The sequence below is a fragment of the Archocentrus centrarchus genome, chromosome 14, assembly GCF_007364275.1.
Source record: "Archocentrus centrarchus isolate MPI-CPG fArcCen1 chromosome 14, fArcCen1, whole genome shotgun sequence".
NCBI classification, from domain to species: Eukaryota; Metazoa; Chordata; class Actinopteri; order Cichliformes; family Cichlidae; genus Archocentrus; species Archocentrus centrarchus.
Genome location: NC_044359.1, coordinates 13,563,373 through 13,847,104, shown reverse-complemented (window position 1 = coordinate 13,847,104; position 283,732 = coordinate 13,563,373). Strand labels below are relative to the sequence as shown.

General features: G+C 41.1%; 17 protein-coding genes, 5 long non-coding RNA genes and 2 other non-coding genes across 42 annotated transcripts; 12 read left to right on the top strand and 12 right to left on the bottom strand.

Annotated features, from left to right (window-relative positions):
* Positions 1–202: 202 nt before the first annotated feature.
* On the bottom strand, positions 203–585 carry LOC115791571 (uncharacterized). Its single transcript, XR_004020961.1, has 3 exons — positions 476–585; positions 339–384; positions 203–267 (listed from the first exon to the last, which is right to left on the bottom strand). It is a non-coding gene; the product is annotated as an uncharacterized LOC115791571 (long non-coding RNA).
* A 795-nt stretch (positions 586–1,380) lies between these two features.
* LOC115791968 (adhesion G-protein coupled receptor G4-like) lies at positions 1,381–4,437 on the bottom strand. The gene is made up of 8 exons (XM_030746277.1): positions 4,349–4,437; positions 4,216–4,252; positions 3,422–3,435; positions 3,143–3,294; positions 2,925–3,054; positions 2,119–2,219; positions 1,667–1,871; positions 1,381–1,579 (listed from the first exon to the last, which is right to left on the bottom strand). The coding sequence occupies exons 1-8, from the start codon at positions 4,435–4,437 to the stop codon at positions 1,381–1,383; spliced, it is 927 nt and encodes a 308-aa protein (XP_030602137.1).
* An 11,905-nt stretch (positions 4,438–16,342) lies between these two features.
* Positions 16,343–31,878, bottom strand: fhl1b (four and a half LIM domains 1b). The gene is made up of 6 exons (XM_030746123.1): positions 31,738–31,878; positions 20,148–20,322; positions 19,841–20,015; positions 19,478–19,647; positions 18,519–18,705; positions 16,343–17,147 (listed from the first exon to the last, which is right to left on the bottom strand). Exons 2-6 carry the CDS (start codon positions 20,301–20,303, stop codon positions 16,996–16,998), a joined length of 840 nt encoding a protein of 279 aa, XP_030601983.1. The 5' UTR covers positions 20,304–20,322; positions 31,738–31,878; the 3' UTR covers positions 16,343–16,995.
* Positions 31,879–35,341: 3,463 nt separating this feature from the next.
* LOC115792149 (sodium/hydrogen exchanger 6-like) lies at positions 35,342–47,912 on the bottom strand. The gene is made up of 16 exons (XM_030746568.1): positions 47,510–47,912; positions 46,603–46,802; positions 46,203–46,280; positions 45,982–46,058; positions 45,367–45,479; positions 45,080–45,185; positions 43,616–43,757; positions 43,339–43,444; positions 42,062–42,150; positions 40,753–40,866; positions 40,346–40,457; positions 38,918–39,071; positions 38,805–38,835; positions 38,614–38,702; positions 38,126–38,231; positions 35,342–36,515 (listed from the first exon to the last, which is right to left on the bottom strand). The coding sequence occupies exons 1-16, from the start codon at positions 47,784–47,786 to the stop codon at positions 36,198–36,200; spliced, it is 2,112 nt and encodes a 703-aa protein (XP_030602428.1). The 5' UTR covers positions 47,787–47,912; the 3' UTR covers positions 35,342–36,197.
* Positions 47,913–49,177: 1,265 nt separating this feature from the next.
* LOC115792481 (cytokine receptor common subunit gamma-like) lies at positions 49,178–54,388 on the top strand. The gene is made up of 8 exons (XM_030747028.1): positions 49,178–49,281; positions 49,725–49,815; positions 50,140–50,303; positions 50,530–50,672; positions 50,793–50,958; positions 51,388–51,484; positions 53,219–53,279; positions 53,811–54,388. Exons 1-8 carry the CDS (start codon positions 49,218–49,220, stop codon positions 54,066–54,068), a joined length of 1,044 nt encoding a protein of 347 aa, XP_030602888.1. The 5' UTR covers positions 49,178–49,217; the 3' UTR covers positions 54,069–54,388.
* Positions 54,389–62,347: 7,959 nt separating this feature from the next.
* On the top strand, positions 62,348–66,236 carry LOC115792582 (uncharacterized). Of its 2 annotated transcripts, none has more exons than XR_004021048.1 (4): positions 62,348–62,475; positions 65,578–65,683; positions 65,787–65,914; positions 66,037–66,236. It is a non-coding gene; the product is annotated as an uncharacterized LOC115792582 (long non-coding RNA). The 2 variants fall into 2 exon arrangements; XR_004021049.1 differs by lacking the exon at positions 62,348–62,475 and adding an exon at positions 64,121–64,351.
* Positions 66,237–68,453: 2,217 nt separating this feature from the next.
* LOC115792646 (uncharacterized) lies at positions 68,454–70,522 on the top strand. Of its 2 annotated transcripts, XR_004021053.1 has the most exons (4): positions 68,454–68,530; positions 69,757–69,862; positions 69,966–70,093; positions 70,216–70,522. It is a non-coding gene; the product is annotated as an uncharacterized LOC115792646 (long non-coding RNA). The 2 variants fall into 2 exon arrangements; XR_004021052.1 differs by lacking the exon at positions 68,454–68,530 and having other exon boundaries at positions 69,643–69,862.
* A 3,638-nt stretch (positions 70,523–74,160) lies between these two features.
* On the top strand, positions 74,161–81,402 carry LOC115792360 (cytokine receptor common subunit gamma-like). Its single transcript, XM_030746858.1, has 8 exons — positions 74,161–74,300; positions 74,730–74,820; positions 76,383–76,543; positions 76,735–76,877; positions 76,999–77,164; positions 77,594–77,690; positions 79,423–79,483; positions 80,015–81,402. Exons 1-8 carry the CDS (start codon positions 74,234–74,236, stop codon positions 80,270–80,272), a joined length of 1,044 nt encoding a protein of 347 aa, XP_030602718.1. The 5' UTR covers positions 74,161–74,233; the 3' UTR covers positions 80,273–81,402.
* A 6,988-nt stretch (positions 81,403–88,390) lies between these two features.
* On the top strand, positions 88,391–92,553 carry LOC115792573 (uncharacterized). 2 transcript variants are annotated; one of them, XR_004021046.1, is made up of 4 exons: positions 88,391–88,684; positions 91,788–91,893; positions 91,997–92,124; positions 92,247–92,553. It is a non-coding gene; the product is annotated as an uncharacterized LOC115792573 (long non-coding RNA). The 2 variants fall into 2 exon arrangements; XR_004021047.1 differs by lacking the exon at positions 88,391–88,684 and adding an exon at positions 90,427–90,561.
* Positions 92,554–101,608: 9,055 nt separating this feature from the next.
* LOC115792034 (cytokine receptor common subunit gamma-like) lies at positions 101,609–107,923 on the top strand. The gene is made up of 8 exons (XM_030746388.1): positions 101,609–101,748; positions 102,178–102,268; positions 103,831–103,991; positions 104,183–104,325; positions 104,453–104,618; positions 104,821–104,917; positions 106,177–106,237; positions 106,515–107,923. The coding sequence occupies exons 1-8, from the start codon at positions 101,682–101,684 to the stop codon at positions 106,761–106,763; spliced, it is 1,035 nt and encodes a 344-aa protein (XP_030602248.1). The 5' UTR covers positions 101,609–101,681; the 3' UTR covers positions 106,764–107,923.
* Positions 107,924–111,048: 3,125 nt separating this feature from the next.
* Positions 111,049–117,604, top strand: snx12 (sorting nexin 12). Of its 6 annotated transcripts, none has more exons than XM_030745917.1 (7): positions 111,057–111,442; positions 113,084–113,179; positions 113,468–113,592; positions 114,540–114,630; positions 115,173–115,183; positions 116,866–116,868; positions 117,209–117,604. In XM_030745917.1, the coding sequence occupies exons 1-5, from the start codon at positions 111,278–111,280 to the stop codon at positions 115,176–115,178; spliced, it is 483 nt and encodes a 160-aa protein (XP_030601777.1). In that variant the 5' UTR covers positions 111,057–111,277; the 3' UTR covers positions 115,179–115,183; positions 116,866–116,868; positions 117,209–117,604. The 6 variants fall into 6 exon arrangements, 5 of the variants coding, with proteins under 5 accessions (XP_030601780.1, XP_030601777.1, XP_030601779.1 ...); XR_004020975.1 differs by having other exon boundaries at positions 111,058–111,442; positions 116,866–117,049; XM_030745920.1 differs by having other exon boundaries at positions 111,049–111,442; positions 113,111–113,179; positions 116,866–117,604.
* Positions 117,605–127,948: 10,344 nt separating this feature from the next.
* On the bottom strand, positions 127,949–135,376 carry LOC115791554 (uncharacterized). Its single transcript, XR_004020958.1, has 5 exons — positions 135,318–135,376; positions 129,068–129,172; positions 128,847–128,974; positions 128,331–128,413; positions 127,949–128,064 (listed from the first exon to the last, which is right to left on the bottom strand). It is a non-coding gene; the product is annotated as an uncharacterized LOC115791554 (long non-coding RNA).
* Positions 135,377–135,465: 89 nt separating this feature from the next.
* slc7a3a (solute carrier family 7 member 3a) lies at positions 135,466–149,545 on the top strand. 3 transcript variants are annotated; one of them, XM_030745927.1, is made up of 12 exons: positions 135,466–135,558; positions 142,599–143,226; positions 143,369–143,530; positions 144,138–144,321; positions 144,414–144,529; positions 144,853–145,075; positions 145,178–145,317; positions 145,599–145,701; positions 145,980–146,200; positions 146,313–146,479; positions 146,628–146,736; positions 146,839–149,545. In XM_030745927.1, the coding sequence occupies exons 2-12, from the start codon at positions 142,860–142,862 to the stop codon at positions 146,991–146,993; spliced, it is 1,947 nt and encodes a 648-aa protein (XP_030601787.1). In that variant the 5' UTR covers positions 135,466–135,558; positions 142,599–142,859; the 3' UTR covers positions 146,994–149,545. The 3 variants fall into 3 exon arrangements, with proteins under 3 accessions (XP_030601787.1, XP_030601788.1, XP_030601789.1); XM_030745928.1 differs by lacking the exon at positions 135,466–135,558 and adding an exon at positions 136,515–136,647; XM_030745929.1 differs by lacking the exon at positions 135,466–135,558 and having other exon boundaries at positions 142,860–143,226; positions 146,839–146,999; positions 147,098–149,545.
* Positions 149,546–155,547: 6,002 nt separating this feature from the next.
* On the bottom strand, positions 155,548–160,004 carry LOC115791649 (ras-related protein Rab-39B-like). Its single transcript, XM_030745809.1, has 4 exons — positions 159,713–160,004; positions 158,685–158,917; positions 157,161–157,431; positions 155,548–156,606 (listed from the first exon to the last, which is right to left on the bottom strand). The coding sequence occupies exons 2-4, from the start codon at positions 158,897–158,899 to the stop codon at positions 156,451–156,453; spliced, it is 642 nt and encodes a 213-aa protein (XP_030601669.1). The 5' UTR covers positions 158,900–158,917; positions 159,713–160,004; the 3' UTR covers positions 155,548–156,450.
* A 1,121-nt stretch (positions 160,005–161,125) lies between these two features.
* LOC115791650 (ras-related protein Rab-38-like) lies at positions 161,126–166,609 on the top strand. Its single transcript, XM_030745810.1, has 4 exons — positions 161,126–161,506; positions 162,138–162,268; positions 163,935–164,072; positions 165,899–166,609. The coding sequence occupies exons 1-4, from the start codon at positions 161,314–161,316 to the stop codon at positions 166,055–166,057; spliced, it is 621 nt and encodes a 206-aa protein (XP_030601670.1). The 5' UTR covers positions 161,126–161,313; the 3' UTR covers positions 166,058–166,609.
* Positions 166,610–172,121: 5,512 nt separating this feature from the next.
* LOC115791648 (phosphatidylinositol-binding clathrin assembly protein-like) lies at positions 172,122–199,728 on the top strand. 4 transcript variants are annotated; one of them, XM_030745805.1, is made up of 19 exons: positions 172,122–172,858; positions 178,910–179,052; positions 182,106–182,181; positions 182,562–182,664; positions 183,918–184,011; positions 184,109–184,220; positions 184,666–184,772; positions 186,204–186,245; positions 188,127–188,212; positions 189,846–189,948; positions 191,799–191,932; positions 192,175–192,272; positions 192,499–192,612; positions 192,739–192,769; positions 192,908–193,049; positions 194,030–194,053; positions 194,388–194,444; positions 194,608–194,727; positions 197,088–199,728. In XM_030745805.1, exons 1-19 carry the CDS (start codon positions 172,729–172,731, stop codon positions 197,100–197,102), a joined length of 1,731 nt encoding a protein of 576 aa, XP_030601665.1. In that variant the 5' UTR covers positions 172,122–172,728; the 3' UTR covers positions 197,103–199,728. The 4 variants fall into 4 exon arrangements, with proteins under 4 accessions (XP_030601665.1, XP_030601667.1, XP_030601668.1 ...); XM_030745807.1 differs by having other exon boundaries at positions 172,729–172,858; positions 189,885–189,948; XM_030745808.1 differs by lacking the exon at positions 186,204–186,245 and having other exon boundaries at positions 172,729–172,858.
* A 2,168-nt stretch (positions 199,729–201,896) lies between these two features.
* On the bottom strand, positions 201,897–213,005 carry rbm14a (RNA binding motif protein 14a). 2 transcript variants are annotated; one of them, XM_030745700.1, is made up of 9 exons: positions 212,819–213,005; positions 211,957–212,136; positions 208,609–208,793; positions 207,436–207,618; positions 207,244–207,353; positions 206,758–207,039; positions 206,441–206,664; positions 205,798–206,214; positions 201,904–202,753 (listed from the first exon to the last, which is right to left on the bottom strand). In XM_030745700.1, exons 2-9 carry the CDS (start codon positions 212,115–212,117, stop codon positions 202,750–202,752), a joined length of 1,566 nt encoding a protein of 521 aa, XP_030601560.1. In that variant the 5' UTR covers positions 212,118–212,136; positions 212,819–213,005; the 3' UTR covers positions 201,904–202,749. The 2 variants fall into 2 exon arrangements, with proteins under 2 accessions (XP_030601559.1, XP_030601560.1); XM_030745699.1 differs by having other exon boundaries at positions 201,897–206,214.
* LOC115791579 (ras and Rab interactor 3-like) lies at positions 212,131–218,820 on the top strand. 2 transcript variants are annotated; one of them, XM_030745697.1, is made up of 7 exons: positions 212,131–212,314; positions 213,180–213,404; positions 214,705–214,905; positions 215,007–215,121; positions 215,801–215,873; positions 215,972–216,063; positions 217,175–218,820. In XM_030745697.1, exons 3-7 carry the CDS (start codon positions 214,705–214,707, stop codon positions 218,497–218,499), a joined length of 1,806 nt encoding a protein of 601 aa, XP_030601557.1. In that variant the 5' UTR covers positions 212,131–212,314; positions 213,180–213,404; the 3' UTR covers positions 218,500–218,820. The 2 variants fall into 2 exon arrangements, with proteins under 2 accessions (XP_030601557.1, XP_030601558.1); XM_030745698.1 differs by lacking the exon at positions 212,131–212,314 and having other exon boundaries at positions 213,223–213,404; positions 214,694–214,905.
* dpp3 (dipeptidyl-peptidase 3) lies at positions 218,739–232,251 on the bottom strand. 3 transcript variants are annotated; one of them, XM_030745695.1, is made up of 20 exons: positions 231,802–231,845; positions 230,994–231,096; positions 230,074–230,232; positions 229,731–229,875; positions 229,525–229,614; positions 229,221–229,358; positions 228,824–228,898; positions 228,566–228,656; positions 228,350–228,480; positions 226,438–226,568; positions 225,937–225,995; positions 223,710–223,904; positions 223,512–223,624; positions 223,334–223,426; positions 223,102–223,164; positions 222,832–222,956; positions 222,264–222,384; positions 221,843–222,022; positions 221,012–221,174; positions 218,739–219,558 (listed from the first exon to the last, which is right to left on the bottom strand). In XM_030745695.1, the coding sequence occupies exons 3-20, from the start codon at positions 230,196–230,198 to the stop codon at positions 219,416–219,418; spliced, it is 2,181 nt and encodes a 726-aa protein (XP_030601555.1). In that variant the 5' UTR covers positions 230,199–230,232; positions 230,994–231,096; positions 231,802–231,845; the 3' UTR covers positions 218,739–219,415. The 3 variants fall into 3 exon arrangements, with proteins under 3 accessions (XP_030601555.1, XP_030601553.1, XP_030601554.1); XM_030745693.1 differs by lacking the exons at positions 230,994–231,096; positions 231,802–231,845 and adding an exon at positions 232,094–232,251; XM_030745694.1 differs by lacking the exon at positions 230,994–231,096 and having other exon boundaries at positions 231,802–231,953.
* trnas-gcu (transfer RNA serine (anticodon GCU)) lies at positions 232,121–232,202 on the top strand. Its single transcript has one exon. It is a non-coding gene; the product is annotated as a tRNA-Ser (tRNA).
* Positions 232,252–232,612: 361 nt separating the features above from the next.
* On the bottom strand, positions 232,613–236,813 carry LOC115792103 (endosialin-like). The gene is made up of 2 exons (XM_030746501.1): positions 235,757–236,813; positions 232,613–234,473 (listed from the first exon to the last, which is right to left on the bottom strand). Exons 1-2 carry the CDS (start codon positions 236,187–236,189, stop codon positions 232,735–232,737), a joined length of 2,172 nt encoding a protein of 723 aa, XP_030602361.1. The 5' UTR covers positions 236,190–236,813; the 3' UTR covers positions 232,613–232,734.
* Positions 236,814–244,539: 7,726 nt separating this feature from the next.
* On the bottom strand, positions 244,540–247,268 carry LOC115792040 (CAAX prenyl protease 2-like). The gene is made up of 8 exons (XM_030746395.1): positions 247,082–247,268; positions 246,907–247,009; positions 246,537–246,620; positions 245,892–245,970; positions 245,596–245,763; positions 245,127–245,198; positions 244,892–244,954; positions 244,540–244,785 (listed from the first exon to the last, which is right to left on the bottom strand). Exons 1-8 carry the CDS (start codon positions 247,189–247,191, stop codon positions 244,565–244,567), a joined length of 900 nt encoding a protein of 299 aa, XP_030602255.1. The 5' UTR covers positions 247,192–247,268; the 3' UTR covers positions 244,540–244,564.
* A 329-nt stretch (positions 247,269–247,597) lies between these two features.
* trnae-cuc (transfer RNA glutamic acid (anticodon CUC)) lies at positions 247,598–247,669 on the bottom strand. Its single transcript has one exon. It is a non-coding gene; the product is annotated as a tRNA-Glu (tRNA).
* Positions 247,670–249,600: 1,931 nt separating this feature from the next.
* On the bottom strand, positions 249,601–279,501 carry ehbp1l1b (EH domain binding protein 1-like 1b). 2 transcript variants are annotated; one of them, XM_030746393.1, is made up of 19 exons: positions 279,250–279,501; positions 275,246–275,303; positions 275,055–275,150; positions 273,348–273,401; positions 273,070–273,248; positions 272,740–272,858; positions 266,813–266,990; positions 262,133–262,642; positions 255,735–255,933; positions 255,485–255,633; positions 255,292–255,340; positions 253,219–253,543; positions 252,095–252,165; positions 251,798–251,899; positions 251,265–251,385; positions 250,544–250,652; positions 250,380–250,453; positions 249,990–250,104; positions 249,601–249,788 (listed from the first exon to the last, which is right to left on the bottom strand). In XM_030746393.1, the coding sequence occupies exons 1-19, from the start codon at positions 279,351–279,353 to the stop codon at positions 249,701–249,703; spliced, it is 2,700 nt and encodes an 899-aa protein (XP_030602253.1). In that variant the 5' UTR covers positions 279,354–279,501; the 3' UTR covers positions 249,601–249,700. The 2 variants fall into 2 exon arrangements, with proteins under 2 accessions (XP_030602253.1, XP_030602254.1); XM_030746394.1 differs by lacking the exon at positions 262,133–262,642.
* Between the last annotated feature and the right edge of the window lie 4,231 nt (positions 279,502–283,732).

Sequence of the window (283,732 nt, the reverse complement as noted above, 5' to 3'; positions counted from 1 at the left end):
CTGAACTGTATTTCATGTCTGCAACCTATTTGCATACAAGAAAAAAAAAACAATTAATAGTATGCATATTGTTGCTTCTACTAGTATCAGAAAGATTACCAAAAGTATTCTACAAAAGTGTGTTTTCCAGGAAACTGTAAATCAATATGAAAATAGTTCGTACCAGAAGAACTCCAAAGTGTGTGAGATGATCACACAAACAGGTTGTGTATTTTGAGTTGCTGTTGTTTTGTCGGCACCCGTAATCATCCCAGTCTCCTTGCCCATCTGCGTGAGGACAATAATGTTTAATATGACACAGAGTTTATCCAGAGAATGAGACTTAAATCAGGACTTACTGTTTTTACTGAAGTTCCAGTACACACACTCTACCTTCTTGTAAAGCTTAAGCAGAGACAAAAGAAACATAATGTATTCATTAATCAAAGACACATTCATCATATGCTCTGCATTTCTGAAGAACAGCCTCTCCTACTGTGTTTGGTATAAGGTGGTGGAGTGTGACTTTAATGTCTTCTGCTAGGTCTTTGATTGGACAACTGGCATTGGTCACACTGGCTGACACCACAAAGGTGTTGAGGGTCTGCCCCTTTTGGCTGCCCTGAAATTAATAACACAATACATGTGAATAATACATTTCACTAATCAGCATCTAAGAGCAATTTGTTTGCTTAAAAATCTTCACTAAAAAGTGTTTTGTTCTGTTTTTTCCTGCTGAACGGGGTTTTATATGAACAAGTACCTTAAAGAGCCATGGGATGGCATAGAACTGAAACTGGACTCGTGGTGGGGTCTGATTTAGTCCTTGTGGGGGGAAGCATTGCTGCAGGACAGATGGCAGGGAGACGAAAGCCAGTGTGCTGTTGAAGGGATACCTGTTGATAAAAATCTATAAAGACAAATTTTCTTAATTCTTCTTATAGCTCAGGCAACATGTTTCAGCATTGATTTCTGAGATGTACTGCAGACCATTTGAGCAGCATTAATCCAGTAATTACAGATTAATCTGCATGTTTGCCTAAATATCGCCAAGAGAGCTGATATTTAGTGCCAATTGCAAGTTAATACAAACATATTTCATATTTTATTTTAGATTCTAGTGAAAATCTAAAATATGACACATTCAATTTGATGTGCGAGCCTTTTGTATCTGTATTCTGTTTTATTTATATAGCACCAATTCACAACAACAGTTGCCTTAAGGTGCTTCATATTGCAGGATAAAGACCCTACAATATCCGTGATGCATTTGACTGCATTTTGTGTGACAGCATCATTTTGTCGTTTGGGTTTTGTTGTTGTTGTGTCTTGCTTTTCTCAACTGCCGTATCAGTCAGAAGTGCCAGTAATGTGTTTACTTGCTCTCTTGACTCCAAACTCTCACACAGTGAAGATATTTGTTACACGTTTGCAGACCTCGGGTTTTTTGCCAGTTCGATTAGACGCCACTCCAAACGTTAAACTGTTAAACTGTCCTGGAACATCCACCACTGCGATGGCGACGGCTGGAGCGACCAGGGTGGAGGAGCCCTCGTAGCCCACCATCCTGTCTCCCACTGCTTCTATAATATTTGAGATGCTGGAGAGAAGACAGAAGGGTTCAGTGTGCTGATGTCAGACTGATGGAGATTTTATTTGGATTTCTCATTCAGCTTTCATTCCTTACTCATTAGTAAAAGGCACCAGGTCGCTGTCAGATTTCAGTATGTCTGAAATAATGTTGAGAAGAGCTTGGCCCAGGTCTGGTGTGACCACACTGACGCTGATGATGCCCTCCAGCTTGTCGAGGACTGTCGCCAGGTCCTGATAACTGAGTGTGGAGTGGTTCTTTAGCAAAGCTTCAATCATCTCCACCACATCCAGAGTATTATCTGGAAATAAGTGGAACAACTCGTGAAGTAACGCAGGAACCACCCGGGAATCTTTGTCCCATCCTTGGACGTAACACGAGCACACGTCTAATTTGTAACGGTGCTTTATGTTGGAAAATACAAACATTTTGAGTATTTTAAATATGTCACAAGGAAGCAAAATATTCAAGTACTGATTTTATTTTAACATTTTACAGCTAAACCTCAAGGGGCAGACACATGAAGTGGAAAAACAAATGTAACAGACCAGCGGTGACTTCGACATATTGCAGGTCAGGGATGGTTTCCACCACTGGAGCGCAATCTTCCAGCTCTGGAGCCATCCAGTGGGTACTGAGGGACAGTTTACTGTCAAACGGAGGGTGGACAGAGGAAAAAGGCTTTCAAAAAATCTGCCTTGAGCAGAACTTTTTTTTTTTTCTCTTTTTCAGTTTTAATCATGTGGTTATACTAACACCTCAGCATGTTGCATATCAGCTTTTTGCTTGCCACACACTTATTGGAAAAACAAAAGGAAACCATGTTATTTAGATGGATTGGCGACATCATGCGAGACCTCACACAGCTGCGAGGCTGTTGATTCTGAGAATTACCTCTCATTTAACCACTCATTAGCGACACTGAGTCAACACACGGAGTTCCAAGAATAGCAATAAAGCCATATATATATATACCAACAGACGTGATTGATACCCAGATAGACTCATACTTATTCATGCGTTAAATTTATCAGCCAGCTAAATGCCTAAAACAACCACCAGACTAAACCTGTAAACATGAGCAGAGTACCAAACAGAGTATTTTGTGTGTACTTTAGCAGTGTAGCTGCGTGTACGCCAAAGTCAGTCTAATAAATCTTTACTGCTGGACTGATTTCCATGAATTTTGCTGCAGATACCAGTGGCATAAGTTTTCCTTTTCATCTGACACTGTGCCCTTACTTTTGTGGAAACCACAGGAACAGGGATTGGTTTTAATTCATCTCCACACACTGTAGTAGTTTATGTGAGTGTTCCCTTCATAAAATCAGTCTTCAAGAGTTTGAGTTCTCACCAGTGTCGAGTGGCGTGGTGGTCCGGGTTTTTTGGGCATGTGTGAACAGCAGTTTTTCCTCCTGAAACCTCAGTCCACTCAAACAGGCCTTTCAGGGTGTGGTGGGTTTCTGCACTGCACTTAATTAAAACTGCAGCAGTGAGACAATGAAAGAGAGCGATGTAAAAATGAAGAGATTTTCAGGTTTGTTTGGGGGTTTTTTTGTTTTTTAAACTCACGAATGCGGCTTATCTCTATGTCTTCTTCCTCTAGATGGATGGAGATGGAGCCGTTGTTATAAGGTCTCAGCAGTAGGTGTCGTATCTTCTCTTCCATATCCTGTACGTCTGACTGCATCCTGACGTGGACCTGGAAAACACAGCTCGCTGTCCTGGAAGGAGCAGAGTTAGATGTGGTCTGCGGGATGAAAATGGTCTTGCATCCATAGCAAATATTACATGGTGATATGTTTTGCTTTTTTTCAATATTAGTTTGGAGATGCATGGACCTTTCCTTACCTGTATGCAAATACCTGGGAAAGAGTGGAAAGGAGATAAATAAAGCTACTGGGGAGAAATGGCATTTTGGTTTAAGAAAGAACATATTGGGAGGCGTCTTTCTGAATACCATTTCAGGTAAAATCCCAACCCAGTCAATATTTCAAATCAGACTATGAATCAACTAAAATGAATCACATGATGTCACATTTAAGTCTTAAGATAATGCAGCATTCAAAAGCATTAACTTCAGTGATGTTAATCTGTCTCATCAGGAAGCATAAACCATTGTAAATTTCACCTGCTTGTGTCAACAGGTGTACCGGAGAGGCAACAATAAGATAACACCAGAACTGCAGGCCAGCCGCTGGCGCTCTGTTCTCTTCACAGTCAGTTCACACTGAGCACATGCGACAGAGTCTGGCTGCAACATCATCTGTGATGGAGGTGCTGGACTATGAGCACGGGTCCCACAGAAGGACATCGCCATCTCATGCCACTCTCACAGAGTCTATTTCTGACAGTTTGGTGAGAAATGTGCACATGAGCAGCTCGCTGGAGGTCAGTTTTTAGGTCTCTGGCAGTGCTTCTCCTGTTCGTCCTTACATAAAGGAACAGAACTTAAAAGCATTTCTGTATGGTGGCTTTCAGTGGTGAGATTTTCGCTCATGGAGCAAAATAGTGATAATACTATAGCAGGAAAATTGTATGATTGAGAGACATTAAATGGCAGCATTGGGTTGGTCAAATCTTCTCACAGAGACCAAATTCATTCAGCTTGTCAGTCATTTAGAGATCTTTTTACACTTACTTACGGAGGTAGGAGGATTGGACTGCAACTTAGGAAGATATCTGGAAGTAAGATCAGTAGCTGAATTAAGTTGTTCACATTGAAAAAACTTCACTTTTATCAGACTGTGTGATATTTCTGGAAATCATGTATTCTACCTTTGAGCTTTGGGCAGCAGCTGAAATTCAAGCACTGTCATCAAGTTGGCAGGTAGGCTGTAGTTGAGCTGTGAAGAGGATGTTAGCATGGGTTCTTCTGGCATGCATTACATTCATGTGTTTTTCATATCACTGCATGGCCATATTTAGGCCAGGTGAAGCTAAAATAGTTTCCTGTATCTAAAAATAAGAGCTTAGCTGTTCTGTGAAACGTACCCAGGTGCAAAGGATCTGTTCTGGGTCAGTGTCGCCTGTTATGGACACGTTCACCTTAACCTCAAAATACAGTTCTACAAAGGAGACAAATCAGAAAGTTTTTGTCAGGCCATTCATGATGATCAGGGAACTGTAATGTACACACAATTGTGAAACTGACCGGTGACATTTTCAGAGTGTGTGGTGGTGGTCATGGTCGTGGCTGTGGTTGCGGCCGTGGTCGTGGCTGTGGTTGCGGGCGTGGTCGTGGCTGTGGTTGCAGCCGTGGTCATGGTTGCGGCTGTGGTCGTGGCTGTGGTCGCAGCCGTGGTCGTGGCTGTGGTTGCGGCCGTGGTCGTGGTTGCAGCCATGGTCGTGGCTGTGGTCGCGGCCGTGGTCATGGCTGTGGTTGTGGCCGTGGTCGTGGTTGCGGCTGTGGTTGCAGCCGTGGTCGTGGCTGTGGTCGCGGCCGTGGTCGTGGTCGTGGCTGTGGTCGTGGTCGTGGCTGTGGTTGCGGCCGTGGTTGCGGCCGTGGTCGTGGCTGTGGTCGCGGCCGTGGTCGTGGTTGCGGCCGTGGTCGTGGCTGTGGTCGCGGCCGTGGTTGCGGCCGTGGTCGTGGCTGTGGTCAAGGCCGTGGCCATGGTCACAGTGGTAGGAATACTTGTGTTGATGCTTGTGGTCGGGGGTCTAAATGTGGTAGTAGAAAATGATGTGGGGGGTGATGTTGTGGTTGTAAAGATAAGATCTGTCACGAGGGAAGGCTGTGTCACCATGTCAGGGCTGCTGGTATCAGCTGAGAAACTATCTGGAAGACAATTGTCAGAGACCCACAATGAATTTTCCTGCAAATGCTTCTCACAAGCGCATACACGTACAGTGCTTAACAAATTTATTAGACTACCATCCAATGTAAGATTTAGGCCACAGCTTGCCTAAATTAACAGCAGTGGTAATTACCAAAATAATTTTTATGTTTCTGTAATGGTTATGCACAAGCTCTTTAATCAAAATATTTTTAATGCTGTATATGGGTATAAAAACATGAATTCAGTTTGAAATTCCTTACACCTGTTCAAAGTGGTAAAAACACTGAAAACTCACTGAAAAGTAAAGAGTCCACACAAAGCACTTCATGATGCTGGATGGTCTTTGAGGAAAATAGTGCAAGGCATAAAGTGTTCTCACAGTGGGGTCAAGTGTGCTTTGGAGCCGATTGCAGAGACTGTTTCTTACAAAATGCGACAAGGAAGAGGTAGAAAACAAAAGCTGACTGAGGCAGATGACAGACACCTCAAGATTTTAGGTATGCAACATTGCTATATCCATAGGATTTAATATGTCGTCGGCCCAACCTTTGCAGCTATAATGGCTTCAACTTTTCTGGGAAGGCTTTCCACAAGGTTTAAGAGTGTGTTTATGGGAATTTTTAATCATTCTTCCAGAAGTGCATTTGTGAGGTCAGACACTGATGTTGGACGAGAAGGCCTGGCTCACAGTCTCCGCTCTAATTCATCCCAAAGGTGTTCAATCAGGTTGAGGTCAGGACTCTGTGCAGGCCAGTCAAGTTCTTCCACACCAATGTCACTCATCCATGTCTTTATGGACCTTGTTTTGTGCGCTGGTGTGCAGTCATGTTGGAACAGGAAGGGGCCATCCCCAAACTGAATAAAGTTGGAAACATAAAATTGTCCAAAATGTCTTGGTATGCTGAAGCATTAAGTGTTCCCGTCACTGAAACTAAGGGGCCGAGCCCAACTCCTGAAAAACAGCCACACACCATAATCCCCCCTCCAACAAACTTTACACTTGGCACAATGCAGTCAGACAAGTACCGTTCTCCTGGCAACCACCAAACCCAGACTCGTCCATTGGATTGCCAGACAGAGAAACGTGGTTCATCACTCCAGAGAGCACATCTCCACTGCTCTAGAGTCCAGTGCGCACTGTTCTGGAGCTAATCTGAAGGCCACATGAAGTTTGGAGGTCTGTAGTGATTGACTCTGCAGAACGTTGGTGACCTTTGTGCACTATGCACCTCATCATCCACTGACTCTGCCCTGTGATTTTATGTGGCCTAACCATTTGTGGGCTGAGTTCCTGTAACTCCTAGTTGCTTCCACTTTGTTATAATACCACTGACAGCTGACTGTAGAATATTTAATAGCCACTCACCACTCATTTTGTTGCACAGGTAGCATCCTGTCATGGTACCATGTTGGAATTGACTGAGCTCCTGAGAGCGACCCATTCTTTCACAAATGTTTGTAGAAGCGGTCTGCATGCCTAGATGCTTGATTTTATACACCTGTGGCCCTGGAAGTGACTGGAAGACCTGAATTCAATGATTTGGATGGATGAGTGAATGCTTTTGGCAATATAGTGTACTAGAGAGAGAAGGAAGACCACTACTCATCTTCAGGTAGAGATAAATGCCCCTCCGGGTGCCTGGGTGGCTTAGAGGCAAACACATACATATGCCCCGTTGTGGTGCGGGCGGCACAGGTTCGAGTCCCGGCCCATCGCCAATTTTCCCCGCGTATCTTCCCCTGTATCTTTCCCCATTTCCTGTCTCTCTCTGCTGCCCATAAAAAGCCACTGTGGCCAAAAATGCAAAAAAAAAAGAAAGAAAGAAAATAAATGCCTCTAGATCAGAGGCTGAGAAGGTCTCCAGAATGACCATAAGCAGATGACTGAATGAACAAGGCTTAAAGGAAAGAATAGCTGCTAAGTAGCCATTGCTGAGGCCTGCAAACATCTGGAAATGCCTCAGATTTGCCAAGGAGCACAAACATTGGAGAATTTTTTGATGCTCAATGCACTGCACCCACAGTGAAACACAGTGGTGAGTCTATTACTGTATGGGGTTCCATTACTGGAAACTGTGTTGGCAAATTAGTGAAAATCGATGGTATCACGAACAAGAAGGTCTACCACAACATCTTGGTGCATCGTCAAATCCTTTCTGGACTGAAACTGATTGGTTGTAGGTTCGTATACCTAGAAGATAATGACACCAAGCACATTTCACAGCTTTGCAGAGATTATTTGACCAAGCAAATAGAATCTGGAGTACTGGAAGTGATGAACTGGTCGAGTCAAAGTCCAGACATGAATCCTATTGAACTGATTTGGGATTTGGTGGATTTAAAGATAGATTACACAAAAAGGTCATCCAAAGCAAGTCTCTGGGACCAAAGAAAGTGCACAAAAGCAATGCCACCAAGAATTCAAGCTGTTTCAAGGCCAAAGGTGACCATACAAAATACTAAGTTTTTTTGGTTGTTGTGTGTGAATAAGGATTAATTTGCTTTTTCAGTTTGTCATTTCTCTAATAAATAACAATATAATTTTTAGTTTTAAACTTATAAATATATTTGTTTCTCTATTTTAATGACAGGTAGTCTAATAAATTTGTTAAGCACTGCATCTTATCGGTTGCTGTTGAGAGTGATTTCCTACCAACAGGTGTGGTGTGTATGCTGTTTGTGTCGCACAGCAGCTGTAGCAAACCACTGGGGTCATTGTAGGGGTTTTTAAGCTTCATGTCTATTAGATTCTGTACAGCTGCCACATCAATGGCAGGGATAACATTCACGTATACCAAGCAGTGAAACCTACAGAGGAGACAGAAAGTCATGGTTCAGATGCAGTGTTTTTACTTTTTTCCACAACAGTGGTTTTCAGATTTTAGGTTATTTGCGCTCTTTCATCAAAAGCTGTGGCATCAGTGTGGATGGGAGCGAAGGATTTTTTTTTCCCCCTTCTCCGTCTGTTTCATTTGACTGATTTTTAAAAAGAAAAGAAAAGTTTTACATTTAAAACTCATAAAAATACCACATTTAATATACTTAAACAGATGAGTGACAAATTAAAGAATTTTTCATTATTATTATGTGAGCTAGAAATCACATTTTTCTATATTCTGGAGACTGTAAACCTGTATCATATTACCTGTTGATATTGGAGGAAGTCCACTGAATCTGCAAGAATAAAAGAACATGTAAATTTGTACTAAATGTTGATTTTTATTCAGAGAGTCAGTATGTATAGTAAGAAACATCATTTTGATAAAGACACTGTTCAGGTCCTACACTCCTACATTGCTATTGGCCAACACAGAGACAGCTATATTTGCATTAAGATGATGTCAGCTCATATATATCAGCCTGGTTAATCCATCAGTCGCGCTCTGATGTTCTTACCAGCTGGTCCTCATATGATGCTTTTACGAGGCTTTCTGCACTGGATCTGTGTAAGCAGATCAAAGAAACTCAGTAACCTTATGGCTCATTTGTTCCCCCTCTCTGACAAATACCATAAAACAAAATTCAATTGGTGTGACACACACAATGCGATTCAAACAAATTTTATGACAAAATACACAAAGTAATGGCTGTGTTGTAAATGGGAATCGTTACCTACCTGGATACTTCAAACATGGACACTATGTGTAAATAGAAGTCTCTTGGCAGCTCCTTTCTGAGCTGCAGGAACAACAAAGAGCAGAGGGCTGTGTTACAGCTGCAGAGATTTACCGCTGCTGAATAAAGGTAAAATAAAGCCTGCACAGTGTAATGAAGAAATGAATGACAAGGGAAGTGTGAGAGTGCACGCCTCTGCTAAAGCTAAAAATTCCCTCTACACCATTTACAAAGTGAATTCAGAACAATATCTGGATTCAGTCTGTGAAATCTTCTCGAGGACATGAAAAAAAATGCTCCTATATCTTTATCTTTTTATTTATCTTATCTCAATTCTTTGTGTATTTATGGAGATGTAAATAGAAATGTCCAATTTTGCTCTATCTCAGAATGATAAAGAACCATTAAAAATTGGAAAATTGGATCAAAAGTGATCCTGGATCCAAATCTGGATATTTTTGAATAAATCTGTTAATGAAAACAGTCACATGATCTTCTTGGCAGAGGTAATAAAATAATTGTCTTATTATTTAAGCTTCAGTAGACTTATCAAATTGAATGAACATTATTAATATTATTATTATGGTCTCAGTTTGTGTTTGTGTTTTACCCAGTGATATGCGATGTCTCTGGCTGTGTAGTACTCTGTGTTGCTCCCATCCAGACGGACGATGGCTATCATCAGTTCCAATTTGTAAATGGACCAGTCTGCCAAAGAAAACGTAAAATTTTGTAAAAGACGATAACAGACAGAAACTAATAACGGTTGAGGTTACTTGTTTTTAATATATTATTTGTGCTGTTTTATGCTAGAAACCCTGGAACCATTTTGACCGGCTTTGTCTTTATCATATTGATACTGGAGCCAATATATGTGTGAAAGCATCAATACTTTTATTTTTCCTAAAAATTTTTTTTTTTTTTTATCATATTATGAACTTAGCTTAGCTCAGCTTAGTTTCACCTGCAGCCACCTGGTGTGACTTTGTGTTTCATAAGTGGAATCTGCACCATAATTTGAGAACCACGTTCATACCAAAAGTATCGTGGTATGGAGAAAAAGATCTAACTTTCTGCTATATTTTTTTTCTCTCTCCACCGACTCAAAACTAGAGCAGCACTTTTGAAATAGAGGGAAAAGAGTCATGTGGAACTAATACCGCATAATTCATATGGCTGAGCAGATGATGTGAAAGGAATTTCCTAATCTCAACTAAACTCTATCTTCCTATGGAAGAGGATTAGGGCCACTGAAAGAAAAAAATTGGGGGGGTCATACCTTTTCTTTTTTCTCAGAATTATGACTATTTCCATAGTTCTGAGAAAAAATATGATTTTTTTTTCCATGGCCCTAATCTTCTTCCTTAATATTCTACTATCTCAGATATGTTTGAAAGAAAAATCTGTATGACTTTCATATTTATTTATATTGGAGCATGCCATAGATATTAAAGTTACTGCACTGCAATAGTTTGAATCATATTTATCTAATAGACTCCAATTTGTTCATGTAAATGGTGAGTCTTCTTCACACACTAAGGTTAATTATAGAGTTCTACAGGGTTCTGTGCTAGGACCAATTTTATTTACACTATTCATGCTTCCCTTAGGCAGTATTATTAGAAAGCATTGCATACATTTTCATATTTATAAAGATGAGCTTAATCCATCCATAAAGCCAAATGACACTCATCCATTAGTTAAACTGCAGGAATGTCTTAAAGACATAAAGGCCTGGATGACCTCTAATTTCCTGATTCTAAATTCAGATTAAATTTTATTTTTGAAATAATTCATTATTATCAGGCTGTCCTAAAAGCTCCCTGAAAAGCCTTCAGCTGATCCAAAATGCTGCAGCTAGAGTACTGACAGGGACTAGAAAGAGAGAGCAGATTTCTCCCATATTGGCTTCTCTTCACTGGCTCTCTATTAAATCCAGATTTGAATTTAAAATTCTTATGCTCACATACTCTTGAATAATCAGGCCCCATCTTATCTTAAAAACCTTATAGTCCCATATCACCCCAACAGAGCACTTTGCTCTCAGACTGCTGGCTTACTTGTGGTTCATAGAGGCTAAAATGGGAGGCAGAGCCTTCAGCTTTCAGGCCCCTCTTCTGTGGAACTAGAATTGAGTTGAATGTTTTTTACTGCTGACCTTTACTTGAAACTTTTAGACATTATGTAAGATACTTTATTTACCCTGAAGGTTGGGAATTGTTTGACGCATTTACAAAATAAAAAATAATTCAGAGAGGCTATTTTTGCTTTAGTAGTCAAGAAATTATAATCTTTCATTTGTAAAAAGCAAATCTGCATTTAATTGATTCTAGAATTGTCTTTATATTTACATAACAGCCAGGTTAATATGATGGGACAAACCAAAGCCAGCTCAGCTGCTGGTGAGGCTGGAAAAAGCTGAAGGCTTAATGAATGTGACAGATCATTTACTGCAACAAATGAAATCAGGCAGTGATGGTAAAAGCTTGAAGTGAAAGTATTCAGGATTTATAAATTTTGATATAAAGCATGCTCACCACACGTAAGGCTGGGCTCTGGCTGTGGAGCACAGATCTGAGTGTCCCAGTTGTTTCTCTCCCACTTCACAACATCCCCCTCTGTACAGCTCAGTGATGTCACTTCGTGAGTGCTGCGTTCTCGCCCCCAAATCCGAAACAGAGTGAGTTTTCCTGACACGCAGCTAAATGGTTGAATGTCCCCGTTTACAAGGAAGTGCCCTGAACCCAGAGTGAGCGATCCATTGGGGGCCAGTTCAGTGCACCGGGGGGAGGTAAAAGTGCCTCCGCCATTAACTGTGAGAGAAGGAAGGGGTACAAAGGATGGTCAAAGAAACACTAAAACAATCACAGAAACAGCAAAAACATGTCCCAATGACCCCTCATTTCACATTTAGCAAGCTGATCAGCAGACCAAAATGTTTTTAGCTTGATTTCAATAATGACAGAATAAAATACAGTTTTGGAGAAGTATAAGATTAAACCAACCTGCCATGATGCTCAGCAGGATACCGTTAAGGTATAGGGTGGGTCTGCCTTTCATACGTGACCAGGTCACACATAGTGAGTACCACTTTGATGGAAGGAGGTTGATCTTCTGAGTCCTCCACTCCACGCCAAACAACCAGACCACTAAATGGCCCGCCTTCCTCCCCAACCCCAGCTCAGCATACTGTGCCATAGGATGTCGGTACATAAAGGCAGTCCATGGTGAGGAACCCATCACCTAGACATGGTTGTAGAAATAGAGCTGATTTAATGTCTAACTGTTCATTCCCTTTAAAAAGTTACAGCAATGTAACTGAAGGACATTTCTCATGAGTACCTTTAGATTCAGGTTGAAGCAGACTGTGAGCTCTTGCAGGGCAGGGATGGTGATCTGAGGCTTTAGACTCCAGTATTTGCACCCCAAGGTGAAATCAGCTGCCTCCCCCCACAGGCTGAACCAAGGCACTGAGAGAAGCAGACAATATATTTATAGTTTTATAATGACTTTTGTGTTGTGTGTGTGAAGTCTGGTTTTCAAGCGATGACACTTATTTCAGCTTCTGCATTGAGTTTGATCCTTTTTTCTTTTTCTTTTTTTAAAGTATTGACAGAATAAAACTGAGTGTTGTCAGTGTGTTAGGGAGCCTAATTTTTCTGTATTCATATTTAAATTTTTTTGTTTGTTTTTTTAAAGTTGAAATAATGTTGGAGCCCAGCAAGAGGCTGTCCAGGGTGTACCCTGCCTCTTGCGCTATGACAGCTGGGATAGGCTCCAGCCCCTCCGTGATCGGATGGATGGATGGATAATATTTGTAATTTTTCAGCCTCATTAACTAACTGTTTAGGAATTACAGCCATTTTTATACATAATGCTCCTTTTTGAGAGGCTCAAAATGAATTGGACATTTGACTGACGGGCAGTTTCACGGCCGAGTGAGGACTGTTGCCTTGTTATTAAGCAGAAAAAAAAGAGATCTGGAGTTGATTCTAAGCCCTGAATGTGTGTTTGCTAGCTTTTCACTGGAACTCTCAATATGAGATCCAAACTTGCAAATGTAGGAGACGATCAAAGACAACTAAAGTGCATGAATTATTTCCATGGCTAACATCTAACCAAGAACACTCAGTGAGGTGGTGGGCATATCAAAGTCTACAATCAGGAGACAATGTTCATGAATGGAAATATAGGGTTTACAACAAGGTACAAACCACTGATTAGACTGAAGAACATGAACACTGGTTTAGAATTTGACAGAAAACATCTAAAGGAGCCTGCAGAGGTCTGAGGGGGAAAAAGCAATCCTTATTTTTAAAATTATTTTGTCCAATTACTTTTGGGGTGGTGGGAATTTCTCACCATTTGAAGCAACACTTTTGTCAAACCTCTTGTTTAATTAGAAATGTGTGGTGGTGTACAGAAGGAGACTTATATTAAATATATAATTGTTCAAATACTTGTGGATTTAACTGTAAATCATCTTACAATAGAGCCCATTGCATCTCACAATTTTTTCACCGCTGAAATTTTTGATGGGTTACCTTTATAAATAATTACTCATTTGCTTTAGAAATTTCCATTGAGGAATGCAAAGAAAAAAAAATATGCTTGTTTTGTCTTTTCACACACGGCCATAAAATGAAACTGCCTAAGGGTCGTGGGAAGGGCGACGATTTATTTATTTTGAACTTTGTTAAGTCAGTCAATAGCAGCAGAATCTGGAGTTAAACTGTCTACATCAGGGATCCTCAAGTCCAGGCCTCGAGGGCCGGTGTCCTGTAGGTTTTAGATGTGTCTCTGCTTCAACACACCTGAGTCAAATATATACAGGGGTTGGACAACGAAACTGAAACACCTGGTTTTAGACCACAATAATTTATTAGCATGGTGTAGGGCCTCCTTTTGCGGCCAATACAGCATCAGTTCATCTTGGGAATGACATATACAAGTCCCGCACAGTGGTCAGAATTCTTCTTGCAGGATAGTGGCCAGGTCACAACGTGATGCTGGTGGAGGAAAACGTTTCCTGACTCGCTCCTCCAAAACACCCCAAAGTGGCTCAATAATATTTAGATCTGGTGACTGTGCAGGCCATGGGAGATGTTCAATTTCACTTTCATATCAAACCAATCTTTCACCAGTCTTGCTGTGTGTATTGGTGCATTGTCATCCTGATACACGGCACCGCCTTCAGGATACAATGTTTGAACCATTGGATGCACGTGGTCCTCCAGAATGGTTCGGTAGTCCTTGGCAGTGACGCGCCCATCTAGCACAAGTATTGGGCCAAGGGAATGCCATGATATGGCAGCCCAAACCATCACTGATCCACCCCCATGCTTCACTCTGGGCATGCAACAGTCTGGGTGGTACGCTTCTTTGGGGCTTCTCCACACCGTAACTCTCCCGGATGTGGGGAAAACAGTAAAGGTGGACTCATCAGAGAACAATACATGTTTCACATTGTCCACAGCCCAAGATTTGTGCTCCTTGCACCATTGAAACCGACGTCTGGCATTGGCACAAGTGACCAAAGGTTTGGCTATAGCAGCCCGGCCGTGTATATTGACCGTGTGGAGCTCCCAACGGACAGTTTTGGTGGAAACAGGAGAGTTTAGGTGCCCATTTAATTCTGCCGTGATTTGGGCAGCCGTGGTTTTATGTTTTTTGGATACAATACGGGTTAGCACCCGAACATCCCTTTCAGACAGCTTCCTCTTGCGTCCACAGTTAATCCTGTTGGATGTGATTCGTCCTTCTTGGTTGGATGCTGACATTACCCTGGATACCGTGGCTCTTGATACATCACAGAGACTTGCTGTCTTGGTCACAGATGCGCCAGCAAGACGTGCGCCAACAATTTGTCCTCTTTTGAACTCTGGTATGTCACCCATAATGTTGTGTGCATTGCAATATTTTGAGCAAAACTGTGCTCTTACCCTGCTAATTGAACCTTCACACTCTGCTCTTACTGGTGCAATGTGCAATTAATGGAGATTGGCCACCAGGCTGGTCCAATTTAGCCATGAAACCTCCAACACTAAAATGACAGGTGTTTCAGTTTCATTGTCCAACCCCTGTAAGTCATTAGCAGGACTCTGGAGAACTTGACTGCATACTGAGGAGGTAATTCAGCCATTTGAATCAGGTGTGTTGGATCAGGGACACATCTAAAACCTGCAGGACAGCAGACCTCGAGGCCTGGATTTGAGGATCTCTGTTCTACAGTATTGCAGCTTCTATTAATGTTTTCAGCCTTTTACGTTTCACTTATGTAATTGCATGTCCACGTGGTGTTTAATGGCTCTGTATATGTAAGGTTTATTTTAGATATTCTTTTTACAGTCAGCTGGCTTTCTCACAGAGCTTTGGGTTCAGCCACACAGGCTAAAATCTGAAACACAAAAATGAGAACTGGACTTCTGGTTTTGAAGGTTTTGCTGTCCTGTGTTTATGTAAACCATTAGTATGAATTATGATGAAATAAAGTGTGATCTCTTTAGGTTTGTTTTTTTTTTTAGTGGTTCCTACCTTGCCCTGTAGCAGACTCTGGACTGCTCAGCAGAGACAGAGTAGTAAAAACATTCAGGAAATTTTGAAGAGCAATCATGATAAAATCTGAAAAAATAATAATTTTAGTAAATTTTGTGCACTCACTGCATGAAACAAAAAGGAAAATAAGCACTGACCCAAATGCTGCCATTCCATTTTTTTCTAAATCAACTTTTAAAAAGCACCAAAGTTGATCATAAGAGAAAAACTTACCTTAAACGGAATCACCTGAAAAGCAGGCGATGACTGAAAGCAAATCCTGGTTGAGATTCTCAGCAGCAGTGACACTTACATTACCTCAAAGTCTCACCTCACTGGTTTCAAACAAGCTCTGGGATGGAGCATAACCCTTACGAACCTTTCTGACTGTGCAGCAGACAGCAGTGTTGTCTGGCTGGGAGTGGTCTGCTTGTGCTATTACGTGCATGCAGGTGGAACAGAAAGTCAATCAATAAAAGTAAAAAAAAAAAAAATCACTGCCACGCAAAGGCACACATGAATCAGTAATTAGCTCTGACAAACACACACTGCTTTCTGTAAACACTCCCTGTACATGAACTAATTACTCGTTAAAGGCCACTTCCAAGACCTTCAGTAGGTTGGTACCGATCCCTGTGTCTAACAAAATCAGCTGCATGAAATGTGAAACCAAAAAAAAAAAAAAATGTTGAATCATTTCATGGCAGCAGAGTCCAAAACAGCCACATGATCCCTTTACTATTCTGTACCAAGTCATGGGTCATAAAGGCGGATGTGGCTTTGTAAAAATGCCAACATGCATCATTTAAATCAACATTAAATAAATAAAAACAAACCTAACACCCAGTTTTATAGAAATTTATTTCAGCTTTGAAACTCACGGGAACATGCAAAATTTATTCCAATTTTATATTTATTTTCCTGTAAAAAATACAGTAAGCATATAATCACGTGGCAGTCGGCAAATAGAAAAACTTAAATACACACATGAAGATTTAAAGATAGCAATTCAAGCAACTTTACATATTTAATTTGATTATTTATATCGCTGAACTGCAACGTGACAAGCTTTAATTTCTCCGCTTACAAAAAAAAAAATTAACAATGAAATGAAAGTTAGCATTAATAGATGTTTGTAAAAATACTCTTCTCTTACATTGGGACAGAAAGAAACGCTTGATTCATCTCAGCTGACCGTGTTCACCTTCCATGAAAACTTGTTACTAGTGGCTCAAAACACATTTGAATACATATTTGAATATAATGAATCTCTCCTACAGGAAACTGCCAGACTCAATTTCTCATTTCAAACATATGCGTCACATCATGTATGTCGTGTTAGCATGCGGCATCAGAGCAAACAACTGATAAAAATGACATTTTGGTTTCAATGTTCCCATCACTTAATCTTCCAAGATTTCAGCTTGATAATAAACAAGATATTGAAACAAAACAAATTAAATAAAAAGGCTGCAACAAACACCGATTTGTTCGCCTCTACTTATTGCCGCAATCGCTGCAGAGGATGTCTTTTCCCTTGGCTACGAAACGCTTGTTGGACAGACTGAGGGAGCATTTCTTACAGTTGAAGCAGTATTCATGCCAGGAGCTGCCCTCATAGTTCACCACATTCACCCCCTTACCAAAACCTGAGAGGAGAGGAGAGGAGAGGAGAGGAGAGTTAGAAACTGTCTCTGTCATCAACCTTTGTGTGCCACCTGCTGGTGTCAGTCAGAAAAGAGCTCCACTCTATTTAAACTGAATGTTTGCCTTAAAGCATATCTGTATCCTTCAGATGTACCCTCCCTTTGTGGTCATGGTGTCACACTTGAAAAGTCACAAAATGCATTAAAATTATCTTCATGACATTTTAATCTTTGAGTCTTGTTTCAGGGGTTTTGTGGCCTTACGGGGCTTTTATGACCCCACGGTGTGAGGCCCCCACCTACATTATGACACTACTCCACCCCTCTCAGTTCCTTGTGATTCTGAGTACCTGTCTGAAAGCTAAGAGGGACTGTGCCTTCCAAACCATAGCTGCAAAACTATGGAACCACTCACCACTCTCTCTCTTTGCACCCTTGAGTCTGTGGCATCCTTTTAGAAGCACTCATCTGTTCAGACAGCCATATGGGTAGTGTTTTGTGTTGTTTTACTTGGCTCGCGTGTCTATTTTGCCTTTGGCATGTGCTGGTTCAGCATTCAGGTTTGGTATGTTCCTCCATTTGTTGCTTTGTAGCAACACAAGAAACACTATGTGTCTACATCCCTCTCAGTGCCCAGTTTGGTGCTGATTGGCTAATCATTAGCCGTCCTGTAGTTCACTGAGTCAGCTGTTTTTCATTCCACTCTTTCATGTTGCAACACCATAGACTGTATATAAAAAAAAGGGCATAGCCACTATGACGTCATACTAATTAGTGAAGCCTCTAGATGAGATTTTTCAGCTCTGCCTCTGACACAGAAGGATACTGCACACTAGGCTAGCAAACATGACAACTGAATGTTAAAGCACAACCTGCTTTAGTCTTGTGTTTGACTCAAATAGAGGCGTAATTTACAAAATAAACACGTTGTAACGAGTGAGCCCATAATCTCATTAGGAAAGTGTTGCAACCTGCTGGCCATTAGAAAGAATTCAGATTCAAGGCACTAAACACAGTGGCTTCAGTGGACTGGGAAGCTGTGTCTAACTTTTATATTTGTCCGGTTTTTGCACCACACAAATCACTCAAATCAGTTTGGTGAACTGAGTGGATTCACGGGTTTGGACACAAGAACTAGGCAGGTCATGTCTCAATTGTCTTAAATAGGGAGTCTTAGAGATACTGGTGAGTAATATCTACTACTAATTTTGTACAGGGCCAGAGCAAGTTCCTGCGGTGTCCATTCACTGTGCTTATGTAAGCAAACCTATCCCTGCTTGTGAAATGTGTTAATAAGCACATTTCACAAGATGTTCCTACACACTGACCATCTTCTTTAATGGCATTTGATTTTCAGTTTATATTTATGGTAACCTGTGATGGGGTTTTGGCATCCGCTGCACTTCTTGGCCACAGAGTTCTTGTAGCAATCGACACAGAAGACCTGGTCCTGGTGGTTGGTGAAACTTGTGCCTGCCAGAGGTTTTGCACAGGAGCTGCACACAAAACAGTGGCTGTGCCACGGCTGGTCCTGGTAGTTCACTCCTCCAGAGGTTATAGGCTGGAGACAGAAGTGAAGAGCTGTTTTACCATCAAAAAAAAAAAATTATTCTATATGAGTAGTTTTTTTTTTTCCTTAAACATCTTGTTACTACTGTTTATTTAGAACAAAAATACCCTATATATGTATTTGTGTGTGTATTTTTCCTTGTTTCTTCTTTGGGTTTTTAGTCTTTATTTAGGTCAGAGGAGAGAAGACAGGAACGCTAGGAGAAAGAGCGTGGAGCAGACATAAGTGGCAGATTCAAACCCAGGCCTCTGCAGTAGCCTTACAGCATATGGTTCACCTGCTCAACCCTGTGAGCTATACCGGCACCCACTTTTGTTACAATTTAAATAGTCTGCTATGAATCAAGATAGAATTAAAAGTATAAATACAGCAATAATTTATAAATAATTTGGCCAATCATTAGTCTTGAGAGGTAAACGTGGGCTCAAATGTAATTAGGCCGTGGGTTTCCCCGACAGAATAAAGTATTTTCTCTATTTTTTGTTGGAAGAATCATGAGATTTCAGAAACTGCTGCACTATTATAGCTTTTAAAAGTCTTAAAGGACAGAGCGTGTTTCTTACAGGAATTTTGACATGAGTGCCTTCAAGAGAACAAAACACCTAAAACAATGAGTACGACTGCACAAATTTAAATGGCAGCATGCCTAAAAGCGCTATAAAATGTGATTGCAGTATAAATCAAATAAATACAAAGTACACAAACTGTCTGAGAAAGTTATCATTACTCCTCTCAGGGTTGGTTCCTGATGGAAAGAAATTACCTTTTTGCAGCTGACACAATGTTTGGCAAATTTGTCGTCATAGCAGGGGCTGCAGTAAATGTCGTTTCCTTTGGAGACAAAATTCTTTGATCCTATTGGTCGTTTACAGTTGTAACAGGTGAAACATTCATCGTGCCACGAGTTCCCTTTGTACTCCACACTCTCTGTTCCTGCAGGGGAGAAGAGAAGCATTATTACTACTAATGCTTAATACATTTATTCCAGTTGTAAATAGAATCACAACTGACTTAAATGACTGCAGAAGTCTTTTAAAAAAAAAAAAATAGTTTGACACCATAATGGTCAGCACACTCTTACTGGCCTAAATCACATTTGTATTTAGACGCAGGCGATCAGTCGTACCAGCCAGTATGGGTTTATAGCAGCCGTGGCAGCGTGGAGCATCCTCTCTGGAGCAGCACTTTCCACACATGATGCGGTCATCCTTGGTGCTGAAGGGCTCCTTTGCCAGAGGCTTGTAACACTTTGCACAACGGAAACACTCTTCGTGCCAGTATCGGCCCTTGTGGCTGAGCTCCTGATGGAGGAAGACAGAAAAGTTTTTTTTAGGCACGTGGACAAATATTGGGACAACACTCTGACAGACAGACTTGCCAGGAAATACAAAAGTTCTTAATACAAACACATAAAATGCAGCCTGATAAGACACCTTTGTTTCCACAGAGATGGGCCGATGGCACTCGGCGCAGGAGTTGGCGCAGAACTTTGTGTGGCAACGAACGCACACCGGCCTGCCCTCGTTACGGACGAACCTCTTCCCCCCGAGGTCCTCGCGACAGTAGAAACACTGTGCGCTGTCTGCCATCGTCAGGATACACTCACGCCTGCAGCAGGAAGAGAACAGAGGGAGAATGTAAACTCACTGTGAAGCAGTGATCGTAAACACTGTGCTGATTTAATATTTTATGATTCATGGTCTTGGGGGGGGTTACTTTACTTTACATCATTAATTAACAGTACTAACACCACATTGTAAAATGATCTGTAAAAAAAAGTATTGCAAAGAAAATTTGACTCATTTACTGATTTAATTGATTCAAGTTCTGTCACAACTTTGCCAAAGTCTGTTCTGTAGAAAAATTTTGGTTCTTGTCAATTCTAATGTGCTGAATCCAAATATGGCAATTCAAATATGTGATTGGCTACCATTTCCAAGATTTCAACATTATTCACATGAGCTGTAATCATAAATTCTAAAGTTATGACTTCTTGATCAAGACGGAAAGGTGGAAAGGTGAAGGAAAGGAGCAAAGGTGAAATATTACCATATCATGATATGGTAATATTTCACCTTTCATCCTTACATCAGAAGAAGCCCCATATAAAGATGACTTAACATGAATCATTATATTAGAAACAGCAGCCTGCAGGCCGTTCATTTTTTAACAATGTCAGGCACCAATAGAGGGAACGCAAAGGTTATATATGAAAGAAAATGAAAAATATTACTTGGGTTATAAATTGAATATACTTTAAAAAAAAACATGTATCTTTACTTTGCAGCATTACAGATTTCCTGCTACTGGAAAGGTCAGAATGGTATGAGATCTGAAATTTGGCAAATGCATATCATGCTTGATAGAATTCCAACTCATATGAACCCAGTTTCATCAAAATTAGATGAGTAGTTTGGGAAGTGTGACACACTCACAAACACAAAATACCCTCCCATTTTGCCCCATGACAGCTGAGAGGCTCCAGCTCCACTTTGAGTTCAGAATCAGAATCAGAATCAGAATCAGAAGGTTTTTATTGCCATATGGGTGAACAGGTTCACAGCATTAGGAAATTGCTGCGGTACTTCGTGCTTACAGAAAAAAAACAAATAAGTATAAAAACTATAAGACAATATACAAGTATACAAATTGCAAATATACAGAGATATTAGAGCTATAACTATAGCACAATATTACAAAATTACAAAATATACAGTGCAGAGACTAATTAAAAGATAAAAGAATGTAGACTATATTCCACTAATATGTACATCAGTGCAATCAGACAGGTGCATAGACATAGGGTCATCAGCGTTTGTGGAGGGTGGTGGTAACAGTCTTAGGGTAATTGTTCATGAGTCCAACAGCAGAGGGGAAGAAACTGTTCTTATGGCGGGAGGTTCTGGTCCGTATGGACCGTAGCCTCCTGCCTGAGGGGAGAGGGTCAAAAAGTCTGTGCCCAGGGTGAGAGTGGTCGGCTGTGATCCGACCTGCACGCCCCAGTGTCCTGGAGGTGTACAGGTCCTGGAGAGATGGGAGGTTACAGCCAATCACCTTCTCAGCAGAGTGCACAACGCGCTGTAGTCTCTGTCTCTGTGAGCACTCTGTCACTACAGTGCTCACACACTGTAGTGTGTGAGCGTTATTCACACCGATTTCTTGGATTCAGATGTATCCTCTTTTCTCATAAGTCAAGCGTGTAAAACTCTATCAGCGTTTCTGTGTACATATATGGATACGTCAGAGTGGTTGTGCTGTACGCTCTCGTCCTCCTCATTCATATGGTCTGATATTGGGATGAATTTCCGCTCCTGAGAAGATGGTGGCTTTGGGTTAACACACACACACACACACACACACACACACACACACACCTGAATGTACCAGACCAGCAAACTGCCAAAACTTCTTTGTTTTTAAAGGGTGCTCACACTTACTTATGATCAGCCAATGAAGTGCATTTAATTAGCAGCACCTGGCAGCTACTATCCTATTTTCCTATGGAAACAGTACGGATGTACTTAGTGTTTCACAGGACTCTCTGCTGCAAGTAAAGCATATAAATACATTTTCTTCACCACTTTACAGTGCATTTTACTGTTATTATACAATGTTTTAAAACTTGTGCAGTTCCACTTTTCACAGAACACCATCTGTATAGGATACACATACATTTACTAATATATTTGACATCTTATTATACAGTAGATGAAGCCAGACAACAGTATACAAGTAATTAAATGCATTATTCATATATTTCTATTTATCTTATTTTTATTTGCAAAATTTTAGTAATATTAGTAAAATCTCAAAATTGTATCTTTCCTAAGAGCACTTTGGTCAACATTTGTTACTTTTAATGAACAGAAAACCAAGAAGGGCATTAGGAGAGCACATCCTCCATTAAAGCCACTGCCCTAATCTCCCAGTTCTAAGGAAAGTGATCATCATATCTTCACTAAGCTTTAAGCAGTTCTGCTTGCTAGAGTTCTTGTTTAATCATGCCAACAAACAGCACCGAAAGCACTGGCACACTTGATTTCTCACACTACAGAATCCAGTAGCCGCTCTCCCTAAAATACAACACACATAAACTTCCTAAACATAGAACCAAAATTACCACTTTGACCAGCATAAATCTGATCACAGAGCTGTGATTACAGGGCCAGAATCTCAGATGGTAAATAATGAACAACATGTTGGTAAAAATCAAGGCTACACAAAGGCACAAAAATATGGCAGAAAGATTACCACAGTCTGTTCACTCAGTTATTTCCCACATCAAGTTCATGCTGCCTGACCACAAGGAATTCTCACAAACTGCTGTGAGACAAGTGTGTGTGTGTGTGTGTGTGTGTGTGTGTGTGTGTGTGTGTGTGTGTGTGTGTGTGTGTGTGTGTGTGTGTGTGCGTCTACACAATGTGGTGAATGCATGAAGGAATGCCTGGTATGACGAATGTGGTGAGATTAGGAACGCTGACATCTTGACGACAGACTCGACACACACACTCTACTTCTTAAATGAACCACTCCCTTAGAAACCACAGACACAGTGTTCACCTCCTGGATGGAGCAGCATGTCAGCGCACATTCATAAGGAAGTTCTGGTTTTAGGAAACGCCTTCCATAAACTGTCAACCACCTATCTTTATTTATATTGTATCATGTGTAAAGTTGTAAAGGTCATTTAAATAAATTATTGAACTCCTTCTCAGTTGCCAACAATATACACTCACAGACCACTTTATTAGGTACATCTTGCTAGTACCAGGTTGGACCCACTTTTGCTCTCAGAACTGCCTTCAGTCTTCATGGCATAGATTCAACAAGGTGCTGGAAACATTCCTCAGAGATTTTGGTCCATACTGACGTGACTGCTGCAGATTTGTTGGCTGCACATCCGTGATGTGAATCTACTGGACTGGACTGAGATCTGGTGACTGTGGAGGCCATTTAAGTACAGTGAACTCATTGTCATGTTCAAGAAATCAGTTTGAGATGATTCGAGCTTTGTGGTGTTATCCTGCTCTGAGCAACCATCAGAAAATGGGTACACTGTGGTCATAAAGGGATGGATATGGTCAGGAACAATACTCAGGTAGGCTGTGGTGTTTAAACAATGCTTAGATGGTACTAAGGGGCCCAAAGTGTGCATTTTTGGCCACAGCAGCTTTCATTGAAAGTGGAAGGAGACAGGAAACGGGGGGAGAATACAGGGGAAGACATGCGGGCAAGCTTGTAACAGGCCGGGACTCGAACCATATGTATGTGGTCGCCTGCTCCACCACTGAGCTACCCGGGTGCCCCTTTGCTTTCGTGCTGTTTAAGCCAAATTCTGACGCTACCATCTGAATGTCGCAGCAGACTCACTAGACCAGGCAAAGATTTCCCAATCAAGGGTCAATGTATTGTGCATTCAGATGATCTTCCCCACTCTGATGCTCTGATGATGAACTTCAGCAGGTCATCTTGACCATCTGACTATCTGATTAGATATTTGTGTTAATGAGAAGTTGAACAAGTGTACCTAATGAAGTGGTTGTGACTGTATACTCACCATCATAACAAGAAAACCAGTTTGCAACTTGAACACTTGTGAAATTAGGACACAGTATAGTTCTTTAACGTTGTACTTAGCCATAACAGTGCTTTTAGCTAAACACTAATGTCAGCATGGTAACATGCTGATGTAACACTATCATGTTTTGCTAAATGTCAGCTAAATTAGTACTTACACTGGACACACTGACCTTTGGCCTGAAGAGGGTGCCAAAGGAAAGGTAGAGGAGGATCCAATATCAGATATTTCATGCAGAATTACAAAAAAGATCCTCTTTGAGTTCATCCTGGATATGACTGTTTGTGAGCCTCATTGCCTTTTTATTACTGATTTTAATTCTCATAAGTTTGTGCAATACAACAAAGCAATAACAAGAAAACTTATGTTCTTTCTGTACTTCACACATTACAGTAACCTCTGAATTCGGATGAATCTCGATGAGCTGCCACGTCTCTTTAAGAGACAATAATGCGCCAAACTGAGGCTGACACATAGAGTGGACATACATATACATTTTCCATTCAGCAACCTGCTAATTCATTACTCATTAATGGAGCAACCAGCAGCTGTCTGGTTTATTTGGTGACTGGGTGTGGTGAGGTTACTCATCCATCACTGGAAGACAGCCAGTCCTGCCAGATAAAGGCAAGGTTCAGGTTTTACATGTTGCCTTCTGTTTTCCCTCCACCCTTCTAATAAGGAAGAGAAGGGGTTCAGTTAGTGCTCTCTATCCTGCTCCTGTTCCTGTTTTTATTTTTTACCTTACATATACTTAAAGTACTGTGTCCAATACTGCAGAGAAGGCAATACTGATGCTTGGCTACGAGCACTGTGAGATTGTTATCTGATGGGAACTGAACAATGGCTGACAGGAAGCCAGTATCCACGCAGGTTGGAGGAAAATAAATGAGGTGTAACTGACGTCAGGCTGCCCCGAGGACATCGTTGCTGCACGTCTTTACTTTGTTTTTCAGCAATAAATATTGCTGTGTTGCGACATGGCAGCACATATACATCATTTTCTTCCAGCCAAAGTTGCCAATACAAAACCCCTTCAGACTGGCTCGGAAAAATTAGGCTGTGTCACGCAGGCAGAGCTAAAGGCAGAGTTGAGGGCAGCACTGCAGCCACAGAAAGCTCATTGTGGGAATGTGCAGCTCTCCATGGAGTGACATTAGTTTGTCCACACTGGGTAAATTTTATTTTTTTAAGACTTTTAGTTGGCACTAAGGCTCTAGTGGTAAAGGCTTCTGTGTTTCTTTATTTTTCTTATTGACAATAAATCAGATGAAACTGGAGTAAATTATGTGTTCTATTCAAATAGGTTTGCTTTTAGCAGTTCCTAAAAATAACTGTGTTCTGTGGTGCTGTAAAATAAAGTTTAACAGGCTTATGATAACCAGGAATGTTAGTAGGAATTGTTTATTGCTGGTTTTGATCTTTTTATGGTATTTGTTAGCAATAAGAAAAGTGTCATCCTTATCCTTTCTGGTTAAACTGAGTCTTTAGGGGATTGAAGATAAATGTGTGTATACTTTGGCTGCTTTAGTTTTAAATCCGTCTGAATCCCTTCATGTCAGTTCTCTACTTCTTTTCCCCTCTTTCTCTTAAGGTTTCAGCGACCTGAGTGTAACAGTTAAAACTTCCTGCAACCCGAGCCTACCGCACTGTGTAAGAACAGAGCACGGAGAGGTGACATCATGTCATGCGGCCGAGGAGAAAATCACCCACACACACACACATTTAAAACGTGTGGGGGATGTGAAAGAGACAGAGACCGCACAATAAAGAAGCAGAGACAGAGAGGAAATCTGCCAGGGCAAACATGACCAGACAAACTGCAATAGAGTGCATCGTTTAAGAGTGTACCAGCCATCTGTGAACGTCTCTGTGTGTGTTGGAATGAGCTTATCGCTGAAGAATGTGGTGGAAAACGGAGAAACAGGAAGTCTCCATCAGAATGGTGAAGCTGGCATAGCCCTGCTACACACACACACACGCACACATGTGATCTATTAATGTGCTGGCCCATACAGACTGTGTTAGATCCATATGTCATTAATGCAGATTCATGTTTCCATAAACCCTGGCTCAACTTACGTCACTCAGTGTGTGCTGCAGGTGTGACCTCAGGGCTGACTTTTCTTTGAAAACTCTCTTTAATCACTGACTGCGCACGGCAGCCAGTGAAAAACGTCTTCTAATGGGACGTCTTGCTGGTTTAAAAATTGAAAGAGTACTGGAACAGTGAGTTTTCAAAATATTACTCTTGTACTTCTCTGCACCCTGCAGATAGCTCTGTTAACCTTAACGTGTCTGCTTTTCCCATTTCCATCTATTGTTGCATTGGTTTGCAGATTTTAGTGATGGGATAGATAACAAATTATAATCATAAACTTGGATTTAAAAATTAGGCTTTCCCTGACTGCACTTCAGGAAAAAAAGTCAGGGTTGATAAGGGGTCACTCATTGTTTAAATGTCAGGCGAGGCATGAATGATGACTTAATGATGTTGCAACTGTTGAGAAAGTTGAGACCTTTAAAATGTGGAAGTCTAAAAGTTTTGTAAATTAATGATTGACAATATGATAAAAAGTTGGGTAGCTTTTTGCTTTGTAGTTAAATCTACGCAAAACAGGCTAGTAAACTGATGTACATCACATCGTTGTGGTGCTTTTTTAGTTCTCACAAAGAACTGCCTACAGGGGCGTCAAGTTTGAATTCATCATACAAATTTACTTAGAAAATAAATGTGTTAACCTGAGCATAACCAGGAAGTGAAACTGTTGAGATTACTAATGTATTTTGCAAGAATGTCGTAGGCTGACACAGGCAGAATTAACCTAGAAAGATGGCAGGAGAAACTGGAGCTGTAAAAATCAAGATTAGAGATATGTATAAGTCCATATTTTAACACTTAACTATCTTCACTTTCATATTTAACAGAAATATTAGAGCAGGTTAGCTTGTTATTATCTCGGTCACAAAGGCTAAGAGACTCGTCAGCAACCCCCTAACAACCACCGGAAAAATGTATATTTTCCAGCTGGTTGGCAGTTGGTTGGTGTAGGTTGCTGGCTGTCACTGGGTGAAATCAGTCTCAAAGAGAATTCTGCACCAAAAACCTCCTTGTCACAGCTTTGGTCACTAGCAGATTAACATGGTTGTTTGTTGAAAACGGAAACTAGAAATTGAGAAATTTTACCTTGAAAGTGAAAAGTTGTGCTGCAACCAACACATTTCAAATTGTGCAACATTTTTACTGTGAAGACGATCTGTCTCCATTCCTAGTTTCCATCATTCTTTTCACAGTTTCACTACTGTTCTGCAAGCAGTTGGCGAGTGTTTGCAGACAAGTTGGTGTCTACTGTGCAAACTACAGGCAACTGGGGCAGTCTTCTAGTGACCAGAGCAATCACAAAGGGGTTTTCAGTGCAGCGCTGTACACCTTTTGCAACCAATTCACCTGGAAACTGCCAGAAACAACTCACCAACCGGCTGGGAAATACACACTTTTTGCTAGCAACTGGTGGTTGCCAGGAAGTTGCCAACTGGTCTCGAGGTCTGTGTGAGTGCGGCCTGAAATGGTTAATTACTTAAAGTAAGTAAAGAGTGTTCACATTCTCACAAAGTAGCTGAGGCATTATTTATACTAATTAAAGTTTACAAGAACAAATTGTGTCCTTTTCCGGTGTGCTATTTTAACAAAAACAATAACGGCTAATGACAGCAAATGCTAACATACAAACACTAATGCTTGGAATCTGACCACTGCAGTCACTGGAAATATGAAAATTCAATAGTTCTTAGTCACGCATTACAAGTTTCTTCATTTTCATGGAGAGAGTTGAGGTTATCCACACTTAACACTGCTAAGTATGGACAACCACAGTCAGCAACCAAAACAAAACAGCAAAACAACAGTTACAAAATAATCTAAAGATGATAAAACTAATAAAAACCCTTACTGTGACAAAAAAAAAAAAAAAAAAATCAACTTAGAAGTTCCCTATATCTAATTGATTTGAAATATCTGAAGGACCTCGTGTTCCCTGGGCAGATTTAATGGGTGCAAAGTCTCTGGCTGACTAAACAAAATAAAGATAAATAGATATGATTGTTCTCCTTATCAGTTAGGTGATTGTTTAAAAAACTTCTTTGAGTGCGAGGAAACAGCTGGCTGTTCACAGGTAGAATTCTTTGGAAAGTCTGTAAGAAAAGAGGTTTGACCATGTCTAAACCAACAAAAGCATCAACAGACCAAAGGAATGCATTGCATCACCATGACCAGAAGCTGCCCTCATGAGGGTGTAATGTTCAAAAACTAGTTTGCTTTATAAACTACTAGTGTATGCAATGACCTTGGACTGACCATATTACCATAAACTGTTATCCAGGCAGTTTCTTTTGCAAAAGAAAATGCTTTCATCTACCTTTCAGAGCATTAATACATTTAAGAGATACCACATTGCATTCATTTGGAATTCATTTGGATTCATATGTATTCCCGCTGCTATGTTCACCAAGCAAAATATTTCTTAGAGTACCTTTAAGGATCACGGTAGAGCTTATCATGCCCCAACAACATCACAGTAGGAGTGTCCCCACCCCTGATTCCAATCATACTGTCTGCAAAATAAACACATTTGTATTTAAAACTGGGCAGTGAGTTCAGCTAAACATTTGTATTCTAGTGTGGGCCACAAGGAAAAAAATGGAATAACTGTTTTATCTGGCCCGGATGAGCTACATTCCAGACTGTGGGATAAAGCTAATACAACAGAGCTGAGTGAGTTTGAAGAAACAGCATGTCCTGCTACTACAAGACAGACGTGATGGCTTTACCAGAAGCTTCTGCTCAGCTCTGCTTAACCTACCACCTCGCTTTGTCTTGAGTTACACACTCCATTTTCTGCACTCATTTCTCCATTCAGTAACTGAGGTGACCTTTAAAGGAGAAGCTAACAAATGTTTGACCAGTTTCCATGAATGTCCATGACATTTTCCATGTGTGTGTGTGTGACAGTAAGTAACAGTAACCCTCTCCACTTTGGCACCAGAGCGATCCTGCTGGGAGGACTACTGGGAGGACTTCCAAGTTAATGGTAAAAAATTAAAATTATCTCATGATGTCTCAAGGGTTCTTCTGCCTCCAAACTGTTCCAGTCTCCCCTCATAAATCTCCAACCAACGAAATCCCTGCAAATCTCCGTTTCTAACCATTCTTCCAGATTTTTATTCCTGCAACTCCTCACATGACCATTTTGTTCTAAAAACTCCCTGAAAGGCCTTCAGCTGATCCATAATGCTGCAGCTAGAGTACTGACGAGAGAGAGAGAGACCATATTTCTCTCATGTTGGCTTCTCTTTATTGGCTCCCTGTTAGATCCAGAATTAAAATTAAAATCTTCTCATCATATACAAGGTCATGAATAATCAGGCCCCATCTTATCTCAAAGACCTCGTAGAGCACTTCGCTCTCAAACTGCTGGCTTACTTGTGGTTCCTAGGATACTTAAGAGTAGAATGGGAGGCAGAGCCTTCAGCTTTCAGGCCCCTCTTCTGTGGAACCAGCTCCCAGCTTGGATTCAGAAGACAGACACCCTCTCTATTTTTAAGATTAGGTTTAAAACTTTCCTTTTTGATAAAGCTTATTATTATTACTAATTTGGATCCCCTTAATTATTCATGGCATAGATTCAACAAGGTGCTGGAATCATTCTTCAGAGATTTTGGTCAGTAGCTGCAGGTTGGTTGGCTGCACATCCACGATATGAATCTCCAGTTTGACCACATTTCAAAAGTGAGCTAATGGATTGAGATCAGGTGATAGTTGAGGCCATTTGAGGACAACGAACTCATTGCCATGTTCAAGAAAGCAGTTTGAGATGGCTGTCCAATTTGGTGATCCAGTGCGACCTGTGCTGTCAGCTTCTGTTCTTTGCTGACAGGAGTGGCACCCAGTGTGGTCATCTGCTGCTGTAGCCCATCTGCTTCAAGGTTCAACGTGTTGTGCATTCAGAGATGCTCTTCTGCATAACTTGTTTGTAACAAGTGGTTATTTGAGCCACTGTCTTGACCATGTCTACATGCCTAAATGCAGTGAGTTGCTGCCATGTTATTGACTGATTAGATATTTGAAAAGTACCTAATAAAGCGGCCTTTTCCTTTTGCATGAAGTTTCTACATTCCCTGATGAATGTCAGCACACCCAAACAGAACACTGCAGGTTTTGCTGGCTGCGGGACTGGAAGGTTTCGGAGTCCTAAAGCTGCAGACGTCCATCAAAAATCTCTATTAAAAATTCTACCCAGGCATTCACTTCACTGTTGGGGGGATCAATAAAAAGAGAAAAATCACAACAGGCGAAACACAACAGGGAGTTGCTACGACGAGAAGGAGGATCAGCGGCATAAAGTTTTACGAGGCTGGGACGTCTTTAATGGGACTGAGCTCACTGTAATTTCTTTAACATGCTCAGACTCCAACTGAAAATCCCCTGCAGTCCTCTGGTGTGTGTGTGTGTGTGTGTGTGTGTGTGTGTGTGTGTGTGTGTGTGTGTGTGTGTGTGTGTGTGTGTGTGTGTGTGTCAGACAGTGAAAGGTCAGATTTGGTTTTACACACTGTGTGTTTGTGCACAAGAGAGTGATGCTGTACTCCATCATCTAGCAACAAAAGGCATTATTTCCCAATATCCAGCACAACACTGTGACATATTTGACTATTTATCAATAATCAGGTTTCTTTTTTATGACTGAAGGCTGCATAATGTATTTACATACATCTGTTAACACCCCAAGACCAGAAAGAAGTCTGGAGAGCCGGAATTCAGCTGGTATATTCATATGCATCAATTACATGGCTACGCATACACACACACAAACATTGGACAGTGAAAAATAGCAGTACAAGAATTTTAATTGACCTTTGAGAAGCATTTTTTGGCCTCAGTGGTTCCATCATTGGATTAAAAAAAAAAATCAGACTTCCTAACTGGAAACAGATTTCAGGAGCAGCCCAGGCTTTCAGCATGAAACTGTAGCTCACACGCGCACACACTAACACACACACACACACACACACACACACACACACATTACACAGACACATAGCCAACGCCCCGGACAACTTTAAGCACAGTTTCCTCTCCGGATATCAAAATGTTGCTTTGCAGATTAAGTGTGAATAAAATCATAGCAAGTGTAAGAGAGGAAGAGAGCTCCGGGATCCAAAACGTAACCTGCCTGAATTTGCTTTTTATTAAAAAAAAATTAAACATAAAAAATCTGAAATGGTTACATCTTTACAATGGACTTAAAAAAGATCCACTACTAAATATAGAGACCAATAACTTGAATACTCCAGTGCAAATTACAGAACAACCCTGCAGCAGCTGTTCGGTAAAATCAAGCTTTATGAGAAACAGAAGGTTAACAAACAGCGGTGCTCAGCAGTTGGCTTACCGGGATCAGAGTGAGGTCTGCAGCGGTGGATGAGCGGCTTTCTGGAAGCAACGCAACTCCGCTTCAGCGACAGCCTCACGTGTTATAAATACTGCAGTCTGTGGCTGCATCGACTCGACCCAGTCACCCAGCCTCAGACCCGGGCGCTGAGCGCCAGCCTTCAAAATAAGAGTCAACGTTCAAGAAGAATGCCTTTTCAAAATAAAAGTAAATATGTAGCCCATTTAGCAGTCTTTCATAAAGTGTGTAAATAGTGTAATGTTAAATAAAGAGACTAAGTTTAATATATATATATATATATATATATATATATATATATATATATTTTTTTTTTTTTTTAATTTATTAAAGGAAGAAGCCTATATTTTAACTTAAAAAAGGGAGCGAGAGATACAACATTAAAACACCCACTGGCTAATGAACTTATGCAACTTATATACAGAAAATTAAAACAAGGACAAATTTCACCATTTTCACTTTCCATATCACACCTGAAAATAATACATAAGTCATGAAGTCTCTCTGCTGTCTGAACATTAAATTTAAAAAGACAGTGACTGTAAATACATTCAAAAACTTGGTTTCAGATATGTAAAAACAATTTAAACCCACTGTAGAAATCAAAATGTTACAATGTCATAAATGATCCCATTTCAGCTTGCCCTTCAAGGACTAATTTTCTGGCTTATCTTGACAAAACCCGAGACATGGCAGCAGGATATAATTACACATTTTTTTCTCTCTTTTTTTTTTTTGGCATTTATGTTATTACAGAACATAGGGACATAGGGAAAAAATGGAAGGGAAAAAAAAAGATGCACTTTTGCAAAATCCTGCAAAACTTTTAAATTTAAGGACATGCGCTTCTGTATCAGTCTTGATGTGGTACCGTCAGTCAGGACGTTAAAGGATGGGCAAGAGATTGCCAGCAAAAGTCGTCTTTAATACATAACTCAGCACTTACTGGTTGCCGTAACCACACCAAAACTTCATGAAGGAATGAACCTGGCTTACTGTCTCACTCTCACACCCTCACTCCTTCACTCGATCGTCACACACATACAGACACACAGCGCTGTCCCGTCCCCCTTCTCCTCTCAGCCGCTCACCTCAACAACCACAGAGATGGTGGACACACGCCTGTGGGAGAGATTCACAGATTTTTATTTTGAGCTTGGTCTAAACTATAAACTCAAAATAAAAGCTCAAGTTGTGTGTGTGTGTGTGTGTGTGTGTGTGTGTGTGTGTGTGTGTGTGTGTGTGTGTGTGTGTGTGTGTGTGTGTGTGTGTGTGTGTGTTTGTGAGATTGTCTCACTTACCCTAACCCTCGCTAACCCTTAATTATGAGAAAAACCCTCACCATGAAGTAGTCTTCATCTGTGAGCACTCTATAGCCTTGAAAGATATACCAAAAAAAAAAAAAAAATCAGGTGTCTCTTCCTGATTTCTTTGATACCAAGTTTGTCCAGTTTGGACAATTAGGCTGAAATGACCACTAAAAATGACCACCAGGTGGCATCTAGAGACATTTCAATGGGTTTGGATGGAAATCTGGAATCTTCCAATTTCCCATCATTTGCATGGTGGGGCCCTTTAGTAGGGTCCCAGTGTGTTCAGCACCCCTCTAATAAGGGGGAGGAGCCATTAGTTTTCACCTCTCACCAATCCTTGGCACTTTTTCACTTAGTTCCAACTTTCCAAAAATACATACAAAAGTGTGACCCCTAATGTCAACGTAGGCATCTATCCAAAACACCAAAACCTTGCCCGATTTGGACCAAACTTCACAGGGAGTTTCCTCAGCACGCCAGAGGCCCAACCCTGCCATAAATCAAATTTCAATCTATGGTTGACCGTAGGTTGAAATTTGGAATTCCTCATTCTCACCTTCGGCCCATAGCAAAGACAGGAAATTAAAAGCAAAGAACCCACAACGCGTGCGCCACAGTCCAGTCACATAAAAAGCAGACACCTGCTTTATCCACTGGGCCACCCTGGCACCTTTTCACCTGCCTCCACCCTAGTATGATGATTCATTGCCTCTCATGTGCCTCTACCCCAGCTCCACGGGGCCAAGGAACCCATTTTACCCCAGTCCATAGGGGAAAACCACCCGGATGTGCTTGTACTTGGTTTATCAGACTGCAGAGTCATGTGAAAACTTTCTTTTTCACGTGTGTGTGTGTGTGTGTGTGCGCTCAGATGAAGCCTGCCAGGTATAAACTATGAGAAAAAACCCATTCCATTTCAAAAAGTATTTTTATTTACTTTCAGTAGACTCACAAGTTATCAGACTGAAGAAACACTGTTAACTCCAGGACTAAACAGGGGGAAATTAATTTCATCTGAAATTATGATCTCCAACATTTTAAAAACATTCACTTATCAACCTACTGCAGGTGAAACTTTCACATATAGTTTCTACAAACAGCAGAAACATCATGAAACACTTCAGATCTTTAGTTTTAAGTGTGGTTATTCTTACTACATTACATTTTTTTTTAATTATTCTAACATACCAACAAATAAAAGCAAATTTTTATGGTTCAAATATTCAAAGAGGTGCGTGTCCACGTTCCTGTGAGAATCTCAAACCTCAACACTGCTTGATGATCATAAGCAACACGTTTGCAGTTCGGCACAATTAAAATAAATTTTTTTTTTTTTTTTTTTTTATGTAATTTTCACCAACATTCTCTTCAGTCATAAAAATAGTTGTGGCTATGTGAGCCAGGCCTGGTAAGCAGAAAAATAAACAAGGGTGTCAGTTATCTGAGACATCAGAACACGTCTGATGAGCCCGATTTCCAATAAAGGCGGACAACAGCGTCCTCGAGTCCAAGTACCGTCCCCTCAACACTCAAACTCCGCTCGCCGTCATTTCATTTTTAAACGTCACATACATTTTTGATAAATTTCACATAGGTACTCTGCTCACACAATGATTACAACTGACAAAATGTGTGTTTCTTTCTATTATGTAACCACAACATTTTGATTTGCACTTTTTTGGGCTCTCCATGACCGAATGTACTGACAGTTACACCACAGGCAGTCAACGAATGGCCTAATCAATCAAAAAGTTTCATGTCATACAAAAGATCATCATACAGCACATTAGCAAATCAAAATATGTACAAATCTATATTAAGTAAATGAGTTTCTGAATAGGCACTTTAATTCATAACAGTTCAGCCAGCCATCGGTTATCTTTGATGAAACATCAGAAACACAAAGCAGTTAAAAAAAAAAAAAAAAAAAAAGATTCAACCAGATGGAGGCAGAAAATCCAGAAACAAAATATTATAAGCCCTAATAACCACCTCAGTAGACTTGGCCAGACTGCTACACGCACACACTCACGCACACACTTAAATGTAAAATACACACACACTGGGAAGCTCTAGTTTCCAAATAGAAGGTCAAAGTATCTGCTACAGTACAGAAAGGACTTTTTTTTTTTTTTAACATGCATACAGTCCAGGAATGAATAACCACCTCCATCTTAACATCCTTATTGTACAATGTACCCTGTGAGGAAAACTATAGTGCTTTTATCACCCCCCCCCCCCCCCCCCCCCCCCCCCCCAAAAAAAGAACCTTACACCAAGAAGCAGTCAGAAATGTCACACAAAAAAAATAAATAAATAATAAATAAACTAAATAAATCAGTATATAAATAAATCATTTAGTGTTAAATAAATCAAAGTTACATAAATAAATCAAACAGTAAATGGACTGATTAAGAGGCAGTGCTAAAATCAAAGACAGAGCAGACGTTCCTGGGCCCTGTTGTGGAAGCAGTTTGTTCTTTTTTTATCAGTACCTGCCTGCTGGCTCTGCTCAGGTCTTTGTGCTTCCTCCTTCAATAATCTCCCAATCACCTCCTTGTACCACCGATGAACATTTTGGAGGGACGCAGAGAAAAATGACTAGTGGAACCAGTCTGTGGATATGTTAGTGGGATTCGTTACCAAACTGTAGTGTGAATGGGCTTAATGTTATAAATGGTACCAGAGCATTGTTTCAGAGTGATTGTGATCTTCACACATAAAGGGACAAACGCAGAAGCTGCTGAACTGCATATACAGCCGGGTTTAGAGAGCACTGTTACATCACCGTTGTAGGACAAACACAAGAGGAAAGCCTCCTCAATCAGGGCAAAATGAGCACGTTGTAAGATTTTTTTGAAAAGCTCTTGATTTAAACTCCACTTGCATGTAATCACATTCAATGTCACAATAATCCCCTAAAATCGCAACTTAAATCAACCTGAAATGATTTTATGTTAGAGTGGCGGTCCAATCTACATGAGACTCGTATCATAAAAGCATTTGTGTTTTCTGAACATCCAAATGAATTAATATTTGTTGTGTTACTGTGTCATTATTTTGATCATTTGTGTGTTTTTTTTTTTCTTTAAGTTGAAAACAAACTGCATCCTCACAGTGCCAGCCTTCTTACAATCTGTGCCTGCGAGGTTCAGAGCGCGGTGGGGAGGGTGGCGGCGGCAGGGTGACAGTAGTCGGGGTTTCCGCGGGGTCATCCATGGGCAAGACCAGGCGCGTGCCCCGGATCGCCACTTCGTGCTCTGCCAGGGAGAGCTCGTGATCCAGACCTTCATCGAAAGAGCCTCCACCCCCGGCGCTGGAGCGCTTGGGGTTGATGGTGCGGGATCCGGAGGCGTCCGTGCTGACGGTGACATCAGCGTACATGGAGCTCACACTGGCATCATTCAGGATGAAGTCAGAGTCATCGTCATGGAGCTGACCTTCATTCTGGTGAGGGCGGAGAGATGAACATGAACAGGTAAAGGAGAAAAAAAAAAAACAAGAAACTGGTAGATAATTTAACCATGACTTAATAAAGAAACTTAAAAATATCAAAATCAAGAATTAGATTTTATCAGTATGAGTAAATATCCATGTACAGTACTGTGCAAAAGTTGAGTCTCACTTTATTTCTGTGGAACATAGGTGCAGCGATTTACTGGATTCATGTGCAAGCAAACATGGAAATACAGTGTATCAGGCAAAAACAGAGTTTGCAAAATTGTAAGAAGCTTAAAAGTCAATATTTGGTATGAGCACCTCTATTCTTCAGCACAGTCTGAACTCTCCTAGGTAAGCTATAGTCTTCAGGAAGAGCTCTCCGGGCTTCTTGAAGGACATTCAAAGCTCTTCTTTGGATGTTGGCTGCCTTTTGTTTTGTTCTCTGTTAAGGTCGTTAATGTTGAGGTCTGGGCTCTGGACAGTGTTCCCTTGTGTGTTTGTTCGATCCAGATATGCTTTTACTGCATCGCACTGTGTTTGGGATCATCAAAATGAAGCTGTTGTTAAACAGATGCTTTCCAGATGGTACTGCACGGTGGATCGAAATCTGATGGTTTCTGCATTCATAATTCCATCAATTTTTAACAAGATCTCCGACATCACTGGCTGAAATGCAGCCACCACAAACTCCACCACATTTTACAAATGGCTGTGGACACTCAGTGCTGTATCTCTCTTCTGACCTTCTCTGTACATACTGACGACAATCTGAACCCAAAATTTCAAATTTGGATTCATCACTCCATCAGACCTGATTTTGAGTCCAGTTCTTGTGTAATGTGGCACACCTCACCCTTTTCTTTCTGTTTCCCTTCCTCAAGAATGGCTTCTTGATAGCCGCCCTTCCACTGAGACCATTTCTGATGAGGCTTCAGTGAACAGTAAATGGTTCGACTGAAGGGTCAGGTTCATTTCTCAGGTCTTATGTCAGTTTTTTTTTCCTCCTATTTGCTACGGACATGACTTTTAGATAGTGTTCATCTCCTGATCCTCCTCTTTGGAGTTTCCTTAAATTTTTTAAGGACACGGTGCAGAAATATTATTTTATGCCTGTCAGACTGTTTAATCTTTGGCTTTTTCCATAGATTAAAGTAAATGGGAACAAATTATGTGTTCTGAGACGGGCTGCTAATAACAAAGTGCCTAAAGATACAACTCAAAGTTAGTTCTTTACTAAGTCATCAGTTATGTGTAAACACAACACTGGTTCATCCCTTGAGTTAGGTGTCTGTTTACGATTCAATAGTAATTCATAGGTCAGTGTTAAGTGGCCTAACAAATAAACAAACAAATATGATTCCTCTGAAAATGGTCAGGTACAAGGACTGTACTGAAAATGAGTGAAAAAGCAGCCATTGTCCAAAAAATAAAAACTTTGAATGGCCTTCAGAAAGCCTGGAGAACTACTGCTCAAGACCACTTTAAAAAAATTGCATCAAAGTCTGGCTCTTAGGAAGTAAAATGTAAATAAATGCAGGGTAGCTGAAGACTTTTACACAGCACTGCAAATCTGAAGAAGTCATATTTTTTTATTATTGTTAGTCTCATATCCAAACCTCATAGGCCTGTGGGCTGGTGAGGCATCGAGCCAGAGGTCCACAACAAGCAGGCAGAGTAGCAGTGAGAGGCGGACCGCTGTGGGTCAGGAGGGGTTTCAGGTAGCTGGTGAACAAGCTTATGTCAAGGACTACACAATTTAACAAACCTTTCAGCACTCTTGTCCAGTTGCAACAATTCTGACTCAGCCAGGCTTTCAGCCACAGCAATTAAAAGAATACTCTTATTTATGTTTCATAACCTTACGTTTCATGTTTTACTACAAGACGTTTTAAGCTGAAATGCAAAGTTAACCATTTTAAAACAACTATATGAAAAACTAAATATACAACGTGGTAAAATACAGTATATTTTGTCACTACCTGTAAACCTCCTGTCTTGTTGTATTGGTCTTGAAGTTTGTAAAAAGCACCCTCTGGTGTTCAGAGCTGAAATCAGCATCTAAAATTATGGTTCAAGATTTCAGACTCGGGGGCTCAAAGGATACTTGCGGTCAAAGTTATACCATATCCTAAAAGGCCAGGCGCTCTCATGTTTGGTGCTCCGCCGCTGTGACCCATCCAACGCACCTGAATTCTGTTAGCGGAAGGTTGTTAATGAGATACTGTCCATTTTTCTTTCTTCATAAGACTGGACTAATTAATACAGCACTCAAAAACTAAAGTTCTAATTACTCACAGTGTTTTCTTGATCCGAGTCCACACCCACCCTGAAAAAGACAAGTCGCATTTTGACAAAGTTCACCAGAGGCGATGCAGCACAAACAGTGAGATAAACGCATGCGGACTCACGGTATGCTCATGAAAGACAGCATGGGTGTGGTGCCACCACCACAGATCCAGACAGTGAAAAAAACAATTAAGAGGGTGGTTGAAAACATCATCTGGCGGGCGTAAGTCGCTGTGTCGCGGATGGACAGTGCAAAGGTCATGGCCCCACGCAGACCTGGAGGGGATGGAAGATCAAACATGAACTGGAGAAAAATGACCAAATACGAAAGCAGGTCCCCCTATTGCAAGTCAATAGGGGGTCATTCTGTGAAGACTGTTCAAGGTCAGGTTTTGGTTAAGCCTCCAGGAAATGAATACAGGTGCTCTGTAGCATGAAAAAGCTGGAAAAACAAAGCGCCTTATCCACATATAAAACAAAGTGTAGCTGCTAATAGGTTGAAAGTGGACATTTCAGGCTTCAGATATGTAGGTGCCCAAGGTTATTATAGTTAACTAAAAATAAACTAAAACCAAGTACAAAAAAAGGTTGCCTTTAGATTCAGTCAATTTTGTCAACACAACCAGTCTGAGACGGCTTTGGTGCATTTACTTACAGAGGCCGGGGACTCTGTGACTGTGTGTTAAATGTATTGCTCACTTTCTTACAGTCACCCATATTATGCTAAGAAAGTACTAAACTCACACTGAGACTAATGAAAATGAACCTTTGACTGAATTTGTTTTTAGACGATAAAAGCAAAGTTTGTGCACCCACTTTCAGCTGCTCCCTTTATTAGTCACCACAGCGGATCATCTGCCTCCATCTCACCCTATCCCCAGCATCATCCTGTGTCACATCAACCCTCTGCACAACCTCCTTCACTACATCTATCAATCTTCTCTGTGGTCTTCCTCTTTTCCTCCATATATACGATCCCTCCTCTGCACATGTCCAAACCATCTCAGCTTTGCCCCTCTGACTGAAACCAAACTGTATTAAAACCAAAACTAATGCATATTAACTATAAAAGCTCTACAAGTCACTGAATTTCACTGGCATTCCTCTCTGCTACTTTCTTCCTTTGTGCACTATAAAGTGAGGCAAAGTGTTTTTTATTTTCATTTATTATTAACTTAACAAAAGTTAATAAATGCCTCCAGTTCCTGGCTTAACTACTTCAGTTATCTGCTGGCAGGCATGAGCGCTGTGCGAAGGTGTGGGTGCTTATGCTCCTCTGACTGCTTGTATAGAAGTTTTCCGAGTGTACACGTGTGACAACAGTTCTCTATGGCAGTGAACTGTGGGTATAAACACAAAAACAATTCTGCTTAGAAACCTGCAGGGGAATTTTATTTTTAGCCTGTTTCAAAAGAAGCTGACATATGCGGTGTTTTTCAGAGTGTTATCATATCATCTTATGATTTATTTTTTTTTTAGTCGCAATTAAATGATAAGTAGTTTATTTAGTTTGGAGCCCAAGCCTGATAAACATTCCTTTACTAAAGTACCTGCAAACATCATAACGTGCTGAAAGTTGTATCCGATCTTGTTCTTGCGGCCCAGGTTGAGGAAGAAGGACAAAGGGTAGATGTTTGCAGCCCTGCCCAGAAACACTGCCACCTACACAGCACAGAAAGGTCAAGGACATAACACAGAAAATGTAACACACTGGAATGGAAAACAATCACGGGTAGATACAAACTCCAACGCAGCGCTGACTAAGCTTTGACGTGCGTGACTTGCGTGTGCTGTAATTTTTGAGCTTGTCAAAATATGAAATAAAAGCTCAATTGTAATGATATAAACATATACCAAAACCTAGTTATAGGATTTAAAGGCCACATGAAACAGAGGTCTTCATCACATGCGATAGAGAGGCCTTGACTCTTTTAACACCGAGTGGAGTAAAGGATACGAAGGCTCCAATAATGAAGAGAGGGTTGAAGACGTGCGACTGGAAGGAGAACAGCGTCAGACCCATGTAGGAGAAGATGAAGTTCTCTGCCAGGAAGTTCAGCAGTTCAAACAACTGAAGTGAGATAGACAAACAGATACAAGTTCATTTCTGCGCACGCCTACACTTCCTGCTATTTTACATCCATATTTTAAACGTTTAAAACTTCCAAAATATTCTTGCACACCGTAAAGTGAAGATGATAAGAGTGCGGAGGATCAGGAATTCAGATGAGATCATTTAGCAACAAAAAAGCTTGTGTCGTTTTCTCGTACACAACAAAAACAATAAAAGTGAAAATCAGGCATCTGTATTACCGAGTCCTGTCACTGCCCCTTCATATACATCCAATAGTTAAACCATTATATATTTTGAGTTCTTAAAAATAAAATATCAAACACTACACTGAAGCCTCAGCTTTTTTTATAGCTTTTACTGTGCATGAGATCATGGGTGTGCAGGCCTCAGTCACACTGGACTAGAGACTGGTTGGAAACCCCCTGGCAACCTCTGGTCACTAGGGAAATATGTATAAAATGTGCAGCACCGAGTCCCTCCTTGTTCCGGTCACTACCAGACTGCCGCGGTCCACCGCAGTTTGCATGGAAGACACCAGCTTTCTGCAAACACTTTCCAACTACCGGCCGAGCGACAGTGCAACCAGAAACTCAAAAGCACTCAAATGCCATTCCCCACAGTTTGCATCTTAGAGATACGACAGAAGTGTGTCTATCTTTGTTCCCAATCTCACTGCTGCTGTTGAGTCAGATAACCACAATTTAACTGATCAGAAACGCAGAACTGTGATAAACTTCCATCCACACCCATCCTGCTCTATCATGAAGTGATCCAGTATGTTTGCAGTCATTGGTTATTATCATTTAGTCGATATGTGTGTGCAGCTCTGTGTCTTCTGTGTTCGACAGAAGGCGCAGAGCTGGGAGTTTGCAGCCATCAGCTCCATCCACGCTCTGCTTCTGTGAATAGATGATGTCGGCTTGTGGATTTCTCAGAACTTTCTGCTACTTAACAAAAAATATAACCAACGCTTGCACTATTGCTGAAGAAGCACAAATGCTGTGCTTCCAAGTGTTTCATTTCAAGGTATTTCACTGATTTAACTCTTTGTAAATGAGATCTTTTAAATGCAGCAACACAGCAGTCAGACTACAAGTTGCATTATTTGTCTGGGGGAAAAAAGTGCTAGCTGTTAGCGAGAAAAGCTGCTCAAAAATAAATAAAAAGAAAAGATAAGCTGACTGCATTTCACCTGTTTGGTTCTGTCCTGAGACTCCCGTGAGAGGTTGTTGTAGGTGTAGTGAGCCTGCGTGATCCCGCAGAACAGCACAGCAACCACACCTGGAAAAACCAACACAGAGTCGTCTCACCTCAGCATCACTCAAAGCACAATAAGGTAGATTCTCTTGATATGAGGGAGTGGTGGTCCAAAATGTTCAAAAACCTGCACTAAAATGAAAATTTTGTGAGATAGCTGTGCGCTTCAGCTATTAGCAATAAATCCTAAAGATGACAATCCAGTGATTACTTAACAGAATACCAAGCACTGTTTGTTGACTTGTCGCTTCAACGTCATAAACACAGTAATTGTAGTTTAATCCCAGAAACCACACACGGTAACTTGGCAGCTTTAGAAAACTGGGAATTTATTTTCAGAACTATCCTGAGAGCTGAGCTGAGAGGCACAGTCAGGATAGAGGGGCAAGAAACTACAGAGAGACAAATTAAATAAACATTGTTGGGTTTTGTTTGTTTGTTGGACTAAAATGAATTCTTCAATGAGACACTGGATAACTGGCACCATGAGAAGGTAAACAAAGCCCACGTCCTTGGCTAAGCTTCCATTTAGGAGATAAGGTGTCAAACTTGTATAAACAGACCATATAAGCAGGCATTATCTGTGTCTTCTACAAGCGTTCAGGCGTGAAGTGTGCACTCTATGAGGTATACTACCTTCATGGGAATTACACAGTTTTCTTAGTATAACAACATCTGTGTCATCAATTTTAAGTGACGGCTGCAACATCAGCTACAAACGCTTAATGAACAGACACAGGTCATATTTACAAGGAGGGAAAAAAAAGAAAACAAATCAAATGCCAAAAATAAAAGAAATGTTTTATCAAAAAGCTCAAATTACACAAAATCCAAAGTAGAGGTCTTCTTGTGAAGCCTAATGAGTTCTCAGACCTCACTCATCTTTGCAAAATGTTACACGCTCATACATCAGACGGGGTTTTTTTCTGCACAGAGAAATTTTTAATGCCCCCAAAGCAGTTTTTACCCAGAGTCAATCAGGTTTTCTGAAATCAGTGTTTAAACTAGTTTTGTTGATTGCAGTTTTATTTCTTTGAGTCTAACAGATATTTGCTTATCAAATGGTCAGAAATAATGGAAAAATGCACCGATTTTTGTCAAATAAGATAACACAGACTCCTCCACAGAGGACTTAAACCCCTGCAGCTGCTAATCAATGGCTGAAATCAGTATTGTTAAAACTGCATGCAAGAGTCTTTGGTGCGGGCCTACCTGTGAACCCACAGGCCTCAGCCAAGAGAAAAGTGCTCCAGGACATCAGAAAAAAGAGAGCCGTCTCCAGCAAGGGGAAGTCCCTCAGCTTAGTGAATTTGGTGACGTGAGGAAAACTCAACGTTAAAGAACAAATCAACGAATCGAAGCAACTTTAATACACTGAAGCAGGGAAACTGTGTTGAATCCTATGTAGTTATTCATTTACCTTTTGCACACATCTATGAATATAAACATAGATTATGTAATGAATGGTAAGCAACAGGTTAAAGGATATGAGAGCGGTCACGACTCCCGTAACCACTCCAAGAGCAAAAGATCCGCTGAAGACGCCCAAAAAGACACCAAAAGACTTCAACATGGCCATGGCCTCAAAGCTGTGGCTGTTGTCGCCTGCAGGTTGATACGCCACAATGGAGCTGTGGGGAAGACAGAATGTACGCAAACAAAACACATTTAGATGAAAAAAGGAAATGACCTTACTAAGAAAAGGCCTTACTAAGAAAAGGCCTTACTAAGAAAGGGGAAACTGGCAATACACATGCTTACAAAACACGTCAGGCATCAAATGGCATTTGCAGCAACCCAAATCCAAAAATGGCTCCTATTACCAGTGTCATCTGATTTCATTTAAATGAATTTGTTTATGCTCTAGAAGCATCTACAAAGATTTAAAATATGTGGAGTTGGGTTTTACAGACATAAAAAAGGAAAAAGTCTTGCATGCTTAATTTTAACTAGATCTCTCTCTCACACCCCCCCCCCCCCCCCCCCCACCACCACACACACACACACACACACACACCTTTGATGAATTGAAACTTCCAAAACCTTCATAAAAAAATAAAAGGGTTTTCCCATGATTTGCATGGTTCATAAATTAGAAAGAAAACCAAAAATAACAGCAGGTATGGCTATGAAAGGGCTGCAGTGTCACAGAGGTGAAAGAGGGAAACGAATGAACGATGATCCTAATAGGTGGTGGTTCAAGGCTACCTACGGTAACAACAGCAAAACCACGCAGCCCCCATCCCCGCGACCAAACCACCCACCCACCGAGGAGTCAGTGTCTGATTTTCTCCCAGCCATCCCTCGGCCACCTCATGCCACACTGGGCCATCATCTCCTGTGGAGCGCACAGCTACAGCACTCTGCCTACCCTGCTTTTCCAAGCGGAGGAGAACACTACATACATACGTACAGGCGAGGCGATGAATGAAACAGATGGGCAGAGACAGGGAAGCAGTGAAATGACAGGGATTGATGTTAGTGTGATTAATGTCCAGTCACGTGCATGTACAATACAAAAAGGCTTTTTTTTTTGCCACAGTTAGTGCAGATCATAGAACTAGAAATTACAATTACAACTGCAACTGTTCTTCCTGTCTGTAATGGCCATAAAAAAAAAAAAAAAATTGCCCCTATTGTGAGTCCGACTGTAGGCATCAGGCACAAAATCAATAGTTCTTCTTCTGCATAAAAATTTATTTCAAACCTCAAATTAAACTTACAAGTTCCAAAAGTCTGAGCTGAATTTTTCACCAAAAATTTGTTACTGTATCCAAACTCCCAGCTGATTTATCTCACTTAGACTGCTCGGGCCTAAAACGCTACAGCTTGAGACAGAAACACTGCACTAATTACACAACCGATAACACTTATAAAGCACATGTTTGGTGATGCGCATGAAAAATTGTTCTTTAACGCCGAACTGCTGCTTTGGTGTATAAGCTATACTTACGAGGAGAGGACAATGGCCACAGCATCATTGAGGACACTCTCCCCAAACAGTAAAGCGTAGAGGTCCACGTCTACCTTTAGCTCATTGAAGATGGCAAGAACTGTCACTGAGACAGAAAATAAAGAATATAAGGAATCTGAATAATAACAGGAAGGCAATAGAAGCCTAAATCTGACAATGAAAATCATGTTTCCATCCATTTTAATACAGGCAGTCCAAAAAGGAATCAGATGCTTACCTTTACTGTTAATATTGGATATGGGTACGGCTAAAACGGCACTACATACCAGGGTCTGTTGCTGAAACGATGGCCCCAAAGAAGAGGCAGTCAGTGAAGTAAAAATCTCCACCAAGCTGCCCCACAATGTTCATGAAGGACACAAAGCCATACATGGTCAGCCTATGAGGAGAAAAAAAAAAACACTGGTACCACCTGCTGTTTAACAAACTGATCATATAAAGTGATGCAAAGTGTGGCGTGTACAGTGGCCCGTCTGAGCCTTATAGTAGACGGATCCTGAGCTCCACCCTCTCATTCTCATCACACCCAACTCTGCTCTTGCTCCCCAGTATTTATCTGACCTTCTCCTCCACTACATCCCATCCTGGATTCTGTGTTCCACAGATAAAGGCTTACTCTCCATCCCTCACACCATATTAAGGTCTTTTGGGAACAGAGCCTTCAGCGCTGCTGCCCCCACTCTCTGAAACAAACTCCCCACTAAGATCTGGAATGTCCCATCTCTGGACATTTCCAAAAAAAAATAAATAAATAGCCGAAATGCCACCTATTCACTGAGGCCTTACAACCTTGGGTTCCTTGAAAGTTATTATTATCATTATTACTGTTGCATAATTTAAGATTTTTTTTTGCACACTTCAGAGATGTTTACGTGACATACCCGATAACGAAGCAGGATATAACTGTTCCCATGAAAGCATAGGCCAGGATGGAACCGATGTTTCTGAAAAAATGTCTCTGAGAAAGACAAGGGGCATGAGTTTATTTTAAAACAGAGGCTATAGACAAATTAATAATCATTTTAAAAAACATAAAAAGTAATTAAACTTCTCATTGTGCTGCACAGCCATATTCTTTAGATAATAACTTTGACCCTCTTACCCTTTTTAGACTGTAACCCGCATGGAAAATAATTGGAGGCAGCAAAATGTTGAAAAACACCTCTGGGTCAAAGGTCACCTGAGGACAGCAGTAAGATATAGGTTAGCCATGCACTTACTTGGAAATTATGATTTCCTCGCTTGTTTCCAGTGCATGCAAACTGATAATCTCCAATCAGTGTTACACACAGAGGTGATGTTCATATATGTGACACAGTCTGCACCTAAGTTGTTTCTGTCGCTATACACAGAAAAAAAAATCCAGTTATATTGAAAAAATATAAAACATAATATAAAAAAAACGTCACTTTATGAGACATGTCTCACTTCACGAACAGTTTCAATGCTGAGTGAGACGTAAACAACAAACACTTGAGCCCTCCAACCATCTGTTCCCTTGCCTTTCTCAGCATCTCATCATCTTGCACTTGGTGATCTTTGCCCTGTGCGACTTCCCCCTTCAGAGTGTACTCGTAGAACCGCCCGCTGACGTTAACCAGGAGAGTGGCAGGACTGGCGTTCACGGCGCAGCCGAGGATCACATTGCTCATGCTTTGGGGCGCGTGGATGCCAAACCGTAGGATCACACCCACCAGCAGGCCTTTGGAGAGGAAGAAAAAGAGATGGAGTGAGGTCAGAACAGACAACCAAGGACCTGAAGTAATGATCACTTGAGGAGGAATTTAGGCTGAGATTGTATTTAAGAATACTGAATTCAATTTGATTGAATTTTACTTATACAGCGCCAAATCACAACAACCAGTTGCCCCAAGGCACTTTATATTTTAAGCAGAGGCCACCCAGGCCTTTATGCATTTTAACTAACTGGTGTATGTCATCAGGTTTCATGGATAGATAAAGCTGGGTACCATCTACATAACAATGAAAATGTATGCAATGCTTTCTGATAAACTGCCCAAAGGAAGCATTTACAGTACAGTGAAAACAGAATTGGTCCTAGCACAGAACTCTGTGGAACTAACCCTGTGAATCAACCAATAATAATAGAATGGTTCTTAATGGTTGTTAAAGGGGTCGCCTTTATTATTTTTATTTTATTCACTAAAAGGGATGATTTCTACTCATTTGCCATTGATTGTAGCAATCAAATCTTATATAATAACCACTGCAACCAATATTACTTTATTACTACCTAGTTACAGTTGTACAGGTGTCATTTATTAGGAAAATTTATTTATTATGAAATCCCTGAATAGATACGTGAGATTTACCTGTTAAATCATCCAGCTAGCATTAAAGCTAAGTTAGATTAAATGCCTGACACGACTGTCAGCTCAATGTCCTTACCATAGATCATAGCAAGTCCTGTTTCGTGCAGGAACCTGAATCGGCGGTGTTTGAAAAGCCATATCGTTAGTATGGTGAGCGTTAACAGCATTATGAATATCAGTAGATTGGCACTGTCCTGTCGGTGGCTTTCCTCAGCCATCCTCTCAGTTGCGACGTTGTCCATCGCATTGCCGTCGCCTTGGCTGCCGACGAGCAGGATTGTGAGCAGAAAAGGCAGCAGCGGCGTCGCTTTCGACGGTTTAACGCCAAGAAAGAGACTCGGTGTGAATCCCATTGTGGCCCTGTGTCCAAACAGTTACATTTGTCGGTAAATTAGTGTTGGTTTTTGCCGAGAAACAACTGATTAGATTAGAAATTAGCTGGACCGAGGTAGATCACAGCTTTTTCCAACGCCGTTATCAAAACACTGGGATTTCCGGGTCTTCAAAATAAAAGCTTCATCATGTTTATCAGCGCGAAGGGTGAAGTTTGAAATTTGTTATAAAAATGTTACTGAATTTACATTTACATTAATTTACAAAGATTAAAGTCAGATTAATTCATTCTCATTTGCAGTGGGAGGGATAAATATTAACACAGACACATACTGAAATTATGTATCATATATCTATAATCTTTAGGCCTAAATATTATATTGACTTAGTTTATTTTATGTTTAGGCATAACTACTCCATTACAACCTTAAAATAAGCACGACCTGTTCACACTTTAGCTTGCAAGGTGGATTTTCTAACTTATTTGCTAAAAAAAAAAAATTACTTTTCATTTTACTTTTTTTGCAAATCTATTTTTTCAAAAGGCTGAGCAAGTCAAATCTGCCCAGAAAAATGCTGAAATTATTTAAAGGAAGGAACTTACAGGTTTACTCATTCTCTCCCAGAGCATTTTTTCTCTCACACATGCAGAATCGCATTCACAGCAAAGCCTGACGTGTTGCAAAGCAGCTTAGCAGCGCTTAAATAGCCTGTAGGTCCAAGCTAGAGTTTTCAGCTTGATTCTCTTGTTATGAAATGTTGACACTCTCACTCTGAATGCAAGTGAAAATAGCCCTACTGTGTTAACATTATTTCATCAAGTCATCACACTGTTGGCCAGAAATGTATTTTCATGTGGTTTGACACACTTACCACACCTTTCTTTCACTTTGTTCAGCAACATTTTCTGTCTGAAACATTAGATGACTTTGCATTAACATTTATCAGATGATACATGTAAGATATTAGATACCCATAAAGTATTTTTTTTCTACTGGGTCTTTATTTTAGTAAAATGTTTAGATAGCTAACAGATGGTTACTGGGTGTAATAGCCAAAAATCTGATTCAGATGTCCTTGTGAATTATAACTTAATGGGGAAAAAACACACACACAAAAAAAAAAAAAAAATAGAAAATGTAGTGGGAATTTTCTGCCTGTACATTTTCTGTTTTTTTACTGAAGATTCCATAAATCGTAAATGATAAAGATCAATTTCTGGTTACAAAAACACTGAAAAAAAATCTGTAAAAAATGCATGTGGAACACCACTCAGATGTCAACTTTAAATATGGTACAAATTGGCTCAGGAAGCCATAACTGACCTAGCACCACTTCTGAGAGGAGGAACTAATGAAAAAACCTCAATAGTCAACTCAGTTACGTCAGAAAAGCAGAGAACAGAAGTAGACTCGATCAGTACTGAAAACATCCTGTTTTAGTGAGCCATAATGCCGGCGAGACTGCTTCTGTTTCTCTGTGTGATTGTTCCTGTGTTTGCCAAAGAAGCTCCTGGTAAGAGCATTTGAATATAATCTATTAAGTTGTTAAAAAATTATAGGAAAATGTTACATTGGTTTCAGTCTGTGTAGGCATGTCTGAATAGTTATTGATTTTTTTGACAGATTTAAATATATTTTGATCCCACACAGCTATCATTCACTATGTATTTAATCAGTTTCCTTAAAATGGCGATTAGAACAGGGAAACGGGTACAACAGTGTTGACTGGCTTTCCCTTGAGATTTAAATAATTACTGTCAAACTGAATTAAATTTGGTTTAAGGTAGAGTCTTCCTTTATTATGCTCATTTTGTGTGAATTCCCCTTTACATCATGATGATGCCACTTGTGTGTGAGTATGGGACTGTACTGTTATGTGTCCATTGCCCTTATCGTAGGTTTTATACATCTAAGCTTCACTATGCTTTTCATCTTTCTCAAATCTCTTTTTGTCAGATGTGGATTGCTTGGTGGTGAATCTGAAATATGTTTCCTGTACCTGGAACAAGAATGGGACTCCAGAGGTCAACTACACCTTCTACAGTAGGTCCGTAATTACTGATAATAGCAGCAACACATCTTGGTAACATCTTCTGAATTCCCCAGACAGAGAAGAATTAGGCTAAAGGTTGTACTTGAGTGAAAACTGTAATAAAATCCTTCTCTTTAAAAAAAAAAATTAACAATTAAGGATATTTTAACCTTTTTTTCAAACTAAAATGTTCTTGAATAGCACAGATCATAAATGACTGCACAAACAGATTAACCTGGAGAGCGGAAGGGCGATTGTATATATGTCATGATAGATACTAAAGTGGATATGACTGCAAACTTTCATTTGTGTCATGATTATTTTGGTGTTTCTCGGCAGGTTCAGCAATCAACAGCTAATCAGCTGCCCACACTACTTGTCAGAGAACAACATGAACATCGGATGTAACCAGCCTTGTGGGAGTGGAGATAGATTCTTAACATTTCACACTGAAGTACATGGCAATGGCATATTTATCGAAAATCATGATCTTAGACAGCAAGGTATACATATACCCTGGTATGGAACATAACTTTGGGTTTAAAATAATATATCACTAATAATCAAGGGGAAATGATTGCAGCAGGGACACTTACACTGTAACTTAAATCTAATATCTTCTCCAAGAAAGGAAAATCCCTGTTAGTATTCCAACATAAAGAGAGGCTTTAAAATATAAAGTACACTGGCATGTTTGCTCATGTTGTCTCGCGTCTGTATCGTCTCCAGTCAAGTTAAATCCACCGAACAACCTGACTGTCCTGAATGGATCGGATTCTAACCTGTGGTTTTACTGGAACCACACTTCTCCTGCTCCCTTACGCTGTGTCGAGAGTGAGGTCCGCTTCAGGACAAACAACAATAACTGGGAGGTCAGCAAGTTTACCAAACAAATGAAAACAAAAGTTTTAAAACATCCTTCTTTTTAATTCATTGCTTTTTGTCTCTCTTATTCTATTCTTATGTTTTCTCAACTCCATCTTCTTTTCCAGCATTCTAAAGTTAGCTCCAAGACACAGAACTACAGCATCAACTTGCCCTCAAACAGTTCCCGATATGAGCTGCAAGTGCGGAACAGAATAGGCTACGGCTGTGGAGCGTCTCGATTCTGGAGTGACTGGAGTGAGCCTGTGGTCTGGGGATCCCATGATACCACAGGTAAAACTGCACAAGCGTAAAAATTCAATATGTCATGAAGAAAAGATGTACTTAATCTGTACGTCCACCACAAAATGTGCCTACACACATCCAGTAACAGGTTGTTTTTTCCAAGACATCTTGGAATCATTGGGTAGGAAACTGGCATGGACACTTAAAGGATGTAAACTGGCTTTGCATCAGTAATAATCCCCTAGAATGTTTAAACATGGTAAGTATTTTGTTTGGATGCACAGTGTGACATATTTTCCATACAGGTTTCAAAAATATGCATTTTTGAACATAACTTTAGAATGATTTCACTCACTGATGAACCCAAACATACTTGGTTAAAATTCAAAAGCAGCTCTATGCTGTTACACTGTGCGTGCACTAAAATGTCGAGGTAAAAGATCATCCAGATAACATCTCTCTTTTTCTTTCTCGCAGGCTCCAGTGATACAATGACTGTGTGGACACCAGTGCTGTATGTGGTGGGTGCCATCACCCTTATCCTATTGATCATGATGTTACTGCACCATGAAAGGTGGGTTCTTCCATAAATCAGATGGATCTATGACCAGATCACAGGTCCAGCCTGTGTGAGATGTGATTTAGTGACAGCCATGGATCATAATTGCAATGTACTGCTGCACAAAAACCTATGAATGAATTCTTCACTTACTGTATCAGTACTTTACATGTTTGTTATATGGCCACCTTGAAAGACTAGCTTAAATTACTAATGACATCTTATTACGGGGGGGAAAGAAATGCATGATGTCTTGTATTTTCACCAAAAATAACTTTTAAATGAGATATATTCATGTAAAAAAACAAACAAATATGTTTTTATTCATACTATCACTGATTCAGTTTAGACATCAAACCACTGTCCATCATACATTATACCTTATATAGTGGGTAACCTGTGTTCATGACCTTGAAAAGTGTTTGCACAACTTTTTTAGAAATGCTGCCTAGTGGCACAACTTCAGGGCATGGAGTAATTACCAAAACTGCCACAAAATTAAATACCTTTTGCACTTAGGGGTGACCTTGTCAAAACCTTCTTTAGATATTATGGCTACAAAGCCACTCTGAGAATGGCTGAATTATTTTTTTACTAATTTGCATTTGGAGCAAGAGGCACATCAACAATGTGGCTTGAACTTACAGGGGAGAGACATTTGAATTAGAGATATGGACTGGGTCGGGCAGGGACGAAAAGGACTTTCTGTGAGGGGTGAGGCTGGATTGGTGTAATTGTATGGCTAACTGGTAAAATGGTCCTCTGTCAGGGTGATGGCTATCCCTGAGATCAGAGGAATGTGACACTGAACCCACTCCCAATATTTAGGATGGGAGTTCCTCCACAAACTGTTCCAGAAACACCAGTGGAGTCACCCTGTTATTGCCACTGGTACGCCTGTTCTTTCAGTTGGGACCCAAACTCGTGCCCTACAACCTCTGTTGGTGGTATTCTGGTGAATAGACCAGTGGACTGCCAGCACATATCTTACAGAGAAATGTGGCTTATCACCTAAAGACATACATGTGCCTTTCTGCCTGGGCATTAAGAACCCCAGATGATACTGGCTGGCCTCTGCTTGGTCCCAGTGCATCACTGCCACCATATCCGACCCAGACATCTTTGCTGAGGTCCTCATTCAAGTGCCAGTGAAGCAGCCAGTAACAACTCCCAGTAACTCTTTGTTATGCAGCTATGTCCTAACCAAGTCCTGCTAGCACAGTGAGGAATCTCATGTTTTTTTTATCACTATTCAACCAACAGTGTTCCTCTTCCGTCATTTTATCTTTTATTATATGTGTCTTGGTTGTTTTTACTTCCTGACATTTTCCATGTTTCACCTGAGCCAAGAGCCAGTCTGCTTTTTTAGTATACAGCCCTCACATTAATATTTCCTCGTTGTTACTATAACACCAGTAGTCAGAGTCTCCAGCTTATTTCCCTAATGTATTCTTTTCCCTGTTCTTGTGTTTTGTCCCAGCCTGCTCATTGGCCTTTTAAGCTGTTGTCGTCTGTTTTCTTTGCTCTTTGCCTGAGTTGTTTGTTCCACTTATTGTCAATCCATGTACAAAGTCTGAAGTATGACTGCAAACATGTAGGTCTTTGGCTTTTACCAGATGTCCTGCATCATTCATTTGGATCCTGACCCTGATATTCAGCCACACTCAACTATAGTACTGAAGAGTTACAGTGAACAAAGTGGATCACAGGTGTTCTTAAAGTGATTAAGTGTCCATACCTCCCATACAGGATCAGAATCATCCTCATCCCTGCTGTTCCCAAGCCATCCCTGTTCCTACAAGACATCGAGGTTAGTATCATCAAGAGGCCTGTCTTCTCCCTGAAATTCCTATTCACACAATAGTTTGGCAAGTAAAACCTAGAAAAACTACTTAAGATACTGAAAGAATTAAATGAGGAATAACACACATGTGTTAGTGCCCATGTAAGACAGTACTTGGGTATAATAATGCTTTGATGGGAATGATAATATCAGGATTCATGACAGTCCATTCAGTAGTTGTCTCATTGATTAGACTACAGTGGCACTAAAGAAATGAGCACCAAGCATTAGTTCACGTCTTCTGGGACTCTTGAATGTCTGTAGTTGTCCTAGCAATCACTTTAACACTTGTTTAGGTCTCCGGATCAAGATGTGGACCAATAGACTGACAACGGTGTCACTTAATGGAAAAAAATAAAAAATACTCAGGTGCTTAGATTATTTAAGGCGTACGGCTCTGGGGAAGCAATTACCCATTAAACAAATTCGACTCCAGAATCCAGTTTTGTGCATTTAGTTGTTGTCTGTGTAATCAATGCGACATTTTTCTTTTTTAAGGACTGGTTTCAGTTTCCCAAAGGCCTGAAAGAGAGTTTTAAAGCAAACTACAATGAGGACGCCTGTCCTGTGTCTGAGTACAACCACGTCTCCCAGGCAGACGGCGTGAAGTCTGACGGCTCTACCTCCTCTGTCACCACCGACCAAACCGACTGCTCTGTCTCCATCGATGTGAATGATCCAGAAGATCTGTCCATCCCCTTGTCCTCTTTCAGCTCCCCAGTTTCATCTGAGGAAGTGCAGAAGGTTTCTAATTAAGCAGCACCTGAACCAAGACTAGGTTTGTCTGAGCTAAACTATCAGGGCTTTGTTATACTGATACATCTGCTTGATGGCATTGATTAGATTATGGATAAATAAGTATGTGTAAATTAATAGTTTACAACACTGCCCATTGAAATAAACCCTACACTGTAAAAAAAAGTACGTAAAAATGACAGTGGAAAACTGTGAAATGGCAACAGTAATAGACCAGAAAATCAAAAACGGTGTATTTCTGTAGCAGAAACATGTGATTACCGTAAATCAAAAAACAATACCTAACTGTAATTTCCACTGCGATAATGTGTTGAAATGACAGTGAAAATCTTTTCCTGCACTGCAAAAAATGTTTATAAAAAATACAGTGGAAAACTGCCAAATGGCAACAGTAATAGACCGTGCAATTGAAAAGGGTGTATCTCTGTTGCAGAAACATGTGATTACCGTAAATCCAAAAACAATACATAACTGTAATTTTCACTTTGATAATATGTTGAAATCACACATTTTCACTGTGAAAATCTTTTTTCCTACATTGCAAAAAAGTCTGTAAAAAATACAGTGGAAAACAGCCAAATGGCAACAGTAATAGACCGTAAAATCGAAAAGGGTGTATCTCCGTCGCAGAAACATTTAATCACCATAAATCAAGAACCAAGATATAACTGTCAAAATATGCTGAAATCACACATTTTTACTGTGAAAATCTTTCTTTTCTGTAAAATTTCTATAAAAATGACACACTCATACCATAAAAATAATTTCTGTCTGAATTATACATATTGCTGAATTGTACATTTAAATGTATTTCCCAGGTTGACTGAAATTTAATCAGGAACTATTTGAAATAATAGTTTGTTTTTTCAGAAAAGGAAATGCAAAACATTGTATTGTTTTATTATTCTGTGTATCAACTGCGTCTGAACTGTAAACTGAATAACTGGATTTAGATTTCATCATACAAATTTTCTTTTCATGCACCTCGTGAGTGGTCCCAAAATATTCAGCTTATTGCAGAGCAGGGTTATAATAGTTTTGGATTTTACATTATTGTTTAGTTTCAGTTAGTTTTTACTTTTTTTTTCTCTAATTCAGTTAGTTTTAATTAGTTTTCAGAGCGGTTTTGCTCGTTTTTATTAGTTTTTATTTTAGGTTTAATGCTTAGTTTTAGTTTAGTTTTGTTAGTTTCAGTATTAGTTTTAGTATTTTCATACTTTGTCAGGTGCAAGATTCAATGCGCAAAAGTGACTATTGTGTAATAAAAACTCAAGATACCATAAAGAAATATATTCAACAACCAACTGTTCACAGACAGCAGCACTACATGCTAAATGTGTAATAATTAGGACACACATGAACATCAACAGGGAGAGACAAATAAAATATGAACTCCCAAACTCAATAAATTCTACAATAAACTCCCAATAAACTCCAGTGTCAGTGCAGTAGATTAACAACAGCTACATGTGGTGTTCGACAAAAACAAACTCTTTGAAGGAGTCAAAGGTCAAATCCAGCTGCATCCTGATGTTCTCACCACCCGAAGCTTCTTCTGTTTTGGAGCTAGCTTGGTTAGATGCTCGCTAATTAGCACTAGAACTACCAGACTCCTGCCAAATGGCAGTTATACCTTTAAAATCCCAAGGTGCTGCCAAATGGCAGCTGTGAATTGTGTCATGCAAATGAGGCCAGCACAACTAGACACTAGACGACCCCCTTTCATTTGTAAATGCAGCCATTACCTGCCAGATCTGGAGGTTCAAGCACAGACCTTAGGGGGAGGGGTATGCTTGAGCAGAGCCTAGAAGTCTGAAATGCCTGAGACATCTCTCCTGAGTAGGGACTAGAAGGGGCTTTCAAAATGCACTGTATTGTTTCACTCATCACATTTACTGTATCATATAAACTTTTGACCATTTCATACATTTTTACATGCCCTTTATTCAGCATCGGTCAACAAGACAAAGTAGGCTTCCTATTGCCATGTACTGTAAGGAAATTCTAACTGTAAATATCTGTAAAACTATTATAAATCATTTGTGTTCCGTAGCCCATACACAAATGCCCTTGTGTAAAGCTGCCATTAACTTTAGAGTGTAAGTTTTTATTTGATAGTGTTTTGGCTTATTTTCAAATAATATTAATTTATTTTTTTATTTTGAAGTGTTGAACTGCCATACTTAGAACTCCATATATGTATATATAAGTTCTATGTGATTGTTGTTATGTTATGTTTTTTAGGAATACTTTATCTCAGTATTGATGGACAGTTGTATACGACTATAAAAGGACTGAAGACGACCAAAATATTTATCCAGCACATTTTTATTGGTATATTTGTTACAGATTGTCTGAACACATCTGGCACTGCCACAACATCTCCTTTCTGCATTTTCCACATGTCAACTTGTTGCAATAAACACAACGCTTAGTGGCATGGTTATTCTTGCAGCAACACTTCACCTGGCACAATGCCCTTTTCCCTGTGTCAGGTGAGAGTGGTTGCTGCTGAAGGTTTTCCTTATGCACCTCCTTGGCTGCCATATGAGACTGTGCAAGCTCTCTTGCAAGCTTCACCAAGAAGTCCGTCCGTCTCTCTTTGACCCCAGTGCATGCTTGGTAAAGCACATGTGCATTCAGTGCTGCAATGTCAATAAAGTTGTAAAACACAGCGACTGGCCAACGCCGTGTTCCTGAACGCACAGTGTTCTTTCGCACCATCTGGTCCATGACATCCACACCACATTTCAGGCTGTTGTAGTCGGTGGCTGTGTTTGTTTTTTTTTCAGGGTATCCCCAGTCTCCACCACACTGTGCATGCTACTGAGGATGCAGACAGTCTTTCTCCGTTTGGGCGCGTAAATGGTCAGTGTGGCACCAGAGGTTGAAAACACCTGTGTGCTGAATTCCTCACGGGCCAAAGTCTTTTTGGCGGAGTCTGGAAGCTCACAGCGAACCTTGTTTACTGTGCCAAGGAGTGTGGTCTTCCGGCTGAGCAGTCGTTGTGCTAGTGACAATGATGTAAAAAAAATTGTCTGTGGTAACGGTTCTTCCTTTGTCCATAAATGGTTCCATAAGCTTCATCACCACATTTTCTGATAGTTTTTCCCCCGTGGGACGACTGGGGTCTTTGCCAAGATATGGGATGATGTTGCATACATACTTGGATTTCAGGTCACATGCCACCCAGAACTTTATGCCAAACTTGTCAGGTTTTGTAGCAATGTACTGCAGGAAACGGCAACGGGTCTTAGTTGGAAAAAGTTGCTCATCTATGGTGATGTGCCTTCCTGGGTTGTAAGAGGTAATGCAGTTGGTAACAAAAGACCCCCAAATGTCAGAGACTGCAGCAAACTGATCATTTGCAACTCGTTCATTGCGTGTGTCCTTGTCATCGAAGCGTAGGTGCCGCATGATGTCCTGGAAGCAGTTTCGGGCCATAATCTTGCTGATTGCGGGCACTCCCAGTGTTGCTGACCATACATCATGCACCGCTGGAAGGCGGACAATCCCTCGCAGGATGAGGATTGCAATGAACGCCTTTAGTTCAGGGAGGGCCATGAACCAGTTTCCCTGCTGTGTCTGGCGTGCATGCTGGACAGTCCACTCCTGAATGGTCCGAAGCATTTCCAGAGTGATGAAACAGAGGAAACTCTGTAAGCGACTCGACACCTTTCTTCTGGCCAAAGCAGTTGGCTCTCCATCTGTGGCATAACAATCAATTGGGCTGTGATGCAGAGGCCTTCCGATCTGTTCCTCACGCCACACTGTGCCGTCTTTTGCCGTCTCTGTCAGCCACTCATGTGTCTCCATGCGACCTCTCTTTTCTGGAGGTGGCGAAGTTTCCTCATCTACAGGGTGACCATGTTTGAGATTTGATTAGTGAAATGTTGAAATAATGTGCAATCGCAAAGATATTCGTCTCTTCCTAAAACGCAACAAACGGCAAACGAAAATAGGAAATTTAGGAAATCTTACCAGAAGAATTTTCAGAGTCGGAATTTAGCACAAGGGTTATTTCATCTCCATCGGAGTCACAGGGGTTGACATGGTTGAGGATCATGTCCAAAGCTTGCTGTGTGCCGTAAACCTTTGGCATCTTTGCTTCTCAGTCAACAGAGTAGGTGAAATATGTGTTGTGACCTGGCTTTTTATACACCTGGCGACCCTGAGTCATCATTGGTCATCATTGGTAACCCATCCCCACCCCCACACCCATCCCACACACATTCCAATCTACTGGCCCCGTGTACATAACAAAAGGTGGCCTAATGAGATGTAAAACTGCCATTTGGCAGTGCTTGGTAGAAAAAGGAGTAGAGGGAAAATGCTGGTAGTTCTAGTATTAGACTCACAGGGTCTTTGCAGCCTCTGTACATAACCTACAGAAGTGTCCGACCTCATGTCCGCATTTCTGCTTGTGTAGCTGTGTGTGTTGTGTGTGTTAATTACCTTGTGGTCGTGTGCTGCGGTGCCAGCTGGGACTTTTTTTGGTCCTCGCTCTTTGTGCTCAGTTTTTGGCTGCAAACATATTTGTCCCTGTTTTTTCACTTTCTTCATTTCCTCACGTCCATTCTGACAGCAGTCTCTCTCCAGGAATTTGCTGACATTTGTGAGTCCTTATGCTGATGCTTTGATTATTATTCCTGATTGTTATTCTCTCACTGATAAAGTAGACGGAAACGCACAAGAACTGAACAGGTTCATCACAGCCAGGGCTGGACTGGGACAAAAAATCGGCCCTGGCATTTTTGGCTTAGACTGGCCCGCAACTATGTCTTAGAAGCATTTGACGCTGTTTTATTCTTGTGTCTTATTCAGTGTATTCAGATTCAAACTACTGTGCAGCCTTTCAACACACCTTTAACCTAAATATCTAAAATGCTATGATGCAGCCTAAAATGGACACTTGCTGCTCAGCCAACACTTCTTGGCCTTGACCCTTTGCTATTTTATCAGATTAAGGTGCCATGGCTGCCAGATTTGGGGAAGTATGCAAATGTAAATATTGATATTAATCAATCGCCATTGCTCATCACACTGCTGCTGTCTTTGGGGCCCCCTTCATACCACTTCATTGTCCCCTGAACTTAATTGTTATTAATGCTGGAGGGTTAAAGTTGATTTAAAAAAAAATTTTTTTAGGAGATATTACAGTTTCAGCCTTTTCAATTCAATTACATTTTATTTATACAGTGCCAACTCACAACAAACAGACATCTCTAGGCACTTTATACTGTAAGGTAAAGACCCCACAATAATTACAGAGAAAACCCATCGTTCATCCTAATCTTAAAAATAGAGAGGGTGTCTGCCTCTTGAATCCAAGCTGGGAGCTGGTTCCACAGAAGAGGGGCCTGAAAGCTGAAGGCTCTGCCTCCCATTCTACTCTTAAGTATCCTAGGAACCACAAGAAAGCCAGCAGTCTGAGAGTGAAGTGCTCTGTTGGGGTGATACGGGACTATGAGCCAATGAAAAGAAGCCAGTATGGGAGAAATCTGCTCTCTCTTTCTAGTCCCTGTCAGTACTCTAGCTGCAGCATTTTGGATCAGCTGAAGGCTTTTCAGGGAGCTTTTAGGACAGCCTGATAATAATGAATTACAATAGTCCAGCCTAGAAGTAACAGATGCATGAATTAGCTTTTTAGCATCAGTCTGAGACAGAAATATTAGAGTGTAGCCTTCTCATTAAATTAGTGTTGTTACAAGTGTACAAATCTGGACAGTTAGAATAGTCTCTTCTTTCTTTTAGGAAATTGGCATTTGTAAAAAATTATAACAACCCAAAAAAGTTTCATGATAAATGTGGGCGAGCTTGGGGGGCCCTGGTGGTCAGGGGGCCCTATGCAGCCGCATATGTCGCTTATGCCTCTGGCCGGCTCTGCCTACAGCTGCTGTTGCTGCAGCATTACTGTTACAGAGGACGTGGAGGCTACAGCAGCAAACATGTCTGTGATCTTTACACATTTTGTAGCATCTACAGTGACGCTCTTCAGTTTCTTCGCACGTAACTTCTCCGCACCTCCTTTCTGCTGCTTCGGTTTCTCCATATTGCCTCTCCTTTAACACACGCGCTCAACACTGAAACTACTAGCGGGAGTAGTTTCAGTGTTCTGCACCACACAGAGAAAAGGTGGGGCCACTTTCATCCTATATCCTGATTGGTTCTGTCCACTGTCTATATTGAAGATGGGCCAATGGGCCGCCCCCTCTAAATTGTGGGCCGGTCTATTAGGAAAAACAAAAAGGGAAGAAAAAAAATCCAACGGCATCGGCCCCTGAGGACTGTCAGCCCACCGGGCAAATGCCCGGTACGCAGAGGTGGGAAGTACCGAAGTACAAATACTTCGTTACTGTACTTAAGTAGATTTTTCAGGTATCTGTACTTTACTTAAGTATCTGTTTTTCTGACTACTTTTTACTTTTACTCCCTACATTTTTACACAAGTATCTGTACTTTCTACTTCTTACATTTTCAAACAGACTCGTTACTTTTTAACACGTCAGAGAGAAGTTTGCATTTCCGGTCAGTGCGCCTTCAAACATAAAACGATCTGAGCCTAAATGGAGGAATAATAACACATAAGAGACAATCGTACTGGTGTATCCTCCATCATCGGGGCTGATCTCGTATAAAGGGATTAAATACGCAAACCCATATAATTAATGTATCATTTATAGCGCTATAATCGAGTCCGTAAGTTGCGCTGCGGCACATAAACAGCTTAGCTAGCGCTACTGAAGAGGAGCGAGCATGAAGGGAGTAATGTGTGGCAGGTAAATGCAACGTTTCTAAATGCTCAACAAATATCAGCAAACACACAAAGTGTGTGCAGTTTGTCACACAGTGTGTCTGCCAGCTAAAAGAAGAGCTGCTGTATTTCAGGGAGAGCAAAGAGAGAGAAGTTCACTCAGAGATGGAGAAAGAGGACAGGAGAGGAAGAAGAGAGGTTAGAGTTAAAGGTAAGGACTGGAAAATAAACTGAAGTATGCTGACTTTGTGTAATTCAAAGATTCTATGAAAATGCTGCAGTTTAGTGTGTAATAAATAGGTTAGTTTGTTGTACTGTATTTACAGTAAATCTCTGTGTTGGACTGGAGCACAGTGTTTGTGTTCATGGTCAGAGTTACAGGTTACATCAGTGCAGCAGAGATGAGTTTGAATCAAAGCTGCTGATGCTGAGATTCATTCACTGAATCCAACATTTCTACAGCCTGTATGCTGTCAGTGTAGGGGATGGAGATCAGCTCAGATAGCTGTGAAATACTGGGTTACATCTTTGTGAGTTCAGTTCATCCACACAGAGCAGTAAACCTCAGAGCAGCAGCAGCAGGTCAGCTGATCACAGCCTGCACACCAACATCATTTACTGCAGCTCACAATAGAAAGCTGTGATTCTTCTCCCCATGCAGAGCCACTACAGCTGATCTTAGGGTTCCTCCACCTTCTGAATCCCACTGTAACCCCTGAGTATCCTCATGTCTGTGTTTAGGTGGAGGCACAGTCCCTCTCTACTATGGAGGACACAGAGAATAGAGCTGTGTTTAAATTCCCTTTCACAGTTTGTGATTCAAGCTGAGTACATTCATTAGGATTAAAATTTAGATTGGAATAACATTTGTATTCTCATGTAATATTATTTTATGTTATTACAATAATATATAATGAGGTTCGGTTTGTTTTACACAAAAATAGCAGGTAGAAACATCCTCCAAAGAACTACTTTTACTTTCTTACTTTGAGTACATTTCAGAGCCTGTACTTTTTACTTTTACTTAAGTAGAGAAGTTGAACCAGTACTTCAACTTTTACTAAAGTATTTTTTAACATAAGTACTTGTACTTCTACTTAAGTACAGAATGTCAGTACTTTTGCCACCTCTGCCGGTACGCCCGATTGCCAGTCCAGCCCTGATCACAGCGTTGCAGCAGCGTGGACTCTCGTGCACACGCACGCTCCCAGCGTAAACTCGGAGAGCGGAAAAAATGATCAAAACACAATAATTTCAGTTAGTTTAGTTAGTTTTTAAACTCACAATACAGTTTTAGTTAGTTATCGTTTTTTCCTTTTAATTGTAGTTTTTATTTATTTCAGTTAACAACAATGTTTTTTAATTTCAGTTTTCGTTATTTCATTCGTTTTCGTTAACTGTAATAACCCTGTTGCAGAGTAACCTGCTAATATAAAATGAGACTGAGGGAGATACATGCATGTGTCACACACAGTATCCAATCAGCAGCTTCAGACTGCGCCATGACTGCGCAGTTACACTCAGAGGTTAGCACCTTTTCTGCCCTCTCTGTGGGATAAACGACATTACTACACGATGGTACATCATCCTGCCCCAGGGTTTACTCCAGTTTTGTGTCAACCTTGCAACAACTAGTTATGTCACCACAGTAAGGTAAGTTACCTTAACAGTACTGATACCATTAGCACAGTGGCGGATGCTGGTCTTTCAAGGAGGGAAGCTCAATTTCGGCCTACATCATAAAATGTGTCGGTTTATTTATTCTACCCTCCGTTCCTTTTCAAGAAAATGATCTGTGACCCTGTCTACCAACAAGGCCTCTTTTCCAGGGACTTGACTAGTGTCTTCTCAATGGCCAGCAGAGGTAGGCGGCTTAAACGGCCTTGGCCCATGGTGTTGTGGGTGTAAGACTTGAGGAGAAGCTCCTCTCTACACCTGCAGATGTAGCTCCAATCGTTGCCACTAATGACAATAGTTTGTACACCTGAGGCATTGCACTGTCCAACTCCGGTCCACAACATTCAAACTGTCTGCCATTATGTGCAGCTTGCTACCTAGCTATCTTGCTAGCTGGGACTGGCGCGAGGCTAGTGTGAAGTGTGTCCGCCTGTGAGTGCTTTGTGACGGTGGAGGGGCTCAGCAGCACCCGCTGGACAGAAACTGCGATAGAAGTAAGAAAGAGTGACAGAAGTCAGTCTCCAAACACAAGCAGCTACAAAAAAACCACCAGAAATAGAAGCTCGATTTGTCGCTAGTCGTTTTTAACAAAGAAAATGACGCTAAGAGGCTTAGGAAAGTCTCCGGTTCAACTCACAACAGAATGAAAATTTAAAAATGCTCCCACGGATGTTTACACCAAAAGATCGCTGATTCGCTCATTTCGCTGTCAATCAACAAGGGATTCAGCCTCAGACAGATCATCCAATCATCACGCAGAAGCTGAGCGTCCGGGCCAGCCGAGGCCAGCCCACTGCCCCATAGACCCCCAGAGACGCTGAGCGTCCGATGGGCGGGACAAAGCCCAGCATTTATCCAATGACTCGTCTCGTTTCGCTGCACTCTTTGCTTTGCTATTGAACTCTGCGGACGCTCAGCGTCCACACTGTTTAAGGTGCCGTTTACACGAGACCGTTTTCATTTTGAAACGGTGTCGTTTTGATGCGTTTCGGCCTTGCGTTTACACGACAACGGTGTCGTTTTGATGCGTTTCGCCCTTCTGTTTACACGACAACAGAGTGAAAACGATGTGTTGCAGAAACGGGGTCCAGAGTGGAGCGGTTCAGAAACGCACCGGCTTGCGTTTTCGTGTAAACACTTGAAAGCGGGGTGATTTGAAAACGCTCGACTCGCACATGCGTACTATGGTTGAGACGGCCAGTTTTTCGCGCACGCGCAGACTGATAAACAGTACTCGCGGATTCACGAGTGCTTCTTATGCTTTTCCTGTGTTTTTACCGTTTTGTAATTCAGCGTTGTGTGCAGCAGCGATCCAACCTCATCATCTGTCCACACAAAACCTCTCACATTGGCCGTTTTGTAAGTAATGAACAATTTGCCGCACTACCTACTGTGTCACTCCACGCATGCGCGTCTTGCGTAAACAAACTGCAAAGCGAAAACCAACGCCAACTTGTGGCCTGGCATGGGAACTACATCGTTTTCATCGTTTCACATGTCCTCGTGTAAACGCGGATCGTTTCTGAAACGCCATCGTGTAAACGAAAGGCTGAAACGCATCAAAACGACACCGTTTCCAGTGAAAACGGCTTCGTGTAAACGGCACCTAAAGCACTGTGAAGCTGCGGGAATGAGTGAGAGGAAAGCCGTGGCGTTACCAGTGATAAGAAGCTGATTCTGAACAAAAGTTGAGCGCGTTGTAGCGCATATTTAGTCAATGAGATGTACGCACAACAGTATATGTTTGATCACTTATTTTTTGACATTTTAGGGGAAGCTGAGCTTCCCTTGCAGTCTTAGAGCAATCGCCTCTGCATTAGCAGCAGTGAAGACCTGAGCCACCATTGTGGAGGTAAAGCCAGAGTTAACTTTAACCAGTATCAACTAAGGAAATGTTCAGCTGTAATTTTGGGGGAAGTTGTTTAAGACATTGAAATGTTGTGTTCCTCACTGCAAACTTAATCAAAATGAACTGTTTATTTAGGTGCATTTGCTGACATGTTGTAGATAAGGAGAAATTTAAGGCTAATTTTTACCGGAGTTATAATCAGGGTTAAAGTGGACCAGAGCATCTTCAGTTAGTGAGTAATCAATCTGAAAGGCAGTTTGATACTTAATACTGTACAGAGGTCAATTTTGTCTCTTTTGCTGACAGCATGGAGATATCAGCTCTGTAACTAGAGCTCTGCTAGCATTATAGAAGGTGAGCAGCATAAACAGAGTGTTTGTAATTGGCGGGTGATTTGAAATGTTTCAAACTGCTCAATAAACTGTGCAGTTTGGACCACAGTGTGTCTGTGAGCTAAAATGTAATAATTGTTATTCAAAGGTTGCATGGAAATACCACGCAGTTTAGTGCAGGCTAAATTAGTTAATTTGAAGTATTGTGGTGACATGTACGGTGATGCAGTGTGTTGGACTAGTGCAGAGCAGGCTGTGGTGTTAATGGCCAACGTTAGCAGGCATCAGTTTAAATTTAAGGACTGGACTGGTACTTAATGCCTGAGTGTTTGAGCTGATCTGTCTGCTTACACCTTGTTGAATTCAGTTATATCCAAAAAGAGCAATAAACCAAAGTGCAGCAGCAGATGTCAGCTGATCAGTGTGTAAAATTCTTCCCATGGTGCATCACTGCTACAACAGATATTAGGTTTACCCAATCTGCCAAACTCATGTTAACCCCAGGACATAGTGTAGGGGTGGCCAACTCCAGGCCTCGAGAGCCAGTGTCCTGCAGGTTTTAGATGTGTCCCTGATCCAACACACCTGAATCAAATGGCTGAATTACCTCCTCAGTATGCACTCAAGTTCTCCAGAGTCCTATTTGATTCAGGTGTGTTGGATCAGGGACACATCTAAAACCTGCAGGACACTGGCTCTCGAGGCCTGGAGTTGGCCACCCCTGACATAGTGTATCTGCTTTTGTTAATGTTTGTCTCTAAGACAGCTGTTAACACTTTTAAATGGTTATAGTTAGAGATTTTTAAATGATTTTGTTTATTTTTATCATTTCTTTATTTATGCTTTCTGTCTTTTATTTTATTTGTATTTTTGTGGCATGCCTACTTCATTGAGCAGTGTCAGTAGACGGGAAACACAGCAGAGAGAGGGGATGATCTGCAGCAAAAGGCCCAAACTGGAATCAAACCTTGGCCAGCGTGACATGTGGTGCATGTACTACCAGGTGAGGCCCAACTGTTTATGGATTTGAGTGTGAAATGTATTAGAATGTAATTTGCTACATGTGCAGTGAGCAGAGTGACAGTGTTGATACCTCTCTGACTTAGGAGGATGTTGGTCCTGTCAGTCCTATTTTCTGACCTGCCAGTGGTTCAGATGGACTTAATCAACTATTTTGCTGTCCTACCAGTCTACCTGTCTGATCAGAAACCAGTCTTGTCAAGGATAAATAGAGGTAAGTGGTTGGACAGTTCAGTGTGTGTTGACTGAAAATTTGTTTAATTCATTTGTGTAAGAACTATAATATTATCATTCTTATTATTACTGCTTTATTTTATTTTGTTATTCTGGCTGCAGAGAGGATCCTGCAATTCCACAGCAAACACCTGATGACTAACCGGGGTACTCAAGCGGAACTGGTGACACTACAATTACATACTTTTCCCAAAGAATGTCTAAATGCAAAACCTATTTATATTTCAACAATGTCTTTGTTTGTAATGGGCTTTATATGTTATTTTCTCTGTAATTAACCACGGGCAGTTGGTTGTAAAATCTTAGCCACTGGTGTTCTATTTTTTCTGGGTGAAGTTCTGGCAACAACAGCTGCCACTGTTTGAATGTAATGTTGATTTTTACAATTAAATACTGTTATGTATCACACAGTTGTATTCTGTTTTTCATCGACTGTAATTAGGTTTAAGGTATATCATTTGTATTTGGAATTATTTATCGTAAATGGTTTTAAATTGTCACCGTATTTTATACAGTAAAATATAGGCAACCATAGCGGCCAGTATTTTACCATGAACCCGGTTTACAGTATTTTGCCGTGGACCCGGTTTACGGTATTTTACTGTAAACCCGGTTTACGGTATTTTACCGTGGACCTGTTTACGGCATTGTACTGTGGACCTGTTTACAGTATTTTGCTCTGCTCCCTTTCACGGCTTTGTACCCTGGACCCGTTTAGGGTATTTTTCCTTGCACTTGTTTACAACAATGTACCCTGAACCTTTTTATGGTGTTTTACCGTGAACCCGTTTACGGTAAAATACTGGCAGCTGTGGTTGCCAGTACTTTTCCGTGAACCTGTTTACGGTAAAATACTGGCAGCTGTGGTTGCCAGTACTTTACCATGAATCTGTTTACAGTATTTACCGTAGAGCAGTTTACAGTTAAGTACTGGCAACCACAGCTGCCAGTATTTTACCGTAAATTCAACGGATTTTTTTTTACAGTGTAATATTTGCTTGAGGCACTTAAATCAGTTATATCTGAGCTGGGCCTTTGATGGAAAAAAAAAAGCTAAATAAACCACCAGATACATATTTTAGATAAACAAACTTCATGAAGACTTTAATATCTCTTTAAAACCCTTAACACAGATATCTAGTCCATCTTAATAAACCTCTTTTGGTTTTGGTCAAGACAGGTGATCTAAAGCTCTCACAGAGTTACTCTTGAAAACATGCTTAAGACAATATACATGTTTGGTTATTAATTAATGCACAGTCATCGGCTGCATCAGCTCTCTGTTTCCATGACCTAAGTTTGTAAATTTCTGCTTATCAAAAATATAACTGATGCTTGCACTATTGCCCAGGAAGAACAAATATTGTGAATCTTCCTTCCTTTTGGTGTATTTCAATTATTATTTTTTAAAGTTCTGTAACTTTGGCACTTTCGCTGATTCGCTCATTTCGCTGTCAATCAACAAGGGATTCAGCCTCAGACAGATCATCCAATCATCACGCAGAAGCTGAGCGTCCGGGCCAGCCGAGGCCAGCCCACTGCCCCATAGACCCCCAGAGACGCTGAGCGTCCGATGGGCGGGACAAAGCCCAGCATTTATCCAATGACTCGTCTCGTTTCGCTGCACTCTTTGCTTTGCTATTGAACTCTGCGGACGCTCAGCGTCCACACTGTTTAAGGTGCCGTTTACACGAGACCGTTTTCATTTTGAAACGGTGTCGTTTTGATGCGTTTCGGCCTTGCGTTTACACGACAACGGTGTCGTTTTGATGCGTTTCGCCCTTCTGTTTACACGACAACAGAGTGAAAACGATGTGTTTCAGAAACGGGGTCCAGAGTGGAGCGTTTCAGAAACGCACCGGCTTGCGTTTTCGTGTAAACACTTGAAAGCGGGGTGATTTGAAAACGCTCGACTCGCACATGCGTACTATGGTTGAGACGGCCAGTTTTTCGCGCACGCGCAGACTGATAAACAGTACTCGCGGATTCACGAGTGCTTCTTATGCTTTTCCTGTGTTTTTACCGTTTTGTAATTCAGCGTTGTGTGCAGCAGCGATCCAACCTCATCATCTGTCCACACAAAACCTCTCACATTGGCCGTTTTGTAAGTAATGAACAATTTGCCGCACTACCTACTGTGTCACTCCACGCATGCGCGTCTTGCGTAAACAAACTGCAAAGAGAAAACCAACGCCAACTTGTGGCCTGGCATGGGAACTACATCGTTTTCATCGTTTCACATGTCCTCGTGTAAACGCGGATCGTTTCTGAAACGCCATCGTGTAAACGAAAGGCTGAAACGCATCAAAACGACACCGTTTCCAGTGAAAACGGCTTCGTGTAAACGGCACCTAAAGCACTGTGAAGCTGCGGGAATGAGTGAGAGGAAAGCCGTGTCGTTACCAGTGATAAGAAGCTGATTCTGAACAAAAGTTGAGCGCGTTGTAGCGCATATTTAGTCAATGACATGTACGCACAACAGTATATGTTTGATCACTTATTTTTGACATTTTAGGGGAAGCTGAGCTTCCCTTGCAGTCTTAGAGCAATCGCCTCTGCATTAGCAGCAGTGAAGACCTGAGCCACCATTGTGGAGGTAAAGCCAGAGTTAACTTTAACCAGTATCAACTAAGGAAATGTTCAGCTGTAATTTTGGGGGAAGTTGTTTAAGACATTGAAATGTTGTGTTCCTCACTGCAAACTTAATCAAAATTAACTGTTTATTTAGGTGCATTTGCTGACATGTTGTAGATAAGGAGAAATTTAAGGCTAATTTTTACCGGAGTTATAATCAGGGTTAAAGTGGACCAGAGCATCTTCAGTTAGTGAGTAATCAATCTGAAAGGCAGTTTGATACTTAATACTGTACAGAGGTCAATTTTGTCTCTTTTGCTGACAGCATGGAGATATCAGCTCTGTAACTAGAGCTCTGCTAGCATTATAGAAGGTGAGCAGCATAAACAGAGTGTTTGTAATTGGCGGGTGATTTGAAATGTTTCAAACTGCTCAATAAACTGTGCAGTTTGGACCACAGTGTGTCTGTGAGCTAAAATGTAATAATTGTTATTCAAAGGTTGCATGGAAATACCACGCAGTTTAGTGCAGGCTAAATTAGTTAATTTGAAGTATTGTGGTGACATGTACGGTGATGCAGTGTGTTGGACTAGTGCAGAGCAGGCTGTGGTGTTAATGGCCAACGTTAGCAGGCATCAGTTTAAATTTAAGGACTGGACTGGTACTTAATGCCTGAGTGTTTGAGCTGATCTGTCTGCTTACACCTTGTTGAATTCAGTTATATCCAAAAAGAGCAATAAACCAAAGTGCAGCAGCAGATGTCAGCTGATCAGTGTGTAAAATTCTTCCCATGGTGCATCACTGCTACAACAGATATTAGGTTTACCCAATCTGCCAAACTCATGTTAACCCCAGGACATAGTGTAGGGGTGGCCAACTCCAGGCCTCGAGAGCCAGTGTCCTGCAGGTTTTAGATGTGTCCATGATCCAACACACCTGAATCAAATGGCTGAATTACCTCCTCAGTATGCACTCAAGTTCTCCAGAGTCCTATTTGATTCAGGTGTGTTGGATCAGGGACACATCTAAAACCTGCAGGACACTGGCTCTCGAGGCCTGGAGTTGGCCACCCCTGACATAGTGTATCTGCTTTTGTTAATGTTTGTCTCTAAGACAGCTGTTAACACTTTTAAATGGTTATAGTTAGAGATTTTTAAATGATTTTGTTTATTTTTATCATTTCTTTATTTATGCTTTCTGTCTTTTATTTTATTTGTATTTTTGTGGCATGCCTACTTCATTGAGCAGTGTCAGTAGACGGGAAACACAGCAGAGAGAGGGGATGATCTGCAGCAAAAGGCCCAAACTGGAATCAAACCTTGGCCAGCGTGACATGTGGTGCATGTACTACCAGGTGAGGCCCAACTGTTTATGGATTTGAGTGTGAAATGTATTAGAATGTAATTTGCTACATGTGCAGTGAGCAGAGTGACAGTGTTGATACCTCTCTGACTTAGGAGGATGTTGGTCCTGTCAGTCCTATTTTCTGACCTGCCAGTGGTTCAGATGGACTTAATCAACTATTTTGCTGTCCTACCAGTCTACCTGTCTGATCAGAAACCAGTCTTGTCAAGGATAAATAGAGGTAAGTGGTTGGACAGTTCAGTGTGTGTTGACTGAAAATTTGTTTAATTCATTTGTGTAAGAACTATAATATTATCATTCTTATTATTACTGCTTTATTTTATTTTGTTATTCTGGCTGCAGAGAGGATCCTGCAATTCCACAGCAAACACCTGATGACTAACCGGGGTACTCAAGCGGAACTGGTGACACTACAATTACATACTTTTCCCAAAGAATGTCTAAATGCAAAACCTATTTATATTTCAACAATGTCTTTGTTTGTAATGGGCTTTATATGTTATTTTCTCTGTAATTAACCACGGGCAGTTGGTTGTAAAATCTTAGCCACTGGTGTTCTATTTTTTTCTGGGTGAAGTTCTGGCAACAACAGCTGCCACTGTTTGAATGTAATGTTGATTTTTACAATTAAATACTGTTATGTATCACACAGTTGTATTCTGTTTTTCATCGACTGTAATTAGGTTTAAGGTATATCATTTGTATTTGGAATTATTTATCGTAAATGGTTTTAAATTGTCACCGTATTTTATACAGTAAAATATAGGCAACCATAGCGGCCAGTATTTTACCATGAACCCGGTTTACAGTATTTTGCCGTGGACCCGGTTTACGGTATTTTACTGTAAACCCGGTTTACGGTATTTTACCGTGGACCTGTTTACGGCATTGTACTGTGGACCTGTTTACAGTATTTTGCTCTGCTCCCTTTCACGGCTTTGTACCCTGGACCCGTTTAGGGTATTTTTCCTTGCACTTGTTTACAACAATGTACCCTGAACCTTTTTATGGTGTTTTACCGTGAACCCGTTTACGGTAAAATACTGGCAGCTGTGGTTGCCAGTACTTTTCCGTGAACCTGTTTACGGTAAAATACTGGCAGCTGTGGTTGCCAGTACTTTACCATGAATCTGTTTACAGTATTTACCGTAGAGCAGTTTACAGTTAAGTACTGGCAACCACAGCTGCCAGTATTTTACCGTAAATTCAACGGATTTTTTTTTACAGTGTAATATTTGCTTGAGGCACTTAAATCAGTTATATCTGAGCTGGGCCTTTGATGGAAAAAAAAAAGCTAAATAAACCACCAGATACATATTTTAGATAAACAAACTTCATGAAGACTTTAATATCTCTTTAAAACCCTTAACACAGATATCTAGTCCATCTTAATAAACCTCTTTTGGTTTTGGTCAAGACAGGTGATCTAAAGCTCTCACAGAGTTACTCTTGAAAACATGCTTAAGACAATATACATGTTTGGTTATTAATTAATGCACAGTCATCGGCTGCATCAGCTCTCTGTTTCCATGACCTAAGTTTGTAAATTTCTGCTTATCAAAAATATAACTGATGCTTGCACTATTGCCCAGGAAGAACAAATATTGTGAATCTTCCTTCCTTTTGGTGTATTTCAATTATTATTTTTTAAAGTTCTGTAACTTTGGCACTTTCCAAATTAGATCAAGGCTTTTAAAAGAAACAATGAGACCGAGTGCAAACGATACATTGACTGTATACATTGCATACATTGACATTTCCCCTGCTCAGTTCCGTCTTGAGATTCTGGTGAGAGATTGAAGGTGTAGTGAGCCTGAGTGATCCCACTCAACAGTACAGCAATAGGAGCTGGAACCACACGCCTCATCTCAGCTCAGCATCATCCACAGCTCAATAAGGCAGATTACGAAGGAGTGGTGGTTCCACAATATGTAAAAACTGATTTGACTGAAAAAGATTATGTGGTTTTCCTATTGTCTCTAAATCCCGCAAATCCAATAATTACTTGAATACAATACTACATATGCCTGTGTATCTTGTGTTCACTGACGTGTTCCTTCACGGTGATAAACACAATCATTGTAATTTATTCCTACAACCTCTAGACTGTCCTGATTAACACCCACTGCAGCACCTGAAACAATGTCCCCTGTGTAGAAGTGTCTGTAAACTCAATTGGTCTACTTTTGGTAGATTACATTACCTTATATCCAAAAAGACTCTCATTCACTATATACTCAAGAAGTTAGTTGTGATATGAATAAACGCTATCAAACTGAATTAATTCACTTTAAGGTAGAGCCCTCCATTATTAAGCACGTCCTGTGAGAATTTCCCCTTCATAGCAAGGAACTGTACTGCCACTGTGAGTGTACTGCTATCTGTCTATTGCCCTTTGTGTAGGTTTTATACATGCAATCTTGACTAATATGTAATAAATTACAGTAACTTGAAGTTTTAGGAAAACTGTTCAGCTCATTTATCAGCATTCATTGCAATGTATTCTATTTATGTGTGCATTATATTTATATATATATATATATATATATATATATATATATATATATATATATATATATATATATATATATAAATAAAAGCAAAGACTGGTGGCATTATTGTCTTGATAGACAGACATATGAAAATAGGCCAGATCACCTTTTTCGTAGTTTCCAGTTAAAGTAGGTGTAACCACAACCACACGGTGCCATTATGAATGACACACAGACCCACACAAACGCATGCACACATGCACACACATGCACACACAAAGTGAAATCAATACGTAACACTATATTGCAGCTGGTAATCAAATGTCAAAATTGATGGTAAAACTGCATGCGCGAGTCTTTGGTGCGGGTCTACCCTTGAACCCACAGGCCTCAGTGAAGTTAAAAGTGCTTTTTTTTTTTCTTCATATCTTCCAATTCAAAAAAAAAAAAACACCACCAGAATAGCATAACTGTGTTTTGAAACACCAGTTTATTAATGCTCATCTAATATTCACTTACACACATTCTATGTGTTGATTTAAAACTTGATTTCTTATTTGTAACATGAACTGCGGTGGTTTACATAATCCTGTTTAAAGTAAGCATTTTATATGAACATTTGTGTTTCATCACAACCGTTACACAGAGACGGGACAGTTCTTACACATACATTAAAAAAAAACATTGCATTTTCTCTTCAACAGCAGAAAGGTATGTAAAACCACAGCTGTTTCTATACATGCACGCACAAAAACCCCTGTCCAATTCGCTGGAAATGAGCTAAGATGAGCTGATTGTCAGCAAAGATTAAATTAAACATGCTGACTGCTTGATAAAATTAATATAACAAATGAACTCGTTTGGTAAAACAGGTGGTAGTTTGTGAAAAATTGTTTGTAGATTTGCTTATGCTGCATATGGACAAGGACACTAAATTTTGCACTGCAATTCTGATTTGTGCAACATTTTTATTTTTATCAGAAAGGATTACAGATAGTGCTCTGGGCTGTACAGAAGACTTCAGCTAAAGCAAGAAGCTCACTTTAGCAGCAAATATAGCAGAAGTGCAGCAGTAATGTAAGACCAGCTCCCTTAAAACAGAAATATCTTTAAATATTCAGTAAAGATTATGTAAACTTTTGTCTGTGTGTTGTAACATATTTATTTGACAGACCATTAAAGGTGCTGCATGTCAGCATACATTTTTTCAGTCTATATTTTTGAAAGCAGTTTCCTCTGACAGGAAACCACCAAAACTCTGAAAGCGATACCAGATATCACAACACCTCCTGTTATGGACACGTAATATTTCAGCTGCTCTTGTTAAAAGAGTATGGATTCTTTACTATAAACAACTGACAGACTTGTCCAAATGAGGAGAGTCAGAGAAAATTGATCATATCTGTGAGAGCTTGAAAACATGAGAATTTTCTTTGGTTTTCTTCAGTCACATTTTGGTTTACAACATCAACTGTCTTTGACTTGAAGCTATTACGTTTACAACACATCCATCAGATAATGCCTGTAACATATGGGACACCCATAGAAACCTAAAACATGTTAACACAGACTTGGACTCATCTTTACCTCGTCTTGTCTGAGGCAGCTAATAAAAAAGAAAAACATTTCAAACTGTGAATGCGTTATTATATCAGTCATGTTGTTATTGATATCAGTCATATAGTCATACTTGAGACAGTGACACATTGACAGGAAAGAACACCGCCCCCCCCCCCCCCCCCCCCCCCTCCCCCTTACATAAACACACACACACACACACACACACACACACACACACACACACACACACACCAAGAAGCACAGTATTTCCATGAAGAAGCAGGTTTAACATCCTGTTTCAGTGCGCCATGATGCTGAGAAGATCACTTGTACTTCTTTCTCTCATTGGACATGTTTTTGCCAAAAAACCTCCTGGTAAGAGCATTTAAAGATGATCTATTAAAAACGTTTTTAATTATTATTATTATAGGAAATTTACAGTATTGGTAGGAACAGTTTTTTTTACCTGTGTAGAAGTGTCTGAAAAGTCAGTTGGTCTACTTTTGGTAAATCATATTACTTTATATCCCAAAAGACTCTTATTCACTATATATTTAAGAAGATAGCTGTGCCTTGAGATATGAATAACTGCTATCAAATTGAATTAAATTCAGTTTAAGGCAGAGCCTTCGTTTATTAAGCATGTTCTGTGAGAATTCCCCTTCTTAGCATGTGACTGCACTGCCATTTCCTTATGTGAGTGTACTGCTGTCTGTCTTTTGCCCCTTGTGTAGGTTTTATATGTCAAACCACCATTTTGGGTTTTATTTTCTATTGATCTCAACTCTCCCGTGTTTTCGACAGATGTGGATTGCTTGGTGGTGAATCTGAATTATGTTTCCTGTACATGGAATAAGACCGGGACTCCGGAGGTCAACTACACCTTCTACAGCAAGTGCGTAGTTGTTAATAACAGCACTAACAAACCTTTGTAATGTGTTCTGAAATTAATCCGATTGGAAATAAATGTTGCACTCGAGTGAAGGATGTCATAAAAATCTTTCTATTTTACTCACATTCTTAATGATCCAGTAAATTTTCTGACTTTTTTGAACTAGAACCCCAGTTCCATTGCGAGGCTGTGTAATACGTAAATAAAAACAGAATGCAATGATTTGGAAATCCCATAAGTCCATATTTCATCCACAATATCAAATGTTTAAACTGACAAAATGTACCATTTTAAGAAAAATGTTAGCTAACTTTGAATTTGATGGCAGAAATCACAACTCAAAAATATTTGGAATAGGGGCAACAAAAAGCTGGAAAAGTAGGAACGAGGAGAAGCGGAAAACTGTTCCGTAGTCAGTGAAATCAAAATTTGAAATTATTTTTGACAAACATGGACCCGCATCCTCTGGACTAATGAGGCGAGGGACCATCCGGCTTGCTATCAGTGCTAAGTTTGAAAGCCTGCATCTCTGATGGTGTGGAGGTGCATTAGTGCCTACGGAATTGGCAGGTTACACATCTGTAAGGACACCATCAATGCTGAAAGGTACACACAGGTTTTAGAGCAACATATGCTCCCATCCAGATAATGTCGTTTTCAGGGAAGGCCTTGCATTTTAGCAAGACAATGTTAAACTTCATACTGCATCTATTACAACAGCTTCACAGTTGAGGAGTCCAGGTGTTTAACTCACCTCCCTACACTCCAGACCTTTCACCAGCTGAAAACATCTGGTGCATCTTGAAATGAAAAACATGATAAAGAATCAACTAGGATCAACTAGAATCCTATGGGACAACATTCCTCTTTTACTAGTCCAGCAACCATTGTTAAAAGAAGCAGGGATGATAAACAGTGATAAAATGGCCCTGTCCAAACTTTTTTGAGACACGTCACTGCCATCCAATTTCAAAATGAACTTTTTTTTTTCATGTTTTCTATGTTCTGTTGTGAATAAAATACAAGTTTATAAGAGCTGCAAACCATTGCATTCTGTATTTATTTACAGTTTACATTTTACACAGCATCCCAGCTTTTCTTGGAGCTGGGTTTGTAACATGCCCTCAATCTTCGGAATGTTACAAAAATGTATTTAAGTGTAGATGGTAGATGACCACAGAAACACAGGCAATCACAACCCAAATATATTTTTTCAGGATTTTGCATCATAAACATATTGATCATGATATGTTTATGATCAATGATATGTTTATGATGCAAACATATCATTGATCATGATAGCAATAAAGTCATTTTTGCATTTGCACCTGGACAAAAACTTTACTTTTTGTTCACTTACTGGACACACACACAACAAAGAAAATGCAAAGACTGGTATAGTTTCTTACTGCTTTCCATATAGCTGATTGTTGGTTCATTTTATGTTACCACCAAGTAAACAGCATTGAACTTGAGATTATCTTTTATTTCAGTGAATCGTGATCATATTGATAATACATATATGGCTGCTTTGTTTGAATGGATATTTTGTTATTTCTCGACAGCTTCACCAGTGAACAACAAAAAATCTGTAACGACTATTTGTTGAAGAACAATGTGAAGATTGGATGTAACCGACCGATTGGAGAAAGATTCAATAGATTTTTCACTCAACTGGTCCATGGCAAGGATGTATTTAATCACCAGCATTATCTTAAACAGCAAGGTAGGCATATACCCTGGCATGGAACATAATTGTGGGTTTAAAATAATAAATCAATTAATGAAGGTAAAATGATCACAACAGGGATATTTTTTTACACTTACACTGTAACTTAAGTCTAAAATCTTCTCCAAGAAAGGAAAATCCCTGTTAGTGTTCTGACACATGTTGTCTCACGTCTGTATCGTCTCCAGTCAAGTTAAATCCACCGAACAACCTGACTGTCCTGAATGGATCGGATTCTAACCTGTGGTTTTACTGGAACCACACTTCTCCTGCTCCCTTACGCTGTGTCGAGAGTGAGGTCCGCTTCAGGACAAACAACAATAACTGGGAGGTCAGCAAGTTTACCAAACAAAATGAAAACAAAAGTTTTAAAACATCCTTCTTTTTAATTCATTGCTTTTTGTCTCTCTTATTCTATTCTTATGTTTTCTCAACTCCATCTTCTTTTCCAGCATTCTAAAGTTAGCTTCAAGACACAGAACTACAGCATCAACTTGCCCTCAAACAGTTCCCGATATGAGCTGCAAGTGCGGAACAGAATAGGCTACGGCTGTGGAGCGTCTCGATTCTGGAGTGACTGGAGTGAGCCTGTGGTCTGGGGATCCCATGATACCACAGGTAAAACTGCACAAGCGTAAAAATTCAATATGTCATGAAGAAAAGATGTACTTAATCTGTACGTCCACCACAAAATGTGCCTACACACATCCAGTAACAGGTTGTTTTTTCCAAGACATCTTGGAATCATTGGGTAGGAAACTGGCATGGACACTTAAAGGATGTAAACTGGCTTTGCATCAGTAATAATCCCCTAGAATGTTTAAACATGGTAAGTATTTTGTTTGGATGCACAGTGTGACATATTTTCCATACAGGTTTCAAAAATATGCATTTTTGAACATAACTTTAGAATGATTTCACTCACTGATGAACCCAAACATACTTGGTTAAAATTCAAAAGCAGCTCTATGCTGTTACACTGTGCGTGCACTAAAATGTCGAGGTAAAAGATCATCCAGATAACATCTCTCTTTTTCTTTCTCGCAGGCTCCAGTGATACAATGACTGTGTGGACACCAGTGCTGTATGTGGTGGGTGCCATCACCCTTATCCTATTGATCATGATGTTACTGCACCATGAAAGGTGGGTTCTTCCATAAATCAGATGGATCTATGACCAGATCACAGGTCCAGCCTGTGTGAGATGTGATTTAGTGACAGCCATGGATCATAATTGCAATGTACTGCTGCACAAAAACCTATGAATGAATTCTTCACTTACTGTATCAGTACTTTACATGTTTGTTATATGGCCACCTTGAAAGACTAGCTTAAATTACTAATGACATCTTATTACGGGGGGGAAAGAAATGCATGATGTCTTGTATTTTCACCAAAAATAACTTTTAAATGAGATATATTCATGTAAAAAAACAAACAAATATGTTTTTATTCATACTATCACTGATTCAGTTTAGACATCAAACCACTGTCCATCATACATTATACCTTATATAGTGGTAACCTGTGTTCATGACCTTGAAAAGTGTTTGCACAACTTTTTTAGAAATGCTGCCTAGTGGCACAACTTCAGGGCATGGAGTAATTACCAAAACTGCCACAAAATTAAATACCTTTTGCACTTAGGGGTGACCTTGTCAAAACCTTCTTTAGATATTATGGCTACAAAGCCACTCTGAGAATGGCTGAATTATTTTTTTACTAATTTGCATTTGGAGCAAGAGGCACATCAACAATGTGGCTTGAACTTACAGGGGAGAGACATTTGAATTAGAGATATGGACTGGGTCGGGCAGGGACGAAAAGGACTTTCTGTGAGGGGTGAGGCTGGATTGGTGTAATTGTATGGCTAACTGGTAAAATGGTCCTCTGTCAGGGTGATGGCTATCCCTGAGATCAGAGGAATGTGACACTGAACCCACTCCCAATATTTAGGATGGGAGTTCCTCCACAAACTGTTCCAGAAACACCAGTGGAGTCACCCTGTTATTGCCACTGGTACGCCTGTTCTTTCAGTTGGGACCCAAACTCGTGCCCTACAACCTCTGTTGGTGGTATTCTGGTGAATAGACCAGTGGACTGCCAGCACATATCTTACAGAGAAATGTGGCTTATCACCTAAAGACATACATGTGCCTTTCTGCCTGGGCATTAAGAACCCCAGATGATACTGGCTGGCCTCTGCTTGGTCCCAGTGCATCACTGCCACCATATCCGACCCAGACATCTTTGCTGAGGTCCTCATTCAAGTGCCAGTGAAGCAGCCAGTAACAACTCCCAGTAACTCTTTGTTATGCAGCTATGTCCTAACCAAGTCCTGCTAGCACAGTGAGGAATCTCATGTTTTTTTATCACTATTCAACCAACAGTGTTCCTCTTCCGTCATTTTATCTTTTATTATATGTGTCTTGGTTGTTTTTACTTCCTGACATTTTCCATGTTTCACCTGAGCCAAGAGCCAGTCTGCTTTTTTAGTATACAGCCCTCACATTAATATTTCCTCGTTGTTACTATAACACCAGTAGTCAGAGTCTCCAGCTTATTTCCCTAATGTATTCTTTTCCCTGTTCTTGTGTTTTGTCCCAGCCTGCTCATTGGCCTTTTAAGCTGTTGTCGTCTGTTTTCTTTGCTCTTTGCCTGAGTTGTTTGTTCCACTTATTGTCAATCCATGTACAAAGTCTGAAGTATGACTGCAAACATGTAGGTCTTTGGCTTTTACCAGATGTCCTGCATCATTCATTTGGATCCTGACCCTGATATTCAGCCACACTCAACTATAGTACTGAAGAGTTACAGTGAACAAAGTGGATCACAGGTGTTCTTAAAGTGATTAAGTGTCCATACCTCCCATACAGGATCAGAATCATCCTCATCCCTGCTGTTCCCAAGCCATCCCTGTTCCTACAAGACATCGAGGTTAGTATCATCAAGAGGCCTGTCTTCTCCCTGAAATTCCTATTCACACAATAGTTTGGCAAGTAAAACCTAGAAAAACTACTTAAGATACTGAAAGAATTAAATGAGGAATAACACACATGTGTTAGTGCCCATGTAAGACAGTACTTGGGTATAATAATGCTTTGATGGGAATGATAATATCAGGATTCATGACAGTCCATTCAGTAGTTGTCTCATTGATTAGACTACAGTGGCACTAAAGAAATGAGCACCAAGCATTAGTTCACGTCTTCTGGGACTCTTGAATGTCTGTAGTTGTCCTAGCAATCACTTTAACACTTGTTTAGGTCTCCGGATCAAGATGTGGACCAATAGACTGACAACGGTGTCACTTAATGGAAAAAAATAAAAAATACTCAGGTGCTTAGATTATTTAAGGCGTACGGCTCTGGGGAAGCAATTACCCATTAAACAAATTCGACTCCAGAATCCAGTTTTGTGCATTTAGTTGTTGTCTGTGTAATCAATGCGACATTTTTCTTTTTTAAGGACTGGTTTCAGTTTCCCAAAGGCCTGAAAGAGAGTTTTAAAGCAAACTACAATGAGGACGCCTGTCCTGTGTCTGAGTACAACCACGTCTCCCAGGCAGACGGCGTGAAGTCTGACGGCTCTACCTCCTCTGTCACCACCGACCAAACCGACTGCTCTGTCTCCATCGATGTGAATGATCCAGAAGATCTGTCCATCCCCTTGTCCTCTTTCAGCTCCCCAGTTTCATCTGAGGAAGTGCAGAAGGTTTCTAATTAAGCAGCACCTGAACCAAGACTAGGTTTGTCTGAGCTAAACTATCAGGGCTTTGTTATACTGATACATCTGCTTGATGGCATTGATTAGATTATGGATAAATAAGTATGTGTAAATTAATAGTTTACAACACTGCCCATTGAAATAAACCCTACACTGTAAAAAAAAGTACGTAAAAATGACAGTGGAAAACTGTGAAATGGCAACAGTAATAGACCAGAAAATCAAAAACGGTGTATTTCTGTAGCAGAAACATGTGATTACCGTAAATCAAAAAACAATACCTAACTGTAATTTCCACTGCGATAATGTGTTGAAATGACAGTGAAAATCTTTTTCCTGCACTGCAAAAAATGTTTATAAAAAATACAGTGGAAAACTGCCAAATGGCAACAGTAATAGACCGTGCAATTGAAAAGGGTGTATCTCTGTGGCAGAAACATGTGATTACCGTAAATCCAAAAACAATACATAACTGTAATTTTCACTTTGATAATATGTTGAAATCACACATTTTCACTGTGAAAATCTTTTTTCCTACATTGCAAAAAAGTCTGTAAAAAATACAGTGGAAAACAGCCAAATGGCAACAGTAATAGACCGTAAAATCGAAAAGGGTGTATCTCCGTCGCAGAAACATTTAATCACCATAAATCAAGAACCAAGATATAACTGTCAAAATATGCTGAAATCACACATTTTTACTGTGAAAATCTTTCTTTTCTGTAAAATTTCTATAAAAATGACACACTCATACCATAAAAATAATTTCTGTCTGAATTATACATATTGCTGAATTGTACATTTAAATGTATTTCCCAGGTTGACTGAAATTTAATCAGGAACTATTTGAAATAATAGTTTGTTTTTTCAGAAAAGGAAATGCAAAACATTGTATTGTTTTATTATTCTGTGTATCAACTGCGTCTGAACTGTAAACTGAATAACTGGATTTAGATTTCATCATACAAATTTTCTTTTCATGCACCTCGTGAGTGGTCCCAAAATATTCAGCTTATTGCAGAGCAGGGTTATAATAGTTTTGGATTTTACATTATTGTTTAGTTTCAGTTAGTTTTTACTTTTTTTTTCTCTAATTCAGTTAGTTTTAATTAGTTTTCAGAGCGGTTTTGCTCGTTTTTATTAGTTTTTATTTTAGGTTTAATGCTTAGTTTTAGTTTAGTTTTGTTAGTTTCAGTATTAGTTTTAGTATTTTCATACTTTGTCAGGTGCAAGATTCAATGCGCAAAAGTGACTATTGTGTAATAAAAACTCAAGATACCATAAAGAAATATATTCAACAACCAACTGTTCACAGACAGCAGCACTACATGCTAAATGTGTAATAATTAGGACACACATGAACATCAACAGGGAGAGACAAATAAAATATGAACTCCCAAACTCAATAAATTCTACAATAAACTCCCAATAAACTCCAGTGTCAGTGCAGTAGATTAACAACAGCTACATGTGGTGTTCGACAAAAACAAACTCTTTGAAGGAGTCAAAGGTCAAATCCAGCTGCATCCTGATGTTCTCACCACCCGAAGCTTCTTCTGTTTTGGAGCTAGCTTGGTTAGATGCTCGCTAATTAGCACTAGAACTACCAGACTCCTGCCAAATGGCAGTTATACCTTTAAATCCCAAGGTGCTGCCAAATGGCAGCTGTGAATTGTGTCATGCAAATGAGGCCAGCACAACTAGACACTAGACGACCCCCTTTCATTTGTAAATGCAGCCATTACCTGCCAGATCTGGAGGTTCAAGCACAGACCTTAGGGGGAGGGGTATGCTTGAGCAGAGCCTAGAAGTCTGAAATGCCTGAGACATCTCTCCTGAGTAGGGACTAGAAGGGGCTTTCAAAATGCACTGTATTGTTTCACTCATCACATTTACTGTATCATATAAACTTTTGACCATTTCATACATTTTTACATGCCCTTTATTCAGCATCGGTCAACAAGACAAAGTAGGCTTCCTATTGCCATGTACTGTAAGGAAATTCTAACTGTAAATATCTGTAAAACTATTATAAATCATTTGTGTTCCGTAGCCCATACACAAATGCCCTTGTGTAAAGCTGCCATTAACTTTAGAGTGTAAGTTTTTATTTGATAGTGTTTTGGCTTATTTTCAAATAATATTAATTTATTTTTTTATTTTGAAGTGTTGAACTGCCATACTTAGAACTCCATATATGTATATATAAGTTCTATGTGATTGTTGTTATGTTATGTTTTTTAGGAATACTTTATCTCAGTATTGATGGACAGTTGTATACGACTATAAAAGGACTGAAGACGACCAAAATATTTATCCAGCACATTTTTATTGGTATATTTGTTACAGATTGTCTGAACACATCTGGCACTGCCACAACATCTCCTTTCTGCATTTTCCACATGTCAACTTGTTGCAATAAACACAACGCTTAGTGGCATGGTTATTCTTGCAGCAACACTTCACCTGGCACAATGCCCTTTTCCCTGTGTCAGGTGAGAGTGGTTGCTGCTGAAGGTTTTCCTTATGCACCTCCTTGGCTGCCATATGAGACTGTGCAAGCTCTCTTGCAAGCTTCACCAAGAAGTCCGTCCGTCTCTCTTTGACCCCAGTGCATGCTTGGTAAAGCACATGTGCATTCAGTGCTGCAATGTCAATAAAGTTGTAAAACACAGCGACTGGCCAACGCCGTGTTCCTGAACGCACAGTGTTCTTTCGCACCATCTGGTCCATGACATCCACACCACATTTCAGGCTGTTGTAGTCGGTGGCTGTGTTTGTTTTTTTTTCAGGGTATCCCCAGTCTCCACCACACTGTGCATGCTACTGAGGATGCAGACAGTCTTTCTCCGTTTGGGCGCGTAAATGGTCAGTGTGGCACCAGAGGTTGAAAACACCTGTGTGCTGAATTCCTCACGGGCCAAAGTCTTTTTGGCGGAGTCTGGAAGCTCACAGCGAACCTTGTTTACTGTGCCAAGGAGTGTGGTCTTCCGGCTGAGCAGTCGTTGTGCTAGTGACAATGATGTAAAAAAAATTGTCTGTGGTAACGGTTCTTCCTTTGTCCATAAATGGTTCCATAAGCTTCATCACCACATTTTCTGATAGTTTTTCCCCCGTGGGACGACTGGGGTCTTTGCCAAGATATGGGATGATGTTGCATACATACTTGGATTTCAGGTCACATGCCACCCAGAACTTTATGCCAAACTTGTCAGGTTTTGTAGCAATGTACTGCAGGAAACGGCAACGGGTCTTAGTTGGAAAAAGTTGCTCATCTATGGTGATGTGCCTTCCTGGGTTGTAAGAGGTAATGCAGTTGGTAACAAAAGACCCCCAAATGTCAGAGACTGCAGCAAACTGATCATTTGCAACTCGTTCATTGCGTGTGTCCTTGTCATCGAAGCGTAGGTGCCGCATGATGTCCTGGAAGCAGTTTCGGGCCATAATCTTGCTGATTGCGGGCACTCCCAGTGTTGCTGACCATACATCATGCACCGCTGGAAGGCGGACAATCCCTCGCAGGATGAGGATTGCAATGAACGCCTTTAGTTCAGGGAGGGCCATGAACCAGTTTCCCTGCTGTGTCTGGCGTGCATGCTGGACAGTCCACTCCTGAATGGTCCGAAGCATTTCCAGAGTGATGAAACAGAGGAAACTCTGTAAGCGACTCGACACCTTTCTTCTGGCCAAAGCAGTTGGCTCTCCATCTGTGGCATAACAATCAATTGGGCTGTGATGCAGAGGCCTTCCGATCTGTTCCTCACGCCACACTGTGCCGTCTTTTGCCGTCTCTGTCAGCCACTCATGTGTCTCCATGCGACCTCTCTTTTCTGGAGGTGGCGAAGTTTCCTCATCTACAGGGTGACCATGTTTGAGATTTGATTAGTGAAATGTTGAAATAATGTGCAATCGCAAAGATATTCGTCTCTTCCTAAAACGCAACAAACGGCAAACGAAAATAGGAAATTTAGGAAATCTTACCAGAAGAATTTTCAGAGTCGGAATTTAGCACAAGGGTTATTTCATCTCCATCGGAGTCACAGGGGTTGACATGGTTGAGGATCATGTCCAAAGCTTGCTGTGTGCCGTAAACCTTTGGCATCTTTGCTTCTCAGTCAACAGAGTAGGTGAAATATGTGTTGTGACCTGGCTTTTTATACACCTGGCGACCCTGAGTCATCATTGGTCATCATTGGTAACCCATCCCCACCCCCACACCCATCCCACACACATTCCAATCTACTGGCCCCGTGTACATAACAAAAGGTGGCCTAATGAGATGTAAAACTGCCATTTGGCAGTGCTTGGTAGAAAAAGGAGTAGAGGGAAAATGCTGGTAGTTCTAGTATTAGACTCACAGGGTCTTTGCAGCCTCTGTACATAACCTACAGAAGTGTCCGACCTCATGTCCGCATTTCTGCTTGTGTAGCTGTGTGTGTTGTGTGTGTTAATTACCTTGTGGTCGTGTGCTGCGGTGCCAGCTGGGACTTTTTTTGGTCCTCGCTCTTTGTGCTCAGTTTTTTGGCTGCAAACATATTTGTCCCTGTTTTTTCACTTTCTTCATTTCCTCACGTCCATTCTGACAGCAGTCTCTCTCCAGGAATTTGCTGACATTTGTGAGTCCTTATGCTGATGCTTTGATTATTATTCCTGATTGTTATTCTCTCACTGATAAAGTAGACGGAAACGCACAAGAACTGAACAGGTTCATCACAGCCAGGGCTGGACTGGGACAAAAAATCGGCCCTGGCATTTTTGGCTTAGACTGGCCCGCAACTATGTCTTAGAAGCATTTGACGCTGTTTTATTCTTGTGTCTTATTCAGTGTATTCAGATTCAAACTACTGTGCAGCCTTTCAACACACCTTTAACCTAAATATCTAAAATGCTATGATGCAGCCTAAAATGGACACTTGCTGCTCAGCCAACACTTCTTGGCCTTGACCCTTTGCTATTTTATCAGATTAAGGTGCCATGGCTGCCAGATTTGGGGAAGTATGCAAATGTAAATATTGATATTAATCAATCGCCATTGCTCATCACACTGCTGCTGTCTTTGGGGCCCCCTTCATACCACTTCATTGTCCCCTGAACTTAATTGTTATTAATGCTGGAGGGTTAAAGTTGATTTAAAAAAAAAATTTTTTAGGAGATATTACAGTTTCAGCCTTTTCAATTCAATTACATTTTATTTATACAGTGCCAACTCACAACAAACAGACATCTCTAGGCACTTTATACTGTAAGGTAAAGACCCCACAATAATTACAGAGAAAACCCATCGTTCATCCTAATCTTAAAAATAGAGAGGGTGTCTGCCTCTTGAATCCAAGCTGGGAGCTGGTTCCACAGAAGAGGGGCCTGAAAGCTGAAGGCTCTGCCTCCCATTCTACTCTTAAGTATCCTAGGAACCACAAGAAAGCCAGCAGTCTGAGAGTGAAGTGCTCTGTTGGGGTGATACGGGACTATGAGCCAATGAAAAGAAGCCAGTATGGGAGAAATCTGCTCTCTCTTTCTAGTCCCTGTCAGTACTCTAGCTGCAGCATTTTGGATCAGCTGAAGGCTTTTCAGGGAGCTTTTAGGACAGCCTGATAATAATGAATTACAATAGTCCAGCCTAGAAGTAACAGATGCATGAATTAGCTTTTTAGCATCAGTCTGAGACAGAAATATTAGAGTGTAGCCTTCTCATTAAATTAGTGTTGTTACAAGTGTACAAATCTGGACAGTTAGAATAGTCTCTTCTTTCTTTTAGGAAATTGGCATTTGTAAAAAATTATAACAACCCAAAAAAGTTTCATGATAAATGTGGGCGAGCTTGGGGGGCCCTGGTGGTCAGGGGGCCCTATGCAGCCGCATATGTCGCTTATGCCTCTGGCCGGCTCTGCCTACAGCTGCTGTTGCTGCAGCATTACTGTTACAGAGGACGTGGAGGCTACAGCAGCAAACATGTCTGTGATCTTTACACATTTTGTAGCATCTACAGTGACGCTCTTCAGTTTCTTCGCACGTAACTTCTCCGCACCTCCTTTCTGCTGCTTCGGTTTCTCCATATTGCCTCTCCTTTAACACACGCGCTCAACACTGAAACTACTAGCGGGAGTAGTTTCAGTGTTCTGCACCACACAGAGAAAAGGTGGGGCCACTTTCATCCTATATCCTGATTGGTTCTGTCCACTGTCTATATTGAAGATGGGCCAATGGGCCGCCCCCTCTAAATTGTGGGCCGGTCTATTAGGAAAAACAAAAAGGGAAGAAAAAAAATCCAACGGCATCGGCCCCTGAGGACTGTCAGCCCACCGGGCAAATGCCCGGTACGCAGAGGTGGGAAGTACCGAAGTACAAATACTTCGTTACTGTACTTAAGTAGATTTTTCAGGTATCTGTACTTTACTTAAGTATCTGTTTTTCTGACTACTTTTTACTTTTACTCCCTACATTTTTACACAAGTATCTGTACTTTCTACTTCTTACATTTTCAAACAGACTCGTTACTTTTTAACACGTCAGAGAGAAGTTTGCATTTCCGGTCAGTGCGCCTTCAAACATAAAACGATCTGAGCCTAAATGGAGGAATAATAACACATAAGAGACAATCGTACTGGTGTATCCTCCATCATCGGGGCTGATCTCGTATAAAGGGATTAAATACGCAAACCCATATAATTAATGTATCATTTATAGCGCTATAATCGAGTCCGTAAGTTGCGCTGCGGCACATAAACAGCTTAGCTAGCGCTACTGAAGAGGAGCGAGCATGAAGGGAGTAATGTGTGGCAGGTAAATGCAACGTTTCTAAATGCTCAACAAATATCAGCAAACACACAAAGTGTGTGCAGTTTGTCACACAGTGTGTCTGCCAGCTAAAAGAAGAGCTGCTGTATTTCAGGGAGAGCAAAGAGAGAGAAGTTCACTCAGAGATGGAGAAAGAGGACAGGAGAGGAAGAAGAGAGGTTAGAGTTAAAGGTAAGGACTGGAAAATAAACTGAAGTATGCTGACTTTGTGTAATTCAAAGATTCTATGAAAATGCTGCAGTTTAGTGTGTAATAAATAGGTTAGTTTGTTGTACTGTATTTACAGTAAATCTCTGTGTTGGACTGGAGCACAGTGTTTGTGTTCATGGTCAGAGTTACAGGTTACATCAGTGCAGCAGAGATGAGTTTGAATCAAAGCTGCTGATGCTGAGATTCATTCACTGAATCCAACATTTCTACAGCCTGTATGCTGTCAGTGTAGGGGATGGAGATCAGCTCAGATAGCTGTGAAATACTGGGTTACATCTTTGTGAGTTCAGTTCATCCACACAGAGCAGTAAACCTCAGAGCAGCAGCAGCAGGTCAGCTGATCACAGCCTGCACACCAACATCATTTACTGCAGCTCACAATAGAAAGCTGTGATTCTTCTCCCCATGCAGAGCCACTACAGCTGATCTTAGGGTTCCTCCACCTTCTGAATCCCACTGTAACCCCTGAGTATCCTCATGTCTGTGTTTAGGTGGAGGCACAGTCCCTCTCTACTATGGAGGACACAGAGAATAGAGCTGTGTTTAAATTCCCTTTCACAGTTTGTGATTCAAGCTGAGTACATTCATTAGGATTAAAATTTAGATTGGAATAACATTTGTATTCTCATGTAATATTATTTTATGTTATTACAATAATATATAATGAGGTTCGGTTTGTTTTACACAAAAATAGCAGGTAGAAACATCCTCCAAAGAACTACTTTTACTTTCTTACTTTGAGTACATTTCAGAGCCTGTACTTTTTTACTTTTACTTAAGTAGAGAAGTTGAACCAGTACTTCAACTTTTACTAAAGTATTTTTTAACATAAGTACTTGTACTTCTACTTAAGTACAGAATGTCAGTACTTTTGCCACCTCTGCCGGTACGCCCGATTGCCAGTCCAGCCCTGATCACAGCGTTGCAGCAGCGTGGACTCTCGTGCACACGCACGCTCCCAGCGTAAACTCGGAGAGCGGAAAAAATGATCAAAACACAATAATTTCAGTTAGTTTTAGTTAGTTTTTTAAACTCACAATACAGTTTTAGTTAGTTATCGTTTTTTCCTTTTAATTGTAGTTTTTATTTATTTCAGTTAACAACAATGTTTTTTTAATTTCAGTTTTCGTTATTTCATTCGTTTTCGTTAACTGTAATAACCCTGTTGCAGAGTAACCTGCTAATATAAAATGAGACTGAGGGAGATACATGCATGTGTCACACACAGTATCCAATCAGCAGCTTCAGACTGAGCCATGACTGAGCAGTTACACTCAGAGGTTAGCACCTTTTCTGCCCTCTCTGTGGGATAAACGACATTACTACACGATGGTACATCATCCTGCCCCAGGGTTTACTCCAGTTTTGTGTCAACCTTGCAACAACTAGTTATGTCACCACAGTAAGGTAAGTTACCTTAACAGTACTGATACCATTAGCACAGTGGCGGATGCTGGTCTTTCAAGGAGGGGAAGCTCAATTTCGGCCTACATCATAAAATGTGTCGGTTTATTTATTCTACCCTCCGTTCCTTTTCAAGAAAATGATCTGTGACCCTGTCTACCAACAAGGCCTCTTTTCCAGGGACTTGACTAGTGTCTTCTCAATGGCCAGCAGAGGTAGGCTGCTTAAACGGCCTTGGCCCATGGTGTTGTGGGTGTAAGACTTGAGGAGAAGCTCCTCTCTACACCTGCAGATGTAGCTCCAATCGTTGCCACTAATGACAATAGTTTGTACACCTGAGGCATTGCACTGTCCAACTCCGGTCCACAACATTCAAACTGTCTGCCATTATGTGCAGCTTGCTACCTAGCTATCTTGCTAGCTGGGACTGGCGCGAGGCTAGTGTGAAGTGTGTCCGCCTGTGAGTGCTTTGTGACGGTGGAGGGGCTCAGCAGCACCCGCTGGACAGAAACTGCGATAGAAGTAAGAAAGAGTGACAGAAGTCAGTCTCCAAACACAAGCAGCTACAAAAAAACCACCAGAAATAGAAGCTCGATTTGTCGCTAGTCGTTTTTAACAAAGAAAATGACGCTAAGAGGCTTAGGAAAGTCTCCGGTTCAACTCACAACAGAATGAAAATTTAAAAATGCTCCCACGGATGTTTACACCAAAAGATCGCTGATTCGCTCATTTCGCTGTCAATCAACAAGGGATTCAGCCTCAGACAGATCATCCAATCATCACGCAGAAGCTGAGCGTCCGGGCCAGCCGAGGCCAGCCCACTGCCCCATAGACCCCCAGAGACGCTGAGCGTCCGATGGGCGGGACAAAGCCCAGCATTTATCCAATGACTCGTCTCGTTTCGCTGCACTCTTTGCTTTGCTATTGAACTCTGCGGACGCTCAGCGTCCACACTGTTTAAGGTGCCGTTTACACGAGACCGTTTTCATTTTGAAACGGTGTCGTTTTGATGCGTTTCGGCCTTGCGTTTACACGACAACGGTGTCGTTTTGATGCGTTTCGCCCTTCTGTTTACACGACAACAGAGTGAAAACGATGTGTTTCAGAAACGGGGTCCAGAGTGGAGCGTTTCAGAAACGCACCGGCTTGCGTTTTCGTGTAAACACTTGAAAGCGGGGTGATTTGAAAACGCTCGACTCGCACATGCGTACTATGGTTGAGACGGCCAGTTTTTCGCGCACGCGCAGACTGATAAACAGTACTCGCGGATTCACGAGTGCTTCTTATGCTTTTCCTGTGTTTTTACCGTTTTGTAATTCAGCGTTGTGTGCAGCAGCGATCCAACCTCATCATCTGTCCACACAAAACCTCTCACATTGGCCGTTTTGTAAGTAATGAACAATTTGCCGCACTACCTACTGTGTCACTCCACGCATGCGCGTCTTGCGTAAACAAACTGCAAAGAGAAAACCAACGCCAACTTGTGGCCTGGCATGGGAACTACATCGTTTTCATCGTTTCACATGTCCTCGTGTAAACGCGGATCGTTTCTGAAACGCCATCGTGTAAACGAAAGGCTGAAACGCATCAAAACGACACCGTTTCCAGTGAAAACGGCTTCGTGTAAACGGCACCTAAAGCACTGTGAAGCTGCGGGAATGAGTGAGAGGAAAGCCGTGTCGTTACCAGTGATAAGAAGCTGATTCTGAACAAAAGTTGAGCGCGTTGTAGCGCATATTTAGTCAATGACATGTACGCACAACAGTATATGTTTGATCACTTATTTTTTGACATTTTAGGGGAAGCTGAGCTTCCCTTGCAGTCTTAGAGCAATCGCCTCTGCATTAGCAGCAGTGAAGACCTGAGCCACCATTGTGGAGGTAAAGCCAGAGTTAACTTTAACCAGTATCAACTAAGGAAATGTTCAGCTGTAATTTTGGGGGAAGTTGTTTAAGACATTGAAATGTTGTGTTCCTCACTGCAAACTTAATCAAAATGAACTGTTTATTTAGGTGCATTTGCTGACATGTTGTAGATAAGGAGAAATTTAAGGCTAATTTTTACCGGAGTTATAATCAGGGTTAAAGTGGACCAGAGCATCTTCAGTTAGTGAGTAATCAATCTGAAAGGCAGTTTGATACTTAATACTGTACAGAGGTCAATTTTGTCTCTTTTGCTGACAGCATGGAGATATCAGCTCTGTAACTAGAGCTCTGCTAGCATTATAGAAGGTGAGCAGCATAAACAGAGTGTTTGTAATTGGCGGGTGATTTGAAATGTTTCAAACTGCTCAATAAACTGTGCAGTTTGGACCACAGTGTGTCTGTGAGCTAAAATGTAATAATTGTTATTCAAAGGTTGCATGGAAATACCACGCAGTTTAGTGCAGGCTAAATTAGTTAATTTGAAGTATTGTGGTGACATGTACGGTGATGCAGTGTGTTGGACTAGTGCAGAGCAGGCTGTGGTGTTAATGGCCAACGTTAGCAGGCATCAGTTTAAATTTAAGGACTGGACTGGTACTTAATGCCTGAGTGTTTGAGCTGATCTGTCTGCTTACACCTTGTTGAATTCAGTTATATCCAAAAAGAGCAATAAACCAAAGTGCAGCAGCAGATGTCAGCTGATCAGTGTGTAAAATTCTTCCCATGCTGCATCACTGCTACAACAGATATTAGGTTTACCCAATCTGCCAAACTCATGTTAACCCCAGGACATAGTGTAGGGGTGGCCAACTCCAGGCCTCGAGAGCCAGTGTCCTGCAGGTTTTAGATGTGTCCATGATCCAACACACCTGAATCAAATGGCTGAATTACCTCCTCAGTATGCACTCAAGTTCTCCAGAGTCCTATTTGATTCAGGTGTGTTGGATCAGGGACACATCTAAAACCTGCAGGACACTGGCTCTCGAGGCCTGGAGTTGGCCACCCCTGACATAGTGTATCTGCTTTTGTTAATGTTTGTCTCTAAGACAGCTGTTAACACTTTTAAATGGTTATAGTTAGAGATTTTTAAATGATTTTGTTTATTTTTATCATTTCTTTATTTATGCTTTCTGTCTTTTATTTTATTTGTATTTTTGTGGCATGCCTACTTCATTGAGCAGTGTCAGTAGACGGGAAACACAGCAGAGAGAGGGGATGATCTGCAGCAAAAGGCCCAAACTGGAATCAAACCTTGGCCAGCGTGACATGTGGTGCATGTACTACCAGGTGAGGCCCAACTGTTTATGGATTTGAGTGTGAAATGTATTAGAATGTAATTTGCTACATGTGCAGTGAGCAGAGTGACAGTGTTGATACCTCTCTGACTTAGGAGGATGTTGGTCCTGTCAGTCCTATTTTCTGACCTGCCAGTGGTTCAGATGGACTTAATCAACTATTTTGCTGTCCTACCAGTCTACCTGTCTGATCAGAAACCAGTCTTGTCAAGGATAAATAGAGGTAAGTGGTTGGACAGTTCAGTGTGTGTTGACTGAAAATTTGTTTAATTCATTTGTGTAAGAACTATAATATTATCATTCTTATTATTACTGCTTTATTTTATTTTGTTATTCTGGCTGCAGAGAGGATCCTGCAATTCCACAGCAAACACCTGATGACTAACCGGGGTACTCAAGCGGAACTGGTGACACTACAATTACATACTTTTCCCAAAGAATGTCTAAATGCAAAACCTATTTATATTTCAACAATGTCTTTGTTTGTAATGGGCTTTATATGTTATTTTCTCTGTAATTAACCACGGGCAGTTGGTTGTAAAATCTTAGCCACTGGTGTTCTATTTTTTTCTGGGTGAAGTTCTGGCAACAACAGCTGCCACTGTTTGAATGTAATGTTGATTTTTACAATTAAATACTGTTATGTATCACACAGTTGTATTCTGTTTTTCATCGACTGTAATTAGGTTTAAGGTATATCATTTGTATTTGGAATTATTTATCGTAAATGGTTTTAAATTGTCACCGTATTTTATACAGTAAAATATAGGCAACCATAGCGGCCAGTATTTTACCATGAACCCGGTTTACAGTATTTTGCCGTGGACCCGGTTTACGGTATTTTACTGTAAACCCGGTTTACGGTATTTTACCGTGGACCTGTTTACGGCATTGTACTGTGGACCTGTTTACAGTATTTTGCTCTGCTCCCTTTCACGGCTTTGTACCCTGGACCCGTTTAGGGTATTTTTCCTTGCACTTGTTTACAACAATGTACCCTGAACCTTTTTATGGTGTTTTACCGTGAACCCGTTTACGGTAAAATACTGGCAGCTGTGGTTGCCAGTACTTTTCCGTGAACCTGTTTACGGTAAAATACTGGCAGCTGTGGTTGCCAGTACTTTACCATGAATCTGTTTACAGTATTTACCGTAGAGCAGTTTACAGTTAAGTACTGGCAACCACAGCTGCCAGTATTTTACCGTAAATTCAACGGATTTTTTTTTACAGTGTAATATTTGCTTGAGGCACTTAAATCAGTTATATCTGAGCTGGGCCTTTGATGGAAAAAAAAAAGCTAAATAAACCACCAGATACATATTTTAGATAAACAAACTTCATGAAGACTTTAATATCTCTTTAAAACCCTTAACACAGATATCTAGTCCATCTTAATAAACCTCTTTTGGTTTTGGTCAAGACAGGTGATCTAAAGCTCTCACAGAGTTACTCTTGAAAACATGCTTAAGACAATATACATGTTTGGTTATTAATTAATGCACAGTCATCGGCTGCATCAGCTCTCTGTTTCCATGACCTAAGTTTGTAAATTTCTGCTTATCAAAAATATAACTGATGCTTGCACTATTGCCCAGGAAGAACAAATATTGTGAATCTTCCTTCCTTTTGGTGTATTTCAATTATTATTTTTTAAAGTTCTGTAACTTTGGCACTTTCCAAATTAGATCAAGGCTTTTAAAAGAAACAATGAGACCGAGTGCAAACGATACATTGACTGTATACATTGCATACATTGACATTTCCCCTGCTCAGTTCCGTCTTGAGATTCTGGTGAGAGATTGAAGGTGTAGTGAGCCTGAGTGATCCCACTCAACAGTACAGCAATAGGAGCTGGAACCACACGCCTCATCTCAGCTCAGCATCATCCACAGCTCAATAAGGCAGATTACGAAGGAGTGGTGGTTCCACAATATGTAAAAACTGATTTGACTGAAAAAGATTATGTGGTTTTCCTATTGTCTCTAAATCCCGCAAATCCAATAATTACTTGAATACAATACTACATATGCCTGTGTATCTTGTGTTCACTGACGTGTTCCTTCACGGTGATAAACACAATCATTGTAATTTATTCCTACAACCTCTAGACTGTCCTGATTAACACCCACTGCAGCACCTGAAACAATGTCCCCTGTGTAGAAGTGTCTGTAAACTCAATTGGTCTACTTTTGGTAGATTACATTACCTTATATCCAAAAAGACTCTCATTCACTATATACTCAAGAAGTTAGTTGTGATATGAATAAACGCTATCAAACTGAATTAATTCACTTTAAGGTAGAGCCCTCCATTATTAAGCACGTCCTGTGAGAATTTCCCCTTCATAGCAAGGAACTGTACTGCCACTGTGAGTGTACTGCTATCTGTCTATTGCCCTTTGTGTAGGTTTTATACATGCAATCTTGACTAATATGTAATAAATTACAGTAACTTGAAGTTTTAGGAAAACTGTTCAGCTCATTTATCAGCATTCATTGCAATGTATTCTATTTATGTGTGCATTATATTTATATATATATATATATATATATATATATATATATATATATATATATATATATATATATATATAAAAGCAAAGACTGGTGGCATTATTGTCTTGATAGACAGACATATGAAAATAGGCCAGATCACCTTTTTCGTAGTTTCCAGTTAAAGTAGGTGTAACCACAACCACACGGTGCCATTATGAATGACACACAGACCCACACAAACGCATGCACACATGCACACACATGCACACACAAAGTGAAATCAATACGTAACACTATATTGCAGCTGGTAATCAAATGTCAAAATTGATGGTAAAACTGCATGCGCGAGTCTTTGGTGCGGGTCTACCCTTGAACCCACAGGCCTCAGTGAAGTGAAAAGTGCTTTTTTTTTTTCTTCATATCTGACAAATGAAAAAAAAAAAAAACACCACCAGAATAGCATAACTGTGTTTTGAAACACCAGTTTATTAATGCTCATCTAATATTCACTTACACACATTCTATGTGTTGATTTAAAACTTGATTTCTTATTTGTAACATGAACTGCGGTGGTTTACATAATCCTGTTTAAAGTAAGCATTTTATATGAACATTTGTGTTTCATCACAACCGTTACACAGAGACGGGACAGTTCTTACACATACATTAAAAAAAAACATTGCATTTTCTCTTCAACAGCAGAAAGGTATGTAAAACCACAGCTGTTTCTATACATGCACGCACAAAAACCCCTGTCCAATTCGCTGGAAATGAGCTAAGATGAGCTGATTGTCAGCAAAGATTAAATTAAACATGCTGACTGCTTGATAAAATTAATATAACAAATGAACTCGTTTGGTAAAACAGGTGGTAGTTTGTGAAAAATTGTTTGTAGATTTGCTTATGCTGCATATGGACAAGGACACTAAATTTTGCACTGCAATTCTGATTTGTGCAACATTTTTATTTTTATCAGAAAGGATTACAGATAGTGCTCTGGGCTGTACAGAAGACTTCAGCTAAAGCAAGAAGCTCACTTTAGCAGCAAATATAGCAGAAGTTGTCAGGACTCGAGGAGGAAGAGGACACACAAGCGGTGGCTGATGAAAGCAAGGTGCAAGTTTATTTACAGTGATTGATAGAGGTGCAAAGACAAGGGGGTCCAGGAAGGCGAGGGGGGAGGCGGCTGAAGCGGGTCGAGAGGCTGAAGGAATTCCCAGGTGGTGAGGGGCCAGCTGTGGTACGGCGTGGAGCGGCGGGTTGACGAAAAGCCGGGGTTTCCGAAAGGACGAGCAGGAACTGACACGGGGATCTGAAAAAGGAGCGAACACGAAGAGCAGGTAAGTAATATACATCCACGAAAGCGAGAGTCACACCAGAGAGCCGGTACTAACTGAGAAGTAGTCAATGATCCAGCGAAGAGTGATGGTCTGCTGGCAGCTTAAAAAGACCCTGCCTGATGGCTTGATCCGTAGCAGGTGTGGTGATCTCCGCCCTAGGGAGGCGGAGACACCGGAACCTCCGCTGTGGCCCGCAGGACAAACACACATGTATACAGACACACACACACGCAGACCCTCCCCCTAGGTTATGACAGTACCCCCTCCTCAACGGGAGCCTCCTGGCGACCGAAACTTCTCGGGATGGCGCCGCCGGAACTCCCGCACCATGGCCGCATCCAGAATGTTAGCTCGGGACACCCAGGATCGCTCTTCGGGACCGTAGCCCTCCCAGTCCACCAAGAACTGATAACCCCGCCCCCGACGGCGGGCGTCCATAATGCGACGGACGGTGTAGATCCGCTGGCCATCGAGAAAACGGGCAGGAGGAGGTGAGGCAGCTGGAGGGCACAAAGGACTGGTGGCAACAGGCTTAAGTTGGGAGACATGGAAGACGTTATGGATGCGCATGGTACGAGGGAGTTTGAGGCGGACAGACACAGGGTTAACGATGGAGTCGATCTCGAAGGGCCCCAGGAAGGTGGGGGCCAGTTTCCTAGACTCGGCACGGACTGGAACATTTTTCGTGGAGAGCCATACCTTTTGGCCTGGTTGGTAGTCCGGCGCAGGGGTCCGATGGCGATCAGCGACGCGTTTGTTTTGCTCCTTCGTCCGAAGCAGAGCTGCGCGGGTGGACCTCCATAGCCGGCGACAGCGGCGAAGGTGATGCTGGACGGAGGGAATGGTGAGATCCTCCTCGATGGCAGGGAGGAGTGGCGGTTGGAAACCCAAGGAGGCCTCGAAGGGGGACACCCCTGTGGCGGAGGAGGAGAGAGAGTTATGTGCATACTCAACCCACGCCAAGTGGGAACTCCAGGTGGCCTGATTGGTGGACGCCACGCATCGTAATGCTGCCTCCAACTCCTGGTTGGCCCGTTCCGTCTGCCCATTTGTCTGGGGATGATAACCAGAGGAGAGGCTCACCTTGGCTCCGAGAGATGTACAGAACTCCTTCCAGACCTGAGATGTGAACTGGGGCCCCCGATCCGACACGATGTCTTCAGGAATCCCATGGAGCCGAAAAACGTGGGTGGTGAGAAGCCGGGCCGTCTCCAAGGCGGAGGGGAGCTTGGGTAGCGCAACGAAGTGGGTGGCCTTGGAAAACCGGTCGATAATGGTCAGGACCACGGTGTTTCCGTCAGAGGGAGGAAGTCCTGTGACGAAGTCCAGAGCTATGTGAGACCATGGTCGCTTAGGGGTGGGTAAGGGCCGGAGGAGACCTGATGGAGGTGACAGAGAAGGTTTATTTTGTGCACAAATGCTGCATGCTGCCACGTACTCACGGGTATCCTTAATCAATGTAGGCCACCAGAAATAACGCTGGAGGAAGGCCACAGTGCGATTGGCCCCGGGATGGCACGTGAATTTGGCTGCGTGTCCCCATTGCAGTACGCGGCTTCGCACTCGAGAGGGAACATAAAGGCGGTTGGGGGGTCCCGTCCCAGGATCTGGTTCAGTCCGTAGAGCTGCCTGAATGGCGGATTCGATCTCCCAGGTGATGGCTCCAATGACGCAAGAGGGAGGCAAGACAAACTCTGGCTGCGAGGAGGAGTCCGTGGAGCTGAACTGTCGGGACAGAGCGTCGGGCTTGACATTCCGTGACCCAGGTCTATAAGAGATAGTAAAGTTAAATCGGGTAAAAAACAAGGCCCACCTGGCCTGCCGGGGTTTCAAACGTCTGGCGGTTCGCAGATAGGCCAGGTTCTTGTGATCAGTCCAGACCAAGAAGGGATGCGTCGCGCCCTCCAGCCAGTGCCGCCATTCCTCCAAGGCTAGTTTGATGGCCAGCAGCTCCCGGTCCCCTACGTCGTAATTCCGTTCTGCCGGGGAGAGGCGGCGAGAGAAGAAGGCGCAGGGTCGGAGGCTACCCATGGACTGTTGGGACAACACTGCCCCTACCCCCACGTCGGACGCGTCCACCTCCACGACGAATGAGTTGGATAGGTCAGGTTGGATGAGGATGGGTGCGGAGGCAAACCGACCCTTCAGGAGCGCGAAAGCCTCTGCAGCGGCGGGGGTCCATCTGAAAGGAATCTTGGGAGAGGTGAGAGAGGTCAGAGCATGGGTGATGGAGCTGTAATCTTTAATGAAGCGGCGGTAGAAATTGGCGAAGCCCAGAAAACGCTGCAGCTGTTTCCGATCCGCTGGCTCGGGCCAATCCAGGACCGCTTGTACCTTAACTGGGTCCGCCTTGATCTGCCCTTTACCAATAATGTATCCCAAGAACGCCGTGGACTCCACATGAAACTCGCACTTCTCCCCCTTCACGAACAGACGATTCTCCAGTAACCGCTGCAACACCTGCCGCACATGTCCCTGATGCTCCTGTAATGAGGATGAGAAGATCAAAATATCATCGAGATAGACAAACACAAAATGATTGATGAAGTCCCGGAGTATGTCGTTTACGAGGGCCTGGAACACAGCTGGCGCGTTGGTTAGGCCGAAGGGCATGACAAGATACTCGAAGTGGCCGAGGTGAGTGTTGAAGGCAGTCTTCCACTCGTCTCCCTGCCGGATCCGGACGAGATGGTAAGCGTTCCGGAGATCCAGTTTGGTGAAGATGGCTGCCCCCTGCAGGAGCTCAAAGGCAGAGGTGAGAAGTGGCAAAGGATATTTGTTGCGCACAGTGATTTCGTTCAGACCGCGGTAGTCAATACAGGGCCGGAGGGTCTTGTCCTTCTTGGCCACGAAGAAAAACCCCGCGCCCATGGGAGAGGTGGAGGGTCGAATCAGACCGGACGCCCGAGCTTCGGTGATATATTTTTCCATGGCATCCCGTTCCTGCGGAGAGATGCTGTAGAGGCGGCTGGAGGGGTAGGGCGCCCCCGGGATGAGGTCGATGGCGCAGTCGTAAGGCCGGTGGGGAGGCAGGGAAACAGCCCGGTCCTTATTGAATACTTCAGCGAGGTCGTGATAGATCGAGGGGACGCCGGACAGGTCAGGTGGGGTCCCCTCCCCCAAATCGGTGGACCGAGGGAGAGAGGGAGTTGCGGATCTGAGGCAGCGCTGGTGGCACCGCTCACTCCAACCCGAGATGCTGCGATTCGCCCAGTTAATCTGTGGATTGTGCAGTTGCAACCAGGGAAAGCCGAGGACGATGGGCGTCTGTGCAGAGTCAAACAGGTAAAAGGAGAGCCGTTCAGAGTGATTACCCGACAGAGTCACAGAAAGCGGTTGGGTCTTGTGAGTGATTTCAGAAAGCTTGGCGCCGTCCAGAGCGGAGACCAGGAGAGGCGTGGGTAGCGCTGTGGATGGAACACCCCACTGCTGGGCGAGGGCACGGTCCATGAGATTTTTCTCAGCTCCGGAATCGAGGAGTGCCAAGACTGTGTGACTGCCTGATGGAAGATTTATCCTTGTCTGAAGCGTGAATCTGGGCAGGGAGGAGCATGCGTTAGCTTGACCCGCCAGTATCCCCACCATTACTGACGGGCGCGGTCTTTTGGGCAAACAGGGCATGACGCGATGTAGTGGCCCTTTTTGCCACAGTAGATGCACTCCCCCGCCTCCCATCTCCGTCGTCGCTCAGAGAGAGACAGCCGTGCGCGGCCGAGTTGCATGGGTTGCTCCTCCGCGCCGCAAGGGGGCGCCGTAGCCGAGCTGTCGTCCGCTAGGAGGCTCCTCCGGTCCGCGGAAACCGCCCGGCGAGGGGCATGCTGGGAGTTGTAGTTCCTCGGAGTCCGTCGTGCTCTCAGGCGGTCATCTACATGGATACACAATGAAATCACGGCCTCCAAGGACTGAGGCAAATCCCTAGTGGCAAGTTCATACTTGAGATCATCATTAATATTGTTCAGGAATACTCCCCTGAGCGCCTTTTCCTCCCAGCCGGCCTCCTCCGCGAGGATCCGGAAATCCACGGAGAAATCCGCCATGCTCTGTTGTCCCTGCTGCAGGCTGAGCAACTTCTGGGATGCGGATTCAGGGCTGGTGCCTTTATCAAACACCTCCTTAAATCGAGACAAGAACGCAGGGAAAGACAGATCGGGGTTTCCCCGTAACACAGCGTGCCCCCACTCTAATGCTCTACCGCGGAACAGATTGACCATAAAACCAATCTTTGCACAATCAGAAGCGTAGGCATTTCTCTGTTGCCGGAAAACGAGGGAACATTGGGTGAGGAAACCTCCACATTTCCCTAACTCACCGCGGAACACCTCCGGGATGGGCAGGGCTTTCTCCAACGCCACGGCGGGCTCGGTCGCGGAAGCCAAACCAGCCGGCGGATCTGTCGGCGGAGGGGATAAATCCTGGTGACGGGGCGTAGCGGATGACATGGTGGATTCCAACATACCTCGGAGATCGGCGAGCTGTTGGGTGGCTGCGCCCAGCTGACTGGAAACCAGACGGAGCATATGGTCGTGACGCTGGAGGGTTTCCTCTTGAATAGCCAGGGCCCGATGAACCGGATCAGCGTCCGCGGTGTCCGGTTTTGGCTGGATCATTCTGTCAGGACTCGAGGAGGAAGAGGACACACAAGCGGTGGCTGATGAAAGCAAGGTGCAAGTTTATTTACAGTGATTGATAGAGGTGCAAAGACAAGGGGGTCCAGGAAGGCGAGGGGGGAGGCGGCTGAAGCGGGTCGAGAGGCTGAAGGAATTCCCAGGTGGTGAGGGGCCAGCTGTGGTACGGCGTGGAGCGGCGGGTTGACGAAAAGCCGGGGTTTCCGAAAGGACGAGCAGGAACTGACACGGGGATCTGAAAAAGGAGCGAACACGAAGAGCAGGTAAGTAATATACATCCACGAAAGCGAGAGTCACACCAGAGAGCCGGTACTAACTGAGAAGTAGTCAATGATCCAGCGAAGAGTGATGGTCTGCTGGCAGCTTAAAAAGACCCTGCCTGATGGCTTGATCCGTAGCAGGTGTGGTGATCTCCGCCCTAGGGAGGCGGAGACACCGGAACCTCCGCTGTGGCCCGCAGGACAAACACACATGTATACAGACACACACACACGCAGACCCTCCCCCTAGGTTATGACAGAAGTGCAGCAGTAATGTAAGACCAGCTCCCTTAAAACAGAAATATCTTTAAATATTCAGTAAAGATTATGTAAACTTTTGTCTGTGTGTTGTAACATATTTATTTGACAGACCATTAAAGGTGCTGCATGTCAGCATACATTTTTTCAGTCTATATTTTTGAAAGCAGTTTCCTCTGACAGGAAACCACCAAAACTCTGAAAGCGATACCAGATATCACAACACCTCCTGTTATGGACACGTAATATTTCAGCTGCTCTTGTTAAAAGAGTATGGATTCTTTACTATAAACAACTGACAGACTTGTCCAAATGAGGAGAGTCAGAGAAAATTGATCATATCTGTGAGAGCTTGAAAACATGAGAATTTTCTTTGGTTTTCTTCAGTCACATTTTGGTTTACAACATCAACTGTCTTTGACTTGAAGCTATTACGTTTACAACACATCCATCAGATAATGCCTGTAACATATGGGACACCCATAGAAACCTAAAACATGTTAACACAGACTTGGACTCATCTTTACCTCGTCTTGTCTGAGGCAGCTAATAAAAAAGAAAAACATTTCAAACTGTGAATGCGTTATTATATCAGTCATGTTGTTATTGATATCAGTCATATAGTCATACTTGAGACAGTGACACATTGACAGGAAAGAACACCGCCCCCCCCCCCTCCCCCTTACATAAACACACACACACACACACACACACACACACACACACACACACACACACACACACACCAAGAAGCACAGTATTTCCATGAAGAAGCAGGTTTAACATCCTGTTTCAGTGCGCCATGATGCTGAGAAGATCACTTGTACTTCTTTCTCTCATTGGACATGTTTTTGCCAAAAAACCTCCTGGTAAGAGCATTTAAAGATGATCTATTAAAAACGTTTTTAATTATTATTATTATAGGAAATTTACAGTATTGGTAGGAACAGTTTTTTTTACCTGTGTAGAAGTGTCTGAAAAGTCAGTTGGTCTACTTTTGGTAAATCATATTACTTTATATCCCAAAAGACTCTTATTCACTATATATTTAAGAAGATAGCTGTGCCTTGAGATATGAATAACTGCTATCAAATTGAATTAAATTCAGTTTAAGGCAGAGCCTTCGTTTATTAAGCATGTTCTGTGAGAATTCCCCTTCTTAGCATGTGACTGCACTGCCATTTCCTTATGTGAGTGTACTGCTGTCTGTCTTTTGCCCCTTGTGTAGGTTTTATATGTCAAACCACCATTTTGGGTTTTATTTTCTATTGATCTCAACTCTCCCGTGTTTTCGACAGATGTGGATTGCTTGGTGGTGAATCTGAATTATGTTTCCTGTACATGGAATAAGACCGGGACTCCGGAGGTCAACTACACCTTCTACAGCAAGTGCGTAGTTGTTAATAACAGCACTAACAAACCTTTGTAATGTGTTCTGAAATTAATCCGATTGGAAATAAATGTTGCACTCGAGTGAAGGATGTCATAAAAATCTTTCTATTTTACTCACATTCTTAATGATCCAGTAAATTTTCTGACTTTTTTGAACTAGAACCCCAGTTCCATTGCGAGGCTGTGTAATACGTAAATAAAAACAGAATGCAATGATTTGGAAATCCCATAAGTCCATATTTCATCCACAATATCAAATGTTTAAACTGACAAAATGTACCATTTTAAGAAAAATGTTAGCTAACTTTGAATTTGATGGCAGAAATCACAACTCAAAAATATTTGGAATAGGGGCAACAAAAAGCTGGAAAAGTAGGAACGAGGAGAAGCGGAAAACTGTTCCGTAGTCAGTGAAATCAAAATTTGAAATTATTTTTGACAAACATGGACCCGCATCCTCTGGACTAATGAGGCGAGGGACCATCCGGCTTGCTATCAGTGCTAAGTTTGAAAGCCTGCATCTCTGATGGTGTGGAGGTGCATTAGTGCCTACGGAATTGGCAGGTTACACATCTGTAAGGACACCATCAATGCTGAAAGGTACACACAGGTTTTAGAGCAACATATGCTCCCATCCAGATAATGTCGTTTTCAGGGAAGGCCTTGCATTTTAGCAAGACAATGTTAAACTTCATACTGCATCTATTACAACAGCTTCACAGTTGAGGAGTCCAGGTGTTTAACTCACCTGCCTACACTCCAGACCTTTCACCAGCTGAAAACATCTGGTGCATCTTGAAATGAAAAACATGATAAAGAATCAACTAGGATCAACTAGAATCCTATGGGACAACATTCCTCTTTTACTAGTCCAGCAACCATTGTTAAAAGAAGCAGGGATGATAAACAGTGATAAAATGGCCCTGTCCAAACTTTTTTGAGACACGTCACTGCCATCCAATTTCAAAATGAACTTTTTTTTTTCATGTTTTCTATGTTCTGTTGTGAATAAAATACAAGTTTATAAGAGCTGCAAACCATTGCATTCTGTATTTATTTACAGTTTACATTTTACACAGCATCCCAGCTTTTCTTGGAGCTGGGTTTGTAACATGCCCTCAATCTTCGGAATGTTACAAAAATGTATTTAAGTGTAGATGGTAGATGACCACAGAAACACAGGCAATCACAACCCAAATATATTTTTTCAGGATTTTGCATCATAAACATATTGATCATGATATGTTTATGATCAATGATATGTTTATGATGCAAACATATCATTGATCATGATAGCAATAAAGTCATTTTTGCATTTGCACCTGGACAAAAACTTTACTTTTTGTTCACTTACTGGACACACACACAACAAAGAAAATGCAAAGACTGGTATAGTTTCTTACTGCTTTCCATATAGCTGATTGTTGGTTCATTTTATGTTACCACCAAGTAAACAGCATTGAACTTGAGATTATCTTTTATTTCAGTGAATCGTGATCATATTGATAATACATATATGGCTGCTTTGTTTGAATGGATATTTTGTTATTTCTCGACAGCTTCGCCAGTGAACAACAAAAAATCTGTAACGACTATTTGTTGAAGAACAATGTGAAGATTGGATGTAACCGACCGATTGGAGACAGATTCAAGAGATTTTTCACTCAACTGGTCCATGGCAAGGATGTATTTAATCACCAGCATTATCTTAAACAGCAAGGTAGGCATATACCCTGGCATGGAACATAATTGTGGGTTTAAAATAATAAATCAATTAATGAAGGTAAAATGATCACAACAGGGATATTTTTTTACACTTACACTGTAACTTAAGTCTAAAATCTTCTCCAAGAAAGGAAAATCCCTGTTAGTGTTCTGACACATGTTGTCTCACGTCTGTATCGTCTCCAGTCAAGTTAAATCCACCGAACAACCTGACTGTCCTGAATGGATCGGATTCTAACCTGTGGTTTTACTGGAACCGCACTTCTCCTACTCCCTTACACTGTGTCGAGAGTGAGGTCCGCTTCAAGACAAACAACAATAACTGGGAGGTAGGCAATTTAAGCAACAACAACGATGACAACAAAGTTTCTTTCATTGTTTTTAGTTTATTGCCTTTTTTGTCTCTTCTTGTTCTTTTTCATTTCTATGTTTTCTCAATTCCATCTTCTTTTCCAGCATTCCAAAATTAGCCCCGGGACACGGAAATACTGCATCAACTTGCCCTCGAGCAGTTCCCGATATGAGCTGCAAGTGCGGAACAGGATAGACAACAGCTGTGGAGAGTCTCTATTCTGGAGTGACTGGAGTGAGCCTGTGGTCTGGGGATCCAACAACACCACATGTAAACCCACTTTGTATCATGAAGAAAAGATGTCTAATTAATCATTTAAAGTTTTGCACATAATTTGAAAATTATCACTGTTTAACTCAAACATACTTGATTCAAATTCAAAGGTGGCTCTAATCATGCTGCCACACTGCACAAAATATTCAAAGTGAACATTTATTCAAATAGCATCCCTCTTTTTTTTTCTTCCTCCCAGACTCGAATGATTCAATGTCTGTGTGGACACCAGTGCTGTATGTGGTCGGTGCCATCAGCCTCATCCTACTGGTCATGCTGTTACTGCACCATGAAAGGTGGGTTCTTCCGCTCTCTGATCAACTCATAAATCCAACAGGTGTGCCATGAGGCAAGTTCAGGCATGCCGTGTGATTTTTGTGTCAGCCACAGATAATAACTGCAATGTGCAACAGCACAACAGTCTCTCTATGTAGGAAACAAATGCAAAAAAAAAAAAAGTGTAAAAATGATCAGTCGACAGTATTAAAAGCCAGCTCCCCTCTGGAGAGGTTTGATGGCACCAGATTTGACACACAGCCGAGGAAACACACAGGCCTGTTGAAGGCAGAAGGCCACAGCACACAGGTTAAAAAAAAAAAAAAAAAAAGAGCCATGAAAATCAGCCCTAAAAACAATGACGAGCACTTGAAATTATTGCTGAAGGTCAGATGGTGACATTTAACAGTTTTTTTTAATCTGAGCAATGGTTGTTTCATTAGTGTTTCTGTTAACATTTCCAACAAATTTACAAACATGGCTCTTTTTTTAAATTATTGCTACTGTCAGGGATTTGGCATCGTTACACTTACATCTGCTCAGATTTGTGTTTTTTTTCAGTATAGACATCAAACTATCAAACATCATTCATCTTAAAGTTGTCCTGACAGAACCATATTTAGCCATCCATCCATCCTGAAACACATTTCATTTGTACTTAAAAGGTTGTGCGTGCACGTGTCACACCCAGGGTTACTGGGATCAGGTGTATGTTGTAACTCTGTGACTGCTTTTTTAATGAAACTGACAACAAACTATACCTAAAACAATAAATGCAACTGTCACTAACTTTCATAATATAGACACTGAGAAACAAGGTCTAGCTTTTAAAATATCATTATCTTCAAAACTAAACACCAGTCATTTGATCTATAAAAGGCTGAGAAAACGTAGTCTTCAAATAATTAGAAAAAGAAAAACTTTACCGCATGATCACCTTGAATTCTCTTTAATGATAGGTGGACAGCGTGACTGCATATATTACTGATCAAAAGGTATACAAAATGATTTTTATGTGTTATGTGTGTTGCAAACAGGATATCAGTATTTTAATTCTAAATATCACCATTATCGTCCATCTATGGGGTAACTGGACCTGGAACATACTGGTGCCTTTATATTTGAGTACTAAACTGTTCCACCATTAGCGTTGATGTCAAGAGTGATTGTTTCCATTCGCCAACCACACTCAATTATTGTACTGAAACAAACAAAGTCTAATGCAGTTGTGGCTGTTTTTATAATATGCAAGTTAAAGATGGCCTTACTTCCCATGCAGGATCAGAATCATCCTCGTCCCTGTGGTTCCCAAGCCATCTCCGGTCCTGCATGACATCGAGGTTAGTAGCATTCAGAGCTCTGTCTTCTCCCCGAAATTCCCAGGCTCACCAGAATTGTATGTAGAAATGAAAAGAAACTAGTTAAATTACTGATGTTACTGCAGACATTAAATGGCAAATGAGCATCAACAGTGCCACTTAATGGCTAAAAATAAAAATATGCTGGTGTTCAAATTATTTTAGGTGAAGCAATTACCAAATATGTTACAGCTTGGTGCATTTATCTCGGTAATCAATGTGGCAACAACACAAGAGTTTTTTTCTCCTCTTTTTTAAGGACTGGTTTCAGTTCTCCAAAAGCCTGAAGGAGAATTTTAAAGCCAACTACAATGAGCGTGCCTGCCCTGTGCGTGAGTACAACTACGTCTCCCAGTCTGATGTGATGAGCTCCGACGGCTCCACCTGCTCTGTCACCACGGACCAAACCGACTGCTCCGTCGAGCACGATCCAGAAGATCCGTGTGTCCCCTTTTCCTCTACCAACTGCCCAGTGTCATCTGAGGAGGTGCAGAAGGTTTCTGTTTAAGAGTCGAGATTGGGTGTCACAAAAATGAATCAATCAATTTACTGACACACCTCCGGCTCGACTGCAAGGATCAGAATACAGATAAATTAATATGAATAAATGATTGCTGTGACCAATTTACACCTGTTAAATTTAAACTAGGCCTGTTAAATAAGTAAAACCAAAAAATCAGATTAAGATTTTATAAGTAATTTATGACTTGTTTGAATATTTTTTTTTTAAAGCAGAAGTTATTCTTCAAGTTATTGAAGTGTTTATTAGGAGGGACACATTTCACACATCTGGCCTTCATCGCTGTCAGTTCTATAACAGCTTAAAGCTTTGATATAATATTGTGGCCAGTAAGATGAGCTGAAAGCATCTAAATTTTAATCTATTGTACATTAGGGTTTAAATCCCAACTTTACTCAGTTGAAAACAGGGGATTTAATGTAAGCAGAGCAGCTATGATCTTGAGGAAAGCCCTCATTAAAAATATGCAAAGGACTTTGTGCTTCAGGAAAGCTTATGGTAACTTTTTATTCTACTCTGAAAACTGAGCTTGGAAATATTATATTATTATTTTCAACGTTTTGAAAAAAGTGTAGAAACATATAAACTTCCCTAAATTGCAGATTGTTCAAATATACAAATTATGATATGACTGGTTAAACACAAACAAATGTCTGTGGTGGGCTGTGGTATACTCTCCCAGTATCACACCTTGTCTTTAGCTAACAATAAAACCATCATTTTGTTGATTTAAATATATTTTTCATTTTATCAACATTTGTAACTCTTGTGCTCTTTGTAAGCATTTTAATAATGCAGAAAACATTCCTGAAAACAATCATTTTGCAATAACAAAGCCAGGAGTGCAAAACTTTTTAGGTGCATGATGCACATATGATACTTTATGGCCACATATGATACTGTGTGTTTGACCACATTAGACCATATTGTGTACTTCACTATTGTGTAATTTCATTTCATTTCATTCCCCCTTATATTTGCCTTGGTATCTATTTTAAAATATTTTATTATTTTACTCTTTTCATTTCGCTGGATGTCTTAATAACTTACCTGTACTTTTAGTTTTGGTGTCACAAGTATTTGTCATTAAACGTCACATTATATTGTCTTTCCCCACTTCTGTTTTTGAAAAATAAATAAATGCTTTTTCACCAAAACTTAAGTCTCGAGACTTCTATTTAGCTGGTCTAAAACTAATTCTCCACAGGTCATCTGAAAATTAGCTTACAACCTGACAGAATGTCAAATTCAGGAGTGGCCAATATTTACCACTTGAATTCCCCAGGACCTGACTGATGCTTACAAGGTGTAAACCTACGTAATTACGGGTGGGCCAGTTAATCAAAATATCGGTAGTATCGATACCAGAATTGGTACTGATATCGGATTGATACTTGTGTGATAGCATTGATGGTTTCGATTCTTTCTCTCCTTCAAGTTCAGTACATTTCTCCAGCTTCATCAAAAAGTAGACGTGTCTGTGCAAATACCGCTCCTCTCATGCACACTTTGCTCATCTTCCTCCTTCCCTGCCCTGCTGGACTTTGTTGCAGTACATTCTGCAAGAAAGTACAGTGATACTTCATTGCAGGATGTTTAAATAGCAGTACTGTTTAAACGGGTAGTCTCGGTGAGATTGAGATATCTTTTGAAGAAAGACCTGTTCACAAAACAAACAAAACCACTTTTGAATGCTCCCTTATTCACAAGGAGTTGCAACAGTAGAAGTAAGCAGGCAATCTTTGCAGTAGAGCCTTGTAAAATAAGCATTATCCATATAAGATGCTGTGGTGAGTGAGAATATGATAAACATTATGATAAATCATAATGTACTGTCTGAAATACCCAGTAACACAAGTTTTGTTTAGAAAACAATCAAAACTGCTCCTAAGTTACTGAACGTATTAAAGGACAAATGAGCGTTTACAGGCATGTCAGTAGTTATGTAAGACTGTACTTGGACACAGCAGTTCTTTGATGTGAATGCTTAAGTCGTGACGTTCATTTCAATAATTGCTGATTTATCTCATTGATTGGACCATGGTGGAAATGAACAAAAGGAGCACCAAACATTAGTTTACGTCTTCTGGGAACCTTGAATGCCTGTAGATGTCCTGGCAATCAGTGTAACAGCTTTAAAGGTCTCTGGATCAAGAAGTGGACCAATAGACTGACAATAGTGCCACTTATTGGCTAAAAATATAAATACATTGGTATTCAAATTATTTAAGGTATAGGGCTTTGAGGAAGCAAATACCCAATAAAGTCCAGTTTAGAGCCTATCCCAGCTGCCAGGGTACACTGAGAGACAGACACAAGTGAGTATTTCCCCCTTTGTTAAGGGTTGTTTGAGTTCTCCAAATGCCTGAAAGAGAGTTCTAAAGCAAACTACAGTGAGTGCACCTGCCCTGTATATAAGTCCAACTATGTCTCCCAGTTTGATCTGGTGAGGGTTTGCAATCTAAAACTGAACTTCACTCACTTCAAAACAGTGAATTTAACTTAAGCAGCTATGAGCTTGACGAAAAGCATCATTAAAAATATGCAAAGGAGGACTTTGTGCTTTAGGACAGCCTACAGTAACTTTTTATTCTACTCTGAAAACTAGGCTTGAAAATTTTATATTTCATTGATAAATGAGTACATTTATAACTCTTTGCTAAATATGCAGAAACATATCTACGTGCATAAGCCACAAAACGATCATCCAATTTTTTTTAATAGTAGAACAGGACTATCAGTGTTTGAGATGTGGCACTGGAAATGTTTTTACACTCATGTCTATTTCACAAACCATTCAATACCTGACTAAACATTATTCTCAAGTGAATGATTCTGGAAAACATAGCTTGCTCAGGATTTTTCCTAATATGTAAACTGTTATGGTTAGTAACTTCTAGTAAAAACATGTCAAATGTTCTGTACCCTGGCCTCTCACACTGTGAACCTGTACTGATGTAATAGATGCAGTATGAAGTTTAACATTGTTAAACCTTTCCTCTCCTCATTAGCCCAGAGGACGTGGCTCCATGTTTGTCCAAAAGAACTTTTGACTTTTGAAAAGAAATTTTGATTTCACTGACCACAGAACACTTTTTCGCTTTGCCTCATTCCATTTTAAATTGTGTGACGGAGCTTTAACCGGCATTTGTGGACGGCACGGTGAACTGTGTTCACAGACACATTGTGATTTCTGGGAGTGTTCCTCAGCCCATGCAGTGATTTCCATGACAGAATCATGTCTGTTTTTAATGCAGAGCTGCCTGACGGCCCAAAGATCATAGGCACCCAGTACTGATTTTCAGCCTTTTTCTTTGCGCACAGATATTTCTTCAGAATCTTTTGGAGATATTATGTACAGTAGATAATAAGATATTCAAAGTCTTTGCAATTTTATGTTGAGGAACATTATTCTGAAATTGTTCCAAAATTTATATTGCAAACTGGTGAAACCCTGTCCATCTTCTAAGAAATTCTGCCCAAGATTCTTTTTATAGAGTATCTTTGGCAAAATGTTCCTCCAGTTGTTTCTATTTAGTATCATTTAGTTTTCAGTCTTTTGTTGCCCTCGTCCCATCTCTTCTGATTTGCATTATGATTTTATTTAAATTTTACACCCAATCCCAGCTTTTTTTGGGATGTAAATAGTAAACAGCAAACAGGCTCCAGAGGTGAGGTGATGAATTCAGAACATGATATCTCAGCCAAAGACCTTATTGGTAATGTCACAATATACAAATCTATACTAAGTTACTTTCTCAGTTAATAGTATTAATTGTAAAACTTTCTAGGAAGGCATCCTTAACTTTTTAGAAAGGGTTTTAATCTATACACTCTTAGTTTTATTAAAATAAATGATTGATTAAATGATTAAAATCTACTTTTCATTTTATCAACATCTGCAGCTGCAGTTATGCTCTTTGTGAGGGTTTAAATAATCCAGAATCCATTCTGGAAAAATAATTTTGTAATAATAAAGTTTCCACACTACATTACCACTGCACTGGTGTCTACTTTAAAACCTTTTATTATTTTGCTTAGACGTTTTTATAACCTGCTTGTACCTTTTTGTTTGCATCATGTATGTAAATTTGTCATTAATTTGAACATTATACTGTGTAGTCCTTGTATGTCTCCACTTTTGTCTTTGAAAACTAAATACTTGCTTTTTCATTAAAACTTCAGTCCTTTAAATTGTTCAACTGCAAAGACTGTTATAAAGGCAGCCCAGTCCGATCATATCTGTGTGTCCGTTAGAGGGAGCGCGGAGTGTCCCGCACAGTACGGAACTGAGTCAACGCGTTTTTCTGATTCAAGAAGGGTAGGGCGCAGGGCGGCTGGCCCCCGCAAAGAGAGCAACACAAGTCAGCTACTTCCCCAGCTGAAGCGGTTAGCTATCGAAATCAGTCGATGCCTTCAGATGAGATTTAAGACTTCACTGTGAATTTAGCTGGTTTGACGCTAATTCTACGTTGGCCGTCTGAAAATCACAACCGAACAAAATGTCAGATCCTGTGGTGGCCGACACTCGCCGGTTGAATTCCAAGCCCCAGGACCTGACTGATGCTTACGGCCCCCCCAGCAATTTTCTGGAGATAGACGTTTATGATCCACAAATCGTTGGAGTCGGACGGAGCCGTTACACAACTTACGAAGTTCGCATGAGGGTAGGTATCGAGGCGTAAACCCGAAACACCTTGCAGTATTAGCTTTTAGCGCCAAGCTAACTCTTAATTACAGTGCTGCCGCTGCTGCTACCCTGTTAGCGTACTTAGCCGCTCCGCCGGAGCAGCCACATTCACCGCGTCGTGACGTTGACGCTGGGCGTCGTAGATGTAGCTCGAGGTGGTGCGCGAGTAGAAATCAAGCAGCGGGGACTGTCAGCGGCCTACTTGGCATGCAGAAGTTTCTTGAATGTACGATAACGTGCAGTTATAGGAATGTGAGCCTTGTCACTGGTTCAGAGTTAATACTGCAGGTAACTTTCTTCTCAGGCAACAGCGGTGTTTGTGAGCTAGTCTGCGTTAAATCCGGGGAACTAAACAGAACGCTTGGAAAAATCAGGAATTTTCAGCAGACGCCGGGAAGCTAACCGCTAGCTATAGTGATATGAAAATTTGCTGTCATCAAAATAAAGATTGATTTAACGTTGTATTATTTGTCTATCGGAGTAAATACATTAGTGGATAACAGACCTGCACCAAAGATTACTAGCTCATATTCTTCGACAGCTGCAGTTTGACATTTAGGAAAAATCTAAATTAAAATGCTAACATTGTGGGTGGTTTTATAGAAACGGGAGAATAACACGCAGCAAAGTTTGTTGTGATTTATTAAACAAGAAGAGGTCAAGTTAAATGTTGGTTTTCTCTATATAGCATTGTAAAGTGTTTTGCGTTCCTGTGTAAAGTGCCTTTAAATGACTTGTGGCACTGTGTAAATAAAATTTACTGGTGGAATAGTTGAAGTAACAGCAGTTAAAAGCTTAACTTAATAGGCTAGTGGAAGACGGCTAAGCTCAAAAGAATGTGAGACAAAGAAAAGCACTTACACAGCTAATTTTAAAGACATTTCAGGAAGCTGATTCAGTTGCACAGTACAGACATACTGTAATTGCGTAAGTGACAGTTAACCAGGCCTGCCTTTCCTGCAAATCTTCATTTTGTGGTGCTGCTGTCTCCTGAAAGTTTGCCCACCACAATATGAACAAGTTACTGTTTTCACCACTTAAACTGTCATAGGCTTGTTGTATGGTTGTAGGTTGGGTTGGGACAGTGTCAGGGTGCAGTGATTAACTAATAACACCCAAAAAGCCATATTGGTCCAGTTAAAGGATTCCAAACTTCACTGGGATCAACAGTGGAGGTCATAAGAAAGCAGAGGGTCGCTTAATTCTGTAGTCACTCAGACCATAATCTGTGCTTTTACAAGTGGTACAAGTAGCTTTTCTATATGATAAACGATTGCAGCTGTAACAACAGAAATCTCCCTCTGGGATCAATAAAGTATTTATGATTTAATTGCATTTCAAATGAACACAGTACAGATTTAATTTTTTTTTTTCCTGCACAGAACACATTTTTACCAGTGATTACCAGTGCTGTGAAATCATTTTTTGTCCAGTTAATATAAGAGGCTAAGCTTATTTTCATAATGGGGGGGCATAATAGTTGAAGTTGTAGTGCAGGCTCTTTCCTCACATTCCAGTAGCCCATCCCGTGCAAATAATTTAATTTAAAATAAACCAAAATGTGTGGGTTTTTTTTGTTTGTTTGTTTGTTCCCCACCCCACCCCCTTTTCTTTGTAGACAAACCTTCCCATTTTCAAATTAAAGGATTCCTGTGTGAGAAGAAGATACAGTGACTTCGAGTGGTTAAAGAATGAGCTGGAAAGAGACAGTAAGGTGAGTGAAGAATAATAATAATTAACAGGCTGGCTGATGCAGGCATAACATGAGTGTTACATTACCATATATAATAAGGAATGTGGTTATGCCATTATATATATTTTATTTTGTGTTAATATAGCAGATGAAAACAAACATTTAAATGTTTACGTGCTCTCCACTGCCATACTATAAGCTTATTATGTGAGGTTAAATTTTGCTGGTGATAATGTCAAGTTTTAACTTTGTATTGCATTGAGTGTGGTTTCCCCCCCTGTTCTTTGTGTTGGTCCCTGCCTCCTTCAGATTGTAGTACCACCTCTGCCGGGCAAGGCCCTGAAGAGACAATTGCCATTCCGCAGTGATGAGGGCCTTTTTGATGAGTCGTTTATCGAGGAGCGGAGATCAGGCCTGGAGCAGTTTATCAACAGGTCAGTCGGTCACTCAATTACAGTATACAGTGTATCACAAAAGTGAGTACACCCCTCACATGTCTGCATATATTTAAGTATATCTTGCCATGGGACAACACTGACAAACTGACACTGTGACACAATGAAGAGTAGTCTGTGTGCAGCTTATATAACAGTCTTCATGTAGAACAACAACTCATCTTTTAAGATCCTCAGAGAGTTCTTTGCCTTGAGGTGCCATGTTGGAACTTTCAGTGACCAGTATGAGAGAGTGTGAGAGCTGTACTACAAAATTGAACACACCTGCTCCCTATGCACACCTGAGACCTAGTAACACTAACGAGTCACATGACATTTTGGAGGGGAAATGACAAGAAGGGCTCAATTTGGACATTTACGGGTGTAGTCTCTTAGGGGTGTACTCACTTTTGTTGCCGCTGGTTTAGACATTAATGGCTGTATATTGAGTTATTTTGAGGGAAGAATAAATTTACACTGTTATATAAGCTGCACACAGACTACTTTTCATTGTGTCAAAGTTTCATTTTGTCAGTGTTTTCCCATGAAAAGATATACTTAAATAACTGCAGAAATGTGAGGGGTGTACTCACTTTTGTGATACACTGTGTATACTGGAGTTTTTTGTGACATTAGTCCAAACGTGGGGGATTAAAAAAAAAGATGCAGCGAGATTTAATTGTGTTTTTCTATCGCTGAGTTCTTTGGTTAAATCTGGTACAGCATGTATCAAAGTTGTTGCTGTGGCTTCTGCAGATTTTTCTAGCCACTTTATGAATCTGTTTAGTGCCAAAACTGCGTAGCCCTACACAAGGCTTAATCTAATCTGTGTCTGGGAAAGGAACACCAAGCAACAAATCCACAACTGCTGATGTCACCAGCGTCCATGAAAAGCATTTAAAACGAGCAGCGAGCCAGTTTAAACATTTGTCTCTTTGTTTCTGTAGAATTGCAGGTCACCCCTTGGCCCAGAACGAGCGATGTCTTCACATGTTTCTGCAAGAGGAAACCATTGACCGTAACTACATTCCTGGAAAAGTACGACACTAGGGTTATTGAGGGACGTGGGCAGGTGGGGGTTAAACTGTGGGGCTGTAGAACGGACTGCCTCTTGCCTTTCTCTTCCCTCACTTCTCTTAATCTCTCTTTCTCCATCTCTCTCTCTCTTTCACTCTGTGTATATTATTACAAAGTCATATTCTCTTTAACTTGGGGTTAGAGTGTGATCTTCTGCGACACATAAGAACACGCTGATAATGTTTCAGACAGCTCAGTGACTCTTCTCTTTCATGTGCGTTTATTTTATAACTGTACAATAAGGAAAGCACCCGTCAGTAGCATTCATAATATTGTTAATATTTGGCGCAAAATCACAATTTGCAGGAATGGAAATGATGTACGATACATTCCAGCTTTTCCCAGATGAGTGTCATATATTCATGATTGTAATATAATGTGAATAAAGTAGAATAATGTCTATATGTGTGTGCTGACACTAATGTGTACCATAGGGATGCATGCATACTGTAAATGAGACTTCTGATCCTGTTTTGTTCTCTTTGTTTTGTTTTGTTTTTTAGGTATGAATGAAGTAAGTTTGCTTTATTTTATTCTGTCTCTAAGAGCTTTCTGGAATTAAAGGTGGTTGCATGGGCACTGTAAAGACCAAAGGCGATAGTTCACAAATACTTAAATAAAACAAAACTAGAACCCCATGGAAACAGATCTGACTGCAATCTGTCATTTTTACTTTGTGAATACAGCCACACATGGTCTCTGATTAAAACATTAAAAACATGTTCTTCCCCCCCACAAAAAATGATAGTGATCATGGTGTGTTGCAAAGGGAAGAACATTCTGCAAGCCAGTTTTCTAGTGCTTCTTTTCCACCATTTATCCACTAATGTAAATGGGTTTCATCAGTAATAACAGTGCTAAAGTTAATTAGCTGTTTCTTCTGAACTGGCTTACAGAAGTTTCTCATTCCACCAGCATCAAGCCAGTGGAAAGACAAACCCCCCCACTAGTGTTTTGAGTTATGTGAACTATTGTTTATTAGAGATTAAGTACTGTACATCACCCATAAACGGAGCTGCTTTTAAGGCATTTCTCTTCAAACTAATACTGATTGTAGTTATCAATCACACTAATCCCTGGCTGCATGGCACACTTGCACGCTTTCTTTGCAGTATATTTGTGTTGGCCTCGCTGATTAAATTCTCTACATGACTCTGATCACCATTATGTTGCTAAGCCCATTTTCCTTAAAGTGTTTTTTCTTTTTTCAGACTTGGATACTGTACACTGTACAGAAATATCTGCGTCTGAAAAACCAAGCAGCCAATTGTACCATCGTTTAAACCTTCACGCAGTATGCCCTGCATTTTCAGTGTAACAGTTCATTAGACAAAGTTTATGACTAATGAACTAAGTCAGTTGAACCTATTGTCCATACATACAGCAGCATATAAACCAAAAAAAAAAAAGTGCTGCTTTTCACCTGCTGCTCATTGGTCACACGAAAGTCTTAAAACAGCATCATGGCATATTTTGACAAAAAAAAAACCCCACACTGCACTGCATGATGCTTATTGGTGATGTCTGCTGCACAAATGCTCAGGAAACCAGTTGTTATGCCATGGAAACTGCATGAAATCCTCTGTAATGTACCATATTGAGCTTGTGTTAGATTTGCAATCACAACTTCCTTACCCACCTGCCTGATTGAATAAGGGTCACTTATCTTTCAGTCCAGAAAGGTTTTAAAGAAGTAGAACTAGGTCTCCTGACCTTCCAATGCAAGTAAAGAGTAGGAGTTAGCATGTCCAGGGTAATTCCTTATTATTGCCTTATATATGTGTGGTACTATTAAATGACAGAGACCCCAGTGTTGTGGTTCTGTTCAGTGTTCTTGACTGTACGTAGGCTGTAGAGCCCAAGCAACTGCCGTGTCTATAATCTGCATGGTACAGATTAAAATCGGGGTTCCTGGATGTATAGAAAATCAACAAATGTATAAAACATTTGAGTCATTTGTGAAATTTTCAGTTGACCTAAAATGGTGAAAAAGAGAGGGCGCTGTTGTATGGACCCAGCCTCATTTTGTTGTCATGTGATCCTTTCTGTGGGTAATCACATTAGTCAGTGTGCACCATTAGGCTCTATTTAAAAGGGTGTCATTCAAAAAACACTGACCGAATCCACGTTTGTATGTCATTTCTCATGTTTTTTTTTTCCCTCTCTCCCTCTCTCTCTCTCTCTCTTACTGCAAAGATGGTACAGTCTGCTGCACCTGCCCCATGTACATTTATTTCTACATCACGTCATTATAAAGCTGATGTCAGACCTCATAAGTGTCAACGATGTAGAGAAAACACAGCTTTTGCTCCTGGATGAAACTAAGAGATCCAATGTATAAATTTTGATGTTGTATCTTCATTAAGTCATTCCACTTACTGTATGTACACTATTTTTGATTCAATAATCAGTGATGACATGTTCCATATATCTTTTTAGCAATTTTCTGTTTACAATAATTATGTTTTCTGAATGTCTTCTTTTTGATCGGATTACTTTAAAAAGAAAGTAACTTCCTGCTTTTGTTTTCTTTTGCTAGCTGAGATGTGATTTTGATGATGACCTCCCAAAGTCGAGCAACATGTAGCATCATAAAAATGACAGCGACTCCAGTCACTCCAGTTGCTATATTTTCCCCTGAGTTTGATATTCTGGACATGTGCTTACACAGGATTGTTTCATGATTACTTGAGTTGGGCAAATAACCATATCTAAGCACTGTGATAAGAGGTTCATTCTAAGAACAAACATTTGTTGTTTAAAGGCAGTAACAGCATCTGGTTCATTGATCTATAAAATGAGGCTTGATTTGTGCTTCTTTTCAGCTGTATTCTTCTTTCTATCCATATTATTGTGAAGTGTATTAATACATACCATTATTGCAGGAATTTCCTTGTTAATTATGCCCACTAATTAAATTTCCTGCTGCCTGCTGTGTGCTGTCTCTTTTCACTTGTGGAGTGGAGAAATGGGAGCAAAGCTCAGAAAAAAGTCAGCACAGTGAGAAGGATCTCAGAGAGAGAGAGAGAGAGTAGGTCAGGGGAGCTTAAATGCAGACTGGCAGGTGACCTACAGTACTGTGCAAAGGTCTTGAGCTACCCTTTATTTCTGAGAGATGCATCTGGCCCTTCACTTGATCCATCTACTGTTCACTGAAGCTTCATCAGAAATGGTCTCAATGGAAGGGTGGCTGTTGAGCCATTCTAAAGGAAGAGAAACAGGGAGAAAAGGCTGAGGTATGTCAAATTATGCAAGAACCAGACTGAAAATCAGTGGCAACAGGTCTGATGGAGTGATGAATTCAAATGTGAAATTTCTTATTTTTAAAGGAGGTTATCTGTATGACCACCTCTGTACATATTGTCAGGGGAGAGGTAGAACAGTGGAACCTCTGTCATGGTTTGGAGCGGCATTTCAGCCCGTGGTGTTGGGAATCTCGTCAAAGATTTTGATCCACTGTGTTTACCATTTGTAAAGTGTCTGGGAATTAATTTTTTTCAGGACAATGATCCAACACACTGACAGTGCAGCAAAAGCATCCTTGGATAGAAAAACACATAATGGAACACCATCAGTCATGAATTGGCCTCCCTAGATCCTGGACCTCAGCGTTATTGAAGCAGTGTGGGATCATCTGGACAGAGAAAAGAACAAAATGCATCCAAAATCCAAAGAAGAGCTTTGAATGTCCTCCAAGAAGCCTGGAGGGCTATTCCTGAAGACTGCTTAAAGAAATTACAGAAAGCTGCCTCAGAGAGTTCAGGCTGTTTTGAAGAATAAAGGTGGTCACACCAAATACTGACTTTCAAGTTCGTTAGAATTGTACTAATTCTGTTTTTGCCTCATATATTGTATTTCCATTATGTTTGCATACATTTCAATAAATCACTGCACATATTTCCCATTTTCCAAATAAAAAGTGATGGGTGATTCAAGACTTTTGCACAGTACTGTAATTTACCAGTGAAACATAAAAACACTGAAAGGTTTTACAGCCTTTTAAACATCATTTATACCAGCCAAGGGCTTGTTTTTTTGGAATGTTACACATGTGGCATTAGAGGCTGAACATGACCTCATTTTGTTATTAAGAAAAGTCTTCCTGATAAACCTTGATATAGTGTTGTAATTCGCATATAGAAAAGTTGCGTCAACATTTCTCAACTACCATAATTCATTTGATACATGTATTTCCATTATATGAGAGCTTATTATTCCACTAAGCTATTGCAGATATGTTTTAGTCTGCCTTGTTAGTTTACAGATTAGGATTTTGGACCAGGAATCTATAGACATAAGGGTTGTCTGTACATAAAAAAATATGTTTCTCAGAAAAATACATAAAAAATAATTAAATTATTATTATTATATACTCACTGGTGATCAGAGGTGGTGAAAGTGCAGACATTCTTTACTGAAGTAGAAATACAAAAATACTCTGGTAAAAGTACTGATTCAACTTCTTTACTCAAGTAAAAGTGCAAAAGTACAGGCTCTGAAATGTACTTAAAGTAAGAAAGTTAAAAAGTAGCTCTTTGGAGGATATTTCTACCTGCTATTTTTGTGTAAAGCTAACTGAGCCTGCTATATTAATATAATATAAAATAATATTACAGGAGAATACAAACGTTATTCCAATCTAAATTTTAATCATTACAAACATACTCAGCTTGAATCTGTTATACAGGAAAGAAGCAGCAAAAGGTAATTTAAAAACAGCTGTTTTCTGTTGCCTACTTAGTAGAAGGTGACTGTGCCTCCGCACCTAAACACAAAAATGAGGATACCCAGGGGTTACAGTGGTATTCAAAATGTGGGGAACCCTAAGATCAGTTGTAGTGGCCCCATGTGGGGAAAGAAACACAACTTTCTATTGTGAGAGTCAGTAAATTTTCTTGGTGTGCAGCTGTGATCAGCTGACCTGCTGCTGCTGCTGCTCGGAGGTTTACTGCTCTGTGTAGATGAAATAACTTCTACACTTCATCTAACCTTTAACTCTGACCATGAACACAGCTGCTGTGCACCAGTCCAACGCATTTTTAGTAAAGCAAACTAACGTGTTTATCCTGCACTAAACTGCAGAGTATTTTCATACAATCTTTGAGTTACACAAAGTTAGTGTATCTCAGTTTGTTTTGCAATTCTTAACTTTAACCTCTCTTCTTCCTCTCGTGTCCTCTTCCTTAAATCTTTCTCCATCTCCGGTGATGCTGAAGTACCGCAACCACAACTTAGGACATCGTCAATCGGCCCACTTTAACCCCAGATTATAGCACTATGGATGATACATAAATTACATGGTTCTGCCTTTTTAATCTCCTTGTATGTGATAAACCCCGATGATGGAGGACCGGAAATAAAAACTTTCCTCAAATGTGTTAAACCTAAAGTAATGAGTCTGTTTTGAAAATGTAAGGAGTAAAAAGTACAGATATTTGAGTAACAATGTAGGGAGTAAAAGTAAAAAGTAGTCAGCAAAATAAATACTCAAGTAAAGCACAGAAGTAAAGTACTCTACTTAAGTAGAGTAACAAAGTATTTGTTATTCATTACTTCCCACCTCTGCTGGCCGCTTTGTCAGGCCTACCTGTTCAGCTTCTCATGAACACAAATATTTAATCAGCCAATCTCATGGTAGCTACTTAATGCATTTAGGCATGTAGACACAGTCAAACATGTCATAAATGTTGTTTTATGGGCTTTACAGTCTGAGAAAAACAAAATACTTTTGTTCCAACAATTAAGCTGAAATACATTAAGGGACCAATCACTTAAGAGTTTCTGTCTCACTGAAACCTGGAACATCCATGACGTAGCAGCTCATCGAGATCCATCAGAATTCAGAGGTTACTGTAATGTGTGAAGTACAGAAAGAACGTGATGTTTTCTTGTCGTTGCTTTGTTGTATTTGTTGTATGAGAATTAAAATCAGTCATAATAAGTCAAGGAGGCTCACACAAACAGTCATATCAAGACAAATTCATCTCGAACACCACTGCATGAAAGTGTTTTGAGTTCAGGAATGCTATGACTGCATGCTCAGTAGTAACCACAGCCACAAAACAGCATGAAAGAACAAGAACGCACCAGCATGTGGTTTCAGTTGAAGATAGTTCAATACTTCAGGAGCAACTGTAAGTAATTGTAAACATGAGGGTTATGCTGTGAAAGTAGAAAAGACGACGAAAGGGGAAATGACAAATGTGACGTTGTGCCTAATTTGGGTGAAGACCCATTAGGTGTTCACTGTGTGTAAGTTTGATTAAATACTGAACAGTAGGGGGAGTAGTGGTTCACGTCAGCTGTGGACGAACAGATGAGCAGATGGATGGAGGACCAGTGCCTTGCCATGGCATGAGCCCATGAGTCTTTCAGCCATATGAGCTAAAGAAGAGATGTTTAAATTAAGAATAGATGTTTAAAGTAAGAAGTCATTCTAAAGTGGTATTCTAGCCATGATGACAGTGTGACCTCTGGAAGTAAAATATGATGGTCTCTATACTGTTTAGAGTCTGGAAATACAGACTCTTGAGGTTCCTACAGGATGAACTCAAAGAGGATCTTTTTTGCAACATCTCAAATATGGGAACAGATGGGCTACAGCAGAAGAAAACCACTCCTGTCAGCTAAGAACAGGAAACTGAGGCTAGAAGTTTGGAAAAATCTTGCTTGAGTCTTGATTTCAGATGGTATGGTCAGAATTTGGTGTAAACAACATGAAGCATGGATCCATCCTGCCTTGTATCAACAGTTCAGGCTGCTGCTGTTGGTGTAATAGTGTGGGGGACATTTTCTTGATACACTTTGAGCTCCTTGTCTGAGTTTAAACCCCACAGTCTACCTATTGTTGCTGACCATGTCCATCATTTTATGAGCACAGTGTACCCAGCTTTTGATGGCTGCTTCCAGCAGAATAACACACTATGTCACAAAGCTCACATCATCTCAAACTGCTTTCCTGAACATGGCTAAGAGTTCACTGTTCACAGTCACCAGATCTCAGTCCAATAGAACACCTTTGGTATGTGGGTGAACAGGAGATTCACACTGCCGCTGTGCATAAACTGTGTTATGCTATCGTGTTAATATGGATCACAATCTCTGAGGAATGTTTCAGGCACCTTGATGAATCTGTGCCACAAAGAATTAAAGACATTCTGAAGGCAACAAGGTCCAACCTGGTGCTAGCAACTTGTACCTAATGAAGTGGCTGGGGAGTGTATAACTTTATTTGCAGCCTGTTTATATTGCAAAGCAGATGTAGAGTAAAATATAAATTCAGGTTGAGGGGAAACTGGAGGTCAACCTGTCCTACCTTCAGCAAAAACAAACTGACATTTCTTTTCCCCTGAGTGTGTGTGTGCATGCATGCACAGTAATGATTCATTATAAACAACAGTGTCCTAAAAACCTGCTGTTATCTGTGTCAAACATAACCACATAAACTAGGCCACAATGTTGATACAGAGATTCAACCTGAGCACAGTCCTGTTGCAGCAAATGGGTCCTTATTAATTTATGCTTTGTTATTGGTATCACATAGAGTGGACACAACAGTTACTGTTTGATAAGATAAAGGTAAAAAAATACTGACTGTGCACATTGTCCGATATGAACAGAGCTTGTTATAAACTAACCAACTTAGTTCTAGTTTTGTTAGTTTGGTTGGTTTAGACTATAAAAGTTGAATGTACTTGGTTATGAAAATATGAAGTGAGCTTTGTAATGGCCAGAGAGCTTCAGGTCTTTAGTAGAGTATGACTCTCATGTAGTAAATTATGGATATGCGTACAGCAATATAGAGTTAAGTAATGTTATGCTTTTAGAGCTCTACCATTTGATAAGAATACGAATACCTTTATTACTCCCACAATGAGGAAATTACAGTTAACAGAACACCCATCCAAGAAATACAAACACAGAGACAAACACAAACAGGGCAGACAGGTGTCTGAGGTCATGCAGCCCTTTAACAGGTGTTGTGCGAAATTCTGTTCCCCCATGAAAATCTGTTCCCCCTGTTTCGGGAGAGTGAACTGCAGCCAGAGAGGCGGATCCAACAGTCTTCACGGCGCTTCTGATCAATTTCTCAGTAAAAGTCTTTTACAGTGTTTATTCCTCTCATCAAGAACAACAACTCTTGTGAATATGAAAACATTTGCTCTTTATTTGCCAAAGTTACACGGGGGGAACCAAATATTTCAGCCATCCAAAATATTGTGTTCCCCCTCCACGGAATGGGAACAAATTAATTAACGAGCAAGTCTTTTACAGTGTCTTTTTACCGAGAAATCGATCAGAAGCGCCGTGAAGACAGTCGGATCCGCCTCTCTGGCTGCATTTCGCGTTCCCGAAACAGGGGGAACAGATTTTCACGGGGGAACGGAATTTCACACAACATCGCCTCTCTGGCTGCAGTTCACTCTCCTGAAACAGGGGGAACAGATTTTCACGGGGGGAACAGAATTTCGCACAACACGCTTTATAAATAAAACTGAATTGAACTGAAGTTGTTTGAGGCTTCGCCTAAGATCATTTTCAAGTCCTCTAGTCGTTTTCTTGCTGACATTGGTCCTGAGGAAATGCTGGGATTAAACAGTGTAGGGCAATTCTCTCCACAGGTGGATTAACTTTCTCTCAGAATCTTGTGATAAAGACCTTGAGCTGCAGGTGATCCAAAGTAGGCATGACTGTAATTAGACACAACTGTTTCCACATGAATAAAAATCAGTACAGTAGAAAGCACAGCCTGTGTTGCTCAAGGCTACACAAGGCTGTTAAAAGTATCCTGCTAGCGCTGGACTAACAGTGCCAAATTATGCATTCTTAAATCACGGGATTTTAGAGGGTTTGCTTTTTGTAAAGTACACAAAATCCCTCTTCCTGTTCTATGCATATAACATTAATTTGTGCCATTACAGCACTCACTTACCATTCACAAAGAATGATAAAATAGTACATTATTAGTAAAATATTTTAGTAAACTACAGTACATATGGTATTTTTTACTATCATAAAATGAAAGAATGTGCCTTAACATTGGCATACATACAATGGCCATGACCTTCCTCATCTGTGAGGACTGTGACCTATAGAAGATGTGGGCTTTGAAGTGTTGGCCTTGTCCTGAGTAATGAACGTGTGCAGACAGGATGGGCGCACAGGGCCAGGGCAGAGATTAGGTGTTGTTTGGTTAGTCGCTTTGACTCTGGAGCCCAGTTTGCAGCCATGACGCTTGTTGTGTTTGCTGAGCCACCCAGCTGAGTTAGCTTGATAAAGTGGAAGTAAATTGAAAGAGCAACCCAAAGCAGCATGACTGGGCAAGGACAAAAGGTGAGACGAGTGGCTACTATAGTACCATCAGACAGAGAGAGATGGGTACACAGGAAGAAAATGCAATATCCATTTACTTAAAGTTAGCTCTGTATATTCACTCTTTCCTGGGGACCAATAAAACAAAACACCCATGTAATAAACCTCTATAATAACAATTAAACACTAAAAAAAAAAAGACAGTATTGTTTATGACTTAAAAATTTACTCATCTTTTTCACAAAACTCTGTTAGATAAGATAATTACATAAAAATAGTCAGCAAGGTGAGCATACCATAAGGAAATACTTTCTGTGCAATAATATTGATTGAGCAAATCAGGCAAGCCCAAGAGAGGGCCCCAAAGAGACCTTTAAAGTTCATTGGATTTGTGGGAGTTGTATTATAAATAACAGAAAAACACAATCTAACCAAAAAGTTAAAACCTTGGGGGTGGGGGGGTATTACTAGTCCTTTATATCTAAGTTGTAGAGAAGCCATGCCAAATTGGCGCATATTCCTTAAAGCACTGACTACATTCCTGAATAATATTTAATAATATTTAATGTTAACATTTTATATCCAAGCCAGAGATGAAGAACTGTCTATCCTATTATATACAGTTGTGGTCAGAGGTTTACATGGACTCATCATCATCTGCATGAATGTCATGGTAATTTTTGTCTTTTAATTTTTTTTAACAGCTTTGTTGCAACCACAGCTGCCAGTATTTTACCATAAACAGATTCACAGTAAAATACCGTAAACCCGGTTCTCTGGAGCTTGAAAAAGGCGACTGGACTTCTTTTTGTTTCTTGAAGACGTTTCACCTCTCATCCGAAAGGCTTCTTCAGTTCTCAACCAAATGGTGGAGAGACCCAGGTATTTAAACCCCTGTGGGCGTAGTCCCCTGGAGGTGGTTATGACCCTCTATTGATCATGTGCTTGAACACATGTGCCCAGGTGTGAAGGGGGCGTGGGTCATATTTAATCAGTGGTTTCAGTTGAAACCAACTTAGGACTCCGCTCCATTGTTTCCTGTGGCCTATTGAGGTCACTGGAACAAAGGTGTGAATGGGGGTTGAGACGTCTGGGAAGGGCGCTCAGGACAGCACTGTAAGCGGGGGAAAGTTGGTGACGTAATCCACCTCCTCTGTTCAATGATGGTTGTTCACAGTGGACATAGATGGCTTCTTTCACTCCTCTTTCAAACCATCTGTTTTCCCTGTCCAAAATGTGGACATTGGCATCCTCAAAAGAGTGCCCTTTTTCCTTCAGATGCAGATGTACTGCTGAATCTTGTCCTGTCGAAGTGGCTCTTCTATGTTGTGCCATTCGTTTGTGAAGAGGCTGTTTGGTTTCACCAATGTAGAGGTCCGAGCACTCTTCACTGCACTGAACAGCATACACTACATCGCTGATCTTGTGTTTGGCGGGTTTGTCCTTGGGATGAACCAGTTTTTGTCTTAGGGTGTGACTTGGTTTGAAGTATACTGAGATGTCATGCTTGGAGAAAATTCTTCTGAGTTTCTCTGACAAGCCTGACACATATGGGATGACAATGTTGTTCCTCTTGTCCTTCCCATTCTCTGTAGTTTGTGTTTGGCCTTCATTCCTGTGCATCTTAGCTGATTTGATGAAGGCCCAGTTGGGGTAACCGCATGTTTTGAGGGCTTTCTTAATGTGTGTGTGTTCCTTATGCTTCCCTTCTGCCTTAGAGGGAACACTTTCCGCACGGTGTTGTAGGGTCCTGATCACCCCAAGTTTGTGTTCCAGAGGGTGGTGGGAGTCAAAGAGGAGATACTGGTCTGTGTGTGTGGGCTTCCGGTAAACTTCAATGTTGAGGCTTCCATCTTCCTCGATAAGCACCGCACAGTCCAGGAATGGTAACTTGTTATCTCTGGTGTCCTCCCTGGTAAAACGTATGTATTTATCCACTGAGTTAATGTGACGAGTGAAGGCTTCTACTTCTTGGGTTTTGATTTTGACCCAGGTGTCATCTACATATCTGTACCAGTGGCTAGGTGCCATCCCTTTGAAAGAACCAAGAGCTTTACTTTCCACTTCCTCCATGTAAAGGTTGGCTACAATGGGAGACACTGGGGAGCCCATGGCACATCCATGCTTCTGTCTGTAGAATCCATCATTGTATTTAAAATATGTTGTGGTAAGGCAGAGATCTAAAAGTGCACAAATCTGATCTGGGGTGAAGCTGGTTCTGTTCAGTAAGGAATCGTCTTCCTGTAGTCGTCTTCTGACGGTCTCCACTGCCTCAGTTGTAGGTATGCAAGTGAAAAGTGAAACCACATCAAAGGACACCATGGTTTCATCTGGATCCAGTACAAGATTCTGGACCTTGTTAGTAAAATCTGTAGAGTTTTCAATGTGGTGGGGTGTGATGCCAACAAGCGGTGATAAGATGGTGGCGAGGTGTTTGGAAATGTTGTAGGTGACCGAGTTTATACTGCTGATAATGGGTCGAAGTGGGACTCCTTCTTTGTGGATCTTTGGGAGTCCATAAATGCATGGAGTGGCTTCTCCAGGGTACAGGCGGTAGTAAGTGGGGCGGTCAATGGCTTTTTCCTTTTCAAGTTGTTGCAGGCAGCAAACAACTTTTTTCTTGTAGTTGCTTGTGGGATCACGTCTCAAGACCTCATAAGTATTTTTGTCACTGAGGAGTGTAGTAATTTTGTTGTGGTAATCCGATGAATTCAGCACAACCGTGCACCTCCCCTTGTCGGCTGGCAGTATGGTGATGTTTTGATCCTTGCTTAGGGCTGTGATGGCCTTCTTCTCCTGAATGGTGAGGTTGGATGGAGGAAGTCTTGCACTGGAGAGAGTGGCTGAAACTTTCATCCTGATCTGTTCTGCTACAGGATGAGAAAGTTTGTTATTTCTTATAGCGGTTTCTGTTGCTGTGATGAGGTCTACAATAGGAAGCTGTTGTGGGGCTATGGCAAAGTTGAGTCCTTTGGCTAGCACATTTTCTTCTGGTTTGGTGAGGACCCTGTCTGATAGGTTCTTCACCCACTTTCCTTGGTTTCCATTGCTTATCGTGTCGTCCTGTTTGTTAACAGATGAATGGTATGCCTTGGTTTGCAGAGTTTGAAATTTACGTAGTTGTCTTTCCTTGCCTTTGATGTGTTGTGCGAGCTGGGCTTTGTCCACAAATGTAGAAACTTCTTCTGCGATGGTGTGAGGTAAGAGTGATGAGAGTTTCTGCTGAGTCTGGTGGATTTTGTTCTGGAGTGCATCTATGGTGAAATGGACCTGTCTTATCCTTTCACTTAAAAGGTGGTTCTGTGCTCTCCATAGAATTTGGTCAGCTCTATGTCCTTTTACTGTGGACCCAAGGTGCAAACTCTTGGGAACCAGTCTGGACTGTCTGCATCTCAAGTTGAAACGAAGGTGGTTCCTGTAGTCCGCTAGCTTTCTTGAGTCCCTTTCATACTCCCGCACCAATTGAAGGGTGTTCCTCCCAAAGTGCAAGGCAATATGTCTGTGTAGATTCTCAGTTATCCAGGTCATAGTAGTCTCTGGAGCTTGAAAAAGGCGACTGGACTTCTTTTTGTTTCTTGAAGACGTTTCACCTCTCATCCGAAAGGCTTCTTCAGTTCTCAACCAAATGGTGGAGAGACCCAGGTATTTAAACCCCTGTGGGCGTAGTCCCCTGGAGGTGGTTATGACCCTCTATTGATCATGTGCTTGAACACATGTGCCCAGGTGTGAAGGGGGCGTGGGTCATATTTAATCAGTGGTTTCAGTTGAAACCAACTTAGGACTCCGCTCCATTGTTTCCTGTGGCCTATTGAGGTCACTGGAACAGTATTTTACTGTGAACTGGGTTCATGGTAAAATACCATAAACTGGTAACATATAAAGCCCATTGCAAACAAAGACTAGACCAGAATAACAAAATAAAATAAAGCAGTAATAATAATAATAATGATAATATTATAGTTCATACACAAATTAATTAAACAAATTTTCAGTTAGATGACATACATACCCTGAATGTAAAATATACACCTTGTCTTTGTGTGCATATTAAGTGTCTTTAATGCAAAGGTCACGAAGGTCCTCCTAGAGATAGAATGTGGTAAATGTCTGCATTAATATTAATTTCCAAAGCCAACCTGCAACTGTTCAGTAAAACTGCAAAAAATACTGCAACTTCAGTAATGTGGACATGTGATGCTGATCAGAAAAAAAGAGTTATGAATTAGCAGTTAGCATAATTACAGTACTGAGGCGAACACTTGTCAGAAATGACAAAAGAATCCAAAAACAAACAAAAAGAAACACCATCGAAAAGAAAACAAAACAAAAAAACAAATTATGGACAGTACCTGATAACGCTGATGTCAAGTCAAACTGCTGCCGTCGCACATCACTGTGAAGCTGGCAGCACTGCATTCTCCACTGCACTGTGCTGAGGAGGATACATTATTTTGTTGTGTTTAAAAATTGTATGAATAGACAATAGAGAAATCACTGACATAAATGTTTATTAGAAATAAACAGTAAAAAGGACAGTACAGATGTGGTTCTTATAAACAGATGCAGTGCCCCCACCACAGCCTGTGGAACTGTAGCAGGCGGACAAACTGCACCAGTAGGCAGCAATCCATTGGTGCCAGCTAAGTCTCCATTAAGGAATAAAATATCAATATTTTGGTAGGTGATCGAAAATTTGTGAAATATTGAAAAGGTCCAGGACAACTGGACCCAAAGGGCTGCACTGCATCAAACATCAACAAATGCAGAAATTGAACATGAAATGGCTACACAGTGCTTACAAAAGCAGATTCATCTAAAGCATTCTGTTAATAAATCAACACACACTGAACTGTGCAACCACTTACCTCTATTTATCCTTGACAAGACTGGTTTCTGATCAGACAGGTAGACTGGTAGGACAGCAAAGTAGTTGATAAAGGCCATCTGAACCACTGGCAGGTCAGAAGAGAGCACTGACAGGACCAACATCCTCCTAAGTTAGAGAGGTATCAACACTTTCACTCTGTTCACTGCACATGTAGCAAAATACATTTCACACTCAAATCCATAAACAGTTGGGCCTCACCTGGTATTACATGCACCACATGTCATGCTGGCCAAGGTTCGATTCCAGTTTGGGCCTTTTGCTGCAGATCATCCCCCTCTCTCTGCTGTGTTTCCCATTTGTCTACTGCCACGGTTCAATAAAGTAGGCATGCCACAAAAATACAAATAAAAGACAGAAAGCATAAATAAAGAAATTATAAAAATAAAATAACAACAAACAAAATAATTTTAAAATCTTTAACTATCACCATTTAAAAGTGTTCACAGCTGTCTTAGACACAAACGTTAACAGGAGCAGATACACTATGTCCTGGGGTTAACATGAGATTTGGCAGATTGGGTAAACCTAATATCTGGTGTAGCAGTGATGCAGCATGGCAAGAATTTTACACACTGATCAGCTGACGTGCTGCTGCTGCACTTTGGTTTACTGCTCTTTGTGGATATAACTGAATTCAACAAGGTGTAAGCAGACAATGCCTGAGTGTTTCAGCTGATCTAAGTACCAGTCCAGCCCTTAAATTTAAACTGATGCCTGCAAACATTGGCCATTAACTCCACAGCCTGCTCTGCACCAGTCCAACACACTGCATCCCGTACATGTCACCACAATACTTCAAACTAACTACTTTAGCCTGCATTAAACTGCGTAGTATTTTCATGTAACCTTTGGACAATTGTAACATTTTACCTCACAGACACACTGTGGTCCAAACTGCAGTTTGTCGAGCTGTTTAAAACATTTTAAATCAGCTGCCAATTACACACACTCTGTTTATGCTGCTCACCTTCTATAATGCTAGCAGAGCTCTAGTTACAGAGACTGCTGCTTTTCCACTAGTACCTACTCAGCTCAGATTCAGCTTGGCTCAGTTTTTAGTGTATTCCATTAGGCACTAGTACCTTGTTCTTGTGGTTTTAATGGCGGTGGGCAAACCAGCTTATAGGTGCATTACTGCCACCCACTGGACTGGACTGTGGACCAGGAGGTGCTACCACATACTTTTTTATTACCTACTCAGCCGCGGTTCCAGGTGTGCCAAGTTGATTGAAAATGTAGAAAATGTGGCATCAACAGACTGCATGCCACTGATTGGCCAGGCAGTGATGTCACTAGATGAGTCATGCAAGAGACTCCTTCACAAGAATCAAACCTGCCGTTTTTGAAACCCACCAGCATGCTGATGTTTTTATGCTCAGTGCCTGACGACAGAATTCATGGAAAAGAGACAAAATTGACCTCTGAACAGTATTAAGTATCAAACTGCCTTTCAGATTGATTACTCACTAACGGAAGATGTTCTGGTCCACTTTAACCCTGATTATGCCTCCGGTAAAAATTAGCCTTAAATTTCTCCTTAATTACAACATGTCAGTGAATGCACCTAAATAAATAGTTCATTTCGATTAAGTTTTCCAGGAGGAACACAACATTTCAATGTCTTAAACAACTTCCCCCAAAATTACAGCTGAACATTTCCTTAGCTGATACTGGTTAAAGTTAACTCTGGCTTTACATCCACAATGCTGGCTCAGGTTTTCACTGCTGCTAATAGTATCAATACTGTTAAGGTAACTTACCCTACCATGGTGACATAACTAGTTGTTGCAAGGTTGACAAAACTGGAGTAAACCCAGGGGCAGGATGATATACCATCGTGTAGTAATGTCATTTATCCCACAGAGAGGGCAGAAAAGGCGCTAACCTCCAAGTGAAACTGCTCAGTCATGGTTGATACACAGTTGATACACACAGAATTAAAAAATAAAACAATATAATGTTTTGCATTTCCTTTTCTGAAAAAACAAACAAAAAACTGAAACTATTATTTGAAATAGTTCCTGATTAAATTTCAGTCAACCTGGGAAATACATTTAAATGTACAATTCAGCAATATGTATGATTCAGACAGAAATTATTTTTATGGTATGACTGTGACATTTTTACAGAAAAGAAAGATTTTCATAGTGAAAATGTGTGATTTCAACATATTATGAAAGTAAAAATTACAGTTGTGTATTGTTTTTTGATTTACAGTAATCACGTTTCTGCCACAGAGATACACCATTTTCGATTTCACATTCTCTTACTGTTGCCATTAGGCAGTTTTTCACTGTTATTTTTACTTTTTTTGCAGTTCAGGTAAAAGATTTTCAGTTTTTTGATTTCCGGTAATCACATATTTCTGCTACGGAGATACACCCCTTTCAATTTTACGGTCTATTACTGTTGCCATTTTACAGTTTTCCATTGTCATTTTTACAGACTTTTTTTGCAGTGCAGGAAAAAGATTTTCACAGTGAAAATGTGTGATTTTAACATATTATCAAAGTGAAAATTACAGTTATGTGTTGCTTTTGGATTTATGGTAATCACATGTTTCTGCCACAGAGATACACCCTTTTCGATTTCATGGTCTATTACTGTTGCAATTTGGCAGTTTTCCACAGTATTTTTTACAAACTTTTTTTGCAGTGCAGGAAAAAGATTTTCACTGTCATTTCAACACATTATTGCGGTAAAAATTAGTTATATATTGTTTTTTGATTTATGGCAATCACACAGTTTTCCACTGTCATTTTTACATACTTTTTTTACAGTGTATGTTTGAAGGTCTCACCTTTACTACTCTAAACATACCTCGTCTTCTTTCTTCTTTGTCATTTTTCAGCTTCTCCCTTTAGGGGTTACCACAGCGAATCATCTGCCTCCATCTCACACTATCCCTAGCATCCTCCTCTGTCGCACAAACCATCGGCTTGGCCTCCTTCACTACATCTGTGAATCTTCTCTATGTTCTTCCCACTTTCCCTCCAGCCTGGCAGTTCCATATTCAACATCCTTTGTCCAATATATCTACTATCCCTCCTCTGCACATGTCCAAATCATCATCAGCTGCAGTAAATGATGTTGGTGTGCAGGCTGTGATCAGCTGACCTGCTGCTGCTGCTGCTCTGAGGTTTACTGCTCTGTGTGGATGAACTGAACTCACAAAGATGTAACCCAGTATTTCACAGCTATCTGAGCTGATCTCCATCCCCTACACTGACAGCATACAGGCTGTAGAAATGTTGGATTCAGTGACTGAATTTCAGCATCAGCAGCTTTGATTCAAACTCATCTCTGCTGCACTGATGTAACCTGTAACTCTGACCATGAACACAAAGTGCACCAACACAGAGCTTTACTGTAAATACAGTACAACAAGATAACCTGTTTATTACGTACTAAACTGCAGTATTTTCATCCAATCTTTGAATTACACAAAGTCAGCATACTTCAGTTTATTTTCCAGTCCTTACCTTTAATTCTAGCCTCTCTTCTTCCTCTCCTGTCCTCTTTCGCCATCTCTGAGTGAACTTCTCTCTCTTTGCTCTCCCTGAAATGCAGCAGCTCTTCTTTTAGCTAGCAGAGACACTGTGTGACAAACTGCACACACTTTGTGTGTTTGCTGATATTTGTTGAGCATTTAAAAACGTTGCATTTACTCCCTTCATGCTCGCTCCTCTTCAGTACCGCTAGCTAAGCTGTTTATGTCCTGCGAGCATAACTCTGACCCCTGATTATAGCGCTATAAATGAGACATTAATTACATGGGTTTGTGTATTTAATCCCTTTGTACCCGATAAGCCCCGGTGATGGAGGATACACCAGTACGATTGTCTCTTATATGTTAATATTCCTCCGTTTAGGCTCAGATCGCTTGATGACTGACGGCGCACTGACCGGAAACGCAAACTTCTCCCTGACGTGTTAAAAAAGTAACGAGTCTGTTTTGAAAATGTAAGAAGTAGAAAGTACAGATACTTGTGTAAAAATGTAGGGAGTAAAAGTAAAAAGTACTCAGAAAAATAAATACTCAAGTAAAGTACAGATACCTAAAAAATCTACTTAAGTACAGTAACGAAGTATTTGTACTTCGTTACTTCCTACCTCTGTGTTTGGGAAAATGAAATACTGACTACCAGAAAATCAAATAATATTAATGCACCAGGAGTGTCAGAGGCTAGTTAGAAACATCTGGGAACAATTACCAAAGATCATAAAGGTAAAAGAAAGAAAGAAATCTTGACACTGTGGTCAAAATATTCTACTTTTGTACCCGGGTCCTATTAGTAGGCTCAACATTATACTGATGCCACATGGGGTCCACGTTGCATCAGACGGCACAGATGATCCCACAAAAGACGAGAACACTGCTCAACCAAGCAACTTCAAACTGAAAGCTGCAGTACACACACACACCAGAGGTGGCAAAAGTACTGACATTCTGTACTTAAGTAGAAGTACAAGTACTTATGTTAAAAAATACTTTAGTAAAAGTTGAAGTACTGGTTCAACTTCTCTACTTAAGTAAAAGTAAAAAAGTACAGGCTCTGAAATGTACTCAAAGTAAGAAAGTAAAAGTAGTTCTTTGGAGGATGTTTCTACCTGCTATTTTTGTGTAAAACAAACCGAACCTCATTATATATTATTGTAATAACATAAAATAATATTACATGAGAATACAAATGTTATTCCAATCTAAATTTTAATCCTAATGAATGCACTCAGCTTGAATCACAAACTGTGAAAGGGAATTTAAACACAGCTCTATTCTCTGTGTCCTCCATAGTAGAGAGGGACTGTGCCTCCACCTAAACACCAACATGAGGATACTCAGGGGTTACAGTGGGATTCAGAAGGTGGAGGAACCCTAAGATCAGCTGTAGTGGCTCTGCATGGGGAGAAGAATCACAGCTTTCTATTGTGAGCTGCAGTAAATGATGTTGGTGTGCAGGCTGTGATCAGCTGCCCTGCTGCTGCTCTGAGGTTTACTGCTCTGTGTGGATGAACTGAAGTCACAAAGATGTAACCCAGTATTTCACAGCTATCTGAGCTGATCTCCATCCCCTACACTGACAGCATACAGGCTGTAGAAATGTTGGACTCAGTGATCTCAGCATCAGCAGCTTTGATTCAAACTCATCTCTGCTGCACTGATGTAACCTGTAACTCTGACCATGAACACAAACACTGTGCTCCAGTCCAACACAGAGCTTTACTGTAAATACAGTACAACAAGCTAACCTATTTATTACACACTAAACTGCAGCATTTTCATAGAATCTTTGAATTACACAAAGTCAGCATACTTCAGTTTATTTTCCAGTCCTTACCTTTAACTCTAACCTCTCTTCTTCCTCTCCTGTCCTCTTTCTCCATCTCTGAGTGAACTTCTCTCTCTTTGCTCTCCCTGAAATACAGCAGCTCTTCTTTTAGCTAGCAGACACACTGTGTGACAAACTGCACACACTTTGTGTGTTTGCTGATATTTGTTGAGCATTTAGAAACGTTGCATTTACCTGCCACACGTTACTCCCTTCATGCTCGCTCCTCTTCAGTAGCGCTAGCTAAGCTGTTTATGTGCCGCAGCGCAACTTACGGACTCGATTATAGCGCTATAAATGATACATTAATTATATGGGTTTGCGTATTTAATCCCTTTATACGAGATCAGCCCCGATGATGGAGGATACACCAGTACGATTGTCTCTTATGTGTTATTATTCCTCCATTTAGGCTCAGATCGTTTGATGTTTGACGGCGCACTGACCGGAAATGCAAACTTCTCTCTGACGTGTTAAAAAGTAACGAGTCTGTTTGAAAATGTAAGAAGTAGAAAGTACCGATACTTGTGTAAAAATGTAGGGAGTAAAAGTAAAAAGTAGTCAGAAAAACAGATACTTAAGTAAAGTACAGATACCTGAAAAATCTACTTAAGTACAGTAACGAAGTATTTGTACTTCGTTACTTCCCACCTCTGACACACACACACACACACACACACACACACGCTGCAAAGAGGCAACGAACAGAGAAATATTGTCTGATTATCTGAATTTCATAGGGCCAGATTTCTGATTTTTTTTTTTTTTCTCATAATGGCATCTAAATCAATGGGTGTCACAAAAGCAGCTCTAACTAAAATTACTTTATTTGACACCAATGACCTTCATGAATGCGCAGGTCACTGAGTGCACATACACATGAAAGAAAATGTTTATATTTATCCCCCCTTTTCTTTTAATCTGTGAAACAAAGCAGCGGCGGATATAGTGCACGGTCCGGAGCGATGGCCTATACATAGCTTTCACCGGGGTGGAGGATGCCATTTCCATATATGGGCATCGCTACTACAGGACGCCACATGCACTCGTATACGTTCGTCTCTAAAAAACACTTATAGACTACATAAAGTACAACAAATTATAAAATGCATATTAACCTGTAGAGATCACTTCGCTGCTGCCTTAGCAGAAATTACAGACCTCAAACTTTCATTCATGACTGGAAAGCTCCACCTCTAATTGCGTCAGTTTGTTTATGTTACAGCCCGCCCCTCGCGACGGGTAAAAACCGGATGACTGAGAGCGGGTGTTTCATCAGCTACTTCGACCATCGCTGTTATCGCTCTGCCTGTCTCCACTTTAAGAAACCAAAAAAAAAAAACACAGAAGACACTCAAGGTAACATTCTTTGTTTCTTATTAATACAATAGAAATGTCTTGTTGTTTTTAAAAAAATCTAAGATGTGCCTTAATTCATTTTTTCCTCTAAATGGAGCGTTTACTTACAAAAAAGTAAACTGATGCAATCTTCCTCGTGTGCGATCGAGATGTACTAGCGCACTGTTCAGAAAGAACAGGACGTCCGTGACCTTAAGCTGCTCTATTATGTTTAAAAATTAAAGTTTTTTTTTTTTTTTTTTTTTTTTTTTTTTTTTTTCCTGGCCAAGCGTGACAGAGATGTCCCGTTTATTCACTGTAATTGCCGCTTTAATTTGTCATTTGAGCGGGGAATCAGCTGATGTAGATAGTCTACAGCGTAACGTTACCCGGAAAACGGAGTAGAAACAAGAAACTTAATGAAAGGCGACCATTGTGGAAAAAGTGTTTAGTTGGTTTCCATTTTTTTTTCAGCACGCTGTCGGACACTTATCCGTGTTGTTAGTCGTGGTTTTCATTCATTGTTTTGGTTGTAGTTCGCTAGCCAGCAGTGCTACTAGTGTGCTACATAGGCGTGGGATGACCGTAAATGTTACTTTAAAGACCCCCGATAACGTGGAATTTCTAACAATCCGATACATTGTTCTCGAAGAGCACAAATCGTTTTGCCAAATAAATTAATTTGGCGGTTTCATGTGTTAATTTAAACTGAGCGCAACCAACAAGAGCCACAACAGGAACTACATTTTAAATTATTTTTGTGTGTGTGTGTGTGTGTGTGTGTGTGTGTGTAACGCTATAGCACTGAATACCAATACAACATTTCCTTTTATGTCTAAATGTTATCCTGCAGATTTTAAAATCCGAGCGAGAGTGCAAACGCCGCACTTCCGACAACCAACGTTAAAAACAGAGCCATTTCCCGCTTTCTCACTTCAGATATGTTGTTTAAAGGGATAATTACTACACTTCCTATATTTATGAAAGCAACACCAACACCACGCGAGACCCGACCGGAGCCACGTAGGTTGGTGCTGTTTCGGTGGCTTGACTGATGGGCGTTTTTCCATATGGACAGCTGAGCATCTCCCGGTATAGTCGGCACTGCTCGTATGTAAGAATATTGTAAACTCTTGATTTTAATTTATGTTTTTCTGCAGCCTCGAACGCGAGTGCCAACAAGAGTCGTTGTCCTTCCGGAAGCGTCACCTCAAGAAGGTGTTGCCTTCCTCGTGTTGCATCAGCCGTTTGAAAGCCACGCCGCGATTATAAACGTAAATCGTAGGGAACGTGTGTGTCGGGAGTGTTCAACCCTTCCTGATAGTGTTAATGTAGTTTTATTGGGTGTAGCGCTGAGGTTATATAACCTTGTACCTGAATGCCACGTTACTTGGTGTGTGTCGGGGGGGGGGTCTGTTGCGTGTGTGTGTGTGTGTGTGTGTGCGCGGTTTTTTTTTTGTTTTGTTTTTTTCCTTCTTTCCTAAACAGCAAAATGCGTCATTTTCTAAAGAATTTACTGAGTTTAATTTGGTGTACGTACAGATGAAAACTTTACAAAAAAAAATGTAATCCAACACAAAATCTTGCATGTGAAGGTGGTTGTTTGTTTTTGTTTGTTTTAGAGGTGTTTGTGTAATGTTGCATTTTGTTGCTTTGTTCAATCGATTTAGATCAGACTAAATATTAGTAATATCTGAGTCAACAAAACCCCGGGAGAGGAACCATTTGCAGCAGTGTAAAGGTGTAATAGTCAGTGTGTTGTCCGCTTTGGATCCCTGAGTGGGGTTTTTGTCTCATAATTTGAATGAAATGCTCATAAAGGGAAATGAAGCAGAAACATTTTGTCATTGCAGGAAGGGTGTGTGCGAGTCTACATCAAAGGGTCTTCTTGCAACATGTTCTGAGAACTTTTTTTTTTTTTTTTTTTTTTTTTTGACTATAGTCAAATCAGAGAGTGCAATAACAGGAGGAAGAAGAATGCACACTGAGGCAAATACTATCAAACACTAGAAATCCTGCATCGCAGGTTAGTGGGCACATTTCGGCATGTGTATTGGCAGTTTTGTTCTGCCCTTGTCATATCTGGTGATGTTAATGGTGTTGGCAGTGGTCATGGGAAAGCGAGCAGGCTGTCAGTTTGTCACATTCCATTTCACAGCGAGACCAGTTTTTGGCAGGAGAGGCGGTGTCCCACCAGGTGATCTATGGGGTCACTCAGTTCAGCCTTCGTGGTCTGGTTTTCTTCATGCAGCCTTCTGGATAACCTGCCGTGTATTTCACACCATACGTATTGTTTCTGGGTCTCAATGTACTGATCGCAGGCTCAAACAATAGAAAAACCGGCGTGTCTGAAAGGATGTAGAGCGGGCTCTGAGATGATGTACACTCCCAAAGCCAAAAAATGACCCGTCCCTGCCCTCCAGAGTGCTGAACTTGTTCCATTTGTTCAGTTGCTGCACCCCACAGATTACATACAGTTAACTGAATAATACTAACTAGGATACAGGATTTTTTTTTTATTTTTTAGAGAGTAAAAATTAATATGAATATATTGGGTGCTATTTCTTATATATAAATGAGATCGCTGTTTAACTTTGCAGCTGTTTATTTCAAAAACTAGTGAGCAGCATCGAGTGCAGACACAGCTTGACTCTGCACCACTGTACACTCTGCTAAATGTGCTTCACACAGCCCTAGCATTGAAAACGATGGAGTCTTAAATAAGATGTGTTCTAGCATAATTTATAAAGCACCCGAAAAATCTAACACATGTGCTTTGTCAGCTCTGGCTTTTCAAATAGGATGTGGCAGAAAAAAATGTTGCCAAGACTCTGAGGTCCATAATTTAAGGAATAAACATTCAGCTGCTTCTTCTCAGCTTGAATGTTTAGAGATCTTCGGGATCGGAAGTACGTTTCCATTCCAATGTTTGTAAATCAGGATGTTCGATAAAGTTAACACCATTCAGAAAAAGTAATGTCGGTCTCTGATTCTGTAAGCAGCAATGGTTTTTGTCAACAGTGGCAGTCAAAACAAAGCCATGCGTTGCTCATGTGGATAGAATAAGGAGCAGCTACAGGCTATAATGAGGTTAGCAGGTTTGTTACTACTTCAGATAATCCTCTTACTCCTTGGCAGTACTGGTGGCAATGCTAAGCCAAGTAACAGGACCATTATCCCTGAAACCTGCTGTAACCGGACCACTGTGGGCTGAAGGTTTTGGTCATAGTCCGTCAGCATAAAGAGCCTTTTAGTTTAGCCCTTAAAAAAAATAAATAAATAAAAATCATACATTATCTTTGATTTCCAGTGAAAGTCTTGTGTATTTATTTTAATAACAAGAGCATGGAGGGAAAAATAAAAGTTGCTAATTATCTCACAAGTCTTTTCGAAGAGGCGTGTGTGGGCTAGTGAAGTGTGCAGACTGTGCCTTTGTGAGCCACACCTCTGCGCAACCTGGTATAAACCTGCCCCACTTACACAAATGGGCACCCTCGTGAAAACCACAAGAAAAAGATTAGCAAACCGCTGACGTGACAGACGGCAAGGTGGCTCGCTTTAATGAGCCCACCCTTAATTCTGCTCAAAATGGCAAGAGCTTCCGTATTTTTGTAACTTTCAAGTAGGAATTGTGTGGGAAGTAAGGAATTCCCTCCCAAAAAAAAAAAAAAGATTCAATTTTCCACGGTTGCCATTGTCCCTGTTGAAGGGTCCATGTGGCGTTGGGTGAACCCCCGAGGAGATCTAAGGCCGGCTGGGCACAGCAGTTTGGTAATAACTGTTTATTGACAGAACACCGACAACCTCAGATCTCAGTTCCTGGTGTGCGAGTGGGAAGTTTTGCTGGAATGTCACACCAAGTGGGGAGTGGGGAGTATTTCCACCGTGTACCAGTTTCCCATCAGTCTTCAGAGGGCTAAGTGTTTATTATGGCAGTGGTCAGGTGCTCCGTGCTGTTTTTATTTCATTGTTTGACAGTGTTTGAGTTTCTTCTCCCAACACTGAACTGTACTAGACAGGATATTCTCTTTTGAAATAGTAAGCCTAGAAATGCTTTGATAGAGTGACTCTGTTGTTTTTGTGATTATTAATAGAATATTGTCATTGTACTGAAACATTGTGAGAGCTAGGGAAAAGGAAAAAGACTAAAAGTAGATCATAATGTAGCCACAGCTGAATCTACAGCTTTCATTTTAATGAAATTATACATTATTTTTTTAAACCAGAAATCTAAAGAAGCACAAGCCTAATAAAGATCCACGTGTTATGGTTCATGATTCTCCTTTTTGCATTTATTATTTTTGAGTGTATGCAGTTTTCAAAAGTTTCCCATTAATGTCTAGGTTGTTTAAAAAAAAAAAAAAGATTTATTTATTTTGTTAGTTTCTGGCTGTCACGTTTTCAGGGTGAAGTTCACAGCATGGATGAAATTTCACTCTAAGGTGTGGAGAGCAATGGAAATTTTCAGGTGTTCTTTTTCTGCTGCTCCTCCTGGTTTGAAATGGGATTTTTCTTTTTTTTTGGCCTGAAGCTCTCATTGGTTTCTCACTGGACACAAGGTGTGTGTGTGTGTGTGTGTGTTGGGGGGGGGCTTGACAGCACAGCAGAAACCAGCACTGTGTGGCCACGTATCTTCAGTCTGCACACATTTAATAAGCCTTAAAGGGCATTTTCGACGTGGGCGTCCTCACTGTGCCACTTACTTGGGCCGATCTTTGCCGCTGGGCTAGGATTTCACTTCTCCTCCTCCTTGCAGACTGATCTCTGACGTGACCGATAGGCCTGACAGGAATCGGGTGTCGCTGCATTAATAGCCTCGGACATGGTAACTTTTGACAGCTCTCCACCCTCGAATTCTTGACTTCAGTCATTCTTTTTGGTGAAACTGCAAATCAATTGCATTCCAATAAAGCACAAGAATCAAGATGTTTTATTGATTGTCTATTATTTATTTCTAATCCATTCTTTCTTACTGTTCCTCAAGTCCCGTGGTTCTAAAAATGCGTTCAATGGTCCCAGCGGTGCAGCTAAACTGGCACTCATTTGTCAGACCCCTGCTGTAATGAGAAGTGTGAGCTTAAATTATAATTTCATGCATTTAATTACCAAAAAGCTTAATGTTATGTCTTCTGATCCAAAAGAACAAAAAAGACATGCAGTATCATTGACTTTGGTCCAGTCTGTTACTGAGTAGTTAATGGTTAACCGTAGGAGTGTAGTATTTGCTGATAAAATGAAACTTTACAGCATTCTTATTGCTCCAAACAGGTTTTTTTTTTTTTTTTTTTTTTTTTTGCCTTGTGACCCTGCACGCCACTCATCTCACTCCAAGTGTAAAATTTCATATTTCTCCTGGAATCTCAGTGACGCTGCAGAAACCAGGAAGACGAAAAAGAAACGTGTAGGAACAGCACAACGACATGATACACTGAGCCATTTTAGACGAGACAAATGTGGGATTGTTACTTCTGTCATTCACACTCACTCATTCTGTCCCACACCCGTCTCCGTGCTGGTCTTGGTGGACATCTGACAGCTTTAACCCCACAAAGTGACACCTTCCTTTAGAAGAGCTCATTGCACGATTAGCAGCAGGACAGTGAGTCCTGGCTGTTGGTGATCTGTTTTAATTTCAGCGAGAGCTGCAACACTGACGTTTGAAATTTTGTCTAGGTGGTGTAAACCTAAAACCTATCTTGTTTTACTATAATCCTATTAATACTACACATGAAGACTTATGTCTTAAACTGCATTTTTTTCCATACCATTTAGCCTACTAACTCTGTGGCATTTTACATTATTCAAGCTGGTTGAGCAACATGTTTCTGTGGGGTGTGTAGTATGCTTAACAGTGCGTCAGTGCGTTACCTTGAAGCACATACTTGTGTAAGTAACCTCAGATTTGTTTTTTGTTTTTTTTTCTTTTTTTTGGTAACATTTACTCAGTTATTGACGTCACTCCTGCCTCTGTCGGTACGGTCTCTGTGCACCCCAGGAGACAAACAGAAAATTACTGTCTGTTTTCGGTCACGTGCACAAAGGCCAAACTCTTGTGTTTTTGCTTTTGTTTTAAGAAACTGGTGTAATCATTATCATTTACCATCTGTGATATTGGCAAGCCAACCCACAGCAGACTTAAAATGTCTTGCTGCTGTCCTTGAGGGTGGTTCAGTGTGTTACACTCTCAATCAGATCATTGATAATGCCTGTGAAAACTATGTATTACATTCTGATTAGTGAAACAGTACTGTCACAAGGTTGTGTAGTAACTCGTTTAGTAGTGTGTGTGTGTGTGTTTTTTAATAGCAGAGTTTGTTTAAATTTTACATGTATCTAATTTGCACCCGTTCAGCTGGCTCACTTTATCGAGCTGCTGTCCTCGTTTCAGCCGTCACTCGCTTCGCGTCTGGCTTTCCCAGGCGTCTCCCTATCTGCCTCTAACTGCTTTAAAAAAACACAATACCAGGAGTAAAGTGCTCGTTTTCACAGTAAGGGAGTGGTGAGGAATAAGGTTAGGTGTTCTCTTGTGTTTTTTATTTTTTAGGTTGTGTACTATGGCAGGTTTATTTGTCAAGGTGAGCCTGAGGTTTGATTAAAGCCTAACAGGATAACAGCTTTCTTTTGTCTTAAGGTTCCTCTGGGCCCCACTGTGTCACGTGAGATGTAACTAAGCTGTAAAAATGGGAGAAAGTGGGAAAAATATTCCAGTGTAATTTTCAACATCTCTGGGGCTACCTCAGTTCACTTAAAATGCACCTAAAACCTGTTGCGACATGGTATATGATACAGTTTATTTGTATAGCCCAGCTGGGAGTGATTGTGTTCCAAGAGTTGATATATTCTGTAAGCATTTCAGTGTTTTTGTTTTTTAAACCCTGCCATGGTTTCCCTTCAGTCTGAACACCTTCTTGGAAAAAAAAAACTTCACTGCTGGGAAAAGAGAGGTTTTCATAATCCCTCTGCACCATGCCAAGCACAAAAGCTGTAAGAAGTGTAAGCTTTGGCTGTTACTGAATAGCGCCCTGTTTTTGAGCTCTTGTTTTCTTGTTGTTTCTTCACAGGTTGTAATCTGCTTCTGCAAAATTCTGTGACCGCAGTCCTGCTACTTCCTGTTCTGTGTGCTGAAGTGACTGCTGCCTGACTGATCAGCGCAAAGGGACTAATACTTAACGAGTAACTTACCTACCCCATCTGTCCAAACCTCTCCTGTACGGTCCAGTCACACGTGTTCTGTTTAAGCTGTGTCAATCACACACCCGCCCACATTAGAAGGATTTAAAACACACAGCCTGCTTCTGCGCCCACACACAGTCACAGCAAACATGGCCAACAAGCTGTCCAGGTTTGGCAAAAGCCTGCTGCGCCGCAGGGCATTAGACTGTTCAGGTGAAGACACCCAGTTTGCCCGCTGCTTATCCACTCTGGACCTCATTGCCTTGGGAGTGGGCTCCACGCTGGGCGCCGGTGTCTACGTCCTCGCTGGTGAGGTTGCCCGAGAAAAGGCGGGACCCGCTATTGTCCTCTGCTTCCTCATCGCCGCTCTATCCTCCATGTTGGCCGGCCTGTGCTACGCCGAATTTGGCGCCCGCGTCCCCAAGACGGGCTCCGCGTACCTGTACAGCTACGTGACGGTCGGAGAAATCTGGGCCTTCATCACAGGATGGAATCTCATCCTCTCCTATGTCATAGGTAACCCTCAGTTTCAATAGACTGGATGCTGACATGTGCTATAGAAATACACACACACACACACACACACACACACATACAGGGAGTCATTTCCTGTTACCATATTCTTAAATTATCTGTTTTAATTCATTTTTTTCTATAGGCACGGCCAGTGTAGCCAGGGCTTGGAGTTCAACCTTTGACAACTTGGTTGAACAAAAGATCTCTGGCTTCTTTAAAGCCTCCATGGCAATGAAGGTGCCAGGCGGGGTGCTGGCAGAGTACCCGGATCTGTTCGCCCTCATCCTGGTGCTGCTGCTCACTGGTGAGTCTGCTGTAGTCAATCTGTCATTATTCTCAGTGGTTTCAAACATGAGGCTGTCTTCTTTTATGGAGGTTTACAGGCTTAATAATAAAGGTTATTCATCTCTTTTTCTGTACCTTTTTTTTTCAGGGGGGGGTACAAATTAAAGCTTGAACAGTCTGATAAAGTACCATCCTCCTGCATTTGAATGCTTTAAACTAATGAAGCTGGTTGAGGATCAGACCCTGCTTCACTTTGATGGGAACCACTACTGTTAGCAACATTTTAATGTGTATAAGCCTGTTTATGCTGCTAAAGATGACCCACTGAAACCTCCAATATTTAACACTTACTTATTTAAAATTAGACCATCAGTTTGGGCATTGTACACGCTGCTAAAGTAGCCATTTGTGAGCATTGCATCCAAATCGTTGCACAACAGCCAGAACAGTTTTCACACTAACATTTGCAGCTAGTGTTGCCTGGCAGTATTAGTGTTAGAATGAATTAGTGTCGCTGACTGATGGTTTGTTGGAAGTGAAGTATGAAACTGTCCACCCACATAGCAGGATGTGTTCTTGAATCCTTTCTCTTCTCTCTCCCCTCTTCGTCTGCTTCCTGCCCTCAGGACTTCTGGCCTTTGGCGTTAGCGAGTCGGCTCTCGTGAATAAGATCTTCACTGGCATCAATCTGGTGGTTTTGGGGTTCGTTATAATCTCTGGTTTCGTTAAGGGGGACACAGCCAACTGGAACCTCACAGAGCAGGACTACATCAGATTCATAAACGAAACCAACAGCACCAGGGAGCTGAAGTAAGTATTTGATAGCTCTTTCTGTCGGCAAATTTAACCGATTAACTTCTCTTGGATTGTTAAACTACACGTTTCTTTCATCTTCCACTCAGGATGAAGAACGAATTTGGCACGGGTGGATTTGCCCCATTTGGACTTGCTGGAGTTTTGTCCGGCGCAGCCACTTGCTTCTATGCCTTTGTGGGCTTTGATTGCATTGCCACAACAAGTGAGTAGTTATATTGTTATATAGTTATATGATATTACAACAATAGTTAATGGACATGGAGAGTTATGTTACCTCACACTTTCTCTGGGTTGGGTAATTGCCCCTCACATACAATCCTTATCTTGTGTGTGTCTTGGAGATTTATAATCCAATATTTCTGTGTTTTTGGTCTTCCAAGGTTGCCTTTTTATATTTTAATTCTACAACTTTGAGTGAAATGTGAGAGGTGCCACCCACTGTGTCAAGACTTTCAAGGGTTATTCAAGTGCAGCAATGGGATCCCACTCATCTTCCTCTTGTTTTGTGTTCCCTGCTGTCCTCAGGCGAAGAGGCAAAGAACCCCATGCGGTCCATACCTATTGGCATCGTGGCCTCACTGCTCATCTGCTTTTTCGCTTACTTTGGTGTGTCCGCGGCTCTCACAATGATGATGCCGTACTACCAGCTGAACACACAGAGTCCTTTGCCGGAGGCCTTCAGCTACGTCGGCTGGGCTCCTGCTAGATACATCGTGGCTGTGGGTTCTCTCTGTGCTCTGTCTACCAGGTGAGGAAGGGGCCCCAAAAATGTCTACCACCTCATTTACATGTACATAACTTTAAAGGTTTAAATGTTTAAGTATAATGCAAACTTCATATCCTCTCCCAGCCTCTTGGGGTCTATGTTCCCTATGCCCCGTGTTATTTACGCCATGGCAGAGGATGGGCTGCTGTTCCGAATTCTGTCCAGGATGAATCCTCGCACAAAGACCCCTCTCCTGGCTACCATTGCTTCTGGTATTGTTGCAGGTAAGATAACTGTCTCTGAAAGCTGTGAGTTTATCAGGGCACCTTCCTCTTTATGTTTTGGGCCAACAGATTTTTTGTTTGTTTTTGTTTTGTTTTGTTTGGTTTACTGTGCCAATTTCCTCATGTCAAGTCTGACAAAATCTGGTGCTGGTTTTCCAGCCTCAGCCCTGGGTTAGCAGCTTATCTCACAGGCTGACATGTCAAGATCATTGACAGTTGTGCAAAAACAGATGTTTTGGTCCTTGCAGTTGTCTAAGATCTGCTTTTACTTCTCCTTCCAGCTCTGATGGCCTTTCTATTTGACTTGGGAGCTCTGGTGGATCTCATGTCCATTGGAACCCTTTTGGCGTACTCTTTAGTGGCCATCTGTGTCCTCATTCTCAGGTAAGCACCTTTATTCTCTACCATCAAATTCCTGTGAAGTGGTACTCGTGTTAAATACTCTCTAGCAGCTGATGCACTAATGCCACTGGCACGCACCCATAAGTTCAAAAATACAGTTATATCATAATCTATGTTGAGCCAAAGAACAGGGGTCAAGGCAAGGAAGCTTTACACACCGGCTCTCACTTGGTTTCATTCTCATAGTAGCAATAAATGTGTTTTCAAAGTCTCTGTTTCCTGTGACATCAGTCTTAACAGCCTCTCTTTCATGCTTCTAGGTATCAGCCAGGCACCCTGAATTCACCCAGCCAGATGGAGAAGCTGGTGGAAGGGGAGAAGGTGCCTGTGAGTGGAGGCGACAGCGGCGACGAGTACAGCGCAGAGATGGACGAGAGGCCGCTACAAGAGACCTTTACCTTCAAGCTGCTCTTCTGCCCGAGCGGAAAGCTCCCAACACCCATGTCTGGGGGCATTGTTTACGCTACCACTGCTGCCATTTGTAAGTGTGAGACAGAAGGTCGAAGTCTTCAAGTGAAATGCATGCATTCCTTCATATGTTAGTATTGTGCTGACACCGGTGTAAGCAGCTTTCTCCTCTGCTCTCTCTGCAGCGATTCTCATCACTATACTGTGCGTCATCCTGGCCAACTCCCTGAAGGAGCTGCTCTCTGGATCATCAGCTGTGTTGGTGCCGTGCATCATTTTGACTGTGCTCTGTGGCGTCTGTGTGATCATCATCTGGAGGCAGCCAGAGAGCAAAGAGACTCTCACCTTCAAGGTAGTTGTCAAATCTTGGGTTGAGCACAGATTTCTGTTAGCATTACTACACTGACTGGGTGCCTGCTCCTTATTTAAAATGCTACTTGGGCACATGTTACAATGCTGTCTAAGACACAGTTTTAAAGTTTTGCCTCTGTTCTCTCAAGGTTCCTCTTCTTCCCTGGTTGCCCCTGTTCAGTGTTTTCGTCAACATCTACCTCATGATGCAGCTGGACTTGGGTACATGGTTACGCTTCACCGTGTGGATGGTTATCGGTGCGTTTCGCTATTACTCGTTCTGTTTTCCTTTCTGTTGCTCCACATGACTGTACCTGTTTCATAACTTCCTTCTGCCTCTTGTTCTTCTTCCCCCTTTAGGTTTTGCCATTTACTTCTTGTATGGCATTAAAAACAGCAGCGAGGCCACCAACCAATCATCAAAATGCAAATATGAGCTCGCCATGCAGAGCAAGAGCCCGATTTACAAGGGCGCCCCTGATGACAGTGACGTTGAAGCAGGCAGCAGCCCTTGACGCATACTGGCATAGACCTGGGGAGCGTTGCAGAGCTTCTGCACTCATGTTTGGCCATCTGGTTATAGCCAAATGTTGCAGTGTGGGCGACTTGGAACACTGCCCTGGGTTTAAAGGGAGGAGAGGCAAGAAAATGCGACACACATCTTGCCTCTGATTTGGAGGCTGATTTCAACTTGATGGTTAGACACTGACAGAGGCCCTTTTTTTTTTTTTTTTTTGGCCCGTGTGTCTGTTCTAACCTATTTCTCCTTAGCCTTAGACCTGTGGAGACATTTCCCTTCCTATGACATATGCTTTGTATAGACCTAACTAACACTCGTGATCAGAAGCTGTAAATTGGAAGAATGTTACACTTGTCATGTTTGCTTCCTTTCCGTTACTAGTCCTCTGGCTATGTAGGGAGGCATCCTGCCACATAAGAACCACAGTCTAGATCACTATGAATTAAGCCAGTGAGTTTACAATTGTCACTGGATCATTGAGCTACGCTTCAAGATTTTCTAAGAGTTTTTCTAAGCAGAGGGCACAGATGCTTTGTCCGTTACAGCATCTTTAAAGTTCATTTCTGTGCTGCACTGCCTCAGGCTGTTGGCGTGCGTGGCCCTGAGGCTGTGGTCTGCAGTGTGAGTCAGAGCCTTGGTGCATGTAGGTCAGAAGCACACGGCAGATGCCATTTACACACTGTGCAGTTCAGTGTTGGAGCTGAAGTACATCGTACAGATTGAAGGAGTTTGTAAACACACTACCGCCCTGGTCAACCCCACCCCAACTCCCAGAGACCCCCACCGTACATTATGTGTACATAAAATTATTGTGGAATTAGTTGAAATGACCCCCTTTTTGTGTGTGTGTGTGTGTGTGTGTGTGTGTGTGTGTGTGTGTGTGTGTGTGTGTGTGTGTTCTTTTGCATGCAGACTATATTTGTTGTTTGTAGGCACTTTGTGGCATTTGATTTTAACCTAAATCTGGTAAAAATGCAGGTTGAAAGCAGGTGTTATGAGTTTTTTTTTTGTTTGTTTGTTTTTTCTCCATTGGTTTCTGGTATTTATTTTAGAGTACTCATCTGTTTTAAAAACATGTATTTTCCCACGGAAAGATGAAAAGAGCTTTATGAATTTTAACCATGTTGACTTCATCACAGAGCTGCACCTGTGTGCCTCTTTACATGACTGATGAGTCCTCCTGTAATAAGATCACTCGGTCCTGTGATGGGTTAAGGAAGTGTTGGGAGTATTTAAAAGTTCAACTAATGCACAATGAGCTGTGTCTGGGAGCTGGGGTCGGTTTGTGCTAAACGGCCCGATCGATCACTACTAAAACATTTTTTTTAATCTTATCTTTTGCTTTCTAATTCCTTGTGAGGAAAAAAAATTTTTTTCTTTTCACAAAGGTTCTTGTTTAGTTTCAATTGAAACTTGTTCTTGGCAGCTTCGTCTGTTGAGCACCCATCATGTTTTTTATTTTTACTACTTTTTTCTGGTTAGAATTGTTAATATTTAAATGTTTCACATTGTTTGCTTTCTTTCTTTCTTTTTCTCTATTTGCCTTTTCATTTAAACTTTAATCAGTCATGATGCTTTTTAGATGTTAATGTATTTTTAATTGTTACATGTACAGTTTGTAGCGTGCCGATCCTTGTGGTCTGTTTTTTGTCTTTGTTGCAAACGTCACGATTTTTAACTTGTCCTTCCCGACCAAATGAACCAGGTTTTTTTTTTTTGTTTTGTTTTTTTTTTTATATATATATAAATCATTTTCCAGAAACAAAGAACGACCGCATGAAGTTGGTCTCTAAAATTATTTTCAAACTTATTTTTGCCCTTTTCAGTGTAACTTATTGTCAATATTTGCAATAATCTTTTTGTTCTAGTAAAGTGCTTTACTGTAGAGTGTACAGTATTTGTTTAAAACTGTATCTTTATTTGTATAATGCTGTAAATTATACAAATTCTTTTAAAATATGACCAATTATAATTTGATAAGAGGTGGGGTTTTTTTTGTGAAGGACACTTTCATGAACACTTGATGCTGCTGGAAGCCACATTAAAAGAAAACCCCTGTTTTCTTCAGATTAAGTACCAGTGGAAGCAAAAAAAAGACACGACAGAACTTGAAAGTTTGCGGAGAGGGGAGTTAACAGTAGATTTGGATTCAGACGGTATTTCTAGATATTACGGAGTATTAACTAGTGCCTGGGGAAAAACCATCCATCTGCCTGAGAAAGGCACTGCAGCTGCTATGAGTCAGTACTTTCAGTGTAAACCCTGCTCTACATTTTAATGCTGCTTGCTGGTAATTCATCATCAAAAAGTTTTGTGACGTGGCTGTGCCTCGTGTCACGCTGAGCTCTTCATATCCGGCTCCTGTGCCTTTCCGAAAAAAATTAATAATCCATCATCTCCCCTCTCAGCGCTGTCTCGTTAACAGCAGCAAACTATTTGTGTTTTATATCCTGTACATATTGCTGCCATGTATAAAATGAGCTGTATTTTCAGGTTTGTGGTCTTTTTTGTTTTTTTTTTAATAAACAGTGATTCATGGTTAACAGATTCAAAGTCTGTGTCTTGTGTGCCTTTTGAGTACAATGACATCCTTTTACATGTTCAAGAAACCAGCTTGATCATCTGAGCTTTGGGATGTGGCACGTTGTTGCCTTCTGATGGCTGCCTTCAGCAGGATAATACATATTTAAGTAGTACCTTTCAACAGTTAAAGTGCTTCACAAGGCAAGATGGGAAAACAAAGATCACATAAAACACTTCAGAGATAGAAGTGAAATATTTAGGTATGGGAATACTGAGCGCACAGCACAAGATTAAAAGTGAGGAATAAAGAAAATTAGAAATGGAAAACAGGTAAAAGCATATATAAAATAATTAAAATAAAGTGAGCACTAAGAAAAGACGATTATAAAGGGCAACACACAAACAACTCATAGTGGAGGTACAGAAAAGGCCTGCCAATAAAAACGTCTTTGAGAGGAATTTGAAAAATGCTACTGAGCTCAAATTGCCAGCAGGTTAACTACTAACAGAGGTGGCAAAAGTACTGACATTCTGTACTTAAGTAGAAGTACAAGTACTTATGTTAAAAAATACTTTAGTAAAAGTTGAAGTACTGGTTCAACTTCTCTACTTAAGTAAAAGTAAAAAAGTACAGGCTCTGAAATGTACTCAAAGTAAGAAAGTAAAAGTAGTTCTTTGGAGGATGTTTCTACCTGCTATTTTTGTGTAAAACAAACCGAACCTCATTATATATTATTGTAATAACATAAAATAATATTACATGAGAATACAAATGTTATTCCAATCTAAATTTTAATCCTAATGAATGTACTCAGCTTGAATCACAAACTGTGAAAGGGAATTTAAACACAGCTCTATTCTCTGTGTCCTCCATAGTAGAGAGGGACTGTGCCTCCACCTAAACACAGACATGAGGATACTCAGGGGTTACAGTGGGATTCAGAAGGTGGAGGAACCCTAAGATCAGCTGTAGTGGCTCTGCATGGGGAGAAGAATCACAGCTTTCTATTGTGAGCTGCAGTAAATGATGTTGGTGTGCAGGCTGTGATCAGCTGACCTGCTGCTGCTGCTCTGAGGTTTACTGCTCTGTGTGGATGAACTGAACTCACAAAGATGTAACCCAGTATTTCACAGCTCTCTGAGCTGATCTCCATCCCCTACACTGACAGCATACAGGCTGTAGAAATGTTGGATTCAGTGAATGAATCTCAGCATCAGCAGCTTTGATTCAAACTCATCTCTGCTGCACTGATGTAACCTGTAACTCTGACCATGAACACAAACACTGTGCTCCAGTCCAACACAGAGCTTTACTGTAAATACAGTACAACAAGCTAACCTATTTATTACACACTAAACTGCAGCATTTTCATAGAATCTTTGAATTACACAAAGTCAGCATACTTCAGTTTATTTTCCAGTCCTTACCTTTAACTCTAACCTCTCTTCTTCCTCTCCTGTCCTCTTTCTCCATCTCTGAGTGAACTTCTCTCTCTTTGCTCTCCCTGAAATACAGCAGCTCTTCTTTTAGCTAGCAGACACACTGTGTGATAAACTGCACACACTTTGTGTGTTTGCTGATATTTGTTGAGCATTTAGAAACGTTGCATTTACCTGACACACGTTACTCCCTTCATGCTCGCTCCTCTTCAGTAGCGCTAGCTAAGCTGTTTATGTGCCGCAGCGCAACTTACGGACTCGATTATAGCGCTATAAATGATACATTAATTATATGGGTTTGCGTATTTAATCCCTTTATACGAGATCAGCCCCGATGATGGAGGATACACCAGTACGATTGTCTCTTATGTGTTATTATTCCTCCGTTTAGGCTCAGATCGTTTTATGTTTGACGGCGCACTGACCGGAAATGCAAACTTCTCTCTGACGTGTTAAAAAGTAACGAGTCTGTTTGAAAATGTAAGAAGTAGAAAGTACCGATACTTGTGTAAAAATGTAGGGAGTAAAAGTAAAAAGTAGTCAGAAAAACAGATACTTAAGTAAAGTACAGATACCTGAAAAATCTACTTAAGTACAGTAACGAAGTATTTGTACTTCGTTACTTCCCACCTCTGACTACTAATTAGGTCTGCATGTCAAAGTATGAACCCCAATACATCCGTGTGAGCAGGTGTGCAAATGTAGGACGAGGCACTTGTGTGTATTGCTTTGAGTGCTCAGAGTAGAAAAGCACTATTCAAGCCCCAGTCCATTTACCAAAGAATGGGTCCTCAGCCAAGATTGCAGGAGGCCAGCAGAGCTTTGGTTGAGGACTTCAGGTTATATACTTTGGTGCAAGCCCAGAGCAGGCCTTAAAAGTCCATTAAAATCAATTCTAAAATTAAAAGGTAGCCAGTGAAGAGCAGAGAAAATAGGAGTGTTGTGTTCTCTTATTTTGGGGGAGGGGTGACCAGCTGTAGTTTCTGTAAAATTGGTTGGTTCAAATGTGTATAATGAATTACAATAAAATAATCTGGAGGAAAACATATATGAAGCTGCATAAAACAAAGACTGGACGCCTGAGTTTAGATGCTCATTCGGGCTGAGATGATTGTCAAAAACGACACCAAGACTTTTACAATACGAGCTCAGCTTTGTAGACGAGGAGCTCAGGTCTGTTGCTGTGAATGGGTTAGATGCCATGATTCAATAAAGATACTGTGATCCACTGTGTCAAATGCAGTGCTCAAATCTAATAAAACTAAAATAGTGTGAGCAGCAACCAGCAGATCACTCATCACTTTAAGGAGAGCCGTCTCTGTCAAGGCAGGATGGATCCATGCTTTCATGTTGTTTACATCAAGTTCTGAAGTAAATGTTGAAGCAAAAATCGAGATTCAGACCAGGTAACTTTTTCCCAATCTTTTATTGTCCAATTTTGGTGAACCCGCATGAATTTTAACCTCAGTTTCTTGTTCTTAGCTGAAAGGAACCTGGTGTGGTCTCCCGCTGCTTTAGTCCATCTAATTTAAGGCTGGATGTGTCGCGCATCCACAGATGTTCTTCTGCATACCTCGATTGTAACAAGTGGTTATTTGAGTTATTGTTGCCTTCCTATCAGCTTAAAGCAGTCTGGCTATTTTCCTCTGACCTGACATCAACAAGACATTTTCTCCCAGAGACGGGCTACTCTTTTTTTTTTTTTTTTTTTTTGGACTACTCGCTATAAACCCCAGAGATGGCTATGTGGGGAAATCCCACTTTTTTTAACCTCTACACAATAAAATGTGTAACAGAGGTTTTCCCTTCTTATTGACACGTTAAGGCTGCCCTCTAGTGGTCACATGCAGCAACGTGCCAATCTGGCAACAGTGCAGCCACAAACCACTGTTGCTTAAAAGCCCGCGCAATACTCAATCTCCAATCTACGCACAAAAGCACAAAAACTTCCACTTCCAGGCATTTATTTCCGATGACACCTCGAGGGATAATGATGCCACAGCAACATCAAACAGTCAACTTTGTCAGGATTTGGTTTCAAATAAATTATTCACACATTGCATGTAATATGATAAATAAATGTGTTTCCTTACACTTACACTTTAGACGTCAGAGCCCACAAGATTAACACACAGCTGACTGCATGTGCTTAAGCTTCTTTCCTCTAAAAGGCACTCAGGAGAGACGCTTCCTCTGCAGTTAAAACAAGTCAAATCACCCGGCCAGAAGCTGTTCAGTGGTCAGTGCTTATTAATCACCAATAATATCTCACATGAAATGAAATTTGTGCAGCTGCTGTTGTGAGTTTCAAGCAATCTGTTTTGTATTGTTTTGTTGTTCATGATGTGTGTTGTCACAGGCCCGCACTTATTCTTACATCTTCATTCATTCTGCTCCTTCCACTGAAACGCCAAGTGGTGAGCTAACTCCATTATATGTGTATAAAAAAAAACTATTTTCTGTCTTTGGAAAATTTAAGTGAAACGGTTTGAGTGTATAAATTAATTTTAAACAGGCCTCAAATTCATCCATAACATCAGTTTCCAACAGTGTGAATCCCCAAAGTGGGCTGAATGAATTAAGAAGCAGATTATAAGCAGATGAATAAATTGTGTTAAACGCATATGTCAAACAATAATATGGGAGCAATCTGAAAATAAAGTGACCACAAAATGTCACTTTATCCATTTCAAATCTATGTTCATTATCTAATTACAGTTATCTCAGTTTTGTTTTACAATAATGGCCCTTTTAATAACTTATGGATTTAGACGCTGTAGAGTTGGTGAAACGGAAATGCCTCAAACATCTGTTTTTTTCCATCCAGATGGCTACTTTTTTTTTTTTTTTTTTTTTTTCCCCCACTGTATTCTAATACATGAGAGGCACAGAGCGAGGTGAGCCACACAGGTTGTCCGGTTGTGGGCTAATCTGCTTCCTGTGTTTATTCGCAGGTGTTCGTCTAGTTTGAGCTTGATGTTATGACAGCTGTCAGCTGGGGACCCAGCTGGTTAAATTTGATAAGAGACGCTGAAATAAAATCTGACATGAAATAAACTGAGATAAATGTGATTGTGACAAAAAAAAAAAAGAAAAAGAAAAAAAAATAGCTGGGTCTAAAACTCATCATTTTGAAATCATACAAGTATTTTACAGGGTTTTTTTCCACAATTTTTTTTCATATGTTTGGTTGTTTCATTTACAGCCGTGGCAAAAAGAAAGTGACCATCTTTCTATCAGGACACGGTGAAAAATCATCTTGTCCTCACCAAGTCTTAAAATGATTTCAATACAACCTGATTCGAACAACTCCGCATATTACATCATGTCGGTAATAATTTAACAAAGATTGAGAAGAAGCAGTGTGTGAAAAACGAAATATACCTCATTGAAGAAGCACCATTAGCAGCAATAATTTGAAGTAATAGATCCTGTATGACTCTATCAGCCTCACACATTGTTGAGGAAGAATTTTGACCCATCCTTCTTTCCAATGTTGTTTCAGTTCATTGAGGTTTGCAGGCATTCATTTATGCAGAGCTCTCTTAAGGTCCCACCACAGGAGGAGCTTGGTATCATTGTCCTATTGCATGACCCAGTTTCAGCCAAGCTTTAGCTGTCAGGCAGATGGCCTCACATTTGACTCTAGAATACTTTGATATACAGAGGAGTTCATGGTTGACTCAGAGACTGCAAGGTGCCCAGATCCTGTAGCTCCCCAAATCATCACCCCTGCACCACCTGCTTCACAGCAGCTGAGGTGTTTGTGCTTATATGCTGTTTGCTTTTCTCTGAATGTGGCACTGCATTATGGCTAAACATCTCCACTTTGTCCAAAGGACATTGTTCCAGAAGTCTTTGGTTGTGGTTTGTTCAGATGCAGCCTTGCAAACCTAAGCTGCGCTGCCATGTTCTCTTTAGAGAGCAGAGGCTTTCTCCTGGCAGCCCCTCCAAACAAGCCATACTTGTTCAGTCTTTTTCTAATTGTGCTGAACTTTAACATTTAACATGCTGAGGCAGCAGAGTGTGAGATGGAGCTCTTGGGTTTTTGCAGTTTTTTTTCTGAGCACTGCACGGTCTGAGCTTGCACTCCTGGGAAGATTGGCATCTGCCTTGGATGTTTTCCACTTGTATATAATCTTTCTCACTGGAGAATGATGGATTTCAAAGTGTTTGGAAATGACCTTATAACCCCTCCCAGATCGATGGGCACTAACGAGTGTTTTTCTAAGATTATTGCTGATGTCGTTCCTCCTTGGCATTGTGTTAACACACACCTGAATGCTCCAGACCAGCAAACTACCAAAACCTTTTATAGAGGTGCTCACACCTGCTGATGATCAATGAATCAAGTGCATTTGATTAGCAGCACCTGGCTGCTACTTTCCCTCTTCATTCCTGTGGAGGCAGTAAGCATATACTGCTTCTTGTTAAATGAATAACAGCGTAATGTAAACTGTTTTTACCTCATTTTAAGAGCTGCTGAGGACCAGATGATTTCTTTTTATCATGTCCTGATACATAAAATCTTAGAAATGAAAGAGGCTGTACTTTCCTTTTTTTTTTTTTTTTTTTTTTTTTTTTAACCATGACTGTATATTTATTTCAAATTGAACACTATGGGGATCTACACAAAAGGCCCTTGGACAGTGTCTCACCTGTTCTCACCAATAAACCAACGCAGAGCAGTAAACATGAACTGAGAACTTTCCATTTCGATCAAGTCATAAAGGCTAAAATAAGCAGCTACAGTAGCTTTTTCTTCCAGCAAAGAACAAATGTACCATTAATCATTTTCACAGTGCAAACTTGTTCCTCCGTCAGACAAACATCTCAAACTTTGGTTCACCTGGAGTTCATTGACCTCCACCTTCTTTATGCATTAAGCCAGTCAGATTTGTAGTGCAGACATCCAATCAGTCAGCGAGGCTGCTGCCCCTTTCTGCCTCCTCTCTCCCGCTGAATACAGTCCATACCGTGCGGTATATTCAGAGTCATTTCCACGAAAAGGAAGAGGCGTGGCTCAGCCGTGGCGTCATTGATTCATTAAATTAAAGTTACACAAGAGTATAAATACACTACACTGAGTCTTTTAGAGATGTGCGGCAAGAGAACAGAACTGGCCACTGGAGTATAACTGTACACGTCAGGAAAGGCCAAAGGTGAAGTAAAGCTTAAGTGTTGGTAGCAGCTGCAAAGACAGCAGGATTACTACAGTTACATGCATGCACACAGAAAGATGAAGGGCTAGGATGCTTCTTGTGCTTCTACTCCTGTCGGGAACATTAACAAAGTGTCCTAAGTTTGAACCTTAAACTGGCAATCAAATCTTAAAATAATGTCTATATGAATAAGCATGTAACTGAGCAGGGAAAACATTAAAGTCCCCAAAAGTGGCCTGAGAGCAGCCATGGCAAAAGAGATCTTGTACATATGGAATCCACTTAAGTAGTACCACCTCTCACCCTAACGTGCTGCAGCCAGCCGAATCAGCAGTAGCACTGCCGGCTGCTCTTGGTGACCTCCTCAGAGGAATGGACGGTGTTGGGAACAAATCCGCTCTTGACGCCCTCCCACCCGTCCTGGATCTTGATGTCCCCGCTCCGCACCAGCTCAAAGATGTCCCTCGTCAGATCCACAAATGCCTGGAGGAAGAATCACAAGCAGGCTCAGACTGGGAGATCAGAAAATGAGACTGGCTTACAACTGGAACAGCTATCCAATGGGAAACTAAATGAAATCTGATCATTAATGGTTAAAATAACAGCAAAAAAGCCAACATTTACACTTATGTGCTGCCTATAGAATATTAGTACTATATATCTTTTTATGAGGTTTTTCCATTAAATATTTCACATTTCTGTCACTTATTTCAGAATCTGCACCTGTCAGCTATTCAGAAGGTTTTATCTGTTTGCTTTTAAGAGAAGCACTTTCTTTTGTTTTACACACCCTGCATGCAGAAAGCAGAGAAAGACGGTCTTCGTAGTGGTGCTGTGGTTATTTATACAACTCATATTAATGTCACAAATTAAAAGAGTTGCACCTTTCCTTTTAGTTTTTTTTTTAAATAACAAATATTTAACTAAGAGGAACACAAAGCAGCAGCACAAGCCCAGCTCCATTAAATGCATCCACAATACTTCTCTAAATTATGTTGAAGTACACAGTGGTAGAAAAATCAACATAAGATCTCCACCTTCTCCACGTTGATGGCGTCCCGTGCAGATGTCTCTACGTAGCGCATCCCATAGGCCCCTGCCAGCTTCTCCGCTTCCTGCTGGGTCACCTGACGCTGGGCTTCCAGGTCACACTTGTGGCCGACCAGCAGGAAGATGATGCTGTGCGGCTGGACGTGGCTCTGGGCCTCCTCCAGCCAGTTGTAAACGTTTTGAAAGGAACGGCGGTTTGTGATGTCAAAGAGCAAGAGACCGCCCACTGAGTTACGGTAGTAGGCTCTGGTGATTGACCTGCACAGAAGGATGTATGTAAGAATGCTGATGTAAATGACAGGCGGGGGACCGCATCCATGGTGGAAAACAGTCCCCAACAAGTGCACTATTTAAAACCCACCATTACACAATTTGTAGTTGCAGTTTTTTACAGATTGGTGAAGCTCTGCCCATCTTTACTTCTGACAAACTCTGCCTCTCTAAGATGCTCTTTTTATACCCAATCATGTTACTGATCTGTTGCCAGTGAACCTAATTAGATGCAAAATGGTACCCCAGCTCTTTCTCTTCCCTGCACCTGACCCAACTTTTCTTGACATGTGTCATTGCCATAAAATTCGAAATGTGCTAATATTTTTCTTAGATAGGGAGATTTCCTCTGTTCTTAGTTCTGAGTACATTTATGAGATTTGCAAATGATTGCATTCTGTTTTTATTTACTTTTCCAGAATTCAGGTTCGTATTTAACTGAAAATAGTAAAAAACACCAAAAAACATATTAAATATGTAAAGTTTTACATGTTTTTTTTTTTTTTTTTTTTAAAAATACATATGTTTCAACATATTTCACTTTTTTTTTTTTTGGTTTGTTTTTTGCAATCTGTGGCTGGCATCAAGCTCAAAAATTAGAATTTCTAAGTTTCAATATTTAATTTGTCATCTCTGGGACTGTTCTTGTTTGGCTGTCATATTTACAATTGTATATGTTTTTATTTATATTATATAAAGCGCCCCCTTCTTTAAAAATTGGGTTACAGCCTTCTGGAATTATTAAAAACACAAAATCTTAATGTAGTAAAGATGTTCTGGAGATATTCCGTTTTCTTTTTTGATGCAGTTCTTAGTTTTATTTCAAAACATGCAGAGTTAGCCGCTGTGGTGACCCGCTGGGAAATAAGGAAGCAGCTGAAAGTAGCCCCCTCCATCCACTGTGAGCAAATCCCACTGAAAGAGCAACGTTTGTGGCTTCCCTACCCTCTCTCTGGCTCTTTTTAATATATTAAAATGATCACAGATACAAACAATTTAATTACCAAGCTTGTTCACATAGTTTTCAGGCTAACAAATCTTTAGGCTCTTAGTGAATATTAACAGTAGATGGACTGAGTACTCATGCATTAAGATTAATGAAAGAAAATGTCAAAACATGTCATCTTAATATGGTCTTAACTGAGCTTTAATGCCCATCTGAGGGTAGGGTGTATGCAAGTGGAGGATGAGCAGAGTCTTTTGTGGACGTATAAGAGACGGATCAGGAGTCCTGTCTTTACCTGAACCTCTCCTGTCCCGCTGTGTCCCAGATCTGAAGTTTGATCCTTTTCCCCGGCTCGATCTCCACCAGACGAGAGAAGAAGTCCACCCCGACGGTCGGGTCTGACACCTGTGCGAAGCGGCCCTCGGTGAACCTCCGGATCAAGCACGACTTCCCGACTGTGGAGTCTCCGATGACTATCAGACGAAACTGGTAAAGCCATATCGTCTCCATGTCTCATTAAAATCAGTTCTGTGTGAAACAAAAACCCACTCACTTAGTAACGGTCACCCACATTACTCCCAATACAGAGACTAAATTGAGAGTCTCAGGAAAAATACAATGAGCCAAATACCAAATATTTTGTTTAATGTAATGGGAAAATTTTGGTTTATATAAAATCTAAAACATTTCAAATCCTCCTGCTCATGTCTTCTGTCACACATTCAAATTTGGATCCTTTAAAAGGGACGGAAACAGCTGTAGATGAAACACCTCAGACTTTAAAGCTTCTACAAACCCCTCCTTTCTTTCTTTCTTTCTTTTTAGAAAAAAGGTCTGTTTAAATAGGTTCAAACAGATCAAACATTACATTTAATCCATAGATTGTGCTGAATAGAAGGATATTTCTTGGATTACGGCTTTCCTCTTGACATGTGAATAATAGGCTCATAGCATCTCAGCAGTGGCCATGTGATTTACAGATGGGTGATCTAATTTGAAGGAGGGAGGGGGAGGCCACTCCTCTCCAACTCAATAAACAGTGGCGTAGTAAGCCCCCATGTGGATAGCAGAGTGGTTGTTATACAGCAATAACACACAATGAGGCTTTGAATAAAGCCAGAATTCAGCTTAAAGATAGCTGCTTGAACATGACCACAGCCTCATGTCACACCTATAATGCAATAAACTATAAGCTTTTTATTTTATTTTTTATTTTTTTATCATGAGGCCCAACCCTCTTAGCTCAACGAGCATTCTCTACTTTCTTAATTATTATTCTGGACAACAATTCAGTTTAACAAATCTAATATGAATATGACCTACCTTAAGTTCAGAGCTCAGTACTTGAAAAAACAGACCCCATATCGATGACTATGCCGCCTTAAAAATGACTCCCAGTCTAGCAATGCTTCTGTTGTTGCTTACAGAAATCAGCAGCCAGTAACGTGCAGGGTATTAGCTGGGCCTCCTGTGCAGCATCACTCTTTGAGCCGGTTTAAAAGGTGAAAACGGGGCGTGCGGTGCGCAGCCCGACAGGTGATCCGATCTGCTGGCTCATTACAGCGGGGCTGTTGATATTTCCGTGATGATCCGCTGATGAAATGGCAGCGGAACACAACAGCAGCGGCGGCGGCAGCAGCAGCATCACACGCACGTCGCTTCCTCGCCCTCATCAGCATCATTACCGTAACGGCACGCACAGCGGCGCAGCAGCAAAACCCCCAGGGCGCCTCATTCAAGGGCTATAGGAACAAAAAGCAGAGAATGAGACATGAAAGTATTTAATTTCAATACTAGTTTCTTTAAAAAAAGAAAAAAAAATCAATATATACATATATGTATACACATAATCCCACCGCCATCTTGAACCTAACTGTAACTCGTACCTCACACCACACCACTGTCCTCATACGTGTCCTGCACCACCCTCACATACTGCTCTGCCACTCCTGGCTTCCTCATGCGGTACCACAGTTCCTTTCTTGGTACCCAATCATGTGCTTTCTCTAGATCCACAAAGACACAGTGCAGCTCCTTCTGAGTTTCTCTGTACTTCTTCATCAACTCGCTCAATGCAAACCTTCTCAGCATGAAGTCATACTGATCGTTTTTTAGTAAACGACTTAAAACGTTTGCATGTTTTATTTGATTTATTCAGCTTGCATATAATTTTATTTACTAACAATTCAGTTCCATTCAGTTAAAAAAAAAAAAAAATCTGCGTCTCAGCCTAAAAGCCAGTCTGGATGGTTTGATTTGCATTTGGTTTTCCAGTCCATTACAATTTTGCTGCTGACCGACTTTATCCACGATGGACACTGCTACATTTTTCAAAACATGTTTTTGTGCTATAACACTGCAGAGCTGCAGCAATTATTCTGTCATGACAAACTTCCTCTGATGCTGTTTTTTTTTAATTATCTTTAAGAAAAGAAATCTAATATTTGATTATTTTTATTATTAAAAGCTTACAGTTGGATGATGTCCGGGCATTTTTCACACTTTTCTGACATTTTAATTAATTAATTAATTTTGATGGTTCGACAGTAATGTATCACTTGCAGACGTGCTTTATTCAAATATTTCAAAGACACCAGATGGAAAAATTATACTTAATTGAAAATGAAACGGATGTTTACGAGGAGTGTCTGAACGCACCATAAGTTTTGCGCTGAAGTTTGGAGCGGAGAGTCGAGTCCGGAGGAAGCGCACTCACACTGTCCTCGCTGTATTAGACCGCTGGACCACCGCTGGACCACCGCATCTCGATGATAGAAGAACACGTGATAATACTTTGGTTTTCAACAGCACCAGAAGAACAGCAGCAGAAAATGCGTTTACTGTAGCTGCGGTGCGGTTTTACTGCGATACCCGTGTCTCAGCATCCTTGGTAAAGTTTTCATAATTGTGTTGAGGCCGCAGCCATGCAGCAGGAGCTTCTGTTTAAAGTCCTGGTCATCGGAGACTTAGGAGTTGGGAAAACGTCCATAATCAAGCGGTACGTGCATCAAATCTTCTCCCAGCACTACCGAGCCACCATCGGGGTGGACTTCGCCCTCAAGGTGCTGCAGTGGGACAATGACACTGTGATCCGGCTACAGCTGTGGGATATAGCAGGTCTGTCAAACTTTAACGACCCACGGGTTATAGGCTTATACATCAGGTGATACAACGGTGTGTGTGTGTGTGTGTGTGTGTGTGTGTGTGTGTGTGTGTGTGTGTGTGTTTTGGGGTCTTTGGGAACAAGAACCTTTTGTTTCACCACCAGCAGCTGTGAAAGCTGCTTCTGGAAGAAAATAAGCTTTGCCAATTATTTTGAGAGCATATTTAGAAAATATTGAAAACACAAATATCTTCATCTTAATCTAATTTGTGTCTTTTTCAGTGTTATAAATAAAAGGATAACACTTTTCTCCAGCTTTTTGAAGTCAGTGGCAGAGAAAACTGAAAAGCAGATTTTCTCCCAGTGAGTGTCTGTCTGTCCACTGGGTGACTGGGTCCCTCCCTGCCATTTGATGCCTGGTTGAGGAATGTAGATCCCATGCTCATAATATCACTCACATGATGGCAGCTACACACATACACACACACACACACACACACACACACACACACACACACACACACACACACACACACACACACACACACACACACACACACACACACACAGTCCTGTAACTGGTGCTAATTAGCCATGATGTGACTTTATATGTGCACGTGTCTGATTGATGCTGTTGCATCTCAGGACAGGAGCGGTATGGGAACATGACCCGTGTCTACTACCGGGAGGCGGTGGGAGCACTGGTGGTGTTTGACGTGACGAGGGCCTCGACGTTCGACGCCGTGCTGAAGTGGAAGGCTGACCTGGACTCCAAGGTCAGACAGCTGAACCTACAGCTGCATGAAGTCGGGCTTTTCTTTTTTCACTGTCATTCTCTCTTTGTTTAAAGGTGAAAAAATTCATAAAGTACCTTCATGTGACTGACAACAATCATATCCCCAGAACAAAGGGACAGAAAATGGTAAATGAGCCAATCATCCCTTTTTTTTTTAGCCCAAATCAGTTTTCTTAACTGTTTATGCAGTTCAGGGTCAGAGAGGGACTGAGCCTACCCCAGCTGTCACTGGGCGAATGGCACAGTGCACCCTTGTTGGCCGGTTTGCCAGTCTGTCACAGTGACCCTGATTTTCCTCCAGCATTTTGTGATAACATGCTACATTCATCTTGCCATCAATTTTGTTCCCTGTGCCTGTCCCTGTGCCTCCAAACATCAGCGATCCACCCCCGTGTGTCACAGTAGGGATGGTGTACCTTTCATCACAGGACTTGTTGAGACCTCTCTAAATGTACCGTTTATGATTGTGGCCAAAAGCTTCAATTTTGGTCTCTTCGCTCCAAATAACTTTGTTACACAGGTTTTGAGGCTTGTCTCTTTGTTGTTTGGCATATTGTAAGCAGGCTGCTTTGTGGCACTGGAGCAGTAGTGGCTTTCTTCTGGGAACTCAACCATTTTTCTTTAAGTGTCTCCTTGCGGTGCATCTTGAAACAGCCACACCATTTTTTTTCAGAGAGTCCTGAATGTCAGCTGAAGTTATTTGTTGTTTTTTCTCTGCATTCCAATTTTCCTGGCAGTTATGACTGAAACTTTTGTTGGGCTACCTGAACATGGCTTTGTTTCCACAGAATCCCTCATTCTCCACTTCTTAATTAGAGTTTGAAATCTTCTCCTGGAGATTCTTTAATAATTATTATTAATAATTATTTTCCCTATGGCTCAGAATCCAACATCAGTGCAACACTGAATGGAACATGCAGGAGTCTGCGGAGCAGGGGTGCATAAGTAGATGATCTTGAAGGGGATTGTGGCCAAATTTAAATCAGGTTTTTTTTATGGGCATAGCCATGCACGTTTATGATTCCCCCATTGTATATGTTAAAAATAGTTGCTGTTATGGAGTGGGAGAAGATGATGTGATCATTGTTCAAAAGTAAATTAATGCCACATGCTTTTAAAAGAGCTTGCCAGAAAGTCCTGGTGCTACACTTTCACATGGCAGAGACAGAGAATGAAGAAAAAGAACGTGAAAGGGAAATAAAGTCTCTGCTTATTTTCTGCAGGCTGTTGCGTGACAAGTGTGTAAAGGGGGGAGCAATTTTGGAAAGACACATCAGAAAGATATGAGGGGAAGGGATTTCAGATGGTGAGCAATCATCTCTGAAGGTTACTGACACTATGAAGCAGCCAAATCCACTGCACAACAAGAGAATTAACATGCTAATCCTTTTCTCTTCCGCGCAACACAACTTTGTTATTGGTTTGGCTCTGGATATGCATTACAAAATAATCTGCTATTACAGTTTTAACTTTCTGAAACTGACAATTACATTTTTGTGTGCGCACAACTGAGTGCGACACCATGAATCCCTTTAAAGAAAGACTGCAGAGCATGCTGGTACTTTTGTGTTTAAGTGCTTCACGATAGATAAAACATCTTCTTTAAAAAAAGAATGCCGTCTGACCCATCTTTCTTCTTTCCTAAGGTGACGCTGAACCATGGGAGGCCAGTTCCAGCAGTACTTTTGGCCAACAAGTCAGACCAGCTGGCTTCCCAGCCGCCCAAACTCGACTCCTTTTGCAGGGAGAACGGATTTGTTGGATGGTTTGAGACTTCTGCGAAGGTATGAGAAAAGAGATGCAGGACATGTGGCTTTTGATGCAGTGAGCTGAAGTTAGATTTAGGAGTTTTTACACAGATCATTGAACATACCAGTGATTTGCATGCAAATCATCAAAGGTTAGACGCCGTTTTTGATTATCCAAATGATAAAAAGGGAGGCAAAGAGTAATATTATATGCATATTTGGGGGGGAAACGGAAGCAGCATTATTACAACAGAAACCGCCTGTAAAAACAAACAGTTCTGAAAATGTTTGCAGGGCGTTTCACTAAAAGTTAGACAAATTTATTTGCTGCGCTCTCAAGAAGCAACCAAAGGAATTTTTGCACTCTAGTGGGAATTAGAGTGGGAATGTCTTCTCATTCAATGCCTTGCTAATGAGTTACACAGAGGAGTGTAAAGAGGTAATGGCTGTGTACATGAATGCTCATACAGGTCAGGACAGTTAGAGAGTGACTGCCATGTGTGCAGTGTCAGTTTGAAAAAAGAGGTGCAGCTCTGATGGCCCTGTTAAGTTGGGGGGGGGGGGGGGGGGGGGGGGGGCATTTTGCCGGTATAGTTTGGCACCACAGATCAATACAAGGTTGTCCTGAGTAGTCACCTTCATTCTACCATGAAACATGTTGCTTCTGAAGTAGCAAGCTTTTAACCTCACACTTAGAAAGTGAATAATATGACATCAGTTCACTGCCAACAAAGCAATCCAATTTACCTGGATGTCAATTAATTACAATGTTAATGCAGGAAAGAGCTAAGGAAGGATTATTCACCCCAATCTAATGAGGTGTTAAAACTAATACATTTTTTAAAGAGAAATAAGAGAAATAAGATTTCTCTTTAAAAAAAAAATATATATATATATATATATATATATATATATATATATATATATATATACTGACAACCCCCCACATGAGGCTCAGCTGTAAAGTTGGGTCACATTCTCACTGGAATTTGCATGTTTTCAGCTGGTGATGCAGAAGCTGTTTATGCTCGGTCTTAAAGTGCTGCTGAGTTTGGTTGACACTGCTGCAGTGGCAGCTGCTAGAACGCAGAATATCGATTAGTGACATTTGCAGGCTATTCATCCCCAAGAATACCTGTTCAACCAATACAGTTAATTTCACTTTGATCTGCCCACAAACTGAAGTGACTTCCTTAGAAAGAAAAAGCGACACAAGCAGTAAAAGTAATATAAAATTTGAGATAATATTTTACCTCTTTGTGCACTTGTGATGCTCATGAATTCACAAGATTAACAATTTTATACAGCGTTGTTAATCTTGCCTTATTTGCAGCAACAATGTTGCTTTTTACTGCTGTATTTCTATCATCTTTAGAGAGTTCTGTCAGCTGTTCCTCTGATAATGCCTCTGATTGAAGTAGGCAGCACCTCTGGAAGAAGACTCAGTCAGAAGAAGAGTCAAATGATGCATCAAACAGACTCTTTTACAGTATGTGAGTGTACGCAGAGGCTGAAGCAGCTGTTGATAACCTTTGTGATACCCGTTATCTCTGAATGCGGTTTTAGGCTTTGCCAATCCTGATAACGCGGAAAAAAAAAAAAAAAAAAAGCCTGGCCAGGTTGAACTCTGTTCTCAGTACCAAGAAAATCATTACAAATTATTGCTAAGAGAAGTAGTGATCCATTTGTCAGTAATCCAGGTCGACCTTGCGTTGGTGCTATATGCAAAGCAAGAGGCTGAGTTTAACATGAACGTGTGTCCATGGAAATTAGTTCAGTATCGCTTGAGACATTAAAGTCTGTGTGTCTCTGCACCTGCGCGGTGGCTGCAAAGCTGTGTTACTTCTTTTTCTCTCCCTCAGGAAAACACAAACATCGAGGAGGCAGCCCGCTGCTTGGTAGAGCACATCCTGAGAAACGAGGAGAGCCTAGTGACAGAGCGAGAGCCTGGCTCCCTCGTCCTGTCTGGATGCACTGCCACTACAAAGGAGCATCTCAGCTGCTCCTCATGTTCAAAATAGCAACTTCTCACAGCAACAGCTGACCAGGATGCGAAGGCTACGAGAGGCGTGTGGCTCAGGGACTGTTTGAAGAAAAAAAAAGAATCATTGCTTACAGCAATCAGAGAAGAAATATATAAAATATGTAGCAGTGTTCATGGGCCGTGTTCACCAGAAGCCAACACAGTCCCTACTGATCCTTACAGAGTCTAAACTTTATCTTGATTTTAAAAACTTTTTAAAGTGTTCAAATGTTACGAAGCTCCGTGGAGATCAAATGTGCTTCATATTATTTTACTTCTTAGTTGCAGTTTATGGTTTTTGTCCCTTTCCTCCCACACACATTTATGATTGAATCAATCTTTTAAATCATAACACTAAACGATGAAACATTTGCACCACAAAAGTCAGTACATGCAGTATTTATTACTTACACTTTCCTCATGCTTTTTTAGTTTGCTTTGAATTGACAGCGTGACACTGATATTTGAACTGACAGCCCTCAGTGGTATTTTTATTCTGACTCTTACATAACATGAAAAATTATTTGAAACTTTGATGTTTTTGCCTGCAGTGTGAACACAGACATGAAAACATGAATCTTCCTTGCATTATTTGCACTTCTCCTCAGCCAATGTTTCCATCTGTAATCAAACAGTCACTAAAAATGTCCATTTCATGGATACAGCTTTGTGGGCTTGACAAACACAAAAGCAGCTGCTCAGCTTTGAATATCATATAGACTGGTAACAGGGAAAACAGCCTGACCCAGGCAAGGGCAGCAGATTTATACCATGTTGTAGCGATACCAGATAACTTGCATTAGTTAAATTTAATTATATCAATATAAATGCACTCTAATTAATTTGAAGTTAAATGCACTTTATACCTCCTCCTTTGGCAAATGTATTATAAACAAACTCAGAAAATCCATTTTCATTTGAAGACGAATCGAGATCTTTATTTCAGATTTCCCTTAATTTTGTGCCCCATACGCCGAATTACCAGAACATTGGTTTTATTAACATTTGAACAACAACCCTAAACCTGCACGCTGACCAGGAGTCACTAATTGCAACAAAGGTCTGAGGCAAATGAGTAGATACTGTCTGCATGTACAGTGCACTTAGCTGCCACCGCTAGGAAATGAGCGAGTGAGCCCATAAAATCAGCAGGAAAGTGTCTACAGATGTCAAGACAGAAATCTGTTTTCCCATAAACTTATAGGAACTGTCACTTTGCAACAACAGCTATCGCCACCTGGTGGCCTACAGAGAGTATGCACATTGAAGGCACTTCTGCAATGGCTTAATTTTTCCAACCAGGAAACTATGCTACTTGAATGGGGATAGATTTTGGGGATTTTTTGCAACAAATTATTAAATAAAGTTCACCTGAAACAGTGTAATAGCGGTCACCTCACTGCCGAGCCAGCTGATGTGGTGCAACAGCAGTGCCTCAATGATAGGGCCCAGATGACTGACGAGACAAGCCCAGAGCAGGGGTGGGCAATTCATTTTCCCAAGGGGTTGCATGAGAAAGTGGAGCTGTTGTGGAGGAGCCGCACCAGTTTCTCATGTGGCCTCTTGGGAAAATTAATTGCCCATGCTTGGCCCAGAGGAATAATAATAATAGCTGACAATAACAAATATATTTTCTTTTACACTGCATCATGAACTAATGAAGTGTAAAATCTGTTCTGGCACAGCGCTGAGATAACAAATAAGAATCCTTTGCAGTCAAAAATAAACAGAAACGTTGTGGGGATGCTGGAGGGGAGGCAGCGTAGCAGATATGGCCATTAAAAAGACCATTCAATTAGTTGATAAGAACCTAAAGGCTGTTACTGAATTCATTAATTAGAACTAGAAGTAAGAGCAAAACAAGACATCTGTGGGTCTTCCAGTACTTCTCTGTCTCTTCATGATGCACTGATGGATATTCAGGTTTGTCATTTCTGGAGCAGATGTGAACATTCTCTAAAGGGGGATATTTCACTCTTACCTTCCACAGCGAGCCTGTCAAACTGTTGTTCAGATAGGACGTTTTCTTCAGCTCTAAAATCAATTTATTGCTAGTCAAAAAAGCAGACAAAAAAAAAAAAAACGTGGTGCGCTGCTCTTCTTCTGCATTGCTGCTTTTGTTGAGCCCGCTTTGTGTTTTATTTGAAGTTCTATGTTTTCAAATTAGGCCTCTGCTTGATATTTTTCTTCACTGCCTTTGATGTGTAATAGCTCGGCCTTGAGAAGGAAGGCATTTGTCTGCACTCTCTGTGGACCAGACTATATGTAATAAAAACATGCATTTGTGTGCTACTACATGTTTTAAGTGACGTTCATTCAGGATCTTTGCTCGAATTAGGTGACATGTCACTCAAATCAACACTATTCCCCTTCAAACGAACAACAGAGCTGAAATAACCAATCAGTTAATCTGTAGCTATTATTATGATTGACTAATAATTTCAGATTTGCTTCCGAGCAAAATTTCTCCCCCTACAGCTTCACACTTACGTGGATTTGCAACTTTTCTCTTTATGTCATTCTGAACTTCATATATTTGGGCTGTGGAGTGTCACAGAGTTCCGTGGTGAGGCAAATTTGTTACCTTGTGAAATGATTTAATGAAATGATGATGACATTTTTTAATACCAAAATAATTAATTGGGAAAAAAAACAGCAGATTAATTAACCCTAAAATTATTTATTTGTTCTACAGCTGTCAGAAGTTTACATACATCGTGAGCATAAATATCACAGTCATTTTGAGCTTTTAGTGTTTGTATTTTTTAACTGTTCTTTTGCCCAGGTGGAACGATCGTACAGCATCCATCATACACTCCCACTAATACTTAGTTAAATGTCCCTAAGCAAGTTGCACCTTGACTGGATGCTTTTGGTAGCCGTCAACAAGCTACTGGCATAATTCTGGCTGCATATTTGACTGCTCTTAATTGTTTTGGGGGATTTTTTTGGTTTACTGGCACAGACCAGTAAACCAAAAAAGTAAACCAGTTGTTTCAGCTGACCAGAGGGCATTTGGCTTGTCCATGAGGCAGCTGCAAATTTCAGTCGAGCTTCAAGGTGTTGAGTTTTGAGCTGTTCCTTAAAAGATTCAATAGAGTCTGCAGATCTCAGGTGAGATGGTAGTGCCTTCCAGAGTTTAGGAGCTGCAACCTCAAATGTACAGTCTCCTTCAGTTTTTAGTCTAGAGGGAGGAACCACCAACAGATTTTCATCAGAAGACCGCAGTGGTCTGTGCTCGCTAATGTACACAGGCATTTGACCATACAGAGCTCTGAAAGTGATCACCATGATCTTAAACTGGAATCTGAACTTCATGGGGAGCCAGTGCAGAGATGTCAAGACAGGTGTCACATGAGATCACTTAGGTGGTCCATTAAGTAGCCTTGCAGCTGCATTTTGGACCAACTGCAGGCAATTCAGAGATGATTTACTGAGACCGATGTAGAGAAAATTACAGTAGTACAATCGAGAGGAGACAAAATCATGAATAATAATTTGTAATTCAGATTTGGACACCGTTTGACTGAGGCGGGCAATATATCGTAAGTGAAAAAAAGCAGGTTCACACAAGGCTATTCATATGTTTTTTGAAGCTAAGAGCTTAGTCAAATGTAACACCTAAGTTTCGGACATTTGACTGAACCACTGATGATAAAAAAAACCAAGATTATTAATCACAGTGGGAACAAAGCTATCAAGGGCGCAAACAAGGACTTCAGTTTTGCCAGTGTTAAGTTAAAGGTAGTTAGCAGCCATCCAATTCTTTATAGCCTCAACACAGTTCTGAAGAATAGATAGGAGAAAAGGACATATACAGCTGAATATCATCAGCATAACAATGATAGGAGACCTCTTTAAACATGCTCAAAATGTCTCTGAGAGGTAATAAATACAGAGTAAACAAAATAGGTCCCAAGACAGAACCTTGGGGCACGCCACAGGACAAAGTGGCAGATGAGGATGCAAAACTATCAGCAGCAACTGAGAAACTTCTGTCTGAGAGATAAGAGCAAAACAATCTAAGGCTGACCCAGAGATGCCCACCGATGTCCTTAATCTGTCAGTTACAATGTTCGACTGTGTCAAACACTGCCGTTAAGTCCATGAGTATCAGAACAGAGTATTCATCTGCATCTCTTTTCATTAAAATATCGTTAGACCCTCTAAGAAGAGCAGGTGATGAAACCCAGACTGAAACTTACCGAGTATGTTATATTTAGCTAAAATAATATTTAGCTGTTTGGCCACAACTTTTTCTGAGATTTTTGACAAAAAAGGCAACTTTGAAATTGGGCTAAAATTCTGAGAGAGAGAAGGATCAGCATTAGACTTTTTTTTAATATGGGATGAATAACAGTTAACACACATGGCCCAATGGTGTAGAAAACCTTAAATACAACTGAGGGTAAAACATCAATTGAACAAGAGGAAGGTTGCATGACATCAACCACATTTAGGAGCTTTTTAATGATATTGGTGAAAAGTTCTCCAGGATTGAAGGCCGAGTGGAAAGTAAGGCAGAAGAAGATCCAGAGGGATTTATGTTAGCTCTGATATCTCCTTCTTACATCTTCACAGAGTTCCTTGGACTTTCCCATTGTTCTGAGAACTGGTCAATTCAATGAGTGCTGTCAAACAAATCCTTTTTATGCTGGCAGAGAGAAACTACCAGCTGTAGTCAGTCATGATCACTAATGAGACGTTAACAGTCCTTGGCCTTGTCAAGTTAAAAGACACTGTCGAGCTTTCAGCATTATTTATTTAAAGATTGATGTGAGTGTATGCATATATTTGAGCCTGTATATATACTTTTGACCCTGTGTGGATTAGAGAAAATCCAAATTAATTTCAAACTTGTGCACCCAGTTCTTTTTTTTTTAAGTAATTTAAGATGTATGCTGTACAATCATTCCACCCTGGAAAAAGAACAGTTCAAATAAATCATTAAAAGCTCCAAATTACCCTGACATTCATGCTCATGACGAGTGTATGCAAACTTCTGACCACAACTGTATATCCTATGTGCAGATTTCCTCTCAAGGATGTTACCCAAGCAGTAAAAAGTACACAAAAATAAATAAATAAAATGCACACAAATAAAGAATGCAGAATAAATTGACTATCAAAACGGGGACAGAGGTTTCTACAGGATTAAATTTTAAATGTGTGAACATTTTGGGGTTTAATAGAATGTGTTCTAAAGCTGTCTGTATTATACAAGTAAATATCTCTTAAGCTTTTTAAAAATAATATCCTCCTGCGAGTTATTTTCCTATTATGAGAACACTGTTTTGTTCCAGGAGCTACATTTTTCTGCAAGATATTAAAACCTAAGCAGAAACTATCACTTAATGCTCCCTCCTAGCATTAAGTTAAACACAGAATATTATACACACTGGAAGCGGAGCATTGCTGGAAAATTACTCACAATAAATGTCACTAACTAGGTTGCTGAGATTTAAAAACACAAACTAAAACATGCAGGGTCAGAGACGCCTTTTCATAGGAGATGGTATGGGAATGAGCTGGCACAGGCGTTACACAGATGAAACGTATTTTGTTGTTATTATAACGGATTTTCCTTATGTGTCTACATTTCATTGGACAGCAGATAATCGGGGAGAGTTCGCACATCACACGCTTGTGCGGTCCATCTGCACTAAGGTGATAAACCAGCTGATGCCTTCCTCTCCTTGAAAAGACTTCTGCTTTAAGATGCCCTCCCCGGACCCGAGAAGGGGTCCAATCGCCCTCGTTTTTCAGTCACCTGATTCATGTACTGCCATTTTACACACAAGTTTGACTGACAAAAAAAAAGAGGAAAGGGAGAAAGGGAGAGAGAGAGAGAGAGAAATCGGAATTGGCCTATCGGCAACCTCAACAGAGAAAAACACCCTTTTGTAAGAAGATTAAAAAGACTTGGGATAAAAATCAGAGCGGCTGAGGTTTGATGCAGCCGGCGCGGGGTGCTGTGCGGATCACAGAGGTGTTTGCAGTCGGATTTCTGCACACATTCAGAGGAGAAACCGGGTGAAGAAGAGGGAAAGGGGGGCGGGGGGGGAAGGACAATGCTACAGCCTGTGTCTTTGAAAAAATTAGTCTTCAGTCATGGTGATGCCGCATAGATTTAATAATCATCACCGGCCGTCTTTCGATCCTTGACATCGCTATTTCAGATTCAGTGTTCGCACGGACTCTCTCCGCCGGCATTTCACCCTTGGCAGCATCTATTTCAGGGATACATTATACCGTACTGTAGATTATATTAATATACTGACCAGCTTTTGATGCAGGCCGCTCTGACAGGCTACATTGATTTGGTTCTTTTTTAATAGGCCAGTTATCTCTGCAGCTGGGCCATCCTGTTGCCTTCCGCTGAATTTTGAATGCTTCTCTGGATGTGTGACCGTCTAGTGTTTTATTTGGCCGCCGCATGAATTCTCCCACCGGATCCTCGTCCGTGTACGCTGCTGTCCTCCTCCTCCTCCTCCTCTTCTTCCTCCTCCGGCCGATTCTCACAGAGGGCACTACCCTCCTCCTCCTCCCTGCTGCTAAAGACATTTTGATCGTCCTCCCCGGTTCCCCCCACCCGGACTCGACCATCACTTCTCCGCCTGCCTCCTCATCCTCCTCCTCCACCACCACCGCCGCCGCCTCCTCCGTAACATGTCGGGACAGTCTTTGACCGACCGGATCGCCGCGGCGCAGCACAGCATGACCGGCTCTGCCATCAGCAAAGCCGTCTGCAAGGCCACGACGCATGAAGTCAGCGGACCCAAGAAGAAACACCTTGACTGTAGGTTAAGCATACCATCACTGCTTACTGTAAAGATAGCCTGCATGCATGCATCAAGCTACCAGCATCTTTTCCTCACAAAGGGTAGCTTGTATAAACAGCATTACGCTCCCCCTCTCTCATCCGGCCCGCTTATGTTTGCAGCCTCTTTAATTAGGCACCATTACATTCCCTTAGATTGAAACGTGATTTACGCAGTCAAGCCGAGCCTTCACTACTGACCATCAGAGCAAGCAGGGATTTTTAATCTAAAGCGAGGAGCAAGCAGCCAGGCACTATCAGTGCATGTCATTCAGGGGAAATAGGCCACTCTGGTATAAGCTAATCATATTGCAACCAGTCGCTTTACAGTGTAGGCCTATCCATTATTAATGCCACTATCAGGAGCAGCAGCAGCAGCACTATGTCCCTTGGAGACTCTTCAGTACAGAATGTGCGTTATTGTGCAACATTTTCTCTTCATTTCTATCATTCAAGTTCATTATCCAGCCCTGCATTATCATTAATAAATGTGCTTCTGTCAGTCCTAAAGGTGCTGAGGTTTTAAGCAGAGCAGTGCACCTTTTTAACGTCCACATTCAGCTAATTATCCGTGCAATCAGTAGCAATGATGTACACAGTGATAAAGAGGATTTCTCACATGTGGATTGCATCAGTGATTATTAGGTGGCTGTTAGGTTAGGTGGCTTTTCTGCCTCAGTATAATTACTTGACATGATCAATAGGGACCATGGCTAATCAATGGTACTGCCAGTCACACTCACAGGTAGACAGACAGACAGCAAGACGGCTAATCTAGAGGAAATGTGGATAAATCAGTCAGAGAGAAACCAGCCAAGTGGCCAAACAGCCTGAGAGCCAGTCATCCAGCTACACACCCACTCAGCCAGCCAGCCAGACAGCCAGTCGGTCAGCCGGCAAGTTTGGCGGTGGATTAGTCAGTCATGTCCACAGCAGAGGTACCACTGGGAATTTTGTGTTCCCTCACAATGTATGCCACCAGGCATTTCAGTGTAATATATCTAAATAGGGCCACCCTGCTAAAAAAAAAAAAAGGCTGCCAAAGCAGAAGACACCCAGTGGGGGGCTCAGAAGCGAGTTTCTCAGAGCGTTGATGATGAAGGAGCCGTTTTATGACTTTTGAATTGCAACGCTGAGTAATTCCTGCTGCTTGGATTTCATACTAATCCTACCTCGATGGTGGCAGGCACTCAGTGTTAATTATTAAGTTTTTTTGGTGGTAGTGCTGCTGTAGCCTTTTGTGAGGCTGATATTTTACACTATACACAATTTCACACATCCCTAAAACCAATAAAACCAACTGGCAGCTCCGCATTAAGTATTGCTGAAAGTCCATCAAGTGACTGGCACCAGTACTGGTTTGTTATTGTGCTCGCCACAGACGCCCCAGTTTTATGAGAACATTGCACCCCTGCAGATATTAAACGGTAGAAGGTCACCCACCTTCAGCGCCTGCCATGAGTGGGTGTATCTCAGAAACTAGTAAATGTCACTTAACTCAAGGGTGAGAGCAGAAAAGCTTAAAATAGAACTGGAACATTTACATGACAAATGTCCATCTGTCAAGCGGCTTATTAAACAGTTCCTGCCACGACTCACAAGGACAGAGAAGTTTCTCTGGGAGCGGGTCGGTTTATTCTGGTGAAGGTGGTTCTGTGAAGGGCTGTATTTTCTTTTTCATACTCACAGGACTCCTCTGATCATGAGTGGAATAAGTAGCTCAAAAATACCCTAAGCGTGGTTTGCTTCAGTCCGCTGGAAGTACGAACTGCATTTTTTAGTTAAATAAATGTTCTGTACTGGAGCCATTCAGATGCAGCTGTTCTAATAGATTGCACAATAAAAATCTATTTCCAGCTAGAGAGCCTCTCCTCTAGCCAACATCCAGCACTCGCTCTCTCGCATTAGGGCACATTTTTAAGGTTAGGGAGGGCTCCAGGAAGGAAGTGTGTTTGTCATCAGGCGGTCAGTGGGCCTAATTCTTCATTTGGCTGAGAGGACCTTAGCGGGGAAGTGCATAAAGAATGCAAAGAAAAAGCAGTGAACACAACCGCTCTCAAGGAGCTTCTGATGAGTCAGCTATAGGACTGTGTGCAATCTCAGGTCTCTTTGTGCAGCCATCAATGCATCTGAGAATCTTATACAGCTTGCGTGGTAAACTTGGGCCCTGACAAAACAGCAGACATTTGGTTTATGTTTTCAGATAATGTACAGCTTATTATAAATGTCCTTCACACAAATGACATGAGAAAATGGAACAAACGCTGCGTGGGTAAAGCAATGCAGAGCTTCCAGGAAGAATCTGTTCAGATTGGAAAGAAAGAATCTCTGAATCAGTTCAAATAATCTGGGTTTAGTTTGATAAGAACAGGCAACCTTTCAGTTAAAACATATTCAAGTTGTTATTGATCCACCATAGCAGGCACAGCATAAAGTAAATGCTCCAAATGCTACACGTAATAAATCTATTCAGTGACCAAATCCCGGGCTCTTTTTTTTTTTTTTCCCCTTACTGGGTCATGACCTTGTTGCTGTAGTAGGCGACATCAGTGGCAAATGTTCATCTTTAACTACCCACTGCAAATAATGAGCATGACACACAGCATAATGACATAGTAGAAGAGTAATCAGGCCAAAAATTACCTTCTGCCCGCAGAGCATAGTCAGCAGTGGCATTCACTGTATGATTTCTTTGCTTGTGCGTCACGGCTGAAACGCCGTGGTGTCATATTTTAGATTTATTCAAAAGAAACTAATTGTGTCGAGAATAATTATCCGCCTTTTGCTCCGATGTTCTTCGCTTTTGGCCTCTCGGCCGAATTTAGTGAAAGGCAACAGTGAGAAGAAGAAGTGACGGCGAATGAGCAAAAAATACAACTGATGACGAAGCTTAGCCACGCAGGCGGTCATACGGAAGACTAATGTACATGAATGTATACACACACACACACACACACACACACACACACACACACACACACACACACACACACACACACACACACACACACACACACATGTGCTTACTCTAACATTTTGCAGTGCAATTACATGCTCTGAATGATGCTCACCTTTTTTTTAAAGCCAGGGTCTTAAAACACGTGTGGAAAAAACAAAGTTTTTATTGCATTTTACAGTAAATCTCTTTATGAGCACAAATCCCTCCAGTCATGCATGCTTTAAAAACACTGGTCTTATATTTTATTCTGACTAGTATTACAGATGTCTTAAATTAAGCACTGCGTTGTCATATAGGTGTATAAACCTTTGCACGCTTATTTCATAAATCTTATTTCTATTTGTGTTATTTATCTGTATTACTTTCTATGTGGATTTTAGTTTATCAATAGCCCCAGCTGGTTATCATGCAATCAATACTTCGTCATCATCATCATCACATCCCTCTCTGCATTCGCACAGCCACACATCGATGGTTTAATCCCAGCTGATGCATTGTCACCCAGAGGAATAAACAAAATGGGACATGGAAATGTAGTAATTACTCTACTAAAAGTTAAATATCTTTAAACCTCCAGTGAGTTTGTTACTGGCTACTTGCAGGCAGAATGGAAGCCACCTTTTGATCGTGTTGGCTGTTTATTTATGTGTTAATATAAAGAAAATGGTTCTGAATTTCCTAGGTTCGCTCTTCTTTAAGCTCTGTTTTTGGGCTCAAACGGCTCATGAGGCAAATGTGTGCTTATTTTGCCGCTGCTGTCCTTTCATTTTACAGTGGCTTCATTCATGTGCCACATAAAACTACTAGAAATTCTAGTCTCTGCAGTTTAAAAGCATGTAAGCATACAGGCAGACATACAGGGCTTAAGAAAAAGAGCTAGAATGACTTTTATTTAAATACCACAGTCCTGATTTAGACATATAATGTAAGGCAGACATTATACTAGGATTTTAAGGGAGGAGTCAGCATTTTATTGTTGTATATGGAAATCTATTGAATATGTGTTAGGTTAGGAGTTGTTTTTTGTGCCCATTTATTGTTTCTTGTGCATGATTCACTTCCCACTTTCGGATGTTGGGAGTGGACAGACCTTTGGCATATATTTGTCCCTAAAGCAGAGACCAAATGTCATTACATTAATACAGCAGAGCGTGAGTCTGACGGTCTTGACTGCTTTCATAATTTATTGTAGGCAAAGCTGAATGAGTGGCCAGTCTGTACAATCTATAATCAATATTTTTACACTTATTATTGGCTGTGTTGTTCCTGCTGAGGCTTTCAGACTCAAAAATAATATAAAATAAGATCAAGCTGAGCAGGACTGAAGCGGGTCGCTGTTGCTTCGGGTGAGTTTTGACACGCATTTAACATTTAATCAGGGTATGAACCGGGACTCTTTGGCATCCAGCGTTCCAGAGGCTGCAGAAAACCTCACAGAGCTTTCAAAAAAATAAATTAAAAAAGAAACACTGATAACCTCTGATCCTGCAAAAAAAAAAAGAGCAGACCTCAGAAACCAAACTGCTCTCTCCCTATCTCAGCACACAGATGCTTTCTCCGTCTGTCTGTGACTACAGTGGTTTTCTCTCAGTGCACCAGGGACTCTTTAATTTAGTTCATTGTAATTGCACAACGCCTTTTTGTTGCTGGTGTTAAGTGAATCAAGTGAAACTGCGCCTCTTCTTGATTTCAGATTTTTCATCTCATCTGATAATACTTGAGATTCATTTCTTCTGTTTTTCACTTATTAGCAAAGATGCTGTTACTAGCTGGGCTTTCAGCAGTCTGCACAGTCTCACTTTTAACAGCATTACTGAGACTGTGGTGTGGACTGTTTATCCAGGAACAAATCTCAAGCTTGCTGATAAATGTCACTGAGCATACAGCATGAGCTATATATTGTGAATGCGCTGTGCAGTCCATTTATAGGAAGGTTTTTACTGTAAAAATGCCCCAAGTCAAGATAAGAAAATCTCCGTCCCTGAAGATTTTAACAACCTTTCCCATACAGTAATTGAACATTTCTGAATCACATTTAAGGATCTCTAAGCTATGCAGTATATAATGTACTGTGTAAAACACGGTGTAATATGACGCACGTTTGGACCATTTTCCTAGAACTCTGCAAGTCCTTGTGATTAAACAGATGCCAAACATCCTTTGCATTTTGTTTCTGAGCCCAGTTCCTTAAAGAATGTAGGGCAACGTTCCTACGACCCATTCCAGCATCCCTTATTATCTCTATTTAATTATTTTTGTTGTAACGACAAGACAAAGCACAAACAAAAACCCTATTCCTGTGTTAGTCTGCCAGTTTTCAGTTGAAAACGCGCACACACACGCACACACGCACACACACTCTCGGCCTGCCGTTTGCCAGACCTTTGAATCTAACATGCAGCACTGAGCTATTTGAAATGTGTTCCACATTTGCTTTGAACAGGCAATTTACATTCTAGATGTGACTCTCAGATGTTAAATGTTTTTTTCTTTTTTGGGGGGGGGGGGCTCTCAGTTTTAGTCCATCATCACTAACAAAGATGCTCCAGAAGAAAGCTCAGAGTCAATATTCATCATCACTCTATTCATCTGACAGTTGTAATTGTTTTTGTGTTTTTTTTTTTTTTTTTTCAAAATAAAATACGTGTCCTTTAAGTTGATTGTGCTGGAATAGAATCGACCTTGCGATGTACCTTTCCATCATCTGAGTTGATATTTTATTGACATTTCAGAAGAGGAGGCTGGCAGCGCTGCTGAATTACAGTCTCAGAAATGCATTTTGAGATCCAGTAGTCGCTATAATTAATCAGTATCATCAATCAGTCATTTGTTCATCGATACAGAGGCAAGATAAATGCACCAGTCAATATGACTTCATTCAGTGTGGTTGTTGACTTCATTAGTAGCTGTTTCTTTTATTCACAGTAACTTATAGTGAGTGAACAGGCTGCGCACAAAGCTGTTTGTTTGTATATTGTTTAACCTGCCAGTTATTTGTTTATTCATTCACTTTGCTTTCACAGCTTTCTTCAGATAGTTTCACGCTGGGTATTTTTTTTTGTCTCTTCTAGACCTGATCCACTGCACCAATGAGCTGAACGTCAGCATCCCCCACCTGGCAGACACACTGCTGGAGCGCACAACTAGCAACAGCTGGATTGTGGTTTTCAAAGCGCTCATCACCACACACCACCTCATGATGTACGGCAATGAGGTGAGCCAGCATGCATCGACGCATGGATGCCCGGGTGGTGGTGGTGGTGGTGGTGTCCTCTCTGATCTCATGATGATGATGGGAAAATTGTCATCCTGCCAGAACAAGATCCTAAATGTATTGTGGTGCTTCTAAAATGATATCACTTTTATTGAGGCCAACATTTCCTAAGTGGTGGGTCGTGACTCGGAAGGCCAAAGCTCTAAATAAAAATGTAGAAAAGCAGTCACCGTATTCATCTATTTATCGAGCTATTGCTCTTATAATTATGAAGAAAAAAAAAGTACAACAATCTCTCAACTCTACGCAACTCCTGTGTGTGGGAGTGTTATATTATCTATTAATTAATCAATTTGTCACCAGGCAGCAAAGATGAAACAAAGCCATTTCCTGTGCAGTCTAATACTCTGCAAACAAACATAAGAGAGAGAGAGACTCCGAGCTCGCCTGTGTTTTGATCGATAACAAAAGCTTGCCAGGTTGTAGAAATTTCTCTCCAACTCTCTCTCGGCGAGCTCCTTTGAAGCCGTATCTTCCATGTGTCCAACACGGACTGATGAAGTGTCCCGCTGACATTTCAATGGCCAGTATGACAAATCGCCGCGCTCCGCTGCTCGCCCTACGAGAGCGACGACCAAAAACATCAAACATGTTAAACGACTAGAAAGAAGAGCCGCAGCAACGATTACTGCGGGGATGATGACCCTTTCAAAGCATGCGAACAACAAAGCTTTCAGTGACATGAGTAGTGACATGATGTTTTAAAAATTTGTCAGGGTTTTTTTTTTTTTTTTTTAAATTGGGTTTTTTTTTTTTTAGCCTGGCTTTTCCTCACTGGTTTTTACTCTGGCGAGAAAGACTGTGTGTTTACAGGCCTGTGAATTGGCTTGCTTAATGTGATGTGATCCTTTTAAAACTGGATGCTGGAGTGGGCTTTGCTGCGAATGGGATATCAATTAAGGAAAGAAGGGGATCTTTTTTTTGTAGTAAGGGCAGATTGTGAACGCTGCATCAAGTTCGCTCTTAATGTTAAAACTCCACAATGAGCTGGCTGACTTGATCCACCCAGGCAACCAGGGCTCAAATAAACTAAACAAAAACATGTTTTTCCAGAGCCTGCTTTTTTTTTTTTTTTTTTTTTTTTTTGTTTTGTTTTTTTTGCAGGGAGCACTTAATTGTTTGCCTCTTTTCAGTTTTTATAGAAAAGGTGATCTTTTTTTTTTTTTTTCCTTTTTTTTCTGGATAACTCTACCTACACAAACTACATCAAGCCCTGACATGTTTATGAATGCTGCTACACTTTTGGAGGATATCAGTGTGTCTATTTAATACATTTTTTGGACCATTATGTCACTGTTGCCTTGTTGTGAAATATGGCAAAAGCAAAAAATGTAGAGGAAGAGAGTTCAAATAAAGACAGAGTAAAAGTTTAGTAAAATGAGTAAGTAATGTGGGTTACACAATATCTAATGTAACACTAGCTACTATAAGCAGCTAGTCAAACCCATAGACTGTATATTAGAGATGGTTGTAGCCACAGTGATGTCACCCACTGGCTTTAAGGCATAGTGATTTGCAGCCTTAAATCTACTTTTGTGTTGCGGTTGTCATATTTTTCATGTTAGGTGTGACTTTTTGCACAAGAAAGTTCAGTGCTAAGTTACCAGCTAATGCTAACTAGCTTAGAGTACGGCCCCAGTCGCACAGGCCTAGTGACCGCTCTGCCAATGGTAACTGCTTGGTTGGTAGGGAAAAATGTGTGTTCCCTGACCTGTTGGTGAGTGGTTGCTAGAGATTGTTGCCACTTGCTGGCTGAAATTGGGAGTAAAGAGGAACGCTGTGCTTGTGGTGGTTTTGGTCGCTAACAGATTCCCACGGCTGCCAGTAGTTTGCACTTCTCTATAAAAAACTCACCAACTACTCGCTGAGAGGTGGAGAAACTGTAAAAGAAACTGGTTGCAGCAGTAAATGTTTTCCATTTCCAGTGTGCGTTGCACTTTTTCAAGTTTCACTACCAGAGTAGTTGCCAAGTGTTTGCATACAAGTCGGCATCGTACGGGCAAACTATCGGTGACTGTGGTGATCTGGTAGCAACCAAAACAATCGCAGGAAGGTTTTTGGTACAGCACCCTCTGATTTCACCTGGCAACAGCCAGGAGCCTCCAGAAGCCACTTGTCAATCTGTTGGGGAATGCAGAGTTTTCTTAGCGACTGGAGGTTGCCAATGGGTCGCTGATGGGTCTCTAGACCTGTGTGACTGAGGCCTTAGAAAAGGCACAGATATGTGCTAATTACTGATAACATATAAATAAAATAATACTTGCTTTTAATTCAGTGAAAAAAAAACCCAAGCACAGATTTTATGGATGATCTGTAAGTAAAATTAAGTGCACAGCAATATTATTTTCCACACTATTGGATTAAAAAATGCTCCAAAAGGCACCAAAACAATAAACAGGGTTCAACTGTAGTGACTCAGATTGAGTGAGGTAATGCTTAAGAGACAGCTGACACAGTAGCCACTTGGGTCAGCGCCCACCTGTTCCTAAAAATAGCTATGCCTTCCACCTTAAAGCCTTAATCTAATTCTAAATGATGATTTGCATAAAAATCCAGCTCAGGAATAGTTGGTCAAAAAAACAAAACTGTAAATGTATTTATTTCTGCTATAAAGCTGGGTATATTTAAATCATCTGGGTTTGACTCACCTTTTTTTTTTAGACAGCCTCGAGCGCTCGTTTAAGCAGCCACAGTTTTTTGGCAACTAGGCTTCATTCTTCTGCCTCAGAAGTTGCAGCTTGCTAGAGCTACCAGCTAACATTTTTTCACTGGAAGCCGCATTTTATTACTTTTGAATTCAACTTTGCAAAAAGAGGAACTTCTTTTGTCAAACATTACCTGTGTCACCCAAGCCAGCACAATTACCCTCTGCAAAATGCTTATAAAGCTGCAGCTTTCTGTCTACCCGTGTGTCAGTTTGGTCTTGACTTGATACTGTCAGGTAACAGAAAGAGAGACATCACTAACTCATTTGTCTATTCTTTTTCCTTCAGAGACTGATGCAGTACCTTGCCTCCAGGAATACACTCTTCAACCTCAACAACTTTCTAGATAAGGCTGCACTACAAGGTGATTTAATGCCATTTGGCTCTTTGTAGACTCAGCAGTGCTGTACATCTAACAAAATGACTTTATGTCGGACTCTCACTGCCTCAGTAGCACCATCAATAAGCTGCTGTTCAGAGGGACCAAGACTGAAAACCTACCAATAACTGTACCCTTTGTTTGTTACGAAGGTTGTGGAAAATTGAAAAACGTGCTCAGTGACTTTTTAATTATATATTCAAAAGGAAAACTCAATAAACAAAGTAATATAGTGCACGGGCACTGGAAATGCAGGTTGGTCACAAAGGAAGTACTATATTTTAATTAAAAAGAGTATAGCTATAATGTGAAAATAAGCCAGGCTGATCAAGCTGTAACTGCAGCATCCTCTCTCTGCCCTGCAGGGTATAACATGTCAACCTTCATCAGACGCTACAGCCGCTACCTGAATGAAAAAGCCATGTCTTACAGACTAGCAGCAGTGGACTTCACAAAAATGAAGAGAGGGTAAGATAGTCTTGCATGTAAATACTCATGACATACAATACATGTTACCTATATGGGGGTTATTATGTGTAATTTTTAGCAAAAGGTTGTGAACATTGTTGTGTCGCCTCTACTTTAACTGTGTAGTAAAATAGTAAATACAGTTTCTGTTTTTCCTGAGAGTAGATTTATGTTAACAAGTAGCCACTGCAGCCACAAGTGGCCATCCCACCATTATTGTAAAACCAGCGTGCTCAAAGTGGTTTCTACTTATGTGCCAAGCTGACAGCAGTTTATATGGTCACTGACCCTGCCTGGGATCAGGAGGCGGGGCTTCTGAGCAACAATTTTATTTGCTTGTATTTAGTAAGAGCTAGAATAAAAATATGGAGCTGGAAAAGAGCATAACAGCCCCCATTTGATGCTAAAACACTGTATTGGAGTCAGTTAATTATTATTGTTATTAGGTAAACGATGCTAAACATAAGCACATACCAGACCAAAGAAAGGAAGCAGTCCCAAAACAATTAAGAGTATTGAACCAACAAAATATGAATGCAAGGGCGGTGCAGGACATGTATGAGGACAGCGTGACAGTGGGGAGGTATGTGGTTGGAGTGACAGATGGTTTTAAGATGGGGGTGGGATTACATCAGGGATCAGGTCTGACAGGCTGACAGGTCAGGTAAGGCAAGAGTCTCTGTGGCCTATGGTGTTTGCAGATGACATTAGTGAGAGTAGAGAGCAAGTGGAAGAGAGCTTGGAGAGGTGGAGGTATGCTCTGGAGAGAAGAGGAATGAAAGTCAGTAGAAGCAAGACAAAATACATGTGTGAATGAGATGGAGACTGGTGAAAAGGTGCAAAGGCAAGGAGTAGAGGTCGTGAAGGGGTCAACCATCCAACGCAGTGGACAGTTTGGAGATGGTGGCGCTGACAAAAAGACAGGAGGCCAATGTGGCGGTGGCAGAGTTGAAGATGCAAAGATTTTCAGTGGGAGTGTCCAGGATGGACGAGATTAGAAATGAGTACATCAGAAGGACAGCTGAGGTTGAGCAGGTTGGAGACAGAGTTAGAGAGGCAAGGCTGAGATGGTTTGGACATGAGCAGAGGAGAGATAGCAGATATAATGGATGCTGAAGATGGAGCTGTCAGTTAAGGGGAAAAGAGGAAGACCACAGAGAAGGAAGTTACATAACCTTGATTTTCAATACACATACATCCCTTCCTCTATAGGCTTGATGAATTCCACGTGCGCATTCTTGTGTGATTTTTAGGGCTGATGGTGTGATGCGCACCATGAACACAGAGAAGCTGATTAAGACTTTGCCCATCATTCAGAACCAGCTGGATGCACTGCTGGATTTCCAGGTAAACATCTGCCTTAATCACTCAAAACCCTTTATGTAAGCGATTGTAAACAGTCACATCAGTGTCTCATCTCTCACTCGTTCCTCCCGCCATCCAGCCAAACTCCAACGAGCTGACGAACGGCGTGATCAACACAGCTTTCATGTTGCTGTTTAAAGACTCCATACGGTTGTTTGCCGCTTATAACGAAGGCGTCATCAACATGTTGGGTATGCACGACACAGCAGATCCAGAGTTCATCTATCTTTAGTCCATTCTGTATTTATGCAGTCATTTTCCTCTGATGTCAAGATCACAAGACTGTGACTCCATCCAACTCCACTTAATCCTTCTTTAGAGAAAATCAATTTTTCCTCCCACTGTCTCCCAGAGTTCAATTAAGGACTACTGTGTAATGATCAACTTCTTTTCTTCCATTAATTATTAAGCCAGTGAGGTGTGAGGGCCTGATAAGAGACCATCAGACTCTATGATTTTATTGTAAGTGGGAGTCTTAATGAAAATGTATTTCATCCTACGTGGACAAGAATTGGGCAGGTGTAACAAGGAAATTCAGTACCAAATTGATTAAAAAAAAGAAAGAAGAAGTTGTTTTTGACAGCATGCACATCACTGGGTGAAAGTAGATTCTGTTTCTTGTCTTCTGGTACACAGAGAAATACTTTGACATGAAGAAGAACCAGTGCAAAGAAGCTTTGGAGATCTACAAGACCTTCCTCAACAGGATGACCAAACTGTCCGAGTTTCTCAAAGTGGCGGAGGTAACGTCTGTTTGTCCTGCTCTTCTTCGATGGAGTTAAAACACCTGTAAAGACGATGGGAATATCTATTTGGAGCAAATCTCAACGGCCTCCTCTCCTCTCTGATTTCATATAAATATATTAAATGTTCTTTTTTAATTTTTATCCTGTCACTCAGAAGAATTTAATCTGCAGGGGGAAAAAAAAAAACCCCAAACAAAAACACTTCAGCCTGTTGAGATTTGCTCTGGACTTGTGTTACCCTGGGAACTGATTTGCGGTCAATATTTTCAGACCTAAACTGACCGCAGATCAGCCTCCAGGAGCTTCTTCTCTTTAATCTTCCAAGTCTCTTTTTGCACTAGATCTTCTCCTGTTTCTGTCCCTCTCTTGCCCGGGCCTAGAGAGGGGGTTTACTTCAAGGCAGTCATTAACAGCAGAGTCTTAGCCTATCAGAGAGACACTCATGTAGAGCTTCCAGTTGAGGGACCCCTCGTGTGCTGCCTGTTCACATGCCTGCACTGCATGCCCAAGCAAGCTCTTTTTCTATCACTATCTCTTTCTCCTGTTCTGATAGCTTAATTTCCTCCCTGTTTTTTTTTTTTTTTTTAAATAAATATATTTTCTTTATAATGGCTGTTACTCAGTTAACAGTCCTTGCCAGGCCTCACAGTAAATATAAGCAGCTTTATGATCTGTAGACTGCACAGCATAATCTTGTACATCTTCAAAGGCTGTCTCACTGCTTGGTTTCGCTCCCATTTGGAAGAAGGTTTGGGGTGCAGCCGCTTGATCCCCCCCAAAAAAAAAGAAAAAAGAAAGAAAGAAAGAAAGACTAACGTTGACTTTAAGGACCCATTCATTTTACCTGTCTAACAAAATGTGTTTGTCTGTTTGTGTGTCATCTGTGCCCCCCTCCCTTCGCTTTCTGTTCAAAGTCAACATTAGTTGAGTGTCTTCCTTTTGGATGTTTCTTATCTTGCAGTCACATGACCTGTTGTCTGCCCTCTGTGCCCTGCCTGTTCAGTTGGTCCTTGTGCTCAGCTTTCATTTCCAACCAGATCTCATTGTGTGTGTATTTATAAATGTGTGTGTGTATGTACATGTACTGTGTGTGTGTGTGTGTGTATATATATTTATATATATAGGTGTTTGTATGCGTGTGCATGCACCCTCCTCCTCTGTTGTCTTTTCTTTGTTTTCCTTTACAGCCACTGCATGAAGTAATGAATGCTTGGGTTTGATTCTTCTTTCTCCCTCCTCCTCCTCTTCCTCTTCCTCCTTCAACATGCCTCTTCCCTTTCTTTTTTTTTTTTTTGTTTTTACTCTGTGGTCTGTTGGGTTTTTTGGTTTTTTTGGTTACTCCTTGATTTATTATTACATTTGGTTTTATTTTTTATTTTGCCTCCCTCCTCCCTCCCTTATTCCTCCCTCCTTTTTTTTGTGACACAGCGAGTTGGGATAGATCAGGGCGACAGCCCCGATCTCACACAGGTCAGTCCACATCTCATCTCAATCAGTCAATCAACCAGTCAGTCAACCAGTGTATAAATCCGTCAAGTCAGTCCCATAATGCTTCATTCTAAACGCTCCCGTTCCCTACTCACCCTACAGACCTGCCCACACTGCAGCTGCCCCGTCCTCCTCCTCTTTTCTTCACTCTCCTTAACTCCTTCACTTTGTCTCCTTTCCTGTCTGACTCTAGAATAGAGAGGAAACAATAAATGAACACCTGCAAATAGCCTGAAAGCAATATTTTTCCACCCCCATAATTTTTGAGGATTATTTCAGGAATTTCATGGTTTTTTTGCAGAACAAATTTTACTCTAAGGTAAGATTTTTAAAGCAGCTTTTTATTCAGTATAGCCACAAAAGTTTTCAGTCTCTCTCTTTTTTTTTTTTTTTTTTTCCAGATTAATTTTAGATGTCTGTGGCTGGGGCATATTATATGTCAGAATTTTTCCAGCAGTCTTTCTGGCATTTTCCCAGTGTAAATATCAGGGCTTGTCTGTTGACTCAAAAGCTTATCATATAAAACTGTCAGCACAACTTTATGAAATAGGTTTCTGCCCATATAAGCAGTGTTCACATCACTTTCTGAAAAAAATTATGTCCCTTTGTATTAGCTGTGGGGAGAGCAGCGAATGGTTTTTGTTAAATAGGTTTCTGCAAATATGACTTGGATAGGTGTGCATAATGCCATCATAAGTACTGCATATCATGCTAAAGTTCTTGAATACAGCTTATCCTTTTCAGCAGATGCATAATTGGGTGTTAACAATGTGACAAAAACTTAACAAACTGAAAAGCGTTGGGTTTTTTTTTCGTGTTTGTAGTGCTTATGAAGACCTTATGTGCCCTTATTCAACAACATAGTGAACCATGCCTTTACTAAGCTCTAGATATGTGTCTGTTTTAATTTTAAACTTTTAGCATATTCTAGATTTCTCTGAAGAAGGATGTCCAGAATTCGCATTTTACTCTCTTTCCCCCTTAAAATAAGTATATGAGAAATCTTTTCTTTGCCTGTTGTGTTTGCCTTGTGTTCTCTGGTACTGAAATGTAAAGCTCTGGGTGAAAACTATGGTATCACATGTGGTCAAAATGATCCCATCCATCCTTTTTGTTTTCCAGTAACGAGTGCAGGCCAGCTGTTCAATGTGTATACCTGGTTTTTCAGCAGATGTTTACATTTGACTGAGTTAACTTCCTTGGTTTCCAGCGGGATGCCGTTTTGGTGCTTAGCTCCAGTGATTACTTCCTTAGTAAATCAAACCAGTAACACAGTAATCTGACTGTGGAATCCATAAGTTAACTCGTAAATTTTGGATAGTGATTTTCTTTATGTGTATGCGTGTGTAAGTGTGTGTGTTTACGAGAGCATTTGTGCACTGCTGGCCTCTGCATGGGCTCGTTAGATAGTTTTGAGATGTGTTTGTTGTGTTTGGGCTCTGGAGCCCGGCAGCGATGATGCTCTGCTCTGTCCTGACCTGTCAGTCCTGCTGTGGACTCGCTTGCATGATCCAAGGCTAATGTGTGCATGCTGGCCAACCAAACCTGATGAAACCAAATGCAAAAAACAGAACAAAGAGCTGTCGTAGAGTAGATAGCGAATCTGAGGGTGATGTCTGAATTTTGCTGCTGCTTTGTGTGTGTGTGTGTGTGTGTGTGTGTGTGTGTGTATGTGTGTGTGTGTGTGTGTGTGTGTGTGTGTGTGTGTGTGTGTGTGTGTGTGTGTGTGTGTGTGTGTGTGTGTGTGTGTGTGTTTAAGAGAGAGAGATGAAATGAAAAGTGAGGAAAAGAGGGAAAAGCAAGCTAAGTGCCCCACTTTGCCTACTTGGCCATGATTGTAATCTGCTGAACCCCACCCCTCAGGCTCCCAGCTCTCTCCTGGAGGCTCTGGAGCAACATCTAGCCTCGCTGGAAGGCAGGAAGCTCAAGGACCTCTCCACTGCCAGCAGGTATGATCAAATCACAAAGAGGCAACTCAGGTCCACTGCACCAGTTACTTAATGCTAGTACCAGCACTACAGCAACTATGGTTTACTGCTGATCTGCTTCCACTAATATTCCTATTACCAGATTTCTACAGTTTGTCCTGTAACTAATATTTAGCTTGTATTTTATCATTTTACCATTTTTACCTTCTTTTGTAGCATATTAACATGCATTTGTTAATTAGTACCGAGCTAAGGCTGAAGTGACTGTCAGTAGCTTTGCAGGAATGAGGGGAAACATTTCATTTCTTGATTGTAGAGGAAAGTGTAAAAGTGTTCCTCGGTTTATTTGTGTTTGATATTTTAAGCTTAATTCCTGTGGTTCCATAGTTTTTGCAGGTAACACATGTGCTTAACAAGCAAAAGATCTGTAGTTTGATCCCAGGAGGAGACACAGATCCCTCGGGGCTTGTGTCAGCAAGGGCATCTGACATAAAAATCTGCCAAATCAAATATGTGGAGCTACTTGCTGTGGTCACCACTGTGACTTTTATAGATACATGTTTGTATGTATGGATCTCCCTTGTCACATACAGTACATTAATACAAAGGTGGATTCTCATATTAAACACATTTTCAAATAATGAGGTCAGTGTATGTAGTGTACGTATCATTCAAAACTAAGACTTGTTTTCAGAGAGTTTTTTTTTTCTACCCTTGGCTTGAAAAGAAGGAGAGCAGATATCCTTATTAAAATAGTCTCAGGCACACAGCTCTAGATGTGAGCAGATCAGTTACATGCTGTTGTGAGGGGGTGCCCATTGGGGGATAGTTGGCTTAAAAATAAGGTTGACCTTAAAGGGAGATGGACTAAAACAGCTTGTTTCAGACACGGAAAGAGAACTGAAGGTCTGCACCAGAGCCCAGTATAAGTAAGGATTATTTTAAACTGTGAGTCAAGTAAAGCTACGCTAGTAGAGTCCAGAAACTGGAAATGATCTGGAAACGACAAACTATAAAATGTGGGAATTTGGCAATTAATAAAATTAGTCATTCCGATTACATTGTTCATATGAATGCTGCAAAATACACCACAGGCATGTCACAAACTTCAATAACTGCAGTAATAACCAGCAGGAAATCACTCAGAGGAAGTTTAGACTTAAATATATAAAACATGTTCCTGCTTAAATACTTATGATCAGATTTAATCACAAGTTAGTTTCATAAATATATAAATACAATATATAAATATAAATAAACATCTGTCCACATATGGAGATTTGTGCCATATCCTGACACAATCTTGAGATACAGTTTAGCATTGCCGTGACATTTTCCTCTGCTTCTGCTATTGTTATAACTATGGCTTTAAAATGTTATAGCCATGGTAACAGTGTTTCTTTAGGGGATTTTAAAGTCAGCTGATCAGTCCACTGCTTTGAAACATCTCAGCTGTTGGTCTCGGTGATGGTCCCCAGATAACGAAGCAGATTTGTTAACACTTTACAGCCTCACTCCTATGAAGGTGTCATTGGATTCTTTGTGTTGTTAAAATTAAAGTAACAAAGAGATATGAAATGCATCTCGGTAAAAAGCGCAAAAACAAACATTTAAAGAGATAATAAAAATGTGTGTGTCTGTGTGTGACCTTAAGATCCAGCACCTTGTCCAGTGCAGTGTCGTCTCTCTCCAGCACGGGGATCTCTCTCACCCGTATGGAAGACAAGACAGAGGACAACCGACTGCAGCAACACAAGGTGAGTCATTTGCAGCATTAAACCTTATAGGAAACATGCCCAAACTGTGGTTAGCTTTGGACAGCTAATACTACCTACCAACAATGTTGCCAGTGCATGTAGCCTTTCACAAATTAGCTGATTTCTTTTTCCTTATATAGAAAAAACACATTAAAAGCCCTTTATTTGCACGAACAGTGTAGACGTCAGTGTCTTAAGTCTTTTTGTGTCACGGCCTACAGCCAAAGCTACAAGGTGGACCCAAGTGCGCACACGGACAAGAAGGCAGGAGCTCATTACAAACAGTTTATTGGAAACACAAGCTGGCTTAGATTTTATGTCAGAAGCTGTATCCAATGTATTGCTGTAGAACATGAGCTCCCTTGTGAGCGGCACTGGAAGAGAACACATGTGGCGTGTGGGAGTTATTGTTTGCTTTACAGAATAGGTGGGTGAAGAGACAGTTCCTAGATGGCACAGAGGGTCTTACTTGCAAGCGGGAGCTGGGCAATCCTTGAGAGGAGGTGTTTGGTTGCGGTGGGATTTCCAGGAGGGCAGGCAGGTGAAGGGGAGTAAGTGAGAAATCTCCAGGAAGCGTAGCAAGCAGGCTGGTCCGAAAATGCAGGTGAGTGAGAGCAAGGTTGAGCTTCGTAGCATAGACACTAAACACAAATAAAGACGTGAGCGAAACACACAAAATTCTCTTGGTTACAAAATGGTGTGCTGGACTGGACCAACACCCCCCCCCCCCCCCTCCCCCCCCCAGAGGGGCAGAGGAACTCCATAGCACCTGCCTCCTGGAAAAATAAGTGAGAGAGACCACCACAGCATCCTGACATTTGGCCCTCCACAGTGCTGTTAAAGTTGAATAGACAAGTGCATTAATTCTGCAGTACAGTGAAATACACTGTCTGTCTCTAGCTACTGGCCCATAGCGCACAGAGCTGCACACAGAATAGAAATGAACTCTCAGTCTAAATACTGCATTTCTGCAGTGGAGTTTATTCTCAAACAAAGAACCGTCTTGGGCTCTCATTAGGCATTAACAATTTAAGAGAAGATCAAGCCTGGAAATACACACGCACCAACCACTTTATTAGGTATACCTGTTCAAGTGCTTGTTAATGAATCCACCAGATCCACCAGTCACATGGCACCAACTCATTTACAGGAATTTTGGCATGTAGATGTGGTCAAGATGACCTGGTTTTCAAACTGAGCATCAGAATGGGGAAGAAAGGTGATTTAAGTGACTTTGAACATTACATAGTTGTTAGCGCCAGATGGGTGTTTCAGAAACTGCTCATTTTCCCGCACAACCATCTCTAGGGTTTACAGAGAATGGTCTGAAAAAGAGGACATTCCAGTGACCGGCAGATCCAGAAAATGCCTTCCTCGTGCTAGAGGTCAGAGGAGAATGGCCAGACTGTTTAGAGCTGATATGAAGGCAAATAACCACTTGTTACAACCAAGGTATGCAGAAGAATATCTCTGAATGCATGACACATCCAGCCTTGAATTGGATGGGCTACAGCAGCAGACCACACCAGGTGCCACTCCTGTCAGCTAAGACCAAGAAACTGAGGTTAAATTCACACAGGTTCACCAAAATTGGATAGTCAAGATTGAGAAAACGTTTAATGAAAGCATGAAACTATCCTGCCTTACATTAATGTTTCAGGCTGGCAGTGGTATAATACTGTGGGGGATATTTTCTTGATGCACTTTGGGCCCCATACAACCAAATGAGCATTGTTTGAACACCACAGCCTACCTGAGTGTTGTTGCTAACCACGTCCATAGTGACCAGTGAGTGTATCGTACTAAACAAAAACAAAATCACCTACATTCTGTTGATGCATTCTGTGTAGGAGGACGGTCATAAAGTGATCGACATTCAGACGCCCAACGTGTCACCCAGCACCCAATCGGTGGGCAGTGCCAACAGCAGTGGAGGGGCCACAGATCTCTTCTCTAACTCACCTGTCGTACCCATCAACAACCAGTGAGTCTGTCATCTGAGGTTATAAGAATTTCTACACTGACAAAAAAAAAAAAAGCCTTCTATGTACTGCAGAAAAAGTGAAGCGTTTGTTTTGTGGCAGTAATATTCATTACATGTCAGAAATGTTTATTTCATTTTATCCTGTTACCCTACGCCTTTAACCAGAAGCCTTTAGCCTTTACATTTTTAGAATAAAGTGGAAAACAAAACTGTGCTTCAGTACTGCATTTTCCTTCCTGCAGTGTGCCAAACCTGACTAGTGAGCTGTTCACCCTGCAGCCTAACTTCACCCCCATCCAGACCACACACACTGTGCCCAACAATAACAATGCCTGGGGAGGTAGGACTTTACACACACACACACACGCACACACACACACACACACACACACACACATAATCATGTTAACATACAATGAAGCATGAAAGTAAATTCCCACTCTCACACACACACAAACAAGCACACACTTAAAGCTGGTTATGCTTTGGCAGTGACGGCTCGTTGCTTCATGCTTTTGACTCATTTCCTCTCCTTTCACGTTACCATGGTTACCTGTGGACATCAGGTGACTTGCTAAAGCCATCCCCACCCACTCAAATTCACAGTCCTGGAGCCCCGTTGCACTCTGGGAAGATGTTGCCCAATGATTTGGACTCATCTTTAGCCAACCTTGTTGGCAGTGAGTACAAAATGCGTCTCTTTCCAAATTTTCAGTCATCACTTCATTTTTCCCTGTCTGCCATCTCTTGCTGTGTGTCTCCCTTTCAACTGATGTTATGTTTTTTTGCTTCATTTCTTCTCCCAGACCTGCAGTTTGGGGGGACGCCAGCTAAAAAGTGAGTGGGTTTGCCTTAAATCAAAAGCTGAGCTACAGGCAAAGGACTACTGTTGGATCTCTCATATAGCTCACGATTTTGCATCATCAGTGCACCTGTAAATGCGCTTGTTAGATTGCATGTGTTTTTATGCATCAGGCCAGAGCTCCAGTGGAGTCAGCTCGTAGAGAAGAAGCCGACGGGGGGTAGTGGTTGGCAATCGAAGGCCATGTGCGCCAGTACCAACTGGACTCACACCACCCATCCCATGGCACCTGCACCCATGCCAGTCCCTCAGATGGTAAAATAAATGCTGCGCTTACTTTTAATTGTGTGCAAGATTTTGTGCTTATCATCAAAGTCCTGGGGCACTGCGCTGCACTTACAGTCCCTCTGACACATGAGCTTTTTTTGTTTTTTTTTGTTGTTTTTTTCCCACTTATGCTGCCTGATTAGACCTCTTCTCAAGACAGTACGGGTGTGAAGATTTCTGCTTTATTAACAGCTTCCCCATTCTCCAGTTAGTTTGGTAATTTGGGATTACAGCATAATTTCATACATAAATTTCTGCAGACCAGAGCTAGCTCTAAGTGGATGAGGGATCTCAGGGCATTTCTAAATGCGTGGATTAGCTCCAGTGGGATGGCCAAGAAGCCGAAAAAGTTTCTAGCTTCCGTTTAGTCGGTTTGCTCATTAGCGTTTCCCTACTGGCCAGCAGACTTTTACAACGAGATAAGGTAATGAAAATAAAACTGATCTTTGTATGCGCTCGTGAGTGTTTTATAATAAAAAGATAAAAACTGACAATGTGAGCAGTTGGATTTGTCCTCAAAAAAGTCTCACAGATGTCTCATAATTGTGGTTGTGTGGAAGACACCAAGTGACCGCTGAGAAGATTGGCAGCAAGGCCGTGTCCAGCTCCCTGAGTGCATCAGTACTTCTGAAGGAGCTCCCAAATGTGTCTGTGCCTTTTGTGCTCCATGCCAATTATCTGCACGTCTCTTCAATTCAGTCTGGTTTCATCCTTTTAATTTTGGACTGATTGACCCCTCAACTCAAACTGCTCATTTTCTCAGCAAATGGTTTGGAAAGATGGTGGCCCCGGCTTGAATGGAAAGTAGAAAGTAGACGATTTTAACGTGAGGAATGTGCAGAAAAGTTCCACTTTATCGTCTCTGCACGTTTGCAGATAAAGAACGAGCATGGCTTTAATTGTGGTATGCAGAACCTTATTAGATTCTTTAACTCTTTTTCTTTTCTCTCTTTTCTTTAACTTGACAGAATGGGATGATCTATACTGGCTATGTAAGTTTCTTCAGCTCACCTTCCCTTCGTTCCTCTTTTTGCACACGACAGCCCACAAAATGCCACTGCTTTGCTTGCTTAACTATTTGTCTTTTTGTGCTGTCTTAGCATTGTTGCTTCATCCCTCGTGGTGTCATCTCGATTTCAGTTTAGGCAAAATAAATGTGAATATTTGAGAAAATGAAATAAAAACTGCTTTTCTTTGTGGCACATCTTCGACAGGTTAGAAATGAATTACCTTGATATCATAAAATAAACCCTGACAGTATCAGGGTTATGTTTATTTCTTTGGTAAAGATTAAAAACTATTCTGCATCCTGTTTTTTCCGTACAGGCTCCAGCACCAGTGGCTTTTCCTATGACGACACCCCAAGTGCCTGTGTATGGAATGGTAAAGAATGACTTCCAGTCTTATCTCTGTCTTGCAGTCAGAAATATTTCACTTATACTCTAAATACTAAATTTTTTTTGGTCTCCATCCACACTGCTCTGTTTACTCCCCGCCCCTCATACTCTTCTCTTTCTCTACCTGCACTCACCTGTGCTCTGACAAGCTCCCTCCTCAGATGAATCATCAGATGGGGGGCGTTCCCATGATGCCCCCACAGCCTGTCATGTATAACCAGCCTGTCCTGAGACCCACCAATCCTTTTGGACCCATCCCAGGAACACAGGTAACACAAACACACACACACACAAAGACAAATAGAAATGTTAATGAACATGCCAGAGAGCGTACAGGTGCGTTGGGACAGGGGCATGGCATATGGACACTATGGAGACCATCTCATGTAGTGTTAAATGGCATTGTCTGAAATAAGCAAGGATATCCTTGAAAAAGACATTATCTGAATGGCAGTCTACAGCTAGGACCATCATTTTGTTGCACAAAGACACGTTTTGTAGTTTTACCTCTGCACACCACCAAAGTGGATTTTAAATCAAACAATCAAGATGTGATAGAAGTGCAGACTCTCAGCTTAGGGGTTTAACAAACATTTTGGATGAACTTTTTTAGGAATTACAGCCATTTTTATACATAGCCTCCTATTTTCAGAGGCTCAAGATGAATTGTACAGTTCATTGACAGTCAGTTTCATGCCCAGGTGATTCCTGCTCCTTTGTTCTTTGACAAGCCAAGAAGATGTGAAATCTGAAGATGAAAGTGTTAAATATTCATTGTAATTTTAAATAGCAGGCCCAAAGAGATGTCAGTGAAAGTGAGGGAGGCCATCAATAGGCTGAAAAAACAAAATAAACCAATCAGAGCGATGGCTAAAACCTGAGGGCTGGCCAAATCAACAATCTGGTGCATTCTTAAAAAGAATTAATGCGCTGGCCAGCTCAGCAAAACCAGAAGATCTGAAAGACCACACAAGACAACTAAAATGGATGACGACAGAATAATTTCCATGGTGAAGAAAAACAACTTCAAAACATCAAGAATACTCTCGATGACGTAGGTGTATCACTGTCAAGGTCTAAAATCAAGAGATGCCTTCATGAATGTGAATACAGAGGTGCAAACCACTGGTTACACTCAAGAACAAGAAGACCACATTAGACTTTGCCAGGAAACGTCTAGAAGAGCCTGCACAGTTCCAGAACGATGCAAAGAAAAAGTATGGAAAAGGAGAGAAACGGCTCATGAGCCAAAGCGTGCCACATTAACACACATGTGAGGCATGGGCATGAATGGGTGCCAATGGAACCAGGTCGCTTGTGTTTAATGATGATGTGACTGCTGATAGAAGCAGCAGGATGAATTCAGAAGTGTGCCATGCTATACTCTCTGCTCAGCTTCAGCCAAATGCTGCAAAACTGATAAGACAGCACTTCACAGTGCAAATGGATAAAGAGCCAAAGCAAACTGCGAAAGCAACCCAAGAGTTTGTCAAGGCAGAGAAATGGGATACTCTTCAGTGGCCAAAGCAGTCTCCAAAACATACAGCATGTAATGCCCTCTGTAACCGCACAGCTTGGCCTCACAAAAGATAGAAAATGTTAAGTGGGAAGCTTTAGAGGTGCTGACAGGTACATTCTTTTACTTGTGTTTCCACTTTTAATGCTAAGCTAACCAACCCCTGGAAAAAGTATCAGTATTCACATGCAAGCCACATGTAAGAAACTAAAGACGTTTTTCAAGCTGTTAGTTTCTTTAATAGCCAAAAATCCAGAGGCAGCCTGTCTGGGTTCTGTTTTTTTTTTTGGTTTTTTTTGTATTTTTCTTTCTCCCCTCACTCTACCAATTATAGATAATCTGACACCACACAGAGCAATTTTGAAAGCAGTCACAATACAGTAGAAAACATGTTTTCAAAACTGGCTTGTTGAAGTGGGAGCAGTGCTATTACAGATATGGCTAATGCAAAACAAAAACTAAATGTTTAGTCGGTAATAAGGAGGCTGTGCGTGGATGGAGAAACTGTCCAAACTAAATCAGCGCTGAATATCGGGCAGCTCTTACATTTATGGTTTTCAATGCGAAGCTTCTGAGAAAAGTAGATTATTGAAGCAGAAATAGACAAAGGAGAAAACTGGGAAGTAATAGAAGCTATTAAAATGATTTCAACACGACATTAAACAGGCTGCATTGCACATCTTAAACTGATGTATGCCAACACAGGAACAACCAGCTTTGATACAAATATGAAATCTATGCCTCTGCAAGTTTACAGGAATAACTGAGGCACTTGTCCATAGCTGTTCTTCTAGGAGTAATCAGCCGTGTTCAAGTAGTTGTCAGATAATTTTTAAATTGACCAGAACGCGTGAAGAAAAAAAAAAGTTTAACTTCGAACAATCATCAGCTGCCAAGGCTACAAGACTCTCAGGGGAACAAACAAGTATATTTTGACCAATTATTCAAAACATAACAGAGTAATATAATTGCTTACTGAACAATCACTGCTCTGAGAAGCTGTTTTCTTGGCACTGCGGCAGGTAATATGCTTGTCAATAGATGCCTGAACACTTGATGAGCTGTTTTGTTGAACTAAATTACTCTTACACCCCCCCCCCCTGTCCTCTGCAGATGCACTTCATGTAGGGATGATGTTGTAACCATGGCAGCAAAGCTGAGAGAGAAGGCGAGAGGAAAGAGATGGAGAGAAAGAGTCGACAGCGAACGCAAATCCAGAACCAAATCCAGCGCAGGAGAAAGAAAGAAGAGGGCAGAGAGGAAAAGGGAGGGGAGAGGGAGAAGGAGAGAGGACCAGAGGATGGATAGAAGTTGAAATGCTGATGTCAGTTTCCATGTCACCTGACCCTCTAAATCTCCTCTCCTCTCTCCGTGTGGCTACTGATCTCTCTGTCTTTGAATCTATAGTGCTGGGGCACCAGAGGCTCTGCATTAGTCCCACTCATCCTCTGCTTGATTTGCCAGTTCAAATGGCAATTACGACCTGTGATGACACTATGAAGACTGACAGCTCTGTGGAAGTGCAGAAGCTCTTTGGCCACTTCCCCCACCCCCTCATACTGATAATTTCCTGTATAAAGGCTTACCCGCATCTCTCAACTGAATCAAACTTGGACATGCGTCTCTTTCTCTGATTGGATCGTTTGCTGGCACTTTACTCTATGTGACCTTTGCCAAGGGTGTATTTCTGTGTAGGTGATTTTTAGCATCTTGTTCAGATTGGTTCCCGGTAACGTGTCATCCATCCATCTCCCGATGTCAGAAGTTATTGATTTCAATGCGTGTGTGTATGTGCGTGTGTGTGCTCCTGCTCCTTTTTCTACATTTCAGCGTGCTGCATCCACGCATCCATTTGAGTCTTTTTACGAGCCCCATTTGTTCTTAATTGCCAATTTCACTCTGAGAATCGGGCGTAATACAATTGACATGCTTGTGTGATTGTGGATGGACGTGGAGCTGTGTAGGGTGTGTTACTGTGTGTTTCTCTTTTGGTACCTGATGTCATTAATGTGTTGCCAGGTACCAATGTGTTACTGCACTGGAACTAACTAATGAAAGCACTGAGCCAGACCCAGGCATCACATTTGGATGTAAACAAACCCCCACTACACACTGTGTGTTTTATTTTTTTTGCCCTCTTCTACAGCCGTGCAATATCATTGAACCTTATTACAGTCTTATCTGCCCGTCTGTAGCCTGGTTAGAAGCTTTTTCTGCTGTAGTGTTCCTGCGTGTCCACATGAGATTTCTGTACAGAACATGTTTTTTTTTTTCCTGTTTGTTTTCTAACCTGTTCTGTTAACACCTGAACTGCTCTAAAAGTAGTGAAAAATGCACTGAGAGCCACACAGAGGTGAGTTAACATTAGGCGATTCTCAATCTAGCCGATCAGAAATGGTCTAACTCCCAACTGTATGATATCCTCCCTGTCCTGAGCATTTGTCCTGTCCAAAATTAGTCTCCTGTCAAGTGCTTTTCACATCCAGAAACACTGGATAAGAGTAATTACTGAAGCAGAAGTCTCACCTCCACTGGGAGGATTTAAAGGCAACCACTGAGAAGGGGGTTATTAATGTAGAGTGAACGTTTATGGACAGGACAGCTAAAGGTCAGTCAGAGACGTCAAATGAACGACAGAGCATTGGGAAGCAGCTGAGGGTAATGTCTGTCGATCACGACCCGAGCAAAACCTGCAGCGATGGCGCAAAGATTAATTCGGACAGCCAGACACGGGGAGGCTCTAATGAGACATTAAATGTTAATGTGGATTTTTGAGGAGATCCAAGGTCAAGTTAGACCCACAGTCAGATGATATATATAAAAATATATATAGCACAAACCTTCAAAGAGGGGACAATGCTCTGCTGCACAAAAACCTAAAATCATTGCTGGGATGTACAGTCGAAAGGGGCAATAATCGATTGGGTATGAAGTTGTTTTTTTATTGATTGTGTCTGTTCTATGTACATGTACTGTATGTGTGTTTGTGTGCACATGCCTTCCCATAGAGAAACAAACAGGGTCATGTTCCTCGGTTAGAGATGGCATATCTCTAGCGAGACGGTAGCTCGTACTAACTTAGCAATGAGTGTTATTGTGCCCGTGTCTGTACAACACCACATCATTTTAAGGTGGCTCTAGGTTCACTCATCTGCTGAAAAATGCAAAAAAAAAACAAAACAAAAAAAAAAAAAACCCTGCATCGTCAGATCTGGAATCTCAAAGTGAGTCTGAAGCAAACTTCTCCAGACAGCTGGAGCTGCACAGGCTGGTGATTTCTAACAAAAACCATCAGAGAATCGCAACTGTAACTGCTGGCTGTGTAAAAATCAGTCTCACCGCAGTTACAGCTCAACAACCAGCAGTGAGATTTGTGCTAGAAATCATCACTGAGCAGGCAGATATTCTCTGAGATTTCACTTTTGAATGAACATAAACACAAGAGGTCAGCTGAGATTTGGATATTTCCTTTGGAAAACTGTTGTACCATTGCTCCTTGTTGCAGTTATTTGTCGTTCTCTGTCAGATGAATGATCTCTTCATTGTGCACTTCACTCCCACAACAGAGCTCGATCCATTCTGGGCCAACCTCTGACTGTTACTGTGTCCTCTGTATATAGGTAATGCTGTTCATGTGTTTTTAGACGTGCTCTCTCTGTAAAGTGATCGAAGCCCCATTGGATGACGTACTGTACGTGGGACAATTTATTGCTGTATCCGTGTTTGAATGGTTGTATTTTGAAGGTGTCATCATCCAGGGATGGGTGGGGTGGGTAGGGGTTGATGTTTGTGATGTTTGTGTCCATCTCGAGGAGTAAGGGGTTGGGAGGGTTGGGGTTTATGGGTAAACTATCACAACTGGTCTATACCAAGAGTGTCTTCATCAAGGAAGTGGACAGGACAGGGTCTGTCCTCTTCAAAACAGGAACATTTTTTGCACCAAAGTCATCATCAAAGCGCAGCTTCTTCTTATTCAAAGTCACTACGGATGGATGATATCAGAACTCAAAGGATTTTTTTCCATTCTTTTATTTTTAGAGACAAAGAAACTGTCTTTTTTTTGCATGATTAAGTGTCGTCTTTTTATTGGCTTGTGTGCCCGGTAAAAGCATGACCATTGTGTGAACTCTCACTTACCGGTGTGTTTGGAAAATGTTAAGGAAATTTCTCCATGAGATTTTTTACTTACCTCTTGACATGAACGTTCATTGACATTCATAATCAACTGTTTTACAATGTAGGGTCTGTAACTGTTTGAAGGCTGCCTCGCATGCAGAAATGCAACTTGCAAGTAACCCATCAAACTTCAAACCCAGTTACCATATCTGCATCTCTGTAAAACATCATGGATGTCAATGCCAATTATCACCTAGCTAGCTAGACATTGCAGTCTTGTAAAATCGCTCTTTATTAAAGCGTTGCTATTTTCAATACGTGTGTTTGAATGCTTGCTCCTTTTTCATACTTATGCCAGCAGCATCATGGGAGGTTGTGATTGAAAGTCCAAGTACTGTAATGTGTGTTTGGTCTGGTCCACATTGTGTGGTGTTCTTCATGTGTTTGCCCAGTCTCGTCCTGTCTGTTGTCATAAACTAGGCTTATCAGTTCCTAGTCATACCCTGAAGCACAGACTGGTTTCCCATAAGCCAGTCCTCAAGTCCATGAGATGCTTCAGCTGTGTTTGGAACAATTTTGGCAAACTAGGGCCAGAAAGTGTACAGATGTGGGCAAGTGGATTTGAGATCAATTACATCATTTTCAGCTCAACTGTTAGTGCAGTTGAGTAAATTAACAATCTGTAGCATTACCATGCCACCTCTGCTGGTCATGCCTTTTTTCTCCCTTCAAAGAGTACTTTATTAATATTATACTCACATTTCCTCTGCCCTGCTAAGGTAAATTAAGGGACACACCATAAAGTCTATGAGACAAACTAGTAGCTATAGTATTTTATTTGGAGTGGGACTTTCTAAAAGCCCCATGAATAAGGTTTCTCAGCTTTGAAAGGCAAGCCTTTAGGAGACATCTTGGCTTTCCATATAAATACAATAAAAAAGAACCCCCACTTTAAGTGCACACAATTTTTTTTTTTAACCTGCACTCTAATGGTACAAAATAGATTAAAAAGGTGAATTTAAATTAAAGGGGACCTATTTTGCTTTCCCTCATTTTCTGTCATGCACAAAGATAATGTTTCAACTGTGGATGCTCGTACTACACATGACTTTCATAAAAATGAAGTGACCATCAAAAAAAAGTCTAAGAATAAATATACAGAGATGGAAATGAGCACAATAGATCCCCTTTAAAGTGTATGTTTAACAATGGGTTGCTTCTAGCATTGCCTACAATGGAAAATTCCCAATTTACTCACTGCATAGTCAACTGGAAACAAATGTTTGTATTCATCAGTGAAGCTACTTTGTAAACTAATCGGACTGCTGGAAGCCAGAGTAGAAACTGCTGCATATCCATACCATTATTCCAATGAATGGTGCATGAGGTCTCTGCAGTTTCACCTTCACTGTTCCACCTTTGCCCATTTACATACATAGGCCTACTCCTCATATTACCTCAGTGTATTTGTGTATACTGCTTTCACTACACTCATGCAGTACTGTAGTGTCCATCTGTAAACTTTATTGCTGTTGAGGGCATGAAACTCAGCGAGTATCCATGAAAAGGTCTTGTTTGCAGGTGGAAGTCCCATACCTTCAACTACTTTTGTATATTAAAAAGACTGAATTATCAGGTTTGGGTTGTTATCAGATTATTGGTTTTTATTTGAAAAGCAGAGATTGATGTTTTTGGAAGAAAACTGAATAAAACACCATCTGATGCTGAACCCTGAGAGTTCAAATGGTGAATCCGGCCACGCTTTGCATCTTCAAATATTCACACGGAGAAGGTGTAGTTCAGTTGAAATTGATTTTATTGATAATTAAACATAGGACATAGGACAAAATGTAATTTAAAACAACATGGTCGTATCCGTGTTCATTGTCATTCACACAAGTTGAATGTGGCATCAAAAATCATTTTGAGATGGGGAGTCGAGCGTCGAACCAGCAACCGATCCAGGTCATTCAACTCTGAAGTGGAGGCCCTAACAGTGTGCTCTTACACAAGGCACTTAACCCCAAAGTGGCCACAGGGGCGCATTTACAAAAACTACCCAACCCATCGATCTATAAGTCCCTGGCTCTGGCTGTGATTGCTTGGTATTCTTCGGTGACAAGCTGAAACAGGACGTACTTACAACAACATGCCTGCTGCAGAGAGCGCTCAGATTTAGACTAAAGGTGGTAAATATGTCCTTAAAAAATGTGTGAGAGTGGTCACTTTAGGAGCAGGAATGTATGAGCAGAGAAAACTTGGTGGGGAGGGGGAAATGTAGGGATGTGAACAGGAAAATCAAAAACTGGGGAAAAAAAAAAAAAAAGAAAACAAAAAGGGGGAATCTCCCGTTAAAAAGGATGGAAGGTGCATCTCCAAAACAAAAATTCGAAATCCGGAGAAATCTGAATCCCTGAAGGCAGGTCAGGAGTAAGAAGTATGGACACAGGAGCATCTGTACTGCATGTGTGTGTTTGGTGAGTGTGTAGGCATGTTTCGGGGAGGGGCAGGAGTGTGTGGTCTGAGTGTTTACCTTAGTGGGGGGACCCCCCATCGTCCACAGCAGTTTCAGGCCTAACGCTGCTTTTTTCCCCATCCCACGCTACAGCTGCGTGTGCCGTACGTCCAGGGCAAGGGCTCAGTTTGGCTCCCTCCCACTCTAGCTGCAATAATCAGCAAGAGGAAGAAGGTGGCTGGAGCAGCAGCAACAACAAGGCAAGCAACTAACAGTTCACATGGAGAAGGTGGAATAATGTGGAAATGTAGAGAGGCTGTGTGTCACTTAAAATCAAACAGCGCTATCGGTTCAGGTGCTGAATAAGAAATAATATGAGTAGCTAATGTGTAGTACAATCACATCGAAGCAACTACTGTAAGTCATAGAATGCAGGAAGAATCAGGTGTACATTAGTATTATCTGCACTACACGTGTAGTCTGTTATGAATTATATGCTCTGAACTCAGTTATAATGCATCTAGATGGAAGCTGTCTAGGTGTAATATGGATGCTGAGAAAGCCCATGTGTGCTTCTGGTGAGATCAGAAGAGAAAAGGAAAGGTCATTGAGCCTTCTCACTTCTGCCGGGGGGGGGGGATAAAAAAAAAAAAGTCAGCGGTCTTTTTCAAAATCCAAAATGACTTTCACATCACCAGCAGCACTAAGACCGTCACCCGCTCGGTCGAAAGCCCTACGACACACACATCAGCCACACGCCGCTGCAATGAATTCAGCAAAGCATACACTTGCTTTCTCTCTTTAGTTCACGTGCCAATGACACGACAGCTCACCACCACTCACTACAAGTTACAAGCACAACTGTAATCCCTTCCTGCCATACAAACCAGATGCCTCTTTTTAAGAGTCAGGTACAACAGAACTGTCCAACTAGATCAGGCCTCCAACTGTTAAATACAATCACTGTTTTTATTAACAGTCAATATTCCTACCAAATATTGGTTGGCATCATTTTAAATATTTACATGGGTACCAATTTGTAAGTTTTCTTTCCCACTAAATCACCACAGCTATCCGTGACACCAGAGAGATGACAACAGCTGATGAGACTCAAATAAAGAAAACGATGGAAAATATCCAAAAATTTTTTAAAAATAAACTAAAATCAATTATATTTGCTCAAATTCTCTTAACTGCTTTGGTCATGCATCACTTGCTGACATTCCTCCTGGCTCTTATAAATTCAAATATATACAAAACCAACAAAAACATCTTATCGAGTGACTGAATCCAACTGAATATGCTTATAATCAGAGAAGGATGTGGATGCATTTGAAACAAAGAGAGAAGGAACGAAGTGTGAATGACTACAAAATTATATAAAGACTCTGTTCTGACGTTTAGAGGCAAAAACTGACCTTTCAAGCAAAACTGACAGGATATATTTGGAACGTATTTATGTTTGTACAGACATCAAGATATACAGAAAGCCATGGGGAAAAAAAAGCAAGGCAAATTATCATAAATTGCTCCAAATGATCTACTTCAACTGATATCATGCACTCTTGTGATTGTAGCCTGTTCTTATCAACACTGCTCAAAAATATCAATGAAACATCAAGCAGGCTTATTCACACACTGCTAATATCCATCAAAAACCAGTCCAACCCATCTATGGTAGCAGGATGGCCTAGAAATTTACCACAAAGTCACTCTTCTCACTCTGCCAGCAATGTGTAGGCTCAGGAAATGTTTTCATGTCAACAGCCCAAAAACATTTTTTAATTTTAAATTCTTTAGATAATACTACACCTGTCAGCTAAAACCCCTTTCAGACATGCATTCCTGTCCATTACTGTGACAACATCTTAATGCTTGATTAATGAGTACCCTGGTCGCTTTTTGCAAAAGTTATGACAGCAACCTAACAGTCCAGAAGCCGCAACCATTTCTCTGAGCCTGTGTGGGAGGAGCAGCTCACTCAGCAGCCCAAACACTCAAAATCACAGAAACCCTGCTGGTAGTGACAATGAAGGACAGAACAAATGTTCACAAGTGAAGCTACACTCTACAGAGTGATACTTACAATGCCCAGTGACACCAGTGAGAAAAGGCTGCCTCTAACACTACTGATGGCATCCATGAATTAAGCCGTGAGGAACATTAACGTAAAAATGATCCATGTCTGTAGATCATCACAGTGCTGTCAATCACACTATTGTTATATATCCCATGTCTGAAAGGGGCTTAGGTGAAACCAGACTGATACATTATTTCAGAGCCAATCTGGTCAATTTAACAACACGTTTTCAATCTGTACCAGATCAAGTTTCCACATTAAATGCAACAATCAATTTGCTTCACCCCTCAAACCTACTTTTACCTCAGTTCTGCTTTTCCTCCTCATCGAGCTCTATTGTGTGTAGAAGTTACATGTTGGCTCAAACAGGCTTTTTGTTACAAAAGCATCACTACAACTGAATTCAAACTAAGCCTTGTTATATACTCCACAAAAGTCACAAGTAGTACGCAGCACACTTGTTTCTACTTTGTTATTGTTAAAGATGTGCCCAGTAAACTTTGTGGTCTTCATGGCAGACTGCAGTTTGAGGAGCTGCCTAACTGCACAGCATTATACAGAGAGACGGTTCATTATTCATTATGCAGCAAGAACAATAGGCACACGTTGTTTATGTGGAGTTTATAAGAGGCTTTTACCTGACCAAACAGAAAGCTCTTCTAAAGTGACAAAAAACTAAGTTCTGAGTCTGACCTTGTTCCAGGCAAAATTTAAGCTTTGACATTTAACAAGGAACCAGCTGTGCCCCTATAACGTCTAACAGAAACTATAAATGCTTTGACAATACTCCAGTATCAGCTGCCTCCCTCATCTCCACTACTCCCGAGACCTTGCGAGCTCACAGTCATCTACTTAACTGAGTAGCCATCCACTGAGAGGCCAACTAGCTGGAACAGGTTAACCAAGATGGAGAACAGGGAAGATGCTTCTGATTTAAAGCACATCTGAATCACAACCTTGCCCCCTCTCTTGTTTTTCCCCTTTAAACTGTCCCTTATGTATGCTCGCGCACGTGCACGCACACTCTCACACACTCACACGCACAACACATCTGCAGTGTGTAAGTAGCGTGTGGAGGGGGGTGGGACTATCGATAAGGGGGTTCTGGCGGGTGGTAAGGGTAATCGTGGCGCTGGGGCATGGGTTGCCCGTGTGCGGGTGTCTGCTCATACGGTGTGGAGGTGGAGTAGCTTCCTGCTGCGTAAGCTCCTGATGAATCATATGCTCCTGGTGCCCCGTAGCCTCCAGATGTGTCATAGCCGGCTGAGGAGTCGTAGCTTCCAGATGAGGCATCGTAGTTCCCAGATGAAGTATCGTAGCTCCCCGATGAGGCGTCATAACCTCCTGGAGTGTCGTATGTTCCTGGGGCTGCATAGGATTCAGATGCACCATATGTTGGGAGTGCTGCGTATGTCCCTGGGGGTGCAGGGGTTGCGGTGGAAGCCGGTGCCTGTGTAGTTGCCGGTGGAGGCGGAGGAGGTGGTGGAGGAGGAGGATTGGTGTAGGCATACTGGAGGTACTGGTACTGTTGCTGGTACTGTTGATACTGTTGGTACTGATGCATTTGTTGGTAGTATTCTGTATACGACCTTGAGTCAAGGTGATAGTTGACAAACAGGTAAGAAGCAGAGAAAAGCACACAAACATAAATATTAGTCTAAAAAAAAATCAAATCCGAGTTGTATTTTGTATTTTATATAAACTATGTAAATAAACCACTGTGAGTTTTACTACTATACTTATTGTAATATGAGCCTAAGCTGAATTAAACCTAATTTTCTTCTAGCTCTATTAGCTTTTAAAAGTTATGTGTACCTCGCAACAGGATCTGCTCCTTCAGGAGTGGGGGTGGCAGCGGCAGGTTCTTCAGGTGCTCCGGGTGGTGTTGGCAGCAGGGCGCGTCGTTTGGGTCGTATCTGAGCAAAGGAACCCGGAACAGGGTCAGGGAGGAGAGGGGCTCGATTTCCTCTTATTGGACTGCGGTCCCGCTCATTATCTGAAGATGCTGCCTTTCTTCCTGCCTGCTGCTCTGCCAGAACCTTGAATCAAATGCACACAAAACAGGTCACTTTTTGAGACACAACAATAGACACAGAAGCACACAAGATATTTTTACTCCAACATTAACAGACCTTCTGTCCTTCCTGAAAGAACTTGGCTCTTGCTGCCTCGAAAAGTGTGGTTGGATCAGGTGCAGTCTGTGGCTCCACCTCTTCTTCAGGTGCGCTTGATGCAGAATTGTGATTTGATAGCTCCTGAAACACCTGGTCAGCGACGGATCCATACACTTGACTGGCAAGAGCTCCGTATATGACTCCATCCGCACCTTTGGAACTGGTAATCCCTTTAAGGGCAGCATAGGTGGGGTCAAAGGATGTGGTGTTGTAGAATGAGTTATGGACACTTTGTTGAACCTGCAGTGAAAGAGGAAAATGCTCAAATCCAATCTGTCTAAACTCAACGGTGTAATCTAGAAAGTTCAAATCAAAGTTCACAAAAGGTTTGAATGAAAATAAGTCTACTAAAAAAATGTGAGGTGTAATATTCATTAGATTTGAAAAACCATGACTAAGAGGCTTCAAATGCCAAGTGGACATCCTGCTAGAGAATCTGCTTACTTGTATGGGTAGTCCAGCGGCAGCGGCTGCAGCTGCAGCAAGTACAGCTGCCTGACTCTGGTGATGCTCTAGTGATGGAGGCGGTCGGGGAAGAAGACCCTCTCTGCCACCTGCAGAAAATATGATAACGTAAGCTTCACTTCATTACTTGCAAAACAAATGCCTTTTCATCATCAGTTGCTGTTAGAGCACCTGCAGGGCTAGTCGAATTTCCAGCTGTCACAATCTGGTTGATCAAAGGTTGGGCTTTGGACAGCTCTACAGCCAACTGACGCCCCTTGAACATGGTCCCATTGAGCGCATCGATAGCTGCCATGGCATCCTCCTTCCTCTCCATATGCACAAATGCATAGCCAACATTTGAGCATAACCTGGCTGTGGATTTACAGGAAGCAGAAAGATCGACATTAGTCTGAGGCTGATTTTTTTTTTAAACAATAAAATGAGTCTATACCACATTTTGTTTCACATCAACTTGAAAGATTGGACCATGATGCAAAAGAGAAAGGTCATTTGCTCAAAATTCAGAGCTCCCCAAATCTGATTAGATTAATATCACCAAACAGGGTTCTAGCCAGCGGTTGATCGCCCGGCGCTGCGCCATGATCACTATCAGAACTCGCAATTAGCAAGCGGGCGCGAATCCTGCTGATACTAGACTCTGATTTGTTTTCTCTGGCTAGATCGCTATACTATAGTATTATTTCACAGCAATTTGCAATCTACCACCACATGGCCAGTTGAATTCACAATGTGCACGATCTCCTGACGGTCCTGTTCATGCTTGATTTCATGAGGCTACAGAAAGCAAAATGGTGATCAGTGTGAAAGTGAGGGGGAAGAAGAGGAAAAAGGGAGCTCAAATGACAATTTCGGGCCTCCTATTAAACATAAAATCCTGGGAGCCATGAGCAGCCTTGGAGGGGAAAAAAACAAACTACAGTTCTCAGTAAAATCATGTTACTTTCTGTTGTCGTAGTTAGTGGCTTGCATTAAAAACATGATAGTGTTAGCAGCTGATCAGTTCGATAAAACACCTGGATTATAATGTTTTTGTTTTGTATGCTTTTTACGTGATTTCGGCAAACCCATTAGTTGAAAAAAAGAAGGAAAAAAAAAGGCACTCTGGGACACGCTAAATGCGTGATATGCAGGAGTAACTCTTCTGGTTTATATGCAATGAGAATTATCAATCTAAGTGTTCACCATCACTCACTTAGCAAGTGGGCCTTGCATTTAGCACAATACCATACTACATTAGCCGCCCCCGGCCACAGGTGCCGAGCTGAAATGTTTTTCTGGCTAGTGCAGATGCAAATTTCTCACACAAATCATCTCTATAGATGACAAAGCTTTATACATTACCTTTGACTTTATCACAATCTAAAACTCTTCCGAAGGTTGAGAACAGCCCATGCAAGTCATCTGCTGAACATGTTGCACTGAGGTTCCCCACAAACACTTTAGTGGAGTTGGGTGGGCGCGCACGCGACTCCTCGACCACCAGGGGTCTGCCTCTGTACTCTTTGCCATCAAGGTGCCGTATCGCTCTGTTAATGCGAGAACAGTTTCATCATAACCAGATGCAAAACAATGGAGGAGGCCATCAGTAATAACATTTAACTAATGTTTGCAATATGCACTCACCGGCTACTTCACTAGTACACCAGTTTAAAGGGTCATTAATGCAAATATATAAATCAGCCAAGCACATGGTAGTAACTAAATGCGGGCACTCTACAATCTCTCGAAAACAAATACTACTTTGAAAATAAAATACAGATTATATAAATAAAACAGAAATAAATGACAAAAATATGTTATAAATTAAACACAAATAATAAATAGATAAACAGAAAGGTAATCGTTATCTTAAATAATAATACTCAGAAGAAAAAAAAAGGACCGAGTTATTTAGACCAAATAAATATGCTCACATTTTAGTGCACTGCCACAACATACTGAAGGATCCTGTACATGTATTCAAAATTTATATTCAATTCATTCCAGTCAGTAACTCAATCCAAGAACATGGAGGCTGGCCCATTATAACCCAGAGTGGACAGAAAACATGTTCAGCTTCAGATTAAATCAGAATTATTGAGGCCAACACAGCAAATACTGGTTATACTGGCAGGGCTGTGGTGTTTGAACTTCAGGTGGTTAAACAGGTTGGTCATGTTGTCGGTTGGTGCAGATACCACTGTGTAGCAAATCTGTGTTCATTTATCTGTTAATTACCATGTGGTCGTGTCCCGGTGTTTTCCTCTCCATTCTTACTCCCCATTTACTCCCCCCCCCCCCCCCCCCCCCCCTCCATGTCCTAGCTCTATGTGATCAGTTTTTGAGTGGGAACATTCTTTTTTTCATTCCTCACATCCATTCAGACAGTTTCCTTATATTGATGCTATGATTATTCATCTTTAAATTGAGATTATGATTGTTATTCTCTCACTGATAAATTTTAAAAACTGTGGTGTGAAAGTAGCCGGAAATGCACAGGAGAAATCGACTGTGCTGAACAGGCCAATTACTATTGTTGCAGGCTGCATTGACCCAACCTGTAGTTGCATGTCAGGTTACGCGGGGACTAATGATAACTAACACATAATGCACCTCCCACAAGCCTAATGGCAAAGTTGCTGGCCACTTGCATAAGTTACATTGTAGCATAAATCACGCCTAAGAGTATAGTTGCAGAGCGTAAAGTGAAAAAATAATTTAAATAATAGTTTCTTTTTTTGTCAGTAGCACTGTTTTTGTGATCATTTGGAGCTAAAATCAAAATATGATTAATTGCAGGCAACAAATCTGCAGTGACTACATGATGATATCACATCAATATGGATCAAAATCTCTGGGGAATGTTTCCAGCACCTTGTTGAACCTATGCCATAAAGAATTAATGTAGTTCTGAAGACAAAAGGGTCCAACCTGGTACAAGCAAGGTGTACCTAACAAAATGGCCAGTAAGTGTATAAAACAAATTTATGGAAGAGATGAATGGAATCCCAGCATAACACAAATACTGCTGCCACCCTTTCCTTGTTTAACTAACTGCACTTTTAATGGTAAGTTGCTAGAACCACAATGTAAAGGCGCTAAAAAAAAAAAAAATCAAAGTTTCTATAATTAGTCGGACCACAACAGTGTTTGCTGAGACAGCAGTCCAGTTCCTATTGTTTTTTACATTTATAGGGAATCAAAATTTCCATATCCTTTTAGGACACTGCAGTCTGCCCCTTCTATTATACAAGCTTTAGACCTTTATAACTTGGCTAATTTTATTTTTTGACCTGGGCCTGCCAAACTTTTCTTCCTTTTTTTTTGGCTTTTGATAATCAAAGAGAGAGTTCTTGTATCTGAACTGACTGTCTCTCTCACACACACACACGCACACAGTGACTTTTCAGTGACTGAAAACTACAGTGTCTTTTAGGCTTCTATTGAAGACTCTTCAGATAAAGTGATGCTCAGCAAATTCTTATATTAAGCTGCTATGCATGGATGTAGGGATTTTTAATTATTAATTTTAAACACAGTGGAAAGGTCAACTTTTTTCTTTTCTAAACATTCTGTATGTATACACTTATTTTAATCTTTTATTTTTATAATTCATTAATATGATTTTCATACTGTAACATAAACGTATAGATTTCAGAGTAGATTTTCTCATTTCTGTGTAGTTATTGTTATTGTTTAACACAATAACTAAATAAACAAAAAAAAAAAAAGATTGATTATTACAATGCAGGAAGTACTTATGCTGGCACAATTAAGTGGTTCAGAATATTTATTATGACACCAAAATAAAAAAAAAACAAAAAAACAATCAAAACAAAATAACTGACTGGGAGTTGTGCAGATGTCCCATCCTCAAATATACAGTATGCACCATTGCCTCCTCTTGCTCGGTGTTATCATATCAGACTAAAATTAACGACATTTCATCTCATTTTGAATTTCATTTAATAAATAATAAATACACGACTTTGTTTTCCTAAAGCCTAGTTTTAATTTTAGCTAAATTTAATTTTAGCTAAAACTTTTTTTTTTCAAAGTTTTTTTTTTTTTTAAGTATAATAAACTTTACAGTAATAAATTAACCTTTCTGGTTTTGTAATACAGTTAAATGACTTGTAATATGATGACAGGAACTCCACCATTATTTCTAATTTGCACCTTAGACTAAATTAATACCTTTTTCCTAGGTTATTGTTTTGGGTTACTATGATATACTTTGATAGCAGGGTTTTTTCCTGACTCAGAATTGGCTTTGAAGGCAACTAGGCACATTAGCACAATTGGTCAGAACACAGATGAGTAGGAAAAACAGATTCATTGCCTTAACAGATGTCTGTTCATTATCCTGTTATTTAAGGGTCTGTTGATTAGCCACACTTTTAATCTGGGGGTTAGTGTTACTTGACATACCAAACATCATTATTGCAAAAGTTTTCTTTCTGTTGAGTGGCATATGTTTACAAGACCAGACCAATTTCAGACAAAATGGACCTGCTGGACTGCTTTAAATGAGTGAAATTTAATAAGCTCATTCTGCTCTTATATTTTGGCAAAAGTAACAAAAACTACAATTTAATCTAGGCTTCACAAAATGTTTGTCCAATTTTACATGCAATCTATTTTATATGATCTCCAAGAAAGCAAAACACTGATCATAGCTAATAACAGTAATGGACAGTGTAATAATACCTGTCTGCTGCCCCCTCTCCCTTCAGGGTAACGAAGGCGTACTGTCTGAGCAACGAGCAGGTGTTGATCTCTCCATATGGCGCAAAGAGCTTATTTAGTTCTTCATGAGTAGCATCTATAGGAAGGTTCCCTACAAACAACTTCACGTTCTCACCGCTCATCTCTGTAATAACCAGGCATCTGCAAGAGAGCAAACAGGATGCAGGGAACAGACGGTCAAATGCGACACTCTGACAAACAGTAGCAGACTACGCTAGACGTTTAATTAATCTCAGCAGAAAATTATGTCTTGCAAAATCTCGAAAGGCCCATCGAAGATGATTGATTATTTTTTTTCACTGTTAGGCGTCAACACCAGGTGGGGTTGTTAGGTAGTCGTGTATTTGCTGGATCACCGCTAGGTAGTCATTGTAGTGACGCTAGCAGGTATCATTTGCTAAGCTAGTAAAACCGTTAACTTGAGCGGCGAAAATGCCTCCAAATTAAATTAAATGCAATCTGTAAAAAGGGCTAAGTTAGCTGCAGACTGACAAAAGATGCAGCAATAACATTACACAACTATATAGTATACTGCAAACGCCGCTACCCGACAAACAGTACGCTTTAAAAAAAAAAAAAAAAAAAAAAAAAAAAAAAAACTCCAGACACTACTGGCCATCTTGTTGAACGTTAGCTAACATTAGCTACCCTAGCTAACGCTAACGTAACGGCTTTTATCAGAGTAGTAGCAAACGTCCGACAAAGCTACAACCATCTCTCTGCTATCGGTTATCGTAAAACATATTAGCTACCCCTCTGAGTACTCATATTTGTACAAAAAGGAAATTTTTGATTGTGCCAGCAAAGTACACAGAAACCTTACCCAACGCGGTCCTGGAGCTGTTGTATTTAAACCTCACATCCGTATCCGGTTTGTTGAGGTACTGTCGCACACATGGAGGGCGCAGTTTCACCAGGACGGTGACAGTTATGTGCGCTCACTTTTTTACTTACATATGTTCGAGCTAATGTACAAAAGTAGACGTTAGCAATAACAAAATTGATTGGATGGCGGTTATGGGTTGTATTACCAACTGCAGGAGTTAAAGTGAATCTCAGGGTTGAGGTTGACCCCCGTTTAACTGCTCTTCTAAAGTAACTTGTTTCTACTATAATTAACTACAGAGTAACGTCATAATGAGGCATAAGACAAATGTACTAATTTTTGAATCTGGACACGTGAGTCTGGCGCCTGACGTCGGGATGACGTGGATTTCCAGGTGAGATCAGGCGGGAGAGAAGGAGGAGCAAAAGAAGGCATCTCTGGATTTGAGAGCGCACGTCATGGCAGGTCAGAGTGAAAAAGAAGTGAACTTTTCATCGTAGTATAAAGCTGGTGGAAGAACACGAAGCATGCGATCATAAGGTGGATCCGGAGGTGATACAAGAAGAAGACTCGGAGCAGAGAGGTAGCTACACAATTCAAGTTGGTTGTGTGAAAATAAAATGAGCGTGTTGTGACACATAATTACATGATTGTAACACAAGAAGACTGCGGAGGAAATGTGCAGGCTTTTGAGAAATGCACGCAGCGAATCCAGACAGATATTGACATGTATAGGCTGCGGTCAGATTCAATCTATTGATGTGTTCATATTAATAAGAACAAGTGGATCAGTGATTGTTGTGGCGTTTTTGTTTGCTTTTGTTGGGCCTGTAGTTTAAAGATGTTCCCCATAGGCTGCTATTTCATTTAAGCTCTGTCTGAGCTACTGTGCTTTGCTAGGTCTGGACTTGCCGGTCCAATCCAGGCAGATTTATTATACAGGTGTGTGTCCCTGTTGGTGTGCAGCAGTCTCAATTCATCTTTCTGTTACGACAGTGATACGGAATCATGCCATTACCATTATGAGCATTGTGAGAATGTATCATACCTGTCAAGTTATGTATTTAAAAATACGGGAAATTTTCCGCTGCTGAAAATAGAGGTTACTATATGACGGCATCACCTAATTTACATAATTGTACATTTGGATGTACTGTAGTTGCAATCGAGGCTGCAGAAGAGAGGAAAAATATCTTTGGAGAGACAAAAAGTGAAGGAAAAAAAACAGCATAAATATGTTTAGAACTACAAATAAACTTTATGAAATAACTTAATAACTTTAATGCTTTGCCTAGACCCACATTACATAGATCAATTTTGTCCCGTATTGTTTAATGTTAGAATATCAAATTTAATGAAAACACTGTGGGGTGAGACTGCTAGCTACATTCAACCCTCCTCCTTTATCTGGGCCACTGTTGCCGACATGTGGAAGAAAACTCGCTGTCGCCTGTCTCAAAGGTTGATAAAGGTCGAAGCGAGGACCGGGGATGGGAGAGGAGGGAGCGGGTAGGCAGGCTCGGTGTTTAAGTGAGGGTCGAGGGTTGGAGGGTGGAGACAAAGTGAGGTCTGAGCGATGCCAAAGCGTACAAAACAGTAAGAAGGATTTATGTACACAAAACATAATGACAGCGGGGGATTTCGCTGTCTCTATATCGCTTTATGGGGCAAAAAAAAAAAAGAAAAGAAAAAGAAAAAAGAAGCTAAGTTGGCAACACTGAGCCTAACTGAGGTCAAAACTGAAAATACGGGAAAATAAAAATACGGGATGACGCCGGGACAGAGGGGTAAAATACGGGAATTTCCCGGCCAAAACGGGAGACTTGACAGGTATGGACTGTATGGTGATTTGAAGTACAGTAACTATGTTAGTGTGTGTTTAGATGGCACAGCAAGAAGAGCCTCTGTATGATTTCCCAGAGCCCACCCAACCATCGGAACGCAAGCTATTGCATCAGAGGGGACAGGGATCCCTGAAAAACATCAGCGTGCTGGACCGTCTCCTGCTTACAGTTCCTGTCTGGCTCCAGCTATCAATCAACCCTGCCACAGCACTGCACATACTGCAGAGGGAACCTCCTGGGGTCCGAGACACACACATAACCCACGTTCATGCTCAGTTTCTCTCTTACTTTTTCTCACACACTTACAATTGCACTCAGTAATCAGTTGTGTTGTCCTGCAGACTTTCCTGGTGCGAAAGTCTCGCACGTCCCAAAGAAATGTGCTCTGTGTGCGTTTGACGGATGACAGTGTGCCATCGTTTGTTCAGCAGTTTGGCATCAGGGAGGAGCAAGGCAGTAAGAGCATTACCTGAACACTCAGTCTTTAGAAGAGTCCACTCACACTTTGGGATAGCATGTTAACATTTAAAATACAGTGTTGTGAAAGGATTTACCCCCTTCCTGATTTTTTAAAATTTATTTATTTATTTTTTTTTGCATATTTGTCACACTTACATGTTTCAGACAACTACTTTTTCACATCACTGTATCTCTGTGTTGGATATAATCGTAAATCAACATTTTCTTTAATTGTATTCTTTTGACAAGGTACACTATATGTTTGATGACTTTATTATTTAATTAAGCAGATTTGGAAAAAAAAAATACTGATCATGATTATAATATTATCAAGCATTCTATAAAAGGATTAGTTTACAAGTCTTCTTTAATCTAGCTTTAAAATGTATTTTCATTCTGAAGGTAGTATAGTTAAATATCAGACAGTGGGTACCTTTAAATCAGTATAGTATAAGTATACTGTACACTATAATTTATGTACTTACACATGGTTGCAGCTAACATTCAGATCAAAACTAAGACGCCTTTCATTGTGCCTCATTTTAAACTAATTTAACACTCCAGACCATAGACCCAATATTCCAGTCAATAATGCCTCACAGAAACCACATTATTAATACCAGCTACCTTCCCTCTCACTAAACATCTCTGACATTTGAATTTTTTTCACCTGCAGCTCTGTCTCTGGAGACTTCAGCCATCAGCTTTCCAGATGTCCCCAAACTAATTTCCTTTTACTGTGTCAGCAGGTAAAATGTTGTCTTCCTCGTTCTCTTCTTTTCTATTTTTTGTGATCAATTTTGTCCCATCAACCTTTTTCAAGTTGATTACTGCATGTTATTCTCAGAGATGTGTTACCTTTCCCTTTGGAGCTTCCTGAAGCCATAGCAAAGGCAACATCGCACAAAGAGCTCGAGTCCATCTCACATATGGGAATAGGTTGGTTATTTTCTTGTTTCCCGATAGCAGATTTTGTAACATGCACAACTTCACGTACTTTGGTCTAGGGCTGCAACGATTAGTCGACATTGTCGACAATAATCGACAATAAAAATAGTTGATGACGAATTGTCGATAATAGTCGTTTTTTATTACTGATGATTTTTTTTTTTAACGGAGTGAGACGTCTTCCTGTCCGTCTATCTCTGGCGAGCTTCACACATGCGCAATCCGGTTGTTAAGTGATGGCGTGGAATTCCATTTCCGGGTCCAAACTGTCACGTGATCAATATACCGCAATGCTGTGTCCCCAGTTGTTTTAACCAATCCCACTCGAAAAAAGTACACTCAGCTGTCATTTTACCGATGAGAAAGAGAAGCGGAAATGGCTGCAGTTGATAAGGTATGTTACAATCATCTTTAATAGTGAACAGTCACTGGTTATGCCATTGCTGTTTATTTAGGAGCATTTGGACCCGGAAATGATGTCAGACTTAAAGACCTGATAGCATTCAGCGGCAAGTTTAGTCATGGCGGATACTGGTGAAACTGTGCCAACTTTTGTTTTACAGGGAAAAAAAAAGTACTATATATATATTTTTTTATGGTTGGAAAAATGGACCATTAAATTTATATCAGCAGCAAACCTGATTAAAATTTTTGAATGAAGTATTCATCTTCCATGTTTACTGTCACATTTTAAATAACCTTATGCTAAATGTAAAAGCTGATAGCTAAATAAGTGCAATTTCCTAATTATGTGATTCATAATCCGATTAGTCATTTCAATAGTTGATGTCTAATCGACTATCAAAATAGTCATTAGTTGCAGCCCTACTTTGGTCTTAAAGGATTTATTTAAGTATGTCATTAATTACCTCCCAGCTGCAGGTTAGCAAACAAGCACTGGGGGAATGTTGTGTAGGTGTATCTTTTCTTTCCTCCACTAATTTCTTAATTCATTTATGTATAAAATATCAATTAAAAATCTATTAGGAAACATGAGTAAATGGCTGTTTTTATGAGGCATGCTGATAAATCCCTAATCTCAGTAAATGATGGTTATAATGAGTCTTATTAAAATAACCAAAACATGTATTTTGTTGTATAGAATTTTGGAGTTCCCATCTAAATGTCCGTGGGCCACGGGAGATACCTAAGCCCAGAAAAGCTGAGGAGAAGCAGCCAGATGTTGCAACGTCAGCCTTGCCCATGTCTGCACCACAGACGAGCTCTGCAGCTCCATCTGACTCAGCGCCACAATCAGACTCAGACAACCAGTTCAAATCGGCACCTGAATCAGACGCTGCCGCCCAGAAACCGGCTTTAAGGCCCACCTTGTTCCACGAGTTTTGTCCAATCACGACTCGTAGTCCCTCAGAGCTGGATTGTGGCTCTGGCCTGGGTGCTCTCTGTTTCATCAACCCTCTTTTCTTGCAGTCTCAGAGCACTTTTTCCAGACGGCACATTTTTAAACACAGCCACAAGGTTCGGGTTTCCACAGAGACTTCGACCATGCTGTCACCCCCGATTGATCCACCACCTCCGCCACCTTTGATACCAAAAAGCAAGGGGAGATGTAAAGCCCAGAAAGGGGGACAAGAAACACTTCAGCTGAGTGAAGGCCAAGCTGCTCAGATTTATCCTCCAGCTAAAGACGCCCAACCCCGGCCTGTAATGCAGAACAATCCCAGCGATGCTCAAGTGCAGCCTCCATCAGCACCTCCTCACATCCAGCTTGAAATGCAGGAGCAGCAGATGGAAGCAGGACAAAGTAAAGGAGTGAAAGAAGAGGAGGCTGCAGCTCAGCATCTCCCAGAAGACTCAGACTACATGAAACCCTCAGCAATGATCAGTTTCTCTAATTGTGCCTCACTCTCTCCTTACATGTCCCCATCAGTTTCTCCCATGCCACCTGCTCTTTTGCCCAAAATGTCTCCATCCCTGTTTCTTCATGACTCTCCTGGTGTGTCTCCCTCTCTTTCACCTTATCATTCCCCTTCTTTATCCCCCAAGGTTTCCACTTCTCTCTCTCCTAATGACTCACCCAACCTTTCTCCCTCCCATTCTCCTTATCACTCCCCATCTCTTTCTCCTAAGGTCCCCTACTCTCACTCTCCCTTCACTTCCCAGCACTCTCCACTGATAGAACAAGCCAGCGATACATGTTCTACTCCTTCAACACCAGATAAGCTGAGAACAGATGGTGAAGCTGAAAAAAAGGAGGGAGCAGAAATGAATGAAAATATAGACAAAAATGGAGAGACTAAAGATCTGTACAAAAAGAGGGAAGAGGAGGAAAATGACTTGGTGTTACAGATGAATGCTGCTACTGTAAATGACACGGAGAGCTGCAGTTCCTTCAGCAGTCTTGAAGAAACAGCGGAGACTCAACCTCACCCACTCGACAAACAGGCCGATGGTACAAGCATCTAGCAAACAAACATGTTAAACTGCCTCTCAATTAGATCATCATTAATCATTGGAATCACTTAGCATAGGATAGGGTGACTTGACTGCCACCCTATTTATTTTAATACAATAAAACAACCTGATGGGATGCCAGTCGTTTCTTCACAATGATTGTGTGAACAAGTGAGCAAATTCATGAAAATTGAACCTGTTATGATTCTGGCAGGAAATAAAAATACTACACAGATCTTATCAAAGACATTTTTATTTGTGTAGATTCAACAGCAAAATTCTTATTTTGAGAGATTTCTCAGCTCTCCAGAAAGAGCAACAACACTAATCCATGATGCCTTTATACCAAACCTCGCAAAAATAGCATTAAGTATTACTTTGCCTTAGTTAACAGTCTAAACTTCTCAAATCATTAACACGAAAATGGACGGTAAACTTAAAGGACCAGGTGTAAAGACTTTAAAATCTTTAGCCAAGAGTTGACCATAAAAAGCATTCACTTCAATCACTTTAAGTTGCAATAATGATGATCTTGTTAAGATTTGTAAAACCAATTTTTATTTATTTATTTTTGCAGGAATCATTTTTAAATGCATTGGTTTAACTGAGTTCTTGTCATTAAGATAAAGTTTCCTAAGTGCATCTACAAGAGCGACGATTTATTAATAATCATCTCACTTATTGTATCAGATAATTATCATCAGAAACAGACCTGACACTGAATCAGAGTGCTTTAATAATCAGAGTTGGTGCTTGAAAAGTTGTGGCTGGCGTATGTAGCAGATATGGTCTGATCTGCTCTTATGGCTTTATTTGATGTAAGAAAGAATCAGTCTGCTATTGCATACAGTAAAACAACAACAACAAAAAAAATCAGATTTCTGTTGGTAAGTTTTGAAAATTATGGAGCAGATCGTCCATCCATACATCAACACCAGCAGGGAGCGTCTTGTTTGTTCAGCTCCAGCAGGTTGGACTCCAGCTGCTCTGCGTCGTCCTGGAAGCGCTCGGTAAAGGAGCGAATTAAACCTGCGGCGCTGCCTTCATATTCCACCAGCTCAACGCTGGCACCTGGTAATCAAACATACACTGACTGAATATTAACTTTGACAGAACAGGACTAATTGTTTGTATGCATGTATAACTTCTGTATGTCACAAAAAAAAGTTGAACAGCAAATATTTTTAATGCTATTATTAATACTTCTGTGTAATGATGAAGTAGTGCCAATACCAACTTGGCACCAGTGGTCTTTAAGCAAACTCCAAGAAGGGATGTTTTGGGGGTATCCAAATAAAACCTGGGGTAATATGGAGGGGCATAATGACCTTTTTCATTCATTAATAGAAGGGAGAGTCAGTCACCCCACAATACAATATTATCACAATATTTCACTCATGATACGATATTGTGATTTTGAGCATTTTGCAATATGCTGAGTATTGCAATAACACACATTGCAATTATCCACTTTTTTCGACTAAAAATTGTGTCCTCAAAGTTAAACTCTCTCAGTATCTGTTTTTATCCAATAAGATAAAGTTGTCTGCAAAATGAGATCATCAAGCATACCAACACTGTCACTAAAACCTGTCATAAGATGGAGTCAGACAGTCTATCAGTCTGATAACAGCATGCAACTGAATCGGGTCAAGTTGTCAATTATGCATAACCTGTTTCTAATAATACAGCAAATAACTGTGACAAATCATCAAAACTCATATCTGTTTGCCATCTACAGAGACAGAAATTCACATTTAACCATTACATCTGCACTTAGCAACCTTCCTGTTCTACAGGAATATACCCAGAATACAACCAGCTAGTTGAGTCAAGTCCCCTCGAGTTGTGCTCACTGATAAAAACTCATTCAGACTGACGGCAACACGTTGGCGTTCTGTCTGCATTTATAAATTTGATAGCAATTATTTGCCAACTTTCGACAAGCTCTCCGAGAGTGACTGCAGCCAGTCCAGGTCGGACTGTGACTGTTTGCCTGATAGGATGAAACAGTCTGCAATCAAAATTGGTCCTGAGTGTGCAACACACTCAAGCTCTGGTCACCATTTAGTCACCACAAGTTGCAATCCATCACTGAATTTTCTTTGGTAGACCCAAGGAGGTTGCTCTCTTAGTTTTTACTCGTGTGACTGAGCCATTAGCTTCCTCTGAATTAGGAAGTACATTTGTCAAGCTAAGTGTGTTAGGTGTTGGATGGCTTTTCAGCTGAGCCAATTTAAAGTAAGTTTAATTGGCTAAAATTATCTCAGGACAGTGGAGCATGAGAAGAGCCCTCTTGTTCATAGTATTCCCTGAGTATTTTAAATTTATTTAATAAAATATCAATATTTGGTTTCTCTGTATCGATACATTATCGCTACAGAAAATATCGCGATAATATGTGGTATCGATTTTTTTTCTCTCACCTGTTCATTACACGTCTTAAGTTTGCATGGGAGTGAAAACTAGACCACAGGGTATCAAAATCAGACACCACTCTGCTAAAACAGATTCATCTGCGTACCGCTGATTCTGGTGTTGGCTTGAACAAACATCTTGCGATCCTCCTTCCTCAGCAGAACCGTCTCACGCAGGCGCAAGAAGTTGTGAGCGCCAGTGTCGCCGACGGTGGAGTAGCGGTCATAGAGCGCCCTGCCTCCTTCCACATCTGCCGTCGACTTAAAGACCTACAAATCAGTTTACAAACTGTGGAATCAGTTTAAACAGCATACTGGGTGAATTAAGCAATGATGGCTCAGAGTACACATAAGTAGAAAGTTTGGATCAAGTTATAATATGTCCAATAAAGCTGGCATTAAATTTTATTTTTTTACACCAAGTTGTTATTAAGCTTTTCTACTGTATAAATTATTTATACTTAGGCTAACAGCACAGCATTGAAGTAGTCTAGTAACAGTATTTCCACACTAGAGTCAAACAATGACAGAGAGGATTACAGCAACCTGGACCGTTTTAATATTGTGAAGTTAAATTTTATGTTTTAATTTCAGACCCTACTAATAAACATTTTCAATTAATTAAACCAAAAATTAATTAAAATATTAAGAAATAACAATGACAAGTCACGAAACCCCAAGTTTGACTCATTTAATTGTTCTCAAACCAAAATCCAAATGTAGTAAGTCATAACGAAACTCGCTTGCAAAAAAATGTACATAAACACTGAACTGGTAATCAAAATTGTGGCTCTGATTTTAATGAGAAAAGAAAGGAATGGACAGTGGGTTAGTTGTTTATGAAGCTATCAAATTGGCTCCAGTGAATCATTTACATTTTTTAAATGAAAAGTTTCCTTTTTATATTTGTCTCTATTAATTGGAGATATATTGATTACCTGCAGTTTACAGAGGAACCTATGGATGGCGTTCTTGCCCACAGTGTGGATCTTGCTTCGGTCCAGTGTAATTCGTGCATCAGGCTTGCCATCCTGTCCTGTTACTTCCTCCAGGCCCACCAGGCCCTCCCCAGCCTCCAGCAGAACACGTAGGATGACGAATCGGGCCTGCATGTGAGCCTGATGCAAACACATAATGCCACATACACGTGACATACTGTTCACACCCCTTGATGCTCATAAAAAACAGATTTACTGCCAACTAATGTATAAAAAAAACAAAAACAAAAACAAAAAACAGAATAATTTGTACAGACTGTTCACCCAGCACTATGCATCTCTGGAGCTCTATAAATGATATGTAAGGAGGGAAAAGAGACCACTTGTAAGAGAAAAGTTACTCGTTGAGCAAACAAATGACCTGTCTCCAGCTCTTGCTCTCAGGTGTGTAGAATTCCAGGCCCAGAAGTCCAGCTCTGACCATGCTGAGCCAGTTGATGTACACCACATCGTCTGCATCCTGTCCCTCGTGGCCAAAAATACTGGGACAGAAAGACACAAAGGTTAACCACAGAGAATCAACTACACTCTTGAACATAAATAATAATGACTCCAAACCACTTGTGTTTATTTTAGAAGGTCCTTAATTACATCAGAATTGTTTAAATTTCAACAAACTAGACCAAGACTGAAAAATAACAGTAAAAATGAAGTGAATGGCTGCTTAAAGGTTTCCAAACATAAATAAAGTGAGCAATATTTCTGTTGGCTGCCATTTTTGTTTTGCTCAGTAGTGGACATATTTAAATAGATTTAAGGCTTTTGTTTTGGGTCCCAAAAGGCTCCTGCAGTCCCAAATATTTTCCCAGCTGGAGAAATCTAAAATTTCACCCTATTGACTGATGTTTAAGGTGGTTCCCATATGAGACGTTTAAGTTTGTTTAATATGTATAATGTATATTTAACTCAAGATACACTGTATGACATACCTGAGCACTTGTTTGTTGAGACACAAATAGAGTCCGACGCACTCAGCGCGGCATTCTTCATAAGTAGACGCAATCGTGGAGAATTTACTGTCCCAAGTCTCGCTGCCCCGATACCAGCTGGACACCTGAAAGGAACATTTACATATTAAGTTTTCTTTTTTTCCCTACCAACGGAAAAACCTAAAGCATAAAAAAAAAAAAAAAAAAGAAAAAAAAATGGCCATGAGATTTGAAGGCCAGACAGCAATGTGCACACAAAAACAAACTCACCGGTTCACCAGTCTCTGGGTTGACCACCTTACTTTGGTCAAAGTTGAACTTGCCCTTGTCATTCTACGGATGGAGATCGAGGGCACAATGGAAAAATGAGATTCACTCACTGATAATTACAGCGCAAAGCACTGAGTGAAACATTTAGCACAAAGGAATCAACAATATCTGTTGCTCTTAACACACCACAGTAAGTAAACACAAGCGTACAGCAGCAGCATGTCTGACTGACCTGCACGAACAGCTTGCCACTTCCGTGACCCAACAGCTCATGAAGTCCAACCTGCACCTCAAACGATGGGCCCTTCCACTTGATAAACAAATCCTAGAGCAAAAGGAGGAATCAGGAGATATTATCGTGCAAACGTGGGAGCTGGTGTTTAAGAGAAACAGGAAAATGTATAAAATACCTTGTCTTCCTCTTCCAGGAAGGTTAGTTTTTCTTTTTGCGTTGCATAGGCTACAGCAAGCACGTTGCCGAGTGACACATTTTTAAAGCCCTCTGACTGTCTGATGTCATCGTCTATGAAAAGGAAAAAAAAAAACAAATACATAAGTGTGATGCTGTAACTTAGTCGGAGTCAGCTGAGAGATATCTGCAAACGTACAGTTGGGGATATTAATGCCAGCTGGTATTCCACTCCCGGCGAAGGTGAGAACGTCCAGTGAGGTGAAGTCTGGTTTAAGGAAGGTGTCCTTCTCAAACTCCCGGGGCCAAGGCAACTCAGGAAGCAAGACTTCTGCTGAACTCACCAGTTTGGCGAAACGCTCGCTCATTGCTTTGTTCACAACAGCCACAAAACCTAAAACAGCACCAAACAACCACAAACACAGGAAATCAAATCAACTGTAAAAAAACAAAAAACAAAAAAAAAAACTTGACTTCTTTGTGCAGCAGTTTTGCCTCTGTACACCACCACAGTGGATTTTAAAGCAAACAATCAATATGTGATTGAAGTGCATACTTTCAGCTTTAATTTAAGGGGTTTTACAAACTGTTTAAGAATTACAGACATTTTTATTTACAACCCCTCATTTTCAGAGGTTCAAAATTAATGGGACATACTAACATAAGCCTAAATATAAAGTCTCTTTTTAAATGAAAAAAAAAAACTAACTTTGTGGCCAATGTCTGCCTCAAGTCTAGAAATAATGTCCATGACATTACAAAATGTTGTGTTTCCTCCCTTGAGATGCTCTGCTGGACCTTTGATCCTGCTGCTTCTATCAGCAGACACATCATCAATAAACACTAGTGACTCGGCACCACTGGCAGCCATACATCCCCATACCATAATGCTGCCTCCATCATGTTTAACAGATGTGTATGCTTCAGATCATGAGCTGCTTCTCTCCTTCGCCATACTTTTCTTTTCCCTATCATTCCAGTACAAGTTTATCTTGGTTTCATCTGTCCAATGATATATATATATATTTTTTTTTAAACAGAACTCTGCAGGCTAATCTGGCCTTCCTGGTCTTGAGTCTGGTTAGTGGTTTGCACCTTGTTTTAAACTCTCTGTATTTACATCTGTGTCGTGATTGTAGCCTATGACAGTGATACAACTACCTGTTCAAGAGTGTTCTTGGCTTGGTTAGATGTTGTGAAGTTGTTTTTCTTAAACGTGGAATGTATTTGTATTACATTAAAACTACAGTGAAAAGCTATAAAATACAAATTCAACACTTTTAATCAAATTCAGATAATATGTGTGCTACATTTGACATGAATCAAGGGAGCAGGCCTCACCTGGCCAATTGCTCATCATTCAATTGTCCAATTAATTTTGAGCCTCTGAAAATAGGGGACAAAGATTTTTTCCCCTATCCAAGTATTAAAAATACTTATATTTAGATTTATGTTAGTGCGTCCCATTAATTCTGAACCTCTGAAAATGAGGTAATGTGTATAAAAATGGCTGCAATTCTAAAACTGTTCATGTTGATTTTTTCTTTTTTAAACCCCTTACGTTAAAGCTGAAAGTCTGCTTCAATCACATATTGTTTTGATTTACAATCGACTGTGGTCATGTACTGAAGCAAAACTGCAAAAAATTGTGTCTCTGCCGCAAAGACTATGGAGGACACCATCCTGCAGTAAAGCAGCAGTGCTGCCTAAATAAGTTTTTAATCATCTGAAGTTCCAAACAATGTGTATAAAACATGCTATTATCCTGGACTCGTGGTCACTTATTAACTTGTTATGCTTATTTCCAGCTCTGTATTTTTATTCTTGGACTCTACTGGAGTAGCTTTGCATGACTCACAGTTCAAAGTAATTATTCTTCATGTTATACTGGGCCTTGGTGCACGCACTCAGTTTTTCCACTGTCTGAAACAAGTTGCTTTAGCCCCCTTTCTCCCTCCCTTTAAGGCAAATTTCTGCTGATGGGCATGTGCCTGAAATGGCCATATAAGAGATATCCACTCTCACTGGCAGCTCACAGAGCCAAGAGTAGGGGTGAAGTCTGAAACTGACAGGGATTCATAAGGATTACTTGGACATTTTTATAATTTGGATCCAGATTTTTAAACATTAAATATGTAACAGAAAATAAAGAAAAGCAGAATATGGAATAGGGAATAAGAATATGTAATACTTTCTCATTTTCGAGTACTAAACATCATCCATTCCATCACGTGTCCCTCAAAGACCAACATAGGACAAAACACAGAAATGTATCTACTGGAGATGCTGAGTCCATCTATTTAAGTAACAGTTCTAAGCAGCTTAGCCAACCCACAGGAAATAAAACCTGGAGAGAGCCATAGGATTACAGCCTGCACACCAGCAAGCATGGTAATATCATGCTTCTTGATCAGCTTGGCAGTTACCTTCAAACTCTCCTCTGGAGCCAAACGGGTCTCTGTAGCTCTCGATGAAACCTATATAACTGAAAGAAGGCAAGACCAGGGAGGAAATGAAGGGGTAATGAGGAGTAAAGAGCAGGGAGAAAAAGGTTATGGAGGTTAATGAAAGAGAGAAGTATTCAATACTGAGTACAAAGGTTCAAATGAACTTAAGGAGGTGAAGAAGTGAGAGATATATAAGACTTATACTAGATTTATAAGGAAGAGAAGCTTTCTCAGATCTCTCCAGATACAAATAAATCAATTTCACAGTGTAGCACACAAAGTTAAAAACACCTGCATTTAAACTGTGCTAAAAAAAACAAGTCAAGCCACTTTCTGACGTTCATGAGCATGTCATTAATGTAAAGCAAAATGTCAGAATACTAACAACCACCTCACTTCAGCTCAACAGATCTCTAAGCCAAGAACGAACTGGATGATGCAACAACCTTCATGGTGGACCGCAGATATCAGTGGGCTCACCTCTCCACAATTGGCCCCTTGTCTTTAATCCAGTAGCGCGAGCCCTCTTTGTGGGCTTCAACTGAGCCTAAGGTGAAGCTGCGTCTGTACTCTTCAAGCATCTTCCTCTGGTTCTCATTGGCAGCATAGGCCTGTAACATATTCATAAACAAAAGTAGAACTTGGACGGAAACATTTTTTTTCTTTGGTGGTCATTCACTCATACCCTCCTTGTGATGATAGTGGGCCATAATTACTGGTATTTTATGAACTTAACTTTGTTTTAGAACAAAATTGTAAAATGCACATTCTTGTAAGCTCCAAACATTGCCTCCATACACCACTGTATTCTTACAGTGGGGAAAATAAGTATTTGATACACTGCTGAATGGAGAGGTCTAATTTTTTAATCATAGGTACATTTCAACTGTGAGAGGCAGAATCTAGAGAAAAAAAAAATCCAGAAAATCACACTGTACAATTTTTAAATAATTAATGTGCATTTTATTGCATGAAATAAGTATTTGATACAATAGAAAAACAGAACTTAATATTTGGTACAGAAACCTTTGTTTGCAATTACAGAGGTCAGACATTTCCCGTAGTTCTTGACCAAGTTGGCACACACTGCAGCAGGATTTTGGACCACTCCTCCATACAGATCTTCTCCAGATCTTTCAGATTTCATGGCTGTCACCGGGCAACATTGAGTTTCAGCTCCCTCCAAACATTTTCTATTGGGTTCAGGTCTGGAGACTGGCTAGGCCACTCCAGGACCTTGAAATGCTTCTTACAGAGCCACTCCTTAGTTGCCCTGGCTGTGTGTTTCAGGTCATTGTCATTGCTGGAAGACCCAGCTATGACCCATCTTCAGTGCTCTTACTGAGGGAAGGAGGTTGTTGGCCAAAATCTCGTGATACACAACCCCATCCATCCTCCCTGCAATACGGTGCAGTCGTCCTGTCCCCTTTGCAGAAAAGCACCTCTAAAGTATGATGTTTCCACCCTCATGCTTCACGGTTGTGTTCTTGGGGTTGTACTCATCCTTCTTCTGCCTCCAAACATGGCGAGTGGAGTTGATACTAAAAAGCTCTATTTTGATCTCATCTGGCCACATGACTTTCTCCCATGCCTCCTCTGGATCATCCAGATAGTCACTGACGAACTTCAAACAGGCCTGGACATGTGCTGGTGTGAGCTAAAGGATTTTAATCCATGACTGCATTGTGTGTCACTAACGGTCATCTCTGAGACTGTGGTCCCAGCTCTCTTCAGGTCATTGACCAGGTCCCCCCGTGTAGATCTCGGCTGATTCCTGACCTCTCTCAGAATCATGCTTACCCCACGAGGTGAGATCTTGCATGGAGCCCCAGACCAGGGAAGACTGACAGTCTTGTGTTTCTTCCATTTTCTAATAATTGCACCAACAGCTGTTGCCTTCTCACCAAGCTGCTTGCCTATTGTCCTGTAGCCCATCCCAGCCTTGTGCAGGTCTACAATTTTGTCCATGGTGTCCTTAGACAGCTCTTTGGTCGTGGGCATGGTGGAGAGGTTGAAGTGTGATTGAGTGTGTGGACAGGTGTCTTTTACACAGTTAACGAGTTCAAACAGGTGCAATTAATACAGGTAATTAGTGCAGAATAGGAGGGCTTCTTAAAGAAAAACTAACAGGCCTGTGAGAGCCAGAATTCTTGCTGGTTGATAGGTGATCAAATACCTATTTCATGCAATAAAATGAAAATTGATTATTTAAAAATCATACAATATGATTTTCTGGATTTTTTTTTTTTTTTTTTTTTTAGATTCTGTCTCTCACAGTTGAAATGTACCTACGTTAAAAGAAATTACAGACCTCTCCGTTCTTTGTAGGTGGGAAAACTTGCAAAATCGGCAGTGTATCAAATACTTATTTTCCCCACTGTAGCTGTCTCACCTGTGCTTTTTCAAGATAACCGGAGACTTTCTCCATGAGAGGACTGTAGTCTCCTCTTGTCACAGTGAACTCTTTGTCTTCAAAGCTGAAGCTGCCACAGCAGGACTCACATTCCCCATCCACTGCGCAGTCTGTGAAGCAATTTTATTGTATTGCTTTAAATCACTGAATTCACAAACTAGAATACTTTTTGCTTTTTTTTAACTGCAATTTGACCTTTTTGCACAGCTGAAGCCAAGCGGACCTCATAGCAGGCTTTCCCTCCATTTTCCCTCTTAAACAGACGCGTGTTGTAGGCAGACAGTTTCTAGAAACAAACGACAAGTACACAGCTAAGAATAAACTGAATTAGACTCAAACACACTAAAAAGTGATTTATTATAAGAAGGAGATTATCATGTCACGTAAAGTAGATAAAAGAAACCGTTTCTTACAGGAGAAATGGAGCATTGAGTTTTATGTGAACTTGCTTACTTTTGAGTCAAGGAACTTCTGAGCCAGCTCAGCATCCTCCAGACAGCAGTTTCCTGAGAAATAGGTGGTAATTCCCTGAAGCAAACAAAAACAAATAAACTCAGTGAGGCGTGCATCATCTCATACGGCACAATCATGTTCAGTGGTTTCCTGAAAAGCAGATAAGATCTTGGAATTGGAAAAAAAGGGAAGAAGAATAAGAAATCAGAACAAAACATGTGCCAAAGAGAACCAAACCTTTCCAGCTTCAGCCCTAAACCGATACTTAGGATACAGAATATAAATGTTCCAGAAACCTTTGTCAGATTTATTCTGTCTGTAACAGACATTGGCTATTTAATTTAATTTAATTTTACCAGCTAGCCTGCACTTGGATTTGAATGATTACAGATCTCACCTGGTTACCCAGCCCCAGCTGTTTCTGTCTGTCTTCCAGTGAGTAGAGGAGACATGAGCAGCTGTCCCACAGAGCCTCCATCTCAGCAGGCTGCTCCTGAAAGGCCTGGCTGGCCCAAACCAGAGCTTTCAGCTTGTCCTAGGTGTATATACCACAGATGCAGCTAGCTTAAAACAGGTCACAGAAGCAGTATTTTCAATAGTAATCACATCATAATACAGTTTTCACTATATTTGGAACACTTGATCATTCCACAACCAATACTTGATTTACAACTGGCACTGCAGGCTTTTTTCTTTTTTACCTTAGGCAGATTTGGGATGAACTTTGTGTCTCCAAAAGACTTGTAGTTGCCCATGTTTGCATACAGACCTGCTGCATACACCAAAAAGGCCTGAATATTGTAAAAGAGAAAATATCAAATAAACTTCTTACAGCATTGCAGCAGTTTGTGGATGAAAGCTCGTGTTCAGACAGAAATGAGACAGCAGAAACAATGAGGCTGTGTACCTGATACTCCTCAGAGCTGAGCCCAGCTGCTGTGGCGACCTGTTCCAGCTGTGCAGGCGTCTGCTTCCTGAAGAGTCTCTGTAGCAAGACAAAGATGTCTGCAGACTCTGGGGATGTCTGCAGCAGCACTACCAGACCACCATACCTAAGACAAACATTCAAACAGATGGGTTTTTTTTGTTTGTTTAAATCAGCAGGGCAGCAACTCTTCAACAAACTAAAATCTTCTGCTTTTTCAAAAAGGTGAAATATTTCATTTCACAACAGTGCTTCCATTTAGGAGCTCTGCTGATTTTCAAGCTTGTTGATTTAACACCCCCACATCTTTGCATTAGCAACCTACCAAGCCGCGCGTGACAGATAGTGCGCATACATCTTCTCCTGAGGTGAAAGCAAACGAAAGGCCTCGCTGCAGTCGAGTGCAGAGATTCCAATGTCATTTGGGAGGTAGTACTGGGAGTCCACCATCTTGAATCCGAAAGTTAAAACTGGTGATAAGGTACTGGATTAAAAGAGTGGGCAAAAGACCAAAGGGAAACATGTGAGGAAGAAATGTGGGACAAAAAGAGGGGCTCCAAGTTAGAACCAACAATGTACATATTTTTTTAACCATGTGCTCAGGAAGTATTTGCACGCCTGTATCTGTTATGCAGGATATGGAGAGAAGAACAGCTTGTACACTGAACAAACACACCAAAACTTAATTTTAACATTCATACAGATACTGAAGTGATTTCTATGCATAGTTATTTTGTGTAAATTGCAAAGTATGTTATACTTCTTATTAGCTCGGCTGTTTCGAAGAAAAAGTCGAGCTAGTGTCACAGCCTTGGCGTCGGCGTCTGTTCCACAAAAACTTTAACATTGACCAAATTCACATTATGGATGCATATTGTTCAAGATAGACCCATCAATCTTCACACACTTGTTCACTGACTTTACTGGAACATCATCTACCTTCACTACCTTTATACCTTGCAGCTTCACTGTTACATCTACCTCCCTCTCATTTCACACACATGTATTCTGTCCTGCTTACTGACTCATTCCTCTTCTCTCCAGAGCATATCTCTCCAGGTTCTCTTCACCTGCTCCTTGCTCTTACTATAAAACACAGTGCTGTCAGCAAACATCACAGCCCACAGAGGCTCCTGCCTGACCTCATCTGTCAACCTGTCCATCACCTCTACAAACAAAAAAGGGGCTCAGAGCTGATCCCTGGTGTAATCCCACCCCCACCTTGAACCCATCTGTCACTCCTACCTCACCACTCTCTCATTGTCCTCATATATGTCGTGCACCACCCTCGCTTATTCTCTGCCACTCCTGACTTCCTCATGTAATAAAACCGTTGTCGTCTTGGGACCTCAGTTCGCAATAATTTAAAAAACAAAAAAACAAAAACAAAAAAAAAGTCACCTCAGGATTAACAGCTCCCAAATAAGTTTCTGTCAAATTGACTAATAGGAATGACTCTTGGAAAATAACACTGATTCTTTAGTAGATTGTGCTGCTTAACATATTTGGAGCTTTTTAAAGTTATTATTTTAAAGGCGAATTGCAGTGATTAAAATGGAGTACAAAGCGTGAAAACCAAATAAACCGAAGTGTATTCATAGCTCAGTGCTGCAGTACGGAAAACAGGTGCTGACCGTTCAGTGAACCTTGAATTATCGGACTGTGGCATAGATTCAAAATCAGTTAATATTACTCGAGCCCGTTTTCTGTTTCACTTTCCGCCAAAACTACAGTAACTACTATGAAGAGAAGCGTATACACACGAAAAGAAACCCGCTTTGTGTCTCCTTTGAAATCAGCATCCTTTTAACAGCAAGACAGCAATGAACGTGCACGTTTTATAAATAAATATGAATACAGCGGCTACAGCTAACCCAATAACGTTAGCTTCCAGCGTGCATGCTAAGGCGGCTGCATTTAAACACTCTGCGGCGACTTCTGTCAAGAAAACAATAAGTCACAAATACTGTGCAAGCCTTTCCTCGGCATGTTTGGCTGCTAACTGATACATAAGAAAGATATATAGATAAAAGTCATTTCAACAACTCGTTACCTTGATTCAGTTACTAGCTCAGGCGTACGTCAAATTGCAGTCTCACGCTGCTCACTTCCTGTATTCATTCAACGAGAGCACCAGCCCTTAACCAATCACAGGTTGTATATCGTGGTTGATTGACGCTTTAGCCAATCGCTCAGGGGCTGTGCTGAACTTTTTAAAGGTTTCCACGTTGCAAATTTTAACAAGATTAGACGTGAAGAACACCACAGTCAACTGCAGAACGCAAGCACATTAAATTATACCACTAAATACACGACAGAATGGTCACATTAATGTGTATATCTACCAAGTTCTCCGGCTTTGCAGGGTATGTGACGAGGTGGCCGAGTGGTTAAGGCGATGGACTGCTAATCCATTGTGCTCTGCACGCGTGGGTTCGAATCCCATCCTCGTCGATTTAATTTTACAGACACGAAAGTTTTTCAATATTATTCGGCCCTGATACATCGTGGTGTGGTGTATATAAACACGAGTTATGTAGTTTCACCACCGGAACAACAAAAGGTCAAATACCTACAATCTCGTTGGGCTAGCATTCAACAGCGCCCCCTTCCCTTCCTGACAGCCCTACACCATTTCCTGCTCTTGGTTTCAGGCCCTGAGAATAAAAAAATTGGCTTAGGAAAATTACCAGTCTTTTAGTCGTTTCGCATACAAAGTTTTAGAACCACAACCACACATTCTTTCCTTTCAGCACACACTTTCATCGTCATTAAAACCAACACAGGCACACAGAATTTCATTGGTTTTAGGGGTTTTTATTGAATTCTAAAAAAAAAAAAAAAAAAAAAAAAAAAAACATGACGGCAGAGTAAATTATTTACAAAAGCTGTGCAAGAGGACAAAGTGAAACGTTGCAGTTTTAGACAAATCTTAACAGACGTTTGCATTTAAAAGACATCTTTGTGTGTTTGATTATTTTTGGTTTCATGCTTGGGTTTTTATTTCCCTCCTGTCTGGAGGCGTTGTAGGGAGTATCCAGCGATAGCAGTCCGAAAAGCTAAGGGTCTTGTCCACAGCACAGCTGGTGCAGTAGACGATCCCCAGAGCCAGCATCACTACCAGGAACACACACAGAGGCACCAGGAGGGCCACAAGCAGCCAGCTCTTGTCGTGTTTCCCTTTACCTTCAGCAGACCCAGCCCCTGCCTCTGCTACCCCACCAGTGTCCTCTGTTCCATCCATGTTGGCTTCCTCTGTCTTGCTCATGTCAGGAGCTGAACCATCTGCAGTGTCATCCCCGACACCTGGACTAAATTCTCTACTTCCTGGATTTTCTTCCACGCCATTATTAATTTCATTGCCTGTGTTGCCTTTTTGCGTTGGGGACGGGGGTGTCTGATATCGCCTGGGTGACAGGGCGTCCCACTGGTTTAGGTGATTTTCTGACCCGTGAGCCATATCAGGAGGAAGTCCTTCAGGGGCCTCTGTCACCCAGTCAGCATCAAAGTTGGTATCAATTTCAAAGTTTGGATCAGGGGTGAATAAAGAGGACCAGGGAATATCATGACCAAAGACAGCTACATGAACAGAGTTACTGGGTTCAGGGGTCAGAGTGGAATACTCTTCATCATCAGATGGCTGGCAGGTGTGTCTATCTGACTGCAGGTCGTAGCCATTGTCACAGGAACACTCGTATCCTCCAACAATGTTGGCACAGTGTTGATGGCAGGGCGACCCCCCTACACACTCATCTACATCTACACACTCTCCTTCGCTGCCCGGCTCATAGCCGGTGTCACACAGGCACCTGAAGGACCCCACTGTGTTTTCACAAATGCCCTCACAGCTCCCCTCATCGAGACACTCATCTATATCCACACACTCGCCATCGTCATCTGGCTGGTACCCTGAAAGGCAGAGGCAGTGGAAGGTACCTGGGCTGTTGATACAGACCTGTGGACACGGTTTTTGTTTACATTCATCAACATCAGAACACTTGCGGCCATCTGGACCCATTTGGTAGCCTGGGGGGCATGTGCATCGAGGACCCCGGGGGGTCTCCATACAGTTATACTCACACCCCATCTCCACACAGATCGGTTTGATCTGAGGCGCGTCAGTGGGACCTGCCGAGTCAGATAGCTCAGGGGGGCTGGTTTGGCTCAGGAGGTCAGGCTTGCAGCTGTATCCATCCTCATCTATTGTGAAGCCCTCAGAGCAATAACAGTAGTAATCTGTGTCTGTGCTCTGGCAGTGCTGCTCACATCCGTGGTCCCTGCTACACCAGTCTTGGTTCTGTGGTTTGGCACTGGATGGACAAAATGGAGAATCGTTGGACCAACCCACTGTTTCATCGTCTCTCTGTATGCACAGAACGGTCTCCTCAGTAGGATCTGGGTTTGCACTGTTTGCAGGGCATTGCACAGTGGCTGTAGACCCAAATGGCACATGAGTCAACAGGCTGCTGACAAGGTGAAATGGGGTAGTATAAACAGGTGGACCTCTACCCTCATCTTCCAAAGGTGGACACATCCCTTTGTAGTTGTACTGGCAAACATAGCCACCCAAAGGCACTGAACAGGAGCCTTCAAGCCACTGGAAGTTGTCTTTGCTCTCACGCCCACTCTCAGAAGTGTGAACAATCATGGAAACACAACGATAGCCTCCACAGGTTGCAGGTGAGTATTCTTGGAGCCAGTTGGTGAACTGGACATTCTGGTCTCCTGTTGGAAGATAAAGACAAAGTCAAAAAAATAATGCAAAGTACAATTTGCTGTCTATTTGATGTTTGAGAGCTGCATGACACATTTAAAATGCTAAGTTCATTATCAATAAAGATCCAGTTGTTACAATCCAAATGTGCTTTAACTGTCAGATTCAGATTATTATAATGTTAAAATGTGTTCTTTGTAAAAAGGGAATCTATTCACTGCAGTCATTCATTTAATTCAAATGTGTGGGTTGTTACAGTGGAAAACTAGATTGCCTCTAGGTGTCGTCAAAGTCCAACACACACGGGCTTTAAAATGCCACGGTTACTTTTGCAGCAACAGTATCCTCTTGTCTCTCCTTTATTTCCACTGGGAACAATGGATATGTGGGGTGGGCCCCACAAAATGATGGGAAGGCTTGCCTCTAAGAAGTCTGTTAACAAGCAGACTGCAGAAATGCATGCAATATATAAGGAGCTTGTTTACTTTCTCAGGAATGTGCTACAAGTGGTACAAGCTTATATACAAAACACTGAATGAAAGGCCAGCGGTATCATATGCAAATATTTGGGTTTACACAGATGTACATTCACAATATGCGTGGTCAGTTTCTACACAGTAAATAAAGTTTTTGCAACAAATTAAGCAGAAGAATCTGCATCTGCATTTTCCTTCCTTCCTGTAACGGATGTGAAATCTCAGTGTCTATAGTTATCACTATGAATAAGAGAACAAATATGGATGTGTAATTTGGTTAAGCCAGTCCTTTAAAGTATGACTGAAGAATAAAAGTAAAAAAAAAACCCAAAAGAAATAAGCCGGTCACATTTCTCTTGAGGATTTGATGTCATCTCCAGCTGCACAGTACGGCAGACACTTCGAGTGATGATAAAAAGCATCTGTTCTTTAGTGGGTGAGGTTTGCATAATGACTAAATCAGACTAAAGGGTAGCAGGGAGGTCAAAAATGGATCCACGGTCTCTGCTGCTACCAGCTGTGTCTGTGAAACAAAAGTAGTTAATGTAAATACCGTCCAGCCTGATTGGCCAAGGTGTCAAAGTCTGACAGATACGTTAGGGTTCGGGAGCAGCATAGTGGCCATAATGTGTACTGTAGGTTTTCATTTTAAAACCTATACTGAATATCATTACAAAAGATGAGTAAAGTTAGCTATCTTACTACTAAGTGAGATCATTCTGAGTTCACTTATTAAAATCCAGTGAAATGACTGAAACTGTGATAATTATCAACGATAAAAGGATGAAAGCTCAAATTTCAAAAAGGTGAGACTTTGCCTGTGACCCAGACGAATCCTCTGAGCGGTCGGGTGGATGAACACTGACGTGGAGGTCTGTGCAGCCCAATCCAGAGGTAAAGCTTTGACTCGGACCCCTGTGTCTCAATGGCCGACAGCAGCTCGTGGACAACACCCGCCGCTTCGTGGTTATAAATTGTTGCCAGGGTCCCCCCTCGCTCCCGGCAGCTGCGCCCAGCCTCCCTGAAGGTCTTCTTTTGGAGGAAGACAGCGTAACATCCCTCTTCGTAACAGACTGCATCGCTCTCCAGAAGCTGAGCTCTGTCTGCTGGTTTCTCCCTCTCTGCGTCCTTCAGCCTCTGACCTCGGCTTCCAGGAGCCAGACAGACTGTCAGCAGCCACAGGACGCACAGGAGATTCATCCTTCTGCAGCTGCTATTGCTTCTGATGATCTTTTGCATCCTCCAAGACATGCAGTTTAAACTAAGCCAGCATCCAAATGAGACTGTAAACCTTACTGGCAAAATAAACCCTCCAATAATGAAACTGGCTTCTTTTTTTTTGCCCTGTTATTGAAGCACACCTGATCTAAACTGAGCCTCTTTTGTTAGTTTTACAAATTGCTACTTGGCACTCCAGACTTTACTGTTTTCAAAAATAAATAATTTGGTCTAAAGGAGTTTTTAGTCAAAACAATTTGAAGCAGACTAACGCTAACACTTGTTTGCCTTAATTTACTTAGGATAGCCAGAGACTTTGAAATAATAGCACCACAGTGTAAATATCAGTATCCATTCAAACTTTCAGTACTGCTGCCTCAGATTTCATAAGAGCCTTCTACAAAATATATTAAACTGAAACCAACAGAGTCTGATGGGATTCACCCCAGAAAGTCCAGTTAAATCCAGTACAGTCCAAAATACAGTCCAGTGAGTTACCAGTAGAGTCCAAAATCAAAAATTATTGAATGGGTCTATCTGTCCTTGAGCTAAGTCCAAAAAAGACAATGTGAGTCCATGTATGAGTCTGATGAATTTCTGTGACAGAAATCCTGCACTGCATCTGATTCTGCTGGGGATTTCTTGCCTCTGCAAAGTTCTGACTGAACCTCAGGAGGAGACAAAGATGGGGGGGTGGAAAGGGGGAGAGGCTACGTAGAGGAAAAAGAATTGTGCATTTTTGGAAGAGGGGGCTGGTAAAGTGTGTGAGAGTATAAAGGAATAGTGAGGGGTTGATGGGTTAGCAGAACTGGGGGGAGAGTGGGGTTAGTATTGAAAACCCTCAGAGTGTTATGAAAACCATACGGCACCATTCTGTCCTCCATCTCACCAGTGGGTTTAGACACACGTATGCATGCTCATGCAGACACACAGCCTTTAAGCCATCCACAGCATGCACAGGATGGAAATGTTTGTCAGCTCTTCAACAGTGTGAGATGCAGAACTTGCCCTTCTTCTTCTTCTTCTTCTTCTTCTTCTTCTTCTTCTTCTTCTTCTTCCCTCCGTTCTCTCTTTTCCTGTCTTTCAAACAAGTCCATCACAGCTGGAAGACTTTACAGCCTAGTGGAAACATTTGAGTATGGAACAGATGTATACCTGTTGGATTGTGTGTTGGGTTCATTGCTGTTATAAAATAACTTAATGTCTCCACAGATGTTTAAGAGAATGAGTAGGTATCCTTGTGTGTGTGTGTGTGTGTGTGTGTGGGGGGGGGGTTGCCACTCAGGGGCATATGGAGGAGAGGAAACAGGAAATGCCAGATGTGCATCAGCTTGACCTCTGACTGGGGAGCAGGACTTGCAGGGCACCTCCATTGCATTACAACATGATCTGGCTGCCTTGAATGGCATGTCTGAAAGCAAAGTCAAAAGCTGAGATTTGATTTTTCCAAAGAAATATATGATCTTTCTATTTTTCCTTGTGTTTATGTAGAGAGTGAAGCCAAAGAATATTAAATGAAGCCAAGTGCTGTGATTTGAGGATTCAGGCACTGAAGAGAAAGCTGCTGCCGGGTGCAAACAGCTACCAACTAATGGTCTACCATGCACAAAATTGCTAAACTGTTGAAAACTAAGACTTCATACAAATGCTCATCATGTTTCTTTGTGGGAAGTCTGACCTGCCACATGTCGGTTACAAGCAGCTTTATGTCATTATTTCACTCTCCAACTTTCCTCTTGGTCTGGCATGAACTGGCTGTTCGATACAAATTTAAACATGACAGCATGCTTTCACCTCTGTAGCCTCTTAACAAAGGATGATGAGATGGAAAAGTCACACTTCATGCAAAGTCGACGTAATTAGCCACACAGTCGGCCAAACCAGTGTTTTCCCCGTGTACAGCAGATGAGTCGGCTGGCTGTGCTGTGATTGTCTTGGCAGGCAGATTATACACAATCTTGCTATTCAGCAGTCTTTTCCAGTTATGTAACAACCACTGGAACTAGAGGGAGAACAAAACCTCAGGATCCTGGAGAACCTAAAGAGCCTTTCGATCTTGTTCCCCACCTCCCTTACCTCCTTCTCAAAGCCTCTCATCCTCTTCCTGTCTCCCCCCAGCTTTTCTTGGACTAACCCTATACTCAGCTGTCTCTCCCTTTCCTTATTATTCTTTCATTCCCCGTGTCCCTCCTTTCTTTCCCTTTGAATTCTTTTGCCCCCCCCCCCCCCTTCTCCCTCTTCTCTTTACGTCTACTTGTTTGGGGCGACCAGGTCAGCAATCTCTTCTCCAGCACCCCAGTTTTCACCCCAAACTTCTGTTTATTCTATCATGCAGTCTGATAAACCCCGCCCCCAGCTCATATAGCCCCGCCCCCAGAGACACATTCCAGAAATGTAATTGACAGAACAGACAAAACCTCTCCTTTCCATAGCCCTGTGCTCCCAATACTCCCTTTTTGTATTAATCTAAACACAGTGTGTCCAAGACTTCTAATGGAACATACAGAACTCTTGATTTAATATGTGCTGCCCCCTAGGTCACAGCTTACTTTCTACCTCCTTGACTCCTAGCCACTTGCCACATATCATTACTGGCTCTGATACTTTCTCAGCCTCTAGCTTCCAAGTAGCTGAACTGTACCTTCCAGCTCTAAAACCTCTCCATTTCACTTCAACCACTAATTCATTTTTTAACAATCCAATAGCTGTTCTTGATCTGTTCGTCTCTGGCCACTAAACCTTATATGTCTGAATTGATAATACACTTTGGCCACTTTTTCCTTTTACTGAAGAGAACATGTGACATGAATTTTACTTCCTTTTTTTCATTTTTGCTATATTCATCATCAAAGTTTGCTAATACACATGCAAATGGCAGCTGGAGCTGAATGCAGTGGTCTTAGTGTTGCTTGCATATGGGCATAACGAAAGAAAGGCAAAATTCTTACTTTTGTGTCTGCACCAAATTCCATTCTAGTCTGAGTTTATTTCACTTAAACCCACAGATGTGAAGCTCACGATGGCTTTAAAGGAAAGGCAAAGGGATTGCCAAAGTCAGCATAGTTTATGCACTGGAAACCCTGAACTTTGACCTTCAGGGGCCAAGTGAAGATAAGCCAAGACTTCTGAGGAATCTAAATATGTGGACACTAAGTCACGGCAAACCATCCAGCAGTTGTTAGGCTTGGAACACTTAAAAGCAATGCATGTAATTAATAAGATCTCAATAACTTCATCTTCATTGAGATCCTTTTCTTTTGGTAAAACATTCGCCCAGGTGAAGGGTAGAGGCCAAAAAGCAGTATTTTGAAACTGCTGAACTACACTGTGCCTGTTCCTCCAGAAGGCTGTTGGCTGGATCAGTGAGTCAGTAGGATAAATGTGGACAGATAAAGTGAAGGAGCCCCAGCTGCTTCAGTTGACCTGCTCAGTGTTAGACAGATCACCCCTGCAGTTATATTGGGAGGCATTCCTGGAAGAAGATTTTCACATTTAATCATTTCTTCATTCTTGCACAAGAATTTGTCAGTAAATGCAACATACAGTAATGTATAGAGAAACCTTCCATTCTTATTTTGTGATATAAGTATATGAATGTATGGAAATATACATAAACATATTGTCACTTTTCTCAGTGCTGTTTCAAAAAGTCAAGAAAATATAAATCTATTATAGTTGGAATCGTGGAATAAATGCAAGCATTTAAATGCAAACGGCCTCGCGTTACCTCTGAGTCTTCTTGGGACTAAACAAATTAGGTATGCCTCTGTTCCTGAGGTCATCTGATGCCAGTGAAACTGCTTAGTTATTTCCTCATGATCTTGGGTCAGTGGAGTACAGAATCGCACCATTCGGGCCTGTTTAAGCATCTGTACCATATCAAGTAAAGCAGGACACGTCACGTTGTTCATTTTTCCCGACCGCTGGTGTTTTAAAACACACACACACACACACACACACACACACACACACACACACACACACACACACACACACACACACACACACACACACACACACACACACACACACACGCTGAAACAATTAGCAGTGGCCTTGTGGTTAAATAATAGACCGTAGGCATTCCTGGTAATTTCAGCGGCGGAAAAAAGACGATACTTTTATCCACTTTTTTCTACAAAGTCCACATGTTTCATCTTTCACAGCAGACATAAATGCCCTCCATCCACACCCACACTGTCAACAAATCTATACCACAAACATTGAAGCAGACTGGGGTCGCTCTGCAGTTGTTAATTCGAGAGGGGATCGATCACTGCCAGTTGCAGTCTACGATTACTGAATGCATCAGCTAAAAATGTATGAAACAGTTTTGACAGCTGCAAGCTGGTAACTCAGCATCAGAGCTACAATATGTCTCAACTGTTAAGGTGTCAGATTCTGCCATTCACCTTTATGTATTAACAATTAAATAGAATACTGGGCATGCTGCTCATCACACAGGGCAAACATTGCCTCGACTGAACTCTAAAAACTCTAAAAAGTTCCTTCATTTACTTGATTACCCTGCAAAAAAAAAAAAAAAAAAAAAAAAATATATATATATATATATATATATATATATATATATATATATATATATATATATATATATATATATATATATATATATATATATACTCTCTGTCAAACTCTGCAGGTCAAAAAAACTTGCTGTGGTTGGATAAATAAAATTACAATTACAAATTCACATGTGATTAAGTGATAAAGGCTGCCAACATATGAAGGTGCCAGTGAGGCACTAGTGCACTAATGTCCAGTAGCAAAGGTTGAGGAGGCAATGATTTATGTATTATAGGAGTCTGCTGCATGTACAGAATCACACATGTATAAACAAACCTCAGACAAACAGCAAGTCAAGGTTTAAAAACTGTCGAGAGGCAGAAAGAGAGGACAGAAAACTGGGAGAGGATAATTCCTGACAGATTATTTCTTTACCAGATGATAGCCTCAGCTTTTCCACAGACACACACACACATGCACACATAGGCAACACTTCTTTGCACTGTATTTCATGATACAGAAATATTTCTCCAGGGAGAGAGCGTTCGTGTGCGTGTGTTTGTAATGGTAAAAGCATTAACAGTGAAAAGAAAGGAGAGGACACAAAGGATCAGAGGAGAAACAAAAAGACAGACCGGCGTCTGATGTGCAGGACAGTCATGTGTCTGACTCATTTCTGCACCATTTTAAATCCTGGAAACTTCACATTTTGCACACATCCACATCCCTCATTTGAACCAGGCTCATTTTTCTACTGGGTTTCTCTCAAGAGGCAGCTTTTCTAAAGTAAATAAGAAAAAAAATACCCAACTCAGCATCAGTTACAGTAGGAAAATTACTCCCTAAACACAATGCAAAAAATATGCAGACTTGGTAAGTTCAGCCTCTTCCTTTTCTCTCTATTATCCTGCTCTCTTTGTTGCATACTCCCAGCAATGAGGTAGGGGCCACCTTTCTTTTTCAGAAGCTTCTCACAAAACCTGCTGCCAGGTTTGAGATAGTGCAGCAATGTCCCACCTATTTAGCAGACTTTGTTGAACTGGAAAGATGCCAAGAATGACTGAGTTGAAATGTATGAAAGCAAAGTAGTGAATGAGTGGTGTGTGCGTGTGTGTGTGTGTGTGTGTGTGTGTGTGTGTGTGTGTGTGGGGGGGGGGTCTTAATCCTTTAAAACCTGAAACATTCAACAACAGAGGCTGATGTTAAAATGTGAAAGGTGATGCTTGTATATCATACATCATAAACTGTATGTCATTTTCAGGTGCAGGCAGCTGCAGTCGGATGAAACTAAAAACTAAAAACTGCTCAGTGTCAAACAATAAAGGTGAAGCTGTTGTGACATCGCCGACAGGATGAGATGATTTATGAAGTGGTTTTGGTGGGGAAGAGTGTGTAATAGTGAAGGTAGGGCTTATTTTTGTTCTCTCTCTTTTCTGTGTTTCATTTTGCAGATCATCCCTCTCAGCTTAGCCAGCAGCACATTGAAACCAATGATATTTTTCCAGCTGAAGAGTCAGTTTTAGCTCATTGTCTACAATTTGGGTTTAACCAGTGTTTCACTGATAAGTGATATACAGAGTTCAAATCTGTGACTATTGTAAAACGGATGGGGTCTACATCTACATCCTAGGTGCAGCATATTCTTATCTCATGATTTGATCATAATTTGAGGATAATTTGGATGTGAAAGCCTTTTGAGTGCAGGGAGACTTAAGTCATTAAGTTTTTAAATAGAGACACAGGTTTTGTAATTTACCCTCTGTACACCACCACAGTGGATTTTAAGTCAAACGTGAAATGAAAATGTGATTGAAGTGCAGACTTTCAGCTTTAATTCAAGGGGTCTAGTAAATGTATTGTACTGACTGTTTAGGAATTGCAGCTGTTTTTTTATACACAGTCCCCTAATTGGACAAACTCACATAATCAAAATATTAGGATTGTTAGGATGAAAATGGTTTGCAGTCAGTGACTGGCTGAAGCCTGGAACCCGCAAACATCTTCCCTTGAGTTGCTTCACTGGGCCTTTACTGCAGCACCTTCAGCTGCTGCTTGTTTGCAGGTCTCTCTGCCTCCAGTTTGGTGTTTCATAATTAAAAAGCTGCTCTTTTTGGGTTGAGATCAGATTACTGACTTCACCACTGAAAAACCACCCCATTTCTTTTGCTCAAGAAACTCCTGGTTTTGCTTTGTGAAACACTGTAGAGTCCGTTTTTAACAGCATTTGGCTGTATCTGAGCAGACAGAATTTATCCTGCTGCTTCTATTAACAGTCACATCATGAATAAACACCAGTGACCCGGTTCCACTGACAGTCATACATGCTCATGCCCTAACATTACCCCCAACCATGTTTAACACACTGTGTCTCTCCTTCTACATATTTTTAGCTTCCCATCATTCTGGAATAAGTTCATCTTTGTTTCATCTGTCCAAAGAATTTTTTCCAGAGCTGTGCAGGCTCTTTTAGATGTTTTCTGACTAAGTCTAATCTGCCCTTCCTGTTCTTGAGTGTAACCAGTGGTTTTCATCTCATGTAACCCCCTGTATTTATGCTTAAGAAGGCGTTTCTTGATTGCAGACTTTGAAAAGGATACGCCCACCCCTTCGAGAATGTTCTTAACTTGGTTAGATGTTGTGCCGTTGTTTTTCTTAACCATGTAAATAATTCTGTCATCATTCACTTTATGTGTCTCATGTGGTCTTTCAGGCCCTTTGGTGTTGCTGAGCTGGTCAGTGCATTCCTTCTTTTTAAGAATGCACTAGATTGTTGATCTGACCACTCCTAAAGTTTAAGCCATCTCTCTGATAGGTTTATTTTGTGTTTTCACCCTAATGGTGACCTCTTTTATTTGCACTGACATCTCCTGCATGCCATTTTCTCCTACTAATAAATGCCAAAAATAAATAAATGAATAAAACCTACTGGCTGTAATGAGAATCCAAAAGCTTTAATGCAGATCAGAGTTTATAGACTGAAGAACTACTAAAATATGGATGCTAGGGATTAAAAAACATCTAAAGTTATGGTATCTCAGAGGGAAATGAAGCGAAATCAGCTGCTTAGCGTATGTGGAGAAACATGTGTGACTTTACTTCCCTGTTTTATTTGTAAACATCTGTCTGTCACATAAATCTTAATTGTCCAGCACAACCTTTCACCATTTCCACGCACCCTGAATGACCTCCTCTAACTTTAACATTTTGTTTCCCTGGGGAGATACTAACCCCCTTCCCCTTTTCATTTCTCTATTTTTCTCTGCTTTTCTCCATCCTCTTTAACCATTTCCCATCACTTCCTTCTCCATTTACTGTTCAAGTCTGACTGTCATAGCCTTATTTATCCTGGTAACGTGGGTTTTCGTTGTGCCTCTCGCTTTGGTTCCTTTTGTGTAATTTCTGGCAACATTGTCTGTATTTCTGTCTGTCTCCCTCTCTGTCTGCATATGTTTTTCTACTGCCTGCTCCTTCACTGCCTTCCCTTTCACAGTTCATCTGTATTTCTCAGCCCCCCCGAACACACACACACACACACACACACACACACACACACACACACACACACACACACACACACACACACACACACACACACACACACACACACACACACACCTCTTTTTCTCCCTTTTAGCCAGGAAAAATTGTACTGGCTTTGAGTTTCAATACAGTAGGAGATATTTGACCATGCAGGAAATGTCAAAACTGCTATATTCATTCTCCTCTCACACTTACCCACCCACGCATACACATATACACATGCATAGATTTACAATGTTGTTTTAAAAAAAAAAAAAAAAAAAAAAAAAAATCACAAAATGAAATCCAGAGTAAAAAGACATAGTTTCAAGAGCTGGAGTGCATTTAACTTAATTTGATTTAATTCAGCACAAAGATGCTGGAGGGGGAGCCAGGCTGCAGATGGGAATGGCACCATAAAAGTAGGGGTCTGTCAGTGGGAAGAGCAGCACCAGAAACAGCAGGGCTCCCATCAGATATGAGACGAGCAGAGCTGAACGCTGAGGGTGCTGCAGGGCAGAGCTGATATCAGGCAGGCCCTGACTGTTACAGAATGAATGGCACAAAACTGGACCCACAACATGGCCTTAACAAAGCAAACAAAAAAAAACAAAGCACAGATTTCAGATGCAATAAGTTAAGTAAAGTAGGATAGTGCATAAACAAATAATTGTACAGTTTACATATCTCACCAGTTCGCATGAATATGAAGGCAGTAAAAGCACCAAAAACAGTTGTGTACAAGAACTGCATCCCTGTAAAAGAAAAAAAGAACCACTGAACAAAATCAATAAGATCAGTTTCAATTTTATCAGTACATGCTACATGAAGATAATCCAACATTGGTCTAAAAACCATGCACTGACCACAGAAATGATTCATTTTGCTCAGACCATAAGAATATGGTTTACCTTCGAGCTAACTGACCTGCCACCAGAAGGATGACGCTCATGCTCTCTTTGCCAAGCCGCCGTTGCTCTATGACATGATGCAAATGAGCTAGAATAAAACAGTTGACATTAATGGCAGTAAAAACATTTAGCAAACATAATGTAACACTTGCAAACACAGATTTAGCAAAAAAGAACAAGGCACAAAATCTAGCATTAACAACTATCTCCAAAGTGGTGACAGAGAGTGCAGAGGGAGGGATGGTGACTATAATGGACAAAGGAAGACCACAGAGAAGATTCATGGATGTAGTGAAGGAGGACATGCAGATGGTTGGTGTGACAGAAGGGATAGGGTGAGATGGAGGAAGATGAGCCACTGTGGTGACCCCTAAAGGGAGCAGCTGAAGGAAGAAGTCTCTCCAATGTGGCGTTATAGTTTAATGTATAATAGTCAAAATGCATGCAAATATGATTTGTTTCAATCTGAAAACCTTTTCACGTACCAACTCCAAAGAACAGCGGTGCTGTGAAGATGGCACCTGTGGGTCCTGTGCAGGGCACCAGCATAGGCAGCATGGCCCCTCTGAACACCAGCTCCTCTGTCATTGGTGCCACCACCTGGTTTCTGAGCCACACTGCGTCTCCCACACACAGCCTCCATGACTGAACATCTGAGAAAAAAAAAAAAGGGGGGGGGGGGGGTTTTACTCCATGATGAAATACAGTACATGAAAGCACACATATGGAGCTCTCTGACCCCAGTTAATCCAACATTCAGATATTATAGCGACAAACACACCCAGTACAGACTGCATTTCCCCAGTGAAGCCATTGGGGTTGTCCACAGCAGAATGAATCAGCGGACCAAGATAGAAAACCTGATGTGGAGAATAAAACCAGTTGTTTATAAAAACCAGAGAACGTAAATTTAAAAAAAAAAAGATTAAACTGAAAACTGCAGGGTCTATTTTCCAGTGAGTGGTTTAAACTTACCCATGGGGATATCACTGCAAAATGCAGACATTTAGTGGAAGTTGTAAAGCTACAGCGAGGCCTTAGCAGGAATGGAAAATAAATCTCTGAAATGTCAAGAATGCCTCTGTGGAGTATAAATATAAGCCTCTATGAGAGAAACAGGATCTACAGAGTAGCGTTTGAAACTGGTAAAAAAAAAAAAAAACTACTTGTATGTGGCTGTCCTTATTTCTGACAAATTTTATGTAAATGTAAATCACTCCTGGGTGTTTATCTGTAACCATTTCACTTGTTTTACATTTAAAACTTCAGCACTATTGCTGTCCTCAGCTAAGCAATCTGAAATTAGAGGTTTTCTGTATCGTGTTATTCTCCCTTCCCCCGTGTTACAATGTATTGATAAACAAGGGATTTATTAATATTTTGAATGCAGAAGCAAGCTGATCAGGCCTGGGCCTTGCTGACTTACCATAGTCAGTAATAAAGGCAGCAGGGCTGCAAGAACCAAGCCGTCCGTGCGAACTCCCATCAGCTCCCAAACAGGCACGCCGACCTTAAGTTCAGAACGCATTTTATAAACACTGTGACGTAAAACCAATCACTGACATTAGCTGCTGAACTCTTCACCATACGAAGCCTGCTGAGGATGACTCTGAGACTGAAATAAAACTTTTAGTTTTATTGATAATGACCAGCCGTAATGCAGATATTTGGGTGGATAGTCCTATAGATTAGCAATCGAGCAAAAAAACTTTTAAAAAGATACTCAAAGAAGTTAATTCTCTATATTTTTAGGCCAGAGAACAAAAAGCAGGTGCAGAGTTACAGCCTATACTCACCCTGACATCAGCCCACTGGATCCATGTTTTTACCACTGCAGGTGACAGTGCAGAGACCAGCAACACGCTCACGCAGCGACGCTTTATCACGCTGGGATGGTCCCTGCGCGCACAGTTTCAGGTTAGTATCCTGGTCTAACAGCACTTCTGTCATGTCTGTTGGTGAGTTGTATACCTTGGTAATCTTCTTCTCCACACGTACAAACTGCCAACATAGAGACAAGCCAAGAAAAGGCAGCTCAGCACACACAGTGAACACCTTGTGTGGGTGTGCTCCACCTGCATGACAAACTTGAGGGTTTGCAATCGCAACTTCAGCAGGTTCCTCAGGTGAACGGCGGCTAACAAAAGGAGTGCACATTCACACTGCTTGGGACCGGCTCGATCCTGTCTGTCATTTCGGATTAGTGGATCCCAGTGATTAGCTGATTAGCTGTAATGCTCCTGTCCAGTAAGTGAACGTATAAAACACGAGCTGATTCAGATACATGCTACAATGAGTTTAAACGAGACCACGTGCGAAATCATATATAACAGTAAACATTAAGTTTTGGTTATGATCTGACTGCCAGTCTGTAAATAAGTATTTGTTATTGGAAAGCAACTCGTAGCCTGCACAGAAAGTTCATGTTTTTCGCACACGCATAACAGTAGAAGACAACCATACAGTACTTGAACACAAAAATAACCGTTCCCTGACCGGGAATCGAACCCGGGCCGCGGCGGTGAGAGCGCCGAATCCTAACCACTAGACCACCAGGGAGGTATACGTGTCACATTTACATAAGGTCACATGTCATCCAAAACAACAACAAAATAAACAAAAACAAAAGTATCAGAAACAAGGTCCTAAGGCCAGATTTAGTGCCGAGAATATTTTCTATATTCTTTTTTGTCGCATTTTCGTCCACTGCTTTCCCTCGGTAACAATTCCCAATTCTTTATTCACCCCTTTTCATTAGGTCCTCGAATCTTTCGGGAATTTCCTTATCTGGATTTTGTTAGCTGGTCTCTGCATCCCTAAGATTTAGCCACGTCAGGCCAGACATTAAATAGATTATACAATGTCAAAAATATATAAGCATGTATAAGTGTGTAACATTATAATATAACTGACCAAATTGTAACTTTAATCCCGTACATAAACTGCAGCCCTATAATGTATGAGGGCTTTATTACAGTTTTGTGAGGGGTTCTACGTCCAAAAATCCCATAGTGTGCACTATTGCTTAACACTTCTTAGGTAAGGTTCAAGTCATTTCCTCGCAGCTGAATTGCCAGTTGGAGATGCATTACCAAACCTCATTTCAGACGGACCAAGCAAGATAAAACCATATATTTAAACATTTAAACTGTAGCTGTAGTGATCATTATCCAATCCAATCCAATTCTATTCTGTTCATATAATTAAGATTCACAACAGCTACCTTTATATTGTAAAGACTCTGAAATATTAGAAAGAAGAAACCCCAACAATCAGAGGACCCCCATGAGCAAGCAATTGGTGACAGTTGTCTGAATTTAGAAGCAGGAAATTAGAGGTCATCAGACATTAGTGTAGTTTAACTAGCAGATTTATGTCATCTGGCTTAATGGATAAATAAAGCTGGTTATCACCTGCATAGCAGTGAATACATATGCAATGTTTTCTCATAATACTGCCTAAGGGAGGCATGTGTAATATAAACAGAACTGGTCCCAGCACAGAACCCTGTCCACCAGTTTTGCCATCACTGCAGCATTGCAGTGGGGAATATCTTTGTAGTGCCAATATATTATTTTATATATTACAATTTACTTCCTAGTTTGTATCATCTATAAAGCATGATGAACCTTACAAAACATGATGAAAAAAGTCATAATAACTGTAAGCAGCCATCTGATATTTATTCATTTTCTTTATTACAAACATCCTCACCTCATAATACGCAGCTACAATATGGGGTACACAGTAGGGTTGTGGAGCAGAGTGCCTCCATTAGCACACCTCCAAAAGCATGCATACAGTAGTCGACACAGAAATGAGAAAACAATTTGATTTTTGTGAATATTGCACGCTTGACCATCACATCCACATAGACTGTGGCTGTTTCAAGTCACTAGGGTACAACTTTAGGCTGGAAACATCTTTTAATTTCTTGAGTCTGCAGGCCTTATCACAGAGCGACACTGGGGGGCCATCCTGAATTTGAAAACATGTATCCTCTGCTAACAACCTCGGGTGTTCGAGTCCAGCTCATGACTTACCGCTTACTATTTTTGTATCTGAAAGGTTTGGGCATGTTTTTGGACTTTTTCTTGGGGAACTGACAAGTAGGGTGACATTACTAGAGACCTGCAGATTACAAGCAACTGTAAACTAAACTTCCCCTAAAAGCTACAGTTATTTTGGCCTTATTTTTCACAATGGAGCATAAGCCAATGTTCGAATAGTTAAACTCACAGATTATAAACAGAAACACACTCAAAACATATGTGCAATAGATGTACAACAACCTGACACATAATTTAAATAAATAAAAATAGGTGAAAAGAATCAGTTAATACTTAAACATTTTGACACACACCTAAAAATAATGAACATTTAAAATTTTTTTTTTTTAAAAAGAAGACACATTTTGCAGTGTCCGACTCAGAGCAGTCCTCTGGAAATATAAAGGCACTTTAAATACAAGAAAGTACAGAGCCCTAGCATTCTTTAAAAAAAAGTTTCTGTTTTATTTAAAACAAAAAAATACTTTTTTGGGACTTCAGGGACTCCGTAGTAAAAGCTGTTTGTGCTTGTCCTCTCTTCTCACTGTAACACACATTTGTCTTTGTTGCTGTATTTTCTCCTCCTCATTTCGAGACCACGTTCCAGACGCTCATCCTCCTCCAGTGCCCTGCAAACACAAAGACATTTTACTGTCCTGAGCTCATGGACATCTGTACCCTTGTATCAAAAGGGAGTCACAGTACCAAATAGAAACAAATCATATAATATGGATGATAGACATCCAAAAAAATACAAAAGGATCTCTGTTGGCTGTATAATCTCCCTGTGACTTGTTTTGTCTTTTTCACACAACCCTATGTATACTGACCTCCTCTCCTTGGTGTCGATGTCCCTGATGATCTCATCCCTTTGGTTGACCAGAGACACCAGCTCTTGGAGGAGCAGCTGCTCCCTCTGCTGCTGAGCAGGTGACTTCTGCCAGTCTGCACGACAAACAGAAGAACTCACCATAATCAAATGTATTCTTTTTATTTGTTTACATTTTGTGAAGTTTTAATTCTGGTGTGCATTAGTCTCTGTCTATTTGATCATTTATATCTGTAATGTCATCTGTAAATCATTTTGAATGTTGCTAATTTTGCACAGATTCAACTTTCCAATTTACATTGGATCCACATCAAAAAGGTATAATATTAAAATGTACTTGTACTGTATTTTTTTCCATAGATGGACTGTTATTTTGATAGGGATTAATGACCTTCTATAGCCATCATGACGCGCAGTTCTCTGGTCAGAAGCTCAAATCTCCTCTCCAGATCCTGCTCCTCTTGTCTGTAGATGCAATCAGTAATGAGTCAATTTAAAACAAGTGCAAAATATATGGATGTGTACATGTGTATACTGATGTGCGGGAGGTCTTACAGTAATTCCAGGTGGTCCTGTCTACGTATCAGAGCGTTCTTCTTGTTCACCAGAGTGAACCACTCCTGTATCAGCCTCTCCTCTTCATCACGGTCACTTCCTGCACAAACTGGAAAAAGTAAAAACTCTCCATAAAATTGCACCTCCATATCTCTCTGATCCTCTGCACGTCGCCACTCCTCTCAGAGATCCTCCTCCTCTATCACTCTCATTGTACCCCTGCTCGCCTGACTGACTACAATGGGTTTTAGCCAAGCAGCCCCTCATCTTTGGAACTCTCTCCAGCACCACATTTGTGATATTGATTCTCTGCCTATCTTTAAAGCCGGCCTGAAAACACATCTTTTTAAATTTGCCTATTCTGTTTGATTTTATATTGTTGACTTTACAATTCTATGATGTACCAATTTTTAATTCAGCTGTGTTTTCCAATTGTCATTACATTGTGATTTGGCATTTAACTGCTTGTAAGGTGTCCTTGAGTGCCTTGAAAGCCGCCTATAATTAAAATGTATTATTACCAATATTATGAACAGAACAAAACTCAGGGAGGGGCAGTCATCTGCAACAACCAGTCAGGGGGAGAGGGGAAAGAGAAGACAGAATAAAGTGAATCGTGGCACATAAATACAACCATTTAATTCAGATGCAGAAGTCCATTACATATGCAATTTCACAGTTCGCACCTCGCTCGTTCACAGGTCTTGAATGCGAGACTCACCTGTTTCCATGAGGCTTCGCAGTCGTCTCTCCACCACTGCAGCTCTGCTGTCAATATGTTTCTGCTCTGTCTCCAATGCTGCCAGCTCACTCAACACGTACTGGCTGGTGTCCTGCAGACACTGACCACAAGCCACACACACACACACGCACACGAATAGATGCAAACACACACAACCACACATGAACATACAGGACGATGGCAGAAAGCCACAAATAGAGGAGGGAGGGTGGGGGGAAGTGATTTAGGAAAAAAAAAAAAAAGGAGCCAGGACAGAAGAAACGAAAGGGGAGACAAGAGGAGAAGCAGAAGATGGTCAAAAGATTAGAGAGGCCAAAGGATGGAGAAATATAAGCTGTGAATGCAGATTGGTCAAAAATCTGGAAATCATTTCTTTATAATGAACTGAGCAGCTTTTGATGATCTCAGTGTTATTCAGTCGCTCTTGCAACCATCAGTTAATGATGATGTGAGAATCAAAGTGATGTAGAAATGAAATAAAGAACAGAAAAAGGGAAGAACACATAACTGACCATTGTTTCCTGTTCTTGTTTTGTAGGCTGGGCCTCAACTGCACTCTGGAACTCGGCATTATTTGGGTTTTCTGTTGCAGAGTTAGACTTTGTGTTTTCATCCTGGAGGAGAAATGTAATACTGTCAGATACCTACAGCAAGGTGGACACTTTAAAACAACAGAGGTTAAACTACCCCCCCCCACCCCCATGTGAAAACATAAAATATAACTTAAAAGTGTTTATTATAACTGTTTTGGGTAATTACATTGAACAGTTGTTTGCCAGTTTAAATAATGAAGCCAGATAAAGTATTACCTGAGCCAGCCCAGGCTTGACTGCCTTTGTAACAGACCGTGGGGGTGGGACTGGGGTTATGGACTCTTCCACTAAAAACAGATAAGAAGTATGATTATATGCTGGATTTTATTAATCACTTTAATGCCTCAGAAAAATTGGCAGAGAGTATTTCTCTGTATGTATTCAATCCAGTAAAATAAGGAATAAGGAACAATTAAAGTGAAAGTAAAACATCTACTCCGCTTCATTTGGGGCGGTGAGGGTACATATGATTACCTGGGGGCCACACCAGAAAACACCCAAACTGTTACTATATTTAAATATTATACAGTTAAAAAGTACTACATTTTGAAGAGTGAACAGATGTACTTGACATCATTTGTTTTCCTAACTGGATGTCGACCGCTCCAAACCAGTGATAACAGCACAGAGGAAAAAAAAAAAAGCTTGGACTGTTTTCTCCCATATAAAAATCATCCAAACTTTTATCATAAAATGCTGAGTTCATGTCAGACACCACTGCTCATGTCTCTGGGGGCTGTCAGGAGATTTGACATAAGAACAATAAACTTTACAGCTCTTGCACTGAGACAAATATTTAAAGCCAGTATAAATATTATATTAATAACAATATAAGACATATTTATGGCTGCATCATTTAATTGAATTTAGATGCACATGATCTGAAACACATTTGCACTGAAAAGACACATCTGGTACCTCTGGGAACCTTGGAAAACTTACAAGAATCTTAACAGGAGCATTGTGAACTTGATTTAACGAGCTGTTTTCCGTTCCTCTTTTCTCCTTAGCTCGAACTCTGCTACTTCACATTCCTAAGTTACCCATAGAAACACTAATGTTTCCCTTTTTCTCTTTTCCTTTCTGCTCTCCTCGCTGTGTTCTCTTTTAATCGGGGTTTATATTTTCTCCTACCCCCTTTTCACATTTTTGTGGAATCCAGCGTGTCATGTGTGAAAGCGCTGTCTTTACTTGGGTAGCAAAAAGTTTTTTAACTCTGTTTGCATAATTTACTACGGTAAGACAACACAGACTGTAAAAGTTCCAAAAAGCCAATGTGGATAAAATAAGCATTATTCAGTGAAGATAAAATTATCTTACATTGTGGATAATACTAATACCTTTAAGCTGTCTTTTGGCTCTTGGTGGCGGGACCACCAGCGTGCTGCTTCCTCCTTCTTCTAAACTCACTCCTTCATTCAGCCTGGCCATGCAGAAAGCAGCAGCGTCGACATTCGTGGGAGTAGGACCAGTGAGGGCAACGCCGTAACTGGACTTACTGCTGTTGTGCTCTATCTGCAGCACGCTCAGCTCCTGGTTGGTGAAGTGTGAGCGGATCTGGCTGAGGTAGGTCATTACTATGAGCCTGTCAGGCACAGACAGAAGGACCATGTCGGAGGGCTCCAACAGGCGCGAGATTCCCAGCCCCTCGAAACCGTCAAATGCCTGATGTTGTCAGGAAAGAATGATGTCATCAATTGAAAACAGAGATGACAACAATGGCACAAACAACCACAAACAAACAAACAAAAATGCCAAATATGTGCTCTGGAGCAAGGCTGAAACTGGCAGGGCATCATTTGCAATACTTTAGAGGGTAAAGTACCCCTGACTTTTCCAAATTATTCATTTTTTAAGGTCCATTTTCATAAAGTAAAATAAATTAAGCAGAGATAAAGTAAGCATCTTAGGAACATTTTGCGCTAGGTTTACCTTGCAGGATACATATATTTCTCTGTCTTAGTTTTGGAGCTTTTGAATTGATGTCCAGTATTGTGCAAAAGTCTTGAGTCACCCCTCATTTCTTTACATTTTGCTAGGAATATGGGAAATGGGTGCAGCAATGTATTGAAATGTGCAAACATACATTGGAATACTGTATATAAGGCAAAACCAGAGTTTGCACAATTCTAAAAAGTTGAAAGTCACTATTTGGTATGACCACTTTTATTCTTCAACACAGCCTGAGTAGTAGTCTTCAGCAATAGTTCTCCAGGCTTCTTGAAGTACATTCAAAGCTCTTCTTTTGGTGGTGGCTGCCTTTTGTTCCATTCTCTGTCAAAATGATTCCAAACTGCTTCAATAATGTTGAGGTCCGGGCTCTGGGGTGGCCAATTCATGACAGTGTTGCACTGTGTGTTTTTCTATCCAGGCATGCTTTTATTGCATTGGCAGTGTATTTTGGGATCTTCATCATGCTGAATAAGACTGTTGTCAATCAGATGCTTTTTAGACAGTGCTGCATGGTGGATCAAAATCTGATGGCACTTTTCTACTTTCATAATTCCATAAGTTTTGACAAGATCTACAACACCACTGGCTGAAATGCAGCCCCAAACCATGACAGAGACCATATTTTACAGATGGTTGTTGACACTCGCTGTTGTACCTCTTTCTTCATCTCCTCTGTACATATTGACACTGACATATTAATCACTCCAGGTTTCAGTGAACAGGAGGTGGCTCAACTGAAGGTCCAGATGCATCTCTCAGGTCCTGTGTCAGGTCTTTGTTGGATTTTTTTTTTTTTTTAATTTGTTAAGAACATGACTTTCAGATACAGTTAATCTGTGAGTAGATAGCTTTTTTGGGGTCTGGCACTTCTTCTTTTGTCTTCCACTTGTCCACTTTCCACATTTTTTAAGGGTACACTACACACCATGCCAAGATATGCCAGGTTTTCAGCTAATAGCTCTTTAGGAATTACAATGTTGATGTGAAAAATCCTACATTATGTCTGCCAAACTGTGTAATTGCTGATGCATATATGCAAAGAAAATTGTTGAAAGACCTTCAGAAAGCCTGAAGAACTATATTGTACTTTAAAAATGAAAAGAAAGTCTGGCTGCTTAGAAGCAAAATATAAAGAAGTGAGTGGTGACTCAAGACTTTTGCACAATACTCTAGACACTAATCATCAAGCTCTAAAAAGTTAATAGAACTATGTCATTACCCTTTTGTATGGCTGCAAAAATAAACATTAAATAAACATTACTTGGATGTATGAATTCACAACTGTCTTCAAACAATATCAGAAACAGGAGAAAACAGCAAAGGTCATAAAACACTGATTAAAAACATTAGAAAAGCAGACAGTTACTCTACATTCTGGCTCATAAATTCTGCATCTTTAAAACCTTTAGCCTCTACTGATGGCCCAGTGCACTAAACATTACAATGAGCCTCGTCCTCACCTTCTTATTGTTGAGCTTGATATTGTGAGGTTCCAACTGGTCAAAATCTCTAATGCGATAAAAGCAAGGACAAAAACATGTTTACAACATTTAGATCAATAATTTAGACATGAAGCCATCATTTCTAACATGGACTACTGTTAAAAACTGAATCCATCCAAAACTAGTAAACATTTTGCAAAAAATGCCATACATTTTGTCCGGATGAAAGTGGTGTAGGATGGCACAGAAGGCCAGCCCGTTTCTCCAGGATGTGCTGAAATTTGTGACCTTTACCCCCCGGTACCCACTGGTAATGCTCTGACACCACTCGAGCAGTGACTGGCTGGAGTTCACCAGGTCCTGTAAAAAGAAGAAGAAAATACATTTTGGTTGTGTGCATCTATGCAAATTAAAAAGGCAAGTACGCCAGTATGAGTTAAGCCAGTATGCTTTAAATTTACCTCGGCTGTGTCATCCTTCCCATCAGCCTCCTCTCTGACCACTGTAACAGGACCAGGGGTCCTGAGGTCAGAAGTTTCTTCCTCTGGTAATGTAGGAAGGCGAGATGACTTGATCTCACAGTGATGGGGTATGCTGGAAGAGTTTTCTGGCGGTTTCTTTACCACACCATCAGGGGGGTCAGGCCGTTGGTGTTTTGGCCTAAGAAGGCAGAAGAAAAAAGATATGATGAGAAACAAAAATTTAATTTAGAAGAAAGGAAGGAGATTATTGACCCCGTATCAGCGTTGCCATGAGCAATTTTAAGATTTGACATGCAAGCTTGCCATGATGATAATGATGATGATGATGATGATGATGATGCACAAAATAAGATCATGATGTTAGAGGGCATGTTGGAAAACACAGTAGTCAAGCGATTTACATCAGGATTAGCAGCATGGTTGCCTCAATGCAGGCCTATCCTTTTTGGACATTTTATGGGCATACACTTATTTTTGAGCATCTCACTTTGTCTTTTTTTTAGGTCACATCACCCATGTGTGACCTTAGGAAAAGCCCTAAGCCAGCTGGTCATCATCAGGGCCTGACTGGGACAGATCTTGTGAGTCACTTTTCAACTTGGACTTTTCAAGTCACTCACCCAAGCATGTGGCACACAACTTATTACACATTTTCCTGTTTAAATAGTCTTGTTGATCATGATGGGTTTGAACAGACTGCCTCTTTTTGTTTGAGTTTGAGCAACGAGCAACAAGTTTGAGCAACTTGTAACAAAATGGGGTCTCATCCGGGATCTGCACCTAGGGCCTCTTTTTTCAACAAACACTTCTGTGTAAAGTATTCTTTGAACATAAAGCTGAAAAAGTCTCCTCCAGGACAGCAAAATTACACAGCAACCCACATGCACTCATGTGACAGCGTATACATATATAAACTGCACCAGAACTGTATTTTTAAGCAAGTTCACATCAAGCTTCATAAATAAAATTTAAGTTCAGCCAAGAAAAGACAACATTAGATCTCAGCACATGAAGCTGTACTTGAACATTGTGCTTAAAAGCAAACAATTCCCAAACAAGTTGGCCTAATAAAGAAACGTTCCATTAAACAGGACAAGATTATGGCCTATCCTGACTTACACATCCTCCTCTGCCTGTGGCTCTTCTGTTTCGGTTAGTGATACTTCCTGCAGGCCATCAAAGCTGATAATAGCTGAGTATTGATTGAGATCAGTGAGATCTGTGGCAATCTCTGATTGGCCTTTTGGCTCCACGGTAACACAGTCAATATCATCTGGAGCCGGGATGAGTCGTTTCATACTGCGAGTGCTGGACACAGGGGATGAGTCACCTGACATCAGGCAAATTTTAGCCAATAGAAACTTTTCCTCTTCTTGGAGTTGTTGGTCTTTGGAGCGACTGATGTGAAGGTTGTTATTTTGTGCACTGTCACTCTTTTGGCTGTCCTGGGTTAAATTGAAAGTCTTGGAGTTTTTCATGTCTTCCTTAATCTTCATTTCAAGACTTGTGTGCGATTGTGTAACTATATTTTTGCCACTATCTACTTTGGTGGTGTTTATGTCAGTGTGTATCTTAGTATGTTTTGAATCAGACTGTATGCTAGAAGTGCTTGGAGGGAGAGGCCAAGGAACCACTGAAGACTGAACAAGTTCTCCCTCCTCATCAGCCTCGAGGCTATGGCTAGCATTTGCAGCAACAGAGTCTCTCTGTCCTTTTAGTGGTTGTTTCTGTGACTCATGTTGGGGAGTGGTTTTATCCCTCTCTGTCTGACTGATTGATATCCCCTGCTGAGACACAGAGGGAAGGTTAGGATGTGGGCTGTCTGTCAGATTTGTTAATGACTCAGGAAGTTTGGGCTTATTTGGCTGACTGGCAGCAGGACTCTGGTAAAATGTTTGTCCACTGAAAATGACTGAAGAGGACTTCTGGTTTACAGCAGGGGATGGGTGGCCTGGTCTGAAGACACAAAATCAGATTTCAGATCTCAAGTGCTTTTCACAAAACTCAAGAACCACAAAGCCAGCCGGTATCTTTGTCATGCCCCATTTCTTTGACAACACCCCTTCATTCATCTAAAGCAGCCACATCTCTACCTTGTTAAGGTCACAAATCTCTGAATATATTCAAGCACAAACATTTTGTTGAACTGAGGGTAGAACATGGTGCTGGTGGATGTTAAAACTCAAAGTGCTTTTCCCACACTCAGTTAGTTTCATATATGGCCTTGGAATCTTATGAGGAAAAGACTTTCACCAAGACTCCCAGAGCTTTAATAGAACTGAGGTCTGACTATGAGATTATACCAGATGTAAACATGCTCCAGCCTCGACTGAATCACAGCATCCAAATGCCAAAGTAGTCAATTCATCCATGCTACTAAACATGCTAGGAAGCTGCACTGATTGCTGAACAATGAAAGGAGCCTCATCATACAGTATTCACGCAGACAGCAACAATCACTGATGCAGTAGATGCACATACATCTCTTGCAGACCTCTTTTTTCCATGCTTGCAAGAATTACTGCTACACATTTGACTAAACATCAACCGAATGCCTGTGATTAGCTATTAGCAGCTCATATTTGCAGTTTTTCCATAGACTATCAATGGACTACACTGACACTGAAAGACACATAAAAATAACAGTATTCAGTATATACTGATGTTCACCCGACCATTTAAAATGTAACTGCATGGTTTCAGGGTGGCTGTGGCTCAGGTGATAGAACCTGAGCCACAGAACATCTAGGTTGGTGGATTGATCACTGAATTATGCCTCTGAGACGAAGATCTGACATATTCAAGGTGTTTAGGGCACTTTGATTGTCCACATAGTCACATGACCTGCCTCTTCACATGCACTATCTTTGTCTGCCCAAAGTTTCATAAGCCATAATTATAAGGTAAAATGTGGAGAGAAAAATCTAATATGCATCCAGAACAACATGGTAATGATGGTCTTTGGAAGACAGCAGATATGAATCACATGCAAATGCACAACTCTTTCTTGACAAAGACATGCAGGGCCCGCCCAAACCCTCAGTAGGGTTTAATCAACATTATTTCCCCCCAAGTTAAAGTAAGGAAACACAGTCCAGAGGTCCACAAGAAGCAACAAGCCCAGCTCTCTCACATATCCAGCTCTTTGCCAGTTACTCACCTCTCTCCCTGTGGCTATTTATCTCTCTCACACCCCTTACTCACCCTGCTTCCCCTCCCATGTACAGCTCAGCCAGCCAGATGGAACCAAGATCTTCCTGTCCTCTCTCATATGCTATTTCCTCATCATCGTCCTCTCGCAGCCACTCGGGGATGGCTTCATGTTTAAGATAGGATTTGCCCTTTTTAAGCGATCTGAGGCCAGGATCATCTGCGGTTTTCTTAGCAGTACTAACAGAGTCCTCCCATTTGTTGTTTTTTATTTTGGCTGCAGGGACAGAATCAGCTGTTCGAGTCAAGACTTTATCATTAGATATTTTTGTGTTTGCTAGGTTGGGATCAGAATTGAATCCTGATTCCTCGTTATTATCTTGTAGCCTCTCATCATATGCAATATCCTCTAATTCTGCCTTCCTCAGTGGCAGACAGTGGTTTGGTTGACTGTCATCCCCTTTCTGGTTGTTTTTTTCTGATGCAGGGACAGCAAGGGCCTCTTTCCTCCACTGCAGGGTTTCTCCATGGATGTCCTTTCTTTTTCTGCTTTTCTCTTTTTCCATCATCTTTTCCCTCTCTGCCTGTTCTTCCTTCTTGTTTTTCTTTACTCCCTCATTAATAGCGTGCCTCTGCTGCTTTGTTTCCGTCTCCCTTTTCTCCTCATGCTTGTCCTCTACCCTCTCTTCTTCCGCCCCAGGACTTTTTTCCATTTCTCCCTCTGTCCTTTCTCTCTCACTCTTCCCCATCTTCTTTTTGCTTTTTCCAACCTCTTTTTTGCCTCTTCTTTTTCCCTCTCCAACCTTTGTTTCTCCTTCTTCCCTTCCTCTTCCTGCTCCTTCCTGTCCCTCTCCTCCTTCTCTTCCCTTTTGATGCTTTCCATCCTTTCTTTCTCCTGTCTCTCCCTTTCCTCTTCTCTCTCTTTCTCTTGTTCACTGGCTGCTCGTCTCAGAATTGCCACCAGACTATGTGCCTCATCTGAAGGTGAGCGCTCCGATTTCGGAGCTAATTCAGCCTTGGTAACTTTTTCTTCTGCTATCACCTGACTCTCTGCTGTGTCAGAGAAGTCTGTGGGTGGCAAAATGTCCACACCAATGGAAATCAGTGGATCATTATTTGCCTCAGAGGAACACAAAATCTCTGCATCAACTTCATGTAAATGTGGTTGGACTTCATTATTTATAAGTCGGCATGGCTGTTCTGTAGAGGGGTGTGGATGACCTGCATCAGTTGATCCGGGTGTATGCAGGATGGAGGCCACTGTCTCATAGCTAGAGGGCAGATACGAACAACAGGAAAACTGTGAGACAGAGCTCACCCGAATATGACCTGCTTTATGAATGCTGCACACTGTGACAGAGAGCCAGACAACATGCTTGATTAAAAATAGTTCCCTCTCAGACTTTGTTTTGGTGCCTTTCCAAAATGTCGTGCAAAAGCACCCAAAGGAAGCACTGTTTGCTACAGTGAGAACGACTCTGCACAACATACTGATTTTTTCCCTTTGACATGATTGAGAACAAGTGAAACACTCTGTGTTGCCATGCAGCTGAGAGCTCAGATCAGCTCACAGAAAAGCTAACAGTTGCATATGCAGGATGAATTCTCAACGAGCCGCTCAGATTAAAACCACATTGGCAAAGCCAGCTCACCGCATAATCAAAACAACCACTAACATCAGCTGGACAATGCATTCTCCAAAGATGGATGTTTTTATATGCAATCATTTTTAAATGCAGCAAGAGCAGTTAATAAAAATGTTTCAGCGCTTCACTAAAAGTTTCCCATAGCATCCAACAGAGTAACTTTTGTAGAGATAAAGTAATAACTCGTCAAAATGTATGCTCTTACATAGCAAGGTTATATGATTACAAATGAAGAGATATATGAATTTACTGTATTAACCGTTTACCTAATTTACCTAACCTCATCAGAAATGGCCTCAGTGGAAGGCTGGCTGTCAAGAAGCCATTCTTAAAGAAGGGAACCAGGGAGAAAAGGCTGAGGTATGCCCCATTACACTAGAACTGTACTGATGTATGGTATGTATGGTCAGGAAAGAGGCCCAATCGTGAGGGTCTACAGCCATCTGTAAAACATGGGGGAGGTTCTGTCATGGTTTGAGGCTGCATTTCAGCCAGTGCTGTTGGGGATCTTGTCAAAAGGGATGGAATTATGAATCCGAAAACTACCGTGAGAAATATGAAGAAAGTAGGGATGGCTCAAGACTTCTGCACAATACAGTATAACATATTCATTTTTGAGGTTTATTGCACTTGTTTTATGCAACTTTAGAGGGATATTTGACAAGTTAGCAAATTATCTCTGAGTTATTGGGAAAGTTACTGGCAATACACACAGCGCCTAACTCACTTTACTCTAGCTTAAGCCATTTTCACACATGCACTGGAACTCTGAACTTTTCTGGACACAGCCCCAAGCGACATGTGGGATGCAAATCTCTGATGCAGTTGGCTTGGACTTTATATTATTTTTAACCTGCCATCTCTCTGGCACAATGTACATTTTATGCTCAATTATGACCATGACATAACAATTATTAGTTGGTGGGAAGCTAGTGAGTGTCCTGCTTCCTTCACCCTCTGCCCAGGCAGCAACCTCACTTGAACCAAGCTAAGTACGTCCAGTAGTAAGAACTTGTCTGAAGCCGACCACTGCTTGCTGTGACAAAGTCCCATCCTGATTCTCCTGTCACTGTCATTGTTCATGTGTGAAAACAGCTTTAATGTCCAAAAACATTTTTTGCAGGAATGTCACACTTCAAAAAAATCATTTGCCACACACACAGACAGAGACTCACCCTCTGTATAACACCCCAACTACTGCTGACATGAAACCAGCAGGCACCTCCCTCTGCTGCTCTGCAACACACACATCTGCCTCTGTGTGCGCACATTTCTGGGCACTACCACCCACCCACACACACACACACACACACACACACACACACACACACACAGACACACACACACACACACATACACAGAGGAACATAAGTCCATTTTATACTTGTGTAAAGCTCTCATCAAACCGCTTCCATTTAAAATACCACTGCAGCATAGACAGAGGTCGACATAAAGAAAACAGCTTCAGGTGGGGTTAGTAAACACTTGACAGGCTGCAGCACACTGAGGAACGTTAGTCATTAACGTGCATGTGGTGTCACGCCATGCTGCAAACACTGCAAGGACCCATCGCTGACTCACCCCCCTATTACACCTTCCTCCTCTTTCAGCTTCTCTTCCTTGCTCTCACTACTTTCCATCCCTCTTTCCACTCCTATCTCGGTGGTCGTCTCCTCCACAGCTGCCCACAGCTGGTTTTCTGCCTCACACACTGAGTCTTTATTGTTGATGAAATGCTCCTGACCACCAGGCACGGCATCGGCTGGTTTCTCCTCATCTGCTCCCTCCTGTTGTGGTTTTCCTGACGGATGAAGATCTCGTTCCGCCCGCAGTTCTGGTTCTGGTTTTGAGGGTTGAAGCTGCTCCAGCACCAGAGTCATGCGCTCGCCAGCTTCTCGGGGGGGAACCTCGAGTGAGGTTGCTGATTCCATCCTGGGTCCCTCTGGCTCTTTGGGCTCCTCTTTAACTGGTGGTGCGCTGGGCTGAGCAGAGAGTTCAACAATGCAGTGTGCATCTCCATCTTTTCCTTGTTTTGGTTGGCTCTCTTGCCTAACAGGGGTGTGCACCTCATCAGCATCCTCTCTGTGTGAGCTGGATAGAGAGAGAAAACCACATGAAAGATATATCCATTACTAAGTGGCATTTCCTTCTGACATCGTTAAAAAAACAAACAATTAGCGAGGCATAGGAACATCAGCACAAACAGGAGGATAAAGCAGAGAAGCAAAGACGTGCCCCCTCATCCATTCTTACCCTCTGCACAAAGGTTTTGCACCCTCCTTGGCAGAGATTTTTTCAGGTGTATCTTTCCCACTTCTCCCTTCTAGCACTTTCCATAGAGGAATCTCTGCATCAGACAGCCTCTGTGGAGGTGGCACCGCCATCGAGACCTCTAATGTGACTGGTATATTCTGGGCAGATGGCTGAACAGTGGGGCCAGGTAGAGTACATGTGGCAGATACATTCTTTTCTGGGACAACAATGTTTGAAAGTGAACCCTCGCTTATGAGAGAGTGTTGCCCAAGACTGGATTAAAAGGAGAGAAAGAGGAAAAGTGAAAAAAAAAGAAGGTGGAGAGACAGGAAGAAAAGGAGCAGAGATAGCCATAATTAAACAGAAAAACTAAACAGCAGTAGGGGTGAGTGATAACATACAACTGAGAAGTGTATGTGAGAAGATCACTGATATTGATACCAGTACTGTACAGTTATATCTGAATGCACTTAAATGACCAAAGAACAGTTTGATTAGTCAGTGTTAGTCACATGCACACACAGTGACAGCAGAGATACAATGTAGCTTTAAAGAGTGTTCAAGAGCCAAAAAATGTATTCATTTTCTTTGATATCTGTGGGTGCCCTTAGGTGCAAAACACAAGATTTCAGAATACACAAGAAATACCAATGACAAAGTACAAGCTTTTTAAAAACATCATTGGATCCCCAATATTTCTGTGTTTTGCACCTCACAGCATCTGTAGGTATCAGACTTCATAAAATCAGGCACCAATATGCTCTGCAGCCTACAATCACAACAGAGGAACGAAAAAAATAAACAAAAGAGAAATGCTGAAGGATTCGGCCCAGCTTCATGCAGCTTTAAGTCAGACATACAGAAGAACAACTGATTTTTAGATCATCAATGCAATTTCAAGTTTTGAGTCTGTCTGATTTCATTTACTGATTAAAGAAGAAGCCATCTCTGTTTACAGACCACACAAAGAGCAATCAGCACGCACAGAGCCAAATCACCACGTATTGCAGAACTGTAACTCACCGCTCGCCGGAGTTTGGTTTATGAACTGATGGAGGGACATTCTCTCTGTCTTGAGATTGGCTGGGAATTTGTGAGGGCTGCTGCTTGGATGTAATGCTGGTTTTGACCAGCGGAGGGAAGTGAGGAGCAGGAAGTCGAGTTTGTGTCACATCTTTAAGAGCTGTGTTGGAGTGTTTGGTAACAGGAGGAGGTGAAATGGACAAAGAGGAAGCAGTTTTCATCTTCTCTTTGTCTTCATCTGATCTGTTGGTCTCCAGACTGCATCCTGAAGCTGCTCGAGCCTCCTCCCTCTTCCTGTTTTCTTCCTCCTTCTTCTTTCTTCCTTCCATCTCCTCCTTCTCTTGGAGCTTTTGTTTTTGTTTTTCGTCATTCTTTTTCCTCTCTTCTTCCTCTTTCAGTTTCCTCTCTGCTTTCTCCTTATCTTCTCGTTCCCTCTTCTCCTCCTCCTCCTTTTTCTTCTTCTCTGCCTCCTGCCTTCTCAGCTCCTCTTGTAGCCGCCTCTTCTTTTCTTCTTCTTCCCTCTTAATTCTCTCCATTTCCTCCCTTTGTATCCTTTCCTTTTCTTTCTGTTCCTTTAAGAGTCTCTCTTTCCTCTCCTCCTCTTCATGTCTTTTCTCTTCCTCTTCCTTCTTCTTCCTCTCTATCCTTTCTATCTCTTTCTCTCTCTCTTCTTCAAGTCGTCTCTCCTTTTCTTCTGCATCTCTCTTTTTTCTCTCTTCTGCTTCTTTGAATTTTTTCTCCTTCTCCTCCCTTTTTCTTTTCTCTTCCTCCTCTTTTATTTTCTGCTGCTCCTTCTCTTTGGCCTCTTTCAGACAGTTTTCTTCCACCTTCCTTTTTTCTTCTTCCTCCAGGAGCCTCTTTTTCTCTTCCTCCCTTCTTTTTCTTTGCTGCTCAAGCACTCTCCTCTCCTCTATTTTTTTCTCCTCCTCTTCCTTCATCTTCTTCATGAATCTTTCTCTTTCAAGTCTTCTCTCCTCTTCTCTCCTGAGTTTTTCCTTCTCCTCCTCCAGCTCTAGGAGTCTCCTCTCTTGTTCTCTTTTCCTCCTCTCCTCCTCCTCTCGCTTCCTCATCTCCTCTTGTACCCTCAGTTTCTCTTGTTTCTCTCTCTTCTCTTTCAGGAGTCTCTCCTCCTCACATTTTATCCTTTCCTTCTCCCTCTTGACCTCCTCCTCCTCCTGTAAGAGTCTCTTCTTCTTCTCTTCTTCATGCTTTCTCATTACTTCTTGCTTCAAGAGCATTGATTTTTGCTCTTCTTCTTTTCTCCTTGTTTCATCCTCTTGCTTCTTTTGAATTTCTGACTCCCTCTGCTTCTCCTGCTCCTTTGCGATTGCTGCTCCCTCTAACTGCTCTGACATCAATGGCTTTTCTTCGTACTTCTTTTCATTCATTTTCTGTTCAAGACTGCAGAACAGATACACAATATTCCTTAAGCCTTCATGTTTCTGCCTGTGTGCCACCTTCACCGGCACCATCAGTTCACATTATGCAACCTCAGCATTCATTAAAAAAAATATATTATTCCTGACTGCATCCTTGAATATAAATACTCACCCTGGAGGACACCTTTTGATAGTATCACACTTAGAGTCATCCTCTTCCAGAAACAAGCCCCATGGTTCATGTCTCTGGTTAAGTGACTCAAAGATGACATCATCAAAGTCAGGCTCTGGCTCAGGTTTTGCCAGGGGCAGCTTTTCGGTATTAATGGGGCTACTAATACTCTCACTGGGAGGCTTTTTAACATCACTTTGCTCCTGAACATTTGGCTGTTTAGGAGTGATAAATGCTGCCACGACAGTGGTGGAGGGCTGCTGGGGAGTGGAGCGCTCGCAGGAAGCAAAGGGCCAAGGAGGGGGTGGCGCTATGATCAGCTCTGAGCGGGTCTGGGGAGGACTAGGGACAGAAACATTGGAGGTCAGGCTCAAAAGATAAGCAGCTGAGATAACAGAAGGCTGAACGTGCAGACCAAACCAGGAGCTCAGGGCAGCAGGAGGCAGGACGCAAAACACTTTGCAACTGCTGGCATATGTTAGTGTCATGGAAACCCAGTCACAAACACAAAACAACTGCTGAGGCGCTGGGGAACTGCAGATGGACAATTATCACAGTAGAAACATCAACAGCATGTGTGTCAGCAGGCTTAAGCAATAAGTCGGGGTACTTTGGATCATAGTGAGTGCTGCTAAAGCAGTGATCAACACTCCTTATTGTGTTTTTATAGTTTGTTCCGTTTTTGCTTGAAAAAAGGAACAAAAGAATTGAAGGAGAATTGATGTCTAGCATCTATGTTATCAGTAATATTGGATTGTTAAAGCTCACAGGTTTCCACTAAATATGAAGCTTCCACCAGCAGATGGTTATGTTTGTTCAGCATAAAGACTGGAAAAAAGTCCAGAGTGACTCAATCAAGCTCTATTAAGACAGCTAAATTAATCCACAAACTCACTTATTAGCAGCTTCTACCTTGTTTTCATGATTATGTGTTTTTTTTGGCCACGTGTAGTGTTGTTGCGAATGAGCAAACCAAGACTATGGTTAACATTAATTGCTGATCCACTTGGGTTGATCAAGGTAAGCTGTTTCCCCTGTTTCCAGTCTTCATGTGAACATAACAGGCTGTGGTCAGCAGTTTAATATTTGAGGTTATTAATATCAATTTTAAATCTAAGTGCCAAAAAAGCAGTCATGCAAAACCAAACATACAGCCCATCTAAGACTGTCTTCAAAAACAAATTGAAAAGATTACAGGAAGAAGATGAAAAAGAAAGTGAGCCTTCAGACTTTGACTTTCTTTCAACAGGTTTTGTCATCTTTGCTGTTTCTCCTACACTCAGTTAGTTCTGCTGTCAGTCCTCAACAATCCTAACCTCTGTGGTCTGACAGATTGTCCACTCATACAGACGTTTGAGGCCAAATGTATCTTCAAGGCAACAAACCAAGCAATCTAAATGTATCCATTAATGTGATATCATCCCATGACCTCACCTGATCTGTGTTGGGCCGACTTTGTTTTCTGTGATGGTCACCTTTGAATCATGGGCTGCTCTGACTGGCTGAATTGACGTCTTGCTCTTTGAAGCAGCCTGGTTATTTTTAGGAGAATCTGTTTCTTTCACGGTGGAGGTCGTTTCCTCGTCCACCTGAGCGAGGGGGAATGTTGAGCCTATAAAGAATGAGAAGAAATGATCAGACCATTTTTTAAATTTTGTTTTTGCTTAGATGTTTTTAAATCTAAGAATGAGGAAAATGTCTTTGAAATGAGGATCATTTTTTGGCCAGTGTACCTGACTGACAGGAGCGGGTATGTGCAGGAGGAGCGGAAGGACGAGTGACAGTGAGAGGTAAGGAGTAAAAAGTAGTTGTAGGTAGAGAAGAGGAGTGAGGGGGTGAAGTACGTAGGATGGAAGCAGGGCAGATTGGAGCCTCTGGGTCACAGAGAGCATCAAGATCAGGACTAGTTAACAAAGGAACAGGGGTGATGTCCCCATCCTTTGGAGCAGAGTCAGATGTTAACCACGCCCCTTGAGTACCTGGAAAATGAGGAGGTGGGACAGGAATGATGATTTACAGGATGAAGACAGAGGACAAAGATTGAGAAATAGTTGGAGAACCTATGAAAGATCAGACATAGGAAGAACTGCCATCAGTTACCTGAGTCTGAGCTAGAGGGGGGAGATTTTGGAAGAGGGGGTGTGGACAAAAGAAGAGGGGCATCAGAAGATAAAGGAGAGGGAGAGGTGGGGCGGGTGATTGGCTTGACAATCTGAGGTCTGAAGACGTGAGAATGTCCTGCCAGAGGATAAAAGAAAACGTTGAAGTTATTAAACAGTGAACTGGGGTGGATAAGCATCACTTCTACACATGAATGCAGAGACAGACCAGAGACTGAAATAGAATCATCTGCAGTTTGAGCCTCTGGGGGGCGCCACTGGTATGAAACAGGAGCTGAGGAGAGGAGACGTGTGAACATAAGAGGAAGAAAGAAACACTGATGTAAAGTTAGTAAGAGGAGAGTGAGCCAGCAACTCTATAGCTAACTGCATTACTCCAGAATAATGTACAATATTTTATTTTATTTATTTTAACCCTATGAAATCCTTAAAAACTGCCTCCTCAGGTCTCTGTCACTATGGCTTCTTTCATGTAGTTTTACATGGTTTTACATATGGTCAGAAGGTCTGTCAGTTTTTTCTGATGTTCCCTTAAAGTTTTAGGTATTTTTTTTATGTTTCAATAATAGTCATATTTGTCCTCACAATTTTGTTTTCCTGCATATGTTTCTATGCAAAAGTCTGGAGCCACCCCTCATTTCTTTATATGTTGCTTCCAAAGAGTCAGACTTTCTTGTCATTTTTAAAAAGTGGCCTTGAACAATTGTTCTTCAGGCTTTCTGAAGGTCTTTCAAAGTTTTCTTTACTTTTTCACTCATTTTCAGTCCTTGTACCTGAGCATTTTCAGAGGAATGTTTTTTCCTGTTTGTTTGTTAAGCCACTTAAAAACTGACCTATGACTCAAGGGATGAACCAGTGTTGTGTCTACACATAACAGGCAACTTAGCAAAGAGCCAATTTCAAGTTGTATCTTTAGACACTTTGTTACTAGCAGCCTGTTGCAAAAACACGCCCTTTGTTCCCATGTCTTCAGTTGAATCTATGAAGAATACCAAAGATAACACAGTTTGACAGACATAAAATAGAATTTTTGCACCTACAAGGTGATTCCTGGCATATGTTGGCATAGTGTGCAACATGTCCTTGGGGGACAAAAGAAAAAGTGGCAGACCTCAAAAGCTATCTACAGCAGATGAACAGTATCTGAAAGTCATGTCCTTAAGAAATAGGAAAAAATCCAGCAAAGACCTGACACAGGACCTGACAGTTGATCAGCTGATCCATTGACTATTTATTGAAGCCGCTTCAGAAATGACCTCAGTGGAAGGGTGGCTGTCAAGAAGCCATTCTTGAGGAAGGGGAACAGGGAGAAAAGGCTGAGGTATGTCACATTACACAAGAACTGGACTGAAATTCAGTGGCAACAGGTCTCATGGAGTGAAGAATTCAAATCAGATATTTTCGGTTAAAATTATCATCAATATGAATGAAGGCAGTCAGGAGAGAGGTCTGCAACCATCTGTAAAATACAGTGGAGGTTCTGTCATGGTTTGGTGTTGAATTTCAGCCAGTGATGTTGGAGATCTTGTCAAAAATGATGGAATTATGAATGTAGAAAAGTATCATCAAATTTTGATCCACCATGCAGCCTAATCTTTTTCTCATTTTTCATAATAGATCAGAGCTTTGAACATTCATTGAAGAAGCCTGGAGAATGATTCCTGAAGAAAACTTGCAGAAGAGAGTTCAGGTTGTGCTGAAGAATAAAGGTGGTCATCCCAAATATTGACTTTCGAGCTCATTAGAATTATATGAACTCTGTTTTTGCCTTATATGCTGCATTTCCATGTATGATTGCAGATGTTTCAGTAAATTGCTGCACCCATTTTGCAAGCAAAACCTAAAGAAAAGAGGCGTGGCTGTATAGTAATTTCCCCATTGTGGGACTAATAAAGGTATTCGTATTCGTATTCATAGTACTGTATGTTCTGACCAATTTTCTTTCATTGACAATAAAGTTTATTTTTTTATAGCATGCTTTGCACTAATTATATTTCAGCACACAGAAACAATAAATATGACTGAAACAAACTCATATTTTTTTGCAGTTTCTGCCAGTAACAGTGCTGTCAAGCTAATAAATTTTTACTCAGTAATAATATGGGCTGCATTAAATGTTTAATTTTTCTCAACATTTCCAAAGCATTTACTTTGTAGTTCATTTTATCTCTTCAAATAGTTTTATATAACAAGAACTACCATTAGAATCAGTTAAGTACATATTTGTAATAGTACTTAATGGGTAGTTGGGTGATTCATTTATATATTTAGATGAAACTAAAGCCTAAAGATTATACAAGTAAGACTGATTCATTTAAATGAAGTATGAAGCAAACAGTTAATACAGGAAGACAGTGCAGCCTTTAAATGTGGACTGATGTTAAATGCAAGGAGATAAAATATTTAAAAAATGTATATACGGATGAGAGTAAATAAATACACTTCATCTTTCTCTGAGGCACTGACAATACATTTAGATGGTTAACTCAAAATTCTGATATCATCACAACCTGAACATGCATCTTCATCGCAACACACCATAATGCAAAGTGCAGTGCTTTCTCTTTCAGTTTGTAATGTACCATTAGCCATGAATCTAAACCATGCAGAAGATGAAACCAAAACAGACTGTCACATATCAGAAATGAGTTTGTTTGAAGCATGCAGCAAGCCTGTCTACCAGCCAGCCTCATTACCTTTTGCTGAACCTGACTGGAAGATTTTGGGCAGAGAGGGAGGCTGAGAGATGGTCCAGGTGAGTGGAGTGTGAGATGATGAAGGTTCAGAGGACAGGGTAGATTTTGTTGGGGGGGAATATTTGATAGAAAGGGGCTGGGAGCCAGTGGGTTTGGGTTTATGGGTGGGAGAAGTAGATACAGTTAGCAAAGACTTTTGTAAAGGGATGGAAGATGATGTTAAAATGGGTTCAGGTGATGACAATGAAGGGGAGGGAAGTTTGGTAGGCACAGACGAAATGCCTGTTGCAGGTGCACAGGTAGGCTTTGAGGACAGGTAAGAGGGTGTGTTTGAATCTGCAGCACCTTCATTGTAACTGGATGAAGAATTCGAGGGGACTGACACTAGTGTGGCAGAGGGTAAAGGAGACACAGATTCAGAGGATTTAGGAGATGGCGTGTTGGTGACCACATTGGGCAGAGAAAGGACAGAGGGCATAATCTGGGTTGAGGGTGTATCTGCTCTGATCTGCGAGCTTGGAGTTTTAGAGTCAGTCACAGAAGAAGCTTCAGGAAAAATAGGGTTGGCTGATTTTTTATGCTTAGACCTGGGTGAAGGCTGAGGGGAGGGGCCAGGGGATGGCTGGATCTCTGATTGGACAGGGGTAGTGGACAAGGGATGTCGCAAGCGATGTGGAGAGGGGCGGGGCGCAATCGGTAAAGGAGGCCGAGAGTGGAGAGCAAGACTGGAAGGACCACCATCATTTCCACTGGCTGCATTAATAAATGGAAGGATGGATAGATTAGTGAAAGTAGATTATTGAACAAACACATGAAAAGAGTAGGAAAGAAAGCATAATTCATTGTGAATATCAAAGAAATGACACTAAAAAATAGGTTACTCTTTGTTAAGAGTGATGCCATAAAAAATATAAGAGCCCAAAGCCCATTTAATATAAATCTACATTTGTACAATTGTGGTCAGAATTTTGCATCCGCTCATCATGGGCATGAATGCCATGGTAATTTGGGGCTTTTAATGGTTTCTTTGAACTGTTCTTTTTCCAGGGTGGAATGATTGTACAGCACACATCTGTAATAACTTAAAACAAACAAAAATTGGGTGCACATGTTTATATTCACTTTGGGTTTTTTCTAATCCACACAGGCTAAAAAGTATACATACACTCACTAATATTTAGCTAAAGTTGCACCTTGACCAGATGCTTTTGGTAGCCATCAACAAAAGTCTGGCATCATTCTGGTTGGATTTTTGATCCCTTTTCTTGGCAGAATTGGAAGAGTTCATTTAAATTGGTTGGTCCTGATGGAACATCCAATTGCGTCCAAGTTTCAACCATCTAGCTGCTGATTTGAGGTAAGGTTAAAGAATTTGGAGGTAGTCCTCCTTCATTATGATAATTGATTCCAGAAGGCCTTTGGCTTGTCCATGTGGCAGCTGCAAATTTTAGTTGAGCTTGAAAGTGTTGATTTTGGACCAAGGGCTTCTTTCTTGGTCAGCACCCTCTCAGTCCATGGTGATGTGAAACTCACTTCACTGTGGACAGTGATGCTGGTGTTCTAGCAAGAGACCCAACTTATGTAAATCTACAGTTCGCCTTCTCAGATCTTCACTGAGTTTCTTGGACTTTCCCATTGTTCTGAGTATTGGTCAGTCCAATGAGTGCTGTCAAACAAATCCTTTTTATGCTGGCAAAGAGAAACCACCAGTTTGTAGTCAATCATGATCACTCACAGGAAGTTAACAAGCCTTGGCTTTGTCAAGTTAAAAGACACTGTAGAGCCTTCAGCATCACTTATGAAAAGATTTAAGTGAATGTATGTATGTATATATTTGAGCCTGTACATATACTTTTAACCCCATTAAACCCCCCAAAATATCATGATGTTCATGGAAACATTCACGTAAACATCTAACCGCAAACTGCAACCTAAGAACTACACTGCCGTTGAACGCCCCTTCAAATTCAAATACAACAGTGTTTCTGTTTCTGAATCAGTATGATTCAGTTGCAGCAAAAAGGAAAACCATGTGAAGCGACACTAATGTCTCTCTGGACACAAAAACCTCAATGTGCAATGCTGCCTCCAGACAAACATTATAGTGGCATTAGTTTACCATCACATGATTCTTAATTGTGTTTAATGTGTAGATGAGAAATATGTGGTTTCCAAAGGACTGTCCAGTCATGTGGCAAGGACTGCAGAATAAATGACGCACGTGTGTGAAATACTACTAAATATATATATAAACATAGCTACCCAGTAACAGACAGGCAAAGAGGCAGAAAATACAAACAGGGGGAAAAAGAGACAGAAGGGGAGAGAGAGCTACCTGATGCTGGCAAAGTGAGTGCTGGGGAGTTTCGCTTGTCAGGTGGAGGGGGAGCAGGGCGATTTGGGCGGATTAGAGTGTGTGGGACAACTGCAGCAGCAAGAAAAGAGTAGAGCAGAAAAACAGATGGGAATAAGAACAGAAAAGTAGAGGAACAGGAAATGTCAAGACGTCAGCGAGTAAAATCTGTGTTGGTGTAAACCTGCCTACCTGTAGCAGTCACAGACTTCTTGTCCTCTTCTTCATCGCTCTCATTGAAGTCATCCAGGTTGCCGATATCTGTGGGTTTGACGCTCATCAGGCTGGCAAGACTTTGCATGTCTTCATCACTGAAGAACAAAGACAAACGTGTACCCCACCCTCATTACCAACTCCACCAATAATCAGCATGTTAAACTTTAAGTGTTTTCAAATGCTTTAACTCATTGAGGCATAATTCAATTATTAAACTAAATTCACAAATAAAAAGACTTCATATTTTTAAAGGGCTATCACACCTCACTGATGAGAACTGTAGTAGTAGTGACTTAAACTACTCACGTGGCTTTTCCCTCACGAATGAAGACACATGAGAGGGACAGCTTGAGCGTGGCCTCCACCACCTTGACAGACAGCGGCTTCAGCTTCAGTGTCAGGTCAGTCTGGGTTAACGTGGGACTGGCAAACCGCTTCAGGTTGATGTCAACGGATGCCAGTACCTTACGGTGACCCTTATTTTCCTGTAAATGATAAGAACAAGTACTTTATACTGTTTTTCTTGATTTCTACTTGGTGAAACTCAGTCTCAATTTTATAACTGGATGTCTGGATGTACTTACACCCTCAATGACGAAGGTCCATTCTTTGTCCTCAAATTCATCGGCATTGGCATCCTGTCATAAGAATACAGGCTGTTTAGTGCCAAATCCTCCATATATTGTAACCATATATCCATACATATGCCAGAGCCTTTTCACCCATCCATCCCTTTGGTTGTACTACATAAACTGTACATATGTAGTCCTGCAAAAAACAGGCGTATGCGCAGTACACCCTTACCGCTTCCAGGAAGGAAGGAATTATTTGGTCTAATTCTTTCATTCTAGGAGACACTAAGTAGCAGCCAGGTGATACGAATCAAATTCACTTGATTAAATAACAATCAGCAAGTGTGATCACCTCTATGAAAAGATAAGGTTTGGCAGTTTGCTGGTCTGGCACACTGAAGTACTTGTTAACACAATGCCACAAAGTGGAGATGTTTGGTCATAATGCACAGCACCACATTTGGCTAAAACCAAACACAACATATCAGATTTGGGCTTGTTTTGCAGCCATGGGACCTGGATACCTTGTAGTCATTGAATCAACCCTGTATACCAAAGTATTCTAGAGTCAAATGTGAGGCCACCTGTGTGACAGCTAAAGCTTGGCTGTAACTAACCTCAACTTGAAATACTGTGGCAGGGCTTTAAGAGAGCTGTGCTTAAGCAGATGCCTGCAAACCTCAATGAACTGAAGCATATTAAAGAGAAGTGGGCCAAAATTCCTCCACAATGATGTGAGAGACTGGTAAAGTCATATAGAAAATGATTAATTCAAGTTATTGCTGCTAAAGGTGTTTCTACAAGCTACCAATCGTGGGGTGTACTAAGCTTTTTAGAGGACTGCATACAGTCCTGTGGAAACTACCTTTCACACCTGACTGTATACTGACAGAATTTATTTAAAAGAGGGACCTAGCTTCTGGGTCTCAAAAGTGATTCCAATGCAGCAGGTCCTTAAACATGCATTGTTTTTAATGGCCAGTGTCTGGAAGTCTATGCCAATGGCAATTATATTTATACAGCAAATTTTATTATAAACAAACTAAATATATTTAACACAGATGGTAAAAACATAAAAACCTGTGCAGGTTTACCATAACTTCAGATAGTGAAAACAGCAAAATATAATAAAACAAAGCAAAAAACAAGCAAACTAACAAAAAAACACCAACTGAGTGGCAGCCTATGTGGATAAAAAAGGTTTTGAGTATGGTTTGAAATGTATGCAAAGCTGTATTTGATCTCAGGTCAGCAGGCAGCTTGTTCCAAAGAACAAGTCCACAATAACTGAAAGCACCTTCAGCACACTTAGATCAAATTCTAGGAACAACCTAACATGCATGTCTATATTGTGAGAGGAGAACCTGGAGAAAACCCACACATGCAAAGTAAGTACATTTGAAGTCAGAACCTTCTCACTGTGAGATAACACTGTTAATCACTGCATGGTCCCACCCGCTATGCGTAAACTGCACAAAGAGGGCGTCACCTCTAAGGAAACCCTCAGTTTAAACAATCCACCTTTGTTTAAACTTAGGCTTATTAAAATAGGATTAAAACCTTTTTTTTTTTTTGTCATTTAAGGCAAGAGTAAACGATTCACATAATGATCAACTTGATTACACCATGCAGAAACAAATTTTGCCCTGGCCCTATATGTTTTAGGTTTTTCTTTTACTTTGTTATTACATTGTAAATAGTGCATTCTGGGTTTGGTACCTTGAAGAGAGTAACAGAGATGTCGATGTTTTCCGGGACAGGCCACACCACCATGCCTCTGTAGGGGTTCTTGATTCCAGGCTGCCAACTGTGGAGCTGCACAACAAATAGCACATTAACAGGGTTGTGAGAAACTGGGGTGGTGATGGTGTCTGTGTGTGCGTGTGTTTGTGATGTTTCGGTGATTTCACCTTGGAACACATGCGTCTGTTCCTCCTGGTCCACACCACCCTCAGCTTGTCTGGTTGCCTAAAGAAACATGCACGCACGTCAAAACAGAAGTCCTATTTTGCTTCAGGCCATTATATGACAATCATACTTATTACACTCTTTGTTCATATGCAAAGAGGATAAGACTGCAAAAAGACTTGGAAAAAATACACTGGGAACTTTAGAACATTTTTGAACGTATTCAAATTGGTCTGAAAACAAATTGGGCATTATCCAAAATAGATAACACACGTAAAAGGTCTTATGACTGCTGAATAATAACTCCTCTGTGTCAAAGAAAGAGCACGACGTGTGTGTTTGTGTGTGAGTGTATATTTTATGCACATGGCTGTAGGCAAATGTTTCATTTATCCAACTGTGCAGGTCTATAAAAATGTGGCACTGTGCGTGTGTAACAACAAGTTACCACATGTACATCTTACAAGCGTGTACCTGTCTTTTTGTAAAGGTGTGTTTTGTAACATCTGTTTATGTGTTTCTATTGTATTTTCAGCCTTCTGTGGTACAGGAAGTGAGACAGGAAGCTGCACAGTCATATGACCTGAATTTGTATGAATCTAAGGCGTGCCTGTTGACAGGAAGTGAGGAACCCCCTTAACAGGAGAACGCACACACGTCACTGACATATGCAGGCATAGAGCCACAGAATTCTACTACTAATAGTACTAAATATAAATAATAGTGCTATATAAGTATTATATATTATTCATTTTTATTCCTCTGCCTGTGTCAGGGAAATAAATAGATCTGTCAGTTGTCTTTCAGCACTTCAGCACACTATTTTTCAGCATTTATCAAAAGTAAAATTGGACAACAAAACAGACCCCTATGCATTCCTAATAATAAAAATAGCTTGAAGGGTACTCCTCCCCGAAACTTGATTTCTTATCTTGCAATTTTAAAGAAAGTTCTTCCTTTGCCCGTCTCTCCACCAAGTGTTATGAACTTCAGCAAAGTAGCTTTTGCTTAATCTTGCTTTTAGACAGAAATGAAGTCAGGAAAACATAAGAGAAAGGCCTCCTCCTTTCCTCTCACCACAATGGAGGAATAACTCATAATGCTCTTTAAATCTCTTTGCTAAGTCCTAATATATTATGTTTATACGCGCAGTATTCCAACACATACAAACATAACAGCAATGGTTTTTAGTTGCGCCATACTGCCTCAAATTTCAGCGTATAAGTGTTCAAGTATAGCTGAGAAGGCTTTGTGAGCACATGTGTTTGTGTGGTATGTGTGTTAGGGGGTCAGGGAGTGCCATCAGGAATAGCCTGGTAGGCACAGACAGGGGGGTGATGCAGAAGAGAGGGGAAGAAGACAGCAGCGAAAATGAGAAACACCAACATTTGTTGAAAGGAAATATAATCTATAATAGAAAGATGCAAAAACATCTACTGGGAACAGTTACAATGGGCAGCAGTAGAGGGTTGAGACTGGTTATAAAGAAGCAAACAACAGTGGTGCACAACAGCTTGGTAACATGTGATTACTGTACACCCTGGCTCAACGGACAATAGTTGTTTTTTTTTAAAATCCCACAACTGCCTGGATGAGCGGTAAACATGACTCGCCTCCATGCTGAAATGTTCAAATGCAACTCTAAGTGTTAGATATAAGTGTGCTAATGAAACAAGAGGACGTTTATACACGTCAGCGTGCACATGCAGCTGTTTCCTCACTTACTCACCAACATCTCTCATGGTTTTGTCACATGAACCATTTCTAAGACATAAAAATAGTCCTGTTGCTAAGTCTTTAATTATGCCTGTGCCACTTCACAGTCTCTGTCAACATCAGTTCAGTTTTTTTGTCTGCAGGTCCTTAACCCCCCCACCAATCAATTTCTGTTTCTCTTATCCAACCCAACTGGAGTTAACCCTAACCTTGCTGCAAGTTTAAATGGCCACTTTTTATTTTTTACTGTTCACTTTCTTTGAGCAGTGTTTGTTCTCTCTACAACTTCTGAGGGAAAGCTGGCAAGGGCTGTTACAAATCAGTCTGTGTGGGTCATGTGTCTCACAGAAAGTCAATGATCTTAAATAACAGGTTAACACTAAATTATAACAACTCCCAAATGCAGACAGATCCATAGACAGACCCCCATGTGCCAAAGACTTTATTCCCTGTCAGCAACCTCAGACGCTGAATAGAGTTTAATCACGTTCAAACATGCTGAACCTTTAAGTACACATGACTGAAACTTTGGATGGCTCTCTGGTGTTTCCTCACTTCCTCCTTGCTCCTCCTTCTTCTTCTTCTCTTTTTGCGGTTTCTGACTTTGTCTTCCCTGTTTCAATTTGACAGTAAAAACCCTGATTTCATAATTCTGCACATAGGAACTAAATTACTCAGTAGCTTTTAGGAGTTTTATGCCACAGATGTATACCTATGTCTTCCTTCTTTTCATCAAACTCTTAAAACTTTATTGACCCCATCTGCTCCTAATCATAGCGCATGCTGACAAGCTGCTTACACAATCACTCCATCATTTAATGTAATCTGAACAGATAAGAAGATGCAGTGCCGTCCAAACTGACATCTGGGTGAAAGTTTTAAAGATGTTGCAGAAGCTCTTCTGTTAATGGAGAAAACTGTACTTGGAATTGTAAAAGTAAAAAGACATAATACGTACCAGTGTGTGCGACTGGTACTGCAAACAGGGCCAGAACATTGCAATACAAAAATATGATTTTAACTCTATATATAAGAGCTATATTTCTGTGTTTTTCCATTAGTTGTTTTTAAAAACAGCTTATAAATGTGTAATTCTTGTTACAGTCATGTGAAAAAGGACAGGACTCTCTGCAGTCCTGAGAAAAACTAAGTACACACAGTGGTTCAGTGGTTTATAGAACCACCTTTAGCCACGATAACTTGAATTAATCACTTTTCAATATGACTTTATTGAATTCAAGTCAATTCGATTTTATTTATATAGCTCCAAATCACAACAACAGTCATCTCAAGATGCTTTATCAGTCTGTCTCATCACTGTGAAGGAATTTGGCCCCACTCTTTACAACATTGCTTAATTTCATTAAGGTTTGTGGGCATTACTTTATGCACAGCTCTTTTAAGGTCCCACCACAGCAGTTTAACCAGGTTGAAGTCTGAACTGTGACTGGATCATTGCAGCACCTTGATTTGTTTCTTTTTCAGCCATTCTGCTGTAGATTTGCTGCTGTGCTTGGGATCATTGTCCTGTTGCATGACCTAATTTGGGCCAAGCTTTAGCTGTTGGACAGATGGCCTCACATTTGACTCTTTGGTATACTGAGGAGTTCATGGTTGACTGAGTGACAGCAAGGCTGGCTGCAAAACAAGCCCAAATCATCATCCCTCCACCACCGTGCTTGATAGGACTGCACAGTCATGTGAAAGCTTTCTTTTCCACATGGTTGTATTGGATTAGTTTTACTTTCTTTTTTCATGACAGTGCCTCATTTTTTAAAATTTTCTTTCTTTTTTTTATTTTTTTTTTGTCTAGTTTTACTTAATTAGCTATAATCTTAAAACCCTGCCCTTTGACCCCTGAAGCTGACACTTTTATTTTGCTTTCAGTTCATGTCATGTAATGTTCCAGCTTCCAAATATTCTGTGTAACAGGGAGGCACCCTAAAGAGCTTTGGCGTCATAAAATGGTTTGGTTTGATCCAAGAGATGAACTAACAACGACGAGCCTGCCTGAATACTTAAGAGAGTACTACAGGCGCACTGTCCCAGCAGTAGCCACATCTCGTTGATGAAGGCGGGGTCGGGAATCGAACCCGCACTGTCGGTGTAGCGCATGGGGGACGCCCTTATCTTCCTCAATGTAGCGGAAACACCCACAGCATGAGAATAAACACGGCCGGGAAGAAGCCTTATTATAGCTAATAACAGACTAAGCACGGCATCAAGGGCTGCTCACATTTTCAGCAATAAAAATCTTGAGCAGAAAGACTCAGTAAAGCGTTTCACTCACCATTTCTTGCTACACTCCAAAACGAGTTCCTGGTAAGAAGCAATGAACTGAAACTTTGAAGCCTTTTTACCAACTCGCTGCAGTCTTTTCCACACCGAAGTCATAACTTCCTGCGGTAAAATCAAACCTAACAAACAGGAAAAATAGAGAAACCCTCCGCTCCACAATACTCCAACTTTATCCGCTGGTTATGCTCCTTATAAGGCTTTCTTCTTCCTCCTCTGCTGCTGCTCCTGCTGCTGCTTATCATGAACTTCACACAAGCTGCGACTTGCGCTCATTGGCACTAAGTTGAATCACAGACTGACACACGCAAAAAAAAAAAAAAAAGAAAAAAAAGAAAAAAAAAAAGAGAAACAATTAAATGTCGCACTGTGCCGAAAAGAAAGAGCCGTGACCGTGAACAGGCAGCTGAGAGGGCAGCAAAGAGGAACCGAATCCGTCCTGTCATTCACACAAGCTTCAAAATAATAAGATAGGAGGCTAAAGTTTCAACCAAACCACTGCAGGAGCTCTCACTGGCAACCTGTCTGTGGCTTTCTGTCAGTAATCCACATGTGGAGACAGCGCAGCTAACTCAAGCCTGGGGTTCTTGTAATATAGGTCTGCTTCCTTTAGAGTTAGTTCACCCTCCCTTTTTTTTCACGGGTGACAGCAGCCAGTAACAGAGAGACAGGCAGAGGATATGCAAAGTGATACAGAGGTATGCAAACTGCTTTATCTTGCTGCTTGTGTGGAGGCACTGAGGTAACAGTCCTCAGTTATACCTATACAGACTTTGATCCTGGCTATCTGGAACAGTCTTATCTGACATTGCACTTAATCAGTCATTCAGACTCTCCTGCAGGCTGAAAGTCATGTAAACTCTCAGACTGTCTTGCTTTTTTCAAATTGGGTTTATAACTGAAGTCACTTCCTGAGTTTCAGCTGCGCCATCCAATGCTCACCCAGGAAAGTGTGTTTCATGCAGTTAGAGGAATAGTTTCCACTCAACCGAGCCAATGGACGCCAGTCCAGTGTGTGTGTGTGTGTGTGTGCGTGTGTGTGCACGCGCGTGTGTGTGTGTGTGTGTATATGTGTTCGAGCTAGGTCAAGGCACTGGGATTTTCCTCAGTGAGAGCAGGAGTGTATTTATAGGTGGGAGAACAGGGATTGATGGATGGACAGAGGCAGCTGAGGTAGAAGAGTGTGGGGCAGCAGCAGGGGGGGAAACAACACTCTCATGACTCAGTATTGGGCAAATGTTACTCTTTGGGTCCAGTATTCAGCACTGCATTATAGCTCTCAGTACCTCTGCCCACTCTTTATCCAAACATCCACGCACACACACACACACACACACACACACACACACACACCTAATGGCCTGCAGTGTCATCTCCTCTCCTGATTTGTTAATTGATGCTCTCTGCAGCCTGTAACACTTGTTTTTGTCTACTTTAAATACCTGACTGCCGTTCAGTCTCTTCTACCTTAACATAAATGTTTCATTTCTTCTGTTGTTTCTTTTATTTGTGGAAATGTGTTTTTTGCTTTTGTTTCTCTTTGCACATTTGGGTTATTTCCCGGCTTTCCCGGAACTGACCTCACCAGCAATTATACTGCAGCTCCACCACTGACAGCTTATTATTGCCCTTCACAGCGTTCCCTGCTGTCAACACCACTCTGATGTCTATTTATTTATCAATCACCCACTGCTGAATTTACAGTAACTGTGTCACATCGCACCAACAGCAATAACGAGGCTTACATGTTACATCTACGGAGGCGGGCAGTGATGTAAAAATCCACATTTACATGGAGCCTAAAAGGCCAAACTGCAAAAACACTGTGGTGATGGACAAGATAGAGAGCACGCACACACACACACACACACACACACACACACACACACACACACACACACACACACACACACACACACACACACACACCCCTTCAACCCAACTGTCCCTTAGACTGACAGAGACATAGTTTAACAATATCCAAAACATGTGCTGATTATAAATAGAGAACAGGATGAGACTTTCTTCTCAGACATCTCTCCAGAGAAACTGGTTTTCCCCATGCTGCAGCCATGCAGGATGACTTCAGAGGAGGAGGAGGCCTGCAGGAGCTCTTGCTTGATTGAAGACAGTGCGTCCCCTGTTGGTCATATTTGGCAATACACACACTCTGGCTTAACTAAATTCAGGAATAATATTAATGCCTGTAGCACACACTGCAGTAATACTTCAAGATTTAAATGCAAAATATTAAAATAGAATAACTATATTGTGTGACTTCACTTATTAAGCACATGTGGACTTCTGAACAGTTAATGACACCTTAATATTTCTGCATTCATAACCTCTGAGCAGAATCCACCAGGATTTACTCTGACAGAAATAATCATTTCTGATAATCTTGTTATAGGTGGAGTCTCAAGAGGAAGCAAAATAGTTTCAATTTTGAATCCATAATTCCATAACAAGCTGTGATCGTTCCTACAATCCTTTTGAAAAACTGTGGTAATTTAACAGACTGAAGTAAGTAAATCTTGAACAAATCAGACAAAAAATAAATAATGGCTAAAACCTTTCCACAGTATTATATTTGATTAGGAATACATAAAAGTGTCCTGTTCAACATAAAGAAACAACAAAATGTAATTTTATGAAGATTTCCTTCTTATATTTGCATCAGTACGTGCTCACTGTCAAAAATTCACACAGTCGCCTACAATTATCAATTAATATCGAGCCCAAAATACTTCAAAGACTGATCTGCATAAAACATGGAGATTGAAACTGATGAAAGCCTCATGAAACCATAAACTGCATGAGTGCGTTTGCAGAAATGTGCCTAATAGCTCATTTTCATAAACAAACAAGAAGCACAGTAAAGATCCACATGCTGCAAACAGCTGATCTGAAATCTCTCTCTTGATTTTCTTCTTGCAGCAGTTGTTGCCAGTCTTATATGTTGCTACAACATATAAGACCTCACAGTGAGTGCACATTAGATGCTATCAATTTGCTTGAAGAAGTGCGCACCTTTTGATCGGGGATGGTTTTTACCAAGTTGCTAAGTTCTGGACTCCACGCAGATCAGAAAACCTTAATGTTACTGTTACTGGCAAGAGATAACAGGTTTTACAACTTTATGTATGTAAATAAATTCAAGTAATCTGAGGCTAAATTTAAACCTGAGGCAGTTCAGCAAAGGCTTATAAGAGGAAGCGAAGGCCACATAAGTGGTTATGTTATAAACTTCCCCTCTGACATTACAAGCCACATCAGGAGAATAAAGCTGTCTTGGATTGAAACACTGCCAATGTAGACAGATTTCCTTTTAATGGGCACTGATTTTGGAGGCTAAAAAAAGAATAAATATAAGTCTACATGCTAGTGAAATTATCCAGACAAGAGATGCATGTATGAAAGTAGAGTAAGAGACATAAAGTTTTAGAAAATATAGTCAAGGTATTGTATGTCTGTGTCTTCATCAGAGAATATGAAAGGGATCTTTGAGCTGTTGTTCCCAGGGTTTACTGTTGGGTGAAGGGAGAGATGAGGAGGAGGAGAGAGAGAGATGTTGTGTCCTTCTCATCTTTCTCCTCTCCCTCCTCCATTATTAGTACTCACTGGCATTGGACAGAGCAGAGGAGCTCTTGTAGTACTGCTGGAAAGTCTCAGGTAGAGACCACAGAACAGAGACATATGGAACTGATGGAGACCAGCTTGGAACACAGAAAAGTAAAACATCTGTTCCCGACACTTAAAAAAAACTAAACAACTTTAGCTCAGGTTTCACTTTGAGATGCTCAAAGTGAAACCTGAGCATCTGCATGAAATGACTTCATAGCATATTAGTTTAATTGCTGATTCTAAATTGGCTGCGGGTGTGAATGCAAGATAAAGGCAGGGCTTCAGTGCGCAGAATAAAGTGCTGTATACAGTTACGTGTCAAAAGGTGAATGTGGCTTGTACTGCAGTGCTGTTGTACTGAAAACAAAGAATGCAGGAGGAACCACCCAGTTAAAGGTCTTGAACATTCTGCAGCAGACACACCTGAAAAAGATGGTTAAAAACTGCTTAAAAGTATTAAATACAAAGATAAAATGGCTGTTTAGTTTACACACTCCATTGAAAGCCAGTGAACAAAAGAGCCAGGCATGAGTGTCCAAAAGTAATCACCACAAGACTTAACATACATACCTAGACTTATGAGTGACCCCCCCCAATCTTTTACTGTGACTGCCGCCTCTGCTGCTGTCCGTGTCGTGCCAAAAAGTGACTTCCGATATTTATCGAAAAATGCCTGCTGTTTTTTAAACTTTTGCAAATGACTTGTTCAACTATAATCTGTGAAACGTATTTTTAATAAATGAGATAAAGTCATTCTGAGCCAAAACATTCCTGTCGCAAGGTATAACCTGCTATCAGTTTTTGGCAAAGTGACTTTTCTATATCCTTTATTTACAGAAGGAAAAACTCTCTTC

Coding starts and splice junctions, on each gene's coding strand:
- LOC115791968 (XM_030746277.1), bottom strand. CDS start 4,437: ATGCTAACATCCTCTTCACAGCTCAACTACAGCCTACCTGCCAACTTG. Junction 2,220..2,924: donor CACCACGCCACTCGACACTG/GTGAGAACTCAA, acceptor TCCGTTTGACAG/TAAACTGTCCCTCAGTACCC. Junction 1,580..1,666: donor CTGGTGCCTTTTACTAATGA/GTAAGGAATGAA, acceptor TCTTCTCTCCAG/CATCTCAAATATTATAGAAG.
- fhl1b (XM_030746123.1), bottom strand. CDS start 20,303: ATGGCAGACAGCGCACAGTGTTTCTACTGTCGCGAGGACCTCGGGGGG. Junction 18,706..19,477: donor ATTGTGTCAGCTGCAAAAAG/GTAATTTCTTTC, acceptor TTCTGTCTCCAG/CCTATAACCTCTGGAGGAGT. Junction 17,148..18,518: donor ATGCCAAAACCCCATCACAG/GTTACCATAAAT, acceptor CTCTCCTCTCAG/GTTTTGGTAAGGGGGTGAAT.
- LOC115792149 (XM_030746568.1), bottom strand. CDS start 47,786: ATGGGATTCACACCGAGTCTCTTTCTTGGCGTTAAACCGTCGAAAGCG. Junction 45,480..45,981: donor ATATCCTGCTTCGTTATCGG/GTATGTCACGTA, acceptor TTCTCCTCATAG/GCTGACCATGTATGGCTTTG. Junction 45,186..45,366: donor CGTTTCAGCAACAGACCCTG/GTATGTAGTGCC, acceptor TTTCTGTCTCAG/TGACAGTTCTTGCCATCTTC.
- LOC115792481 (XM_030747028.1), top strand. CDS start 49,218: ATGCCGGCGAGACTGCTTCTGTTTCTCTGTGTGATTGTTCCTGTGTTT. Junction 49,282..49,724: donor GTTTGCCAAAGAAGCTCCTG/GTAAGAGCATTT, acceptor TCTTTTTGTCAG/ATGTGGATTGCTTGGTGGTG. Junction 50,304..50,529: donor TCATGATCTTAGACAGCAAG/GTATACATATAC, acceptor TATCGTCTCCAG/TCAAGTTAAATCCACCGAAC.
- LOC115792360 (XM_030746858.1), top strand. CDS start 74,234: ATGATGCTGAGAAGATCACTTGTACTTCTTTCTCTCATTGGACATGTT. Junction 76,544..76,734: donor GCATTATCTTAAACAGCAAG/GTAGGCATATAC, acceptor TATCGTCTCCAG/TCAAGTTAAATCCACCGAAC. Junction 76,878..76,998: donor CAAACAACAATAACTGGGAG/GTCAGCAAGTTT, acceptor CTTCTTTTCCAG/CATTCTAAAGTTAGCTTCAA.
- LOC115792034 (XM_030746388.1), top strand. CDS start 101,682: ATGATGCTGAGAAGATCACTTGTACTTCTTTCTCTCATTGGACATGTT. Junction 104,619..104,820: donor GGGATCCAACAACACCACAT/GTAAACCCACTT, acceptor TCTTCCTCCCAG/ACTCGAATGATTCAATGTCT. Junction 104,918..106,176: donor CTGTTACTGCACCATGAAAG/GTGGGTTCTTCC, acceptor CTTCCCATGCAG/GATCAGAATCATCCTCGTCC.
- snx12 (XM_030745915.1), top strand. CDS start 111,278: ATGTCAGATCCTGTGGTGGCCGACACTCGCCGGTTGAATTCCAAGCCC. Junction 111,443..113,083: donor CTTACGAAGTTCGCATGAGG/GTAGGTATCGAG, acceptor TTTTCTTTGTAG/ACAAACCTTCCCATTTTCAA. Junction 113,593..114,539: donor CTGGAGCAGTTTATCAACAG/GTCAGTCGGTCA, acceptor TTGTTTCTGTAG/AATTGCAGGTCACCCCTTGG.
- slc7a3a (XM_030745927.1), top strand. CDS start 142,860: ATGGCCAACAAGCTGTCCAGGTTTGGCAAAAGCCTGCTGCGCCGCAGG. Junction 145,318..145,598: donor TGCTTCTGGTATTGTTGCAG/GTAAGATAACTG, acceptor TTCTCCTTCCAG/CTCTGATGGCCTTTCTATTT. Junction 146,201..146,312: donor CGCTACCACTGCTGCCATTT/GTAAGTGTGAGA, acceptor CTCTCTCTGCAG/CGATTCTCATCACTATACTG.
- LOC115791649 (XM_030745809.1), bottom strand. CDS start 158,899: ATGGAGACGATATGGCTTTACCAGTTTCGTCTGATAGTCATCGGAGAC. Junction 157,432..158,684: donor GCGGGACAGGAGAGGTTCAG/GTAAAGACAGGA, acceptor CCTTCTGTGCAG/GTCAATCACCAGAGCCTACT. Junction 156,607..157,160: donor ACGCCATCAACGTGGAGAAG/GTGGAGATCTTA, acceptor TTCTTCCTCCAG/GCATTTGTGGATCTGACGAG.
- LOC115791650 (XM_030745810.1), top strand. CDS start 161,314: ATGCAGCAGGAGCTTCTGTTTAAAGTCCTGGTCATCGGAGACTTAGGA. Junction 161,507..162,137: donor ACAGCTGTGGGATATAGCAG/GTCTGTCAAACT, acceptor GTTGCATCTCAG/GACAGGAGCGGTATGGGAAC. Junction 164,073..165,898: donor GGTTTGAGACTTCTGCGAAG/GTATGAGAAAAG, acceptor TCTCTCCCTCAG/GAAAACACAAACATCGAGGA.
- LOC115791648 (XM_030745805.1), top strand. CDS start 172,729: ATGTCGGGACAGTCTTTGACCGACCGGATCGCCGCGGCGCAGCACAGC. Junction 182,182..182,561: donor AGATAAGGCTGCACTACAAG/GTGATTTAATGC, acceptor TCTGCCCTGCAG/GGTATAACATGTCAACCTTC. Junction 186,246..188,126: donor ACAGCCCCGATCTCACACAG/GTCAGTCCACAT, acceptor CCCACCCCTCAG/GCTCCCAGCTCTCTCCTGGA.
- rbm14a (XM_030745699.1), bottom strand. CDS start 212,117: ATGAGCGGTGAGAACGTGAAGTTGTTTGTAGGGAACCTTCCTATAGAT. Junction 207,619..208,608: donor AGATTGTGATAAAGTCAAAG/GTAATGTATAAA, acceptor GTAAATCCACAG/CCAGGTTATGCTCAAATGTT. Junction 206,665..206,757: donor TCTTTCAGGAAGGACAGAAG/GTCTGTTAATGT, acceptor ATTTGATTCAAG/GTTCTGGCAGAGCAGCAGGC.
- LOC115791579 (XM_030745697.1), top strand. CDS start 214,705: ATGGCACAGCAAGAAGAGCCTCTGTATGATTTCCCAGAGCCCACCCAA. Junction 214,906..215,006: donor TGCAGAGGGAACCTCCTGGG/GTCCGAGACACA, acceptor GTTGTCCTGCAG/ACTTTCCTGGTGCGAAAGTC. Junction 215,122..215,800: donor CATCAGGGAGGAGCAAGGCA/GTAAGAGCATTA, acceptor TTTCACCTGCAG/CTCTGTCTCTGGAGACTTCA.
- dpp3 (XM_030745693.1), bottom strand. CDS start 232,194: ATGGGATTCGAACCCACGCGTGCAGAGCACAATGGATTAGCAGTCCAT. Junction 229,359..229,524: donor TCATCCCAAATCTGCCTAAG/GTAAAAAAGAAA, acceptor ATATACACCTAG/GACAAGCTGAAAGCTCTGGT. Junction 228,481..228,565: donor GGCTTCAGCTGTGCAAAAAG/GTCAAATTGCAG, acceptor ATTGCTTCACAG/ACTGCGCAGTGGATGGGGAA.
- LOC115792103 (XM_030746501.1), bottom strand. CDS start 236,189: ATGTCTTGGAGGATGCAAAAGATCATCAGAAGCAATAGCAGCTGCAGA. Junction 234,474..235,756: donor AGGATTCGTCTGGGTCACAG/GCAAAGTCTCAC, acceptor ATCTTCCAACAG/GAGACCAGAATGTCCAGTTC.
- LOC115792040 (XM_030746395.1), bottom strand. CDS start 247,191: ATGCAGGTGGAGCACACCCACACAAGGTGTTCACTGTGTGTGCTGAGC. Junction 245,199..245,595: donor ACCGCTGTTCTTTGGAGTTG/GTACGTGAAAAG, acceptor GTTTTATTCTAG/CTCATTTGCATCATGTCATA. Junction 244,955..245,126: donor CGTCATCCTTCTGGTGGCAG/GTCAGTTAGCTC, acceptor TTTCTTTTACAG/GGATGCAGTTCTTGTACACA.
- ehbp1l1b (XM_030746393.1), bottom strand. CDS start 279,353: ATGACTTCGGTGTGGAAAAGACTGCAGCGAGTTGGTAAAAAGGCTTCA. Junction 272,859..273,069: donor ATTCGTGAGGGAAAAGCCAC/GTGAGTAGTTTA, acceptor TTTGTTCTTCAG/TGATGAAGACATGCAAAGTC. Junction 255,934..262,132: donor GAGGAAGGTGTAATAGGGGG/GTGAGTCAGCGA, acceptor CTGCCTTCTTAG/GCCAAAACACCAACGGCCTG.